Genomic DNA, 210385 nt, shown 5'->3' with positions numbered 1-210385 from the left:
GTATATATAGCTCCTTTGACGAGGGTTGAGGGTTCCAACCATCCCATGTCGTATACGTCAGCTACATCAGATGGTAATTGCCCGTAGGCTCATACAACAAGTTTTTTTGAAAGTATTTACACAATTATGGCATGATTTTACAATTTGAAAAACACAATTTGCTTAAAAAGCCCTTTGTTTAAAACACATGTTTTAAACAACCATTTGTTTTAAATCCAACCCTAGCTATTTCCAATCCTTGTCACATCCAGTAATGAGTAAATCCATATTGCTCATGGCTTCGTTACTGCACAGGACGGCCTTACGAATATAGCTGGTTCGTTTTCTACCATTTCACTAACACATTCAGCGCCTTTTACTCCGTTACACATATGCCTAGACATGCCGACCATTGGAAATAGCATTATGGAATCCTGACCCAGGTTTAAAAAAAACACAAGCTCAACCCATCACATGGCGAATCGTGTCACTATTATGCCTTAGCTTTACATGAAGCTACACACAGTTGAGCAAGCTTCACGACAGTCACCACTGATGCTCTAGAACTGAAATCGACGCAGTCAAATACCCATGGTTATTTCTGTCAGGCTTCCTTCGGGGTGCTAATTCGTGTTTTATTGTTTTCCGCATGTACAGCGATTTGAAGGCGTCTTCCTTCAATTTTCACAAAAGCAACCGATGATTTCATGTCTTGTAATTGACTCTAATTAATGTCGTCTTTATTCGTATCACGATTCTTGTATAAGACTAGGGAATGATTCAGTTCAAATGTTGCATATATAAACTACAAAATGCGACAGTTGACAATACTATCACATCGCATGGTAGGCGAATTTAAAGTGCAAATTTACACTCATGAAATTATTACTTTCGATTGACAAATCTAAGCGAAATTTTCCATAACATAATAATGTTTTTTTTTGCCTTGGCCCGTTGGCGTTGTTTTTGTAAATTCAATAAATGATAAGAAAAAGCCAAAAAAAGCAGAGAGTGTAGTCGCGAAATGGAGGGTTTTCATTGGTAACGGATTAACGGTTGAAACGTATGCCAGGTTCGTGTATAAAAGGGTTTATATTGCGCAGGAAAGTTAGCAAGTCGCAAGGTTCCCAGTCACAAGTCAATCTCACTTTCATAGTTTTGACTGGAGTCAAGTTAGCGGGGGAGATAGTGTAGTGGTTACGATAAGCGCCCACCAATCAGACGGACCGGGTTCGATACCCGTCGTAGGTTTACCTGGGCTCGCCGTTGCCGTACTTACGGCGACAGAAAAGCCCAGTAAAAAGACCCGGCGAAAGAAAGCAGTCACAAGGAATGGTAAGAACTAGTAGAAAGGGCCACTGCTTCAAAAAAGATCAACATCGAAAAGAACTGCGACAACGGGCACTCCTGGCCGAGGTGGATTTTAGAGTAAAGGATCGAGTCAGGGTTCAAAGCGTCGAGTCCGAATCAAATTATTGCGACTTGGGTCCGAGTCAATCTAGTCATGGTGTTCACTGCTCAATCGATAGTCCAAATCTTGTTCAGCTCGCTTTTGTAAAATTCATGCGAGATATCGAATATCTCGCATTCCTATACGTATATTTTTACTTTGAAAATGTATATTCAAACAGGTAAAAGTCAGCAAAATGCATCACATGAATAAATTCGTATCGCATGTCTCGAGACAAGTCGAGTCAATGCAGAAAGTGACTCAAGTCGAGTCGAGTCCTTTTCCATGTTTAATAGCAATGACTTATTTCAAACCGAAGCACTGAAAAATGCGACTCGAATGAAACGTATACGAACTTTATACTTACTACCTCTGTTAATAGATGGACATTGAACATATGTCTATACGTTTCACACGCACACGTGAGCCGCGCGCGCTAGTTTGTACTAGCACGGATTTTACTGTCAAATCAATTGGCGTAGCCTACTCATTTTAACGACGCTGTGCAAGGTGGGTATAATGAGCTCATCACTCTATGCAGGATATCATGCGCACGCGCTTCCCTGGCTATGGGAATTCAACACTGTTTTAACAAGTTTTGAAGGGGTGTTATCCGGTTCGGTACATATCGTCGAAGTCGCACTACGTTCTTACAAGCACATCCTGTTTTGATGATGGATAAATGAAGGATTGCTGGGATCAAGTAATGGTTATCACACCACAAGCTAATGCTAGTAGACCCATTCAAGACTATCAAGTATACTTGTCGTACTCGATCATTTCAGTGCAAGCTTGTGACACACATTGATATAGCCTACTCGGCGACTATAGTGGACTAGAGCAAGTTTCTTGAGTTGCTATTAGTATTTGGTTTGTAACGCGAAAAGACTGAAAACACAGGGTTGATGACCGTGGACCTCATAGTGTATTGAAGTATATATTTAGTATCATATATTCGTATTGAAATGAACCCTAATGTTATCGGCTGACACTCGTCAGGATTAATCGTCAGCAGCTAGCGGAAAATCGGAAAGAACCTTATAAACAATCGTATCTCAAAATATGAGTTCACCGGCACGAAATTTCGAATGATCGGGACGAAGAGAGCACTTCCGCTCAATGTACTATTTTATATGGTGCGTGAGCTCCTTCTGTTGACGCACACTTTGGTTGCGATGTAGTACAGAGCAAGTGCAATCCCTTACTGTTGTGGCTGTTATGTATTTTCTATCCATGCCTAAATGCATATCTTCAATTGTGAATATGTAGTAGGTTAATAATGGCACTAGCACGTCGACTGCGCTATCTTGCGGTCGGCTACCCCTATTGCCATAAAAGTTTCTCAGCTGCCAGGTGCGCTATGCTCTATACAAAAAATCGAAAATTGTAGTTCTTCTTTGCAAAATTTGAATTTAGATAGGAGAAAAGTGCGCCGGTAGGCTGAACATCAAATATCAGAATTGTGGTGTCCTTTTCCGATCAAATGCCTTCGTTGTGACGTACTAGGACAGTTTCATGCTGTACTGAAATCTGAAGGAGTATGTGTAACTCATATTGGAGAAATTTCAAATTCAAATTTCAAATTTCAAATGTTTCTTCAAAAGTTTGCGCTGAAGTTCTGTAATTCACAGCAGGGTAGACCTAGGCTAAACGACCATTAGCACAGCATAAGTCTGGATGTTGCTTTAAAAAAAACGGGAATAGTTAACGGCATATATGTCGTACAAATTTCCGATTTATGATGAAGCTATGTAACAAAATATTACAATGGAGAAAAAACATGAGAATTTTACCACTGATAAAAGATACTAAAGAGGTGTAATTATGCGATTTGCAGTTATTAATTTGGTGAGATAAAACCACGAGGTAAGAGTATAGGTACCATGTTATTATTTCCAGACAAGAAAACTAATTGATTATTCTAATGTTTTCAAACTTTTGACTTGCTAGTCTCCTTATAGCCTAAGTTTGAAGAGTGTTAATTAGATGATTAACAAGTCGCCAACAGACTAAGCTACCCTTTCCGGTTCGTATCGTTTTACATGGGAAAGTAATGAGGTCAGTGCCTCACCAACCATGAACCTGAACGCACGTCACTGGCGAAAATAGACCCTCCGCAAAATCAAGAATGGTCGACAATCCGTAATCAAGAAATGCGAAATCCGATGGATCGTTACATTTGTAACAATTTGCTTTATCCGATTTATATTGTATTTGTGAGAGCGAATACAAATTGTTGTAAATTCTCGTTGATCTCTATGTCGGAACGCTCGGAATCTGCAAAGATGAATTGTATTACTTTTTAAATTAGCCTCACCGAGTTATATAAACCCATCCTGTAATAAAGGTTGCACAATGAATATTGAATATACTGAATAAAATGCTGGGAAATTCTGAAGAAAAAAGAAATTTTACGAGAATTGCATCCATTCCGTTTTAGTACATGCACTGGTAACCAGCCGACGAGGCAAGGAAGTTCTCGGTCGCAGTACATCCCTTGTGGGAAGTCGTTATAGCCAAAGAGGCTGCAGCCTGAAATATAATGTTGTCAGTAAAATAACATTTTTTAAAGCTGGTCAAATTTATCAGCTCTATATGGTAGGGGAAGAAGGAAATGAAACGATTTCTATTTCATTGCAAGGAGAGTTAACGACAAAGATATTCCAAAACTACTTGAAGCGAATGTAGAACCTGACAGTTTTATAAGTCGGACTCGAGTCAACTTTTTCGTATGACTTGACTTGACTCGAGTCACTTTGCAAAAATGATATGACTTGACTTGACTCGGCGCTTCAGAAACGTGGATTGACTCGTGACTCGGAGCAAAATCTACGAGTCAATTTCAAGTCATCAATAAGTAATGGTGTCGATTAAATTACTGTACATATGTTCGAATTATTCGCGATACGTCAGTGACACTTGTGAGAGCAACCAGTCATTCACTGATTGTACGTGTCACTGGTCCCCATTGTTAAATCACAAATAAATCGGCCGCAAACAAAATGATCACAGCTTTTACGTTGCCGTAGTAGTAGCTGATTAATAACAACGTATCTCTTTTTCGTAGACGGTTCAGTGCTAACATTGCGCAGTGCTCACCTTTATCAACCCTCTTGTATGATTTAAATCGAATGAATATAGTTCACACGTTTATATTCTCACGGATGTGTATTGTACCATATCAATTTGTTTAAACTTCTCGAGACTTCGTATTCGATCCTCTATTTTGGCTGATAATGACAGACTATAGCATGTAACTATACTGTTACCAACATATTTTATTAGCAGTTCTACGTGTGCGTGTGCGATACAGCGCCTTTCTGCATGAATATTTACCTTTATTTTCGTTATTTGATCCAAGATAAATGGCTAATTAATCTGTCTTTCACACAACTGGCAAAATGTTATGACTTTGAATCATCACTCGTACCTCGAAAATTCAATTTGACTTGAATTGTGACTTGACTTGACTCGACTTGACTCGAGTCACGTCCAAAAATCGAGTGACTTGACTCGAGTCACCTTCGAAAATCGATTGACTCGACTTGACTCGAGTCAAAATCTGCAATGACTCGAGATGACTCGTGACTCGAAGGTGGTGACTTGATCCCAACACTGGCTCTTAACAGATGTCAATAGGATCTGGGTTTATTAGGAATTGCAAGATTGATTTTTCCGTACTTCGGTCGTTTACTTCTGCTTTTGGCACTTTTCCAAGTAAATTGAATTCTCATCTACTTCTACTTCTACTTCATCATGTTTTGTGACTTAGTTACGTTTCGCTATTTACAGTTTTCAAATTAGAAGTATTATGTTTTATCCAAGAGAGAGAGAGAGAGAGAGAGACGGAAAGTTAAGCAGCATATATTCTTCTTCAAAAATTGTATTTATGTCTGCATATCATTTCTTTTAGCACGCGGTATATAGTTAATTTGAATTCTTATAATAAATTTTAGTTCTTTTGTTTGGAGCATATGTATGTTTATTGTTTATAGCTACTGACATCCCAGCATGAGAGTGTGTCTATGACTAATTTTCACGACTACTGACTTACGTGAATAGTTTTCAAAGCGAGCTGCTTCCACAAGCAGTACTTCTAGCAGTATTTGAGTATATTTTTTCGTTGCAACTTGTATTTCCGCTTGAGTAGCTTACTGGGCTTCTTTGACCACCTCTACTGGGGTGCAGAATCTGTGACCTTACGGTCGTATCGCATCCCCGTCGTCAAAGCATCTCGATGGTGCAGGCGTAAACGAATACCCCCTTCTCTCTCTCTCTCTCTCTCTCTCTCTCTCTGTGGCATAATGACCAATGGCACTACCGCATTTGTCTAATCATACTCCGGTAGAGTGATGTATAAGCAATTTCTACGAGATGCTATGACTTACAAACATCCCCCAGAACTATTTCCCCCCTTACAAAAGCACACAACTCGAGTGAACAGTGCAAGTATCCACAGCATACTTGAGCACCCCGAAAAAGCATAAATACTTTCATAAGCTATGACGCGATTCGGTATCTTTTTAATCATATTCGTTAGTTTATTTAACTTAATATTAGCTGGGAGTTAAACCCGATTCAATCATTGAACGACATAAAACTCCTACATATAGATAGCGACATGAATTATAATCCATTTCTGATAATGTCACAGACTTTAAACACGAAATTCTTACAGTGGATGGCATTGGCAGCGGCCACCATAGCGAGGAAAGCTCCTATTTTCAGTATAGTATTCATATTCGATGAGTTGCTGAGAAAGTTGAATCAGCATATTAGGGTTGTTCATGAATAACTTTTTTTCCAAATTTCCGCGATTCACTTGCTAAATGATAAGGTTGGCTGATAAAACATTGCACGCCAAATTTGGCTCAATGCCAATCAGTAGACGCCGCGACCAGACCAATTTAACATTTCGGCTGTTGTTGGAAATAATAGTATTTACGGTGGGAAATTTCGCGTACTACAACATCACAAAAAATCGTGTTCCATGTATGCCTATTGGAGAGTGATGCTTTTCCCAATTGGTCCATCTTGACAAGGACCTGTGATAGAGTTTGGATAAAAATATCGCCATTTAGTGAAAAATATATTAGTCAACTTCATCGAAATATTCCACATTAAAATGGTGGTACTATAATTAGCAAATAAACTACTTTCCTCATTGAAATTCACGACCACGAAAATCATACAAACTGACAAGCAGGTAAAATATAGATTAAGATGTTTCTCAAGTGATAAATAATAATCGATATATGAAAGCATCTTTCGCCGCGTCAATGGAGATTTCATAAAATCTAAACGAAACTTGCGGATGTAGGGGAGACCGGGGACAAATGTAACTAGGGGCAAATGTAACAATCGACCTCACCGCTAGTAGGATGGAGGAATCAGCTTGATATTTTAAGTGCGCATGCAGTAGTTATCTCTCCTATTATACCTGGAGTTACGTTGAGCTACGATGCGAAACCCCGGAATAATTTGCAAAAAACGAAATTTTTGACCCTTGAGTAAAGTTTTTCTGGTCTGGAATAATTTGTCTAGACGAATAGTACCTCAAGTAGTTACTACGTAATATGTGTAGCTGGAACAATGTTACTATAGTCTACCGTGGTGATGGAAAGAATAGGACTTGCATCGCCGGCAAGGTACCATACTGAGACACTAATCATGGTCGAGCGTGTCAGGGGCAATCGTAACACTCTGTTACTTTTGCCCCGTCACAATATCTTATCAATTCTGAATGTCTTTGTTCATATGTTGGTATTACCATTCATCTACTGCAGAATAATCTTGCAACAGCCAGAAGTTCACCAGAACAGATACTGCTTTGCGATACCAATTCTAACATGATCATCTGTCGAAACGGCCATACCATAGTGGTGATGTGAATCTGACGGTTCGGTTATTTTCGTGATTCAACCACCCTTTCTCATGTTGATCGACTTTTGGTGTGTCGAACTTCAATAGTCATGGCCTAATTCTCGTCCTCTGACTTTGATCATGGCCCATTTACATTTTGATATTTGATGTGAACAATTTATGTTAATTTTCCACAGCACAGATAAATGTCATTATAGCTTTGACGCCACACAATGTTGCGTCCTCGTTTTACTATACTATCATCGGCCCATTCAACCAAGATATGTTAGCCAGGTCGGTTTTGCACCTTCGCAGGTGACCGAATGACCAACCCATTATGCCCGCTGAACAACAGAACCTTGGTAGAAGAGGCCGGATATGTGTAGGGAGATGATGGAATGAATGTGTCTCTTGTACACTTTAAGCTTGAACAAGACACGAAGGGTGAAATTGCATTCAGATGCCATAAATGCGATGGGGCGTAGCCTGGAAGCGTTCAAACGTCTCTTCCTTTAGTTCCTTGCAATATTACAATTTGTGCTTCCGTTTTCGTTGTTCATTAAGTTTGTGTTTAGTTGTAAATAACACTGTTACAATTGCCCCGCAAGGGTGGTACAATTGCCCCTGGGTACGGGGCGATTGTAACATTTGAGCAGCGATTTTTGCGACCCAAAATTTCCATGATTGATTGTTGATTGAGTTCCAATTTAGTTTTCATATCAACTATCGAGTTGTTGGCTTCTTTATATAAAACTTTGGAAGTGAAATTTCCACGAGAAAAACACGTAATGTTGGAAAATACGAAAAGTGTTACAATTGTCCCCGGTCTCCCCTATTCTTCACATTGCATTGCAATAATATATGATATCATTTGATTTGGTCTCCAGCACTCTGGTCTGGAGCAGAGGCCAGCAGATTCTGTAATTTTTATTTGTTTTCGAACGAACAGCATCATATGTATCGGATGTCGCTTAACGTGTAGGTTTTCTCTGTCGTTTCAAATTACTGCCTTAGCCGTTCAAGTTCTATATTTTTACTTATTACAGACGTTATTTCGGGGCTATTTCCATATTTAAATCACTTCAATATCTACCCGGGCATTACATGATTCAGTTCCTACTGATACATACGGTAATTCCGACCACAGGAAATAGTATCAATGCCCCAGTTGAGGGCTCTGGATCGAACCATCACACTCGGAATCGTGTCTCTATTCTGCCTACGTTACACGGAGCCGCGGAATCATTTTACCAAGTTATATTCAGCGAAAGTCACCAATAATGCTTAAAGACTCAAGTCGATGCTGTAAAATACAGAGTTCTTTTTACCTTACTTCCTTCGCGGTGTTATAGTTAGTGTTTTAATGTTTTCCGCGGCATGCACGATTTAGTTACTGCGTAAGTAATATTGGGTAGGCTAATTGGTATTGCGAGAAACTAGCACTGGACAGAAAATATAACGTGACCATTGTTTCTGTTGAAATGTTCCATATATAAACTGTTTGAATGTGGTATATTTATATATAGGCTGTAAATAGTTCGCTTTTAGTGTAAAAAGTGTGTATTCACGCCCATACCACTCACGGTAAACGACACCAGAACCCACCTCAGATTTCTATCGCGGAATAAATCAAATACAGTATTTTCTTGTGTCCAAGAGGCCCTATGCTGCTGAGGATTGCACAAATACGAAAAGAAATGCCTTTACTCACGAAGAAGTAGACGGTGGCTATCAGACTGATGACAATAGCGGATTCATTTCCGATGACATCGCCGTAGTGTTGCGTTCCTGACCAGACCCCTCTATATTATACTGAGGTTAAAATCGGGACATTGTCGGTCGAATTCCCATCTTCATCGTGTACAGTGCCACGAAGATGGTCTGTGCCACATGTGCATGGTAGAAGAGACGGCCGAACACTTCCTGTTAGTGTGCCAAGCACATGCTTCCCAGAGAGGATATTCGGAGGGTGCAGCTAGGCGGAACCATGTCGACATCACAGTACGCGCCCTATTATTTTGAGTACATTCCCAATTCGGCCTATAATCAAATTAGTATTAGTCACCCGGTCAATCTCATTTTGCGGATATATAATTTTTAAAGTGATCTGGGGCACAAGACTATAGTAGTTAAGCATATGTAACCCCACATACAACAACACCGCTGTTGAACCACGGAGCCAGTCTTACACCAGGGGCGGGCAACTTCTTCATCCGGCGGGCCGGATAGAGGAACATGAACTTGAGGCGGGCCAGATTCCTGAATTTTTTTAAGAGTTCATGGGAGCTTCCCCCGGGGGAACGCGCCACAGATCCGTCCATCCTACCCTGCACTACCCTTTGTACATACAATTCAGAGACGCACACATTCCTGCAGTTGCGAACTATGTCTAGATTGGGCGACCGATTCACGGGCTAGCCCAAATCGGTGATATGAATGTGATCGAAAATCAGTATACTTGGCCTCGAGTCGCGCGAAGCGCGAAAATTTTTTGCATAAATGAATGAATTTGATCAATGATATTGGTGACTGAATGAGCAAGGGGTTTCTTCGAAAATATACAGCACGTATAATTATAATTTTGAACATTGATCATGGCGTAAGAATATACATTCATGAGCTTATCGCAGATTATTCACTTCGGGCGGGTTTATTCTTATTAATTACTTTGTTGAAACCCCTGCTACCCCACGGCCTCAGGCTATTCTAGTGTATCTATGATACTGGACGTCACTTTGTCTTGCTAATGTTCATGCTCGAAAATGTTTGCGCCTAAATGCTTGTAGACGGCGACGCGCGCCTCATCATCACGTAAGCCCGAAGACTGTCGGCGGGCCGCACAAAATCCCATCGCGGGCCGGATCCGGCCCGCGGGCCGTATGTTGCCCACCCCTGTCTTACACCAACATATGGACCGCACGTGTAGCATAATATACAATGACAAGATTGCATGGTTAATTGACTCATTTTAACGACGCTGTCCAAAATGGGTGATGAAGTCATTGTTCTGTCAGAAAACACGCTCTTCCCTTCCCCTGGGCTTTCAACGCAATTGTATTAGGGTCTGATGGAAGTTACTTCGGTGAGGTAGGCTGTGTAGACATATAGTGGATATCGCACCGTGTTCTTACAAGCTCATCGTGTTTCGAAGAGGAATGCGTGGTAGAGGATTGCTGGGAAAAATCAAATGTTAACAAACCACGACCGAATGCTCGCGAACTCTTTGTATTGCATAGAATTTATGACCACCAAGCATACAATACAATATGCAATCGATGTAAGATTGCTCTCAATTTATATTTTCAAGGACATGAACTAATGCTTTATATAGGTGGTTCTTCAATTGCAATTCACAGGGCATGTGAAGATTTCAGTTAAAGCCTTTGAAACTGTAGTCTCGTGTATAAGGGTACCTTAGTAACCTCCAATTACTCCTTCATTTAGAATACTGCCGTCACTGACTAAATTCTTCAATTTCTATTGACAGTGTCTGTTCGGATTTGAATTAGTAAATGCCTATGAAACTCGAGTCTCGTGTATATGGGTATACGGCAGTATTAGTCTCCTATTACTCTTTCTTTTACAAATCTAGTGTTACTGACTGAGTTCTTTAATTGCTCTTCACAATGCATGTCGAGATTTCTGGTTGTATAAATGCCCGTGAAACTGGAGTCCTGTGTATACCGGACCGGTACGGGAGTAGTATATAATACTCGTTTAATTATAATTCAACTGCTACTGTCTATTAACAAGACACACTATGTGTTGACTTGTGCTCGATTTATTTGCATTGTTACCACTTCATAATTTAGTAATGTTGTAGCGCACAAGACCTAACGGTGATAAGCGCCACTCTTTTACTCCTTCCAATAAATAATTATGGTAACAAGGCACGTTTTGGCTCACTTGCGATATGTCATATTTTACGTGTAAGGCCGCTGCTTTTGCCAGACGCCGCAACAGAGCATATTTGTGTACTGCAATTTCAAATGCGCAGCCAAAACTAGAGATACTCACTTTTCGAAACTAGAACTGGCACCAGAGCTAAGGACATTTCAATTCGCAACTAACTAAGTAAGTAGGGATGGTGTGATCGTGAAGTTCGCGTGTGCTTGCAGTGTGGGAACCTCGGAAATTTTGATGCTTGCAATCGCAAACGAACCTTGTTAGGCTCGGCACTGTGAACATTTTTCATATACCATATTAAATATTCTCCCGTCATTATATCCTCTTTGGTTGAAATTCTTTGCATTTAAACTTGGGACCTTTCCAAAAGACTAGCGTTCACACGAACCAGAACCTTTCAAGGGTTTGCACCATCCCTATAGAACGCAGATAACTAAATTTAATTTCGAAGCAACTCATTCATTTTTGTTTTTAAGGAATCGGATCGACTGACTACATCAATAATGGACATCGAATCCGCATTTCAAATGGGCAGTTTGTTTTTAGTTCAAAAAGGGAGTGCATGGTTTCGACCCCTCAGCCCTGGCAAGTGGCTACTCAGTAGTTGTTAGTGATGACTCTGGGCTAGCAGTGGCTGCAAGAACAATGAACATAACATCACACAACATAACACCGGTATCTGGGTATCACGATTCACGCCAAACGACGACACGTGCTTTCTAATCTTTTGGCAACTATTTTTATGCGCATCTACAACCACAATTGCTCTCACTTCTCAAAATACAGAACTACAAGTCGAATGACCCCAAAACAGTATAGAATGAACATTTACAGACGTGTATTTCTGGCGTCATTATAGCCATTTCAGTCACGCACTTCTCAATTTGGTAAGTACAGCCACCTCGAAATAATCGCTTAAGGTATGCTGCTAAAACCACCAGCAAATTTCTTTAAAACAAGTTTTTTCTTCATTTCCATTTCCAATGGTGTGTCTTGGGAATAGCGACGTTTACTCGTGCTTGTGTAGATATTGAAGGCGGTCCTTGTATATATTTCTACTCGAGTATAAACGCTGGGTACATTACCACCTCTGTAGTTACGTGATTCATTGATATTTCCGAAGAGCTTCTTGGAGGTACAGAACTTCAATATACAATTGAATAGTATATTCATATTGAACTGAACCCAAATATTTTCGGCTGACACTCGTCAGGGGTAATCGTCAGCAACTAGTAGAGAATTGGAAAGAACATTGTATATCAACAATCATATCACAAAATATGACGTCACCAGCATGAAATCTCGAATGAGAGAGCGTACAATGTACTATTTTTAGTTGGTACACGAATGTAATATGATTTAGGGTTTACGGAGAAAGAAAGTGTATTTGATTAATATCATAAATATATATAATCAATAAATAACTTTGCTATCTTTAAGCCTGTTAATGATCATGTCAGCTCGTATTCTCGCTGTATGAAGAAAACCTAGAGCATATATAACCTTCGCAAAGTCAAGAATGACCCACACTTGTGATCACGAAATGCCAAAACTTCCATCATTGGAGCTTTATGAAACACAATTCGTCCCCCTCACCCCATCAAAGCAATATATTTGTGACAATTTGCATCGCCCGATTTATTTATATCTGTGGCAGTCAATATAAATTGTTGCATTTTCTCGTTGATCTTTATTTCCGGAAGCACTGGATCCTGCAAAGATGAAATGCATAATTTCTGATATTATCCTTTCGCCTATCTATACAGTCCCCTTTTACTCACGGGACTGTCATATCTAGAAGTCTATATAACTTATAAGAGCAAGATGTTTCAGATTAATGCAATTATTGAGCACTTTGCAACCCATGAAGCTTTTTTGGAGATTATTTCACTTCAACACTCAGACCACTAATTGGATTCAGAATTTATTGTGTGCGTGCTTTAAGAGTCAAATTTCCCGGCCGGTTCTGCACGAAATTTTATGGGATCGGGGACCCGTCTTTACCAGGGACGGCTCACATACGGTCCGTGACGTGATTTTGTGCGACCCGCAGACAGTTTCCGGTCGTACATAATAATGTGGACCACGGCCACAGTCTGCCGCAATTATAAACTATACTTGCTTACTACGTCAAATCATAGCGACTGTAGGTTATTCTTCCTAACACAAATAAAAGTGATTGCTAGTTATTCTTTAGTTCTTTGTTTCCTTGTGTCCGACATGCAGCCTGAATTCAAAGAATCTGTTCACAACTTTCATCGATCACAGATGTGTCATTAACTTCAACAGCTATTGAAGTACATTACGTTGATAAATTGATTGAATGCTGTTTCGGTCTCTATGCATCAGACTTATATAGTTAACATTAAATACGAATAATCCTTGTACAGGTGGATAAATACGCTTTTACTGTATCGATTCAGGAGTCCAGCCCGCCAAGTACTTCATTTTCCCTCATCCGGCCCGCCGAATGCAAAAGTTGCCCGCCCCCGGGGCTATACCATAATAGATTGGGCCAATGACTTAATATAACAGAAACGGGTGAAAATGTGACTTTTGTGATAGAGCCGGCTGACAATAAACTGAATCTCGTGACTATCTCCAAATCTATTGTTGTTGTTCTTTTCGTTAGTCATGGTGTTCTCCGATTACCATGGTCATGTTACATCAATCGCCAATATCCATTATTGTGATTCCTGATCTGCCGACTAGTAGCACGTCCCACTTTTGTCCTAGGTTTTTGTAAGACGCAGCATATGTCGATCACAAGACAGGAACGGGCCTAGCTATATAAGTTACATAGATCAGTTCCGTATGTAAGAAAGGTTGCACAATGCATACACTTCGAACAGAAAAATTGCGCCCGTTTAATGAAAACCAAAAATGTTTTACTTGAACCGCTTCCATTACCTCTTTAGTACGCACACTTGTGACCGTTGCCGTAGGAGCACAAACTGTCGTAATCGCAATACATTCCTGGCGAGCAGGTGCCAAAAAAGCCGTAGCCTGTAAAATCACACTATCAGTGTCGACGAAACTGTTGGATTGACAAGATCATGTAATATATTTTGTGTACAAGTCGGTATGATATACCTAAGATTGTAATATTTACATGATAAGAATTCTCTGTAATAGCCCTTATAACAAAATCTGCGACGTGAAAAGGTCGATTTGTTAACATGTTTGAAAGACAACATAAAACTAATTTTAGTGGATATATAACTTGTGAGTCTCGACCAGGGTTGTTATCAAGTCACAAGGTTCCGAGTCACAAGTCAATCTCAATTTTATAGTTTTGAATCCAGCCAAGTCGAGTCATTTTCAATTCACGACCGAGTCAAGTCCAAGTCCAAGTCGGTAAGGAAAGAGTCGAGTCCGAGTCCTAGTGTTTTGACTCGAGTCCGAGTCCAAGTCATTATGTTAACTGTTCAGTTTTCAGTTCAATCCGTATATTTTAAGTACAAGTTCGTGTCACTGCCACTAAACGATATATGTAAATATATGATAATGATTACATATAATAATCCCTATTTTTATATGTAGCGTACAAAACCTATGATGTGATAATTTTCACTAATTCGAGGTAACTAACTACTGCAAATGTTATGATGATAATAAAAATAATTGATATCAGATTTGGCTCCGTTTTATCGACTGAACGACATCAAACTCTCCTACAATACCTATTGTGATATATATTGTTTATTGCTGGAAATGTCACGGACTTCAAACGGACTCTTACACTTGCAATTGGCAACGGCCACCATGGCGACAAGAGTTCCTATTTTCAGTAGTGCATTCATGTCAGATCAGTCGCTGGGAAATTATGATCTAAAAACAAGTTCGGATGTTATGGTCGAAAAATAGTGCAGTACAGGGAATTATGGAAGCGCTTATAGCCCAACTATACACACTCAACATCGTTCTTATTGCACATCGCTAAATAGGTAGATATTGGAAGCCATTGACAATTCTTTGCACATCAAGTAACATGTATGGCCCTGTTACTATACAGGACTTCTGCCCGTTTATAACCGGTTAATGTTCTAACAGAACACTCACTACTGCAACATATATATATATGCCACCTACTGGAAATAGCGTCATGGCACCTTGGTTAGAAACAACTTGTCGAATCGGGTAACTATTCCGTCCACGTTACACTGAACTGCACATATTTCTAGCAATTGTCATTCAGTGACAGTCACCAATGATGCATTAGAACCCTAATCGATGCAGTAAAATACCGAATTCGTCCTACCCAACTTCCTCTGGAGTGTCAGCTAATCTTTTATGGCTTTCCGCATCTTGAACGATTTAAAGGTTCCCCGTCAATTTTCGCGGTAGTGACTGATGACTTTATGCCATTTAATGAATACTTGTCACTCCGGGCTTCTTTATTAACGGTTCTACTACGAGACTGGAGACTTTAATTCCAATATGTGTAGGCTATCTTATATTGACTAATATCGGAAGCTAGCTTGAGCAGGACAATCGGGCGGGGATAATGTTAACTGGAAATGTTGAAGGTATAAAGCAATTGAATGTTGTATACATTATATCTATGCGAAATGCAGCAACGCATAGTCGCGCGGTTTTCATTACAGTTACACTAGCAAAAGTGATGCAAACTTATCTCCAAAACTACTTTTTATACTTTTCGAAAGGCACGCTGAAAACATTAACTGGTTTTAGCTAAACTGTTTAAGTAGAAGCGGGAGTAATCTACGAATGTAACCACCTGAGAAAATAATATTATTAGAAAAAACCTACTTGAGTACTTTGGAAAAGTAAAATTACTTCGTTGCTGGCGCGCTGACTGTTGAACAAGGTTATCTACTCCTGTTTGAATTCATTCGTGACCTCTCTCACATTTTTTCTCTCGATCAGCCACGTTCTCTCGTTGTAGCAGTTGATTGATTGAAAGGCTCAGATGTGTGTATGGTATGGGCAGTTACTAAGGCTGTGTAAAATCGAGCATCTGAGTGCTTCGGTTGCGAATCGAATATAGCTCTTCGAGTCGAGTCGACTATCACTTATAACTAGGGCGATTTTTTGAACTTAAAAAAAGAAGGATTCTGACCTAAAAAAATGAAAATTTAGAAATTTTTTGACGTTAAAAAATTACTTCTGACAAAATTTTGCCCTCATGTATGTGTATTTGGCGTTTTCGCACATAATGTTGGAATTATATTACTTATATTTATTTTTGGTTGACATTGTCTGCTCTTACGAATTAGTTTGGATTAGGACTGACTTTACCAAAATCTGGATCTATGAAGAATTCCAGTAGTAACATGACGCATTATGGTAGAAAAAAATACATTTTGTTGTCGTACAACGAAAGATACATTCTCAGGCAGAAAGTGTCTGTCCTCACTCAGTATCTTGCCAAGAATTAAGAAAGAACGTTCAACAGCAGCAGTTGTTGTCTGACAACACTAAAGTTGTGCGTACACTGCTGGTGAAGCACCGTGTTGCTTCATACTGACAATGTTGTCTACATCGCAATTTTTCATCGTGTGCTTCTCGATGTAGGAACCAATGCCCACGCAGTCTTGCTTCAGTTAAGATATTGCGGTACGTTGAGCATAACATCATGTGAAGCTATTTGTTCGATTTCACCGTTTATCATTCACAATGAGCAGAGAATGGGCCGTCAACGGTACAACGATAGGCCTATAGAGTAGGCTGCGAGATATGAAATTGTAAACAAATTTGACAATTTTTTGACCTAAAGCTACATTTTAAACAAAAGTTTTGATTTTTTTTGCAATGTGAAAAAAAAATCGCCCTACTTATAACCTGATAACATGATGTGATACTTGAAATATTCGAATACATATACCTTTTATGCAATTGTACAGAAAATAAATTTATAGTTACTCCACATCATCAATAGCTTTGGTCTCCAAATTTTTAGGGTTGTTGTACCGCTGATTGAGGCTCCTACGTCGGGAGGAAAGTGTTGAAACACTAATTTTCGTTAATAAAATAACTCAGGGACTATGAGAGTATGATTTCGGTACGGGAAAAGGCCGTCCCTCAATAGTCGACTCCAATGATGGCAATTGGCACTTGATTCGGATTAGTGTACTCAGCCCTACTAATTATGTCGATGAATACTGTCAGATATTATTCTCGCCACGCTTCCACCAGACGTTCGCAAACATCTGTTTGTCGCTGTAAAATTCACATCATGTATATAAAATTTCCATAGCATATATTTTCCAAGATAACTGCACAGGACGCACTGTCACGCATACAACATAAGCCTATCGTACAAGAACACAGTAGCGTTCGCGAGAACTGGTGACTTGTAATGAATATAACGCGAATAAATGAAATAGTTCAACACCAGCCATCCACTCCACTTCAGTCCATGTCCATTAAAACGGTAAGTTTAATTTAAATACATGCAATCCAACCGCAATTAGGCCGCCCGTTGTAGAGGAGGTTACAACACATCACGTCACGGCATATCATACGTTTTCTCTAGATTTCAATATGAAATCTTATGAGTTGCGCGCCATATTGCTAATGCTATTTGATCAGAAATGCTGTTCGTCACACATGAGAAAGTATTCAACTTCATTTTATGTAGGCTACCACCCACTATTCAGTATTGACATCCATAAAGGACTGCTCTGAAAAATTACATTCCAGACTTTCAAAAGAGTTGAATGTCAGCTGCCGGTAGGTGGTGCCAGCAATACAGTACAATATATGACATCGGCGATATCGTGGTAACCAAGGCAACGCGAAAGCAAAGTCAGAACGAGCTGTGGCGCCGAGCACGCATGACATCTGTTCATGTCCTCAGTTTGTAAGATCACGAAGTTGCTTTTGATTTGCTTTGCTCATCTTTAGTAGGTTCTTCCTCAAAATTATCTTCAAAATTCGGCGAGAACTTTGTGCCTTTCACTGCAACGAATTCGGCCGTAAATTCACTAGTTTATAAAGACACAACTTATGCGTTTTGTACATGTATTTGAGCCTTCCTATAGTTACCATTAAGTACAACGCACTTCCGTCCTAGTGGTTCAATGTCCACGGTGTCCGGTCAATACCGAGAAAACCATTACCGAGAATGCTATCGCCGAGAATGGACACCACTCAGCACGAATTACAAGAGAAAGCATAGTTCTATCATTCCGCATCCGCAGTACAACTCTTAATAGTATTTAGCCCAGTCGTTCTCAAACTGGGGGAGCGCACACCTTTGGGGCGTAAAGGCATCTGAAGGGGGCTGAACTGCCTAGGAGAAATGTAGCCTATGTTTCTTGAACTCGGAATGAGTTTAATTTGTGCCCAACTTCCAAGTTTCAACAAGAGCAACAATCCTAATTATTGGGGGGGGGGGGGGGGTGGAGTGACGAGCGTGAGGTTGAGGTTCACCTCGGAAATTTGGAGGTTCGCCGCTCACAAACGAACTGTCGTAGTTCGGCACTGTGAACCTTCATTCAACTGAAACATTTTTCTCGCTTATGGCGATTTACCTCCAGCTCGTAAGATTTGATCTGTGCATAGTCAGATTGTCACGTTTGCGGAGTCTCTATGCCCGCAATTCCTAAATAGGGATCGACGGATGCCTTGGGGGTAAAAAAGAAGCACCGAATTCGGGTTTACGAGATGCAGTGTGCAACTACAATCTATTTATTCACTTATATTATTTTGCAACTAAATATCAAGTGGAACATTATTGGCAGGATTTCTTCAGCTTGAAAAGTTTTTTCGCGCTTTAAGGGATTCCCTTTCAAGAGCATTCTTGCTTTAAAAGCGGGTATAACATTCCTTTCGACAAAATACCAGCAGGCTTATGATAAAAATGAAACATAGTTACAGAAATGAGAATTTTTCGCAATTATGAGAGAAGGTGCGGTAAGGCCGTTAATTTCTTTAGTCCGGACATGTCAAACGTGCTGAGGAGGGACTCGTCACACCCGGAGATTTCGACGCTGGTCGTAACTTCCGTCCCAGAGCACCCCAAGACCGGTGACATTTCGTTGTACCGCCGGTGGCGATCAACATTTGGACGCTAAAATCACAGCACATCGTCGAAACCTTAGATATTAATATCTTCAGTATCTGAAATATCGCCTGTCCAGGAAATTTACAGAAGTCATGTTGAAAACATTATTTCGATCAAGACCAGATTCAGTTAATTCTGCACTCTGGAAGACGACTTTTGGATTGCCAGAAATCCTACAGTATCTGCCGTAAAATAAGTCTGAGTAAAGCTTCAGCGAAGCGGAACGAAGCTGCAAAATCGGTCGTTACCATTCCATGTTCACATTCTATAATGCCATCAACCTACGCTTTATTAGGACTTGAAAGATTATGGTTGCTCTTTTTAGTATTATTTTGATATGCCGATAAGGTAGCGTGCTTAAAAAACTCTAGCGGGAAATCGGACTGCCGTCAAGCATGCCTGCAATCAGATTCGACTGATTGAATACTTGTTAGCATTTGAGATTACCGGGCCACAATCTGACAAATACGTATTTCGCATATCGACACATGCCACCTCATTTTCATCGCTTGCCATTTTTATGTCATCTTCTCTTACTTTAATACAGTGTACTGTACAAGCCTCTTGTTTACAGGTTCTAAGGATTTAAATCTAAGTCAAGGTGGGTGTTTGATTGAAAATCGACTTTAACTTGTTTTCACTAGACTTCCTATGTCTTCATCATATCGCAATTTTAAGATGCTTCAAAATGATGACATTATAAATAAACTGGACTGAGGTGTTAGCACAAAATTTGCTTTGAATGAATAAAACTATGTGTGTCTGTCAGTCGTAAGAACGGGGGTATAGCACGTGGCAAAATCGCAGCGAACGAATGTCTTACGTCCGCTGACGTCGAGGGTCATAGGAGTGTCTCTTCTCTTGAACAAGTGCCTCTTTCCGTTTGGCACCAACTTCGGGGAGGTTCGCACTGGCTTCGTCGCGCTCGGCACTTCTAAAAAGAAGTGGTATACAGTATGAAGTATGGGCATGTATTGTACATAGTCTGCATAGACTAGAGCAGTGGTTCTCAACCGGGGGTCCGCGGACCCCTGGGGGTCCGCGAAGCATTCTCAGGGGGTCCGCGAGACCTCTGAATTTACAAAATGATTGAAACCATTTTTACTTTTTTATAAATCACGAAACAGTTTCGCTTCAAGCTTCCAATGCTTCAGTAAGTACATCCACAGAATGGCCGTATGGGATTAAATATCCTACTGTGTAAACCAGGGGTGTCGAACTCAAATTACGACGCCGGCCGGATTCAAACCTTCCAAATGCTCGCCGGCCGCACGCTTTGCTTTTCACTTGAGCATTTTATTGCCAAGCATAAATGCAGATAATAGTATATTGCAATTGCATCACGGATCATAGGGGTTTTATTCTAGCTAGTAGTGACACTTTTATTTGCGAACAATGGAATTGACGATGATGATTGGCTGGCTGCATACACTTACAAACCGCTGCTAAAACGGTGACGATAGCGACGATACAAGTTCACTTATTTCTATGCTCCCTTTAAAGTCGTAATCTGGCGTTAGCCGTGTGTATGCGTTGTGAGAGATTAATTAGATTAAACTGACTTTTGAATTTGTTGATTTTCGTATTAAATCACGATTCAGGTTTCTCTAGACTGCGGGGACCTTTTGAGTCAGAAATGGATACAGCACCGCGACCACTGCACTGATATTTGAATTATCCATGTAAACTTCATATAAAGGTCCGGCATTGTCGTTTTCGCTTGTGTGAATAACTACTTTTTGGCACATTATTCCATAAAACTCAACTCTGCAGTAACCATTTTTTGCCTTTTCGAAATTGAGTGTCAATGTGACTGATTTGTTCCTATAGTGGTAACAAGTGGGAAACCAAAACATTGTAGTCTGGTGATTATAATGTGGCCTACGAACAGACTCGACATTTGCTGTCTTGGGGGAATATTTAACAGAAGTATTTTCATCCAAACAAATCAACATTTGTGACAAAGGTGCCGGATAATAATACAAGCATTTTTCAATCTACACAGAATGGATTCGCGGGCCGGAAAAAATCGTCTATGTTTGACACGCCTGGCGTAAACTCATTTTAATTTCCAAGTTGCCAATAGCCTACAGATACAAACATATTGCTGCTTAAAGATGTGTTGTTGAGTTTTGTTCAAAATAGTTTATTTTTAGTCTGTCTCAAAAAAGGGATTAAAACCTTATCACGGAATCCATTTTCTCCTGTGGTATACATAACCACTATTTCAGAATATCTTGAAGATGAGCTGCTATATAGAAATGACTCGTCTGGAAGTGATAACTTCATTGTCAAATATGTTTCTCAATTTGGGTGCCGTATATGTTGCGATCGTGCTCAAAGGTATCGTCGTTAGCGTCAGGCGTTATTATTACATTCGCCGCCAGCTACCTTTGTGGCAATAGATTATGGGCACTCGTTCATATCAAATCAAGCGCGTGAATTTTCAAGACACGATCACATATTTCAAGAAATTAGAAATACAACTGCAAAAGTTCCTTCGAAATAATAAATGTCTATCCATATTCCTACATATAGTATGATATTTTTTTTCATGAACGGTCATTTTGTTGCTGTTTATCACTAGCCTATAGTCAATATTCGCTCAAGACATATGACGGTTGCACGATAATTGAGCTACATTTGAACTAAAACTTGAGGGGTCCGCGGGGTTCGTCACGGTACAAAAGGGGTCCGCGAAGACAAAAAGGTTGAGAACCACTGGACTAGAGTTACCACATTTTGGAAACCGGAAAAAAGGACACTTTTTGAAAACCTACAAGTTCGTGTACCGAAATTGAAAACAGCGGATTTTGAAATATTTACCGGAAATTTTGTTGCGTTGACTAAAAAAATGTCATCATTCTGATTCGACTCCCAAATGACTCATTCGAACGTCCGCATGACCTATTTCACGTCAATAAAGCCAATTTTCAGTTGACCCTGTCCCTTAGCCCAGCTGTAAAAGCTGTAAAGGAGATCGAATTGTCAAAAAATAGGACGTCTAGCCGTCCTCGGAGGATATTTTAAATTTCCTGAAAAAGGAGGACAAATCCTCTTAAAGGAAGACGTATGGTAACCCTAGCATAGACGTAAGAGCTAATTAGTTTTCAAGCCTGCAAGTATCATAAATTCGCAAAGATTTCGACTCATGTATAACAAACACTTGATTTTAAATTGGCCTGAAACAGCCAATACGCAGAAGTGGGGCGTTGGACTGTCCGTGTTTTACGTTGGCAATTTTCAGTAAGCTAGTAGACCTACCTCTATTTTTGGAGTAGACCTAGGGCCTACTCGTGTAGGTGTTGCGTTCTTGCACTGTATGCTTATCCCAATGGTTATGTTGTTGACTACTTCCATTTCAACTAACATTTAAGAGAAACTCCGTAACTTCGACACTTTGGACTTTGTAAAAGCGAAAGTTTTTTTTTGTCGGGTTGCATCGTTTTCATGAGTGAAATCGTCATAATAACAGGGCCAAATAACTGAATATATATATTCGATTATAGCATCTATCTGTAGTCACACTAGTGATTTAGCGTTGTCGGAAATATGCATCTACCAATTTAGAAAGTACCTGAGTACCAACGCTGACTATGTTAACCACTTTGTGGTCAGTTTACGATAGTAATGATTTGATGACGCTTGTTTTTCTGGGTTGCGTGCTGCCGAGAAATCCTAAATATCACAAGCATATAAATCGTCGAAATCAGTGACCATATATCCACAATTGTTTATGAGATTACGATACGACTGTGACTGAACTCCGCGTACTTCCCCGAAATCTTTATGTAACTTCGTAACGTAGCTATGATGTGACGTGAATGTATCTTCTCGCCAAACACAGTTTGTCAGTCTTTAATCACGGGCTACAAACCGCAATTATACTTCGTACCCTGCTTCGTCACCTTCGACCTTATATCGGCCAAGTTGTTTTCGAGCGACCTAAACGCCTGTTTTCGTGGTGTTATCAAATATTTAAAATGTTATGTACTCTCGGATCTCAATTTCGCTTCGTCCAAAGAAACGTCACTCATATTATTCTGTGTTACATGAAAATTATTGCGTTGTGCAACTGACAATATCACAAGACATCAGTCTTTGTTAGTACAACATTATATATACCAAATCCACTCATAAAGAGTAAATCGTTTTGTGAATAATGATTTTAGAATGAGTGCATATATTTATAAGAAAATACCGCAGTTAACGGAGCGCCGACTACGATGGTAAGGAGTATGGACGCGTTTGCCATGCATAGCTACTCAAGCACACAGGGTACTCGGAGCACTCATGCACGCTAAGACTCGAGTAAGCCTACTTTCGCAACTTAGTCAGGCTGCGATAATTTTGGACTATTTCCATCTCCTATGGATATTCAACTGAGCGAAATACTCCTAACATGACGCGTGGTAAAGCATAGGAAATAAACTTTACGTTGATACACAAGCACAAAAGCAGTACCGTGTCGCTAGAAACTCAGCGACTTCAATAAATTTAGTCTCACTATGTTCACTTGATGACAATAATAGCGTTCAGAGCTATGGACCACAAAATCGGCAATGATCGACTAATACCGTGGATTGGATCAACGCCTGGTACCGAAAAGAATTCTGTAGTCAACAAGCAAATTGATAAAGTCAATATAGCATCAATGAACCCGGGATAAATACGTAACTAAACTTACCGAGAGTCGTCTGGTTTGCAAGCTCCGCCATAATGCTTAATCCAATCGTTATATCCCGACGAAAATCGTAGACTGCTATGATAGCTTCCGAAAAGGATTAATCTTTCGGTAGATATTTGTTAGTTGTTATGTTTATCACTCTGAAAATAGATACGACAATGCGATCAGACAATGCGATCAGACAATGCCTTGCGTAAGATCGCGGGAATTGCCGGGATTTAAGTAATTCCCATGTAAGGAATCATGCTGGCTATAATCAGCACGTTGTAATTATAGTTTTCGTATTTTCCCATTGAAAAGCCTGTTCTAACTTGATTCTGCATAATCAAAAGTGAAAATCGAAATTTTCTCACACACTTGTTCGGGCGGTGCAATTACTAGTAGATACACGAATAGTAGATATAGGGTTAAACAATGTGTACGTTACTTCATAATATATTAGGTACTGAGTGGTATTAATTCACCCAATGAAGTCAAACATACACCGAAGTCAAATCTCTCACTAAATCTGTCATTACAAGTGTTTCTACGCTTGTTATACTGAATCTAATCAAGGGTATAAATAGGGTTGATGTGCACCTCCCTGAAGGTTCAGGTTCGTGTGAATGCGAACCTTTTTCAAAGGTTCTGCGTGAACGCGAACGCGATCCTATAACGTCATGTGACGTCATATTGCCAATTCCAATGCTACACTTCAGTGAAGTGAATTACATGCCGACTTTTTAAACGTCACCAAATGTATCAACTGGAGCAATCAAACGATATAATAATTCCATAAAATCAATATCGCTTTGCCAACAATTTCGACGAGGACTTGCAAGGGAATATAAGCCTACGCCTCAACGGTCTAGGCCAGACAGGACGATTGTATTCGGCGTCTGACTATTGATACGTTGATATTGAGCAGAGTGTAACACGGGTTTCTATACCAGCTACCGATATTACCCCATAAACAAGTTATACGGTAGCTAACACCCAAATCGCACCGATTTGGTTTTTATGATACAATAAACATATCAAACCAAGATGGATTCCGTACGCTTGCTAGATTTGTTACATTAGACAACGATGTATTCTTTATATCAATTTGATTAATTGATTTAATAAGCCTCTTTCGCTGACTACCTACATGGAGCGTATTTCACTATTGATGTCGTGTGATGCCGGGTCAAGCTGGCAAGCTCACAGCAGAGTGTCACTATAAATATTCACAGAAGGAAAACTGGCTACTTCGAGCAAACTTTTGTAACAAAGCAAGAAAAAGTCTTCATATTCCCAAGGCTCACGCTCGCTTAGTGTTGACTTTTTAAAATTCTGCCAGCGCCATGCATAGAGTGGCCCGAAATTAAAATGCAAATAATTTAAAACGAGGAGGTTATAATGACGTGAAAAATTGTAATATGTGAAAAAGGTTCACAGTGCAGAACCTACGAAGGTTCGTTTGTGAACGTGAACCGCTTATTCTCGCAGGTTCACACACAGAAAGCGAACGTGAACCTCACGTTCACACCATCCCTAGTGTAAAATAGAACGGAAATACATAGTACATATTATACTTAAACGCACAATTGTGACTTCACCTCATAGCACATAACGCTACTCCTTTTTTATCGCTTGTCCTTACGTGTTATCTTCATTTAGTGGACTATATAGGACTACACTACACTCGGACGTGTAAACTTTTTGCTATCTCCTCATTTTATCGCGGTCTTGCGATACTTAGAAATGATGAACTTATTAATAAATTGAACTCAATAGTAAATTATTACCCTGCATGATTTTCCCTCACACTTTTTAGTACGATGTTGCATCCAACACGTTTGCAAGATACAATGTCATCATGCACTCAATTACTTCGTACCGCGTTACCAATAACGACGAAGACATCTCAAGGTGAGATACAGAATTAGACTGCCTCACGCTATATATTTCATCGTAAGCAGATTAGGCGATCATTACTGCATTTCATTCTAAACCGTGTTTTAAGGTAGACCGATGACTAACTAGTGTATGACGGTATTTCATAACGTTGAATTTATTCTACTAATATGTTCACGTATGAGAGAAGCTTTATATAGGAACGTATTGCTGTGTTTAAGAGTAGTCAGAAATCGTAACGTGACAAGTCACAGTCAATATCAGTTCAAATTGGTTTATGATGTTGTAAACATTGACTCAGTTGTGTCGAATGCGCAATAGACTGAACTGACGAACGGCCTGACGGTAACAAAGACTGGCTTTTTTCAACCCATATTTATTATTTATAGCGCATATCTTCGAATGGTCTGATACGTTGCATATTGGATAGGCGTTCTGGGAAACCGAAGGAATCGCTACAGTGTTTTACCGTATCGCCTGATTGCTAAGATGTAATTAATGTCGCGGTACTACAGCATCGCTGTAAACAAGGACGTCAGCCACAAATTTATCCTACTATAAACAGTACAATTACCTATCACAGAAATCGGTAGGGCTAGGTGTCCCGATATGGTCATTTCGTAAGATTTGAATACGACATCTCAATTTTAGGTACTGAGGATATTCGGTGCGCGTTTTCCGAATACCTTCGACCTCAATTAGCATATGGAGTCGAATGTAACTCCGAAACGACAGAATGTGTGACGCATTACGGGTATTTAGACTAATTATTGAAAAAGTCGCATATAATTCAGATGGTGAAGGCGCTGTACTCGATACCGTAATACCATGTTATGCCACTGTTGAAAATCAAGCCATTGGCAATTTGACTTTCAGTGGTCTGATCGAGGTAAACGTTGTTGTTTGTATAAATCTATTTCCAGTGCCGCACTTTATCATGCTTACGTGAGCCAAAAGCCCAAACGCGACAGTCAATCGCCAAAATATATATGTGATAGTTCGCTTAAACTGAATTTCAGTATTGGGTCGTTACTTTGAACACAACTATTTGCACTGATGTGATTTTAATACACTGTAAAATTTGCATCGGTGATAAAATGGGTGATAAAATGGAATCCATAGTCGGTACAATAGTTGCTATCCTCACCTGGTATGCGTCACCGAGAATAAGGTATATAAAAGGTATATTCATAACATACATATGAGTAAATATACTTTAATGAATCGCCGTACTTCTGTTCGCCTGAATCAACATAGCACGTTGTTAAGCTGGCATCAAATGTACTACATACAGTGCGTGATTTTTTTCGTGTCGCATGAGCAGCCAACTGATGTGTCTAGATAAGCTGGAGAAGAAATTGGCTCACAGCACTTTGCTATGCAGTCGTTATTCAACAGTTCATGACATGTCGCTTTGCTGTTTGTGTCGTGTGTCCCGAATCATGTGAGCTTATCTCAAGGACTAATCCAGTGTTTCTGGACACGTGCTCTCTGACGCTCTACGTAACCACTCATGCTTAACCTCCACCATCCAAACAAAAATACATTAACAAATTGCAACGCTCGCTAACAGAAAACATTGATAACATACACAACTTTGAGTAGGTAGCCTGTTTTCCTTGCTACCAAGACCCCCATTTCGGGCTCAATTAAAGCGAATTAACAACGTATTTCTTAAGGTAGTCAATAACAAAGCACTACTACTTCTATATCAAGTAGATAGATCAAGGTATGGCTTCAAATCAGTGGTTCTCAACCCTCTCATAGGAAGAAATAGTTCGCGGCACCCCATAGCACCTCCAGTACCCGACATGGCGAGTAGCGTCGTGCTACGTTGCAACACAAATGGGTCGCGGGTTCGAGTCCAGAATCCCTTTATGATTGTTGGAGGTTTACCAAGGCCCCTCATCACCCTTGGATCTGTACAAGCAGTGTCTTACAAGTCGTCTGGGGCGAAAGTGGACCGTGCTTCAAGTTGGCATCTCATAAATCACAGTAAGCAATATCGGTATGGTGCAACATGACCAGACCATAGATCTCGACGATTTGGCAAGATGAGGAAAAAATAAATAAACAGAAAAAAGTCATGAACCTGTTCCCTGTCAATGTTTTGCCTCCGGCTATGATGGGGGTGACTAAAACAAAGTTCAACAGCTTTGGTGACACCTCAACATCACTAGCCGATTGTCCGAGTGATGACCTTATGTTTAGTTTTCGCCGTCCCAAAAATGCTACAAAATGTTGGGGACCAGCTTATCACTATCATTGACGACGGATGCCCCAGTTGGATTCATGTTGGTAGCAAGTTACGAAGCGTGGGAGATTCTCCTCCCGTACGTCGCTGTTCTCGCAGCGCCTTCACAATAAAAATACAAGAGAAAGACCCGACCAAGGACCAATCCAGGGAACAGATTGAAAATAGCGAGGAAGCATAGAAAGATAAAGATCGAACACTGACATAAGGCTGATGGGTATGCCAGATTGAAAGACCGTAACTGGTCGTTTCGGCATCATGGTATCTGTCCATCGCATCGCATTGCACATTGCACTCTTGAGCGGGTTAAAATAATAGAACCCTCGAATATGCCACACTCAGAATATGGTTTCCGCATTTATTGTTATAGGTCGACCTTGTTTAATACATTTGCTCGCGTCACCCCTGAGCAGTCCAATTGGCACACTAGTGTGCCGCGGCACGCTGGATCAGAAACACTGCTGAACTACTTCACCATCTAATAATGTTTCCAATTTTCCAGGCAAAACTAGGCCCATAATAAATACGTTTTGGCTTGCTTGTAGATATATACGGCGTTACTTCTACTTCTACGTGAGTATCGAAAATGACTGCTTTTGCCACCTCTGACTTATTTTCCTTCAACTTACTCTCATTTCCAGCGGGCGCAATTTCGTCAAAAGTGGTCTAATTTCGGCCACATTACGGTGAAATGTGATCAACACCCCAATCTCCGCATGTTTAATATACACCGGGTGAATGTTCAGTAAATACGGCGCTCTGCTAGAATCGAAACGATAAACATTCCCTGGAGGATATGAACTGGCAATGGGCATATTGCCTTGGCGTGCAATGGCCCAGACACTGCCAAGACCGAGACGCTTGAAAAACGACTCGAGGCTTCCTCATATGATCAAGCTTTACGAGTTTTCCAGCAAATACCGTGGCTAGCTAACCTCGATGCCGATTCTTTAGTCGCTGCGAAGTATTGTCAGATATCGCGCGCAGTTCATAGTTTAAAATTGAATGAAAGTGATGATCGAGATATTTTATAATTTGTGGTAACTATGCCCGTCGCCCATGTCAGAAAGCAGAGCGTTGTACCGACGAATAGTTCCAAAAACGTGGTGTTAAACTGTGTGGCCTATTTTATCTCGATATTGAATTCATGCGGCCCGTGGCTTCTACGAAATTTGAAATGTGGCTTGCGAACAGTTTTGAGTTATCGACCCCTGGTTTAGAAAGTGAGAAGACCACGTGAGATTACGTCTCTGCTTAAACGGTGCGTAAGGATAACTAGAAAATTCTGACCCACCACCTAACAGTCTCACGTCAACCGCTGAGACATATTGACCCCAGTAGTATATAATATCCTACGAATATGCAGCCTTGTTAGAATTAGGACATGAATTCTGCATGATAACCAGAGGGTTCCGTCTGATTATGCAGACATCACTCAGCTCTAAGAAGTACTGTTGCAATGCGTGACACAGATATAGCATATCATATTATACATATGACATACGCCACTAAAAGAATAGTATGGATATACAGCCTGTATTCTAATATGATGTCAAGCAAGCCTAAAGGTATAAAGGCTATATAGAACCACGAAAAGAGGCACGCCTAACTACATAAGGCATCTGAAACTAACGCTTACACGCCGAGGCGTAGTCAACGAATCGCGTCCACAATAGTTGGTGTTTCATGTAACCACAAAATGCAATTGAATAATATATTTATATTGAAATAAACCCGAATATTCACTGCTGACGCTCGTCCAAGGGTAATCACCAGCAACTAGTAGAGAATTGAATACAACGTTTACCATAAATATTACACCATATTACATACGGCAACACGATGAATGAATATTGACAATTCTATCGTCAGTCATCCCTGTCTCTCCGATCTGATGGATTTCCCAAAATGTATGACTTACACTACCCCATCTACGTCTCTTCCGGCGTAGCGGACAGACTTATCAAAAGAATCAGTTCTGCCACTCGAAGTCACTAGCAATTCTTAGGAAATATCCAGATGACAAGTGATTATAACACTAGATCCTGAGTGCTGTAAACATCCGGTATCCTTATTCGTATATTACCGCGAATAATCCGTTTTAAAAGTCGGCGCATCGCACGATATATATGTCGCGTATAATCTAATTATACATTTGGCATCTCCCTGTCAAAACTTCACGCGAATATCGCGAGAACATCTCATGCTGGCGTACGCCGCAACCTTGTCTCAATAACAAAATATCGACGATAAATGACAGCTACACCTTCACGCGGTGAAACGATACGAATTCTCTGAGGACTCGAGGCGTTTGATATCAGGTCTGTCTGACAGGCAATTCCGTTAAAATTTGAGCCGCCGCACGTCTACAAAGGCGACTAAACTAACACTCACATATTCAACCCCGGCTTATATCGAGAGGGTATTTATAAGGCGCAGAGATTAAAACCCCGAGAGGTTTGATAGGATTTCATTGATTATATCAATCTTATTAACCGTACTTTGAATCGATTCGGAAATGCCCATAACATTCTTACATGATGATTTATGTTCACCATATATTTCGCACCACGATGCTGACATAGTACAAGCCTGATTAGTTTCGGAGTACTCTTACTGGAACTATATTTCGGACACGTACTGTACTAATGAGAGTCTTGTGGTCTAAATGGATAAACTGCGTCTTCCTAACGCCACTAAATCAACGATTTCCTGATATTAAAGACCTCACATATGTTACATGCCTATTTGTCGATATCTCAATTTGATGAATACAATATTAACAATTTAACACAGCAAACATAATTGCTACTAACTCACCTGAACTCGTTATGATACGGATGATACGCCAATAATATGAGCATATTTCTTACGGCAGCTCCAATTAAGATATAATTCGAATTCTTACGGTTCAAGACGATTTATCGTTTGTCACCAACTGCTAAATAAACTCACAATGGCAATACTCATGCTCTCATACTCTCTTCTTAAATGCATATTTGGTTGGGAATGTTGATCGCATTTGTACAATTAGAAGCAATAAGTCCAGTAAAGAATATCCAGCGTAATTTACCAATTCCCTGTAATATTACTCTTGTAATCAATTGTCGATTTAATCCATTTCGGTCAGCTGTTCCAATAGCAACCATTCGTTGAGTGTATTGCGTCTGATCGAAGGCAGTTCCGACGAAATCCTGGCGCATCAGTTAATTCAATTTAGTCACCGCGATATTTCAATTTCAGCAATCCGATTAGCAGACGCTGAACTCGATTCAACGCAGGCTTGTAGCATCTATAAACATTGAGAGATAGTTATCTCATTCCAAGCTCCAACGTATAACAGACAATTTTAGTGCGAGACTCTCATACAATCCTGATCAGTGTTCCAATGATCATGTCCATTGTCCATGTTCACTGTTCAGTCTTCAGTGATCATCTCTCGGTACGGAATCTTATAATAGGATCAATTTCTGATATAAGACTGTTCATGAAAGGTTAAAGTAAAATCTCTAAATCAAAAGGCTTACTGCATCTGAAAATCTTTCATTAGAATTAAACATTCAGTATCTGCGAAGGAAATTCAGTCGCGAACTATATACTTGATTACTTTCCATATCACTTGTTTAACGCATATGCGTGGGGAGATTTGATCTTCCTTGTTAGCAGATGTGGTCATGATCAGTGACTAGGATCTTTTACTTATTCGGAGAACTAAGGTACCTTTGCTTACCTCAACTACTTACTCAGGTATTTGACGGGACTGTTAGCCATTCAGAACTTCAGTATACAGTTGAATGATTGAGACGAACAGATGGCCTAATCTCAACTCAACTCAGGCGAAATTACTTGGGTTTACTTCAATACGAATACATTATTCAATTGTACACTTACTTAAATCCACTTCTATACTTGAACAGATTTTGAGGAAAGATCGCCGTTCACACTTTGATTTGGGTGCCTTGGAATCGACTCTTATCAAGATACACCAACCACGCCTATGCGTACAGAAGAAGCACGTGAGCCATCTAAAAATTGTACTTTCAGCTTAGAAGCTCTCTTCACCAAGATTTCCTAACGATGACGTCATATTTTGTGATTCGATTGCTGATATACAATGTTCCTTCCAATTCTCTACTCGTTATTGACAATTACGTCAGAAGAATCAGAAGAGTGTCACCCGAAAATATTTGGGTTCATTTCAATATGAAAATACTATGTTACTATCCAATTGTATATTCAAGTTTTGTGCCTTCACGAAGCTCTGCAAATATATTTCTTTATTCCTCAACACTCTTCCGCGTGAGTAACAACTCTGACCACTTTGAATAGGCCTACATCTGCTTGCAAATCACTGCCACAATAAGCGGAGACTCGACTATATCTTCAATACCGTCAACGATGCGTCTGCTCCTCTTGATATGATATAAGATTTCGCATGGCTCCGTACGCGCTACACAATTACTATGCATTTACAGTCACATATTCGTCACGGACACAAGCTTTTTTCTCGCGAAATCCTGAATTATTCAAATGCAAACCGGTGTTTCGTAAACATCCCATTTTAAAAATTCAAGCCGGCATCTCACAAAACACAATTACAATACCGCCATGGGACGCTCTGAAAGCTTGCCCGTGGTGTATAATCTGCGACGATACAAGGTAATGTTCACGGCCGTGATTCCAATACATGTAATGACCTGACTTATTTTACTACAGCTTAGTATAGCAATACACTGGTGCCGCTTTCTGCCTCGTAATTCTGTTTAAAGACTAATAAAATGAGCGGGCAACGCATAACGACGTTTCGTCTAGGTTGAGTTATTTACTCTGCGATTATAATAAATAAAGTCTCGTGGGAACATGTGCTATCGGCAATGGATCAAAATCAGTTTTGTGTCACGACGGTAACTAAATTCTGGGTATTAGTTACGTTCAAATTTTGACCTCACTCAAACATTGCTTCGACATTTGCGAATCTAGTCTTTTAGACGTGATGAATTAGTTGGTCCTATTATATTGATCTTGCCTTAATTCGTAAACTCGACTAAACTCAATATCCTGTGTCTTGATAGAGAATAATAATGCAGTGTTCTCAAAGGTAATTAGCAACGATGATTAGGTTGTTAGGAGACTCAGCGATGTACTCAATCAATGACTAACTATTGAGTCAAATTAGTCCAAAATATGACAAATTGGTGCACAAATGCTGCAAATACATTCCTTGGACCTAAGAACGAGTCAAGTACGTATACGCTCAACTGCTCTGTTCTAATCTATAATGCAACGTCCTAATCCACATTGTAGAGCAGAGGTGATCGAATTACACACTGCCAAAGTCTCCAGCAATAATATATAAATGTCGAAAAATCTCGTTAAAATCGAATTAGCAGCTTAATCAACGACTCAACTTTTCCTTCATGTATTTGAAATTTTTACAGTTGAAATAAGTCTTAGCAGGGCAGGGATAATAAGGAAATTCTTTGCTCTTGATCGATGGTGTAATAGCTCGCCTGCAGTTGAATTTAATTCTACTACCCGTTTATTAATTGCCTTCTAAAACGCTCATAACGTTAATATACAATGTGTATTGGGCACCATTATGTCAGTATATTGGTGACTTGATTAGGTACTGCACCGGAACTATATTTTGAATACTGCCTTAAGTAATCAGACTCTCTTGGCTTACATAAAAACAGTAAAATCCTACCGCTACTAAATCACAGATTTCCTCACATTACTCGGTCTAGCTTGCTAGCAAACCAACTAAGTCAGTTGCCTTACATAACGCTTTACGCTAGATACAGATGCTATCTCCCCGTTGGTATGAAAATATCGCACATGGACAGATCGAAACATACCTCAATACTACTTTATACTACTTTTCAATTGGAAGTGTGTAAATTACGTTGTTTTGCGTAAAAATATGTAAAGTTGAAGTCCAAGTATACTGTATATGTTCATAGTCTAAAATGAAAACCGCTCGAGTAAGCAATGCAAGTATTGACAAAATCTACTTGATTATTCCGAAAATATAACAGTACCTCGTTACTAGCTATACTTTGGAGTAGGCCTGATTACCAATTTATAACGAAATCCCTGCTCTATACTAGTTATTTGTTACTGTCTGCAATTTGGAATTGCTAAGAATGCCAAATTCATTCAAGACTTATTGATAAACTCCGGGTGGTCTTAAATCAGCGCCAATAGGAAATTTGAAGTTTTGATAACAGTCAATGATGTCGGTCGAGAGCATTGTTTACATTCCCACAGAAACCGATGGATATCTGGAAGAAATGTTCAATCGTGTGACCAATCGATCATATTGTAGCGGCAAAATCGTGACAGAAATCTCGCGCGATTTCATCGCTGATGCCAGTGGGATGCGGCGAGGAATACTACAGCAATGATGATAACGATAAGGACAAGGTTTCATTGTGTCGTTAATCCAATACAGCTCTATACGCCCAAAACCTCATTAGCTTAGACTAATCTAATGAAGGTAACGGGTTCGAGTCTGAGCGAGGTCGACTCCAGAATTCCTGCCCAAGTATTGGAAGTTTATCTAGGCTCCTCCTCGCCACGTGATCCACGTAAGCGGTGTCTTATAAATAGCCTAGACGTGGCTCGTGCTACAAGTCGGTAAATACGGAATCAAAATAAAGAATATCGACCTGGTATAAAACGAGCAATCAAGTCGAAAATCCATGAATATCAAACAAACAAAGAAATAGAGTACTGGAAAAAGGTTTTGTTAATAAGCGTAAGAAGTCGAACATTCAGGAAGCGGTTCCTAACCTGGTGAACGATTACGGTACGCTAATCTGCAGGCATTTGTCAAAAATCTACGACATTACACAACTAATACATTGATGAAAAATATAGATGGTATTGAACACTGATGCACAAAACGAACTGGGCACCACCAGCAGTGCTAAATTACCAAATCCTTTAAAACATAATTTCCACTCAAAACCAAAATATTATGAAGAATATTTACTGCCAACCTGTGTAAATTCTGCCCTATGAGTAACGTGTATGTCTTGACCAACCACTGAACCAGGAAGAATGGCTTGGCGAGCCCATGGGTTTCAAGTGAACCCTTGGTGTTCATGCGAACCGCAAATAAGGGTTCAGACATCATCGACCAATTAGCAATAACTACAAGAGATAGAAGTGGAGATGTGGTAATCTTTACGTTAATGATGTAATTCTTGGTGGAAAAGCGGGTGTGATTTCAATACGATATCAATATTACCATTTCAATATCAATGAAAGAAATAATGTATATAAACAATACAACAACAGTGATGTGAATGATATTAGTATATTGTCTATACAACCACTTTGGGAGATATTCAAGTTCATCTTCGCTTACCGCATGCCATATAGGCCTACAGACGCAAACCATCTATACTGGCCTATAACACTAACAACATTTATATCACTAACTCTGTTGATTGGTTACTTGATGCTATCACCGTGGTCAACACTGCGACGTTACCTATTGCAATTTAGCAATCCCCGCATTCGGCTGGATCTATCTGTTAGAACAAGTGAGATTATGGAGCACACGCGAATATATTATTCACGATCAGTCGATCATCCTTCCAAGCGAACGGCTGCGATCGTCTCATCATTGAATATCTGATGCCCGACGTTACTGCGTTCTGACTGGCAGATAGACGCGGCAGATATTCAAAGCACTGACCTTGTGTTAGTTTCGGAATCAATTCACGTCCATGCCCGCATGCTACAGTTTCAAGTGGTCTGTATGCGAGCAATTTTCTATGCTAGTAGATGCGGTGTAATTCCTCCCATACCGCAGTTGCACGCTGTCGGTCTTATACTTGAGAGTTTTGCCTATGTGGTCAATTGAAGAATGCTACCTATGGCATTGAAGAGGGATTGATGACGTAACGCAATTCGTATCTCGAGTGCAGAATGGCTTTAAAAGGTATCAGACGTCTTTACGACTTTGAGCCTTTTGTCGATACGATCGTGATGTTTGATTTTAAATACCGGTTATACGTATACGATGACGTAATCAGGCAGTGAAATCATGTACTGCTTGCTACCAGCAACTGGGAATGTTATTATGCCTGTTGATATTTGAATCGATTAAAATAATAATTTGTCGATGACGAGATTGTATGAGTAAACAGGGGTGGTTAAAGTTGTCGACGTTGGTACGTACAGGGTTAAGTAACAACGTATGTCTACACAATTATAAGTATAGAAGTCAGGATTTCCAAGACCTGCTAAAAACTAATTGGCTGTAAAAATTGAAGAATCGTAAAGTACTCGATTATGTATGTTTAATATAAAATTGAATATTATAATCATATTGAAATGAACCCGAACATTTTCGGCTGACGCTCGTCAGGGGTAATCGTCAGCAACTAGTCGAGATTTGGAAAGAGCATTGTATATCAACAATTGCATCACAAAATATGACGTCACCGGCATGAAATTCCGAATAATCGGGGCGAAGAAAGCGTTTAAGCTCAATATACAAACTCCCATGTAGGCACAGACTTGGCTGCCGTTTTTTGATAAAAGTCGACTCCCAGGCACACAAATGAAAGTGTGAACGGCCTCTCCTGACCACACTGAATCTGTCATACCGATCATATTTCGCGTACGCAGGATCATCCAACAAATGTCTGGCAATGGCCTTTGCCTGTTTTGAATCAAGCTTCAGGGGATGAGTCAAGGGTGAACCTTTCACCGAGCGTGAAGAGCGTGTTCTAATCAGTGGCACTAGGGGCGCCAAAATGTGAGGTGATGACCTTTCTTTTTTTTTTACCCAACACCACAAGATTTCCAGTAAATATAATTGAAAAGATTTAAAATATTTCAAAATTTGGGCAGCATTCTCAACGAAAGCCATTGTCTGCAGCATTTGCTCACACGCCATTGGTTCTAATATTCTATCTAGGACATGCTGCTTTATGCGGTCCAGCCTACGTTGTTTCGTTTTTCTCACGTAGCCACAATCATGGTGGCACTTATATTCATGAACTACATTACTTTGTTCCAGTGCAGGAAGAACGTCTTTGCGTGTCGTGGGGATATATATATATCGGCTTTCAATTAAATAAAAGGGCAAAAGAAAACAGGAAACAAAGGAACATCAAGATAATCAGTTTTGGGCCCTTATTAAGCGCCTCCAGCGTGGGCGGTCGTGGGCGTCTTCGATCGATAGCCCGCGTTGCGCTAGCTCGGTCTCTATTGTTGAGCGCCATGTGGTTCTATTCCAGCCACCTCTGGAATAGAGCGTGGGTCGTGGGGAGCAGTTGGGTTGTCGTAATGATCACGTTGGTCGTCACTGTGTCGTAACTGGGGATGGTGTGAACCTCTGAAAGGTTCAGGTTCGTATGAACGCGAACCTTTTTGAAAGGTTCAGTGTGATCGCGATCGTGAATTTCATGACGTCACGTGACGACATATTGCTAATTCAAGCCCTACATTTCAGTGAAGTGATAGCCTATAATAATGTACACGATACCTTGTGACGAATTGGCCGACTCGGGTCACACAATGCCACAATGTTGAAGTACCTACTGACGTTTTAAACGTTGTCAAATGTACCAACTATGGGGCAATAAAATAAAATATACTATAATATTCCCATAAATATCTTCCCATATTTTCCGTCGCTTTGCCACCAATTTCGACTAGGACTTGCATTGCGAGGGAGTATAAGCTTACGCGGTAACGGTCTAGGCCAGACCGGACAATGTATTCGGCGTGACAGTATTGCTACCTTGATATTGAGCAGAGGGTTCACGGGTTTCTATACTTGCTACCAATATTACCCAATACCAAGTTATACAGCAGTAGCCAACACTCCGCAATTGCACGGATTTGGTCTTTATGATACAATAAACATATGATGAAATCAAGATTGACCCCGTATACGCCTGCTAGATTTTTTACATCAGACAACGACATCGATTTCATTGATAGGTTGAATAAGTATCTTTCGCTGACCACCTACATGTAGCACATTTCGTTCTTGATGTTGTGTGATTACGGGTCAAGCTCACAGCAGAGAGTCACTAAATCTTCACAAACGGAAAGCTGGATATTTCGAGCAAGTAAAATTTTTGAGATTTCATAGTGCATGCTCGTTTAGTGTTGATTTTATATTCTTCCATACAGTTGCCCGCAATTGATAAGCGATAAATCCCACTCAAAGATGTTGAAATCACGTGAAAATTGTAATGTATGAAAAAGGTTCACATTGCAGAACGTACCAAGATTCGTTTGTGGACGTTAAAATTAACTGAGTTTCACAACAGAACGCGAACGTGATCCTCACGTTCACACCATCCCTATAGTCGTAACATGTTCTGACGGTAGAAACCAAAAGCGCATGTAAAGGACCAATCCATGGCATATATAGTTCACCGTAAACAACTGAAGATTTACGTGTGGAAGTAGTAAAGATTTGTATGCCGTTGAGTAGGTTGTACAAGTAAGAAAAATCACTTGAGCTGTCTGAAAATAAATGGGAAGTAGCCTACTTCGTTAATGACCATATCTGGTGGTAAAACGAAATGTATCCAGTCTGCTTTAGCTAGAGCTTAAAGCAATCGCCAGAAATAGTTGCACATAAAGGTCGAAGAATAAGGTTTGTTCGAAACTATACTGTTCCAAAATTGATTGGACCATTATCCAAACGACCGGAAATATGAAGCATACGATAATGCACCCGTAGTTAAAGAAGTGTGTATTTACACTCGTGTACCACCCGCGATATAATTGGTATCAATATGTACCCCTGGTACACCAAACCAGAACCTAACTCGGACTTACACAACGATATAAACCAAACACAACATTTTATTCCGAACGATGCCTGAATCTAGGGCCTCAGGAAATTATGAACGTAAGCACGTAGTATTTATAAACAAGATATATTTCCGAGTTAGGTCATGTGGTCGTTTACTAACGTTTGGGTGCAAATGCACACTTTTTTCGCTGAAATAGTATACGGTCAGTATTGCTGAGCAATGTACAGTACAATTTAATAACCGCCTTTCTCTTCTCCGGAATCAATGATGTCCTATATTTCAACGAATGTCAATTACAAATTTTCAAGATTTAAAAGTCAAAACGTAATTGGGGACTATACTGGGTGTGGGGTTCGAACCCACGCGGACATTTGTCCATTGGAACTTAAGTCCAACGCCTTAACCACTCGGCCAACCCAGTTCTGCGATCGTGTAGAGCATTAATCAGTATGTTGAGTGATCATGCCTATATGTTGGCCCAACATTGTTGGGCTATATCTGGAACAAGACAGGGATTTCTATATATCTGCACCCGACATGTCGCACTCAAATTCAAGGTAATTATGGAACTTGTACGGATACATTCACTGATCATTCAATGGCTTCCCACGAGTAAGTCATCATCCTTCACCTTTCACCAATCTACAGTCAGAAGAGACATCGATTACGTTAGGAGGTATCCGTGTAACTATGTTCCTAATGCGAGATCTCACGCGTTATAGTCCCGCTGGGAGTTATGAGATGACATCCGCTCGATTGATATGCATGAACAATGGGATTCACTGTCAAGAACCATGATTGAATTCAATTTGCTTACCGATTGCGAATTTCGGATCCTATTACTAGAGGGAATATCTCAATAACGATGATTTTGATGCGTGCAGTTGAGTATCGACCATAGAGGAAATGTCACACGAATTGAATGATAGCATTTAGATTGCGATTGATTTGACAGTCGTAATAATTAGGGCTGGGCACAATGATTCGAGTACTCGAATCTGAATCGAGTACTAATTTTAATGATTCGAGTCGAGTAGTAAAATACGATTATTTCGAGTACTGAAATTATACGCTACTCGCAACTGAAAGTGAATTTATCAACGAGAATTATAATTTTTATACCATTTTCCACTGAGGAACCTTGAAACCTTGATTGGCCGTGTCCCAGCATGCGAGACATAGTATAAAGCTACAAACTCTACTGAAAATAACACATTTCCAAAGTCATAATCATTCCACAACATTGTCTACAAGTGCAATGAGACTGGTAGGGTCCAAAAATAGCAAATTATCTTTGATGTGACGGATAACATGCATTTTATTCTTTGTGGCGGCGTAAAAAGTACACATTTTAACTTTCACGTAGAAGAATCTGGTGTGATGTCATAATGAGTGATACTCGAATACTCGACTCGACTCGAACCATAATACGTGATTCAGAATCGAATCACTCAGGTACTCGATTTTGCCCAGCCCTAGTAATAATATCCCTCGTTTGTGCTCACCCCTGCCAAATCAATGACATGCTTAAATCAAGTAATAATACTTATACGCGAGTTAGGCGGACCATAATCTGACATATTCACTTCAAGTAAGACACATGCCAACCCATCTTCGTCACTTGTCTTTTATACATTCTGTCTCATTACTTTTAACTCAGTGCAGATCATCTCATTGACGTGTGATAGGCAATGGCGGGTGCTTGATTTAAAATATCTTCAGTTCCTTTCGATACATAGCGATATTGGGATGTTTTTGAATGGATAAGAATATCACTAAAAGACTGACTGACTGAGCTTCACGTTCTTTTGACTCCTTTGTTGGGTCAGGAGAATGTATACTTTGGCTAACACATTTCGTTCGAAAGAATACAATACGGCATGGATTTTCGAACCCGTTATAATTACATCTAGCCTGCTTATACCTCCAACTTTGTAATCATCTGCTCTTATGACTTCGAACGAGTACTCTGACTCTCCTCTGTGCAATATACCAGTATAAGCAGCCTTCAAAGTATTGTTTGGTCTCGAAACAAGCAATGCAACATATTCGATATATCAATCACTAAACCGGATTAGTTTCAACGGGGATATGTTTAGAATATGTCATTCAAGTCTACATTCATTGCAGTATCACTTATTAACTCGAATAATGTAGTATTAGAAGCAATGTTAAATTTTAGTACAGTCTGTCACCTTTATGTATGAATTAATTGCAAGACAGTGCAATAGACGATTGTTTGAAATTACCGATATGCGATGTAATACGTCCTGTATTTAGTACGTGTGTGCTGACCTCATCACTGGCTAAACACGTGTGTAACTACAGAATAGACACTTACGTGATCTTGGACACGAACCAATCAGGTTGCAGCAGGATGTAAACAAAGCACAAGGCCGGGCAAGCTTACTATGAGCGCTTATGGAAAAGGGTTGAAAAATGAAGGTATTTAGCAAAATAACATTGAATTGGGAATAGCTGACTTTGCTGAATGATAATAACGTAGAGCTAGTATGTATTTGCAGTGTTCTAACCTACAATAAACATGAATGGTGACAAGCACTCATCTGCATGGTACGTCCAAATGAATGGATTTCTGACAACTTTTCGGATGGAGCAACTATTGCTGTATTATCCTTATAGTACTTAGTCGTATTCTATAGGATTGTCGTACCGAATAGCATATATTAGATTCATCTTGAGTCAGGATATGTGGGGTATTCATTATGTGGGCTTGGCGTTATATGCGTTCTATTTATGGAATCGTATAGTACAGTCACAGTCCACAGTCTGCATCATTAACTAGCAAATTACTGTTACACTGGACACTTGTCTGCATATTCAATGGTCATAAAATTATGATATATGTTAGGCAATATGATCCGTTCCCAGCTGAAATCGTCATTTTTTGTTCTAGCTCATGTATTGAATCAATCAGGACAAATGCCGGATAGACACTGTGCTAATAGCCTGCGTAACTTGGAGATGGCTACCCAGACCGTTCCTGGTGTGCGCTTGTACCTTACCCAGAGCCAATAACATACGGAAGGTTGTAAAATCTGGATAAAGGCATGTGGACTTCATTGTAGTAATCTGAATTCTCATTTTATTAATAAAATGACATATCTATTATTGTACCAAAAATATTGAATCGCGACATAATTTCGATGAAACAATTCTGTGTTTCAAAATGAGTTCAATCTGAAATACAGTCACACTTGATGCCACAATCGACTTGGTGTGTGTCTCGGTTTATTCCACTCCAGTTTTACTGCTTGATGGCATGTAATGGATTGAAATTGTTGAGAGCAATATATTCAAATTGGTAGCGGTGATACGTTGCATGAGTCGGACGAGTACGCCTTGATAGGTGCCTGCATAGCAGTGTTGCTCTGTAAAATAAACATATTATATATTTTGTGCAGGCTTGATGGAAATCTTTAATGAAGCTGCAGAAAGAGGAAGTCGATGGATAAAACGCAAGAAAATCAAATTTCTGGGAGAAGCAGAAGCTCAAAACAGGAAACTGGTCCAGGAAAATTACAAATTGCTAGTCAAGTTCAGTTCTCAGAGGAGCATCATAATGTCAAAAGATGCGGAGAAGCTGAAATTTTATGCTAGACTACAATATATAGGCTACTTTCTGAATTGCCCGACTTGTCCTACTGACATCAAATTTATAGTATTGCTGTAAGGATATTATTAAACCATTGGGTCAACCGTATGTAACTGCTTCATTAAATTTCGATTTAGCCATGTAGATATGTGGTTCTCAAAAATGCACCATTTGCATTCATTCATGATTTCTCAATGATTATTGAATGTCAATAAATCACATACAGCTTTGAAAGGATTGATGGATTGTGGTGCACTTACTTTTGTGCAGTAACTGTTCACAGGAACCATTTCAGATCGAAATATTAGTGAAATATGTGGATTCGACAAGAAATGTGAGAAAATGATGGAGTTCAGCTATAGTGAACCAGGAAATGCTATCATGGCAGAAAAGGGATTCGATTCACTATTGAGTCTGAAATCAAGAAATAGAATCTAGATTTAAATATTTCTGGACATGATTTGGCACACCGTCGAATGCCTGAGCCAGACTGTTCCACAAGAAGAAAGATGGCGAGACAACGTATTCATATTGAACAGCTGATCGGAAGAATCAAGGAGTATAAAATTTTGTCTGGTGTCATACTATGCAGCATTGTGTCAACTAATCAAATATGGACTAATCGCTTACTCTAATTCGAGATGGAAAATTAAAAAAGAATGATGCAACATATTCAGCAATTGTGAAAATTCAGTTCCATTGTGAATATCGTAATGCCTAATAGCATGCTACGGATCGTAATTGCGCGGTGACATGGTCAATGTATCAACAGTGCATGTCTATTCATACTATATTCCAGTGGTGTGCATTGAAGCGCATTTAGATGCCCAATTTGTGGAATGAACGATTCTCCAGGTGAAAATGTTCTAGGACAGTGGTTCTCAACCTTTTAGGCTTCGCGGACCCCCTTTGACCGTCACGGACCCCCTCAAGTTTTAGTTCAATTTTAGCTCTATCATGGTGCAAATTCATCCATCTTGTGCAAATACGAACTTTAGGCTTATGATAAACAGCAAAATAATGATTTTTCTTGAAAATCACATCATCTTATTTATGTAGAAGTTGGTAGACTTTTATTATTTCAAAGCTAATTTTGCTGCTGTATTTCTTGAAGTACGTGGTCGTGTCTTGAAAATCCGCGTCTTCGTTTTGACATGAGCGAGGAGTGCCTAAAATCATTTCCGCAAAGATAGATGAAGGCTAATGCAATATTTAATGCACAACGCTTCCAACGATACTTTTGGTGTGGTCGCAACATTTATGACACCAAAATGAAGAAACATATATTTTATGAACATATCACGTCCAGTATCTGGCGTAGGGACGGGCAGCATACGGACCGCTGGCCGGATTTACCCCGTAGAGAGTTTCTACCGTTAAGGTGAAATCCTAATCTAAAAGTAAAGACAAATTTTATGCACCAAAGAATGGATCCACGTTTTCCAACCTGAGAAAGACTGTCATGAATCGACTTGTTCTGTTCAGTTTACATATATATTTAGGAGCAAACATTTTCGACCATGAACAATTGAACATTAACAAGACAAGGCTGCATACCAATATAACTGGTGATATGAATTTCAGGGTTGTAGCGTAATGCATTGATAGCAACGAAACACTCCTTGTTCAACAAAAAAAACCAGCCATGTCGATAGGGCATCCGCAATAACAATGCGCCAAATCTGATAGCTGAGCTTTAAGAGCATTGTCCGATTTATGATGCGTCTCTAAACAGCAATATGTTTGTATCAGCAGGTTATTGGAAAATTGGTAAGGAAAATGAATTTCCACACTACGATAATAGTTCATGTCAGACGATTATGATGATGATATGATTCATGAGGTTTTAGCAGTTGTGGTGTGAAACTGCCTCATGCTTTCTCAAATTGAAAAATAAAATAAAAATTAGGTTATCAACCAATTTGAAAGTTAGAGGTCTCGCAGACCCCCTGAAATTGCTTCGCGGACCCCCGGTTGAGAAACGCTGTTCTAGGATTATTTGTATTTGGTGGAATGTTATAAAACTGAAGACTGCAGAGTGCAGATACACCAAAATCTACCTTGAGGTAGGAGTTGATCGGTTGCGAATACGGTTGAGAGATTGCTTGTCAATCACGATCGAGCTCACTGATGCTGATGCAAATCACAATGTAGTCCTTGTATCTTCAGGTGCTGGATTGTCTTAATCAATGCATATGTATAAGAGCATATATCAGAACCTAAGGTGAAAATAAATCAGGGTTACAATATATCTATTGCAAGAGTCTCTGACAAAATGTCATTTTCCTTACTCACCCTGTCTTACAAGTGCAAGACGAATCAATAATGGATTTTCTGAGAATGTGTATTTTCATTGAGTGCGATATCTTACTTTTCCGCAAGTTGCGATAACATTGGCTGTTCACCAGAATATTGCTTCCACAAAGAGTGGATTGCCTCCTCAATCTTTGTCTCTAAGTCGTGTACGTAGCGCTCCATGAAATACTTCGTAGTTTTCTCCGCGGTGTTAGAAACAGATGCAGTTCTATTCAAATCCAGAAATTTGCTAGAATCTCCATAGCTTTCAAGTTTCATAATCAATACACCAAAATTGTGATGTGTGGCAGCAGCTGTATTTCATAGAATATATTTCTGAACATGAGATATGCCTGAAAATTTCGCTCGAGACCTGGAGCCTTTGAAATCGTCAAAGTATGCATTACCACAATCCTATATTATAGTATACAACAATCGTCGCTTAATCCGAAAAGTTGTCAAAAATCCATGCATTTGGACACGGCACGCTGATGCGTACTTGCCACCATTCATGTTCATCCTAGACTAAAAGCTGCAACTACATACTAGCTCCACGCTATTACTATTCATTAAGGCCAGTTATCCCCAATTCAACGTAATTTTACTTAAAACCTTCATTTTTCAACCTTTTTCCATAAGAGCTCATAGTAAGCTTGCCCGGCCTTGTTCTTTGTTTACATCCTGCTGCAACCTGATTGGTTCGTGTCAAAGGTCACGTAAGTGTCTATTGTATTTCAAATCTTGTTTACATGACATGCGCCAACTGGCAATTAGTAGCGACACCTATAATTGCTGATGAACGAGAGAGACATGAAACACATTCCAACACGAACTTTGAATCTTAAGTGTGTCCTTACATGGAGGCGAGGGATGTTCATGTTGCGATTATGATCCAATGCCACTGACGGTTTAATTGCTCAATCTCATATCAGCGAATTTAATATTGGGTTTATATAACTTTCGCCAGTAAAACAACGTACTTTTGACTTCACCGGTGTTAGATGAAGTCATGCAGGTTGCGGCTACACAGAGGCGGCCAGTAGCGAGGTAAATCTTCGTTTTACGGAGCACTCAAGTATCTTTTGCGTACTTATAGAACTTATTCAATTGTATGGTCATGATTGTAAAGTACTCACACTTTTGTTTAACTGGTTATTCTAGGCAACACTTCACACTTTTTCAATTTTGATTTTGCATGATATAATATTATGGGATAAGTTTTGCTCGATTTTATGAATGAAATTGTCATAAGAATCCCCGGTATCAGTATTACTGAGAATATTTTCAAACATCTGGCTATTACGATACTACTATAAAAAAGAAGCGGATTACATCTTTCCCAAGCCCGAAATCAAAAGAAGAACTAATGACTGAGTGTGGAGTTCGTACCCACGCGGACATGTATCAATTGGAACTCAAGTCCAACGCTTTAGCCACTCGGCCAACTTGGTTCACAGTAACAGCAATCAATCATTTGACCATTCGATCAATCTGCCGGTAAAACTATTGCAGGATAGTACAATGAGGTCATGGGTTTCCCACATAATTGATTTGGTCTGAACGTAAAATATTTGAAATTTGGAGTATATTATAATTTTACATCTCAATTGCAGAAATCAAGAAATTGGACGCATCAAATTTTGAATTGATTTAGAAGTTTTGAACGCATTTTCTTCATGGTGTTGCATTAGAAGGCTGGAACGTCACAATGGTGTAAGTGTTTTACGAAATTGTTCAAAAGTAGCCAGTACCGTTTAGGACAAGTTATATGTAAAAGCTACGGACACTACTACTTCGGTAAATTCTGACAGTGCAACTTCTGACACTTGACAAAATAATAAAGTCTGTAACATGGGAGGGAAAACTGCGGATCGCTATCATCCGATAGCTCGCGTTTAAGTGTGACGGAATAAATTCGTATTCATGAATGTTTGTTCTGTAACTAAGATTTCAGATATGCACCTCTCGCATGAAGCAGGTTTGACCACCCTTGGGATGTTGCAAAGCGCACAAAGTCGCATTTTAGTCAAAGGATAACGAACAATCACAATCAAGATAGTGGATTTCATCACGACTTCTCGATGATCGCCTTGCGGAAACTTCAACAAAAACACATATAGATATATAGTATCAAAAATGCAGCAATAAATGAATTTTCTGATGTTACATTTGAGTTGCATACATGTAGTGTAATTCACTTCATTAGTAATTTTGAGTTTTCTAGGTTCACCGGTCTGCAACAGATGTTTGACCGGTCAACGAGCACTGCTCCATCTAAGCTGCGCGCGTGCGCGGAAGCCCATCGCTTTACAAGTTGCCGCGCAGAGAAAAAACGTGTAATGCGCACTAGAAAACCGAAGTGATGACCTCTTTTTGGTCGTTACGAACTGTTGTACAAGGGACCGCGCCGTGTTTAGGTGAATGCGTGCAGACTCGTGAAAAATGACAGGGAGCATTGTCCGCGAGATCAAAAAGGTTGAGAACCACTTGGCCAATTTATCTCTACCCGGTACTCTACTCGTGACACCCGCTAGATGTCGGTGACACGATACATATCAACATTCATAACATGCCTTTTATAAAGAAGCAGACATCCAGTACTTAATATCATGGATTTAGCGAAATATGCCAAAATTATGCCATACATTTTACGCAGAAGGGGTGCCTGGTACGATTCCGATGTCACCAATGTACCTTACAGAATCCATCTACTACCAAGTCCGTGACAAAGACAGCGATTTTGTAGAGTTCATTATTTTCGTGAAGCAGGCACTTGAAGTTACTTTTCCCATCGTGCACTGTTCAACCACAGTGTCCTATATGGTGTCGACACAAGCAAATCTCACGGCTCAGTGAAATTGTATCACGTCACAATTTCCATTTGGCTACAGGCAATTTGAAGGTAATTTTTGACTGGCTTGCCGAGCATTAAATTTGGTAAAACGGGTATTAATCGAAAGCGGACCCTGCACTGATTTATTCCGCTCGCGGCCCTGGAACCCCCGCAATCATCCTTGAATTTTTCACTGTTATGGAGATTGGCATTGGGACGCAACAATGCTGTCTGGCGAAACGAGAGAGTTGCTCAGGAGAAAAAGAGCGGGCAGCATTGTTGCATCACGATGCCAATCTCCATAACAATGAATAATTCGAGGCTGATTGTGGGGGTTCCAGGGCCGCGAGCGGAATAAAATTTATATTTTCGTGATCAGTGCAAAGTCAGCTTTCGATTGATACCCGTTTTACCAAATTTAATGGTTGGCACGCCGGTCAAAAAGAATCGTCAAATTGCCTGTAGCCAAATGGAAATTTTGACGTGATACAATTTCACTGAGCCGCGAGATTTGCTCTGTCGACACCATATAGGACACTATGGTTCAACTGCTAGGTGCTTCCACAGAATGTCACTCAATCCACTCCAAGAAGACTGTATATAGATTTACCACCATGAGCTTCGGCGTGTTGACTGCTCAATTGAAGAAACTCAATGCTCAATTATACATCAATTCATTTATTTTCTCAACTCAGATTAAATTAATCAAATAAATGGATACACCAACACACTCCTTGAGCATGTTTCAGCATTTATGTCCAGACTCCGGAAGGAACATCCATATCAAAGCATCTCGCCAACTCTCGAGTTAACACTTTGAAAATGTGCCTGTTTGCGTTTCCGACGTTGATGGAGTGATCTTGGTCAGCGTAAAACTGGAAGAAATGAAATGCTGATGTATCTATAGATATATTTGCTTCGATGAACGTATAGGGGAAACTAGACGTTCCCGGGACGCTATTCAACTATACAACAATATACTGCGATTACAAATTATGGAAAAATATAGAGTGTGGGGTTCGAACCCACTGGACAGAATCGAGCACTTGAGTGATTCCATTCTGATTCGAATCGAATTGAGTACTCGAGTATCATTTATGACGTTATATGAGTATATATTATAAGGAAAGTTTAAATTTGCACCTTTTATACGACCAAAAATAAGTTAATCTCAGTTCTATAAACAATTATAGATAATACGGTATATTTACGACAAAAACAATATAGGCCTACTCCGTGGAAGTGGCGAGATAGCGCAGTGGTATAATCCACAGCTGCAACACCAATGGATAGGTCGGGTTAAATTCTGTCGGTGGTCGACTCCATATTACCTATTTAAGTGTTGAAGGCTTATCCATCCTCCTCCGCGCCATCTCATCCGTGTAAGCGGTGTCTTATGAAAGCCTATAAGTGGGCAGTGCTACAAGTGGGCAGCTGCGGAACAAAAATGAAAAAAAAATCTCCATGGTGTAGATGACAATAGCAGTCGACAAACACCATGAATACAAAAAACAAACATATGTTCCATGGAATTTTGTTTCAAAACTGAAACATTGTGGTGTTGGTTGATCACATATTCCAAAAGTCTTATTTCAGATACTTAGTAGCTATAGCAATTACTGCATGTTTCGGATGATAATAATTGTTTCAGCGGGAATAGACGTACACTTTTAGTGCTCGAAAACATAGTATATCCCCCATGAACTCGAAAAGTAGTGTTAATACTCCATTCACATTCGAGTCCTCGAATAATTCTGCCCAGCCCAAGTCACCAAACAATTATACTGCCATTATAGTTTGAAAAAAGTACTGGGTGTGGGGTTCGAACCCACGCGGACATTCGTCCATTGGAACTTAAGTCCAACGCCTTAACCACTCGGCCAACCCAGTCGACGACTGGAAGAGAATACTTGATAATCCGTATTTAGTGGATGTAGGATGCAGCAGCATCCAACCAGTAGGACGAAGACTTGTAAAAAGAAGCTTGTACTTACAATCGCTTTGAAATCGATGTCTTTTTCTACGAGCGCGCTTTCCATTCTTGCTGCGTTTTGAAAATGGACGTTGTCTGAAAAATTGGGACAGTAACAAACTACTCCATTTCTTTAGTACTTGTGTAAGTATTCTTTATTCACAAGACTTGCTCAAGTGGTTTTGTTTTTAATCGCCTTCCACCTCTACACACCGTTGTTAGGCGAAATTACCTACTATTAAAACTTTCGATTGTCTAAACTTGGGAGTAGTTGCGGGGTATGTGTTGTGCCACTTTTATGAATGAAATGGTCTCACCACCACGACGAAATAACCTCTGTATCACGGTTACCGCATTTGTTCAAGAAGATTGCGTTTATTTGCCGTGTCAATTTGCGGCAATCAGTAATATAGTCCTTCGATTTTGAAATTATACAATATCTGCTTTGATCAATTGCTGAATATATACAACCCTTCGACAAACCTACCTTTTGAAGCTGCTTATTTCATTAGCCTAATTTTCACGCCTTCATTTCCTACTTTACATGAAGTGGTTATAATTTGTATTCGAAATGGTCCTCTACTCTACCTTCAGTAGAAATTTACTACCTTATTACATCTATTTTCACTTCAGTACAAGGAATATAGTTTACCACCGCTGGTGTAGCGACAATGTCTTACCATCAGCAGTTCCGTGTATCAACACGTATCGGGATTGCGGAAAGTTGTCTAATTTTTGCAGAACAGAGGCACCGTTGTAGCCGTCTTCGTTGCCGTCGACAAGAGTCATGTACCGTTCCGAGTAGATGGTGTCTGTATGAAACAAGAAACATTGGTGTCCGCTCAATACCGAAAATGCTTTAACCGAGAATGCTATTACCAAGAAGGACTATACCGAGAATGGACATTACCGGGAATGCAATATATGCAATGCAGGCATGTTATGCATATGAACAGGTCGTGTGTGAGCATCACGGCGTTGCCACATTCGGTATCGATTCTCAGATATAAATTTCTCGACAACGTCCGTTACATTAAGCTAGAATCTTGGCATTGGCCATTCTCGGTAATGTCCATTCTCGGTAATGCCCATCTCGGTAATAGCATTCTCGGTAATAGTATGGAACCAGAAACATTATTCAATTGAAGAATCACAGACCAACAGGAGCCTACCATAGAATCGCCAGTCGACTAAGGGCGCTACGGCCAGTCCGCATTTGATCTTTCTCTCCGCTTCAGCTGGTCCATCATTGGCAAGTATCATAGATGTTGTATATCCTCCGTACGACTATAAATGAAGAAGTATGATTCAATTCCCTATCAACTATTATTATAGAGCATCACTCATGATCGCGTCATAAGACTATCGATGATTAGGTAATTTAAAAGAAGTATCTTATACGTGACCGCTTGAATAAAAATCATTTGTAAACTATATAGATTAAATGTTTTAACAGTGAACTATTCATTGCATTGCAAAAAATATAGAATTTATAACAGGGGTGTCAAACATACGGCCCGGGTGCCGCACCCGGCCCGACAGACGATTTAATCCGGCCCGCGAAGCAATTCTGAGTAGATTGAAAAATTCTGATATTTTCCAGCATATTTCTAACAAATTTTGAGATCTCTTCTTGAAATACTTCCACGTTCATAGGACCCATTATAATCACCCGACTACGGCGCTGTGGTTTCACTATATTTACCACCAGTAACAATTAAGTCGGTGAAATTGACATACAATTTCAAGAAGGCAAAAAGTACACCCTAAGTTCAGAGTTTTATACAAATAAGAACAAAAAAGTAGTTATGCACCGAAGCGAAAACGTCAATGCGTTATATGCAGTTTACGTGGAAAATATGTCAGTTAGACAAATATATAATTGAAATATCTATGGTCGCACTGCTTTGTCACTTTCGACCCAATATATCCAGAAACATGAGGGAAACCGGACTCGCGGTATAATAATTATAACCCAAATTCCAACGCCTGCGTTTTCAATCTCTTTCCAATATCTTGTATTCCTAACAACGCATATGCATGTCTAATGCCAGATTACGACTGAATCAAAGTGAGCATAGAAAATGCCAAATTATATCGTCGTTAACCACGCCACTGTTTTAGCGGTTCAACAGGACAATCATCGTATTTTTGCCAATTCCAACGTTCGCAAATAAAGGGGTTGCTACTTGCTACTTTAAAAACCCTATGATCCGTGTAATAACTATGTATGCTTCTAAGGTATTCCAGCGAAAAGCAAGAGCACGAGGTAGCATTTTGGTATCAGTTGACTGGTGTCCGGCCCGCGAGCGATTTGAAGGCTTCAATCCTGCCCGCGACGCAATTTGAGTTTGACACCCCTGATCTATAATATAAGCTATTTAAAAAATGTATTTCATTATACGACTGTAATCATTGCAATTTAATAATTAGTTCCAATTCCAATCAATCGAATCAATCGAATCAAGGAGAGTTACAGTTTTTTTACGGTTAGGCTATATAATTTACCTATACCAGAGTTGGTGTGAAACGAAATGTTACAAATATCCTAATTGGATGAATTAGATTTTGTGTATTTGCAGTAATTCTTCATGTTTTTATGATTTTAGGCTACTTTGGCGATCTCAACTTTGAAGTTTTCAGTTTTTTTGAGCAAAATTGGGTCTAGATCAGTGGTTCTCAACCGCCGGTCCGCGACGACATTCCTGCCGGTCCGCGAGGTATATTACAATTTTATACTTCAATTTCAAGATGTAATGTTGAAGGATTGTCCATTGATAGAATAAATAAAACATCAAATTTTATAATAATTCAGAAGTTCGTGAGGTATCATTGTGGCTTGGAACATGTTCGATTTGACTTATAGATCAAGACGTGTATTTGACGAGCGACAAGTGCAGAACGGGTACGAACTGACTCATCGCTAAACAGCGCAGTTGGCGCGATCATTCGTTTTCGATTCATTCATTTTGTGTAGGACCGTAACTGGGGCACCCAAAACCGCCCAATTGGATAGGGGTCGAGCTTGAAAAGTGCCCAAATTATTTTGCAAACAACCTAAATCATAGCGCATTTTTCTGAAACTTTTCCCAACATTTTTCAATTTCTTTTCGCGCTTTGCGCGATTTAGTGTCACTAAATGTCTTGCATATTAGATGCCCTTCTCCGAGATATACGCATGATTTATAGAAATAGGCATTTCGGCGTCAGCCATTACCACGCCACGACGTACCAACCCGTAATGAAGTATAGCCTAACATGGAACTCCGAAGGGTGTGCCAAAAATTCGGCAGCGAGAAAACCGATTCAGTCATGAATGATCGATAATATTCGGTATTGCCGCGATTAAGCTACATAAACTCTCTGCTTACACCGAGTAGAATGAATGTGCTCACAAGTACAGGTGAAAACATCCACCGAACTGTACGGTCTGGGGGTGAATCCCCCGGAAGTTTGGCTTATCTCCCTGTGGGGGACCAAGACCAACGTTTTTTGGGGTGGGCTAACGAAGTGCTTTTGCGGCCCGGATTTCCGGATGGCCGGTATAGTTGCTGCGAGGTGTTTTCCTGCGGCACACGTTGTATTCGTAGTTGCCAGAGTAGCGTATGCGTCTGATGGAAGTGGGCAATGAGCAAGGTAGCACGCCAAGGTTCTTCGTTCAACTTGGTTCGAGTTGGCGCGGTCGGTTAAACCAACGACCTTCGGCGCAAAAGACTGTAAACGACTCTCGGCGGCAGCACGTTTATCTGGATAAGGCAATTTTACCTCGGGTCAGCAGACTGACTACCATAAAATCACATGGATGCTATCATGAAGATAATTAATTACGATCAAAACCCTTTAAATGTCCCTCTCTAGCACCATATAATTGCAAAAAACGTTTGCATACTTTACATTTTGGCTTCATTTCAATTTTTGAAGTGCACCGGTCCGCCAGACATTTTTTTTTTAATTTTACCGTTCCGCGAGGTGAAAAAGGTTGAGAACCACTGGTCTAGATGAACCACTTTTTTGCTCACATGAAAATCGCTATTTCTACGCATACTTGATTGGGCTACCTACGGTGACTACTTTGACCATCTTTCGTACTTACCCATCCCCAGGCTGCTATTTTCGTTTCGTCGATCCAATCCATGTTGCCCATGTACCTGAAATTTTAATGTCAGCTTGTGATTCGTAACGCACGTATTTAATGAGCTACCAGTGCATATTGCCGTTTATGATTTTAGAATGCTGCATGAATATAGTGTACAACAGCATCTTTCCGCAATTTCATTGGCGAATCTAATATATTTACTTGCTTATATTTATTTCCATTTTCCTTAACTATATAAGACTTTCAAATCACACTTCGAGTTCAAGTATCATAAATAATTTCGTGTCGGTTTAAAATAACATACAAGATAGGCCTACACCTAAACAACAAGTAATTCGCCGAAAAGCGTGATGCTAGTGAGCAATCATAATCAATTTGATACTCGGTTCTGCAAATATTTATGGCTTCATCTATATATCAGTGGTCCTCAAACTGAGGCGCTCGCCCCCATGGGGAGCGTGAAAGCATCTGAAGGGTGGCGCGAATCTGCGGCAAACTTAAAACACAATTCGCGCTCCGCGCGATTTATCTCAATATATAGCTGTTGCTCTGTGCAGAGCCGGAATTTAATATTCGAGAATTCTCAACAGTTATAACCTTCCATGTCATCAAACTGTCCGTTGGGATTGCGGGCATTGCGGTTGCATTTTGTGATATGACAATAAGGGGTGGGAGCGAAATTTTTCACTCTCATAAAGATTGGCGTGTAGATAAACGTTTGAGAACCACTACTCTCTTTGATACCTCCATCTTCCTTATTTGCATTGTCGTCATCAATCATTGAAAATTCTGATTAGAAAATACTTACTCAGCAAATTCCAGCTGATCGAGAGCTTCTTTAACTCCCAAATTCTTGTAAACCTCATGCATGAAGTCTTCGCCTACAAATAATATTTAGATTGCAAGGCCAGTAATTCCCATGTAACTCAATTATCTTCAAGTTGAGTAGATTTCGCTAGAAGCAAATATTTGTAGTATAACCAGAGTCGTTATTTCTTACTTTTTTTTTTTATCACGGCGGTTATGTTTGTCAAATTCGTGTCTTATTACTTGTTAGATAAGAGTGATTAAATGTCGTTGACATTCAGTCCACATGGGGTCCCCTGACACATTTTTATACGCACCGTAAAAATTTGAACCCCTTCCGTCGACACTGGCCACGACTACGTCCATAGCACTAGGTAGGAACCGGGATGACCATCCTCGAGACCAACCATTGTAGACTCTCTGGTATCCGGGACCTGCATACCTGTACGCAATTGTAGGTTAATGCTACAGAATTGACATAAATTTTAACTTGTAAACGTTGTCGGTTTGAAGTGAACTGAAACTGAATATTTTGCCGATATTTAAGTTTCCCAAGTGATAAACTGCGAATAGCATGACATGTTGTTGAAGATGGAGGTTATTTTACAGACGATGACTTCTGGTTTTCAGATGGATTCGTCCACTTCAACATTCTGACAACGAACACAGTGAGAAACACATTCATGGCGAGTATATCGTTATGAATAGCCTATATAATTATAGAGAAACAAAGCAATCATTTACGACTTACACGTCGATCAATAAAGGATATTTCCTGGTTGCATCAAAGTTTGGCGGCTTCCAAACTTGGTAGGAGAAGGCTAAAAGGAAAATTCAAAAGAATTGGAAGTGATATTACTTTATTTTTTGTCGCATTCACAAAGCATTGTCAAACTTTTTTTATTCATATTAAACAGGGAAATATAGCGATAGACTATGTTGAAGGTCATCTTACATATTAGAGAGCTATCAAAAGTCTGAGAGATATGTGGAGCATGCGTGTACCTGTAGGGTAAAGACTTTTGTAGCGGACCTGTAGCGGTCATGGTGCAAATCTGGTTATTTATGATATCTGCGGTCATGAATTTTGCACGTGGTTTCTTGTAATCATGAGATTGTCTCTTTTTGGTTTAGACGTCGAGTCGACCGGTCGCGTGACAGCCTGCCCATAACCATTGTATGATGTGGTGTCAATACATCGCAGTATGTGTGTGAAGCTTTGTATAGTGCATTTCCAGTACGAAAATGGGGCCGTTACACTTTAACTTAAAGTGGCACGAAAATTAAACACCCGGATAATTCGGATAACCTCACATCGGAACAATTCACCCGACAAACGCATCAATTCCAGCACTCACTGTATCCAGACGTGCTCTCGAAGGTGCCATATTCTTTGGTCGAAACATCTGTGTTTTCAACTGTGGTCACCAGATCTTCGTTCATTTCGAGCTCTTCTTCAGCATTAAAGACCATGTCTGGATCCGTTTGTGTGTGGTCGATTTTCGCCATTAGGTAGAGCGGGGGTAGTGAGTCACCTGGGCAATTAAAGCTATTTATATATACTTGCATCGTACATTGCTTCATTGCTACATTGTCTGTGGTCCAATTCGAAACCAATTTGATTCGATTTAACGCTGTTTCGATTAGTAACTGATGAAATTGAGCAACGTATAGCAGAACTATGCATCACCAATAAATGAATCCTTCTACATTTTCCAGACACTCAAGCACAGTAGGTTTGCCTACCTTAACTACATGCTGGGGTAATGTTTTTTTCTGTTACATGCATGCCCATTGTCCAGTCTATACCTAAGAGTTTTCAGGGAAAACCACCCCATTTTAGAATTTTCGACTTTGTAAAGTATGGGCAGTGTTGGAATAGGCCTATGTAACTTTAGAAGATGTTTTATGCGCCATTGACAATTCGACCCAAAGGGTTACCACAGTTTGGTAAGCCATTGTCAGGTGCGGCAAGGACTGCGTGCGTATAGTATCGTCAGCAGCATATTAAGAAGTGTCGCTTTCATAGTTACACCCAGTATCCCGGTCGAAACTTTACTATATTCTTATGTAAAGAGTTGCATATCTTGTATGCTCTGAGCGAATGAAAATACCTGCCGATATATCAGAGGTTCTTAACCGGGGTTGATTCCCACATATCCCCTGGAGTCCGATGGAGGTCAGGACGCTCTCGCAACTCACAAAGTAGAAGTTACAATCACTAGCAGAAATTATTCATTATAATCTCTTGTTCTGTGTGAATATCATGATATAATGGTTTCGCTATATCATCAACTATTCTATATTAATCTATTCAATTCAATATATTGTTATCATTTACATCAGTGGTTCTTAACCTTGCCACCAGCGCCCCCCAGGGGGCGCTGGCGATCTTGAAGGGGGGCGGAAACGCTCAGGGGGCGATATGGGGGGCGCTGGGCTCAGGGGGGCGGTATGGGGGGCGCTGGAGAAAAATGGCTTCGCAGTAGATGATGTGGTGATAGGACATATCCTTAATGAGTATTCAGAGCAAATTAACACCGAAAACGTCGTTACATATAGCCTTCAAAATACATATAGGTTTAATTGTCCATGGGCGCCTAAATGACCGACACCGAATGTTCCTGTATTGGCAATCAGAACCCCAGAAGACGAATTCCATCTGGCAGGGAAAAATTATATGTCAGTAAAGAAATATCAACCTGAAATCGTGTGCGTCTTTTAGTTTAGTACGATTAGGCGACAGGGATATTCCTGCTGGGCGATATCCCCGTTGAGCGATTCTATATTTTTTGATATTGCAGACAGGAAATAACATTATGCAACGAAGTCATACCAACGGGTTCGCCCGCCCGAATATGTTTAATTATTAGTAACGGGCCCTACAGTTTCCAAGAAACCTCACAATGTTCGCTTGAAGTTTTGATTAGTCTGCGCACACTCAACGACTCACTGCGCTGACCCTTGGACAACAGTGCGTAACGACTTAAAAAAGGTAATAACTCCGGATTTGTTGTGCGCAACGTAGATTTTCTGTGTGCAGAGACCGTGTCAGTACTGTGCACGTGCGCAGCTTAGAGGGAACATTGCACCTCACTCAGCTCTACCGGTAAATGTGTTTACGTGAGCAGAGAGAGGATAAAAATTGATCTCAATTAACATGCAATTCCCGGTGATATTGACCAATTCAATCATTAATTAGTGAATTTTTTCGCACTTCGCGCGAATAGGCGAGATTAGATGCCTCAGTAAATGGACACCCAATGTAGATACCTAATAGGCTATCAGCAAATAGCGGACAGCCTAATGGGGGTCTGGAAGTGAAGTCCCCCGGAATTTTGGTTTATCACCCGATGGGGCCCAGGACCAACGTTTTTAGTTTGGGGGGGGGGGCTGACGAAGTGCTGTTACGGCCCTGGTAACGAATAATTGTACTTGCGGGCACGCCCGAATATGTTTAATTAATAATTACGTGCCCTTTATTTTCCTATACAACAGCTCACTCAGTGCTACTGGTAAATCTGATTACGTGGGCTGAGAGGATAAAAAGTTTATATAGCGACTTATATATGTAATTACCACCTATTCATTCATGCATTATGGAAAATTTTGGTACTTAGGGCGACCAGGCCACACAAACTTTGCTGACCATCAAAATCACGATATGGGGTTCGTGGGGGCGAAGCCCTCAGAAGTTCGGTTTATCACGCTATGGGTGCGCAAGGCAATCGTTTTTAGGGGGGTTAACGAAGTGCTGTTACGGCCCTCCCTCTTACTCATTGTCTTTATTACATTCCTTACAATATGAAGTTGGGGGGGCGCTGGAGCACGATAATTTTTGAAAGGGGGCGCTGGAAGAAAAAAGGTTAAGAACCACTGATTTACATCATTTCAATACAGCACAGGAATACGACACAATGAAAGATAGAAAAGTGTCGATATCACTTAGAATAGTCTATGAAATCAGACACCCAACTGGCCTACGCGATGTAAATAGGAGGCATGCACACTGAATGAAAAGTAAAAATTGACAAATATAAAAGGACATGCAACAAAAAGAGGTGTCATCTGTCGGAAGGCGAGATCGATATGCCAGGTCGTGGTCCGGTAAACTTGCGGGCTGACCAGTATTGATTCAGTAAAAATAGTTTGTATTCCGATTTGAATGTGGACACTGGACATGCTTGACGACTATCGGTAGCCGGCGAGATACTTTTCCACACTGAATTTCCGGTATATTTGATATAGCGATGACATTTTATGTCAAGCATATGGCAGTTGGGCGAAGTGAACGCACGTATGTGTTGTACTTATGCACTTTTGATACCGAGGTAAAGAAGTCATTGAAGTTTTTGGGTAGACAGGCTAACTGCAGTGGAACTGATTCATAAACTTAGCAATTACTAGCTTCTTCATATCTGTTAGGGTTAGGACACCGAATATTTTGAGAAGTGATATGTTGGAGACCTATATTTGTTTTTGTGACTACTCGGAAATTTCGGCTTCATATATTTGTTTTAGTGACTACTCGAAAATTTGGGCTTCACCAAAGGCATGCATATTAGCGTAGCTGTAAGGGTTTACCAGGTTAGTATATGCCAAGAACCACTGCCCTATACATTTTTTATCAACGCGGTACAAATGACTTAATACAGCGGCGGGCAACTTCTCCAGTCGGCGGGCCGGATACAGGAAAATTGGGTACTTGGCGGGCCGAATTATAGAATCGTACATTATTCGCCCATTTATCCACATATACACGGAATAAATCGTATTTAATGAATGTATTTAAGCGACAGCAATGTCACTCCAAAGCCATTTCTCGCCGATAATCACGAAGACAATGCAGATTTGAGAACAGCGCCAGCCGCAAGCTTATTGGTCATTCTTGCGCAACCGATTGAGCATTCGCACTCTCACTCTCGTGCGCACTTGCTCCTGAGCTGCTCAGACTGCATGGTTGCCTTTTTTACCATAAATTGGCTTTAGCCATATGGAAAGTGTGACGTAGACCAATTTCACTGAGCCGTGAGATTTGCTTGTGTCCACACCATATAGCACACTATGGTGCAATCCTTAATTCAGATTACAAGGCGTTCGATAAGTTCGGTACCCCAAGTTTAACAAGATTTATCATTTCATTTGGGTTGAGCACATGGTAAATGCCGATAATGAAAGTCTTCTCGCTTCGACGAACTTACGCGTAAGCTCTACTCTCGCACGCTGGGTAGTGCGCAGACTGCGCACCCACGTATATAATAATATACAGTCAGTAAAATTTGACGTTTAAGCAAGTAGTGGGGAATCTCAGCAGACTGGGGCCGCGGGCCACATTATCATGTAAGACGGGAAATAGTCCGTGGGGCGGACAAAATCCAGTCGCGGGCCGGATCCGGCCCGCGGGCCGTATGTTGCCCGCCCCTGATTTAAGATTATCATATCATGATCACTTAGCCAGCACGCGCTAGAAAATTGAGTACGATTGCGGGGATCCGTTCAACCGCGACACGACATATGTCGACGTTACAATGCTGTAATCACCTGCGCATCGTACAATCACGCGACTGCCGTCGGTGCTGAACGAGGTCGAGATGTAATCGCATCTGCCTTCGTACATAGTTGCGTACTTGCAAGTGATACATTCCGGCTCGGACGGAGTGACGGAGTTTCTGTAGATGTGTCTGTGCTGCGGTGATGCTTTCGTAGCGGAGAAGTATCTGAAAAATAAATTAAACGCTGCTGTCAATCGTCTTAGTTTATTACACCTTTACCTCCCAATTTCCAAATGCATGAAGTTGAGATCCTTCTCCTTGATGAGAGGCACGAAACATCGAATATTACTCTAATTTACCTTAGGGAACATGCGTTTCACGGATAGTGTGTGTATTTACCAGTTTTCTTGTTAATATACAGATGATAATAATGGGTCAAGGGGGCAGTTTAATTGATTGACGTCACCAAGTCGTTGGGACGACTCAATAATTTTATTAAATGAATTGCAATTGTGGCAGAATTTGACATCGAAAAATATATAATAAAAATTAGTGCGATAAAAGTCACTGGAATGACAACGCAACCGAATGGGGACATTCATGATACAAAATTTAGTTTTGTTATGATCAAGTCACTACCTTCGAGTCACGAGTCATTTCGAGTCATTGCACATTTTGACTCGAGTCAAGTCAAGTCAATCGATTTTCGATGGTGACTCGAGTCAAGTCAAGTCACTCGATTTTTCGAGGTGACTCGAGTCAAGTCGAGTCAAGTCAAGTCACGAGTCAAGTCACAATTCAAGTCACGAGTCAAGTCACAATTCAAGTCAAGTTACCTTTTCGAAGTATGAGGCATGATTACGTCATTGCATTTTGTTAGCTTTCTGACATACAGATTGAGTGGTCATTGATTTTGAACCGATTAACGAATATAGAGTTAGATATACACGCAAGAAGGCGTAGTGTCGGTCACATATACATATAACTGCTTAGCCTCAGTTTATAGTAACCAGCCAAAATAGAGAATTGAGAAACGAATTGATAAGATGCAATACATTACCCATTTAGGAAATGATATGATACAATTCCAGCCTGCGCCAATGGCTCAGGACTATATAAACTACATTCGAATTCAATTTCAATAGAACAAGAGGTTTGGTTGAGGCATGGACAGAGAACAGAAAGAGACATGTTGCTATTGAATTACTCTACTATACTAGTTTACGACAACGTAAGCTACAAGCTTCGATCACTTCGTTTGTGGTCAATTTAATTGTGAGAGAATAATGGAGGCTCAGTTGAACGCACGATTATTGAATGATTGGTCGCTCTAGCGGGTTACACCAGCGTTTTGCGAACAATCCGAACATATGCAAGATACAGTGATTTTTATCGAAACCGATTACTTGATGACTTGAAATTGACTCGTAAATTTTACTCCGAGTCACGAGTCAATCCACATTTCTGACGAGTCAAGTCAAGTAATTTTATCACAGTGACTCGAGTCAAGTCAAGTCATACGAAAAAGGTGACTCGAGTCATCCCAACACTAGTTTTAATCCGAAGAAGAGCAATCGACAACAGGCAGCATCAAGGAGGGTGGATGCACATTAGCATCGTTCTTACCCGAATATAACAGACGGACAGATTCTTTATTCGTACGATGAGAGTTCACACAGATATGTAAAAAAGACAAACACAGCGATACGACCACATCAATATGTGTAGTCTTCAAGTCAGCTGTAGTCAAGGCGTAACGTTAGTACATTTATATTTACATTTATATAAGTCCTATTTCATCTCAAAGAAACGATAAATCTGTCGACTTACATTTTCTTGGTATCCTGATCGTACACCTCAACGGAAGGATACGACGCGCTTTCCGACGTCACCGTGAACTCGCCTTCTGTGATTGGTATTCTACCATTCTGCAATAAAGAAGATTGTTGATTAGCCACTTATACCTAAATAGGTTTTGAAGTCGGCCTCAACTTTTAGATTTTGGATATCGCGACGTGGACTGCACGATGAAGGCTGGTTTGCGTCTATTTTATTAGTGAAATCTAAGTAATGAACGGGATTAGGTGTATCGGTGTATCTGCAACTGTATGCTACTGTATTTTGTAAATTTCATGATGCTATTATACCCTATGGGGAAATGGTCAAAATAGTCAGATCAGCAGATCATGTCAAAACTGCTCAAAGTGGAAGTAGAAATGAAAGATTTTGAAGGTAGTCCTGCAAGTAGTTTCAAAGAGTAGATTTGGTCACGGGCAGGAATGTATTAGCTGTTAATCAGAGGCGACTGCTTTCGACGATGTAAGACTATCGAAAAATGACTGATAACAATGAAACTACATAGAATCTTCGAAAATTTACTATAGCAAGGGGCTATATTTTGTAAGTCAATTTTACTCGTAAGAGTGTTGCAAGCGCATTCCAAAACTACATTCTAATTTTCAAAATCTAAACTGTAAAAATTAAATAGTTTAGCCTGAAAATTTTCCAGTAGAAGTGATTTAGTCTAAGTCATAACTATTTGAGTACTTAATGCAAACTGGTGAAACCTTCTAGAGTACTGGAGTCATTCGTTACTGACCATCTATTATATTATCTATTTCAATTTCCGTTTCTATTTATGGCTGCAGTACGCACCTTGCTGACCAAATGCAAGTGCTGCCAGTTATCTTTCGGAAGCACGGTGTAGTATTCAGCCTCGTCGACCACAGTGATATTGGCGAACACCGGTATCCAATGAGGCCGGCGTTGGTAAACCCAACCAGTTGAACTCGAATGATAGAATTGATCATCCTGTGTAAAGATGTTCAGACTGAATTGCAAAAAAAAAAAACAGCAGCACCTTCGGCGAGATCGCGTGATGGTAAGAAACGTGGTTGTAATTACTCGAGTCATATTCCAAATTTGTCACGAGTCGATTTGTGATCGACCAGGCTGTTAGACAAGTCATGGCGCATGAATCGAGTCTATATGACTGCGAAGACAGTCATTTCATTGAAACTCCTTAGACAAGACAAGCTAACACCATGAATGATAATTCGGCTATCTGTGCTGGTGTTTGGAATATAGGGCCAACAACTGATAGGAGCAAAGAAAATTAATGTAATAGGGGTGGTGTTATATCTCACTCGAACAGAGTTTTGAAAGTTGTTCCAGCATGACTTCAAATTAAAACTGAAAAGTGAACGCAATGACTTGCAATTGGACTCGAGTCTCAACACTATAACTTTGACTCGTCCCTCTGCTAGCCAACATGGCGTTGGACTTGTCTCGTTAGTGAATCCGAAATGAATCGACTTGGCTCGAGTCAAAACTACAAATTTGAGATTGACTTGTGATTCGGAACCGTTAGATTTGGTTACAACCCTGGTGTGAGGCACAGGTATAACGCCAATGGATTTCGAATTTGAGTTCGACTGAAGTGGCCTCTGGAATCTCTCACCAAATGTTGACGGTTTATCTAGGTTCCGTCAAGTCACCACACCGGCCTAAGGGGTGTCTCTAAAAGCTTAGAAATTGGCCATTCTACAACCCGTCAGCGATGGATTCATCATAACGATTATGGGACCTCAGTAACTGACCATTATAGTCGAAAATCCGCATGCATAGATCACACAACAACGACAACAACAACGGAATCCCAAATTGATGCGATATCATGATAACTTACAGTTATGGAAGTAGTATCTTGCGTGCCGCTGTTTACTGTCACCAAGTGCATGACGCTTTCGTTTTGGACTCGATTGCTCCACGTGAGCGCGAACGTATCGTCTTTCGCCCACGTCACGCGGTTGAAAAGATAGTCCCTGGTCAGATGAATTTCAAAACGATACCAATTAACTTGAAGAATTCGTAAGCCGCTATGCTATGGCAAACACATGGTTGCAATCGCGGCTTGGTATTTGTCGAGTACATAAAATGAGCCCTTATATATTCGGGTTTCATATTCTGGGTTCGGAAAAGGACAATTTCACAAATTACAAAAGTTAAATTTCCGGACTAGAGAATATTTTACGAAAGTCATTTTGTGTTAACTTAAAAAAGTATTTTTTTTCGACTTGACTCCCGAATGACCCACTTTATACTAACACTACGCTGACGTGTCGACTTAAAAAAGGTAAGATTTCCCGTCCGACTCTCCAAAGACCCGCTCGAGCATTTGCATTGCAGAATTCTCGTAATTTATGCCGTATTTAGGTGTGTCTGTCTATTAGCCTGGCTCTCGGAGCTCTGAGTGATGACCAATTACCAAAAATAAGGCAATTTAAGCGTCGTCGTCGGACATTTTCGATTTCTTGAAAAAAGAGGACAAATCGTCCTCCTTAAGGTGGACAATGGACATATATGATACCTGTATTATTGACGCAATGCATTCATTCACGGTAAAGATATCCTTATATGACTTATACCTTTAATGGCACAAAATATATATTGTCCTGCGATTTTCCTCCGATCTTTAATTGCGTGTGACGCCATGCATTGCACGAACCTCCAGTCCATATATTGCGCTATAGTGGATATGGAAAGTATCGCCATGGTGATATGGACGGCACCAACAATGATTTAGATATCGATTGATTGATATAGCGAAAATCCAATATTTAGCAGCTCTGCATAAAATCGAGTACGAGTGATCCGGTCCTGAATCGAGTATTAGGCGTCGATTCGAACATTCGAGTATAACTAATTATGATGTCATAGGTGTATGAAAGACGTGGAATGTTAACATATGGACCTTTTATTAGGTAACAATGAATATTTCGGCAGCTGTACATCACATTAAATTATTTCGGTATATTTTGACATGACTATTCCACTACTACATGAACCGAATGCTGCACTGCGACAAATCGAAGGCTTCCAAATTTGAAAATGCTATCGAAACTAAAATTTTGCGAATAAATTAACTCTCATTAAGAAGGTCCGTATAATTTAAGTACTCGCAAAAACATGCCTCACTGCTTGAGTCGAATCGTTAAAAGTAATGTTCGATTCAGATTCGGGTTCGCGAATCATTGCGTCCATCTCTAATCTTGAGTGTGTGATTTGAATTTTCATACATAATACAAGGAAAAGATATGGCGGCTGGCTTTAACGAAACACCGGTTCATCAATGCATCAAAACTTCATTATAGCGCGACGCGACCAGTGCTCAAAGAGCAGTTTGTGATTTCGGGACAAGTGTTGTTAGTACTTACACAGATGAAAAGACTGCGGGTGGGTCCACATCATACGTGGCGTTGTTAGTGACGTCGTAAACGAAAACCGCACTGGTTGGTTGGGTTGTTGAAGACTGAAAAAAAAAAATTTGTTCTCACAATGTGAAGAATATATCCGTACCTTATTCGGTATTTTGCCAATTGGCGAACCCTCGGACTACAACGACATATATTTTTACTTTTCGGAGAACTCAAGCAGCTTCAACTGAGTGTACTCAATCATAAATGTTTTCAAACAACTTTCACTTCTGCCTATCAGTTTGTAAAGCAAGACTACTTCATTTTTTCAATTTGAATTTTGGAAAGTAGAAAAGGTATTAGGCATGACAGCAAATATGCAAAATAGCCCTTGTAACGCAGTACCTGAATATATATTTGAAAATGATACCTATTTGTAGCGTTATTATGACTTTTGTGTTGCTCGCCAATGTGAAAGTTTGGATTTTCAAAGTATAACTCCTCCCGACTACTTGCTTAAATCATGCGACCCCTCGACCAAATCTACTTTTGAAACTACATACTTTATTGCGCTTCATTCTCACATTTACCACTTCCATTTGAAGCAGTTTTGGCGTGTTTTGAAACCAGATACTCTATTTGTAATTGAGTAGGAATCAGCGGCTGTATTTTTACTTCTACTTGAGTATAAACACTGACTACTTTTACCATCACCGGGTATCGGATTTCTGCATGTTCCCTATAACAGTATCAAACGTCAACCACTTTATGTGAAGAAAAAAATATATAGGATCATATGTTACTACCTTCGGATAGGAGACGACTTGCATGTCGGGATATATTCCTCCGTCGTATCGTTCGAAGTTGATCCGTTGACATAGCGAGTCGTCGAACTTTGCAAAAGCGAGATATGATCCGTCAGGAGAGAAGTACATGACGTTGTTGCTTGAGATCATCTCCTCTGAGAGTAAAACGAGATATTCATCGGAACAGAATGTTCAGGACTTCCAACGGATTTTCGAACCAAATAATATATTCCACAACACCCACTAGCTTACTGGGGTTTATGACTCTATAGGGATTGGGTAATGTGACTCGAATCCTCCCATTGGAATTGAAAGCAATGCTTCCCTTATGCAAGAGCATTATACCTGATTGACACGTATTCTACGCTGCGAATATGACAAATATACCTTTCTTTCACTCATCTTTATTCAGTTATCCAACAACAACAATTAAATGCTGATTTTCTCCGCGCTATCTTCAGTTATATTTCACTGACGCGGGGTCAATAATAAATCATCTCCTGATGAGGGGAACTGTTTGGTAAGGGGATAGTTCATATATTTGTTATTGATCTCAAATTCTGGTCCGGAAGAAAGCCATAAAGTTGTTTGAGTTATAATAATTACTTTCATTATAATATCTTGTCTTGTTGTAAATCGAACCATGGTAAACAATGGGATGATAGCGTTTACGAGCTTTTGTTGCTGACATGCTTGGCGAAGTCAAGAGCGCCTAGTCATTCGTCAGCAGTAATACACAGCAAATATTTGATGTGTCTCTCTTATCGATAATGTGACGACATGATCAAACATGCTCGTAGAGTTATTACTAACAGCACGTGCATGCCTACCATATTTTCAAAATTCAAAAATAGAATATTTTTTGCCGAAAAACGAAACAAATTAATACGTTTGAGTTTGATGATGTTTTACAATTCCTCGACAGTTGCTGGCAAATACTGCAAACACAGATGGAATTAAAAGTTACAAAAATAAACGCAAAACAAGAAATCAAATTTATTTTACCGATTCAGCCCATGAATACTTTGCGGTTCCCTTAACTTTTGCCGATGAGCAATGATCATTTATACCGAGATCGCGACTAAATATCATTGAAATTATACACCGTCAATATTCTTGAAACGTATACAACTTACCGTTGCTACCGAAATCTTTTTGAAATAAGTATATCTCGCCTAAAGGTCTTGTTGAAACTATGGGCAAGTAACCAGAAATCCAAAAAAAGAGGACATTCAGGAGTCTTCGTAAAATAATTCTATTTTTATTTTTGAGAAATCAGGACATATGGTAAGGGTAAGGACAACTAAGGGAAGCCCTCACCTTCGTAGACCCAGTCAGGTATTCCGTTGTAGATGTAATTGGACCGACCATCGAATGTCACTCTAACAGAATCTTCGTTAACGGCCGGGCGGTAATAGATATCAAATCCGTGGACGTAAGCCTGTAAAGGGGCGAATGATGCCGTTAAAAGTGATTCACTACAAGGCAGGGGTGGAACCATTTTGGTATTACTATGCGGGACTTATTGCAAGATCTGGATACAATGATTCAAGCACTCGAATTTCAATCTAGTATTGATAAAGTTGATTCTAGGCCAGTGGTGAAAGCTGATTTTTCGAGCACTGAAATTATATGCTTCCTGCCACTAATATATAAGTTATCAACGACATTTTCAATTTAAACAGTTTTGTCTTTCGCGAGAGCCTTGAAACATTTATTGGTGGTGTCACCGCATACGAAACTAGAAGTAGGCCTACATAGCTCGTTTGTGAAAATACATATCTGTGAGCCTTGATCAACCCACTGCATTGTCACAAAGTGCAATGAAATAGGGAAAGGCAAAAAATTACGCATTGAACTGTAATGTATTAATATTAAATATAATAAAATCAGATACAACACTGTTCACGGGAACGCAAATGACGCAGTTGGTTTTGCGCCTCTGTCACGACACCAATGGTGGTGGTTCGAATCCCGGTTCGGACCTACTCCTATGTGTCGGAGGTTAATCTGGGCTCCTCATCGCTGACCTCACTGAGAATGCAGTGTCGTAAGAAAAGCCCGGTCAAGCAAGTAAAGTCGAGCTTACGAAAATCGGCCTCTGACGAGGACACGTGCGACAGAGAGTGAAAGATGAGTGTGTGACTGAAAGTCGTCTGCAGAAATTGTACAACAAACAAAACAAAACACAAGAAAAGGACAGTATTCATGATCGGGCGCAAATGATCTTATTGGCGATAAGTGCCATATATTGTTCAAATGAACAAACAAACAAACAACAGTGTTGCTTATGGCCGTATTATGATTCGTGCTTCACGACATGATATATTGTGAGGTCGGTTTTGTGATTTAGAGTTAGAATTATATTCTTTGTGGTAGCATAAGAGGTATATATTTCCACTTTCCAGATCTTTCATGCTGTTATGACGCGATAACAAGTAATTCGACTCGAATCGAAGCTTACTGCTCGGATCAGAATCGAATCACTTATTAACACTAGAGTTAATACACAACTTAACATGTCATTGGACTCGTATTGGACTCCCGGCTAATTCAACACTAGCGGATAAACAAAATTCGATGAGGTCTGGGGTATAAGACCATAGTTGTCCGGCACCATCAACCAGACATACAGCAACCTACCAGGGCATTGCCAGAAGGAGCCCAGACGAAGTACTGCGTGTCATCCGGAGTGACCAGAGTTGCGTCTATAGTCCTGAAAATATATTAGTGATCAGTAATATGTGTCTATAGCGAATGAACTCTTGCCATGCAATACAGTGAATTTCCTTACTACATCAGACTGAATTTCTACCATGAAAGCAGGTATCATTTCTAATTAGCAGCAATTAGACCAGAGATGGGCAATTATTCTTCTCCTCGGGTCAAATAAAAAGTAGAAAATACGTTGGCGGGCAGAGATAATTTTTTTAGCTATATTCTTCAGCGTATTTTAATTTTATTTCTAAATGACATTGTTAATAAATGCTGCTCAGTGAATGTGTTGATGTTGGGTAATGAGAAACTGGCGGTTAATTGAAACTTTTGCCACCAAGATTCGAAACAATATTAAACATATACATTTTAAAGTCTCTTTAAACCCGTATCGCCGTTCTACAATTAAGACATTAACACAGTGGTTCCCAACCTTTTTCATCTCGTGCCTCCCTTGGCCGAAATTTAAGCCAAAATTCCCCCCTTAGGATAAATCTGCCGGATGATTAAAAAAGGTCATTTGTACCGCGCAAACACCTGTTGACTGAGAGAATAAGACGGGCGGTACCGAGTGTTTGTTTCTAGCAGTGCTGTAATAACACTTTGTAGACCTCCAAAAACAATGGTCTTGGTCCCAATCAAACAAATTCTGGAAGGCTTGACTCAACAGACCCCCATACTTCCATTTGTGTTTTCGGCTTACCATGCACCAATAGCTAATATAACTGCTGTGGAAAATCACTATGCATACATTTACTGGTCTCGCGACTTTTTTCTCAAGTTTGCGTATGCATTTGGCCAATAATATTGGTGCTTTCATATATAGGAGGGTTGACCAGACTAGAGTCTGACTCGAGTCACCATTTTCTGATGACTCGACTTGACTCGAGTCATTTTCTCAAAATACGGAAGCGACTCGACTCGAGACAATCTGGGTATTGACTCGACTTGGACTCGAGTCATTGTGCATGACTCGAACCGAGTCATATGATTCGAGACTAAAAGACGGCCAAGATCGACATTTCATTGTAATTTCGAAGAACAGTAAAGTGACCACCAAACAGTGTTGACTGGAGTGTGACTTGGGCTAGGACTCGAGTCATAATACCATCACTCGGACTCGACCCTCTGCTCGGTGACTTGGACTCGGATTTGACTGAATGGTGAATTGAAAATGACTCGACTTGACTCGAGTCAAAACTATGAAAGCCTCGTGATTTGGTTACAGCCTTGATATATAACATACAAGTAATCAGATTCCCTGCTGGAGCTCATTGAAAATTAGGACACCCATCACGTTTCGGCAACATTGCACCAAGTTTACCATGTCTTTTTTCGATCGAGTAACTGTTCACTGAAAATAAAGCAAGGCTGAGCGATCTCTTTGACTTGAATAGATGGCGTTGGAATATTTTGTCACTGTCTGAAAATGTTGACTCGAAAATATAAGTTAAATACTTACACTAGAGGCCTTGTTACGATAGATTCAGCACGACATTTGCTCGCTTAGGATATATTTGATTAAGAGGCCGTCGCTGGCCTACAAAATTGTCTTGCGAACTGCAGCACATCTGAACTAGTTTAAAAAAAGAGGGGGAATTCGTATGTGAAAAGAGATTTCAAATAGCATTTGAACATAATTTCAGCAAACAAAAAGCAGCCATAAAAAGCATACGTTTGGATATATCTGATTGACTACATGACAGTTCGGACATGAACAATTCGGGAAATATGTTACAATTCTAAAGTGGAATTCCTCCCTAAAAACTGCAAAATTCCCCCCAAGGGGGGAATTCCTCCCCGGTTGGGAACCACTGCATTAACACAATGGTTCTCAAACGTTTTTAGGCACGCCCCAATTTATAATAGGGAAAAATCCCCCCCTCCGTTCGAGAACCACCGCAATGAAATGTATTCGGAGTGGCAGGCCTACAAAGATTATTGTCTTGGCCGCTGCCTTTCGAGCAGTGCGCAGCTTAAATAGCCACGATGCAGTGTTGGGATCAAGTCACTACCTTCGAGTCACGAGTCATCTCGAGTCATTACAGATTTTGACTCGAGTCAAGTCAAGTCAATCGATTTTCAAAGGTGACTCGAGTCAAGTCAAGTCACTCGTTTTTTGGAGGTGACTCGAGTCAAGTCGAGTCAAGTCAAGTCAAGTCACGAGTCAAGTCACAATTCAAGTCAAATTGAATTTTCGATGTATGAGTGATGATTCAAAGTCATTACACTTTGCTAGCTGTGTGAAAGACAGATTAATTGATCAATGATGATCATTTATCTTGAATCAAATAGCGAATATCTAGTTAAATATACATGCGAAAAGACGTTGTATCACTCACGCACACGTAGAACTGTTAATAAAATACGTGAGTAACTGTACAGTCACATGCTACAGTCAGTTATTATCAGCCAAAATATGGGACCTAATCTACATGTACATATCCGTGAGTATATAAACGCACAAACTATATTTGTTTGATTTAAATCATACATAAATGTTGGCAAAGGTGAGCACTGTGCAGTGCGCAACGTAAGCATTGATCCATCTAAGAAACAGAGACACATTGCTATTTAGAGTAATCTTCTACTATTACTATAGAGATTGTAGGTACAATCTCTGTACTACTACTACTACTACACCACAAGCTGTGATTGTTTAGTTTGCAGTCTATTTATTTGTGATCTAACAATCGACGATCAGTGTATCGTACGATCAGTGAATGACTGGTTGCTCTCACAGGTGACACCGGCGTATCTCGAACAATCCGAACATACACAAGATAGGGTGATTTAATCGACACCGTTTACTTGATGACTTGAATTTGACTCGTAAATTTTGCTCCGAGTCACGAGTCAATGCGCATTTTTGAAGCTTCGAGTCAAGTCAAGTCAAGTTATTTTTCCAAAGTGACTCGAGTCAAGTCAAGTCATACGAAAAAGTTGACTTGAGTCTGACTCGAGTCAAGTCATGACTCGAGTCATCCCAACACTGCCACGATGTCGAGCGAAGCTTGCAGTTTTTCTGAAAGTCGCCTTAGCTTGACCAACTGTCTGTCTTCGTGTTTTGTCATAAGACCTACTTTAATTACAATCCTAATTCACGGCGACATACTTGGCACAAACTGAAAGGTTTACCTCTGACTCTAGTATACAAATATTTATTGCTCTAAGCCTTCTTTGAATTTCAGCTTTTTCGGCTTCCTTTTTAGACATGGCCGTTCATCCTATGGGTGATAGATTTGATGAGTTATTAGTATTCGAGAGCACAGATTTACTTGTTTTACGAATTATAGATTTGGACAGTATCACATAACAATTTGAAACACAGACCGTATAATATAATGTATAATGCGTCATGTGACAATGGCAACAAAGAAGGCTTGAAGTATATGGAATGAGTGACTTCTTGCGCTACCCGTAAGTTGCTACACTGACTTTATTTTGAATCTGGATTAGGCATGCGAGGTACGTTTTATGTTTTGAATTCCAAGAATCCTTTCACGGGCCGCACAGAATAGCTCGGCGGGCTGCGTTTGGCCCGCTGGCCGCACATTGTCCAGGTTTCAATTAGTCCATTTCTGCATTTCTTCAGCAACATCTGCGACGTCACATCGCCAGAGGTGGTCACTTTTTGAATACTTCGACTTATAGCTTGAATAGTTGATCTGTGTTTTGACTCGACTTGTACTCGAGTCATTAAACATGACTCGAACAAGTTATATGACTCGAGATTCGGACGGCTAAGCCAGGCATTTCATTCTTAATTCCAAGAATAGTAAGTTACCATATTATTCGTATTTCGCTGATCAGAACTGATACTTGAAAAATAGGGCCGAATACTATTGAGTGTGAGGAAAATTAGTAGGCTATATTATGAGTTTGAAGCATTCGATATCACCCAAGCAGAGTTGTAAAAAAGGGCGTCAAACATAGCCTGAACGCGAAACTTGTAGTAGTATTCGATCGTCAGCACTATGACTAGGACTCGACCCTCTGTTCGCCGACTTAGAATTTGACTTCGTGTTGGTTTGCAAATGACTCGACTTGACTTTAGTCAAAACCCTAACAGTGGAATTGACTGATGGCTCGGAACCTAGTTACTCGTTACAACCCTGCACATTCCCGTTACCACAACTTCACCCTTTCTTTAAAATGCAAATCTGACACAGGTACGCATGTGTCGGCCGTGAACTCGAGCCATATATTCGTACCACCCCTATTCTATACCGTGTTCAAATACTCATCGTAGAGTCACGAGGCCTAAAGCAATGTATTTACTTACTGCGTGGTAACATCGTAGATCAGGTATGTTCCATTGTACGAATGCCTCCATCCCTAAAAATAACAATTAGGAGATTAAAATATCTGGGCTCTACAAGAGGTTGAAGTTCACGACGCGAATTGTCATTAGTATTTTCAATTACTGACGCATTCGTTTACACATAATTAAATAAAACTGTAGCATCATTACTGGTATGTTCTCGTCGTATGGCAGTTCGTTCGACCTTACGATATGGCTGCGTTGGCCAAGTGGTTAAAGCGTTAGACCTAAGTTAGTTGCGGCTAGGAAGGAAATGACGTACTAATTGGCAAGGGGGTTTCAAGCCCACACCCAGTGCTTTGGAAATGATGAAGGCTATGAACTTTTCTGCTCATCACCGCACAGAATGAAGCTCAGTGATACGGCGGTTCAATATTTCCAAGGCTGATGGGCTGGACTTGTGGTGAGGGCGCTAGAATAATCGATAAATGAATGTCCGCGCGGGTACGAACGCGAAACCCAGTATTTGGTATATACTCGCGGCTGTCGATTTTGCCATACAACACTTATTACTGGCTCAAGAAGGAACGTATTGGTATGTCAGACCAGTAATCAGAGCATTGGATTGGCCGAGTGTCGCTGGACTTAGTTCAAACGAGGGATTGCCCGCGTGGGTTCGAACCCCATTAATAGTATTTTATCAAAATTGAAGGCTATTAACGTATGTTCGGAGCTAATGCATCCATTTTAACTATAAAGTAAATATCAGTTAATTTGCGTGCTTATATAGTCCATTTCTCTTGATATACATATTAATATTGTTTCATACCCCTTACAATGACTCGGTGTCCCGAAAAGATATTACGAAATATCGGAGAAATACTTACCTTTTTGTATTGGGTTAGCAACGCGATGTACTTCAAATCGGCTGATACTCTGTATGTAATTGCACCACTCGATTCCTGTGAAGTCCAGAGAATTTCAGTAAGGGAGCACTGCTAACTTTGGGAGTAGTCGAGTTGACTGTCCAACCTTGCAGTACTTCTACACAAGTGGTTGCGAATTCAGGACTACTTCCAATTATACCTGCTTGTGTAACTTTCTATTTTGAAAAGTAGATAGTAAATGTGGGGTATATCAGTATCATTTATGCGAGTCTTGCGAACCTATTGAAATAGTCTCTGCCCACAGTAACTAAACATATGCTCAAGAATTGCACTTATCGGAGAAATATCTCACGTAGATATATTGGCTAGTGTCTTAATTTATTCATGTTGCTTCAATCTCGGGACAGACCGTCAGGTCGGGTTTGGTGACACTGACAATTGAAAAGAGTGACCCAGTCATGTTGTTTTCGGTTGTCCCATGGTTTTACGAGAGCGATGCATGGTGGGTATACATCAAATTAGTCCGAATGTTGTATGTTGTTTGCCGTGAAAATGTTTTAGTTTATAAATGCCAAATTTTATGCTGGTCAGTACAAACAAGATCGTGCGAGCAGTTTTTCAGCGCGTCAAAAATATGATGGTCTTTGGTCCGTACTTGGGTTTTCAACACAACTGCTGGGCGGCTTATCCTCATTCGTAGGCATCTCAACGGCATGAATCCATAGTTGGTACATACTGTTATCTCATAATTGAGAAAACGGTTACACTAATTTCTGTAAATTATATATATATTTCTGTGATATTCCTTTCGGAAAGGTGGTGCCTGAAGTAGAATCAAGAGTTTTGTTGAGGCTTATTCACAAGAAGTGCGAAAAGTTTAAAGGTAAATATATCGGCCACAAATCTGTACCTTATGCAAATTACAAAATAATGATAGGCCCGCTGACCTTGACCTCCCATGCCGAGAGGTCAGATACGGCTTGCAATACATTCCATGAAAAGAAGGGACATCTTATTTCAGACAATGCTAAGAGCATTGGATTTGTGCATTGTTGAATATGGGGTAGTCTTACGTAATCTTCTTGTGGCATCAGTACCGCATCTTTGGAGCTGTCATCCAAATTTTTCGTCATGATACTGCCATTTCTGTAGATATATTCATTTCCTGTGAAATAACTTATATTTCAATTAAGACGACTATCAACGCAGCTGCAACACAAATCGGTTGCGCGTTCGAGTCCGACCGAGGTCGACTTCAGAATTCCAACCTAAGTGTTGGAGGCTTATCTAGGGTCCTCCTCGCCACCTCATTCGCGTAAGTGGTGTTTTACAAAAAGCCTAGCAGTGGACCGTGCTACAAGTCGGCAGATACGGAATCAAAAATACAGAAAATCAGCCTGGGTAAATGACCGATGTAGTCGACAAACACCATGACTACCCCAGACAAACAAAATTGTCAACGCGATCATAAGTGGACACTTTTTGTAATCAAGCTCAAAGTATAGGCAGGTAAACCTGTGAGAATTAAATAGGACTATCCAAATTCTAATAGCTCACTCTGAAGCACTGTTGGGATGAATTGAGTCAGCATTTTTACATGACTCGACTCGACTCACGTCACTCTGTAAAATTGACTTGACTTGACTTGACTTGACTTGACTCGTCGTTTCAGAAATATGAATCGACTCGTCACTCGAAGCGAAATTTTCGAGTCAAATTTCACGTCATTACCAGTGGCGGCTCGTGACAATATCGGGTGGTGGGGCAAGGGCTGCGAGCGACTTTTATCAACATGACGTCACAATGGCGTTTTCCAACGTAAAAAAGTAACTTTAATATGATGGTCACATGAATTTCCCGACAACAGTGATTTTAACGTAGGTGCCGCGAGAGGTTTGCCGGTGAGCCGTGACTTGAAGTGTGGTAACAAATGTTTTATTCATTTTTTTTAATCAAAGGATTATTTTACATAATGTACGTGAACTAAGAATCGTCCCTATGCCACGAATCAATTATCAGGTCATCCTTAGTAGCATGCGTTATGATTTCATGGTAGAGTTAGAGATTACGCAAATCGATAGGCCGTCCGAAAGTGTTTCGTACACGATCCTGGTGTGTTTCGACCACTGAGCTGGTGGTTACGAGTTACGACCAGGTGATAGGCAACCAAAGCGGAGGTACCCGGCGTACGATTGGATCAATGGACTGGACAATTTCTAGACCTTTAATTTTCGCTCTAAAGGCAACTACGTAAACTAGCCTACTTACGGAGCAAAGATTCAATACGATTCATGTTCGCACTTGACTTGACCAGACTAATTCCAATGACTAGAACTCGAGAGATTGCGTAAGCCTAACTGCAAAGGTCAACGACTTCGGACACATACGCAATTGTTATCTCATAGATTGGGCCTGTCATATTGAATCCAGAACATCAATTTGAATGGTCTTTGAAGAACTAAGGACAGCAGCCTCGGAACTTCGGTCTCGGAACAACATAGTACATTTTGGCCTTGAAACTGGAGATTGTGACGCAACACATACGGCTTACTGTCTATAAGTCTGCTGCGAAATCGCCGTTGGAAAATATATTAATCAATAAATACATGAATGAAAGCCGTAAACTTAGCATACTGTTACATGAAATCATCGAGAAGTAGCATTCGCAATCTCATAACCCATTCCGGCATGGTACACTGTCAAAATCAATACAAACAGACGAACACCGAACTTTGAGTAAAATAGATCGAGGAATAGGCTGATCGAATGATCAGCTGTTAGCCGACATCGAAAATGAAATAGCTATCGCATTTGACAGGGGATTGTAAGCAAATGGTTTGAAGGCCACAATTTCACAGTGAAATGCACATTGGCGAACATAAAATTATGTGAATATTTGAATGCAAACCGAGAATCTTAGTTAGCTGTTTCATGCGATCATCGAGATATACCATTGGAAATATCATCACCGATCTCGTTATGGAACGCAGCCTAGATTAGCACAGACAGACACCGGCATTTGCGTGAGATCCGCAATGATGTAGGTAGGCTAAGTATCAGATCAGCGCGCATCTCTACCATACTCGACCTCGAAAACGAAATAACTGCCTCAATCATTGAGCGTCAACTTTAAGACTTGGCACCGCGTTCGATACTAAAATCAAGACATACCGTGCAAAAGCTCATGACAGATCTAGGTATGGAACATCGTTAAAATCGATAGAGACCAATAACGGCTTTTGCGTAAATCTGTAAGCGATAAATGAAGAGTCAGCTCTCACTCGACTTTGGAAACGAAATTACCACCCACATAGTTCAGTGACAAACTTAAAACTTGTTACAGCGGTCGATACTAACATTAGGACTTACTGTGCCAAATGTCATGACCGATCTCGGTATGGAACATCGTCAAAATCAATGGAGACCAATACCGGCTTTTGAGTAAAATCTGTTTGCTGTACAATGTGCATGATAGATCAGCACACACTGAACTTCGGAAACGAAATTACTACCCTTATCTTTAAGTAGCAAGCCTGAAATTTGGAGCAGTGCTAAATACTACCTTCACGACATATCATACCAAGTTTCAAGAATTATCATGGTGCGAAACACCGTCAAAATCGACATATACCAGCAAAGGTCGACTCAACGCATATCACGGTAACCGAGTTCAGATATAGATACGATTGTTACATCACACCTTAGGGGCGACAGGCATAGTTGCCCCACTTGCTCGGCCATTTTACGAATAGGAGAGAGTAAATCACCGTTTCTTTATTGTGCGCGGCTTTGAGAGAATAGATAGTGAAAGCTTGTTATGAGCGCTACCGGGGCAAGCCCCGGCTAGGCATTCACAAAGCGAAAACACAGAAGAGAATTCGATTTTCGCAGAGACTTCGCTATGTATGGGCATTTGTTAGCGAAAGCACAAGAATAATGCGGGTTTCGCTGTGATCTCGGTATATACTGATTGCTGTGCGTCTATAAATGGTTAAATTGTTATTGAACAGAATTTTAGGTGGGGCAATGCCCCAGTTGCCCTATAGGACGAGCCGCCACTGGTCATTACCTAATCGGTGTAGACTGGATCGCTGCACCTGTACAATGTAAATGTACATATTGTACAACTCAATCCGTACTTCTATCATCTTGCAAAATGTAATGACTTTTATTATTTCTATCATGCCTCGTATCTCAAATATTTCATTTGAATTGACTTGACTTGACTTCATTCGAGTCACTATATTGTCACTATTGACTCGAGTCAATATTGTGACTCGACTTGACATAAGTCTAAATGTGCAATGACTTGTAACACGAAGCTTATGACTTGTTTCCAATACGCCTGTGAAGTCATATGTAGAATGTACAGATATCACAACAGTAACTGTTTTTGAACCCACATCGAAGTGCATTACCGCATAATTGCCATTCGAAGTCAGATGGAGTCTCCAGAAAAACGCAGCAGGCGCCGTAAGTTTGAGTTTTAGGGAATTAGGAGGATTGGCTTAAAATTCTGTGACCATCAACCAAATGAAATGTAAATGGCAAAGGATAAAATTTGTGAAGCCGTAGCACAGAATACTTCAAAATCCATAAGTCATGTTACCAAATATATAAATACCTTCAGCTATGCATAGGAGTAGACCGTGTTTAGTATCGGTTAATGGGATTACGATACACCTGAGTATGAAACCATAGTGTCCTATATGGTGTCGACACAGGCAAATCTCACGCCTTAGTGAAATTGTATCACGTCACAATTTCCATTTGGCTACAGGCAATTTGACATTCATTTTTGACCGGCTTGCCGAGCATTAAATTTGGTAAAACGGGTATCAATCGAAAGCTGACTCTCCACTGATTACGAAAATATAAATTTTATTCCGCTCGTGTCCCTGGAACTCCCACAATCAGCCTCGAATTTTTCATTGTTATGGAGATTGGCATTGAGACGCGACGATGGTGTCTTGCTCTTTTCTCTTGAGCTACTCTCTCGTTTCGCTAGACAGCATTGTTACGTCCTGAGCTACTCTCTCGTTTCGCCAGACAGCATTGTTGCGTCCCAATGCCAATCTCCATAACAATGAAAAATTCGAGGCTGATTGTGGGAGTTCCAGGGCCACGAGCGGAATAAAATTTATATTTTCGCAATCAGAGGAGAGTCAGCTTTCGATTGATACCCGTTTTCCAAATTTAATGCTCGGCAAGCCGGTCAAAAATGACCGTCAAATTGCTTGTAGCCAAATGGAAATTGTGACGTGATACAATTTCAATGAGGCGTGAGATTTGCCTGTGTCGACACCAGATAGGACACAATGATGAAACTATCTCTGATACCTGATATCCACGTGACGCTGAAGCCTCTGTAGGAGAATTTGGCGTTGAAACTGTCATCGAAGGTGAATGGGTCCTTGTCGGTGGCCAGGACAGTCTGGCTTTGCGATTTTGACTTTCTGTGAAGTTGAGGGAAGAGTCATAATATCACGATATGGATAAATCAACTTCGGAGTCTGAGCATTTCGGATGTATTAAAGTCAAAGCGTAATTGTTAATATTCAGGATGTCATGATAAGAGCGAGAGAGCTTTACTAAGTCTTACACGATAAACATTGTTGAAATTTGTGGGCCAGGGCAATGAGTGTACATTGTACTGTACTGCATATTGTACAATATGAAATGTGCATACACAATTACACATACGCAGCTAAATGATCACGTTTCGCAAATACGTTACGTTGATTATTGCGACTAACTCGACGCAGAGTCATTAGGACGTGTCGATCGAAAAATAAACTAGGACGTCTATGCGTTATATGTAGCAGCGGATGGTCTGAATACGACGGCAAAATGATTTATTCAATACTTACTTTGAACAGATGCGTAACCGATTAGAATTGCGCAAATACACAGCGCTATAATTCCAAGGATCTTCATATTACTCAAGTTGGCCATTCTGATTAGGTGCCAGCTTAAAAACACGAGGAGCAGTAAATTTCGATTATTAATCGAGACGGGAATGCGTGTGCCACAGTGTGAATAGAAATGCGAGTGCGTGAAAATGAGAAGCAGAAAATCGCTGAGGTGATACAAAACACCGAAAACAGGCTATACCGCCTTCATGTGCGAACCGCATATCAAAAATCTTAGCTTTATAAGATCCACGACATAAATATACTAATTTGTGACGTCACAATGAAATGTAGGCTAACGAATGAAGTCTGTTATTGTGTGGCCTCCACCTGGGCTGCAAGGAGTCCAAAATCAGGCTGATATGACGCCTAAGCAGTGCGGAGCAGTACCTTCAAGTGCTGAAGAGAATATAAGAAAGATTCTAGCTAGGTAATCTCGACGTCATTATCTTGGCCAAACTCTGCATTTATTGCTTGCCTTTACAATACAAATGTAAGAGCCTTATGCACCATTGCTAGCCCGGAAATGATCGTGACCTGCGCTGGCGTAATTAATTCTCAAGTTCATTGTTGAACTCAATGATTTAGCATAGATTGATGACCGCGCATCGATTGTTGCCGGTGAAAGATTCATGTGAACTCGATTCGTGAGTTCATTAGTTAATTTCTAACGTTGTAGTGCCACCGTCCACTAAATGTTACAAGTCTTGCGTAAACCATCAGGAGTGAAACAACACGAAAACAATACACATATTGGTAATACGTGACAAAGCGCATCAATTCAATTTATTGCTGCAATTTTCATCATTTCAATACACCACAATACTGAGATACAATGAGAGATAGAAAGGCGTCAAAACGTCTAGGAGTAGTCTTCGAAATCACACAGCTACCTGGCCTAGACGATGTAAACAAGGAAATACGCACATTGAATGAAAAGTAAAAAAAGAAAATATAGAAGGACAGGTGACAAAAAAGTGGCATGAGTTGGAACGATATGTCAGGTCGTGGTCCGGTGGACTAGAGGATTAGCTAGTATTTATTCAGTAGAAATTGTTTGTATTTCGATTTGAATGTGTACATGCTCGATGACTCTCAATAGCCGGTGGGATACTGTTCCACAACTCAGGTCCGGCATATTTGAAACAGCGATGATCAATTTATCAACATTTCATTTGGTTAAACCTCTCTAGCAAAATGGTGAAACGCATGTATGCAATCATGCATTGTCTCTGGTGCTGTGAGCTATAATTTGTATGCTCTTTTAGGAAAGGGATCGACTAGATGACCGGCCGCTTCTATCGCCCCTTCCCTGTCCGCACCGAGTACTTGAATGTTTCAAGTTATACTGGTGAGACGAATCTAACAAATGATCTATCTTTCATGAAAAAGCCGCCATCAAAGGCTGAAAGAACCACGGTTTGGCCACCCCTGGGCTCTACGAAACACTGCTACTGCTGAGTAATGTTAATAACTAATCTCGACACGTGATCCAACGGATTTTCTGTTCGAATACTAGGAAAGGACACGGCTACAGAAAATAGTATGTAACTCGAAATGCGTGAAAAGTTCAGTAACATTGTATCGCTTTCGTTACGATGGATCAGTAGATTATAATGATGTTTAAATTTCGAATGATGATCAGATCTAACCAGTCTATTGGTTGGTTTGAAGCCTGCTGCTTTTTCAAATTCACATTGCTATAGCCAGCCGTGAATGAATGAAATATATTTTTCAATATTCCAACACTGTAGTTAAATTCGAGCAGCATTGAAGACTTTTTTTATGATGAATTTCGGTTAGGGTGTATCTGTAAATGACAGTCGCCGTGGTTTACTTAGAGCAGTGGTTTTCAACCTTTTTGTCTCCGCGGACCCCTTTCGGGCCGTCACGAAACCCCGCGGACCCACACAAAGTTTTAGTTCAAATTTAGCCCAATTATCGTGCAATCGTCATCTGTTTTGTGCAGATGATAACTATAGCGTTAGTGATAAACATCAACGAAATATCTTTTCTTCAAAATAAGATCACAGTATTCATATAGAAATTGAGTTGATTTCTACTATTTCAGAGCGAATTCTGCAACTGTATTTCTTGAAATAATTGGTTGTGTCTTGAAAATCCGCGCTTTTGATTTGACATGAATGAATGCCGAAAATTTCCACAAATATAGATGGTTGCAAATGTAATAATAACGCGGATCGCGTTCAACGACACATTTGGGTATGATCGTAACAAATATGGCACCATAATTGTTTGTCAAACTATTTTCTAACGAACATAAATCGTCACCCTTGTCATTTTTATCTAGCAGCTTATCTTGAAGTTATTATCGAAAAATGGTTACGTAATACAGAGGAAAATGGATTTTTGTAAACCTTTCTAAGTCACCGCGATCAACCTTATTCATTCAACTTTTCTTTCCCACAATCCCCAACAAAAAATCTCTAAACAGCAAAATGTCTGTATCAGTAGGCAATTTAGCAAGTGAAATGAGTCTGCACAGAGAGGATATTTCATCTCAGACGGCCACTCTGTTGGTGTCAGCTCTGGAGTTTTACTAATAATGAAGCGAAAATGCCTCGCGAATTTCCTATTAAAAAAATACAAATTAGGCTATCAAATATTTTGAGGCTTCGCGGACCCCTGCAAATGCCTTTCGGCCCCCAGGGGTCCGCGACCCCCGGTTGAGAACTGCTGACTTGAAGCATCGATGTCACAATGCGAAATCCTGAAACTCTAAAACCCAGCCACTATAATAAGTAAACTTCATTCCATTGCCAGTGCTAAGCATGTTAATAAGGTAAGCGCTGAGATAGGATGGACATGCGGTTTAAAACGTCACTTAGCTATAACATGACTCATTTATCCGTCCTACACGGAAAAAGATGAATTACAAAGAAGTTTCTGTAAATGACGGATTTTGTCCATCAATATAATGCCAAAGCGATTCATGCCTCTAAAACGACTTATGCTAATTGCTCAACGGCTGACTTATGCAGTTTCTGCATAGGTAATCGAGCGTTCAAGTCTTTCGATACCGCTATTTCGGTCGAAGAAGGAGTGGTGTCATCCTTCACAATGTCATAAACTATTCATTTTCTGAAACACAATATATTAGCATATAATTTTATATTACCCCTCAAGTATTTTACGTGCTCCCCGTAAATATTACCTCGGCTATGTAAGCCTCTTCGATGTACCGCAAGGAATAGTACGACAAGCTTCCAAAGGAATATTCACTGACATGTAACGATCAAGCTCCTATTTGAAGGCAAATATTTGACCAACCCGGAAGAGCATGCAGTCCGTGCGTACAACGTCACCACGGAGATACGATGCGGAGAGTGCACAATGCGTTGCATTCCTAATCAAATAGGAATTTCGATAATGGCATTCAATATGTGAGTGTATGGACAAATGGACATTCAGCTGCCAAATCAGAATGATATAAATTCCGACGTGTCACATCTCATTCTAGATGTTGACAATATATGTTTTACAGATCAATTCCTTAATTAGCAGAGAAGTAGCGGGAAATTTCCATTCCTGTATAAATCATTTCTGATATGCGACTTGAATACATATATGCTCGCCATTAATTTTAATCATAAGGTATACAGCAGAGGTGTCAAACATACGGCCGCCAGACGATTTCATCCAGCCGGCGATTCAATTATGAGTAGTTTCAAAAGTGAGGAATTATTCAGTGGTTGTATTTTTTACTAAAAATCTAGGCCTTTGTTAGACATATGCTGAATAATATAAGCAGTTTTTATTGTACTCAGAATAGTTCTAACATATGCTTAGATTTTTGATAAAAAATACTATCGGTAAATAATCCCTTAAGAATGTAAATGTCGAGTATATGTTCATTGTTGATAGGCCACATTATAACTATCCGACAGCGGTCGTTTGGTTTCGCTATAGTCGCTATAAGAAACAAGTCGGTGACTTTGACGCCCAATTCTGAGAAGGCAAAAAAGTGCACACACTGAGTTTACCGTGTTATGGACAAATGGACGGACAACTAGATATTCACAGAAACGTGAACGCCAATGCGAAGCCGTTATATGCAGGATACTTAGAGAATATAACAGGTACACAGAAGTATAAATCAAATATATGGGTCGCACTGCTGTATCACTTCTGACTCAAGAGGTACCGGGCCTCCACAGACACGTGATCACGGCATTCTTCTTCAACTAAATTGCAGTCTACCATAAAATAAGATAACTCGATATTTTACAGATGATTTGAAGTTGAGAAAAGTATTACTGACATTACATACCTTTGAATAATATCTTAGGGATGAAAACTAGCTGGGAATATGAATATTTGTTCACGAATTGCAACCCACCGGCGCTTCTTCAATGTACGATCCAAAACAAGCCGATGTCAATGGTGCAACCAATAGATGACTCCCATGAGCATGATAGACAGGTTGTGTAGAGAGAAATCGTTACGCATGTGGCCTTTATGGGACTGCAGTTAAGTACAATTTTGAAATCATGGCTATTTTATTGCAATATATCATCTCTACACGGCCGTTTTCAACTGATAACGTCACAAAAGCTATAAACCGGTGACGTGGTCAGCATTGCATATCCAGTAGTAAGGAGAATTGCCCCATGGATCTTTGGGGGGTTTTCGGGGACAGAAGATCACGACGAAGATGACCAAAATTGCCCATAAAAGTGTTTTTATGTACTAAACCTTCATTTGGGTCACAAGCATCGAAGTTTCCTGACAATTTTTCAAATCTGAACAACCCTAGTGTGTACCAGTGCGAAACGAAGCCGGAACGATTGAGCAGAGAGGCAGACTTATAAATAAAAGGCATTTCCGAACATCTGGAAAAGTTTTCATTGAAATGATGGCCAAGGATACCAACGTTAGGTCATCAAGCCATATGGTCACATTACATAACCATGATGATATATAAGTAGAAATGCTATAACTAGTCGATGCTTGCTTTAGCCAACTCTTAGTTATAAATATAAATATAAGCTGCAAAAAGTCCAATGCAACATTGGTATTAATAATATATTCACTTGTAATGTGCGTGATTGTATAATGTATGTATATATGTGTGGAGGAATTTCTTGTTGTCAATTAAACTGGATGACCAGTTAACGATATAAAAACAAACAAAAAAATACAGCAAAAGAAAAGGGTGGCAACATTTAAAGCGGGCGAGAAAGTAAATGACAGAGTTGAATTTAGTTTGAAGTCATTAAATGTTATAATAATGTATTCGGTCGGAATCCTCTCCCCTATTACAGTTCTGAAAATACGATATATCTTCATGCTAGTGCAGTTCCTCGGGTATGAAGGAGTTAGCTGCAGCTGCACAGGAAAAGGAAATAGAGCATTTCAAAACGTTCTGCAACAGTAATAATTTCAAATCCTGAATGCCTGCGATCTATTAGGTCTACATTCGTGACATTAAATCACGAGCAGAAAATTATGCGATATATTCCCGGCAGTGTCGCGGGAAATACTATAGAATCCTAATAATCTTGATATTGTGACGATAGAAAACAGCAGAAATTGCTCAGTTTCCAGTTGCTTGTGAACTATCTTCGTTTTCAGGAAGCAACGTACTGTAAAAAGCTGTTCGCTCATATGTTTAGCCATATCTCTTACTCCCCGGAGCCGAAGTAATAAACGGACGAGTTAAGACAATCCATCGCGCGAGGAACACCGTGCGACACCATCGGGACTAAGAAAGTTACCCGATTATTTCAGCTGTCGCGCATCCCCTGTAAAAAGTAAATGATCGTCCCGCAATCAGAAATTGCCGCACGGTTTGTTTTAGTTGAATTTAAATTCGAACTGAATTGGGCTTCGAGGCACGCGCCTCTTTACCACCTATGACAGGAACGTAAAAATGGCGATGCTGTTTGTTGTGTATGATTACCAGCAGTAGAGAAAAAAAATAGCCACGGCAACAGTGAGGGCGTTTATCACGTTAAATGCGAGTCTGTCATCGTCATCAATTGTGCCGCATATCTTTAATCCAGCATCTGTTGCCACGATATCGGCTAATACGGCATCGTAACGGACCACGGGAAAGACAGCAATTAGACCGCAACTAGCCTGCCAGTCGAACGCATTCGGTAGTTGGTATATTGACTCACGAAGAAGCGGCGTGGACTAACTTGAGATAACTGATCATTAGGACAAGTTTTTGCTGCAGTCAAATCCGTGAAAAGTTGCACTTACTTTTCACAAAAGTCGCGATAAAAACTTGCATTTCATTTTCACAAAAGTTGCACTAAAAAGTTGCATTTATGGGCAAGTTCCTTGCAATTATTATGTATGAGATGCTCTAATCGTTCCGTATCCAAGGCATTGTAGCAGATCTCAATGTTGGCGATTTCAACGAAATCAATAGCCTGAACAATTTGCCCCAGAGAATATATAATTTTCGGCGGTCTAACCTGAATGTACGTCAAATCGGAAATGACCTCAAATTTAAACGACAGTGAAATAATCAAGCGATCTATTTGCATATACTGCCAAATATTTCCAGTAAAATGTTGATTGCATGAAAAATCGGAAAAGTTGCATAAAGATGCACGAAAAAATAAAGAAATGTTGCAAAAAAGTTGCAATATAAGATTCCTCCAAAAACCTTAAAACATCCTACTACATAAATTCTGATTTTATAGGAAGCTGCCGGTAGTTGTACAAAAGTTGCAAAGGCTTGCCCTATACTGATCATAGATAGCAGAAGAACTTCATAGATCGTGGCGAATGATGTACCAACAATAATGGTCGCGATTCACTTGGAAAGCCCCCTCGGTGAAGTAATATTCTGATCAGACGAATTGGTGATCGCCAGTAAAACGTATAACAGACTGCTGCAGGATGAAACGGTTTCGGGAATACAGAAACCGATAAGGATGATATGACACACTGTTTGCTTCATCCGCAGCAGAGTTGCGATCATGAATGAGTTTCCTGCGACTCCGATTGCTGTAAGAGTCCCGAAAAATGTCTTCGACAATGCCTGTTCTGATCCAAAACGAATGGAAGCGGGAACGGCAGCCTTCTCAGTTCTCAGTACTATCACTTGATGGATTATGACATCACGTCGATTAAGCGGTTACCAAATTTTAGATTTTGCAAACAGAACAATCGCACCGAAACGCTAATTCAGAATACGCATTCAATTTTGCAATATGAATTGCACCGAAAAAATATCTGTATTGTAGTACTTGTAATCGAATGAGCCTCAGAGTTATTTTCCTCATAGTGTCGATTACGTATAGTCCTACATCAATTCCGATTCGACGACTATATTGTTGAAAGTCAGCTGAAGCTGACCGTGAGTGAAGTTGTACGGCTGAACCTATAGCTGCTGTCTTGATGTCGGTCCATACTACGGGATGCCAACGCTGCTAAATCCGAAAATAGCATCAAACGGTACTGGGTGTGGGGTTCGAACCCACGCGGGCATTCGCCCATTGGAACTTAAGTCCAACGCCTTAACCACTCGGCCAACCCAGTTGACGGATGCACTATCCGCCGTACCATACAACACCTTTTTGCAGATTTGATAGCTGAAGAGACGCTTGGAGTTGGTGAACTGCAATATAGCCTACAATTGATTAACATATTTGACTCGAACAATTTCGGCTGACACTCGTCCTTGGTATTCGCGAGCAATATAGAATTGAAAAATTACATTGTATCTTAACAATCGTATTACCATATATGACGTCAGCGGTATGAAAATTTGAACATTCGATGCAAACAGATGGCTTCAGCGAAAAGTATTCCTGATGGTAAAAACTAGATGGCAGATTTTGATTGTAGAATTAATGGCAAAATAGGTATTAGAAGTGAAATTCATAATTACGGTCATACATCAGCTCAACAACGAAGATGCATTTAATTTCCACAAAACACCATATTATCGCGAGCAGTTATTTCTACGAATTCTGCAAAATCATGTCTTGCTACAAATCACAGCATGTAAACTAGGCATAAACCGGCGTTTGATTTCGATCGTTTGAATGTTCTCGAATCCAGACGCGGCCAAACTGCTCATGTATCCTTCAGGGAAAAGGTTCGGGGCGTATTTCAAAGCTCCCATTCGTCTCGAGATTTTTTCAATTCTTACAAGATTCATCACGGTCACCATTTTAGCACCTGGTTTCATGACTCTATTTAATTCCTTACAGGCAGAGGGGAGATCCGGCCAATAGAGATGGCTGTTGGTGTGAAACACTTTATCGAATTCGCTGTCCGGTAGGCTCATCGACGTCACGTTATCAGCCATGATTTTGACTTTCCCAGTCGAGATTTCGGCGGCAAATTGTTTCCTCGCGCGGTCGCACACAAAAGACGAAAAATCGACTCCCACGATTTGTCCGGGTCCGTTTCGAAGACTTTGATTGAGCGCGTATCCAAGACCGTGTCCCGGACCAAAGCCAACTTCCAACACTTTGTGGTGTGGTTCGATCTATATCGAAAATATATTGAGGTGGCCATATTTATCATCAGATGTAGTTAAAGCCTTAACTTTTTGTCATTAATTGCTACCCAGTTACAGGTCGAAATTTTAATTTCAACACAAATCGAAACTACTGCTAATGAAAGTAGAAAAGACATTTTAAAATGGTTGGAAATGAACTTGTGGAATCAGTTTGAAAAGTAGATTTTTTGATAGTTGACTAAGTTTTATTAAATAAACGGTGGCAAATTCCAAATTTTAAGTATCCATATTCGTGATTAACCATAATTGACTGACAACAATACAAATATCGACAGTCTTCGAAAATATAATTAAAAAATATTAGATAGAAAGTAATATTCAACTAACGTGATAGAAGGTCTATTTCACGCAGTTGTTACGAGGATTTCACTCTTGACAGCGATTAAAACTGCCGGGGGCACTATTGACGTTGACCCCAGCGCAATGAACCATGGCTGTTGCTTGTTGTTTTTTAAGTAGGCTATTCAAAATGCTTCGATATCAATGGTGATTTTAGACCAGACCGATATCCTTTATTCTGATTAATGAGCTGCCAAATTTTATGAAACCGCATGCTATTGTTAGTTTCTTTTTCCGGCATCGCTGGTGGCGAGGAGGAATCAGTCGCTTTTTTCAGTGCACCGGCATTACTGTGATAATCTTTTGTTTCTATGCAACCGGTCAGCATAATTTTCGATATGGCACCAAAGAATCACTGGTACAGACAAAGGTTAGCAACATTCTCTCTTTATGATCAAGTGGAACTATGGCAATGTTTGGTTTGTCTTTCCGAACGTCAAATTCTATAAAACCGGCATCCATCGAACGCTCTTGTACGACTGAATACAAAAATTAAACACTGCTGACTGATTGTACCCTCCTAAAAGAAGCATCAAATTTTCATTGTGACGTTGTGGTGTTTTGATGTAGGCGCAATGATGCGTGCGATTTGCTTGTGTTTACTGCTCCAATGATGGACTCTATGGCAGTATCGTAAACCAAGGCAATAACCGATGTATGTCATGCTGAGAATTTGGATCGAGGTCAACAATTTTCAACATATTGGTATCTACGCTACAGTAACGCTCTTACCTGCAAAAGTCTCACAGCATTTCTCCCCAAAGGCTTATTTGCAGCTAAGGCGAATCGTGTGAGGTTTGCGTAGCAGTTTGACGAAGGTTTGCGTAAGTTCAGAGCAAGTTTATCCATGAATAATGACTCTTATTTATCTATTCTGAATGAAACACAAAATTACAAGGATGGTTATCCCAAGACATCCAATACCTCCCAATCCTCTTGCAATAAAGTCATATTACGGTGAATTCAAACAGTAGTCAAATACAGGCCCACTATACCTATGTCATGCTGTACTGATCTCGTACCAATCATATATGTCAACCTAACTAACGATACTTCATGAAAGTTTATCAGACTAAATACCAAAGTCTTCCTAGCACAGAGTCCTCACATATTAATACGTTGCGAAATATTGTTTACCAAACCCGGTAGACCTATTTATAGATTCACGCTTCGATGCGGTTTCGCCAAACATCGACATACGCCACAGTCGACGCGTGCGGTAGTGATAATGGACTTCGTCACAACAAAAACTACGTGACACAGTTTACATTCAATGATGCAATAGTGCTCACGACACCAAAATGAAGTGTGCCAAACGTAATAGCTTATGTACCGTCAACCGTCATGTTATCACGTTTATGGACTATAAAACATTGTAGAATCCGTCCAAATGAAGCTAAATATCGAAAATGCGACAGCTGTTTGCAGGGAAGCTATACCGGCGAGATATTTTACGCGTTCGGGTATGAAGTGACTTGCTTTTTACGCTAACTGTTTATTCGCATAATTCAGTACTATGGTCAATTGGAGGCAATAGCATCTCCTTTAGGTCATTGTTACGGCACTCCATTGTTCGAAGCAATGGCAATTTTGGTGTTGCGGAGAATTTTGGGGTAGTAGCAATGCCCTGACCAGATTATAACGTCAAGTTTCGAATTCAATTTGACAGTAGCTTTTTAGGACCACTTTCCCTAAATTACCCGCTCTGGTCTCGTCATATAGCATTACAATATGTATTTACGAAGCAAGCTACCTAAAATTGCTAAAGTTGTCCGATTGCGCTTGCAGCCTCGTGATTCCCATCCATCTGTAGGTTCATTACCCGATGTTTGTTTGGTATGGGGTATTCATGGTGTTTGTCGACTATTATGGTCATTTACAGGTCGATAAATCTTCTTATTTTCCATAACTGCCGACATATAGCACGGCCCACCTCTAGGCGTTTTGCAAGGCACCGCTGGCAAGGAGGAGCCTAGATAAACCTCCAACACTTAGGTATCGGAATTCTGAAGTCGGACTCGAACCCGCACCCATTCGTGTTGCAGCCGCAGATTATACCACTGCGCTATCTCGCCACCATTATCTGATGTAATTGTATCATTGTGTCGAAGGGAGGAATAAACGTGGGCTTCTCCAGTGTTCTGACCATGGATATGAGTGTCTCCCATTGCTGTACTTTCCAATAAGCAATATTTTATCGCTGTGTTGCTCATTGCTTATTATTACTCATCCCATACGGATATGAGGGATGTAGTAGCTGCATGCTGAGCCTTAGTTTCGCTTTTAAGTAAAAGCGCAGTGCTGCTGATGTGACTTGTGTTTTAAATAACACATATTCAGTAGCAGCAACAAAACGTATGTTAGACAGCATAAGGTCGAAAATAATAAAGAACTACGATGTGTGCCACGTGCATATGTCATACTGTTTGAAATTCCACTATATCTGATTTTACGCCACGGTATTAGATATGACAGCGATTGAACATTTTAGGAAACACGGATTACACAGTACGATACACATCGCCACGGCTGCTGCTATTGAATATCAAGTTTTTTTCAGAAAATGTTGCTCAACATTTGGATACTTTTGATTTTTGTACTCGTAATCTACGCGCGTTCGTCAGGTATAGCATGAATTCGTGTAGGAATTTGAATCAGTTTGAAATTTGTAACTTTCAGCACAAGTTTGCATGAGAAGATATGTCAACGGTAAATGGATTTCAGAGAGTGATTGTCAGGTTAGTATATAAGTTGCTTAACGTCACCACGGAACGTTCTTCTATCCTGTGTACGTTTCGCTAAGGGTCCAGAAATGATGTCGGATATAATGCAGGAACTTCAACTCATAGCGGAGGAGGAGGAAAAGAAATGGACTGTGGGTATAACTTGAACTATCTCAAAGATGCGGCGTCATGAGCAAGCTCAGTTTACGACTGGGCTCACCAACACGTGACCCGTGATCGCAGTTCACATTTTCGAAGAAAGCAACGTAAAGCATTCGGAAATGCTGAAATTGATTTCAGTTCCAAAATGTTGTTGTTGCTGTTTGAAAATAAGCTATTCTCCCGTGCCTACAACATTCAATCGAGGGGAATCCGCTGATATGAAATGCAAATGGTGCACAATGCCACCACGTGCAATTGCTGAGACACTACAAAGACCGAGACGCTTAGAAAAGGACTCAGTGCTCCCCACAAGATTGATATTAACAGGGAGATAGTATTTCAGCTAGTATAGTGTCTCACTATACCTAACATCGATTTCTTAGTTGTTGAAAAGCGTCGTCGGGTATCGTGTACAGCCCATATGTCAAAGTAATCTTAAATTGATGATCATGATATTTTTTGTGGAATTTATGTTCCTTCAGTAAAATATCACTTCTTTTATTGGAACAATGACCGTTGCCCTTGCTAGAGAGCACAGCTTTGCACTGACGTAAATAAGTACAAAAATAGGTTGCTAAAAGTGTGGTCTATTTTGTCTCGATATTGAGTTCTTGCAGCCCGCGACCTCTATGAAATTTGAAAAGTGGCGCGCGACCCGTTTTGAGTGGGCCACCACTGGTTTAAGATAGATAGGGTCTTGTCTCCAAGTTTGAACCATGACCAGGTACGGACTCAAGAAGAGGATTCATCAGATTTCCGAAACTTCGTTGTTCTTGTTCTATTGAATAACTTTGGCAGCTTATCGCTTTTCCAAGTTATTTGCGTCACTGCAATGAATGTTTTAATGTCCGAATGCATTTGGTACGCTTTAGGGACTACTTTCAGTCACGCATTCATTCATTCATTCATCCTTATCTCTCTCTCTCTCTCTCTCTCTTTTCCATGCGCCCTCGTCAATGTCTGTTGCTGCCGATTTTTGAAGCTCGACTTTACTTGATTCATCTGGGCTTTTCGTACGACACCTCATACGCAGTGAGGTCAACTGCGAGGAGCCCAGATTAACTTCCGACACAAAGAGGCATGACATTGGTGCCGTGACCGTGTCGCTTAACACACCGCGGCAGTCGCTTCGCCAATCTGAAACTTTGATTATTCGCTATGCATTCCGTTGTAGGTTTTCCAGCGACGAATGAATGCAGATGTAGATTTCAACAGAGGTTGGGATGATTACGTAAAAGGATTCGGGAAAAGGGAAGGAAATTTTTGGCTCGGTGGGAAGATCCTGAATTTAGATTGATTATTTCAAGTGACAGGATTTGTTCGATCTTCAACACTTGCTATTATTATCTGAGCAGTCAACCTCAGTCGGTATTGAACAAAATTACGTACGTCATGTAGATGGTTATGGTAATAGCATTGTCGCCTAGCAAAGTAGTTGGATTCAAAACCAAAGCCATTAATAATTTCACAATGTTTGTGTCCAGGACTCGACAAATTGCACGAAATGACAAAGGAAGGAAATATGGAATTGGAAATCAACATGGTGACGAAAGATACAGGAACTCATTGGGTGGCTAAATACAGGCAAGCTTTTCTTTGACGCCTCAAATAATTTACAAATTTTGACCATGGATGTTAATTGGGGAAACAAAATAACGAAGGAAAGCATACAAGGTGCCTACAGGTGTAATATCCATTGGCTAAGACTGCATAAATTCGTATGTCTTCCATTTTGAATCTGAATTACCAACACTGGCGAATAGCCACATTCATGGCAGAGTGTGATGTAGCGATGTGATAATTATTCCTGCAATCATAACACTCACAGCATTTCTCAACCTTTCAGCAATTTCCGAATCGGACCGAGCTCCGACAAGTACAAACTGGCCGTATCCGGATACTCCGGTAACGCAAGCCGCGATTCTTTCTCGCATCAGAACAATCGTCAGTTCTCAACGAAAGACGCCGATCACGATTCTTGGTCAGAGGGGAATTGCGCTATTCATTATCAGGGAGGCTGGTGGTTTGTTGCGTGCGCTGAGAGCAATCTGAATGGAAACTTTCGCACAACAGGCGGGGCGGGGCTCTGGTGGGGTGATGGTTCCTACAGACTATTGCGCTACGTGGAGATGAAGTTTCGCAGAAGGTTAGGAAACGATGGATGGACTTGAAAGTAATTGACGCCCGACAAACTCAATGATATGGACTTTCGTGGATAACTGAGACATTTGTCACATTGTTAGATGATCATTCTCCTTAATATTTACAATATGGGTCGATTTCCATGGTGAGCCTCGGAGCCATCTATGCAGGCAACCCGGGTTTCAGTCCCATCATCAGAGGTTATTCTAGCCTCCTCTCCCGCATGTCGTTTTCCTTACGGCGACAAAAAATCTCAGTAATGAATACTAGCCAACTAGCTGAGTTGGATGCCAGATTGAGAGACCGCAATTGCGGGTCGTTTCGGCATCTTCCGATCTGTTCATCACATCACATTGTATGTCTTTGTATGTCGCATTGTACAGCGTGTGTATATAATCTGACGAATATTGATATTAAATATTGTTTGCAACACTCCATCTGTTTAGCACTCTTGTCATGCTAATGGACTTCGTCACAATAAAAACATGATACGCGTTACACGCAGTAATGCAAAAACGCACGCGACTCAAAATTGATCTGTGAATGAATGCAATAGCTCATATACCATATGTTGTCACGTTTGTGGCCTTCACAACTTGCCCATCGCCAAGCTTAACACTTGTTGCGGACTTCGTGACTGCATGACATGAATTATGGCCTGACTGTACGCCATTGTTCTACGTCGGTCAATTCCAACACATTATTTCCTGGAGATGAATTTTAACCTGAGCGTACGTATAGGGACGAATTGTAAAGTTACTAAGATTCCTAGTATCTTGATATAATTTTGGACACCTTGTCCGCTATCGATGGGGTAACCATATTTTGGATTCGGGAAAGGAGGACACTTTGTCAAAACGGAGGAAAATCTTGAAAAAATGGTAAATTTTTCCCACTTCGTGGTCGGTTGACTATAACAATAAAAGGTCAACTTTCCGGGTCTTCTCCCGAAATAGCCGCCGGAGCGTTACTTCAGTGCAGATTTACTGTATCTCAGTCGGATTTTGCCCTATATTTAACCAAAATTCTCAAAAAGAGGACAAAATCTCAAAAAGTAGAACATTTAGGCGTCCTCGGAGGACATTTTCAAAAACCTGAAAAAGGATTACAAATCCTCCTAAAGGAAGACGTATGGTAACCCTAGCTACCGATGCTATCTTCCAACACATAGCTATATTTTCTGTCGAGGCTCGATACGAATATAAATGTTGTTGGGTTGCCTCGAGAATCTAATATTATACCTGAAACAATACAAATATATTTGAAATTATTAAATTCCGGGATGCTACTATAATTGGAATTGTTTTAGCCATCATAGTCATAGCTCATATCAAAACATCTCTTATGAGCTCGGCACGCATTTTAACAGTGAGCGGTAAGCGGAGGCGAAAGTAAGCTTATCTCGTTAATGACTTCCCAGCGGAACTTGCCAGGGTTGTAACCAAGTCAGAAGGCTCCGAGTCATAAGTCAATCTCACTTTTATAGTTTTGACTCGAGTCAAGTCGAGTCATTTTCAATTCACCACCGAGTCAAGTCCGAGTCCAAGTCATCGAGCAGAGGTTCAAGTCCAAGTCATTGTATTATGACACGACTCCGAGTCCAAGTCATTCTGTTGACTGCTCAGTTTCCAGTTGAAGTTATGTTAAACCCACTTTTGTAACTCTGTTTGGTGATATCGAATGGCTCGCATTTATAATATACTAATTTTCCTCACTCTTGAACGTTTGTGGTCGCATTTTAAAGTACAAGTACCAATAGACTAAATCACAATAGGGTGGCTACTTTACTATTCTTCGAAATTACAATGAAATGTCGGTCTTGGCCGTCTGAGTCTCGAGTCAATGACTTGGTTCGAGTCATGCGTAATGACTCGAGTCCAAGTCGAGTCAATACACAGATTGACTCGAGTCGAGTCATTTCCGTACTTTGTGAAAATGACTCGAGTCAAGTCGAGTCATAAGAAAATCGTGACTCGAGTCTGACTCGACTCGAGTCATTACAACCCTGGAACTTGCACTAATCACCTTTAAATGCGTATCGTTTTATGAGTGTCCGCGTACTGCATTGGCTCTAACGGACGAGATTCGAGAGTGCTACTCTTGACCAATAGGAGATTTACCTGCTGAAATAGTTCACTAGCGAACATGCTTGAAAATGTCACTGCTAATTGACATTCTGCTTTATGGCTAGAACGGTGGATTGGAATAGTTGACTTAAATACTGACGAATACATCGAACTAGTGTCAGCCTAAACTATTCGGGTTTATATAGGTATAAATATATTCATCAATTGTATATTGAAGTCCTGCACTAGCAAGTGTCACTTCGGAGACATCGGTACTATGACGCACTACTACTATACTCATCATTAGGACAAGTTTTTGCAACTTTTGCAACTTTTTTTACAGCTTCCGGCAGCCTCCTAAATACTCGTAAGATATGTAGGATGCTGTTTTAAGCTGTTTGAAGGAATCTTATTTTGCAACTTTTTGCAACTTATGTCCATTTCTTTCATGCAACTTTTTGCAACATTTTGCAACTTTCTCGATTTTTCATGAAAGTATTTTCGATTTTGGTGAAATACACAGCCAAATTCGACTGAAACACTGTAAATCAGCACCGAAGTAGCGCTTTTACGGGTTTTTCGGGAGCTGATCCGGAAAATTGACCTTTTTTTTAGTCAATCTGGGAAGTTGACCTTATTTGTTTTACTCAACCGAGCAAAAAAATGTGGTCAAAATGCAATTTCCGTAACCTTTTTCAAAAAATAAATGCAACTTTCCACGGATTTAACTGCAACAAAAACTTGCCCTGCTCATCATTCTTCATTAGCCAAAAGTAAGAATTTCGTTAAGACAGTAGTGCGTTCGCGAAAAATGCCGACTGCACCCTATATCAGATAAAGGCTTTAATTAAGACAAACGTATATGTGCACTAGTGCACAACACCAGCGGAAATTAAAAATACCGTCATATGACATCGAATTATACCGTAAATGCACGACTTAGATGCAAGAAAGTTTTTTTCTTCGGTATTTTTGAAGCGATTACAATGGAAATGTAGGATTGAAGAAATATAGTCAACACTTTAGTGTTGCATCGTACTACATGAAACGACGAGATCTGCAACAAAGCTTCATATGATACTGGTCATAGCCCGGAAACAAGCTTCCGTGCAAAAAGTATGCATACCGTCCCAGAAATGAAAATTGGAATGATGACAACAGGCAATAACAGAAAATATGGAAGTAATCTCGACATGTAAAGCCACGGGTAAACAACACCCTGGGTGAACTACTAAATTCGCATCTCAATTATTCACACGCATTGAATTTTTGTCCTAGCATCCGCCGGGGTATGGTGTACCGCATCGTTCAAGACAATGGCTCATTCGTGAGGTCAGTTGTCGGTAAATGTGCTTGTTGGCATTGCCGGCGTTGATAGAATGGGCCTGATCGGCGTAGAACTGCAAAAACAAGGTTTATGGTCAAGGCTCGTGGACGTAACTATACTCAACCGAGCACAAAGACTACATAGAGATGAGATTTATAAAGCAGTGATGATGTCACATTTCCATAAAAATAGCTTAATGTGGCGCTAGTGCTCTCGCTAACACAAACTTTACAGAAGGGTTATTGTTAACATGGAAGCGAGTGCATGTTCAAAGCGGACAACCTATATTTCGCAAACGCACGCCTCCGAACATTCAGAGGCCGAGAGCGTGATGCATACAATACACTACCATCAGTGGTGGCCCTACGAAGGGGGGGGGGGGGGGGCTGGGCGGGACTTATAAGTATTAGGGATGGTGTGAACGCGAGGTTCACGTTCGTGTTCTGTGTGTGAACCTCGGAAATTTAGAGGTTCGCGTTCACAACAGAACCTTGGTCGGTTCTGCACTGTGAACCTTTTTCATACATTACAATTTTCACTTCATTGTAACATCTTTGGTTCAAATTTGTTATATTTCAACTGCGGGCCACTCTATGTATGGCGCTGACATCATTAAAAATCAACACTAAACGAACATGCACCTTGACAATCTCAATAGTTTTACTTGCTTTGTTACAATAGTTTGCTCGAAATATCCAGCTTTCCGTTTGTGGATATTTAATGACACTCTGCTGTGAGCTTGAGCCGCAATCACACAACATCACGAGCCGAATGCGTGGTCAGCGAATGATGCTTATTCAACCAATCAATGAGATTGATATCGTTTTCTGATGCAAAAAATCTAGCAGGCGTACGGGGTCAATCTTAAACTCATATCTTTACTGTATCATTAAAACCAAATCCGTGCGATTGAGGTGTTGGCTACTGCTGTAGAACTTGTTAATGGGGTAATATCTGTAGCAAGTATCAAAACCGCCACGATATTACAATTTGAAACGGCGCCCTATACCGGATAAAGACACATATTCATTGCGACAGTTGAATATCTGGTTGTAGACTGTAGACTCAGCAAAATAACGTCTATGCTATCTGTATACTTCAGAGAATCGGACATGGACAATAGGACATTCTGTAAAATTACGATGACTCGGGAATTGTACTGAGTTCCAACGCGGTACGGGTTTGTGGATAGAAATCAACTTTTCACTTGATGCCTGGATGCATGAGTCTGCATGCAGACATTTAACGGCAGTGGCTGTGTTGTACAATGGCTTCACTTCCTGTACCATTGTTACCCTCCAGACAAAGGTCAGGACTTCATAATTTTAGCTTCTTTCTCTATTGATGCTAGCAGCGGATATTAAAATCAAAACGTACGAATGTGTCGAAATCAACATCGGCTTCTACGAGGGCCTTCTCCATTTCGGCTGCGCTTTGGAAATGAACGTTGTCGTCGGCTGTGCCATGGATGAGGGTGTATTCCACGTTCTTGAAATTATTCAAATCGTGTGCGGTAATCATGGAAGCTTTCTGAAAATAAAGCAAACAATAAAGATTTCTGTCGACAATACAGTTTTGTGCGGTGTAATATCCGAATCGTGAACATTCCTGGCTTCTCCCGAGTCTAAATCAAAGTTCTGGCATATAGTCGACCAGCTTTGATGCCCTGACTGGAACAATGCATGCAGCATGCGAAGTCACCTACTCAACGTCCATTTCACATGCGATCTACCAAATATATCGCTAGGGGCTGCCCGACATTTAAGCACGCGAAGCAATGTAAAGCGATAGTTGTGCCGTGCATATGACATTGCAGCCTTAAAAGTAATCGTAACCCCATAACTACCCGTACAACAACCCTATCAGCACCACTAGCCCTAGGCGAATCGTTTTCCAAACCCTTTGACACAAAATTTGACCAACTTGCACGGAAGCATGCAAATACATTTCCATCGCAATTTTTTCACATATGACTCTGAGTCTAATGACATACCGTGTATGCATCATCATTGTCCTGCGGTCGTCCCATGTATCTTTCAGCGTACATGGAGTCTGTTTTACAAGAAAAATCGACAATAAGCGCCAGGTTTATTTAAGGCTGAACGATTCTGATTGAAAAATGTATTTTGAAAAATGAAATGGATACTTGACTTATTCCATTCCGTAATGAGTATGTTTATTGGCGGTGAGCATGGGTGTTTTGGTCTACGCATCTGTGCTTGCGTAATGAGGTGGTGAACAATATGATTGGAATCCATTAGGAGTTAAATCATCAACGAGAATTATAGCCTGGAGAATAGTTTCCTACTGTGGAAGCCTTGAAGCTCGTACGCACGTAGAGTGAAATGACATTACTGTGATTTCGTGATCGTGATCAGGCTACAGCATTGACTGCAAATGCCGCTGGAAACTACAAACTATTTTGATGTGGCGGATACCTAGCATTATTATAGTTGTGGAACTCATTCGAGCTTTCTACAACATCTACACATTACACGATCCCGCAACTCGACTCGAAGCCTACTAATCGTTTCAGAATCAAACTACTAAGGTGCGGAAATTTTTCCAGCCATAGTCATAATCTGGAAGTATGGTACTTGTTACTAGGGATGGTGTGAACCAGAGTTGGATCAATTACATTATTTCAGTTCAATTACAATTACAATTACAATTACTTTCGTGCATGTTTCAATTACATTACAATTACAATTACTCCATGCTAAAAATATCAAATTACAATTACAATTACAATTACTCCTTGCACGCTTCAATTACATTACAATTACAATTGCTGCTGTTGAACATGTAATTGAATAATCATAAATTCAACCGTGCTCCTTGACAACCGTAGTGTCGTAATTAACAACAATTCAAGTATTCATGTTTCATTCATGATACGCAAATACCCGGTAATTAATAAAAGAAAAACGTTCTCGAACTACTCCAGTATGCAGTATGTCGTTGAAAAAAGTATTATAATCATGCACGGGTTGGATTTGCGTATATAGTATATAATTAAAGAAATAAAATTATTTTTATCGAGGAACGTAGGAATTAGGATGAGGGGTGAAAACAAAACCGTGCTTTGTCAGATAAGACGTTATATAATATCCAGTGGTCTGGTTAGTTAGCCAGACGAAGTAACGACGATATAGCATCGTGATCTCAAATCGTAGGCTATTGTAGATTGCCAACCCACGGATAGATGCGCAAGACGTGAGCAGGGCTTTGGAGCAGCCGTAAATTTAAACTGCTCCAGCTCCGGCTCCGGAGCTCTCTTCTATCATACATTAGCTCCGGCTCCAGCTCCGGAGCCGCATTATTACCACTGCTCCGGCTCCAGCTCCGGCTCCGGCTCTGAAATTATCGAATGGGCCTGTCTGTATCAGGGGTGGCCAACCCGTGGGCCAAATGTGGCCAGAGAGAGGGTTTTGTGTGACCCGCGAGCTAATCTCCTATTATATTATCGAAAATGAATTGCTCAGATGGTGAACTTGCAATGCCAACCAAAAATTACAATTCTGGCTGCGACACTTGGGATGTTGATGACTAAAATATCAGTTCCGACGCATTGGCAGATTCAGGGTCCAATCATATTTTCAGTAAATCGTCGTACATTACAATAAACTAAAATAGTAGCGAAAGTTTTCTTCACGCTTCGCGTGTTTAATTGTCACACGATTTCTTGCTTGATAGCCTACCCCCTACTGAAAATGAAAAAAAAAAAACGCCTAATTTACCCGATTGAGTCGAACTGTATTCGCAATTACGGGAGAAAGTCTTTTCGCGTTTGCGCTCGCATAAAGATCGTCGACGGTGAAATTTAGACACAAAATGATTGTCGCATATTATCGGAGACCTTCGGTATCGATGTGGCAAGACGCCGAATAGTCGTGTCCTTGCAAACTGAGCCTAGCGGGCGGTATACAATAGACCCGCAATACTCAAGTAATAATATTATTGACCTTGTTTATTTATAAACTTCGAAAATTTTACCCGCTTGGCGTGGCTAGTCGACCACGCACTCGTTCGTCAATTGCATGTGCCCCTTTTTCCGAATGGTTGGCCATTTCTTGGTTTATATAGATTACTAATCTACCCATAAGTTAGTTATCGATAGTAATCTGGAGTATGTCAGCCGTCAGTAACATCCGATGTAGCAACGAAGACATATAGGTGCCGCCGTGCCGGCTTGTGACGTCATACTGAATACTTGTCAATTGTCGACAACATCATAGTTGCACTAAAACGAACTTTACTCTATGCCATTGCTGTGCACAGCAATAAAATTCAGGCCTGCTGTTCAATTATGATAAATCAGCAGATGTGGTTGTTGCATATATAATAGCATCTTATGAAATAGGTCGGAGCCGGAGCTACTCGTCAAATAACGGGCTCCAGCTCCGGCTCCGGCTGAATTTTATGTAGAGCTCCGGCTCCGGCTCCAGCTCCGGTGAAAATGCACGGCTCCGGGGCTCCGGCTCCGGGCTCCGGCACCGGCTCCAAAGCCCTGGATGTGAGTCACGGATGAATGCACCGACAAACGTACTGCAGAGCCGGCTAAAAGCAGCAAACTTTGTAGTCCTAAAGCTGGCGATCCAAGCGTTCAAATTTGATGCATCTGGTCTTTATCGTAAGCTATTGATGCACTAATTCCGAAAATTAAAATTAAAATCTCGTCAGGGCAATGTAACTGCTCCAAAATAGCCGTTTAAGGCCGACTGTTCTGAAAAGTGAGAGCGCCGCAGCAGCATGACCACAACAATGACCAATTACTCCCAGCGATTGTTCAGAACATTGCCTGGAAATATACTTTTATTGCGGAATCAGTGCGACACTAGCTTTCGATTAAGACCATACATATCAAATTTCGACGCTTGGATCGTTAGCTATGGGACTATCAATTCTGCTGCTTTTAGTCGGTTCAGCAGTTCGCTTCTCGGCGTATGCAATCGTGAGTCACGTGTTGCGAATCCATTCGTTGGTTAGTAATCTAAAAATTGTATACAATGGCAGCCGAGGCCAGGATAGCGGTAAAAATAAAAAACTTCGCCCGCAAGGGCGCAGTCAAGGGCTTCCGCGAATGGATCCACCAAATTCCTTGTCGACATTTAAAGAGAATGCATTATAAGTCAATTATGCTATGTTGTGCTTGTCAGGTCTCAATAGCAATTTAATGTAATTGAAATTGTAATTGAGCAAAATTTATGTCAAATTACAATTACAATTACAATTACACAAAATAAAAATGCTTCAATTACAATTACATTACAATTACATTGAAATATGTAATTAATTACATTCAATTACATTACAAATTACAATTGATCCAACTCTGGTGTGAACGCGAGGTTCACGTTCGTGTTCTGTGTGTGAACCTCGGAAATTTAGAGGTTCGCGTTCACAACAGAACCTCGGTAGGTTCTGCACTGTGAACCTTTTTCATAGATTACAATTTTCACTTCATTGTAACATCTTTGGTTCAAATTTATTATATTTCAACTAGGGCCACTCTATGTATGGCGCTGACATCATTAAAAATCAACACTAAACGAACATGCACCTTGACAATCTCAACAGTTTTACTTGCATTGTTACAATAGTTTGCTCGAAATATCCAGCTTTCCGTTTGTGGATATTTAATGACACTCTGCTGTGAGCTTGAGCCGCAATCACACAACATCACGAGCCGAATACGTGGTCAGCGAATGATGCTTATTCAACCAATCAATGAGATTGATATCGTTTTCTGATGCAAAAAATCTAGCAGGCGTACCGGGTCAATCTTAAATTCATATCTTTACTGTATCATTAAAACCAAATCCGTGCGATTGAGGTGTTGGCTACTGCTGTAGAACTTATTAATGGGGTAATATCTGTAGCAAGTATAAAAACCCGTTTTACACTCTGCTCAATATCAATGTAGTAATACCTAGACGCCGAATACATTGTCCGGTCTGGCCTAGACCTTCAAGGCGTAAGCTTATGTTTCTTCGTAAGTCCTCGTCGAAATTGTTGGCAAAGCGACGGAAGATATTGATTTTATGGGAGTATTATATCCTTTGATTGCCTCAGTTGATACATTTAGCGGCGTTTAAAACACCAATATGTACTTCAGCATTGTGGCCTCATGTGGCCCGAGTCGTCGCTAGGTATCGTGTACATTGATATAGGTTATCGCTTCATAGAAAGATAGAGATGAAATTAGCAAAATGACGTCCCGTGACGTCACGAGGTTCACGTTCGTGTTCACACAGAACCTTTCAAAAAGGTTCGCGTTCACACGAACCTGAACCTTTCAGAGGTTCACACCATCCCTACTTGTTACTCACCGTAGAATCTCCAATCCGCAAGTGGCGCAACAGCTATACCGCATTTGAAAGTGTTTCCCGCATCGTAGCCCAGTGTGTGAGTTGTCGTGTACCCACCATAGGACTATCAAAGGAATATCAATACCATAGTTAATACGGAGCACAGAAATAAACGCCAGTAAGTTTTGTCCGCTAATCTCAGGGGTGGCTAACCCATGGCCCGTTAGATAAATTGGTTATATTATCAAGAATGAATATCCAAGGTAGTTAACTGTGAACTTTCAATGGCAGCAAAAAATTGATAAACCTGATCGCAAAGTTTGTGATGTTGCTGACTATAATATCAGTTCTGACACATTGATATGGTTACGGATCAACCACATCTTTCGTAGATTTTCGTACATGCCATAAATTATAATATTGGCAGATTTATTAGACTTTAAATTCTGTTCTCGCTTCACGCGATTTAACGTCACTCGTTACTTTCAACATAGGAAACCCTCGTGAAAATTAAAAACTGGAAATACGCCTAATTTACAGATTTCAGTCTAGCTATATTCGTAATTGTGAGATAACGTGCAGTAAAACATGCGTTTGGGGTAAATCAAATATGTTTTGCCTTATTGCACCGCTTATTCAAACGGTTTTTAGACTGGATTTATAGACGAAACGTGACTTTTTGAAATTTTGATTTGGAATACGTTTTGAGATAAGATTTCATCATGAGATCAGTTTTCATCACTTTTGTCTGTAAAATTGTCATAACTATAGACGGTACGATATGCATTCAGAAATATAAAAACATATGATGGATTATGACACGTATTTGTGGTCACATTTGTCGCATTTTGTTTGATACGAAGATACATATTGACCACGTAGCACGAAAATGGGTAGATAAGTAAACATTTTACGCGCAATCTGGTGTTATCCGCCTGCTACCAAAACGCACCATGCACCCCAAAACTTTCCAAATTTCGACTAATTAAAAAATGGTTACAATCTATTTAAGAAGCTAATTACTCGGGTACTTTTCAGGACTTCGATATATATGCATGCGTCTCATTGATCAAATCAACTCTTTGAATCTACTCAACATGGGAAAATTTTGACCGGTCCTGAAAATCGCCGGCTGGTTTTCGACAGGCGAAAGCAAGTTGATCGACAATTTCCTATTAGTTTTTCCAAGTGCAGTAACAAGCGATATGGGGACACATTGATATGTCCGTGACATTATACTGGCCCGACATGACTTACCCATCCCCAGAGTCCGACTAAAGTTTCGTCGATGTACGGTTGACTTGCGAGCCAGGCAGCGAAGTCAGTTTGATCTTCCGGCTCGTGCTGTCCAAGCTGTTTGTACGCCTGCCTCATGAATTTGTATCCTGTAAAGGAATACCGGTCACAGAATAAGATATTATTTCGTATGCATTCGCGGCGGGGCATGATGGATCATATTGAAGATATCCGCGAAGGTGGTCCGTAACGGAGTAGCCTACTTCTGCTTTTTCGAACTCATTCATGTTTTGTCTCCATGCACTATTTACTCAAGTTGATTTTTTAGGTGTCTTCCATTTTACTTTAAAGATTTTTCACGAAAATCTACTTTCTACACTTTCGATTTTGAAAAGCAGATAACAGATTCCATTCTCAAGATTACTGGGTAACGACCTGGCCTATCGATCTCGCGTTCCATGACATGTCATCCCATTTCTTGTGACTTGCTTTTTTCTATACTACATTCCTTTACTTTTAATTCAGTGTGCATGCCTCGTCTTCTCATCGCCACGCCCTAGGCCAAGGTGGGTGTCTGATTCCATAGACTACTCCACGTCGCTTCGATACCTTCCCATCTTTTCAGTGTATCGCATTTTTGTGGTTTCTTGAACTGATAGAAATTGCTATTAAACGAATGATGATTAAGATGATGATGATGTGGCCGCCACCGATTCACTGAGAACTGTATCCGAAATTCCGACCAATTCTACTTTCCAAACTATCGTTACTCGGGTGCTGTACAGATCGGTCATTTTCTAGTCAATCAAATCGCCACTTCCTACAATTGAGTTGAACGTATTCACAGCGTTACTTCTGCTTTGGCGTAAGTACATGAGCTGACTGCGTTGACAAGCTCTGGGTATTTGGTCCAATTCCAGCAAGTTCGATATGATTATAAGATGTTGAGTAGTGATATTGGGTTTTACGACGAAGTCTATAACAACACTCGCAAGGTTGTTAGAGATTGTCTGACGACCTTACTCAGTGGTTCGCGACCTTTGTCGACTCGTCGCCCTCTTATCAAGCTCGAAACAAAGTTACGCCCGCCATATTTACTGATCCGAAAAAGAGAACACAGAAAGGAGAAATTTGTTCGTCTAACTCTGCATGATCGCAGGTGCATTGACTAAAAAGGGTGATTTATCTGAGTAGGTGCTCGTAAAACCGTGTAATTGCCGTTAAGGTGACCTCTGTTTTAGTCAAAATTTGCGTCACATGCAGAATAAGCCGTCTTCACGGAGATTTTTTGGGCGTGTTGAAATAATATATACCACTGGACGTTCTAACATTTTCGCCCCCATATCTGCCTTGCTTCTTTAAATCGCCACGTTTTTTACCACTGATTTAACTGATTTCATTTACCTTCAAATGCAGAGTTTCTGCCATCGACACTGGCAACAACGACATTTTTGTCGCTGACCATGTGCGTAGATGACCAGCCCCGTGTCCAGACGTCTGTAACAGTCTGGAACTCTGGCCCAGCGTATCTAAAAATTGCGAGTAACGGATTGAAGTGTGTCTTTGGAAGGGTTATCTACATGTAATCACTGTTGGGATTAAGTCATTACCTCAAGACACAAGTCAATTCGAGTCATTGTACATGTACATTCTGACCTGAGTCAAGTCAAGTCACTCGATTTTTTTAGGTGAATCGAGTCAAGTAAAGTGCAGTCAAGTCACGAGTCAGGCCACAAAATCATGTCGAAATTTCGAAGTTCGAGGCATGATTCAATCCATTGCATTTTGCAAGATGATTGAAGTACAGATTGATTTACTATGAATTATGAATCGAGTAGCAAATATCGTGGTAATTATAATTGCAACAGGTCATTGTGTGGCTCACAGAGCTACCAGGCCACTTCGGTAACTGACCGCCAAATAGATAACAGAATACGAAATCTCAGAAAGTTGATGTAAATTCATATTATCCAATACAAAATTCACCTATATATCCATATCCAATACAATTGAAACCTGTACCAATTGATGGCGAGTAATAAAAATGTATATAAACTAATATATCCATCCGATTTATGTTATGCAAGAGGTTCGGAAAGATTATAACTGAGCAGAAAGGCACTGCTACAGATAGAATACTACTAGTCTACGACAACGTAAGCGCTGATTGCTAGGTTTGCGGTCAATTTATTTGCGACTTATCGACGGAAGCTATAGAAGTAAAACCAGGTTGCGCAATCGCTGAATGACTGCGGGATGGTTGCTCATACAGATCGTATCAGCGTGTCGAGAGAATATACGTACAGGTACAGCGAGTAAGTAGACACCGAGTATTTGATGACTTGAAATTGACTCAACATTTTTGAGACGCCGAGTCAAGTCAAGTCATCTGAAAACGTTGACTCGGGTCATCCCAACACTGCTTGTAATACATAGATAGTTTACCTCACCGGTTATGTCACTCAAATACTTATTCCTCAACTGTATTTGTATTGGCGGCTACTGACTTATAGGAACATCTAGACAAAAATTGTTGTGATGTGGTACTCACACTTCGATGAGCAAAGGATATTTCGTGTTTCCGCTGTTATCAAAGTCTGCCGGCACATACATCTCGTAGTTCAACGCTGAAATGTTTCGAATATCACAATTGGGAAATCAAACTGGAAGTCTTCCAGACAATGCAATTACGTTTTTCAGAATACTTGGTCGAGTTGAATGTTCCGTATATCTTCCGCGGCCATTTTATTGCCGCCGCCTTGTCCACAAGCTCTTGGTTATCGTAGAGCACGGTCGCTTTGTCTGACCAAACTCCTCCAGAAATCGTATAATACGCGGTCATCGGCTCACGATATCCTGAAGTACGCAAGCAATTAGCTGTGGGGATTTGAGAATACTTCACTACGTGAGAACAGATGTTCTTGTCAAAGATATAAATAAAATTGAATTAAAACGTCCACTTTCAATATAACAAGAACGACAATAAGGACATGTATTTGAAAAATGTGCTGCAAATCAAACACGACTACGACGGTCAATTAAACTAACACCCAATAGGCCAATTTAATATCTGAACAAGTATTAAGAAATGAGCTATTATCATGCGAGGACGGGCCTGCTGAACGAAACCAATGTTTTAAAATCGTCAAAATAATATTCAATATCAGTATACGAACATCACGACTATTTTGGATGATGCTGCAACGACATCGAGACGGGAGACTGGAAGATTGCGGCTCGCGAGCCGCATGAGGCTCTTTTAGCCTGTAATTGCGGCTCTTCAGCTATTGCACGTGAGTTGCGATATTTTGCTAGAGATGTTTATGTTTAACCTGATTAGAGACTGGTGCATTCTATTACGTATTTTCAATACCAGTATTTTTTCGGATTGTTTCTTTCCTTACTATGTACAATTTAGGGGAAGGCACTTCGGGCTAGAGCTTTGCAATAGGACAAGCGAGTTCAATTTTGCATTAGTCATCAATTAATGACAAATCATTGTGTTCAACAATGAACTTGATCATTGTCCACGGTAGTGCATGTAACGATCACTTACGGGCTCCTTTTCACGGCTCTCGGTGGACGATTTACCAAGAAAATGTCGTTGAGAGCTAATTGCACCACACCGTATCACCACAAAATAATAAACGTCAATCGATAGCCTACATTTCATTATAACGGAATAAATTCGTACAATTGAATTTTTGTTTTCTGGCTTTTTCAAATCTGATACTTTTGAGATGCGGATCCCGCATAAAGTAAGTGCGCCTACTTGTGTCATAGACTATACCACGCCACCGAATTAAAATAAATTAGGATCAAGATATGCCTCTCTTGAAAGAGTAGACGAATTCTGTAGAAGATGCCCATTACGAAATACTTCCACTGCCTATGCAAATCTACTTACTTCATACAATGCCGATTTTGAGAATAATAAAGCAGATTTTGACTTGCTTCACTTTTACACCTGAAATAGTCTTAAGAACCGCGCGAAATATCCATCACGGCCACTGCTGATTAAATTTCCGAAGATTGCCCCTATTTTAGAGTCATTAGTTTTAAAAATGCATCTTGCAATTTCCAAAGAAACGACCAACGGTTTGCCGTCAAACATGAGCGAACACCGACCGTATATCTGATTTTTAGAAATTATTTCATCCTGTGATTTTGAGAGTATGGAGACGTCTCTTTTTCGACTTCAACTCGAAGTAATTTTGATTTGTCTTGGATATTACTAATTCTATTTCTAATTAAGGTAAAAGTCACTACATTACTTCTACTTTTATTAGTGTCTAAACTATGAACACTTCAGGATAGTTGCCTACTTCACCCACACTTGCTATTCAAACCATAGACCAATTCTATTTATTACTTACTAGAGTACCATCCCAGCGTTACCTTATTTTATTATCCGAAAAGGATGACAATTTCTACAAATCGAAAAAGTTAGATTACCAGACCAGAAAACTGCTGATTCTAAAATTCTCACGAGTAATGCTGTTCGTGTCGACAAGCAAAAGTCTCATATTTGCGTCTCGACTCCCAGAGTACTCACTTGTTATGGCACTGCTGTGGTATTGACTAGAAAAGGGCATTTCATCAGTCCTACTCCCGAAGGACCCGCTCGACCATCGACATTACATAAATTGTGTCATTCATGGCCCTTTTAGTTCTGCATGTCCTTGCTATAAAATAATTCGAATTCCCCAAACTGGGGACATGGGCGTTATCGGAGTACATTTTCGGTTTGCCGAAAAAAAGAGGACAAATCCTCCTAAAGAAGGACATATGCTAACCCTAACTATTGTGACTAAATGTTCTCTACTTCCATGTGACCTAGTTTTGACACGTCTTTAAAATCGTCACTCTACTTGAGTAGCAACACTGACAACTTTGATCTCCGATAGCTGCTGTGCACTCCCGTAATTGCACTCCTACAAAACCGTGAAATGTTGCATTCGAAATCTATGCCTCTGTCCGTACCTCGGCAATTCATGATTGCTACACTGCCATCAAGGTTGAACCTCGTTGTGATCCATCCACACCTATCCACGTAGTCCTTGTTTAGTGGACAAGACATACATTCTGGCGCTTCATCGTTGACCGCGGAACTTTTAACGCGGTACACGTTTCGATGTCTTGGTAGTGGCGCAGCAGCTTCGAAGTATCTAAAATACGACTTGATTTCAATGAAATTGAAAAAAATATCAGGGTTTTGGCAATATTGAGCAGCTGAATAATTCGATTCTGAATCGAGTTTTAGGCTTCCTGCCGAGTCACGTATTCGGTTATTATTCATGATGACGTCATAACTGAGTTTCAACGTCACCTGGCTATTCTGGGAATATACTCTGGCTCAATACTATACGCTATTCGTCTTGTGTTAGCTGTATTATATAGATCTTTATCGAGAGTCCTTGCAAATCAAATACTAAATCGAGTCGAGTCATTTCCATTTCGTTCTAGTTAAATGCCGTAAGTTATTAAAGTCACTCGAGTTAAGTCAAGCCATCTACCGTACGCCCTACTTCGGTTTCGGGTTAAGTTTCAAGTCATTAAACATTTTCAATTTAAGTCATTTGAGGTGTGTGTGTATGTGGATTCACATAGATAAAGACTCAGATATCGATCTATTTATCATTGTAGTGATATTAAATTGATGGTAAACTTTATTATAACGAAGCTGATTCGTCTGTATAATGTTCCTGCTAATGAATTAACCACTTTCAAAACGTAAAAGGCAGCATTCAGTAAAAACATATTAGCACTAATGACGTTGTCATCAGAGGTTCAGAATGCTTTGTAAAATAATATATATATTCAAAGTCTTGAAAATTGATGCTTTTAGTACGATTCACGAGTCTGTTGTTAAATCAGATACGTGGAGTCCATGGCATGACTCGTGTCATTTTAACCTAGTTATCCGGGTCAAGTCAAGACTCCAGTCACCCCAGCACTGTTTTCCACCGCATTGAGTCCTATAAATTATTAGCTTTGCTCGTACTGGAATAGTTCTTATCGTACTCAGTTTTTCTGTCAACAATGAGTTGCCTATTCATATATTTACTCAGGGATTTATAAAAACAACTCGGGGTGTGGCGAGCAAAATCGAATCAATAATACACCATGTCTTGACATGTAGCCAGCAAGTAGCTAGCATGTAACATATATGTAACGACTAACGACTCAGCAAAGATGAAAGTTCAAAACAATCGCTAAATAGTCGCCCTGAAATAATATTTGAGAGCGATCCAAAATCGTTCTATTGGTGGTTTACTGTCAGATATTTTACAACTGGTCTCATATGAACACGGTTGTTGATTTATCTTAAGAATCAAGATGCGGATGATTGATGATGTCGGGTCAACTCGCTAGTGTGAGTTCAATAATGTTTTTTTTTCTTCCGAATTTGACAGTCATTTGATTCTATCTAATTAATATGTCGCAGTTGCCGACAGAGATGGCAAGATTTCCACGTTTTCTGATAGTGGTGATTAAATTCTTCATTTTGATTCCGTTCTTTGGCTAATGCAATTCGGAATCGGTAAAACTTGGGATATTGCGTGTTTCATATCAGTATCATTACTTATGCATGACTTTTACATTTATGTCCAATTTAATTCCGTTACTCTATCAGCTATGAATCCTCAATGTTTGTCTTAAACTTCAACGTAAACTTCAACGTAAACTTTAATTTAACTTGAACTCAAACTTTTACTTAGGGGCGTTTAGGCATTTCAAATTATTTCATACCGGATCCATGCGATTGCAAAATCATCCCCCGCCGACTAAAGGGACTACAGACCACCTATCGCAGGGGTCACCAACACGTGGCTCGCGACTTGATTTGAGATTTCCGAAGAAAGTTAAGAAAACATTTTGAAATGCTGAAATTAACGTGCAATGCTTCCAAGACCGAGTCGTTCAGAAAACGACTTGGGCAGTGGTTCTGAAACCGGGGACGTGCCTTTCTTGTGGGGGCGTGAAAGCATCTTAACGGGACGCACGGAGCTGCGGTCAACGGAAATTTTTTTACCTCGGATTCATAGTTACTTTTACTGCTCTGTGTATAGTCCGGAATTCATATTATACAATAGTTCTCTCATTAACATTCATGTCCTTCCCTGCTATCAAACTATTGGTTGCGATTGCTGCCATTACGGATTCATTTTATGATATGACGGTAACGGGGGCGCGAAATGTTTCAGTATCATTAGGTAGGCATGACTAAAAAGGTTGGAAAACCACTGGCTTGGGTTTCCCCCAATATCAAACTTTACGTGGAGATGGTCTTTCTGCTAGTAACGTATGTAGCCCCCAAAAGCGTTTCCAGGTATCGTGCACAGCTCAGAGTTCAAAATAAAATGAAATTAATGACAATGATCTTTTGTTGTATTTTATTCCTTTAATCAAATATTACTTCTTTTGTGGTCACTATGTCAATCGCCTATGTTAGGTAGCATAGCGTTGTACTGACGTAAAGTTTCAAAACGAGGTTGCATTCATTATATTGATATGGAATTCATGCGGCCCGGGGCCGCAACGAAATTAGAAAAGTGACCCGCTAGCCGCGACCCGTTTCGAGTTGGCGACCCCTGGTCCATCACAACCACTGCTCTACACACTGATGCGCGTGCTAGCGATATTGGGACTCTTTGGAGTATATATAACATCAACACTCGTTCAGGGGAGATGGCGTAGTGGTATTTCCTCAGCAGCAACATCACGATCCGCGGTCGACTCCAGAAATCCCAACAAATAGCTGCAGGTTCACTTAGGACAGGAACGGGCATCATACGGCCCGCGAAGGTATTTTTAGCGGCCAGCGCACTCTTTCCGTTCGTACATGATAATGTGACCCGCTGGTCTACATACATTTGCGAGCAAACATTTCCTACCATCAACATTAGCAAGACAAAGCTGCGTTCAAATCTAACCGACGTTAACTTGCATTCTTTGCTAAGGGTTTCTACGTTCGCCAAGCAGCTGGAGAGTTCTGAGAACTTGCTGACAATTTTGATGGACCACATATGCTGCCTCATTGACTCCAACAGCTATTGTAGTAGGACTACAGTACTGTAATAATTTCATTAAATACTGCTTTTGGTCCCTTCTTTAACCTTGAAGTTCACATTGAATATAGGATAGATTCCTTAATTGGATAAATATGTTAATAATGTTTCGATTCCGGTATCCGGCCAACCAAGTACTTCATTGTCCCATATCAGGCATACAGACTGGAGAACTTGCCTGCCACTGATTTAGGACCTTACTCGCCAACTCATCCGCGTATAAAGCCTAGAAGTGGCCCGTGATACAAGTCTGCAGACACGGAATGACTATTTTAGTCAACAAACACGGTGAATACCATAAACAACAAACGGCAACTCAAGCAGGGATCCGACGTCGATCGGAATCGAATCTGAAACCCGCATCTTTAAAATTTCGCACCGTGGAATGTTGCTCATTGATGTTTCGATTGTTCGATTTAATCTCTGCCCGCTCGTAGAACGGTGCACGTTTATAAATATCGGTGTTTTAGGACCCCGCAGATGCGAATCACACGTCGATGAGGAGCCTAATAGATAAATCTCCGACACCAATGCAGGAATTCCAAATGTGAGCAATGATCGAATCGAATGGATACTTACAGGTAATCATTAACGGCGTCGTACCAGTAGAGCCCGACAATGTCAAAGTTAGTTTTTGTAAGCCATGTCTTGCTGCTGCTTGACCAGCTCACTTTGGCGATCTGCCATCTACCGTCTGTGGGATCTACATCGTTGGCTCTGGCGTAAATGGTGAAGTGGGTGTTCGCATCCATCCATACGATATCAAACGGTCCAAACTGTGCGTAGACGTTCATTATTATCTATCTTCATATAGATTTTCCAAGTCACAGTGGTAAAAATCCTGGCACGCCGTGTCCTGCATGCGACCAGCAGGGCAAAATCGAATAGGCATACATCCGAATACAGTGTTAGAATTCAAGCCGAGTTGAGGATTGGAGTCTCAATAACTTCGGCGTTAAACCAGTACGAACTACTTGGAGCTAATGGATATAATTATTTAGGTTCCTTATACCATGGTAATGGAAAGCATCCCAAACACAAAATCGTTTTTGATCTCAAAGCGGACCACATACATCTCATATTAAATTCACTTACGCTTCCAACCCATCCATTGGTGACAGACTCGGTCGATGGCTCGATCTGTAGGAATGAAAAATATATTCAGACCACATGATGGTTATCATATATTGGTACTCGAGTGGCTATAATCCCTACTGGGCTGTTAAATTGGCGATAATTTTATGTAATTGCTCATCATATGCAGACGCCTCTTCAAAAATCTGGCATCCTAGGTTTCATGAATATTTTATCTATTTATTGTATTATTTTTATTATGCTAATAAATTATGTTGCAGTCAATATGTCAATGGATATGCCTGTATAAAGTTGCTTTCTGAGTCACAGCGCGAAAATGTGTTAGTAAAGAAAAGTAACCTACAGATTGAGGCGAAACATATCACTGCACCACCATGAGGCATTCAGATAAGGTCGGCGATTTTTGGTATAGCTTCACATGTTGGCGAGGTAGCGTTGAAGCTCGTGATCCGAGTAAACTTTATTAACATTGGTGTTGATCGAAAGCTCCATCGCAACATTCCCATTAAAAGACGAAGAGAGCCATGTTTTCGAGGAAATGGAAAGCTGTTATACAATGATCTATTGAGTCCTTTCGATTGTTCTCAACAATGCCTATATATAGGCAGGTTTGATAGTCCGAACGTGCAGTCACATGTTTCTCAGCTATCTTTGTGTTAGTTGTCTATAATGCGAGCCTGGTGGCTGTATGTGATTATTAAATGCATCTGTGTTTGGGATGGAAAGAAGTTGTGTCAAGTAGTGAGGCTATAGAGATTTATCCTTGCATTTGCAGCCACGCGTGTTGGTGTATCAGTGCTGAGCATCGGACGGACTCGGAGAGGGTTCGGACTGGATTTCGCACAATATTGAGCCAGTCGGATCGGATTCGGGTTTTCCTAGAGATTTCTTTTCGGATAGTTGTATATTCTGTTTCGTGTAATATTTGATGGTTCTGACCAGAAGCGAATTTTGATTTCAAGTTAGAAAAAATTGTCCGCTCGAGAAACACACGGACAACAAGCAGGTTGTGATAGGACTAGAATCACTCTAAAGTTCTTTTGTCAAAGGTGCAAGTAAATATATATCAGCTCAACCTAACCTATATAGCCTTTGTAAAGACTGTACTCCGCTGAAATGTAGAATTCGAATTCTTCGGAAAAGTTATTAAATTCGGATTTTTTCGATTCTGGACGGCTTTATTTGAATTCACGTGGATTTTTGGTTGACATTGTTATGATATACGGACAGATAGTTCCTCAGATACTCGAGCTGTCGGGCGGATTCAGATTCTCAAAAATCAATATGCGCTCACCACTGTGGTGTATCTGTTTGAATCTTTCATGGAAAGGTCGGTTGAAGCGCGGAAAATCTTGCTTATTATAGCATACATGCAATTGAAGTGATCGTGTCCGCTAAGGCGTATGATAAAGCTGCTGAAGCGTGTACTTGACACCATAAGCATGGATTTTTCCGAATCTTGGTTGCTGGGCTACATTGCATTCGTTTGGTTTACTCTGATCGTTTAATTTATTGATCTCTTTGCGTAAATCACAAACTTGGTTGACGCTGTGTGAACGAATATATTAATCTGAAAAGATTTGCTGGTGGCAACCTTAACGTAATATAGATCTTGCACGAATAATGCGACTACACTTCTGTTATCTTATCTTTCTCGCTATAACAGGGACGCTACACAACGTTACTCGATGTAATAAAACAAGGTAAACATACGTAGGTGCACGTCCATTCAAGAGACGTAGTGTCACGCACGCATGCGGTACCGACGCTGTAGGTTTGGGGTCGATCGGTCCATGTTGGCATGCAGGTGTTCTCGTCCAACCAGGTGAAGCGGGAGAAATAGTATTCTCTGAGAATTGGTTAGATGCTTAGTTAGTACTATTTCCTTCTGCAGGAACCATAGGGGTAAATATCTAGACACCCTTTGGATTTTTCAGAAACTATGGTGTAGCATCACATCGCAGTAATAATAGTCTCTAGCTTGTTTTTCTATTTCGAATGTTACCATTTGTACTTGTCAGCACAAGATTACCCAAGTTTGACTTCAGTATTTGTCTGATTCATGTTTATGAAATGGTCAAAACTCCTGTGTGCGGATACATACACTAACACTATACACCCACCTGCCTCAGACTTACGCCAAAGTGTACTTAAAGCACGCATTTTTATCCAAATGCTGCTTGCACGTAGGAACGTAGGAGTTATATTATGATAAAATTCTGATATAATTCGTCAGCCACATTTTGGATGTGAATAGACATTATTTTTGCTGAGAGTGTACCGGTAAAGTTAGTCTCAAAATTCCATTTCGAAATCGCTATTGCCAGTCAGCAATAGCATACTAAATTTAAAGACGATATCAAAAATCTTGCTTTCAATACCTCGAACTATCATACCTAGAGCATTTATATAGCTAGTTAAGTATACCTAACTTAGCTCTTATGCTAGTGGTTCTCAGCCGGGGGTCCGCAAAAAAAATATTTCAGAATGATGGATAACCTAATTTGTAGTTTTTTTAATTGGAGAAATCACGAGGCAGTTTCGCTTCATAACTGCTAAAACATATTGCAGTTCACTGATGTTTTGATCTGGTTTTGCTAGCAAAATCCATATTCTCCTGGGATATACAGAACTTCTTTTCCGTAATACCTTCAAGATGGTGTGTTTGATCGAAATGACTGGGCCGGACGTTATATATTTATCACAACAGTGTTACTCAATTTTGGTGCCATATATGTTGCGATAATACGTCAAGGTGTCTTCGGAAGCGTTAGTTAGAGACGACAGAGCATTTCCAGAAATACAGTTACAGACTTCGCATTACAATTCTTCCTAATTTTTACATATATAGTATGATGTTACAGGAGCCACTTTCAGAATTAATTTTGCTGCTGTTAATCACTATAGTCTACATTTATTATTAGAAGAAGACAGGTAGATGGTTGTTACTAGGGATGGTGTGAACCTCTGAAAGGTTCAGGTTCGTGTGAACGCGAACCTTTTTGAAAGGTTCTGTGTGAACACGAACGTGAACCTCGTGACGTCACGTGACGTCATATTGCTAATTCCAACCCTATCTTCCAATGAAGTGATAGCCTATATTAATGTACACGATACCTAGCGAAGACTCGGTCTACATAACGTCACAATGCTGAAGTACATATCGGCGTTCTAATCGTCGCTAAATGTATCAACAGCGGTAATCAAAGGATATAATAATTGCGTAAAATCAATACATTCCGTCGCTTTGCCATCAATTTCGACGAGGACTTACCAAGGAATATATGCTTACGCCTTAACGGTCTTAGCCAGACCGGACAATGTGTTCGAAGTCTGAGTATTGCTACTTTGATATTGAGCAGAGTGTACAACGGGTATCAATACTCGCTACCGATACTACAAACAACAACAAGTTATGCAGCAGTAGCAAGCACTTTAATCGCACGGATTTGGTTTTAATGATACAGTAAAGATATGAAGTAAAGATTGACCCCGTACGCCCGTTCGATTTTTTACATCAGAAGACAATATCAATGTCATTGATTGGTTGAATAAGCATCATTCGCTGACTACGTATATCGCTTGTGATGTTATGTGATTGCGGGTCAAGCTCACAGCAGATAGTCACTAAATATTCACAAAGGGAAAGCTGGTTATTCCGAAAATATTTTTGCAATAAAGCAACTAAAACTTTTAAGGTTGTCGAGGTGCATGGTGCATGCTCGTTAAGCGTTGATTTCTTATGCTGCCAGCACCATGCATGGAGTGGCCCGCTGTTGAAATGCAATAAACTTGAGCCAAAGATCTTATAATGGAGTGAAAATTACAATTTATCAAAAGGTTCACAGTGCAGAACCTACCAAGGTTCTGTTGTGAACACGAACCTCTAAATTTCCGAGGTTCACACACAGAACGCGAACGTGAACCTCACGTTCACACCATCCCTAGTTGTTACACCGTAATTGAGCTATATGTTAACTAGAATGGGGGTGGAGTGGGGTACCGTGGGGGTCCTTGACGGTCCAAAGGGGGTCTGCAAAGACAAAAAAGGTTGAGAACCACTGTCGTATGCTTTATTGGGACTGTCGGAGTAGGTAGTCCCTTGAAGGACCAAAGGTTCTGTTTTTCTTATTTGTGCAGGCTTAGGATATAGCCGGTGAATTATCGTGTCATATGGAAAGATCTTGATGATTTGCTACAATACTTTCGATGCAGTATCTCACGTGAAATCAGCATTAGGATTTGCGGATGTATCTGGCCATGTCGGTATGGTGATTTCTTTGATGCTGTCATCGCCAAGGTTGTATGCGTGAAGAGTCACAGTCGGATTCGAGGTGCCCGCTTTTGGGTATGCGATTCTCACAGTTTCCGGGTATTGTGCTTCGTTGTACCTATGATAAACACGAACGATTATCACGATTAAAATAAGTAGCCTATGCAAATATCAACTATATGTTTACATTGAGAATTCTACGATCGGAGTGTTGGTGTCATCTGTCCTGAGGAATGCAATCTGCTCTGAATCAGGAGACCAATGCAGAACGTTGTTCGATCCTATCATCTCCTCTGTAAAATAGAATTCAACGTAACGTAATGAATGGATGAGAATTTCTACTAAACAGCATGTCCTCACGACTTTTAATGATATTCCGCCTATTAATTTCTAAAAGATGGTACTGAGAAGATTAATTTCCTACACCCGTATAATTTTGTTATCAATAGAAATTACTTATTTTTCAGCAACGTTGTTCATTTTCCAGGCTGTTTTTATGGACCTGCACCTTATTCTGAAGTACGTTTGATTTCATGTATAGGTTGCCTTTGCTTATTGTCTCACTATAGCTAGAACGGCGCCGGTTTAGTTGGGAGATAGTGTCGGTGCCGTCTACGCAGGCGGCCCGGGTCGAAGTCCCAAAATTGGAGGTTGGTCATTTTGGCATCGCCTATCTGTTCATTACATCGCATTGTGTCTTGAAGATTTCATATTATGTGCATGTGTGTTAGACCGATGAAAATGTAATCGTTTGATTATATCGATTATATTATTGTTGGTTATAGTTTTAGACTTGGAAGTTGGTTCTCCTGCTTGACTAGAAATTTACAATGGTAATTCTACTGCCACATGAATATACATTATGCAACCGCCGCTGGTGTTATCACATTAAAATTATGTAGTTATGGTGACCCTTGAGAAGAATCGGGTAAATAATTGGGAAGTTGTTCTTGGACAGCATTACTGAAATAACATTGACGCTGGACATTCCATGGGGCGGTGCAGGGGCGGTGATAAAGAAGAACCATCTCGAATATGATGACATTAAAAACCTACTAATTACACTCCTGAATCCATTAAAAATAATTATCCATTTACGTACAGTAACTATGCATCGATCTTTGTTCACGTGGATCAGATACCAACCTTCGTACACCCAATCCGGGATGGCGTTGTAAATTTTGTTTTGCTCTCCATCGTCGGTCACCTGATAAAGGGACGGCGTGGCTGCTTCTAAATCTTTAACGACCCATAGGTTCCAGCCGTAAACAATGGCCTGAAACCGATCAAAATCATTTGTTAACACTTCACTCTAGGGTTGTAATCGCTCGAGTCGAGCTTTTTTTGTGACTCGTCTTGACCTGGCTGAGCTTATATCAATTTGTGAACTGACGCGACTAGTAAAGGAGTTATTGCGCATGACTCAACCAAGTCCTATGATTGGAGCATCGGGCGGTTGTTGTTGTATTGTGTAGTATTCATGGTACACCTAGGCCTTTATAAGACATCGATAACATGGGTGAGACAGGCATTTCATTTTGACTTCGATGAACAGTAAAGTAGCCACGTTATAGGAATTTTTTCTATGAATACTGGTACTTAAGACAGGGCCGCGGACTGTTACGAGTGATTGAATAGTAGCCTATATTCATATTGAAATGAACCCCCGAAATCGAGTGATTTAACTTCACTCGAGCCACATTAAATATCGATTTACTTATCCCAACACTCTTGTACCCAAATCTGAACAGTGAACGAAATGAATCGGGTCTCAACACCATGGCTCTGACTCGACCCACTGAACTCCGAGTTGGACTCGGTATTTGCCCAGGACATGAATTGAGAATAACTCGACATGACTCTCGACAAAACTACGGAAGTAAGATCGACTTGTGGCTCGGAACCTTTTGACTTGTTTACAACCCTGGTTCAGTATCCTATTCGTGCAAATTTTATCCGACCCTGTGTAACGTCATAGAAGAAATATTTATTTCGAAATAGCTATAAAATCACAGTACGAATGAAGCGTTACCAATGCATGGCCGGTGGGTGACCATTCCAAATGATGAATCATGCCATCCATGGGGAATCCAACTATTTTATCGTCGACACGCTCGCCGGCACCTCCACTCATTCGGTAAATTGCAAAATCGGCCGTGTAGGAATGTCTCCACACCTGAAACAAGCAAAAGAATGCTAATAGATGGGAAATTGCTCCAAAAATCATCATGCGTCTAATACAGCCCTTGAATAAATTGAATCTCGTTACATTATTAACGCCAAACATCGAGCATGTCGACATTCAAGTCGAAATACAGGCATATTCTGCGGAGTGAATATTGGTCCCAATCAAAATTGCCTGACCACGATTGGCCATATGAATCCATAGCAGTTCATTTTTATCGCCTGTCCTTTTACGTTATGATCTGTTACTTTTGAACCTGTGAGGATTTGTCCTTATTACATGTACACAAGGTAGTGTTTAATTGAACGAATATACCAAGTTGCTTCGACTCCTTCTTATCTTTTCAGTTTGTCTTAATCGTAGGTGGTGTTTTGAAAAAAAAAATATTCAGTCGGAGAGACGGGTGTAGATGGATCGCAGACGTAAGGGATAATAAAGGTATGTTGAAATGATTTTTTTTTAATTAACCCAGTTACCTCAGATACAAGGACTATTCCCGGTAGTTACGACGATTTCCCTGATAAAAGTGTTGCAAACACTCCTCAGAACTATTTTAAAAACTTTACAAAATTAAATGCATAGGAAGTTAGTAGATTTGTCGGAAGACTGAAGACTGAGACTGAAGAAGTAAAAGTCCAAAGTCATAACAACTTAGGTAAAACTTTCTGGAGTACTGTAATAAAGTGGATATAGCCTACTTCGTTATTGACCCCCTCTTTTGAAAACAGTAGGCTATTGCTACCATTTCACACGATCTCCTACTAGAGTTATAAGCGTGAATATACCTGTTTCGCGTTACGTCGATAGTAGATGAACTGATTATCAGCGGAAACAGCGTAGGAGCTTGTCTTCAGGTCATCTGTTCCGGTGATGAGTGTATCAACATCTGTATCTGGTTTGGTGTAAGCCCGCTTCACGATATCACCGGCACTGTTTCGAGTTATGAAATGTGTGTTCGTAGTATCTGAAACAGGCAAAGGATTCAGCTGATTCTAATTTCAGTTACATGATTTTTTCCAGGATACAGCAGCCTCGATCATATCTTCAAGATCATCCAAGCGCTTCAATACCACATTGTCAAGATGACGCAGTATTCATCGACAATTTCAGATTCTCAGATACACACTCGAAAATTTGAGGCAGCTGGACCTGTCCTACCTGTTTTATCCCATGTCGGATATAAACTACTGTAACCGTAGTCGTTTCCCATCAAGTCATCAAATGTATAAGTGGGTCGGTCGTCTCCACTGGGCGGTTCCGTCGGTTCGGTGGTCGGTTCCACGGCCGGTTCATCTTCTGCAAATAGACGATCATTAGGGCTGTTCAAAAATAACTTTTTCTTCCCGATTCAAGCCGTTCACCTCTTAAATCGTCAGGTTGCAGTAGAAAACCTTGCTCACCAAATTTCATTCGATTCCAATCAGTAAAGGCATCCGCAGATCCAATTAAAATTTTTAATTTATTATGGAAAATTAAAAAAAAAAAAATTCCAAATTTTTCTGCCAACCCCATGAAATTGTTGAGCCGTCTTCAAAGACGTTCCAAAACAAATTTGAGTCAATTCCGACCAGTAGAAGCGGAGTTATGTGAGTTTTTCGTTGATAAATCGCGGATTATCCACCAAGGCCTCTGTTTGGGAACAGGGATATCAAAATATGACAGCACCTTATGAAGAAACAGAAATAAATCAGCAACTTCGCCAGCCCTGATAAAAGTCAAGCGAACGTCATAGTTGAAAACCAAAGACACCTTTAGACTCGAGACCGGGGTTTCTCAAACTGTGGTACGCGTATCCCTCAGGGATACACAAAAGGTGTTACCGGGTTTGGAAAGCAACTTCGTGTTTCGGGTGCTGTGATAATATTCTGCCAGAACGACTCTAACGTTTAAGTTCCACATGAGAAACAAATCCCCGGTTTACGAAATGCACCGTTTTATTAGGAATATTAGTGCTTTATTTGACCTAGTTATGACTTCAAAGCCAAAATATACTATACTGACAATGGTACATTGACTTTGGATTGGGTAAGCCATACATGTATGTTAATCGAAAGGCAATAACTGGTTTACAACTCTACGTATGGGTGACAAGCGATGGGGTGTCCATATTCTGAACCCCATCATCAACAGAAAGTCAGTCAAATGGCTGCATATAGCGTTTTATCAAATCAATACACCACAAAATTGCGATATAATGAAAAGATAGCAGGGTGCCGAAACGATTTGGAGTCTCAGTCTTTTAATCAGACACCCACCTTGTCCTATAACATGTATACTTGATTTAAGAAAGTATGATGTAAAAGGAAGTGACAAAAATGAATGTTGCATGTGTTGGTAGGCGAGGTCGATATGTCAGATTGTGATCCGGTAATCTGGATGGCTGCATGGCCAGTGTTGACGTAGTCAAATAGGCAACCTAGTATGTTGTAGCAACAAGTCTGCCTATAGCGGAATGCTATTCGTAATATCTTCAACCTCGCAACGTGCAACCAACAAACAGGAATGAGCTCGATCGTGTATAGCAATAGCGGCAACATCTTCGATTAATGTTTAATGAGATAAGTTGTGTCCTGAAACATTAAATAAGACGATAGTCGATGATAAATTATCGCGAAATCAGCAAACACAGAATCTCTTGGGCAAAAACATGGATGGATGTGGCACTCCCATAGTCAGCAGATTGGATAATTTAAGATATAATAGTATTACTGGTCGGCCCGTTTCATCTTTACATGTACATGTACATTGTACATTGCACAATATTAGAGCATAGCTATAGAAATGTATTTGAAGGCATGTAACTCGATAAATTCTAATAAATAAAGCCGCCTACGGTTGCGGGAATCACGGAATGATTCCGGTTGTAAAATAAATGGAAATATATATCTTAGGATTTTGGTTTAAAAAAAAGAAAACCTGGGAAACAACACGTAATGTTATACATGCCTGGGATAAGAAGAACGCACGGTACTACGATAGCGACGACAACAAGGGCTCCTACTGTGACTCCTCCAATTATCTGGAGCAATTTTCTTTCCACCATCTGAAATGGAAGTATACGCTGGTTATTGCAACAGAAATAATATTTTATTTGTTATACATGCAGAACCGTAACAGCATTTCGTCAGTCCCCACGAAACGCTGTTCTCGGACCCCCATAGGGTGATAAAACAAACTTTTGGACGTTCATCGCCCGAGATCCCCCTCTGCGACGTATGTTAGCACGACGATAGATCCTTGTTATCGCTGGTTAGGGAAGTATTTTTGATTACTCTCACGAAGCGCGAAAAATTTAATTTCTGGTGTAATTCAGCCAATGAAATTGGAATAGCATAAATTACAGTATTGTCAAATTTTGAACTGGTGTCTTTGAAAATTTAGGGCCTATAATTATTACTTATACGTCTCCGGGCGGGCCCATTGTTATGTTGTGTATTGTTATTTCGTGACCTCGCGTCTGATAGTCAAAAGATTTCGGAATCGCTCGAACGTACCGGACCTAAAGAACTCCTTTATTGCGACGCACATGACTCTCAAAGTCGTATTTCTTCACGGGGCGTCTAATCTTTCTCTGCGTGAGGCATTTGTAATTTGGGGCTCTGATTGCCAGAACTAGAAAATCAAACGTCATCCATCCAGGTGCCTATGGACAAGGAAAAATTCAACAATGGTTTCGGTCAACATGAGGAAGTCCTTTTGGATCAAAGTTTAATCGCCGCCGAGCTTTTTGGCAGCACACTTCGTCGAGTCGCATGTCAGTCTAAACTTCATTATCAACGTCTTGTTGTGTCGTAACGCAGTAATGGCAGACGCCGAGATGACTATCTCTATAAACTATGCGTTTTTTTTATCTTGGCGAAGGTACACCCATGTTAATATAAAGACTACCAGCGACAATAAATCGTGCAAAGCGTGAATAAAATTTGAAAAAAGTTTTATAAATATCCCAAAAATGATCTATAATTTATATTAATTCACGAAATAATTTTGGTCCCCGTTCGAGCTTGGATAATAACGGGATGCGGCAGTTACGGCCATGGCCCCATGTACTTTAAATCAGTGGGGAGGTAATTGTTGGATTTACCAGATATCCTCCAAGCTGTTGTATGAGTTTATTATTCGTGCTCGACTTCTAATAGTATTTTGCATCAGATCTATGAGAGTGCTATTCAATATTTGATAAATATTCTGGTTCGTTAGAACGGGAACCTATATGGAAGGTTCTATGTGAACGCAAAAGTCAGCGAAAACGTATGACGTCACGTGACGTCATATTGCTCATTTAAAGCTCACATTTCCGCAAAGTAATATTTACACGATACCAATAGCAACGACTCAAGCCACAGTATTAGGCTTACAGCATATTTTGGAAATCTAAAAAAAGGACACTTTTTCAGAAATTTGAGACTTGCAAAACCGGAGAAGAATTCTCAAAAGCCGGTGAATTTTTCTCACTTTGTGATCGGTTGACTAAAAAAAAAGGTCATCTTTCTCCGCTCAGAACTCAAAATAACGTTTTTCTCCGCATTTCTAGGTGGATGACTAAAAAAAGGTCAACTTTCCGCTCACAACTAAAATCACCGTTTTTCACTCCGAAATAGCCTACCCGCTGGGGCGTCACTTCTGTGCTAATTTACGGCATATCACTCGCAATTTGCTCTAAATCTGACTTAACTTTTCAAAAAAAAAGGGCGTCCTCCGAGGACACTTTCAAAAAAGTCAAAAAAGAGGACAAGAGGACGTATGGTAACCCTACACAGTATTCCATAGTGCTGAAGTGCAGGTTGACTTTTTAAGCATCGCAACAATTATCAACTGGAACAATCAAATGCTATGTTGATTCCATAAAATCAGTGGCCTCAGTCGCTTAGACAACAATTTCAACGAGGACTTGAATGATAATATAAGATTACGCCTAGACGGTATAGGCCAGACCAGAATGTATTCTTAAAGCGTCAGATTATTGCTACATTGATAGTGATCAGAATGACAAACCGATTTCTGTACTTGCTACAGATACTAGGCCTACTTTAAAAACGAGTTATACATTACAGGCAACACCCCAATCGGGCAGATTTATTTATACAATAAACATATCTAATCAAATCAAGATAGATCCAGCACGCCTGCTACATTTTAACATTCGACAATGATTCATTCTTTATATCAATTTCGTTAATTTCAGTGATTGATGGGCCTAATGAGCACAATTAGCTGACTAGCTAGATGTAGGGCATTTCGTTCTTGATGTTGAGCGATTGCGAGTCGAGCTCACAGCAGAGAGTCACTAAATATTCACAAACGGAGAGCTGGATATTTCGAGCAAGATTTACCAACAAAACAAATGAATTTTTAAAATTGAGTAGTTGCATTCTCGATTACTGCTAAGTGTTTTTTTTTGCATACTGTCCGAGCCTTGCAGAGAGTGGTTCCGAGTTGAAATGGAGAGAATTTCAGTCGAAGTTGTATCAAATTCCAAGGGTATAGATTCCAACTGTCACAGGTATGCTGATGAGCAAACACGAGGGAAGGACATGACGTAATGTAGTCAATGGTCACGTACCCGTTAAACTGCTGATTTGTGGCCATTCGAATAATTTGATTGCTCAGGTGACGGGCTTCTTACCCTTGTTTAATCACCACAAACCACGCTGCCATTACGCAAGGGTGATTCCTTGCCCATCCGTGTTATCAAGATACGATTGACGAATATTTGCGAAACTGACCAGGGAGATAGTTTGGGAGCCTTGAAACCGCAATTCGCCGCACCGTAGTATTCGAACTCAAAACCATCAGGTTGTCCCACTTAATTTTTCCAAGCCCTACTCTGAAGAGCATCAGTATTCTAGTGTCCAATTTTGTGACTTGAGATTTAGGCTACTGACATTTAACATGACGACACTCCCGATCTGGTCTACACTAAACAACAGACTTCGAATTTCGACAATGAACAATCAGTGCAGAGTTGCGAAATTAGAAAAATTTTAGCACTTCCAATATTGACCGAATTCGCAAAAACTTGGAAATAGATATAAATTCCAGATTAGCAGAATCAAATTCAATTCAGTTCTCAACGGTTATCCCTGACGATTCGCAGTCAAAAAAATTCGTGTTCATCTCAAAATGAATTTGCTTTTCAATCTTATCAAATCATACATCACTTTTAAAAACACGAGAATTGCAAATTGACGTTTTTCAAGCTTCGCTTGTGTCGCGCTTTACAGTTCTATTGTAGCATTTTCAAGAAAGCCGTAAATTAGATTTTAATTACAATTAGAGCACAGAGACATTTCATCCCTAGATTAGAAATATATTACCGGCATTTCGCTCTAATTAGTCTAATTAGTCACTACAATCAAATGCATTAGTGCTCGAAAGTTATAATTTCGATACGAAAACCGAAACCGCATTGAAGAAGGATTAAATAAGTGCTGAAAACCAAAGTTTTCGTCTTCGCCCAATAATTTGGTCTCGAACAATATCGGACTACTTCATAATTTCGCCGCTGCGCATGGGGTCGTAAAACTATTAGTAGTAAACCTCGTGTGTCACCAGAGGTATGCCACTATTAATTTAATTATAGCTTTAAGGTTTCAGTTCTACGACCAGCCCGCCAATGAACATTTGAATCTTTGAATTATCTTAGAATTTTAGAATTATATATGAATGCAGCAAATACTCACGTTTGCGCGATTTCCGAATAAATTCCAATCCCAAAATAAATTCTCTTCCTGTCCGGTTTCAACACGAACTGATATCAATTCATGGTTAGCGCACCACTTGGTACAAAACGCTCGGGAACAAACAACCCTCTGCAAACACCTCGTTAGGGTGCTGGTATGTTTGCGTTTCTTAATGCTAACGTTTGCATTACATACTTATACTTGCACCGATATATTGTGCGTTTGCTGCTACATCACATGACAAAGAAGTGCTTGCCCCATGCTGGAGTCGATGACATTAGTTCAGAAATTCTTCATACTGCATGGTCTTGTTACGTAAATTCGGGTATGGCGCAAGAATGCGACTTCGACTGTGCCACGTAATCATAACTATAAAAATTTATGGGAGGATCGATTACCTAACACAGGGGCCACACTGTTGTCCTCAACCTCTTCACGATAAAGTTCTTTAAATGTTGGATGTATTTTGAAGTATACACATGTTGCTCTGAGTGCCATATTTATGATCGATTGCTATAAGTAGCGTTCTTAAAACAGTTCAATTTATATGTGGAATGTGGAGAATCAGTCCTTACAGCAAGAACTAGTTATGTATTCCTGTTTTTTTTCTGCTGTAACTTGTGTAGTGAGTACATTCAAGTCAAAATAAAAGTATATTCTACCTGAGTGGGCATATTCTAGTGTGCACTCGAGATGACTGGACATCTGGCATAACTTTTTCGCTTACCGTACCCATATCCTTCATTTCCATTTTCTCTAACTTCTACGTTTTCTGTTCTTGCTATTAAATCAGTGTACTGTACCTGCCTCTTATGTGTATATTTCTGACCAAGGTGGTAGTTTGATTAAAATATCACTATAAGGGTTACGACTCCTTCCTATGCTTCATCGTGTCGCAATCTGACTGTGTCAAAATATCAAATTAAACTGAATTGAGCCGAACAGTACATGTATTGCTCAGGGTGATAAAGTTTGGGGTCGTGCGCTCCAAATGCTATTCATAAAAGAGCTCAGTTTCAATTTAATGATTGAAAATAGGTCTTTACAGCGAAATTTATCCTCTTTGGGTTTTGATACGATAATTCCGACTTGGAGGAATCCCAGCTGTAAGATCGCACAGTGTCCCGTGTTGGTACTCTTATAAAGCTTCTAACTGATGTGATGTTTCCTCAACAGAGAGAAATCATGTGGGGCACTGGGGCTATACCGCTCTAAGCCTATATTACGATTCCAAAACCATCACTAACCCCATGAATCATTATCGCTAGGATGCGTAACTTGATATGTATTCATGGGAGAGATTGTACAAGGTCCCCTACTTGCAAATCGTTATTTGAATCAATTTATTCACTGCTCATTTTCATCACGAAACGTTGTTAATCTCTGCACCTTATCGCGGCAATTCGTTCGACAATATTCGAAAGTTTCCGAGGCTGTGAGACACCCGCACGACATGTAACGACTAACGATGTTAATGGCATCTATTCACACGATTAGCTTAAAGGAATGAGTAATACTTCTTTTACATGAAGACGTTGAGTAGTTGAAAATGTTCGCGGGAGTATGCGAATGAAGGCTGTATTGCAATTCCAGGCCACCAATTTTAATATATTTAGCACGAAAGTGTTGGTTACACAACTTAACGTAGTGATTACGTTAAATGCGTAGTGAAAGCGTGTCTATCTGTGTTTATTTGTTGGTAATGAGTGCGTCCTGGTTCTCTGTTCGGACGAAAACAGATGAGCGGGCGCGAATAGATTGACATAGGCCTATATGTGATTTCATTTCAGAAGACAAGCCCTGTCTCTTCACCGATAACACGTCATTAGTTCTCTATGATAACCATTCTACCCTTTCAATTTGTTAATGATTACATGTGATCAGAGGATTCTGTGATAGTGATTTTCAGTTGTATTTTATGAAATGAAAATTTGGTTTCATCGCCAACATAAATTCAGTGGCAATCTGTGTCTGTTTATTTGAAAGGACATGTTCTTTATTAGAATTACATATTTTGAAGACTTAGGTACCGAACACCCACTATCAAGGGCAGATCTCACACGTCATCGTTATGACATACCATTCGGAAGGTATATTATGTACTCTGGCTGGATGTTCCGGTGCCCAAATTTTGTGGGACACGTGTCTTCGCAAATGAATGTGGATTGTACTACCAACGATGGTTTCTCTAGGCTGTTCCTAAGTCAATACTGGCCAATGAGTAGGCTATTGAAGCTGCGCGCATTTCCTAAAAATATTTCTTCTGCTATCACTTTAGGTAAACGAACTCAATCGCTATTTCCTTTCCGTCCCAGGTCAAAATGATATCGTGAGTTTATTGTACTTTATGTTTCATTTTATTCGGAAGTCGACATATGTGAGATTTGCCTCATTGCAATGCCATTGGGGCTTTCGAACTATGAGAAAGATTTGAAGTATGTCATTTTTATGATTTTACTCCGTCACGCGTCTATGTACGAGCAGTATATATGTATTTGCAAATGGCTGAACTTTTGAGCTTTAAACAAAATGTCGTTTACTAGCTAATTTTTACTATTCAATTCATGCATGGAAGGAAGCTACACCAAACAATATATTTCAGCTTGATATTCCTCATAATTAGGGCTGGGCATAATGATTCGAGTACTCGAATCTGAATCGAGTATTAATTTGGATGATTCGAGTCGAGTAGTAAAACAAGATTTTTTCGAGTACTGAAATTATACGCTCCTCGCAACTGAAAGTTAATTTACTAACGAGAATTATAGTTTTGACAATATTTTCCACTGAGGTAGCCTGAAACCTTGATTGGCCGTGTCGCAGCATACGAGACATCGCAAAGCTACGAACGTTACTGGAAATAACACATTTCCGAAGTCATGATCAACCCGCAACATTGTCAAGAAGTGCAATGAAATCTTTATGGTTGAAAAAATACCAAAGTATCTTTAATGTGATGGATAACATGCGTTATGTTCCTTGTAGTGGCATAAAACGTACACATTTGAACTTTAATACAGTACATGTTGTTGTGACGTCATAATGAGTGATACTCGAATACTCGATTCGACTCGAAGCATAATACGTGATTCAGAATCGAATCACTCAGGTACTCGATTTTGCCCAGCCCTACTCATAATACAATATTACAGTGTGAATTTTAGAGCGTATGAGCAATAGGGTTGTTCAAAAAAACCTTTTTTTTCCAAATCTCACTCGCCTACTGACTATATCGTCAGGTTGTTCAAGAAAACGATGCACACCAAATTTGACTCAATTCCAACCAGTTAAGGCCGTGCAATCTTGAATTGAAATTTTTAATTTATTATTAAAAATTAAAAAACAAAATTGTCAAATTTTTCAGTCAACCCCATGAAATTGTTGAGCTGTCTTCAAAGACGATGCAAATCAAATTTGAGTCAATTCCGACTTGTAGAAGCGGAGTTATTCGAGTTTTTCGTTGATAATTCTTGGATTATCCTTGATCCGTGGATTATCAACGAAAAACTCAAATAGTTCTGCTTCTACTCGTCTACAATTCAAATCTATTTGAGAACGTATGCGCCTCTATCTCTGTTCTGGCTATGCTCATTGCGCAATGACGCATGTGTGTAGCATAGACTACCTGTATTTAGACTGCGAAGATATTGGATTCGCAATGTCCATGCTATGTAGATATGCTTTTTTCAGGTCGTGTCCCTCACTGATTAAATATTGGAGAAATTTGGATTTTTTCGTAACTTCATATTTACGTGATTTGTAACATTTTATTACCAAATCGCCATTCTTGATGTGGTGCGTCAGAAAATTACAATTATATAAATGCGATCAGGACGTTAAAGACTGATGGCTCCGGAAAATCAGTACGATGGGCAGATGTCCTGTTTCAGTAGTTAATTTGGTGTATTCCACTTCACCTTATACCCATCAATGCACGATTTAAGACTTGCTTTTCTATAACAATGTCTATGATGCTACGCTCGGTGTAGGCCTATACAACATTGCCAATTACATTATTTCAAATATACAGCACGATGTTTATCATACTCCCTGAGTAACCAACGTTATATTTTAGAGTTACGCAACCTTTATGCGTAAAGAGCGCGATAACAAGCCTCGTGACGATGCTGTTATCCAACTCAAGGACTCCTAATAACATCAACGATTACGAAAACCGTTACATCGAAATTTCAAACATATACTGTTTGAATAACGGGGATCTTATCGAAATCAACAAATAACATGCTAGCGATCGAATTGAGTAGCCTACGCTATGATTCAAAGTTTGTCATATGTTTGTGAATTGATGACGCATTGCTTGCTGGCCACAATTCTTGTTGTAAATACTAGGTCAATCGAATATCAATTGTTGCTGATGACATGTCATTCGAAGTCCGCAAATCTCAGAAACGAAATGAACTGCAAAAACACGAAGGCCTCGATACAATAAACTACACGTATTTCGCAATACACAAACCATAAGCTATAGACACCAGTATTTCAATCTGTATAAGACACAGACTGTAATTTGCGTGCTAACGTCCAATACTGTGAAACATTATACTAGAACTAGAACATGTAACTTATTGCACAATTTGCGTTGGCATGTAGAATAAATAAGCCAACGTCAATGCAACAAACTATAGACATCACACCAGAAAAGAAGAATTCGGAGATTCATTTATCATAACACACCAGAATATGATATGGAAGGTGTCTGAGATTGGGCAAGTGATTTCGGTAATCTTCAATTGAAGAGCTTCTTGGAGGTACAGAACTTCAATATACGATTAAATAGTATATTTGTGATACGATTGTTGATATACAATGTTCTTTCCAATTCTCTACTAGTTGCTGACGATTACCCCTGACGAGTGTCAGCCGAAAATATTCGGGTTCATTTCAATATGAATATACTATTTAATTGTAATCTTCAATTGCGTTCGTATTTTAGCATCCTTTTTTAATCAAGCCTTCTCGGATCGGCTGCTCCATTTTCCAACTGTTAAATAAAGCGTAAGCGAATCTTCGAGTGCTGGTACTTCAAGTTGTCGCATACTTTACTGTAAATCTCATGGCCTCCCTTATACTTAGCTTATTATTATAGTTTTATGTTAATATGTTCATTCGGATTTATGTTGCTGTTGCTGTACTATGTGTCTGTTATCTTCATGCAGTTGTATTTTGCTGTAGCTGTTCTACGTGCGAGCTATCACCACTTGAATTGAACTCGGACTTGATATTAAACTCGCGGGAAATATATGTGCATTACAACGATTATCGTTCGCACATAACCAATTAGACATGCTTCTTCGTCTATGATCGGCATCGAAGGATTCTGACTGCCGCGCAAAAACCATTTACATCAATTCGACTGCAATTCATAATTAGAATGCAATATACGATTCATTTGACTGCAATCTACAATTAATTCGACTGCATCATCCAATTCATTTGTATCACCAATTACATGATACCAAGCAACAACCAATTCGCCGATGAAAAATTTCCTTCGAATTTCAATTACATGCCAATAGTCTGCAGCATTTTCCGTTTGGCTGAAAGTCGCATCGAATGATTGCCACATTCAGGATCATTGCAAAGATCGCAGTGCAACTGCATGGATAATATATTGTTCTCCCTCCAGATGATATCCCCCGGGCCCATACTGACTCAGGTGCTTGGGTCACCGGTGCCGACGAAGATGCGCGAACGTTGTATGCGGTATTATGCTTGCTTTATAGTAATACCTGACGTTAACCTTAATATAGGCCGGGGGAGATGAGCTGCAACATCGTTAAGTAACGAATGACTGGTACAACAGATCGCCGAATAAAGAAATGATTCCCAGTTAATTTATATGTGTGAATAAATGGTTTTGTTCTCCAGTTTTTCGATATTATGCTACTTGGATTATCCACCCCTTGACATGTAGTTCAAGTGCTTATTTGTATATATGTATTGTGTCCACTCTGTCTTCTATATCACCTCATTTGTTAATATTCAGACTGATTCCAACTTCCAAGTCATCATGATTTTTAGGGAACGGACACCGCACCGACACATTATATTCCACACCCAATCGCCAATCCATTGTTCATTACTATGTTGGGAGTCAAAGAAATAATAAGTATTCTGTGTAAGACCAAATTAGTGGCACGTTTCTTCTAAGGTAAAGTCGGCATCTCTTAATATATGAAACGATACACTGACTAAAGCAATCTAGATTCACTATATTGCTCATTATGGTTTCCATCAAGCGGCAAGTATCAAGCCCGAATACTAGCCACATGGTGGTAACGGAAGAACGTTCGGGGCGGACGCAAGAAACTAGAACAAAAATATATGTGTATATTGAAGTTCTGTACCTCCAAGCACTGGCGTAGCCCTGGAAGGGCGAACGGGGCGATCGCCCCCCCCCCCAAAAAAAAAAAATTCGTAAAGTAATATAAAGTAGATTTTCGGGGGCAGATTTGTAATTACTAATGTAACTATACCATTGCGAGGTGCGATATTAAAGGCCTCTCAACCAGACATGGGGTGATTACTTCAAGAATGTAATCGATTGCGATTACGATTACTTATGAATCACGCGATTACGATTACGATTACGATTACAGCAAAATCCGCGTGTAGTCGATTACGATTACGATTACTTTGGAAAAGTAATCGCGATTACTCACGATTACATTAATTTTTCTTCTGAAAGTTTATCTTTGGAAGACAACAATGCGATGAAAAGGTCTCATGAGAGAAGGTATTTATTTTTAAATGAGACATTATGACGTCATTTCCTGTGTATGACATAATATGCCATTGCATGATTCACACAGAAATAGGTATTTCGGTGCCAGCCAATACCGCGCCGCAACACCCCAAGACATGCTACATTGGCTGAAACATTGTGTATTTGTCCATTGTCCATAGCCGCGCTGGATGGTCGCGAAAAATAGTCTTCTCACTCTCAGCCCCACAATACAAATGCCACCGGGGGCACTCACTGAGGAAAATGATGAGTCACGTGCACAAATGACAATTTTGGGTGCGTCTCACGAAAGTTTTTCGTTTAGTTTTCTTTTCGTCTGCTACTTTTGGGCGACTCCAATATCTGTTGACTATATAGCAGACAGGAGGTCACGAGTTAACAACATACAACAAAGTTATAGTCGTAAATTATGAGCCTAAATATTCGCGCTTGGCGCGACTTGACAGAAAATGCACAGCGGATCCATCGCATCAAATCGCGTTTTCCAGTTCTTGTGAAAAGTCCGGTCCTTAAGGGGGGTCTGGGGACTTCGCCCGCCACAAGCTTCATTGATCGCCTTATGGGGAGCTCAAGATCACCATTTGTGAGAATGGCGGTGGCGGAGTGCTGTTTCAGTACTGATTCTAGCTGAAATCCACGCTAGCATGGTGTGTAAGCGGATGGCTAGTGGCATATCCGAATGATGAGTATAAAATTGCGAAAGAACAATTATTGCCCGTTTTAAGTAGGGCCGTATGAGAATATGATAAGGTAAACATCAACTTCTGACTGCAATCCACTTAATACAGATATTTCGATCTGCCGTTATACGAGTAACGGAAAATAACGGCTCGGTTATGATTTTTTTATCAGCAGCCTGGTTTTTAATGCTTCGATGTAGAAATTGTCATGTTTAATTTGACGAGTAAATAATTTCAAATCGCTGTCCATTGTATACAGGCCTACAGCTAGCCAATCAGCTACGGTCAGATTGCGTTTACCTAAGCATAACAAAACATCAATACATTGTACAATGTACAATTTGTACATATACGTTACTATTCGAAACTAGGCCGAGTGGTGATTATTATCCTGCTGCGAGGTAGTGGCGTGTGCAGTGTAATAATCAGTGCAGTGACATAATCCACAGCGGGTGTTCTTACAATCACAGTACTACATTATTTACATCGAATATCTATTCACTACGTGCGGATAATTCGTTACGCAATCAAGAACCATGCTAATACTTGTGACGCAATAATGAGTACAGAGGCGTTTGAAAACCCGACATTTCTGCTATCCAAAACCTGTTTTAAATCACACTCTTCGTTGCTCATGAATGTTCATTGTTCACTTTATGTCATGGGCATTGCACAAATGAAAAGTAATCGTTCTTTCACTAAGAAATCGATTAGATATGTGAAGTAGTCGATTACGATTACGATTACTTCGGATTTTTTTCGAATGTAATCGATTGCGATTACGATTACTTGGAAATGCTGTAATCGTCGTAATCGATTACGATTACTAATCACGGTTACCCCATGTCTGCTCTCAACAGGCCACTTGCCACCTTACAGCGATGCCATTAGCTTGTTTTATTATGTATGCATATGGTTCGCTGAGCGCGACCGCAGACTATCAGGATCTTTGTTGGGTATAATCGGTATAATTGGTGGTTCTATTATTTTAACCCACCTAAGACACACATTGTTCAATGAGCTACACAAAACAATGCTACGTAATGTCTATAGGTTATATTGAAGTGGATGGGTATCACATAGTATAGTATATTTATCTGATGGGTAGTTTAAATTGTGGGTTTGTTGTGGTGAAATATTTTGTTTACTAAAGACCACGAAGCAAATTGCTTGCGGTGTAGACAGGAGGTGTGAAGCATTCGGTGCCGTGTAGAGAGGCCTTAAGGATTGTAATTGATTTGGATTCCGCATTACGTTTCAATGTCAAAATCGAAACAAACAAGACTGGACAGCTTTTTCCCTGCGAGGAGTCGAGATGCGCAGCCAACAGAAGGAATAGTGAGTTGTGTTCCTTCGCTAGTAGAAGCGTCAGATGTAATTGCCGATATACCAGAGCCCCAAAAATCATATGAGGTGGGAAAAACAAACGATATTGGATATATTCTTGACCACCATTCGCAGCTTGGCGATGCTGAGAGATATAGACTTCTGACTTCGGATGCTTTGAGAAACGTGCCACTTCTTGATACTACGAGGCAAGATCGCCGCATGTTTCTTGAAGTGTGGCTCGATGATGATAGATATTCCAGATGGTTGGTCTATACCCAGCTCTCAGATGGAGGAGGTTTGTGCAAGATTTGCCTTGTAATGCAAGCACGTCTTAAGCATGGTAACCTCAAAAATGCTGCTCTTGTCAAAAAGCCATGCATCGATTTCAAGAAATTTATTGAAAAGGCTACGGCTCATCGAGAGACTTCTCACCATAAAGAAGCAACTGCGGCTGCAAAAACTTTTCTCGAAAGTATGGAAAATGATCAAAATGTGTGCACACTGCACAAGCTTGAACACTGCACATGGCGTGCAAGTGAGAGAAAATAGAAATATAATGAGTTCGATAGTTAAGACGGTGATGTTCTGTGTCTCAAATAACATCGCTTTCCGCGGGTATTCCCAACACGAAGGAAATTTTATGAAGCTCCTTCAGTTTCGCATGGACGCTGGGGACGAATATTTGATAAAACATTTTGATCGAATGTCCGGGAATGCCAAGTACACTAGCCCTACCATACAAAATAAGATGCTCAGGATTGCCGGCAATATGGTTGTTGAAGAGATCGTCGCTGAGGCTTACGAATCGTTCGTGTCTGTAATAGCCGACGAGTCTTGCGATATTGCCGGAAAAGAACAGCTCCGCATTGCTTTGAGGTAGGCCTATGTGAAAGGTGATAAAGTACACGAAAGTTTCACGGGATTTGTTGAAATGGATTCCGTTTCCGCAGAAGCAATTTCTGAAAGTATTTTATCTCATCTCTCTACAATTGGGCTGGATTTTCAAAAATTGGTCGGGCAGGGATACGATGGGGCATCGACGATGGCAGGTCACGTGAGTGGTGTACAAAAACGCATTCATGATAAGTACTCTCGAGCAATCTTTGTACACTGTGCCTCTCATTGTTTGAACTTGGTCATTAACGACCAAAGTAAAGTTCCTGTAATCAGGAAACACCTGTGACATCATCAGGGAAACTATCCGTTTTTTCAGAGATAGTCCCAAAAGACGCAGCATTTTGGGGATTACCATACCGTTATTCTGCACTCTAAAAACTGGGCCCACCTTTTAAGGTGTTTCAAAAAAAACCTTCAAAAGAGGAGGGAAATTTTACACCTTATTCTCACCTGGTGGTTATTTTCCCACCTCATCACAAGGTGGGCAACTTTCCACCTTGCCCTATCCGGATTCTGCTTCATCCTACCCGGATATCCTCGAGGTACAGCATACAACCACACTTTAAGCCTTCACAAAACACTAAATCACCTTCATTCCAATGCCTTTATTTGCAAATTAGTCACGAATGTGATCCAGTTTGGCATACTCTGCAGTACTGATGTCTTTTACACCTGGCAAACGCGCCAGAAAAACTGACATGACAGTCACAAACTGCATTTCGAAGATCCAATGAATTTCTAGCATCACTGCAAATGCCTCATGGAAGCTCTCGATATTCTTCACCTTTTCAACATCAAACCAGACGGTCCACTCTTTCTTCGTTGTATCGTAGCAAATTGTAGGGCACGCGGATGTGGGTGTCTTGAAGAAATATATTATTATGTGAAAGAAGCATCAGGTCAAACATACACTTAACACACACACACATTGATGTTATTTCAGTATTCAGCTTATGAAATATACCGGCAGCAGGGCACTGCGGATCCTATTTTCAGTCAACATATGATATCAAATAGCAAATAGGCCAATGTATACGCGGACTTGGCCAGGTGGAAGTGATGACCATTTTGAGTCATCAGCTAATGTGAACAGTAACCTTTAGTAGAGTGGCTCTCAATTTTTTGTCGGTGCGGACCCCTTTTCTTATACATCAGGGCAAGGCATCCGTGCAGACACCCCTAAAGTTTTAGTTCAAATCATGCTCAATAATAGGGCAACCGCCAACCACCTCTTGTCAATAGTCCTTTTTTTGCAAGTTACAAATATACATCTTGGCGAGTTTAAAGTAGCAACCTCGGATAACTGCTGATATCTACTTTTCGAACTACTTGAGTACTTTGCAGCCCTTCATTTCCTACTTCCACTTGAAGTAGCTTTGACGTGGATTTGAAATCACTACTTCTACACTGTAATAACCTAGAAATATCCGAAGTGATGCTTTACCCGAGCTAAGAAAATCACAAATTATATTACCATTCAGATAAAAAATTTTAGAGGTCTGCAAACACCATAAAGATGTGCTTCACGGACCCAGAGTTAGAGCTGCGGGTTGTGGGACCGAGCTGAAAAGGGAGCATGGGCTTGTAACACCGGTTTTAGGTTTGCTCCTCACTAAAAAAGGTTGAATACACCACATTAACAGAAATGTATTGATACTATAATTCAATAATTGATAATATAAAACGTAATTTTCAGTATTTAAAATCGTCTCCGAATCTCCACGACTCGACTACAGTTGAAGCTCGATTTTGTGCCAGTAGTGGAATAGTTTTTCCCATCCCAAATTTTAAGCAAACAGGTACTTATAATATTCATAAAAATCCGTACCTGTTGAACCTGGAAGAAATTGCCACATCCTTCATGAAAAATTGTAGGTATAGAAACAATCCGGTCTAGATTTTGAGATGCTGTAAAACAAAATATATTATAAGTCCAAGTTGATCACTGAATACATACAGGTCAACATCAACTCATTACAATACAGCAGAGTGGAGTGCGTCAACGCGTCGCGTCGTAATGACAGATTAGTATAGATTAAAAACAGTGCGAAAATTGATGCCGTGCAATTGCAACATGACTGAAGAACGCTTTATAGGCCTATATCCGGAGAGGCAATTTATAGATGGAAATTACCTACCCAATGCAAATATTTGAAGAGATCAATGCTTATGTCAAAATCAACAGCTTTATTACAACAAAAGTAATAGATATAATAGCAGAAAGAGAAAAACATACCAATCACAATCCATCATTTTGTCTTCGGGACATCGATGTCAGCTTCTGCGCTTCATCCTATCAATCATATTTTCAACCAATTCCGCGTGGAGGGGAAATCATGCTCATCTCGTCTTCAGGGACGGGTCTTCTGCAAAGCAGTCGAAATTTGAAATATGCAGTAAAACAGAATAAATATTTCATTTGGAGAAAAATTCGTCAAACCGAACCTCAAATCATTTTTTTAACAGGTGAAGCAGCAAAAATGAGCAGATTTAAATTTATAGGCTTTACTTTGCCTTGATGAGCCAGTCGAACTTTTCATGCTACTAGTAGGGCTGGGCAAAATCGAGTACCTGAGTGATTCAATTCTGAATCACGTAATATGCTTCGAGTCGGGTCAAGTAATCAAGTATCACTCATTATGGCGTCATAACAGAATGTAAGATGTCAAAGTTGGAATATGTACCGTTTATGCCACCACCAAGAATTTAATGCCTTTTATCCATCACATATAAAATGCTTTGGTATTTTTCGACTTCATCAATTTCATTCGACTTGGTGACGATGCTGTTGGATGATCATGACTTCGGAAATATGCTACGTCCAGTAACCTTGGTAGCTTTGGTACTATAGGTTTCGTATGCTACGATACCGCCAATCAAGGTTTAAGGCTTCAACTGTGAAAATTAGTATCGAAACTATAATTCTAGGGTATAAAGTAACTTTCAGTGGAGAGAAGCGTAATATCAGTACCGGTACTCGAAAATATCGTATTTTACTACTCGACTCGAATCATAAGAATTAATACTAAATTCAAGATTCAGGTTTGGGTACTCGAATCATTGTGCCCAGCCCCAGCTACAAGTGATAGTCAGCCTGCCAGTCGCCCAATTGTGCTGCGTACACCAATTCCCTACTGGATCTACTATATAGCATGGTTTCATATCATAGGCTTACCATACGTCCTCTTTTAAGGGGATTTGTCCTCTTTTTTGACTTTTTTGAAAGTGTCCTCGGAGGACGCCCTTTTGTCCTCTTTTTTGAGATGTTGTCCTTTTTTGAACATTTAGGCAGATTTAGAGCAAATTGCGAGTGATATGCCGCATATTAGCACAGAAGTGAAGCTCCGGCGGGTATTTCAGAGTGAAAAACGGTGAATTTACCTCTGAGCGAAAAGATGACCTTTTTTTTATTTTATTTTTTAGTCATCCACCTAGCAATATGGAGTAAAAACGTTATTTGGAGTTCTGAGCAGACGTGATGACCTTTTTTTTTTTTTTAGTCAACCGATCACAAAGTGGGAAAAATTAACCGGTTTTTCAGAATTTTACTCCGGTTTTGCAAGTTGCAAATTTCTGAAAAAGTGTCCTCTTTTTTGATTTCCAAAATATGGAAAGCCTAACATATCAGAAAATGACCATAAATTGCAGTTACTAAAAAATTTTTGAACAATTATTTCAACTGAACTGAAACAAAGCTCACTCTGACTTAAGGATGTAGATTTGAAAAGGCAAGTTTGAAGCATGAAAATTCATTCATTAGTCCATTATCGTCTCACCTTCCATTTCTTCACGTGGCGTAATGTAATCTCCATTCTCCAATATGGCGGCCGATCGTCAGACAGCCGACAACGACAGGAACAGTTGAGCAACTATATACGGGTTTATGCTAGCGAGAAAAGAATGCGTTCATACCGCATTCCTTAACAGGAAGAAGCGGTTCATATTTCAAAACGTACAGCTAGTGTCTGTGTAGTAAGAAAAAGCACAAGTCATAAGAATAATCTTCATAATGAAATTCAAGAGAAGACATGCGTCGCCAACGCGGTCTCTTCGATCTGTCTGCTTCGAGGTTCGAACGCTGATTAATTAAAGCGTAACCGACATGGCTGATCAGTCAGCATGAGATATTAGAATCTTCGCTTTTTGTGTTCGAATTACTACTTAGTACACTAAATAAATATTATAACTATCATTATTGAGTACAGACTAGAAATTGACTGAAAAGGATAGTAAGATGCAAGTCGAACCATAAGTAAATCGGTGTTTATGAAACTCGATGGTTGAACGGTTGAGAATGTGGTTCCCGCGGAAACTAAGCTGACTTCACGGAATCGCCGCGCAAGTAACTGATGCGTTGCATTACTTTAGTATATATTATTCGATATTATTTTCGTAGTTAAATGCATTCATTGCTATGGATCAAGCCCAGGCTGGTTTCGGGAATATATGACAACGTTGAAACCGCTGATACCAGTCACGTCTTTGAAATGCGTAAGCAACATAATTAAGTTTCTGTGCAGTGATGTGATGATGAATGCTGAACGAGGACGACGGCAGGTTCCTGCAAGCGAGCTGCAGAAGTGTTTGTTTTCGAATTCAGTTGTTCATCAGACATTGATTCTTATACTGCATGTTCATCTGCCATTAGGTTACTTGATATCAGTTGTCAGGATGACAGAAGAGCGAGGTGTCCGTGTTGTTGCAGAGGTAGCGTGGTGGTTCTGATTTCTGCTGTCATTTGGAATGATTGTGTGGTGAGGTAATGTATGAATATATGCTGGCATGGTCAATTATGCATGTTTATGATTTCGGAAACACACTGGAACTGAAGAACTACCGGTACTCTTTGATTGATTGCGCACATCATCATGCTGGTTATATAATAATATTTATATTTCCTATTCATTGCTGTGCTGCTTTATCAAGTGATAATTTTGATTGATTCATCCATTTTGTTTGATACATGGCTGTTCTGTGACTGCTTACTTCTTGTGAAAATTTAGTATCATTCTACAGGAGTATTATGGTAGGGGGCCTAGTGGTCTTGGCCAAGTCACAGTAACACAATATTTAATTTTGTTGTTGGCATCAGCAATGCATCATGGCATGCCTGGTTTACTTATGTTAACTCTCTCCATTAAGCAACTAATATTGCTTTCTCTGTTCTCGCAGTCTTTTTATCTTAGTTTCTCTGCCTAGTTCCTACCACTTGCATTTATATTCAAAATATATACCGTACCTAAGATTATTGATTTGAAATGTAATATATATAAACCCTTGTAAGGCATTTGTTGATACTAATTTTTTGATTGTAATGTTCATATCTGTTTTGCAGGCTATATTTATGTGAAATAGCACTAAATCAATAGCAGGATTTTTTTCGGATCCTAATTTTGTTACTCAGCTGTCGGACTCCGAAATCCTATTTGACTGTTGGATCAGGACGGATACAGATTCCCCAAATCCGCCCATCTCTGAAATCATCTCATCAAATCATCTCATTTGGCTGCAATTCTCAAGATTCCTGGACAGTAACGGTATGCTGAAAGATTGGTGGAAATTCGATTACGGCATTGGCTATCTGAACCGATTGAAGAAGCAGTTTTGCATCAATATGAGAAGTTTGAAGACTTGACTGTCACTTCATAATAACTGTTTCACTGGCGGATCTGATGTAAGCGCGCGTGGAAGGGATGGAGCTTGTGTCTCTCCCGGTGCGGTAATTCTCCCCATGATGTGGCACGGCGTTGTTATGGTTTTAGTTTGGGGAATTTGTTCATTGATGTTAGTTTAGGGCAGGGCTGGCCAACCTTTTCAGCCAAAGGGCCACATTCGATCGACGAAATATTGCGCGGGCCACTAGCCGCGCGAAGCGCGACAATTTTTCGAAGTTAATAGCTCAATAATATTGTCACTTGACTATATTGCGGGCCTGCAGTATATCGCTGGGCTCAGTTTGCCAGGACTGGACTATTCAGCACCTGGATTTATCAATTTCGAAAGCTTCGACCAACATGCGTCAATCGTTTTGTGTCTAGGTTTCATAGTCGACGGTCTTTCTGCGAGCGCAAAAGCTAGGTCGCATATGATGAACGAGACTTTGTCTCGTAATCGAGAATATAGTTAGACTCCATCTGATACATTGGGCGTTCTTTCATTTTCACAAAGGGGTAACAATATTAAATGCAAGAAATCGAGTGACAACATGTTGCGCGAAGCGTGTAGAAAATATTTACTTTTGATAGATTTATCGCAAATTATTCTGCTTTATTGTAGTGTACGAAGATCTACCAAAGTGTGACTGGCTCACGGAAATGCCAATGTGTCGTAACTTATATTTTAATCATAACATGTCAAGTCTTGCTTCCAGACTAATCAAATTTTTGGTCGGCCTTGCAAGTTCACGATCTGTGCAATTCATTTCTTATAACATTACCAATTTCGGAAATTACCTCGCGGGCCACGGGTTGGCCGGCCCTGGTTTAGGGCTAGTGTTCTGCTAATGTAGTGAGGTCATGCCCGTGTTTGCGGTTTTGTTGATGATTTTTAACTTTTTTATGGTATTTTGTGAGACTGCTGCTATAGGCACTTCTCAAGTTCGATCGGAATAGTGTAGCAGCTGTGTTTTATACTGCTCCTTACGTCAGTTGTAGTATCATCGCATCGTGCTTTCACTTCCGCTTTTGCTACTGACCGCTTCGGCGGACGGACGTGTAATAAAGTCTCTTCAGCATTGTTGAATCGTGCGTGATCATGATAAACTACAGATGGAGGTCTTTTACAATTATGCATTCGCATTCAGATTCATTATCAGGTGATGCATTATATGATCTCGCGCGAAAATACATCTTCCACCTCCTAAAACCCTCCTTATAAAGTGGTGTATCGTATATCACTTTATAGGAGAGTTTTTGGAGGTGGATGATCTATTGTCGGAGGTGGGAAGACGTACTTCACCTTCTTCAGAGGTGTATACCATGTTCCTACCTCTTGTGAAAGGAGGAATTATCGTTTCCACCTCAATTTTAGCCAAAAACCCACCTTTATTTTTTACAGTGTGCCCAACCAGGTGGTCCGAGAAATATAAGAGCATCCGCACCTTCAAGTCTAATTTTCTGCGTGTACTAGATGCTCTTGGTTCTTTGTCGAGGGAAACAAGCAGTGAGACTAGGGGAAAGGCATTCTCTTTGAAAACTGCTTTAGAAAAATCTGAGGTCGCTTATGCTGTTTGCTTGATTGGAAGATTTTCGGCTTTTATAGAACCACTAGCACGCGAGCTCCAGACCGCTGGTATCAGCATGCCATGCGTGAAGAGCTTGTTTAATTCTCTACAGAGCATTCTTGACCGTGACCGCAACGACCCGGAAGTTTCGATGCAGATATACAAATAAACCTGTGCAGTACTCGGAGTAGAAGAGCTGAGATGCCTGGAATAGTTGAGGTACAAGTTTACCGTGCTAACGTCTGTGCTGAATCGGCTTTGGAATATTTCCGGCGTTCGGTATATGTCCCGTACATCGACGGATTGAGTAACTCTCTCCGGAAACGTTTCAGGGACAACCCCTCATTACTTGTGTTGCTATCCATCCTTCCACCAAACAAGCCAGCCAAGTAAGATGAGATTGAGCGTTTGTATTCTTTGGATAACCTTGGTAACGAAGTAATTCTCTGGAGATCGTCTTTGAACTCCCAAGTTAACCAGGAAAGTTTACGTGACCTTCTTCTGAGTGCTAAGGATTATCCAAGCGTGCACAGTGCGATCCAGGTCATCCTGGCCTTGCCAGCAACAACGGTGGAGGTTGAAAGGTCATTCTCCTCCATGAAGCGGGTCAAGACCTGGCTACGCCCAACAATGACTTCCGATCGCCTCTCAGATTTATGTGTGATTCATTGCCATCGCGAAAGGATGAACGAGGACAAGATCGATCGAGTTGATACGAATATGGCAGGCGTGAGGCGACGAATAGAGTTGAAATAAAATTGATTCATAGTTTTTGGCAATACATTCAAATTTTGCTCCCATCTGTTTTATGATTTGTTTTCAATGACCATGTTGTTGCAAGAAAGCTAGCCAATGGTTACGGATATTGGGTATAGACACTGTGTTATCACTAGCCTATTGAAAGTCGTGTCCACTCAGCCGTGATTGGCCGGCATCAGGTAAGAAGTTACCAGATTATTATGAGACGAATAACACTAAAGCAATCACTGATGTTTTGCTGAGAAGAAAGATCACTATCTTTTCAAGTAGCAACATTTTTGAGACCGCAACTAGAGTTCACCGGGAGTCATAAAAACAAACTTACCAAAGAAAACTAAATATTGCGAAAATGACCATAGCCCGATGATAGGCTACCTCTTGCGGATAGCTGTTTCGATGGCGTAATACTCTATAGAGCGATATCTTTAATCTTTGTTACAACGATACACCAGACACGCCGCGATAAAGTATGCAGATGTGACCTTCATCTTAATTTTAGTGAACCGACACAGATTCGTGGGAAAGTAGGAGGCTTCTACATCAGGTGGCGGCTGGCGGTATCTTGAAACAAACGCTCTGTATCTCCCTTTGACTCATCAAATATTTCGCCCCCCCCCCCTCAATTTTTTTTCTGGCTACGCCCCTGCCAAGAAGCTCTTTAGAACCAAAAATGGGTAATGGTCAAATGGTAATCAACGTGGATATTATCGAAGATATACTTATCTCTGAGAAGATGATTGTTAGTGGAAACTGGCTTATAATGTCATTACTTGAAATAATCGTGTCTCACTACACTACGCCTTTGAGTACTCTAAGCATTGCGCCCAGCTCTTGTTTCTATACAGAATTGCATCGACTAAATCATATGCTTCAATTGAGGCATCCCGATGCCAAGCTTCTATACGCTACAGTCTCTACAGTCTACACCAGTAGTTATCAAACCTTTTCGACATGCCACCCTTGATGATAGTAAAAAAACATCTACCCGATTACACCTAAAATAGCAACCAGGCATTGTTTGGTGGCATGGAATATGTTATGGCTGTTGAGACATAACAAATATAGAATTCGGACTACACAGAGAAAAATAATTACGAGCTGACGGTAAATACGACATTGCACAAAAATGTTCAGTTGGATATTTTGTTAAACATAATGATGTACAATCGCCTCACGTATAGCACATAGATATTTTACTGATTTTGGTACCTATTTCTTTCGGTTGCTACACTTGAGCTTAGCTCAAACGTACCTAACAATACGCAATATAAAAAATGGCACTGCAATACTCGCATTCACCAGTTACACGTCACCAATGAACATCTTCTGATTAGTGCAATGTTCTATATCAGTCAAAATCTAGCATCTGTGTGTGGGTGGTACGATGCAATTATGACATTACCATCAAAATATAATTAGGATTATTGCTATTGTTTAATCATGAAAGTCTCAGCACAACTTCGACTCATTCCGCGTCTAAGAAGCATCATTTCTCTCAAGCGGCTTCGCGCCACTCCTCGGATGTTTTTACGACCCTAGTTTGAAAACCTCAGATCCACACGTTTTTGATATTGGTAGAATAATGTCCTTGAAATACTACTGCTATGTTTCAATGCGTCGATCCTTAACTACTATGGGAGCTTCCATGCAAATGTACAACATTTACAAAGTAAAACAGGACAGCAGATTGCTTAGTTTTTCACATGGAACTCGGTCGTGACACCAAATGCCGTGCGCTACCACCCGATTACGATGTATATAACTCGCATTTACGACCCCATTGTAGGAATTGTCAGTAACCTATGACACTCCTGAGTTTCAGATGTCACGAAATAAAATCATTCATAAATTTCCGTAGCACTCAAGACGTTAGTTTATAGCCTATTACTAACTGAAATTCCACCACACAATACAAATTGGAATTGAAGCACTCAGTCAGATTTAGCAGCATTTTAATAAAATAGTAATTGAAAACTAATGATTAGAATGACTCTGGTAGGCTACCTGATCCGGACTAGGCTATAATAACATACACCACACGAACCGACTGGAGAACTGCTTAATCTCTAATACGTCACCATAAATCAAAAGTTCATGCAGAGTAACAAATATGCAAAAAGACGCCCTGTGATACCTTGTTCAAACGACGACGCCTGTCGCATTCGCCAATATCATAACATGCCTGGCTGTATAGTTGAAGGTTACTGACTGATTGACCGTCAAGCTCATCAAAACGCAAATATTTGCGGTCCCATTGCATGCGTATTAGCCTGTATTACGAAATTCGATGTGAAAGCTGTACGTTACCGAGCAATGCCAATACAAAAATCCTGTCTCTACCCCAAAATTTGGAGCAGGATTCGTGCAAATCCACCCAAAATACAAGTCAACAACGACATTTGACATTCAACAGTCCCGTCAAATTTTCAGGCAAAATATTGCGAATTCTGTTGAGATGCTAAAATCATCGCTGGCGCTCTGGTTCAGTCGCTCATCTACAATCTTCAATTGTCAGAGTTTATTGTTTAATTTCCCATAGCATCAATAATATTTCACTTCCTATATCGACAATTTGTATTTATTTAGCTTCGTAATGTTCTTCCCATCTTCACCACGACTAGAAATTATGAATACTACAAAGGCGTGCCTTCGCAAATCCCGTATCCGCACTGTTTTGTCCTCTGCAAACTTGTAATGTTATCAAATGGATTAAATGGAAGGTACTCGCCATATTGAATAAAAAGACTATTGCATAAGGAAGAGATGTAGAAACTCAATACCAGTAAAAACAACCATTTCCTTTTCATGATTGCTGGTAATTTACACAGTTCCAATGTTCAGGGTTTGGTCGCACGAAAAATAACATAGACGCCTACAAATATGATTTTGTTATGCAGATTAGGTTCGATGGCATTTATCATTTTTTGTAACAGAGTTCTTCGAGAGAGCGGCAAGATCGTGAGCCCGGTTAGCTCAGTCGGTAGAGCGTTGGACTTTTAATCCAACGGTCAAGGGTTCAAGTCCCTTATCGGGCGTGATTTTCTTTATCGCTGTTTAATAAAAATATTTTACAATCTTAAAGAATGGTTCGTAGTGGGAGATTTCTTTTTCAGAACTAGCCGAATACACCAAGCAATATCGGTAATACAAAATTATGATATGTCACCCATGATTTTGTGATTAGGTGTTAATATGAACTTCGCACATGCGACATGAGACCATGTGAGTGTGCGCGCGTGCATTTGTCGTTTCAAGGCTGAAATCTCGTATGCTGTTCCGAACAGTGACGCGCGGTCCAATGAGGCAGGTGAGGTCGTCTGGATGAGTAAGTGAAAATTGTGAAACCCCTCCATGAGCCGATGATTATATTGATGTTACACATCGATGTTCATAAATAACTAAATTGGAACATTTTTTCACCAAACATCATCAATTTGCATAATTATTATTCAAAAATACAGCGCGAAAGGAGAGGTGAGGCACAGGTGAGGCACGGGCGGATCGTGCCTCACCTGCAACAATGCAATTCATCATAAATAGCTCGGAATTCTTAATAACTGGAATCAATGAAATGCTATAGTCACACTGATTCCCAATATCTAAATATTAACAGTGTCAGAGCACCAGAACCCCCAAAAATCGCCAAGGAAGGTGACCTTCGCCTTTATTACAGACAATGCCATCGTAGAGAAACGATGGCTAGGTGAGGCACAAACGAATCTGCTTCATGCACTATTCGCTAACAATTGGACAATCGTAACCGAGTGAAACGCGCTACTGATTTCGGAATCGAACAGTCTTTTAGGAATTATATAAGAATATAGCGACGGCCAATGCGTAATGCGAAGCCAATACATTCCCTTACTTAATATGTAGCGGCTATGTATTTTGCACCCATAGCTACGTTAAATTGTGGTATGTGATAGCTATATGCATAGGCTGCATTGTCGTTGTTTGTGTCCTTTATGCTGTGTTCGACTGCAATCCCTTCAACCGTTAATTGTGGTATGTGATTGTGATAGCCATACTTACAAAAGCCTGCGTTGTTGTTTGTGGTAGTGGTGCCATTCCCAAACACTAGATATATATAGTGTATTTTGACTTGACCTAGTGCATTTTCTTTCGAAATTCAGCAAATCTAGTGTTTTTTTACTGAATAAAATTTGTAACTGATGTTTTTTTCATGTTCGTCGAATAATTTATACCAGAAGGTCTACTTGAAAAGATAGTAATTATTATTTGTCTAAACATGCCCATTTGGCACAATAGCGGCCAGTCCTACATGTATTATAGAATGTGAAATTGCAACGGCTACCAGTGTGCAAAGAAAATGCACTCTATACCCGCTGCTGTTGTTATTCACATTTCAAGTCTCTTTACGTGCGTGTTTTTCTTTTGTATGTGGGTGGGGGGGGGGGGCGTGCCTCACCAGCCGTGAACCTCACCGCACGTCACTGTTTCCGAAGCCGAATCACCGACGCTGCTATCGTCTTTCGTCTTCAAAGACTATTCGAAATGATTTGCAGCATCTGATACTGCTCATCAATTGACAGCATTTGATTTCCAAGATATATACCAGTAAATTTTTTTAATATTTGGCAAAGAGTAAGAAAGCACATCGAATTCCCCAATTGCAAGTGGATAGTTCAACAAATTGTTTGATAGAGTGAATGTTATGTCCCAGATAAATTAAGCCTGAAGAACATTCCATAAATTTGTCTGTCGGTACAATGAGCTTGTAGGATCTGCATGTTCTCCAGGGTGGTTGATGTAAATTAATCGTGGCTTATTCGTAGAGACAATGAGATATAAGGGACTTTCTCTCAACAGAGGTTCTTTTTGATTTGAATTGATTATTTTATACGGCTTCGATGGATGAGCATTTTGCCCGAGTATCTCGACACTGCGACAGTAGAAACGTGAACTCTCACGGCACAGCTAGACTCTTAGCTGCAAGTCTCGCTTGAATACGATGACGTCACATTGTGATGCTAGAGTATGCCGGTATGACGTCATCATGATGAAGATTGCAACTAGTCACGAGCCGCCACTGGTGAATAGGATGTACAGTACAGTTGTATACATTCTTAGCGCCTTTCTCAAATCTATGCATTTCTTGTCCTTGATTACGGGTTCCTTACATTTTATCGTAGGCTACGTTATTAAACAACACAGCCGTAATTTCAAAGCATACACTTCGGCGTCATTGTAACGTCTGTGCTATTTGGCGGTTAGAAACGCCTCATTCGAGAGCCCATTGTGTCGCAATTTGTTCTCTTTGTGACGTGACCGATCCGGAAGCGAGCGGGCCGCCGCCTTGTAATTAATTGACAGCTCAGCGCAACATACATTCATTGAATTGAACCTTTGAAAGTCCACGTCCACATTTTGAGTTGCAGTTCGGATTCGGGGTGGACCTTGGGAAAATAGTCTCGTCATTCAGTGTACACAGTTTAATATACTTGTGTGAAATTACATCCCTAGAGTGAGCTATATAATCGCCCTGCGTATACCTCAGGTGTGACCAACATTTTTGCGAAAGGGCCACACGAAATTCTGGAATAATTGCGCTGGAATGTTGTTGACTATTTATGTTCTAGCCGCGCTAACATCGTTTAAGGCAGTGGTTCCCAACGTGGGCGATATCGCCCCCCAGGGGGCGATTTGGCGGTCTAGGGGGGCGAAAATAACGAAGGGGGCGATAGGGGGGCGAAAACGGACGAAGGGGGCGATAGGGGGCGAAAACAACGAAGGGGGCGATGGTATGTTAAAACGGCTATATTGGAGTCGGGACCGCAACTACCGCACCCCAAACCCCCCAATTGGGGGTGGGGACCCGAAATCGAAGGAAGCCCAAAATTAATTCGTGAATTGACATGAATTATAGCGTAATTTTTTAGAAATTAATGCGACTTTTTTAAACAATTTTCGCGTTGTGCGCGATTTAATATTTCCATGGGGTCCCCGTCACCCAACAAAAATACGCATGATTTATGGAAATAGGACACTTCGGCGTCGGCCATTACTGCGCCACGACGCACCAAGACATATGAAGTTAGATACCATGTAAAATGCGACTCCGAGAAGTGTGCCAGAACGATCAGCAGCGAGAAGACCTTGGCCGAAAAGGAATGCCCTTGTGCTGACCGAAAACTTCGATATATATACATATATGTTTATTTGTCCATAGGCGCCTCAATGGCTGGTGTCGAATGTTCCTGTCCTGGCGACCTTAACCCTACAGGACAAATGCCATCCCGCAAGGAAAAAATTATTTGCCAGTAAAGAAATACGAATATGAAATCATGTGCGTCTTTTAGTTTGGTACGTTTTGACGATTTCCATATCTTCTGACATAGCAGATATAGGAGGTCACGAAATAGCATCATGTACAGAAGTCAATATAACAACGATTCTGCCCGAAGATGTTTAATTATTATTTAGGGGTCCTACCTTTTCCAACATACCACATCGACCATATATTTACCGATTCAAACATGAATTATATAAATTTGTCGCGCTTCGCGCGTTTAGACGAAATACGGTGACTCACCAAACAGTACAGGGAATAGGGTATAGCTGATATGTAGCGACAAAAAGCCCACGGGCTGAGGGGGGTCTAGGGTTTGGTTTATCACCCCATGGGGCCAAAGACCAACGTTTTTTGGGGGGAAGGGGCTGACGAAGTGCTGTTTTTCGGTTTCCAATATTTGGGGGGCGATGATCGGTGTGGATCTTCAAAAGGGGGCGATGAGTCGAAAAAGGTTGGGAACCACTGGTTTAAGGTTAATAAATGAATTCGGTCGATGTCATTGGTACTTGCATATCTTTCAGGTCGCCTCTGTATACTGCTGGGCTCACTTTGCACGGATAAAACTAGTAGTCGCCTGGTCGCATCAATGTAAAAGGTTTCGGCCAACATGCGTCCATAGTTTCGTGCCCTAAGATTTCATCGCTCACGACCTTTCTGTGAGCGCACCAGCGTAGTCGGGCGTTAGACGATATGTAGGCCTACTCCCTTAATTACGAAATGCGAATACATTTACACTCCATTATATAAATTGACCGTAGTTTTAATTTTTGATTTTCTGGAGGTGATACCGCTGTTAAAAGCGAAAAATCCAGCGTCATTGCATCACGCGAGGCGCGAAGAATTCTACTTTATGGTAACATACGAAGATCTAGAAAAATCAGACTGACCCTGGCAACGCCACGCGTCGGAGATGATAATTCAGTCACGAACATCTCAATTTTCGCGGTCAGGCTAACTAAATTTTGGATGGCCACCCCTGATATATATGTGATTTCCTTCGGATGGTCATTGGTCAGTAACAACGTACTTGTATTGTTTCCGAGTACTCAAGTAGTATCTGGCTAATGATACCAAGTCGCTATTGTTTTTAAACTATTTGCATTACTACTCAACAGGTTGTTAAGGAAAAGTACTTGATTATTTTCTCTATGGATTGCTTTTTTTGTTGTATTTATGGTGTTTTCCGACCACAATGGTCATTTAAACCAGACCGCCGTTCTTCATTACGATTACGCATTTAAACCACTTGTAGCACGGTTCACTACACGGCTTTTTTAATACATCATTCACGCGGCTGACAGGACGAGGAGGCGTTATAGAAAATCTTAGGAATTTGTACAGTGAAAGTATTTTGAGGATATGCCTGTGTTACTGTTGCCGCAGTGAATTGCCATGACAACTGTGTCGTGATAACGGTTGTAGTTCTAATTATGGATTTGAGTTTTTGACAATCCAGTAATTTTTACAATACTGAAGCGATGCCATCTGCCAACCAAGCATCAATCCATCGGACGCACAGTGAATACAATGATCTTTTGTTGTATTGGCGGGAGAACGGTGGCGACAGAGTCGATCGACAGAGGGCGGCAATTAAAACTTCACGTCACAAAGGCAAGTCGGTAATTAAGCGAACTTCGTCTGGCACCGGTAACACCGACTCTGGATGAATTTTCTCGGAAGCTGTATCCAGCAAAAATGAAACAGTCACTGTGATAGGCAGGATTATTTACAGAATGCAGGATGTTGAGCTGACTTTGTTATTGTGGTGACGTAAGCAACATTACGCGGCCACCTTTTGATCTCGAGTGCTGCTATTAGCGGCAGACACCGAGTTGTTACAAGGGAGCGTGGCAATTGGATGTTGCATGATCACGTAGCAAATGACTATTAGACTCGATATGTGCTTCTAATCACGATCTTCTGTGATGTAAGTAAGGCTGAGCAAAATCGAATGCCGGAGTACCTTCGAGTCACGTATATTCGTGTATCACTCAATATGGCTTCGCAACAGCGTGAAAGATGTTGTAAGTTGAAATATCTAACTTTTATGCAACCACAAATATCAATATGCCAGTTCTCCGTCCCATTAAACATAATTGGGTATTTTTAACGACCAGACCTATTTCATTGCGCATTGTGGCAATGTAGTAGGTTGGTCGCGACTTGACAGATATGCCATTTACATTTGTACTACATGTCGCGAATACTGAGAAAAGTAAAATCAAAATTTGAAGGATTTCGTCGTGGTAAATAACCCTACCTTCGAAACTACAGTTCATTCTGATAAATTAACTGATACCGGTAAGAAGCGCATATTTTCAGTGCACCGGAAATAGTCATATGTAACTACCCGACGCAAATTATCAGAATTGTGGTATTAATGGTTTTTGTCGACTACAATGGTCATTTACACCAAGCCGGTATCCTCTATTTGCGATTCCGTAGCTGCCGACTTTTAGAACGGCCCACTTCTAGGCTTTTTAAGACACCACTTCAACGGATGATATGACGAAGAGGAGATAAGCCTAGATAAAACTAAAACAATTAGGCAGGATCACTGGAGTTGATCTCGATCGGACTCGAACCCGCAATCCATGGATGTTGTAACTGTGGATTATACCACAACGCTATCCCGTCACAACCATTAGAATTATTACCTTAGACACCACATTATCGAGTACTGAAATCATGCACCCTTTTAAAGAATAGTTAACGAGAATTATAGTTTTGATGTTTTCGTCCTATATGTAAATCCTTGAAACACTGAGCGATGGTTCCATCACAGCCTGCAAAACAGTAAGCATAAGACTACATATCTTCATAGAAACCGCACATCTTTGAAACAGTGATCATGAATGAGCGTTGTCACAAAGTATGATGAATAGGTATGATTAGAAAAAAAATCTTTTATGTAGTGTAATTGCCATTGTTTTTTCTGTGATCGCATAGGCCTATATAAAGTACATATTTGAGCTTCCAAAACATCCATGCTGTTATGCCGTCATAATGACTAGTACTCGAACACTCGAATCGATCCGAATCATATTATGCTCCATCGGAATCTAATCACCAAGGTATACTCGATAGCGACGCGGTCTAAGCTATCATGAAGTCTGATGATGGAATGTCGATTTCGTCAAGCTGTGAACACAACTCATTTGCCATTTCCTATTACTAGCCGGCTTTTGATGCTTGTATTAATAATTCCTGTTCTGTGCTTCAACTGGTCACAATAAGGCCGGGTTGTAGTAATGACTCGATTCTAGCCACGATTTTTTTTTTGTGACTCAACTTAATTCGAGTTTTTCGGGTGCCTTTATTTTGTACATGCAAGCTAATGAAAAGCTAATGCAGCTAATTAAGCTAATGAAAAGCTAATTAAGCTAATGAAAAGCTAATTAAGCTAATGAAAAGCTAATGAAACGCTAATTAAGCTAATGAAAAGCTAATTAAGCTAATGAAAAAGTAAGCTATTGAAAAGTAAGCTAATGAAAAGCTAACTAAGCTAATGAAAAGCTAATTAAGCTAATGAAAAGCTAATGAAAAGCTGATTAAGCTAATGAAAAGCTAATTAAGCTAATGAAAAAGTAAGCTAATGAAAAGTAAGCTAATGAAGCTAATGGAAAGCTAATGAAAAAGTAAGCTAATGAAAAGTACGCTAATGAAAAGCTAATGCAGCTAAAAGCTAATGACTCTAATAACTATGCTGTAGCACGGGGGCCTTTCGACCCGCCTGGCGGGAGCAGACCTTTTAACGTGGCCCATGCATGCATTTCAAAGGGGAGTTTGGACTTTGAAAATTTTCGAGCTCGCCTATACTTTAACGTGGGCGACATAACTGTCCCAACTTTGCCGCGTGTCGCCTAACCCAAAACACGCGGCCCTATGGCAAACCGGCTATTCTTGCTTGGGTCGGTCCCAGATTTCGTGTGAGCCAAGTCGTGGGGGGTGTTTGGCCGAGAATTTTTTTTTTAAGTTTCCGAAAATTTTTTGGGACTTCAATTTTTTTTCAATTTCGTTACCATGTTAAAGGATAGGGAAGTTGGAGTTGATTTTAAATTTTTCTCTCGATTCTCACTTTTCTGGTATCGTTCGACGCAGCGGACGCAGTACAGTAATCTACCGCTTAAGTACGCACCCGTTTAAGTTCGCATCCCAGATAAGTACGCAAAAATTCTTCACAATTTCTGGGTTCAACAATTTCAACAGCAAGCACCATAACTGAATGTTAGGAAAACACTGCTTCAACATATCGTGCAAAGTCATTTAATGCATATTTTGCATTCTTTGTTGCTTGACCTCCAATGTCACCTGTCTCAGTTTTCGCTGAATGCATTTAAATGTGCTTTTGAGGTTGTCATAAGCACCTCCTGCTTGATCTTGTAAGGCAGGACACAACAACTGATCGGCGAGATCGCGCAGTGGTATAATCCGCGGCTGCAACACCAATGGGTGCGGGTTCGAGTCCGACCGAGGTCGACTTCCGAATTCCGATACCTAAGTGTTGGAGATTTACCTATAGGCTCCTCCCCGCCACGTCATCCGCGTCAGCGGTGTCTTACAAAAGCCTAGAGGTGGGCCGTGCTATGAGTCGGCAGTTACGGAAAATAAGAAGAATATCGGCCTGGTGTAAATGACCATAGTAGTCGACAAACACCATGAATGCCCCAAAAACAAACAACAACTGATCCTCAACTTCAAACACTTTATTATGAAGTTGTGCAAAGCCATGAAAAACGATGCTGTTTTTGACAGGTGCAGAATCGTTGCTTACGCTAGCCTCGTCGTCGGTGTCATCATTTTCAGTCTGCATCGGCCAAGAATTTTTTTTTAATTTTCCGAAACTTTCGGCTTCGTCTCTTTGCGGCGCTTCCAACGAGGGGTCGAGCTTGGGGCTGGGCATCACAGGAGCCGAGCTATAACACGAAACGTCGTATTTCGGCTCCGGTGCGTCGTAAAGCTAAGCGACTAGTCGATCCGAGCAAGTATAGCCGGTTTGCCATAGGGCCGCGTGTTTTCAGGTAGGCGACGCGCGGCAAAGTTGCGGCAGTTATGTCGCCCACGTTAAAGTATAGGCGAGCTCGAAAATTTTCAAAGTCCAAACTCCCCTTTGAAATGCATGAGCCACGTTAAAAGGTCTGCTCCCGCCAGGCGGGTCGAAAGGCCCCCGTGCTACAGCATAGTTATTAGCGTCATTAGCTTTTAGCTTCATTAGCTTTTCATTAGCTTACTTTCCATTAGATTACTTTTTCATTAGCTAAATTAGCTTTTCATTAGCTTCATTAGCTTTTCATTAGCTTACTTTTCATAAGCTTACTTTTTCATTAGCTTAATTAGCTTTTCATTAGCTTAATTAGCTTTTCATTAGCTTTTCATTAGCTCAATTAGCTTTTCATTAGCTTAATTAGCTTTTCATTAGCTTAATTAGCTGCATTAGCTTTTCATTAGCTTGCATGTACAAAATAAAGGCACCCGAGTTTTTCCATATGTGTTAAATGACTCCACTCGAGTCAATTTTTTATTGACTTGACTTGTACTCGAGTTGATTGGTTGTTTTGAGGTATTCATGGTGTCTTTCGACTACTAAGGTTATTTATAGGGCTGGGCACAATGATTCGAGTACTCGAATCTGAATCGAGTATTAATTTTAATGATTCGAGTCGAGTACTGAAATTACAAGCTCCTCGCTACTGAAAGTTAATTTATCAACGAGAATTATAGTTTTGATGCTAGTTTCCAATGTGGAAGGCTTAAAACGCTGATTGGCTGCATTGAAGCATACGAAGCACAGTACAAAGCTACAGAGCTTACGTGAAATAACACATTTTCGAAGTCATAATCATCCCATAACCTTTTCACGAAGTGCAATGAAATCGGTATGGTCGAAAAAATATGAAAGCATCTTCAATGTGATGGATAACAGGCATTATATTCTTTGCTGTGGCATAAAAATTACATATTTGAGCTTTGACATATTACATTCTGTTATGACGTCATAATGTGTGATACTCGAATACTCGACTCGACTCGAAGCATAATACGTGATTCAGAATCGAATCACTCAGGTACTCGATTTTGCCCAGCCCTAGTTATTTACACCATACCAATTTTCGACGTTTTTATTCCCTAGCTGCCGACTTTAGCACCGATCACTTCTAGGTTTCTATAAGACACCGCTTACAAGAATAAGATGCCGAGGAGGAGCCTGGATAAACCTCCAATACTTCTGTAGGAATTGTGGATTGTACCCGAGTCATTGTGCATGACTAGAACCGAGTCATATGACTCAAGAATAGGACGGCCAAGGTAGGCATTTCCTTGTAATTTCGAAGAACTTGTAACGTTACCACATTATTGGTATTTCGTCTATCAGTCATGATACTCGCAAAATAGGGCTAGAAACTGCTAGGACTGAGGAAATGACGATAGCATGAATGCAAGCCATTCTCAAGCAGAGTTGAAAAGTGGGCTGAACCGGATTAAACTCGAAACCGAACAGTGAACACATTGACTCAGACTCGGAATTGAGTCACAACACTACGACTCGTGTGGGTAGGGACAATCCCACCAATGACGACCAACGGGGAAGAGATGTAGTCGTAAAGCACTGTGGTTCTTAACTTACCGAATTCCGTTTAAATATATTCAACCACAAGAATTCTAAATGGATCTCTTGCAGAAATCCTATTCTGCGCCGTAAAATGGACAGTTTAGTTTCTGTTTTGCTGCCTTCGGTAGCTCAACACGGTGAAAATATTTGTTGACCGCCTTCGCAGCACGTAATTTGTACGTGGTACGCGAGCACTGCATAAAACCTTGAAATGGTACATGGTTGGGAAAAGTTTGGGAACTACTGCTCAGCTCAATGGCTTGGAATCGGACTTGACTCGGTGGTGAATTGAAAATGACTCGACGTGACTCGAGTCAAAGCTATATAAAAGTGAGATTGACTTGTGACTCGGAACCTTGTTACTTGGTTTCAACCCTGGTGGGCGAATTATTTCGAGCACAAGAATAGAGTGCTAATTCTACTGATTGCAGTAGATGGCTGAAAATAGCATATTAGACTAAACTCGAAGCCGAATAATTGATTCAGAATCGAATCACCCAGGTACTCGGGGAAGCGATTCGCGCAGTTCGTTAAACACTGCAGTCACGACACCAATGGTTGCTGATTCGATTCTCGGCTCTGCCATGTTTCTATGTGTCGGAGGTTTATCTGGGCTTCTCATCGCCGATCCCACTGTGAATACAGTGCCTTGAAAAGCCCAGAAGAAGAGAGAGCCGAGCTCTGGAAAGATGGCAGCTAAAGACCAGAAAACGAAGCAAGGACGCAAAAGACCTTGTATTAATGCAATTAATGTGCTGGGCGCAAATAACCAAATAGGCGATAAGCGCCAATGTTGTGAATAAAACAAACAAACAAACCCAGGTACTCGATTGCAGCCTACCATATACTGGAACGCGAAGTTCAAAGAAAGTTATACTGCCGTCGCTTGACCGTGGCTAAAACAAAGTTTATTTTGATAAGTGATCAGTTACATACTCCATATGACGACATAAATATTGTGAGCAGTGCGTTACAAATTGTAAGATACGCATCAAAGATCTTCTCATCGAACTGACACGGCATTTTGAATATGCCATTCAAAAGTTGAGAGTAATAGTCTTTATTCTTGATTTGAATTTACCCGTAGGCGATCTGCCGAGATACCGAAAGTCGTGTTTTCGAAGATGCGAATTTATGTCTTAATTGACGGGAAACGTGTTTCTCTTTTAAATCGACGTTTCATCAAATTTCACATCGTGGTATTTTTACTGTAATGACGGCGACGGATGATCCGAAATTTACGAAGTACTGAAGTTAGTGCCGCGCCAGGTTAAGAGGAAGGGAGATTATAACAGTCGATGTATCTTTGTAAAGCACCAGAATCAAGGTCAATTTCAGATGGCTATATCTTTTCATGCTTAATAGGGATTTTGCATGGTATATCAGTGAGCTCAACCTCCTGGGTTTTGTAACGTGTGTAGCGATTCCAACTACCTTTGGTTGAGGTAGTCTAGATGTTCGTTATCGTTTCTGAATTCAGTGTAGTGCAGCGCCACCAAAGGCAGTGTCCTAAAAACTATATCGCGTTTGACCGAATATAGAAATCGAAAGATTTGAACATATTGAGGTATCAATCGTTTAAAAATACAATTGTCGTAGCTTCGGTAGACAGTGATGACTATCGGAGTCGAATATGAATGTCTGCGACTTACTCAGGATGTGCATTGGAGGTTGAAATTTTGATCGTATTGTACCAGAGTTTTTATTCTGGATAGGCAAGGGGTTTGACATATCTACCAAGTATTAAAAATACCTCTTTAGTTATATATATCTATGCCGTTGTGATCGAGTATTACGATGTAAAATTTATTATAGTCCTAATTCGAATAATCTCACCTTTTTATTTTTGTAGCAATTGTGCGCATTTCTTAGTCTGTATCCGGTCCAAACAGCATTGGTCACAACCGTTGTGCCTTCAAAATTACACGGATATCTTGAATGTCGCGATGCTACGACACTGTTTGCCTAGACACTCGATATTTCGAACGCGTTCGTTCTATTGCGTGGGTCTATTAATACCCCTAATTTTCACACAGGCAGCAATATCTTCATAATGATTCCAATGCTAAGGCATTTACTGTTACCCTTAACGTATCATAACGATAGGACCTTCACATCACGTTGACGTACGTCATTCTAAAGGCATAATTTAAATCATCTAACGACGCAGGCTACGTTGATATAAACAACTAGGAATCTCATTAAACTTGAATGAACCATACTTATGCGGAGGCCTTACTAGAATTCGCAGTTACTATCTCGCTATATTGGAGGACAAGGAACAGACAGGCTTCTATAACAGCATGCTTCATCATTCAACATTCAGGAAGTTGTTTGAGGTACAGGTCAAGTCGGTATTCGAGGTCTAGTGTGTATTTGGTGTAAACTGTGAATGGGCACAGTGATGTTCACAGCTGTCGAGCTTTACATGAAACCTAGAGATTCTATGAAGCGGCAGCTATAGGAAAATAATAATTTCTCGATACGATTCATGACTGAATATCATATATCGACTTAGCCTACTAAATTAGTTTCGAATATATCACGTGCGGTGAACCTAGTATCCTGACTTAGCATATTTTACTTCCCATTAGACGCACAGCCTTGAAATCTGCAAAACGGTCCCGATACTTTTCAGCAGTCCTATATATATTTATATATTGTAGATATACATTCATCAGCGATATTTGGCTAGCTTAAACTGAAGACCAAATAATGCGGGACATAACAGCGCATTCGAAACATCTGTTATCTGATCTAAAATTCACCTTGGTAAAAAATACCAAATTCGGAGTTTCCAGGGATTAGCGGCGACAAAGCTTTGCGTACGATATCGAAATAATGAGTTCAAATCTCGACACAGTAGTCTGGAAACTTGCAATGCATCGAAAACGTAATTTTTGTCGCAAATGTGTGAATAGAGTGAATACAATTGAATAGCCAATAGAATATTTATATTGTAGTAAACTTGAGCATTTCGGACTGACATTCGTCAAGGCTAATCGTCAGCATCTAGTAGAGAGGGAATGGATGTATAAATATACTATTCAATAGTATATTGAAGTTCTGTACCTCCAAGCATCTCTTCAGAATGAATACAGTTGATACGATTTATGTAGATTTATGCTCAAATGTATGTAGGTATAACCCTGGCAAGATTCGTATATATATTGTTACAAATACAGATGCGAAGTTGATTGGTTCAACAATTTCAACGTAATTGAAGACGTATCTCCTTCATCCTCTTGTTACGATTTATTTTTGACAAATAGGCAAGGTCGTGACGTATATACAAATACAGCCAGATTTTCGGATTAGGCCTGTGGCAAATATGTTTCATTCGCTCTGTATAATAACGGTTTATCTTCGAAAGCACTTACGCTTGCTGTATCTAGATTTCAGGCGCCTTGAGGCGAGCAATGTAACAATGACGGGAAGGTTAGTCATAATTTGTCGGAATTAATAAAGAATTAATGGCACAGAAGAAAGAAGCGTGTTGCTGACGGTTATACCATCCTTAGTGCCTTCATTAAAGACAGTATATTAGGCTGTTAGCAAGATTGCTTAGCTGTAATTCTAATTATTCTAATCTAATTTCAAAAAACTGAAAATTTTGTGGTTGTCCAAGTCTGGATTGATAGTCAGTCAGTTTGTGATCAGCATCATAACATGTACGGACATGCTGACAGTGAAAATATGCCAATAATTCTGTTATCAGTCGGTATCATTGCGCGTGAGACGCAGAACGTATTTCGTAGAATATGCTCTCAGATTATCGAGTACGGTTCATGGATATCAATATCTCATTTCGATTTTAACGCTTATAATTTAAAGATAACAATCTACCGCTAATGATCAGATCAGTTTGATAGGACTTCATAATGCGGACGGCCATCAGAATATTAACGCTATACGTGATGGTCGTTGGAAATGTCTTGGATTTATAGAAGTCCGCTGAAATTCCGACACCGCCTTTATAAACTATGTGACACTTCAGGCCATGTTAATTGCATTTGAACATATGCGGTAATCGGCTTTGACTCGCACAAGGTGACGGCTCTCGATTATAAGCCGCCGACAGTGTTCCTGTAATTTGTAATGAATGAGTCGCGTTGTACATGTTTAGATGCGCCAATGATTAACATTTTCGGGTTGAAAGTATTGTTCTTCTGAGTGCAACAGTTGTATTTGAAAAGTGTGAATGTTATTTCTGAAATGCACGGAGAAATGTAAATTGTGGTTATACTTTATACGATGCATATCACTGGTGGTTGGTTTTCTGTAGCGTAATTATGAGAGTTGAGCAAAATCGAATATCTGAGTATCACTAATTTTGACGTTTAAATATGTATCTTTTATGGTACACAAAAATGTAATGTCACTCACCAACCAAATTAAATATAGTTGATATTTTCTCAACCATAACAAATTAATGGTGCGCTCAGGCAATGCGGTAGGCCAGGGGTTGTCAAACTTTTAATGGTCGCCACCCCAAATTGCGATTCAAGAATGTTCCGCGACCCCTCCTCTCAATTTGGCGTGCTGATGACTAAAAATTTGTCAAATTTTCACTCAAACCTACTCACGGCCTATGTTGGAAAGCTGGTGACTATGTGCGCAGTAATAACAGTTATAGAACCTCCGTCTTTGGATTAAGAAACTCAATCAAAAGTGGAGCAACGTATTTAGGTCCTTTGGAATGATTTCCTATCCATATCCGACGAAGTAGTCAAGTGTTGCTACGTGAATTTCTGCGTAATATACGTTTAATGCATAGCACTACCGGTCACTTGTAATTTTCCCGAAAGAAAAATTTACCATCTTATCGGTTTCAATACTCCCGATACTTTAATCTTCATACTAATGACCAGACACCAACCTTACGATATAGTAGTAAACGGTTTAAAATGACGCTTCGAATGATCTGATACTTTGTTTGCCGGGTTCGCATTTCCTTGAGGTCGTATTATCTTTTGTTTTTAAAATGAGCTAAAATATTCAGAAATGAGCTGCCGATAGCATCTGCTTAATTGACATTCTTGATTATAATTATCGTCTTCGCGACCCAAGAGAAAATGAAAACGACCACAGTGGGGTTGAGACCCCTAGTTCGGGAACCCCTGCTGTAGGCCGAACACTATACTGCACAGGATTGTAGTTTTACTAACTTGCCGTGTGTGCTTGGGGCAACATCTTTTGGAGGGTTTGATATGACCAGTCGACATTTTATGGCTCCCATGGCAGCAAACAAGCATCGAAAGTGTAATTTCATTACTCAAAATATAATCTCTCCATCTCTACTCTACTCGAATCAAAACTCGATTCGGGTTGGAATACTCGAATTAATATGCCCGGTCCTAATACAGACATCGATATGGAGACTCCGCTCAGCAATTGTAATAGTTTCACAAACAGTAATAGGCGCGCGCGTCAAGGCAAACGTGACAAAACAGAAAGGTATGTTACCGTTCTATGACAGAGAAGATTTTAATTGTTTCAGGTTTGAATTAGACGTTACGGGCCGTAATTTAAACGAATTGAGATCTTAATTTCAGGTTCTTCCGTGAACAAAATTATAGACGACACCTGTGCTGAGTAAATTTGCAGGGTGCAAAGTATTCGTAACTTCAACGGAGAAAGGTAGAGGATGTTTTGCGAGGAAGATTTTTAGGCACTAGGCATTCAGGTATTCGACATATTAGGTTTACATGCCATTTAATATGTCGTGTCAGTCAATCAGGCTGTAATTTTATTGAAATTAATATCAGATCAATACAACATAAGATTGCAATGTAATGAAAAGATAGGAGGGTGTCGAAATGACTTGGAGTAGTCAGACACCCACCTTATCCTAGACTAGAGCTCGAGCATGAATATATGAAGCATATACACTTGTTGAAAAGTAATTAAGGATGACCAAAAGGACAAGTGATGAAAATGAATATGACATATGTGTGTAGGTGACTTCGACATGTCATATCGTGGCTCGGTAATCTTCATGGCCGTTTTGTATTCATTGAGTAGAAACTGCTCGTATTTCAATGTGTGAATGCGTAACAGTATTGAAACTAAATCGAATACGAAAAGCTGAAACGTGCAATCACAGAGAATGACGGAATTACTTCAGAACCGAGTTACTCTCTTTGATCGTAACACAAGTGTAATTAGTGACTATATTATCGGATTATTGAGTTGCTGATAGAGCGAAGACACTTAAAATATTGTAGGGATTTGTGGGCGTTGACAGTTCACATTGACCTGTAACTATTTCCCGCCGATATTACATGAAATAGAGTGTTTAGCATAGTAGTTCTCAACCGGGGGTCCGCGATGCATTTTCTAGGGGTCCGAGAACATTATTAATTTGCAACATGATTGTTAACAACCTAATTTCTGATTTTCGAAGTCAATGAAGACAATTTGAGGAGGATTTTCTACATAACCGCTATAACTTCAGGGCTCGCGTCAGCAGAATGGTCGTTCAGGATTTAACATCTTACTTTGCAGACTCATTTTAGTTGCCTTGCAATAATTATTTCATCAAATCGAAGGCGTGGATTTCCATGTCGCGACTACATATTTCAAGGATTGCGTCCGACTTGCAGCTGCGGGAATCCGATTACACGAATTCGCTATAAAGCTATAAAATTCACATCAAATTCCACTTTAGTACGATATAGGCTATGCTTGAGAAATAGCAAAATTCTTGCAGTTTTCCGCAGTATACAGTTGTAGATTTGCACAAGACATAAGCAGACTGCAGGATAATTGAATTAAATTTTAACTAAAACTGAGGGGTCTGTGGCGAATCTTGCCGGACCAAAAAGGGCTCACGAGCACAGAAGGTTGAGAACCATTGGTCTAGTAGGATTCTGCTGTTTAATTTGTAACTATACTGGTGGCAATTTCAATTTGCACTCGGAAATGCCCCGTGGCATGCCCTGTGATCTCGTTGTATTACGCAGCGTATACACAGGCTTCATCTCTTGGCGTAATACTTTTCATTATCGACCGATAGCGCTTTGATTCTGGTGATTAGGAACCAGCTGAGCCAAAATTAGGGCCGGATTGAAGAAACGTTTATTGTCGGCTGATCTCTTTAGTCTGCATTTAAAGCACGCGAAATGCTGCTACATACCTCTGATCGACATGGGAATATGGGACATGACTTATCGCATGTACAATGTACATCGCAAAGAATCGTATTTCAGATATGTAACTTCAAACCGATGTACAGAGCAAAATGTCAGGTGGTGTGATTGTATGTCAGTTTAGGTGAGCGTACCGCATTGTTATGACATCGTCGATCGCTTTAGATAAGCCGGATTTTAATAATTGCAGTATTTCGTTACCTATAAATCCTTTTCTAAACATATTCAATTACCCTATGCATTCTAATGATCATACTGTAAGCATATACGCCGCGTGAATGAATGAGTGAGGGGTTTTTGCATTTTGCAGTGGTGGAGTGCAATTTTATTAACGCTTTATACGGTGTAAATTAAACAGATAGTGGACCCTGGCCACCTACTTTATGGGTCATTTCGTTGCTTATTTCCAATCAGAGTGTCTTTGAAGGGTGTAATCAATTTTGTGAATCTTGCAGTTTTGTGATAAAAATATTAGCGCAATTCAATTATTCATCATTTCGAAGCACCACAAGACTGCAATACAATGAAAATCATTTCTTGATGCAGTGGTTCCCAACCGATGGGGAATTCCCCACCAGTGGGGAATTCAATGGTTTCTGGTGGGGAATAGACGCATTTGGAGAACATTATATACATGACAGTCTACAAATTTACGGAGACACCGGCTCAATTACCGCTACCAGTTGATTGCTCTAGAATGTATGTTTCCAAAATATTATATTGCGTGTTGTTCACAAAAACTCATTTTAACCAATGATGGCGTCACAAACCCACCGAGCACGACCAGCATGACGTGAAATAACGCTTTCGCCAAGTTTTGAGGGATACAGGTATCGCTTCAGAATACGTTTAATGTTGCAGTTATAGGCAATTGTCTTGCGTACTGTTATGGCTGTGTGTCTTGTGTACTCAAACAAGCAAATAGCTGCTCCGTAACGAAAAACGTTTTGGGTAGTGGGGAATGTAGACTCGGAATAATTCTTAAGTGGGAAATTAAGACAAAAAGGTTGGGAGCGACGGACTTAATGGATTATAGAGTACACAATGCATTATATAGGAGTATTACAAAAGTGATACGGACAAATGGACTAATTCGGACTATTTTAAAATCGAGAAATGGATAAGTACTAGTTGCGTATTTTCGTGTGCATCATCTTTTCTCTCCGGATTCTGTCATAGATGACATGAAGCCGATACATTCGCCTATGTCCGTATTAAGGCAGATTGTGTTCCATTGCATGCAGGGAGCAATATAAGAGATTGCCCTCATGACTCTGACGATGCGTTCAGGTTCAATTATCAGCCATCTTTGACTTTGACGTGCGATGTTATCTTTACATTCTTTCTCTAAGATTCTTACTTGTGACTTGTTAAATTGACATCTTCATACAAAGCAGCTTATGCTCATTACCTGTCGATCGCATTTGCCAATAATGTCAGTTTCAATGTTCATAACTGACATGCTTCTCAATATACTGCTTTCAAATTAAATGCAAACCAACAAAATACGGTCATATAACTTCAAAGACTGCTAGCCGGCAATACGAGCCGTAATGCATTCGCCGACTATCGCAATTTCGTTTCACACGTCGTCGAATTAATATCCACAGTGCCGCTGTAAGTAATTATTAAAGGCGCATGAGAGGCCTATAATTTTGCGCATTACATGCTGTATTTATAGGTTACTTGTAGAACTGCTCCTGACTTTTTCGGGAGCGGATAGCCTACAGTCTTTAAATTGGTTCAGGTCGTTCACGAAATAGACCGTAGCGATAAGTTAGTAGTATGGAGGTGGGGAAGAGACTACAGAAATATTCAGAACCGATTGTGAGATATTAACAGCACGATTTGTGGTATATATGGCTTGATGTTCGAAAACCTAGGTAGCTGTAGATTGTCAGGGGATAGTAATATATGACATGCAGATTTTCGACAACACGTCAATTATATAGCCTAGTGCAAATAATTGCGAAAATAATATTGTCTTCATAATCCCGTAACCCATGATTTCTATTCAATTCCGCTATAACGATTATATTAGTGCAAGTTACATAATAGCACATTCCATTGCATCAGATACTTTTCAGAGTTATATTTGTTGTAAATAACGGCCAGCTCATGTGATTTTGATCGGTGTTGCTCTAAAATAGAACTACGTACTTTCTGTCATATGCATAAATATATATCATTCAATGCCATGGACTGGAAATACCAGCAAAAATTACTAGTGAACAGAATGTTCATAAAATGGTTAGAGGTTGATTGCGAGAGTTGGTTGTTCCGTCTCGATTGTACAAAACTGCGTTCAATCGGGGAAGCTCACATTCCGAGGCACAAGAAGGCTATTATTCTCAGAGTTAATGAGATAACTGTAGCTGGACACTGCAATTGTTGGTATGGTAATGACGTTTCGATTAGTCATCGAAGCAGGCAGTGCGAGTATCGATTTCTGTATGACGTCGTAATGCTTTCTTGTGCTGCTGGTAGGGTAAGGCTGGGCAAATGGGATGGTGGAGATTTTCAAGGTGTTGAAATAGGGTTGCCATATTTTTGAATCCGACGATAAGGAAACTTTTTACAAATCAAAAAAGTTAAAGAATTGTAAAATTTTTACTGGAAATATAGTCGTGTCGATTAAAAAAAAGGTCATTCTCCGACTTGACTCCCAAATTACCCAATTTTTAACGACACTGCTGTGCCGTGGAGACTCAAAAAATATCATTTTACCAGTTTCACCCGCTCGAACGTCCGCAATACAGATTTGAAGTCATTTATGTAGTTAGCCTTGCTGTCAAAGCCATAAATAAGGAAGAATTTCCAGAAAGAAGGACATTTAGGCGTCCTCAAAGGACATTTTCCCTATTCTGAATAAAGATGACATATGGTAACCCTAGCTCATTCTAGTAAGTGAATACCCTGAACGTACTCAAGTGCCTAGTCTCGAAAAGTCGATTTGGTCGAATATTGGCATACTTTTAATAGTTGATCGGAAAGAAGTCGCAGAGTGCATATTCGCGACTAACGCTAAATGACCAAGGACGATTTTAATATATATTTTAATATATATATTAATTTAACATCATACTGGCCAACTTTCGCCCAGCTGACACGACAATATCAACCCCCGCAGAGATGCAAGAATATCTCAAAACTACTATCTTTCGACTTAACAAAATTCAAAGCATAAATTGTAAGAAGTTATGGCGGAAGGCTGTCTCTGATCGGGTCAAAGTAGCCTCAGTTGGTAATAAAGTATAAATATCGTCTTAAATGTTTACTCCAGTACAAGGAGGAATATCGATTTCCAAGTTACTAGGAAAGTAAGTGTTCAGGACCTAGCTTGCCTTTTGTAACTGTAATATCTGAAGTAGAAGTAAACGAAGCAACACAAGTACCATACTATAACCTACTTGAGTGAACAGAAATAGTAAGAGCACCTCGTTACTGACCGTGGACATCTTTGATTTTTGTGGAACACTATGCATCCGATGAAATAGTTTGAACCTGCATCATGAATTGCGCAAGCATCATATATGACATGCAAAGCCAACACCTTGACTGCTTCCTATGCCGACAGTGATAACTTCATCGAATATCGATGCGTACATTCCAGCGAAGAAGATCGTAAACAAATAAGCACGGGGTCAAGAATTGTGAATGAACGTCGAGCAGACGACCTCGCAATCTCCTAAATAATGTAACGAGTATTATGAGTGGATAATTATCGGGTAATTCTCTCGTAAATGCACAACACGCCGTCACAATATTTACCGTCAGATGGTAGGCGGGCGATTTTTGGAAATCTTTTCCGTTCCTACATGTTGACGTGTGGGATAGTCAGATGTTTCGTGGTTTGCTGTACTAAAAGTAACTGAAAATGCTGATATTGTGAGTTCAGCGAGATAATATCAGTAAGCGAGAAGTGATGAGTGTGACTGAATCGAAACAATTCGAGCTACATCGACAAATCGAAACGAGTATTCGGCAGATGTGGTCAAAGTTGCCATCGTTGGTACCAGAGCTGCGGAGTCGAAGTCGAAGTTTCGTAAAATTTTGTCTTTTAGGAGTCGGGGCCGGAGTCACAGAAATATTGTAGCACTCCTTGGAGTTGGAGTCGTAGTAAAGGAAGCACATACTGGCTGGAGTCAGAGACGGATTTCGTTAAAATGCTATGACTCCAAGTACGTACTTTAAAATCGAATCAAATGTTATTAAACGGGCCGTTACAGTTACAGAAGTTATCAAGTATTTCACGTTGTTGGAACCATTACAAACTCAATTTCTTTCTGTAAGTATAGTTTTCATAATTCCAGCGAACCATACATGTCTGAAAAGTGTAATAGTGGTATAATGTTCCGAGTAGATTTACAGGAATGTCGGAGTTGGAGTCGGAGTGAGAGTTCTGTGGAGAAAATATTCGGAGACTGAAATAGAGTGGGAGTCGGTGTATTTAAAATTCCCGGAGTTGGAGTATGATACGGAGTCGGTGTATTCAAAACCTCTGGAGGCGGAGTTGGAAGATGTAGTAAAAAGAACCGACTCCGCAGCCCTTATAGTACTCAGGTACAAATAAAAATAACATCTTAAATTTTCACTCAAGTGTAATACGGCAAGAGTCAGGACTTTCAAGTCAGTTGAACGTATGTATGTCAACCTTGGTTTTGCCAGCTTGGTTTTGCTAAAATAAACTGATAACTGTTAAGTAGAAGTGGAATTAGTATTAAATGCTGATCACTAGAGTAAGTAGTGCAAGTATACGCGTAACCTACTTGAGTTCTCCTACAAAATAAAAGTAAGTAATTAATTGACTGACCATTTCTGACCATTTCGAGACGGTGCCGAGTTCAAGAAGTCATTGCCCGAAACTTACCAGAGCACTTATTCAGAATATGATTTTCAGTATAGATATGTGACCCGCGATTTCCATTAAGTCTTTGTGGTCACAACTGAAATTCAGGTCGTCTGTTTTCGTCGAAACGTATTTAATTTTGTTTAAAATACAGCGGTTACGGAATACGTGACTCAACGTTGTGACTCGCATTCGATAAGGGCAAGGCGCGCCTAACAACAAAAGCATGATGACCGAAATATTTGTTTTGATAACTCCGGCAGGTCATAAAGTGTCCCAGTCAAAGATAAATATTTGGTAACATTTGAACCGGTACGAATCGGCCGTTTCAGTGTCCATTTTTACACGTTGGTTATATCAAGAATTGTATTTCGCTGAGAAATCATGGAAGAATGAGGATTCAATATAGCAGACTGTATGGACTAATAGTATATGAATTTGGGTCGCGACGGCAACAGTGAGGTCTTTTTATGTGTATGTAATATCTGTCGGAGAGCTGCGTTGCGTACAACTTCTGTCTGCGCGTTCTAGCATACTAATATTAGAAATGTAGTCTTGTTGATGTGTGAGGCTTGGATTGCGAGATATTATGACGCAGTCTTGGGTCACGGTTAAACAAGTTGAGAACTACTGTTGTAGGTGATCACACTGTACGCAAAACATATGCGAATTTTGGTAATAAAAGGTGGTATAATAGAGGATATATACGGTGTGGGTCTGACAGTAGACCAGACCCATAGACAGTTTTAATGATTGATATTCGGAAATGATCGACTATATAATGATAGAAGAATGTAACATTTTAGAAATAAACATTTCATGCATTTCGAAACATAAAATCACAGATCTTAACTGATTGGAAATGTGTTCGTAATGCCTTCTTCACGTCACTCAAATTAGCCAATCGGCTTTTGCCATAGAAATTATGGTTTAATTTATATCCCTGACACGACTCTACTGAATAATTCACGGACCAAGTGTCAGGAGATCCAGACAATAGATCTGACTTCGTGGTAAACAGCGGTGATTTTGCTTTTATTGACGCTAGGCTTCGTTTATAAACACTGCCTAATTGCCAGTTTTTCGTGTCGTAGGCTTTGCTTAATACGTCAATTATCTCGCAAATGATACTAATTTCGAATCGGATTGGATAATTGGATACATTGCTCCGATGACAGCTACTTCGAACGACTAACGTATTCGGATCTAGTCAACGACAATGAAGTGTCAAGTTCTTCTTTGCCTACTGTTCCAGTTTTTTCCCTCCATTTACTGTGGTGAGTGATAGTTCCTCAATTTATGACATCGAATCTATCATAGTAGTGATATTATTCGATTTAATCTCTAGGCAATGTCATTTTAGGCACATATTATGTGGGATGACGGATGACGGACTAATAATTATCCAAGCAGACTATATTTGTAGCATGTAGGTCAGCGGGTATAACTTTCAACCTATCGTGTACCGATGTAATGTATTTGCAGATATATTCCTTTGCCTAAAATCAGGGTTGTAATGACTCGAGTCATGACTCGACTCGAGTCAGACTCGAGTCACGAATTTTTGGTGACTCGACTTGACTCGAGTCATTTTCTTGAAAAGGGAAAATGACTCGACTCGACTCGAGTCAATATTTGGATTGACTCGACTTGTACTCGAGTCATTACGCATGACTCGACCCAAGTCATTGACTCGGCATATTTTATACGACTTGAAGATGAAGAAATTTGCGAATCGTACTGGCTAGATCAACGCATATGACGAATTCTGCCAATATCGCTATTTGTCGCCACTGCCTTCGTTGGACTCGTCTGATATCAGATATACCGCCGTAAAAAACAGATGATGGCACATATAGTAGCAAAGCATTGAACAAAATCATCCTGTGATGAAGAGGTAGGCCTAATAGATCCTCCGCAATCAAAGTACTCGAGACTTTTCAATTATACAAGCAAACAATCGAAGCAAAGTTCAATTAGAGGCAATGAAATGATCAGATGGTCAAGTACTTGGAAGAGACTGATAAGCTCATGTGTAGGTTTGAAGGCGATGAATCTTTGCATTATTGGGCGACCAGAAATAATGAGTATCCAATGCTCTTCAATGTGGTTCAAAACTGCTTGTCAATTCCTGTATCTATTGAACCTGTGGAACTTGTTTCAGTAGATGTGGATTTATTCTAAGGCCATGCCGTTATGACATATATGACATATATGAGGATCTCCTTTTCACTTTAGTATTTTTGAATTGTAACTCATCATTGATTTGATCTGCTGGCAGTGAAAACACACAATACACTCCATCCATTTGACGTTTTGTTAGGTATGTGCATTGTGCACGTGAGTAATAATGAATGGCTAATGTTGTGTTATGTTTGTACAATAGGGCTGTTCAAAAATAACTTCTTATTTATTTTACTGGGTGGCTACTTGGTAAAATTGTTATACTGCATAAAAAGAACACTGAATCTGGCTTAATTTTAAAAAGTAGAATCAATGATATGAGAAGAGAAAATTTTATATTTCAAAATAAAGGGAGTGTTTTGGTGAGAAATTATTTCATATAATATAATTAGATGCTAGTAGTAAGCCGACTATTTTTTCATATCCAAAACATTCCACTCTTATAATAACTTCGCTTTTTCTAGCTGGAATTGAGCCGAATTTGCTATGAATCATATTTTTACACAATATAACAATATCATGAGGTGGCCGGTAAAATTCGAAAATCTCTATTTGTAGTTAATCCAAAATTTCCGCTCATAGTAACGCTCCGGCGGCTATTTCGGGAGCTGAGCAGGAAAGCTGACCTTTTTTTAGTCAACCACCTGATAATATGAAAGAAAAACTGTACGTCTACATAAACATGCATCTGCTGATTCTCTATCAGCTGGTATCTAGACGTGAATTCGTTGGTTCTATATCAGATAGCATGTAGAATGATCGAATTCGTTGATTCTCTATAAGCTATAAGCTAATTCAGGATTGAAAACATGAGTTGAACATGACTTCAATACTGTGACTTGGACTCGACTCGAGTCATAACGCTATGACTCGGACTTGAGCCTTTAAACGGTGACTTGGACTCGGACTCGACTCGGTGATGAATTGAAAATGACTCGACTTGACTCGAGTCAAAACCACAAAAGTAAGATTGACTCGTGACTCGGAACAATGTGACTTGGTTACAACCCTGCCTAAAATGCATATTCTGTTCACAGTGATGCCACTTGAAAGTAATACAATGTGTCGCCTCTATTCCCCTTAATTCCGTAGTAACAACTGAAGGATATAGGGACCGGGTTGGCCGAGTGGTTAAGGCGTTGGACTTAAGTTCCAATGGGCAAATGCCCGCGTGGGTTCGAACCCCACACCCGGTACTTTTTATGATCTCATCATTGAATTGTTATTAGCAGAAAAGTTATTAGCAGCTCGTATGGTATCCGCATTTCAACTTTGAATCGAAGGGTACGGCTTACCAATGGAGTTTTTGTCCTTCACAGTATCGAAACGACAGAGCATATCACTTTCAATCTTATTTACTTCTAAAATCTAACACATGCATTTTAATCCCAAATCTGTATTTTGTGATACAATATGTGAAAGTAGTAGTAGTGTGAAGTTATGTCTATACTCTAATATTATATGAAATGACTAATTTCCGCGTATAAGATAATCATTTCTGCAACAACATACCGAATGTGCGAAAAATTGGATCTTGTTTTCAAAGAATGTACGCTATTTGATTCTTTTCATCGCTTGAAATTGCCAACCGTGTAGATACAATTTTTATAATTGCATATAAGAGCACACCGCTAATTGGTAGTCGCCAAGCACACTGTGTTTTATACGTCTGAAATTACACTTTCCTTGAAATTCATCAGTAAGTGCGATGATATGATGGATTACAAAAAGAAGATTTTAACTCTTCAAGCACAGAATTTTGGCACCACACGAAGTGATGATTACTAGGTCCATAGGCCTACTCGGATTAATATATGATTGGCTCTCTGCATTGCGGAGGATTTCCGGGACGCAAACTACTACCAGGCCAAATATAGGGCCTATACTTATCGGCAAGGTTTGAGCGATGTTGGTGTTCGTCATTTTTCACACGGCTTGAATTTATTTTAAACTTTTAGGGTAATAGAATATGTGCAATCGTACGTGATTCAACGAATCAACATTAACATATAGCGGCTTTCAAGTGTCCAAAGTTCTTCAGGCGGAGGTGGCAAATAAATTATCTGGCAAATACTAAATAGAGCAGTTTAAAAGTAGATTCAGCCGAGACAACGCATTAAAGTAGTTAGTACGGGGATACTGCTGTCAAAATGGCAATGTGAATCTTGGTGACTAAAGAGTAATAACAAATGACTCTCTGTGTTTGAGGAAACATATTCAATAGTTACTACAACGATTTCACTGATGAAAGTGAATTTACCACCTCTAGACACTAATGTTTACGTCACGAAATCCAAGGCATAAAAGTAAGTCGTTTTTCACAACAGACTGCCAAGTGGCAGTCGAAGTTGTCTAAAACATAACTATTTGAGTAAGTAATGCAATTACAGGCAAATCTACTTGAGTACTGCGGGAAATAGAAGTGCGGGGTAATCGTCAGTAAATAGTAGTGTTTTGAAAAGAACATGGTATATCAACAATCTTATAAGTTATCCCTAAATATGGCGATTGGAGATAGCATTGTTGATATACAATATTATTGCCAATGCTGTGCTAGTTGCTGACAATCACCCATGGCGAGTGTCAGCCGAAAATATTCGGGTTTAATTCAATATGAATATAGTATTCAGTTTTATGTGAAGTTTTGTACTGCCCAATAATCTCGTCACACGCGTCAGTGACATGATAATCCTTTTTGTTGCAGCTGAATTAATAAAAGATGTCATATATCTCCCGACCACCAAAGAAACCATAACGGAGACTAGTAGTATCAAGAAATCGGCGTCAGCTGCAAACGCAAAGGTGCCTCGGGCCTGGATCACCGGCGATATCAATAAAAGCGGACTGCGAGCCATCACCGTGTGCGCATGGGTTAAATCACTAGACCAAGACGGAACTGGCACTGTTTTCGCCTACGTCAATCAGAAGGAGCGTGTGGAGTTTGGATTAATCGGGCTGAACACAAAAGGAACTTCGAAACAAGGCAGTGGCAGCCCAGGAGATGTTTATGTTGTGGTCAAAGGTAAACAATCAGCCCCTATCAGTCTTGGACTGGATGACGTTAGATGGCATCACGTGTGTGCGACTTGGTCGTCGAGGTACGGGTTATGGAAAGTATTCAAAGACGGGGTACAGATCGATCGGGGTCAGCAAATGAAAGTAAGTGTTAGATTCATGGGTTCACCGTAGACATATCGTATTGAATTCAAAGCGACGCTATCAACTATCTATACGCCGCGTAGGTTCAAACTCTACAATTCGCATAACGGATTCTGAATTTATTCTGATCTTGGACACCTTTCGCTGACTGAATAAATAATATTAGTATTCATTCCGCTACTCTGGTCATTTTTTCGCTCATTCAGTGAGGCAGAAGCGAGCCGGCGCGAAGCCGGCCTACGATTTTGGTCTTAAGCCCGCGGCCTCCGAGCCGCGGGCGATCCGCATATCAAGCGGGGAGTTTGACTGAGGAGGTACATCTGTCAAAGAGTAACGCAGGTGTCCTAATGCGAGCTCGGCGAGGACGGAAACCTCGCGTGGAGCAAAAGGGCAAAAGCTCGCTTGATCCGGATTTTCAGTATGAATACGGACCGCGAAAGCGCGGCCTATCGATCCTTCAGTGCTTGCGAGTTTCAAGCTGGAGGTGACAGAAAAGTTACCACAGGGATAATTGGCTTGTGGCAGCCAAGCGTTCATAGCGACGTTGCTTTTTAATCACCTGTTGCCTCCAAATCGCATAAGCTCATCTTATTACGGGCTGAAAAATTGAATTGTTTCCTAACCCTACCGTTGCTGACGATTACCCCTGAAGACTATCAGCCTAAAATATTCGACTTCGTATCAATCTGAATATCTTATCTATTGTCCACCCTATTTAAATATCGTATATATACATTAATGTCTCTAAGATAAAGCCAACTTGACTAAAGAAACCTTCTACACTGATTCATATGGTGCAACAGCATTCGAAATATCAGGAGTCTGCCGTGGAACTGGGTTGGCCGAGTGGTTAAGGCGTTGGACTTAAGTTCCAATGGACAAATGTCCGCGTGGGTTCGAACCCCACACCCAGTACGTTTTAGCGGTTTCGCGAAAAGCCATTAGCCAGTCTTGCGATACCTGTGGTTCTCGACTACATCAATAAATGGCATGAACGCAATGCCTAAATCTTTATCGTGCTTACCTTTCACGTGAATTGCCAGGACCACTAAGTAGCATTAAAACACATAGTTCTACATTTAGTGTTAATTCTCTTGGATGTTAGCGTTTACGAATTATAACTCGCCACCGCACTGTCAATCGGAGGTGGTCTGTAACGAATTGTTGCTACGTTACTTACACATAGCTAGCTAGAATATTCTACGAAAATATTCAGTTATCTTGATATAGGGGCTGGTTCAAGAGGTTGTTACGTGAATTCGACTCATAACCGTTTTGCAACCTTATAGTGAAACTACTTTCAACTTATAAACTTCTAACTTGTAACAAGAAAGTACTTATCCCTAATAGTTCAGTTTAGTAGACGACGAGAAAGTCCAAAACAACCGCTCCCCCTGAGTAAGAGTAGTCATGGTCGGTAGTCAGGTGTAAGTAGAAGTAGCGATTTGAAAAGTACGTAATTCAAGTGTTTTTATACTAAAAAAGTGAAAATTGTAAGGAAGTAGTAGTCTATAATGAAAACCAATTGAGGAAGCTTTGCAAGTTGCGAAGTAGAAATAGCCTACTTCGTCACTGTCCAATATCGGTTAGAAATACAACTAGATTATACCTAATTCTGTACAAAAACAAGTATTTTGGTACTGATCATCTCTGGTATATTTATTGAACTGCATAAAGAAAAACGAACAACAACACTCTCATTCTCTCATTTGTATCTTCCCATACATCAGAAACGGCACGTTCTCGCGAGCGGCGGTCGATACTACATCGGCGGTGGCGAGTTCAACCTCATCGACGAAGACCAGGCGATCAACGCCAGCTCCATTTCGGAGCACACGATCCGAGTTAGCACCGGATTTCGAAGTAAACGAAAAAAGCGGAACGTTTTCTCAACGGAAACAAAACGAATGGTCGGAAAGTTCACGGACTTTTACGTTTGGTCGAAAGTGCTCTCGAAAGCTCAAGTACAGTCGATGGCCAATTGCACGTTGAAAATCAGGAACCTCTTCAACGACGAGGTCAAGCTGCAAACTAGCGCGTCTCGTATTTTCAACGCCGGACGTAAGAATCGTCGGTCAGGATTCTTGTGGGCGGGGAGAAATGTAGTTTACGGCTGGAGCATCGATACTATATCACTGCAGCGACCGGCTACATTGGAGGTGTCCGGTGATCTATGCGGTTAGTAGAATTGAGCCCTTCATGTATATGGGGTTTGTTTGGTCCTTAGCAACTAGGGCTGTGTTGGGAGGGGTGTACCATATTAGCACTGCTCGACTGTACATGACGGTTAATCGCAATATGTTGTGCATTACAAACCTTCTTAGTCTGTCCGGTTTGACAAAGTTTCGGCGGAGAGGGTCAACGTATCCTTCGCTTTTACTGAAGTAGAATTGACGTCGTAAATGTGTCATCAAGTACAGTCGAAGTATCTCTTTCCTAGTAAGAAACAAAGTACGTAGTTTCAGGCCTGGTTTTGCTTAATCAATCGAAACATTTAATTAGCAATGGAAGCGCGAAGTCGCATGCTAATTACCGTATGCTAGAGTGTCGCAATTCAGAATGCCATATTACGACAAACAACAGTAGAGATGGGGCACTCTGGCAGGCGGTGCAGAGCATGTGAATTTATCATCTCAAAACTAACTTTAACCCAACCTTAACCCCTGAATTGACCCTCATTCTAAACACAGCCATAATCATGACCCAACCCTTAATCGAACCATAGGGTTCAAAGTACTTCTAATTAGTAGTAGAAGGGAATATAAGGCGAAGTCTTCTTATTAGTAAAACTACTCAAGTAGGTTTTGCCTACTATCACTACTAACTCTAGTGGTTATGTTTTAGTCTAGATGCCTTTATATTTGATAATATTCATTTTCTAGGCATATCTAGGCTACTTCTAAATGTACCTGAATGGAAATTCACGAAGTTACTTCTACTTGAGCGTGAGCTATAAAATACCTCGATCACCTTTGAATCTAACCCTAACGACGCTCTAACTCCAGCTTTAACCCAAATACTCATACAGGTTTTACCTAGAGGTGCGAGAGTGTATGCTGCCGCCCCTGACTTTCTTCAGTAAATTTTGAAATATATGGTTTCATGTTAAAGCAATACTTTCAAAGCAAAACAAAAAGTCACAATAATGTGCCGAGTCGCAGAAGTTCTATATTGCTTGGGAAACTAATGTATTAGGCAAATAAAAGAGCTATATAGCCACCTCAAAATTGAACTTGTCGAGCGTATAATTAAAAGTTGAAAGGCCCAGGACTACTTCACCTTCTGCAGTTTTCTGGTCTGCGATACCAAATCGTAATCGTAACAAATTAGCTCGAGATGACCCATCTCTCCGTACTGTGTGCACTGTGCAGTCTCATTTTGCCGCCCCTTGCCGCCTGCCGCCCGTGGCGCGGAGTCGAAACCGCCAATTGACTGCTACGTCACTGGTTTAACCCCTTGACGAATGAGTGTGCCGAAGTGTCATATGATATTCTGTCATATGATTGCTTGTCAAAGGACTAGTCTTCCTAAGTCGCTGGATAAACGATCGAGTGAAAGCTTGGTGACATTTCAGGCCACACCATTTCCATCGAATGCGAGACGGATCGAATGCTGCTATCCATGGACACGAACGTAGCGGATTGGTACAACGTACAGCAATACGGCATCCATCTCGCTGACCATAGATGTGCCGCACAACGAAAGGGGAATTATTTGGTATTTCACATTCCTGCTATGGAAGCATGTGGCACTACAAGACAGGTATGCAGAAATGCTCCCCCATCTTGTTTCGTCATCTACGTGACTGCATATCGAGGAATATATGGATATTGATTTGATATTTCGTAATAGGTTCGATAGTAATAGTGCGTATAACTCTTCCAAAATGTGATACAAGAAAACAGAACTGCAGTCAGAATTATATCGGGTTTATAAATCCTACGTGCCAACGTGCATATATTCCTAGGACCCTATAGGTGCAAGCATAGGCGCCGACTTTTATTTTTTTACGAGGTGGCGAAGTCTTGTGACGTCATAATTGTTCCATATCGATGACGTCATCGTCGCACGAAAACGCACTTTACTGCATGCCGTGTACGTGCAGAGTTAAACCATTCGCATGACGTTTTAATATCGGCCCTGCACTCATGAATATCAAGCCATGCAGTCGAGTTATTAAATGGAATCTTAAAACGGTACGATCATTTGAAGTGTAACTGCGGCCTGCGGTACCAGTCCGTCCGACGGAATCTGCCGTTGCATCAATGTTATTCACGCGCAATGCCCAGTGTGACCAACGAAATACACTACTCACTGGCCTTGCAAGTAACACACGACAACTCTCGAATACTTCAAGCAGACAATAATGATGATTACAAACGCGAAATCGCGCAACCAATCAGTAATTGTCTCTTGCTTCGCGTTGATCAATTCGCATCGCCCAATTGTTTAATGATGAAAACATTGGTGCATTTCTCGATTTGAGTTCGCGAAGCATTTCATGAGTACATCGGTCAATTCGTAAATTCAATCTGCATGTTGACGGCCGCCAACGCATACCAATTGAATTACGTGTTGACGGCCGCACAATTTCGTTCTACGGCCGCGGGTTGGCCACCCCTGGGCTAGAATTAATTCCACTTCCGGACGCATGCCGCGATCTTACCAATAGAAATCCACTGTCTATCTAATGCCTTATAGTTTAATATTCGATAATGTTGTTCTCGATACGAGTACATCCAGTAATCAAGTTAATCGGAATGTAGAAGGTTCCTTGTTCAAACGAATCGAATAAAATCAGAATTTGTGATGCATCACGTTAATAATGAAAGGAACACAAAAATATGACTTTGTGCGACAATTTCGGAGTACGAATGTATCAAGTAGGTAACAAGAAATATGGATGAGGGCAAATGAGAAAGCGTGTAATCTAATCAGTATCGCCACGAATCGGTTTTGAGTGTGACACCATATTGAGTAGATTTCGTCGCGACAATCGTTTTCTCATTATATCGGTGTTTAAGCTGTATTGCTACATTTCCCGATTAATGCCACTGGCAAAGCCTTGTTAGAGAAACGAATCTGCGCAGAAATGAATTCCAATTTGCAGGCACACACCAACACGCCCTCCAATTTCGCGCTCCTATTACCTATCACGAAGCTAGCTATAGCTCATGAATGGTTTTGTAAACGAATATGGGTGCACATAATTTAGATTTCAGAAAAGCAGAACGTATATTTGGGCGCCTGGTCGGCAGAGGAGATCTAGGATGGTGCTTCTCAGCACACGCAAGGCACGTAGCCAGTCGAAAAATTAGGGGGAGTTGGATTTTATTCAAATTTACCAATATAGCATCAATTCAATTCGGGTCAAGTACATGTATAAATGGCGATCATATAATCTCTTCGTATCGACGATTTTAGGCGTATGATAAGCTTGCCAAAGAGTCCGGGAGTGCTGTCAATTAGCGAGTCACTGATCTCTGGTGAACAATTAAATACGCGCGCGTATTACGCAGTCTCGGCTACAGTTTTCGCAATTCAAAATGTCCGAACTTGATGGCACCGATTTCAAACCTTTGTCGTATTTCAGAACTCGAGAAATGATACACATCTTCTGATCGTTACGTTCAAGTATTAGCAGGAATCAATTTCGCACGTTAAAGTCTGTTTGCAGCGATTCGATGTTATTCAGTTTCGCGATGTCGCTTTTTAATCAATATGACATAAAACAAAGGCTAAATAGCGTAAACTCGACCCCATTGTCTCGAAACCAGCGAGAGATAGGAGCCAAAGCATGCTAGGCCCAAGACGCGATAGTTAGGCCATAGGCCAGCAATGATATCTTTCACTCCAGGCCTAATGCATACGCCATTGTGTAGGCCAGCGATGATATCGTGCACACCAGGCCGAAGCCGCCAATGCAGATTCGATTGCGCAGTTAAGCGATGAAACAGTGTAAACTGGGCCTATTGCAGATGCGCTTGTTGAAGCCTGCGAAACCAGGCTTGATCGAGACGCGATAAATCAGGCAAGCGACGATTGCCACGCGCGCGTGAATGAATGACCTAATTTCGCGACCATCTCAGCGGGAGATCATCACAGATTCTTCTCGCTAATTGACAACACGTTTCTCGCAAATCCGCCGCACGGAGCACTGATTACACAATTATTGAATTGCAACTGAATATTAGAGTTAGAATGATCATTTCAAAATGACGGGGTTTCGCGTTTCAAATAGGGAAGTTCGACCCCCGAAACCCCCGTGGCTACGCGCCTGGCACACGCGCGTATCGAAATCGAAGACGTCTCTAACGAGGTGGCATCGATTCGCCTTATTACTAATTACTGGTCACAAATCACTTGGGCGTTTGAGCATTTTGTACGAGGTGGCTGCCACCTCGTAACCTCGTCAGTCGGCGCCTATGGGTGCAAGCATCATTTTGATTAAAATTTTGTGTTTGATTTATGACGTGTTGTAAGTCTTAATAATATTATGGTTTCGTGTATTCACACCCGTACGTCACGGGTTGCACATGGACGTAATTACACACTGTTGTCGCGGAGAGAGGACGGTTATGATATTTCATAATGTAAAATGCTACACAAATCAATCATACTACTTATGTAGCTGGAATGACTAGGGTGTTCTACTACTTAAAGTAGAAGTAGAGCATGAACGCTCTGATGAGTGGTCAGATAAATAACATGAAAAGTAAGCTACAAAAGCTAATAAACTATACTTCAATTTTCTTTGAACAATACCCAATCCAAGTGGATTTATTTTCTTATTCAAAAACCAGGTCGTCGACAAGGAAGTTCTTTACACCAATTACATCACGAACTCGCCGAAAGTGGGAGACATCTTCGTCGGCCAACCGTTTAGAGCCAAAGTGGTTTGCAAGTTTCCTTTGGATACATCGACCACGGTCACGTCTGTTGTTCCCGGCAACCCACCCGAAGTAGCGTAAGTATCTGATGTACGTGTATAGGCCATAAATACCTAAGGGTTTCCTATGGTAACTTTAATAGCAGTAACATAAAATTAATTTTTAATTTCAACCAAAATATTCCATAAGGACGATGATAATCGATATATCGTTGATTCGTTGGCGCGTTTCTCTTAGTAGGAACACAGTAGACAAACTTATTTCAAACTTTATGCTTCATATAACCGTGTAACTTACAAGAAGTGCTATCTTGCGAATTTATTGAGTGAAACCGTATCACACCATAAGGCTAATCAGCAATTGGATTGACTTCGTGCAGTAGATCTTATCTCTGGAATATGCAGTTTGACATGTGATGATGTGATAAAACTGATATTCACTACTGTAAACGTGGCACTGTTTTTTCGTGTGTTACAGATACTTCTGCTCTCGGCAATACTGTTAGTTTTTAGGTCATAACACTAATGTTCGTTCGGAACTACTAGGATTTAGTAGTCACGTTATTTAATATTATTATGATTGCTCTATCAGCTGGGTAATGAATTATGCACACAGCTTACATGGATATACATTTATCATACCTTTTCAATTTGCAGCGGCAAAACGCCCGTGAAAAATCCGGTTACCGGAAGACAGGATTTGGAAGGCGTATTTGTACTTTCTATGGACGACAAATTCACAGATCCTGTCAGGGAAGGAAATGCTATCGACACGGGGAAAAGCTTTTGGGGAGGAATTGTCGTCCAGGTGCGATGCCATAAGCGATCAGCGGAGAGCTGCTAAGTATCGAATTACCTCCATTTCTCGTGGTGCTTAAGCAGATATAGCCTTTGTACTTATAGTCCATACTTTTTTTTAGGTCAAAACTATTCGATGCTGTAAAGTTGAAAGTAGTATTGCCAAATGTCTTAATGACTTTTAAAAATTAGCGATCATTGTCCAAGAAATATACTTTTTGAAACTAGTCGATCGAGTACTCTCTAAACATTGTTTTTCTACATCATCTTAGTTTACCCAAGTACAGAAAATCTCTACTTCTACTATTGATCGAGATGAAGTATACCGCGATACCCGTAAACTTTAATTGAGAGTAACAAAATCGAATGCTTCTAATAACTCTGTTTGAATACAAATTTCAGGGCGTATATTTCAACAGTCCGGATGAAGATGTGAATGTGGTCGTAGACGAATGCTGGGTCGAAAATCAACAGGAGAGATCTCCTTTGGTCAGCCAGCAAGGGTGAGTTGAGCAGCGTTACGACGCTGACCCCCCTTAATCCTGCAGATTACAATTGTAAATCCCACCACGTTGATCGGTTGCAGATGCAACGGGACCGCGCGCATCATAGACAACGGACGCAGGCCCGATGTGAGAATGGAGTTTTCTTCAAGAGACATTCGAGAGAACACACCCACCTTCATCGGATGTTCGTTCCATCCGTGCGTGGGTGAAAACTGCGCCCCCAACTGCGGGTTTGATACCCCTAATAGGTGATCTTTATATCATTTCCATTCGTTTTGTCAGACCATAATAGTAATTTTTCCACCTCTCATGGGTTATCATTTCATGTGGAAATATAGGCCCATCTCCTTCCGGATCTAACATAAATTATCTCGTTCTCTTGCTCTAGTGTTCTCATTTAAAATACTATTGCTCTAGAGCTCTCTCTTATCATCAAATACGTCCTACTCTTGCTGCGGAGCTCTCTTTACCAATAACTGTTTCCTGCTCTTGTTCAGGAGCTCCCTATTTTCGTGAAATATTATCTCCTTCTCTCGTTTCGGACCATAAGTCGTTCCCTTTTCGGATTTACAAGATACTATGAAAATGTGATACCCACATAACTCCCGAAGGACTGTATAACATTACGGATATGCTGGCAGCTATTAACAATGACTATGTGTTTTAGAATTGGCAACGATTCACCGCGAAGAAGACAAAGAGACATTACCGAGGAAGAAGGTAATCATAGCTTTTTTCTATTAGATTTGTCATGCCATTGCCACGAAAATCTGGTTCATCATCGAAACATTGTAGCTCTCCATTAGCCTTACAATGATAATGGAATCTACCAAAACATCCACATTTCGTGGATACAGGGGACAGAATCAAGACTTTTGGGCTGAATCCAGAAATTCACAGAGTGCTGCCCATGTATAAGTAGAAGTAACGCTATACCGTTGTCAGCTACGCAAGTGCAAGTAGATGCAGCGATTTCTATTATATCTAAAATCTACTTCAAGGCAGTGTTGGGATCAAGTCACTACCTTCGAGTCACGAGTCATTTCGAGTCATTGCACATTTTGACTCGAGTCAAGTCAAGTCAATCGATTTTCAAAGGTGACTCGAGTCAAGTCAAGTCAATCGATTTTTGGAGGTGACTCGAGTCAAGTCGAGTCAAGTCAAGTCAAGTCACGAGTCAAGTCACATTTCAAGTCAAGTTGCCCTTTCGAAGTATTAGGCATGCTTACGACATGGCATTTTGCTAGCTGTCTGAAATAGCCTACAGATGAGTATGGTCATTGACTTGAAACGATGAACGAATATAAGTATATAATTGCATAGCCCCAGTTTATATAGTTGCCAGCCAAAATAGAGAAATAGAAAGAGAATTGATGAGATGCAATGCATTACCCAGTTACAAATTGATATGACACAATTCGAGCCTGCGCCAACAGTTGAGGACGATATAAACTATATTCAAATTCAATTTCAATAAAACAAGAGGTTTGGTTAAGGTAAGAACAGAGAACAGAAATATACATTTTGCGATTAGATTACTTTACTATGCTAGTTTACTATACAACGTAAGGTAAGCTGTGTGCTTCGATCACTTCGTTTGCGGTCAATATATTTGTGAGATAACAATGGAGGCCCAGTAAAATGCACGATCATTAAATGATTGGTCGCTCTCACGGGTTACACCAGCGTTTGGCGAACAATCCGAAGATATGCAAGATACAGTGATTTTTATCGACACCGATTATACTTGATGACTTGAAATTGACTCGTGCATTTTCCTCCGAGTCACGAGTCAATCCACATTTATGATGCGCCGAGTCAAGTCAAGTCAAGTCATTTTAGCAAAGTGACTCGAGTCAAGTCAAGTCATACGAAAAAGGTGACTCGAGTCTGACTCGAGTCAAGTCATGACTCGAGTCATCCCAACACTGCTTCAAGGGGAAGTCAAAAAATTAGGGCCTGGTAATTCCTCTGGTAAGTCACTTTAAAAAGTCTATTTGGTCCAGAAGTTCCATACTTCTAGCATTTAATCGTAACGGGTGATAATAAAAAATTGGGAATGCATCTTCGCAACAAAAATAAAATGATTGATGAAAATTCGAACATCGAAAACACAGTCAATATCGCAGATACTGAGTTTATTGAGGGACGCATTAAAATTGATGAAAGTGTATATAATAACTACTTTCTGCTATTCGAAGCCAGGGCATTAAAATAAGAAGTTTCGCAAAAAACCCGTTGCGTTGAAATGGAATCAGTTCGAAAATATGAGCACTTCAGTAAGTGGCGAAAGTAACCCTTGCTTACTTGAGTAGTCGGATAAATAGGAAGTACTTCATTGCTAACCAATGATGCTTGAAGTAAAGGCACGAGACTGGCGGTATAAGAGGTTTATTTTGTCGGGTGACGTTCTGATTCCATGGTTTATATGTAAATTCACTGCATGGAATTCCGAATAATATCAACATATTGTTCCACGTTACAACTGCCTACATTATTGATATCTTTCTTGTCTAGTGTACAAAATTCGAGTCGGACCGGTGACGATGCGAGAAGAAATCATCACGGACGAAAAGGACGATAATGGTACTAGCATTTTATAATCACCATAATAAATGACATGATCCTGTGGCTGATCTCATATTTCATACAGTTCGACTATACAAATAACTAAAAGTCAATATCGATTGATGACGTTTGCAGATCATCCGAGATAAATAACCTCTGGCTTGCGGTCTCAAGCGCGCGCGATAAGATGCTTATATGTCGTATATAGGGAGAAAGTTACAAGTGTGTGTGTGCGATTCATTTGATCCATGCCATGTTTTAAACAGTGTTTGAAATAGCCTTCAAAATATGAATTCATTGTTAAAAGTAAACTATTATTGTGTAAATGCTTTTGACAGAGGATATAGTATGAAATTGAAAATTTCTACATTATATACTCGACATATACGAAATGCGGAATGGTTGGAACCCTCGAAATCGTCGCAACATCTATAGTACGTAGTTATGGATCATTGGAACAGAATGGAGGATCTTAAGATACTCGACGACCGCAAAAATGCTGCACAACGATGTATTTCTACTCAAAGATATTTTTGGTCCAGTTAAGGCAGGGGTCGGACTCTTTTTTCGTCAGAGAAGACGTATTTTTAGTTGCCAGTGCAATTCAACTGTGATGCCACACTTAACTATCCATGACTTCGTGGCCTAAAAAAGGACAGGTTTTAAACAAGGGCCATGTTTTAAATATGTCCGTTTTATATTGATTTTTTTGTACCAAATGCAACCCTAGCTATAGTGGTCCCACTTGTCATAAAGTCTACGCAAGGCCTACTTGAAATCAAGTTGTCTGCCGGAGCCGGCTGTTAAACCAGTGTTCACTTTTCTCCAGACTTGCCAAGCGAGACCTTCCTGCTAGCGGTCATCTTACCGGCGGCGATCATCTTCATCATCCTACTGCTGACGGCCATTGGCCTCGTGTTCTGCTGCACCAAACGCTCCCAGAATGTACACCAGGTCTCGAAGCGCAGATGGAGCGACCGAAAGAGCAGTAGCAAAAAAAGTAGACCCGCCGTGCGGACTCAGTCGTTCACCTTCTGCCGTCCGAGCTACAGTTCCTACAACGTTTACCCCCCATCCTTTCACGCTATTGTTCGGGCTAAACTCAAGTCAGTCGGCATGAACTCCGTGGAAGAAGAGAGCGAACAAAATACGAACACTATGGTATCGACGGTTTATTAGTACGCGATTTTGGTCATTATGATTATTATATTTCTAAATGCTTACCTTTTGCACTAGTTGGATTAGCAGCCTATATCACGGCTTTCGCGGATTTTGCTGGACGTGTCAAACTTTTATAACTTACTACGAATAATTTTACTCACCGGAACCAATTATGAAATAGTTTGGCTTCGATCTGTGTGGGTAATATCTGTGAGCGGATTGGATGGCATGATTGTCCCTGATTTGAATTGTAGGTAATCAGCTCAACCACGATAATGTAAATGATGATATTGCATCTCTGGCGATTCACTCATTTGCAATTTGAGAAAAGGCACATGGGCATAGCAAATTCGCTTACGACGTAATGCACTTATTTGAAACATCAGTTCTACGTATTTCTCAGGCCCCCCTATGAACGAAGGTCGGTTGGCGGATACTGTTGACTGGACATTATTATATGCTAACACATATTGGATTGGGTAGAATCAGATATATACAACATAAATAGGCTGGCTGTTCAGTGTTCATGTTATCTTAGTAGCGATGGTAATTTGTTATCTATGGTCCTTTTACGGTTACATTACACCATGCCCGTATTACTACTGGCTGCTCCTATTCTGCATAATTGTAGCATGGTCCATTTACGTTTTAGACTTTTGTAAGATACCGCATGAGTGGATTGTAGCCTAAATAAACCTCTTAGGGTCGGAATGGAATTCTGTAGTTGATCTCGCTACGCGCCATCTAGTGACATGTTTTAATTGCATACATTATGATACAATTGCTGTAATTTCGGTAGTACGATGTGTATACATTCTTATTCTGTGCCAATAGTTTTCTTCGAATAAAAGCAAGTTAATAGTTAACATTGTCTTCTGGTGTAGTCCACAGGTAGAATTAAAAGCCTTCAACCGCAGAATCCTGAAGCCTATTCTGGTTAAACAACCACACGCTGTTAGTTGTATATGGTTAGTTATAAATCAAGGATGCGTAGTCTTGAATGAAGTACGTTTTTGATGATATTAATTCCCAGCCATAAAACAATAACAAATTCCTCGTGCAAAACTCTTAATAAAGTCACGATACGATATATTAAATACACATACCAGCGAAATACAATCTAAACCAAAACAATATTACTCTGATTAATGCAATAGAAAGTCAAGGTAATCGGTCGTGCCAATCAGATGTAGAAGTAATCCCTGAAATCCCTACTAAATTACAGTCTGAAACTGAAATTACCAAGATATGTTTAAACTACTTTCAGTGTAATTACAAAATGAGAGTTAGGGAGGTACTCAAATAGGTAATTTCAAAAGTAGGCACGGTCGGGGGTTCCCGTACTCTTCGCAGTTAATGAGAGGTTCGAAATAGCAAGATTCATATTTGCGACTAACGCTAAATGGCCAATGACAACATACAAACAAAACCCACAATAATCTGCATATATATATTTTGCAGCTACCGTGATGGCCGTTCCATGCCGTTCTCATGGCCAATTCATTCGTAAAAATGATGCTATTTTTCCCCATAAATACTTATGCATTGCAAACTATAAATTAAAAAGAAAACTATAGTTGTTTCTAAAAATTATTCAGGTCAAAGTGCGAGTATGTTACAATCATACTAACTTCTATACAACAATCAGAAAAAATCGAGTCGAGTAATCAGAATTAGTGGGAGTATTTCGTCATTGACCAGCTCTGTTTATACACGGCCAATGATAGCTTTCTCCTTTCCACGCAAACGATCAGACGCATGTAGCGATAGATGGGAAGAGCCTATTCAAATCAAAAGACTCTGACGCACGGCGAACTCGGTGAAACGTGAAATATTTCGCTTAATCTTCGCTTCAGCAATACTTGGACAACTAGATTTCTAATTATCTAATAAGATTATTCATAGCGAAATGCTGGTAGTATAATAATAATTTAAATTATGAAATATCTCTATGCACTGAATTGGAAACTAATTCAAGTTATTGTGCTCGTTAAAATGATGCAGGAGAGCTTTATAGTGCTAAAACAGCCAAGCTTGGTGCACAGTAATCTGCCATTCTCGTTCTTATGAGAATGAAATCAGGTTTGACAGAACTTGGGACTGAATTATTATAGTTGTTGTTGTTGTTGTAGTTATTGTTCTGATCCTGGATGAGATTAAATTCTAAATTAATTGCAAATTCATGAATTCTAATTTGAATCCAATGCTGACAATAAATGAGGAGCACCAATCCAAATCCTTAGCTAATTTTTGAAAAAAGCTGAACATTTGCGAGTTGTTCAACTGTGTGCCTACAGCTACCGTGATGCGCAAATTGTTGTTCCACTACATCCACGCACTTTGGTTTCATTTATCGTGTTCGAAGAACATCATATCGATAAGAAACGTAGCCGCAAACAGAAGTACTTTCGAGCTCTTGTCTACTCCCTGCAAGAAAACGACTCTGAAGTTATTCGCTTTGGTCAGACATTCTTGAACGAACCCGGCGTGAGTTCTAGATATCGTGGCCACCGGATTCAAACCGCCCGAACTATAAACGTTAAATGGCACGTCCGCGTAACAGCACGGCCCATGACAGACGCAAGTGGGTCCTTCCATGTGAAACAGCTCCTGCCCTGTCGAAGATTCCACGGTGAGTTTAGGAGGGAACGGACAGCATTGTTGGGCTTGGCGAATAGTTCCGATCTTGATGCCTTGTGCGGTGACTTGTAACGCGTATCGTCCGGTAGGATCGGCGCAGCACGGAAATATACAACACTTGAACTCGCGGGTCAAAGTCAAAACTTCTAACCCTGTCACGTCAGCGACGTGAACTATAAAACCTCTGTGTTCTTTGCAACACATTCTCTGACAAATTCCTGATTCCTCGGAGCAAAACAGGACTTGCTGTCCGGCCGCGTTTTCCACAGAGTATCGGTTACGCATGTCGATACCGGTGACTACCTCGGCTACATCGATCTTCTGGTTAATCCTTATTTCGTCTAAAGTGCTGAGGTAATCAAGAGCGGTGGTGGGCGGCGGCCCTTGGACTTGGCCGAAACCCGGCTGCATCTGAAATCCTTCCATGATGGCGAAATATAAGACGGGATAATAAAATGGATGAAGTAAATTTCTGGGACGATTTTTGTGGCTGTTACGTCACAATGGCAACCATTCCATGTTTTCGATCAATATTTCCTTTCTCGCATTCAGACTGATGAGCTGTGTATATATAGTATACTCAAGAAATAAATATAATCACGAGTAGCATGCTACAACGTACAAAAAGCATAGGCGACGAGAAATCTGCCCGGAAACATGATATTTCTATAATTTAACAACCATCGGCTCTATCAATTAATTCGCTCATGACACCCAATGTGCAATGCGATACATTGGACTCAACGCAATGAAATGAAGAAATATTTGATGTAGTTTTTGATCGTCAGCAGTTATTATTAATTAACTGCGTCTCACGAACCACGGTGGTTTTGTGACGGTATGTAGACGGTTTAAGGTCGTCGTCCCGCTTAGTATATTTGTTCGTGAGTACGTAACTGTAGTGGTCAAATTCACTCCAAATGCTTGTTCAATGGTCAATCACCCCTAAAGAGTAACTTTATTCCAATGCTTCCCAAACTTTTTGTATGCTTGTACCATTTCGAAAATTATACTGAGCCCACCCTACGTACTACCTCGTTATATCGACCGCAACTCAAAAGTGCTGAAAGCTACTATTTTTGCTTGATCACAAGTTGTTACCGAGATCAGTTTGGTACAAATTATTGTCTGGCGTGAGGGCAAGATTAGGTATGCAAACTTGGTATGGGATCGTTTGAAATCGTGACAAGACTTGATAATTATCGACGCCCGATACAGCAAATGGCGCGAAGCGCAGAAATCGTTTCGGGATTTTTTTCGCGCATTTTCGCTGAATAAAGTGCTTTTCAGAGTTAACTTGAATGCGAGTAGAGCGTAGTCGACTGTATTGTATTAATGTGGGACGTGATCGCAAAGTAAGAGGTGAAAAACTTATTCCGATCGACCAGAATCGCGGGTTCGAATGTTCATTCTACAAACCGGAATTTGCGTCCCCGTTGTCGTCGTCAGATCCTTTGTCGTCGTCGTTGGCCAAATCAATTCTGCGCAAATATAGCTTGTCGTTAGATGGCGGAAATGATTTGATGAGCATATCATATTTATGCCCTTCGTTAATTCATGAGTTCCTCAACGCGTATAAACGTGACGATATAGTGTAGCGCAGTGCTTTTCAACCTGTGTGACGGTTCGCACTAGTGCGAATGAAAAAAATTTCAGTGCGAATGGCGAGCGTGGTGCGAATGGTGCGAATGAAAAATCCGTATGAGTGCGAACGGCAAGCGAGGTGCGAATGGTGCGAATGAAAAATCCGGATGAGTGCGAATGAAAATTGTCCATGTTCCTCACTTTTTCCGACGTGGAATAATTCAAATAAACACGATATTAAGCACAGTGAGCCCGTAATTTTTGTCGTTTGGAAGCAATTGTAAAAACTTGTTGGTAACTAGGCTTTTCTAGTTCACAAGTGAGGAACGCTCCCGATGCGTGTATAATGCAAAGCTTGAGATAATATTTCCGCGCGAGAGGATTACGTCACTGCATGGAAAAAAGAAGGAGTTCAATCGGTATCAGTTGCTCTCTTGCTCGGAAGCATCCACCGTGTATGGACATTGGATATTGTATACCGACCTTATTGCAGGAATGTAGGTAATAGTAGCTGATGCCAGTGTTGACATTTTGCATATTTGAATGCAAAATATTGGAATTTTGGCACACATTCATGTTGGTTAACAGCAGAATTTGACGTTTCTTCAACTATAACAATTAGCACATTAGATCTATAACAAATGTTGTTTACTCGTGTACCTAACCAAGGATTAGAGGCTGTTATAAATAACATTGGTGTAAGCACATTAGTGTCTTACGTCCAATGAATATTTATCTTGCATCACATCGAATTATTAAGTCACTGGGCAGTTTAACTACTGACCAGTGCAATGGCCTGTTTGTAATGCGAACTCCACAATTTATAGGCTTAGACACGCTTTCCTGTTCTTGGACTGATGATCTCAGGCCAAGTCTAGGTCGTAAAGGCATATGCCTATATATAACATATTGGTGATTCCACTAAGCTTGCTGATCCATAGGAAAAGTTTGCCTAGTTCGTGTTCGTACCGCCTTTGTACTACAAACTTTGTAATACTCCGAACTCTACCGGTTTAGCTTGAGCAGATGAGCAGTGAGCACCCTCTGCAGAGCAAAATCAAATCCACCAAGCCGTATGTCTTACAATATTCCTTTTTTAGCCGGCTTAATTAGACTGTTGAACCTTATTACTCTTTCTGTATAAGGATATGTGGGATAGTAAAGATAATTTGGCATTATTTCAGTCAGTTTTCCAATATTGTACGATTGACCTAAGAGCCATCCCGCAGTTTTCTACCCGGGCCGATATAACTGTGTGTTAATCATGAATCTTATGTGAGTAATAATTATTCAAGAAGGTGAAAGTGTGGGCTTTGACAAATGACAACACAAGGATGCCGAACGTTGGTATTGAAAGATATGTTGATTTGTGTACTGCATAGATAAGAAGTGAATGAAGCCTAAGCTTATCCATAAACAACAGTCATCAATTACTCGGATTGTGTGGGTTTGTATAGCAATGCATTCCTGATTTTAACGCCCACCGTACCATCCAATCGTCTAACATAAGGGTTACCATACTTTGGAATCGGGAAAAGAGGACACTATTTCAAAATTTTCAAACACAGAATGCGGGTGGAAAATCCTGAAAAGGTGGTAAATATTTACCACTTCGTAGTCGGTTGACTAAAATGAAAAAAGGTCAACTTTAGCTCAGCTCCCGAAATACCCTCCGGAGCGTCACTTCGATGCTGATTTACGGCATCTCAGTCGAATTTTGCAATAAATTTGACCAAAATACCTAAAAAAGAGGACAAAATCTCATGAAGGAGGACATTTAGGCGTCCTCGGAGGACATTTTCAAAAACACGAAAAAGGAGGACAAATCCTCCTAAAGGAGGAGGTATGGTAACCCTATCTAATATACCTTAGTACGCGAAGCATCTTTTCGATTGTTGTCAGAAAATGAACCAAAGGTGCTAGTCGCAACATTGATGCTACGATTCAAGTGCAGTTTCACTATTTTGTGCGTTCTAAATGCAAACACATTCACATCGCTATGACGTAACATGTGGATTTAGTGGCAAAGTGATATTGTTGCGAGTGAATATTGTTCTTGGGTTCGCCCTTTAAGCTTCCAAGCAAATCACTGCACGATACCCCCGGAAAATGCAACGAACTTCTTTAGAATAACGGGAGTGCGATATCTCTGATATTTCTACTGCAGAGATTTTAGTGCTTGATTAGTCAATAATACGATACGCTGAATGCAAAATAATGAAGCTCTGTACCTCCAAGAAGCTCTTCGAATACAAAAGTGATAAGTTTCTTCATTTTCTTTTCGTGTACTAAATTTCGGCTGACTGGTGCGAATGAAATTATTTTTCAAAAAGAAGTGCGAATGGAGCTCAAAAAGGTTGAAAAGCACTGGTGTAGCGGTATAATCCACAGCTGCAACACCAATGGGTTACGGGTTAGAGTCCAACCGAGGTCGACCCCAGAATTCCTGCCTAGGCTCCTCCTCTCCATGTGATCCGTATAGAGTATAGACGGTGTCATATAAAAAGCCCAGAAGTGGGCCGTGCTACAAGCAATGTTTCGTCTAATATTTGACGAGTTTGTGCCTTGGACGTCAGTGCGTAGTGACTGAAAAAAAAGGTCATCACTTAGGTTTTTTTGTGCGCAACTTAGATTTTCTGTGCGCAGAGACCGTGTCAGCACTGCGCATTTGCGCACGTGCGCAGCTTAGAGAGAACATTGGCTACAAGTCGGTAAATACGGAATAAAAAATGAAGAATGTCGGCTTAGTGTAAAATGACCAATGTTGTTGAAACCCTAATAATATCAAAACAAGCAAACGCGAATAACACTCAGATCCATCTTTTACGAGCCTTCTACGAGTTATCGAGTGCAGACTCGCCAGGACTGCTGTCGCCCCATGGGTACGTTTGTACGATACAATTGGTATTACTCTATTGAGAACGATCCGGTGTTCGGTAGCATATCGGAACTGCCATGTACCGGAATAACAGTAGTGCCATGGTAAATTGAAAGGACGGGTAGTTGTTTTTCACACGCGTGCCCAAACATACGCACCACACCACGTCGTTGTATTGGTCTATTCGATGGGGGGGGGGTGAAATGAACCGGTTTTCAAGTTTGAAACGTAATTGATAGATTCATAAGCGTCACACTCACCTAAAAAGCAGGACACCGTCAGTAAAGACGTGTTAAGATATCGTAGTGGTATGATCCACGGCTGCAACATCAATGGGTTGCGGTTCGATTCCGACCGAGGTCGACACCAGAATTCCTACCTAAGTGTTGGAGGTTTACCTAGGCTCCTCCTCGCCATATAATCCGTGTAGGCGGTGTCTTGGTTGGCCGTGCTACAAGTCGGCAGCTACGGAATAAAAATGAAAAAAATTGGGCATCTGTAAATGACCAGAGTAGTCGACACACACACCATGAATAATTAAATAGTATATTCATATCGAAATGAACCCGGATATTATCGGCTGACACTCGTCAGGGGTATAGTTGTCAGCAACTATGAATACCACAAACTACTAATAAATAAACAAACAAATAACCGTCAGTAACGAAATAAAACTCGCCAATCGCATCTAGGCTGAAAGTTGAATTGCAGGGGCCGAATTCAATCTACAGTGAAGTTGGATTAACTTTGAAGCAAACCTGTAGAGTCAATAGGGGTGGTACATGAATTGGCAAATTTATGGGTATTATATTTTCAAGCTTAAGCTGCAGTCATACTTTGAGAAATAGAGAAAGTTCAGCTTTTTCAAATTCGATTAAACTTGGAATTATCGCGCTGTTCATTTCAAAATTAGGCTATTACATTAAAATTAGAATTAGGGAATTCGAGAAAATATCTATATTTAATAAAATTCAGTTCATAACAAATCATGCAGGGCTCATCCTCTTAAGCATGAGGATAGAAAAGTGTCTGCACAGCATGCTTGGCTCGTTTCCCACTACACCAGGAGTGTTAACCATACGGCCCGCCACACGATTTCATCCGGCCGCCTATCACTCTAGTCGCTATTAACAACAAGTCGGTTACATTGACACGAAACTCTGGGAAGGCAAGAAATTGCGCGCGCTGAGTTCAGAGTGTTATGGACATATGAACCAAATTCTATTTGTTCCCAAAAGTTAGAGCGTCAATGCGAGACCGTCATATACAGGAAATTTAACGAATGTAACAGTTGCACAGAAGTATATTTGGTCGCACTGCTGTATGACATCTGACTTAAAATGTCCCGGCCTTCAGAGAACGCCAAATCGTGTTCGATATTTCAGATGATATTCGTGTTCGATATTTCAGACGAAATGACTGAGTGGGAGGCGTGGAGCGACTGTGGTCGGAGTTGCGGTAACGGTATACGGACCAGGTTCCGGACATGTGTGGACAGAACAGTGCCGCCACTATACCTGTCATCGTTTTGTAGGGGAAAATCGACATTCGAATATGAGAGCTGCAACCTGCAGCCATGTTGTACGTATCAGTGTCAAGTATCGCGCGCCGCTCACGGTTAAATATTGAAGTGAAGTGGTGAAAATAATATTTTTTGAGGATTTGCATTTCTTCATTAAGAGATTATTTCTATTGTGGTAACTATGCCCGTCGCCCATGTTAGAGAGCCCAGCGTTGCACTGGCGTAAAGTTTTGAAAACGTGGTTGTTAATCTATGTTGCCTATTTTATCTCCAAATTGAATTCATGCGGTCAGCGGCCTGTCCGAGATTTGAGTTGGCGCCCCCTACACTACAGTAAGTAATGCAAGTAGCCAAAACCAATACTATGAATTCCGTGCGTGGATTTATTATATGTAGGCTATACATCGGACTACTACAATAGACTAAGTGTAAATCACGTAAAAAGAAATTTCATGTACCAAATTGTGCTTCCACCTCCAATCCAATGTGTGGAAATGAATCATTCATACCAATACTTAGAAGATACAACCCAGGAATATATTTTAGCGCACTCTTGTGATTTATTTGGGTGGCACACTGAACAGGATCCTCTACACCTCTACGATACATCTCGATAAGAATTGGTGTACCTGACTCATTTTTACATTTTGCAACGGGATGAAAGCACAAGGGTGTCTGAAAGTGACGTTAACAAGGTTTTGGTCCTACATTCGAGTGACAATCGAAGAAATACGCTATTTCGTTCACAGTGTAATAGAATTTTGTCAATGCACACCTCTATCCTCGGTTGCATAGAATGTTTGAGACACAGATTGACTTTACTCGCTAACTTTACATACAGTTATCTGGACGCAGTGGTCTTCCTTTTCGAAATGCTCTGTTACTCTCGGAACTGGCGAGATCGTCCGCACCAGAAAATGTGTGAACGTCGGCACCAAGGTCATGACTCCATATCCGCAATTTTGTCCCGATCCGTGGAATATAGGCGCCAGAGAAGTCCAGATGTGTAACGTTCAACGAACATCAGTGAGTTGATGTATTTCAATCTCACAAGTGCAGGAAATAATATTCATTGAGAGTATACTACCATAGATCCAGCGGTGATCTATAACGGCCTAGCTCTACTTTTTAGAAGTACTGAAGTTTTGTTTATAGACTATTTCCAATTCTGCTTGAACTTGCTTTCGACGAGACTATTTGCTTCTAACATTTTCTATTTTGTAAAGATTTAATTTAATGCGGGAAATCCTCATGAGGAACCGAGTGAATAGTCATTACAACAACTGATGCATATATTTCCGATGATTGTACCCATATTTGTGGCGTCAAAAGTCGTTTTGCCCCTCTTTCGAGCTAAAAAGTAGCCAACACCGACTGCCAGAAGTATTTGAACCCGCGACCAGAATTAATTTGCAGACCTTTCGTGCTGTACTTTTACCATTAGTAGGTTTCTAACGTCTTGGAAATCACTACGCCTACATGTAATTACTGTCGGCACTTTTATTTCTACTTGAGAAGCAACTTCGACTACTTTTACCACCTCTGGATGCAACTGTGTGTATTGGACGTTTATTCTAATTCATTCAGTTGTTGGCCAAACATTAGAATACTAGATACAAAGCCCTGCGGGAATGACAGGCTCCGCAATGGAAATCAAATTCTATTTACTATAGCTGACCATCACACATAAAACTTTACAAATCGTATCATCTCTGAATCGATGTTAATTTCAGAATCACACCCAGTAATCATTTAACGATGCTGTCATATTTTCCTTTAGATGTCTTCGCACGTGGAAACTGGCATACTGGCACCACCCCCTGTCTTTGTACAAGAGCCTCACCCTGGGATAGGTGATGCGTGAATTACATAGGCCGGCGTTGAATCAATTTCAGAAAGTTGAAATGATTCTTTCCCAGTATTTATTGGATGAATAATATTCGTTAGAGCCATATATTGGACGATAGTATACAGTGATTGTTGTACAAAACATATTCACCTGAAATAAAATCTATTTCTGTCAGCACTTCTATCAACAGTGTGTCAACTACCGTTGAGAGAGAGAGAGAGAGAGAGAGAGAGAGGGAGAGAGAGAGAGGGAGAGGGAGAGGGAGAGAGAGAGAGAGAGTGAGAAAGAAAGAGAATAGAGTCTATATTTTCACAGTATTATGTGTCTGACAGCACAGACATCTTCATGAATGAATTTCGTCGACAACATAGGTAGTTTCGTTTTCCTCATATGACCATCAAATTGTTATGATGCATCAGCTCATGTGGTCAGATTTACCAGTATAGAGCTGATGAAGGGGTTATATTTGGAAATTTTAGTCACATCATTAATGATGACGCATCTTCGCGTTGTTATTAATCTCTTTGTTGCATGCCGTTATTTCTTTGCACCAGGGTTGTCGGTATATTCAAAATATTATTGGAATCGCCAAAACGTCCCTGAAAAGCCTCCATTCGTGAGACGCACGCGATTCCAACTTGGTATTTCTATATGAAGATCATCACTTTTCGCTGCGGTTTGCATTTACACGACGGGTCTGTGACTGCAAGGACACTATAATATATAAAAATCGAAAGATGAACTCACCCCTATCGAATCACTAAGAAATTGAAGAAATCTCTTCCAAATTTGGGAGTCATTTCGTAAATTCAAATATTTCCGGCCGTCAACACAGGATGATTTAGTTATGTGTATACGGCCGCATAAATATTTGTACACAACCACAGGTAGACCACCTCTGACGTTTACAGACCTAACATTATTAACTATCCGGCAGCTAGTGGGATAATTCTGCGCGAAACGACTTTTTCGTAGTGTTTATCACTGTGGATTGCATATTATGGTACAAAACGTTTACTACAATCGACGTGAATTCAAGGAATAAGATCCTATCTTGCAGATTAATCACTTCCTGAAATATACCATAGCATATGTTGCCGGTTTTGTTGGAGATAGCAAAGATAATACCTTCATCAGTGATTGACAAATGATGCCGACCAATTTACCGCAAAATGGCGTCAACGCATTCACGCAGAATCTCGTTGGCCTACCTAAAACACGGATGAACGTTAACAGCGCATACAGTCGTACGAAAAGAGCTGAGTATTGAAGACCACTGGTGGGCGGATTTGCGGTCGTCATCAGCAGATGTTGCGCCACAGCTAAATAGTATCATATAGAGCAGTAGAACCCAAAGTGGGCGCGAGCCATGATTCTCTATCGGTTATTTTAGCATTGATAGATGCAGATCGGCGAGTGCTATCCGTTAAAATAAAATAAAAATACATCTCATTGCTACAACATAGCTTACTATTATGTCGTTATTTCATAGCTCTTTGCGGGTGAATATACGCTGAGTCAGTGCTTTTCAACCTGTGTGACGGTTCGCACGCGTGCGAATGAAAAAAATTGCAGTGCGAATGACGAACGTGGTGCGAATAGTGCGAATGAAAATCCGGATCAAGTGCGAATGAAAATTGTGACTAATTGTTAATTTTTCTGACGTTGAATAATTCAAATAAACCTAATAGGAAATTTAAAGTCAGTGTAACTTTTGTAGTGGCGACGAAATTGTAAAAACTTGTTCAACTTACGACGCACCACTATTCGTTGCTCTCAAAAGCCGTTCTGAATTAATATTTTCGTCAAATTGACTGTCTGCTTTCTTTCACTAACAATCATCATATTTTCATAATAACTGCTCGATTAGCGCGAGGCATGAGGTCTGAGGATAGCAGTAAATGCCATCATTACGCACACTTGCAAGTAACTGTAACTCAAATTTTCACTCCTTCAAGGGTTATTAAGGTATGGACCGCAAAGGGTTTAATTTTGGGTCGACACGGTGCCAGAGCTATCTGTTACTATGTATATAATATTTCATGAATTTATTGCAAAAAATCCTGCGATAGTTTTTACATATCCAAGGTCACTGTGTTGGGTACTGTAGCCAATAAGCGAGATACGCAGAAAATATGGCTTTATCATGAGAATTCATGATACGATTTGTCCGACTGGTTTTTCTGGAAAACATGGTCGAAGACCGTTGGGATGAACTATTGTAACGGTGTGCAACGAGCGAGTTCAGGCCTATGAGACTCATTCATTCCGAGGCCAACCCCTTCTTCGTCGGTCACATGCAGACGTAAAGTCTTGGCCAACAAACCACTGATAAAATGCGGTATCAAAAACATAAGCGGCGACAAAATCTTGGTATAAAAATGATCGATGTTGGATGGCCAAACCTTTCGATATGCTCCGTTGTCAGCACGGAATAGTCTCGTTCTTGCAATCCGAGTAGACAGTAGTACAACTGCGACACGCAGAGGAATTTAATTTGCCCTAATATGCAATCGCGTTCATTATGTTTTGTAGAGCTGTGTTGAGTAGAATTGTGTTGTGCGCGTTCTGTATGTCATACATGTCCGTAAAATCGTAGCATATACCTGTAATATTAAACATCAATTCCTTTTCATGCGTGAGGCTCGGGTACCGAAATGCCACAAAAACTCTCAGATCGCACAGCTCTTCTCATATACTAGCGAGACAGAAGTTAAAACAAGTATCATAAGGTAGCGAACTCTAATGTGCCTACTCTTGATCGGTTTGCACTAGGGATGGTGTGAACCTCTAAAAGGTTCAGGTTCGTGTGAACGCGAACCTTTTTGAAAGGTTCTGTGTGAACACGAACGTGAACCTCATGACGTCACGGGACGTCATATTGCTAATTCCAACCTATCCTTCAATGAAATGATAGCCTGTATTAATGTACACGATACCTATACGACGATTCAGGCAGCACTACGTCACAACGCTGAAATACATATTGACGTTTTAAACGTCGCCAAATGTATCAACTGGGGCAATCAAATGATATAATAATCTCATAAAATCAATTTCTTCCGTCGCTTTGCCAACAATTTTGACGAGGACTTAGCAGGGAATATAAGGGAAGGAAGGGACGTAGTTTATTTTTGTCTTTGATGTTCTTGTGGCATATACACCGACTCATGATATACATACACACGATCTGCGTATATGCATACCATGATGTGCATATGCCGTCGGGCAAGGAAGATGAATATTTTAGCCTTGTAGCAGTGTTGGGACTACTCGAGTCATGACTTGACTCAAGTCAGACTCAAGTCACCTTTTTCGTATGACAGATCGGAAAATGTATTCGGCGTCTGAGTATTGCTACATTGATATTGAGCAGAGTGTAAAACGGGTTTCTAAACTTGCTCTCGATATTACCCCGTTAACAAGTTATCCAGCAGTAGCCAACGCCTCAATCGCACCGATTTGGTTTTAATGATCCAGTAAACATAGGAAGTAAAGATTGACCCCATACGCCTGCTAGATTGATTAGTGGAATCATGGCCATGGTGGAATAAGCATCATTCGCTGACTAGGCCCACGTAGCTTATTTCGATCGTGATATTTTGTGATTGAAGGTCAAGCTCGCAGCAGAGAGTCAATAAAGTTGGATATTTCGAGCAAACTTTTGCAACAAAGCAAGTAAAACTTTTGAGATTGTCAAGGTACATGCTCGTTTAGTGTTGATTTTTTATGCCTATAGCGCCATGCATATAGAGCGGCCTGCAGTTGAAATGCAATAAATTTGAACCAACGATGTTGTAATGAAGTGAAAATTGTAGTGTATGAAAAAGGTTCACAGTGCAGAACCTACCAAGGTTCTGTTGTGAACGCGAACCTCTAAATTTCCGAGGTTCACACACAGAACGCGAACGTGAACCTCACGTTCACACCATCCCTAGTTTGCACCTTATGTTCGAAGTCATAAGGCAAGAGCCTCAACAAAAACATGTGGGGTTTTCACCTGTCGACAAACAGGAGCCTCCGGGACCTTTGTGTTAGCTCTCCAAAACTATTTCTGCCTGCAAGCATTTTTCACTCGCGAAAAATACGCTGCATTTTGGATAGGAGTGCAGAACAGATTTTAAGACCTGACTATCACAGCACTAGTAGACGTTCTTGTACAAAACCGAACAACTGGTTTGGCTGAGAAGGGTGAAATAGTGGAAATCAAAACGAGCGAAAAAAGTTGCCTTTTCAATGAGACACATGATAGCTTAAGCTACATATATGTATATAGTATAGTTGCAAATTTGTTGCACATCTGAACAAAGTGTTGTTAAGTATCTTCATCTTCTTTTTGTATGACAATTTTCGATTAGTTCGTGCGAATGAAATTTATTTTACAAAAAAAATGCGAATGGAGCTCAAAGAGGTTGAAAAGCACTGCGCTGAGTAGTATTGGACTTATTGCAATTTTTACGTGAATGTAAGCCATTATTTTGATGTTAGGAAAATTGTGTCGAAATTTACTCTTCACAGAGACAATATATAAAGGTCAATAACCAGCGGAGCTCAAGATTTATCCTTGTCTGACGGGTATTCATCCATGCGTTTGACGCTAGTCTGCAAGAATTATCTTTCTTGGTTTTCAGAAGCAGCCTTGGACGGCTTTAGACATAACCAATATCCATCATTTTAGTATTTATATACAGAAATTGACTATAACAATTCATAGGAACAAACAACAACTGTCGTCTATTATATTTTTGTGGCATTTTGAGGTGAATCAGAGCCGCAAGAAGGCTACCTTGCAGCCACATGATAGCCGCGGTTGGGAATCACTGTTCTAGACGGCTGGTCCGCGGACCGGTACCGGAACGTAGCAAGTTTCTTGGCAGTCCGCGAAATATATTAGAATTTTATATCTCAAATCCAAAATTCTAATTAATACGCATGTTCATTCATTAGACAAATAAAACATCAAATGATAAATTTATTGATTGAAAAGATCGAAATGTATTCTTCAGCATTTTGTCGTAAGAGAGATGTCATTGTCTACTTTGATGGTATCTCCACAATGGTGCAAGTGTTGTTGTCCGGAACTGTTTAAATGTAGCCAGGAACTCGTTTCGGACAAGTTTTATGTGAAAGCTGCGGTTATTTTCAAACAAACGTTGTTAAATTACGACGGTGTAATTAAGCGACACTTGCACCATAATAGAGTCTAAACAGCAAACACCATCGCATTCCTTTCGAAGGATACCGACCAATCACGATCAAATTAGTGGTCATTAAGAGGACTTCGTAAACTTCAATGGAATCACGCAATAGCTACTACAGAAAGGAGCATAAATGAAGTTTACAATGTACATTTGGGTTGCATTCATTCATGGTCTACCTGTCCGCGAGGTTAAAAAGGTCGTGAACCACCGTCATAGATACTCTTAGTGCGTTTGTATATACATGATGTTGGATACTACACACACTACACTACACCCAATAAGTGAAACGTTAAGAAAATGTGTTTGACAATAGTTTGTGATCACTAAGAATGTTTCCACCCGCACCCCAGCATAAAACTAATAGGATAGATGTTATGGTGTTATTAGTCCTTGAAAAGCATAAACTTGCGAAGACAATAGGCAGAATAGAGATTGAGAGGAATAGAAAGAGTTCGGGTCCGACTGATCGAGATGAAACCTCATATTAGGGACTTTGAAAACATAACCGTCTGATTCAGCCGATCCCTAGAGCATTCAAAACTTCAGCTATGTACTACAACCTGAGCCCGATAAGATCACACAAATTATAGTGGCATTGTTAAGCTTTATATTTGTATTCAATAATGATATATCCTTTCTGAAACTAGGAATCCGTCGTCACTTGCATAAGCGTCTATGCTTTCCCTTGTTGAAAACAAGGCATATAGGCTACGGCGGTTTCCTTAACAATAAAGCGGTCAAGCTTAAGACGTTTTTGTGATGCAGCTGTTGTTTGTTCATCATGTATTTCGTACCTCAACATACCCACAATCAATCCTAAATCATTATCTATCAACCTACGTACAAGGCGCTTTCAGAATCGCCGCCTTTAGCAGACTCTTTGATTAGCTAATCAACAAGCTGCTGCTGTCGTGGTCATTAAAGCATAGCCGATTAGCCAATCAAGAGCCGTGGTTTCGTGGTTACCAGTCTTCTCGTCGTTCTATGGTCGGCGACACGCCCATTCTTCGGCAGCTACTTTCAAACGCTTTGCACGAAATCTTGACGGCCTTCCAGTGAGCTTCTTTTAGGCCCAGTGCCGTTTTTATCAATTAACTAAAGAATAAGACATTACAACGTCGGATTTGTAAGATTTTCCAAATTTTGGACAACCCTATAATGGTTATACCGATTTACCCTATTGAAAATTGATATTTACTGTCTTTGATCGCTGGTACATGGTAGGCCTACATGGGAATTTGCACATAGCTGCCTAATCCGGGTTTTTCGTATAGTCCTGATAAGTGGGCTATTGATCATGTCTTTGCCAAAGTCAAATTAAATCAGCGTTAGATTTGCCTTCTATTGGAACAGATCGATAACAACTTCGTTCAAATATCCTATGATCGACCGAAAAGATCATCGCTTCATCAAATATGACGGACCTGATGTGTGGAGCAATATTTCGCCGGACATCCGACAGTAGACGAGCATGTCCACATTCAAGTCTAATTACAGGCAATTACAACTAAATAAATACTAGTCCGTCCTCAAGATTACTGGACCACGACTGACCTATCGATCTCGCCTTCCATGACATGGCACCCCATTTCTTGTTGCTTATTGCTTTTTTGTATACTATATCTTCTTTACCTTTCATTCAGTGCGCATGCCTCCACTTTACATCGCCTAGGCCAAGGTGGGTGTATGATTCCATAGACTACTGCAAGTCGCTTCGACTCCTTCCTATCTTTTCATTTTATTGCATTTGGGGTGTATTGAACCGATAAAAATTGCTACTAAACCAATGATGATAATGATAAAATTTAATGAATATTGTGTCATAGTAATAGCAGCGTTTTTTTCGATCGTATACCCTTGTGCTTTCAATAAGATCTTTCGTTATCCCTGTTCATTTTCAACACGATTTTGGTGGTACCTATCTTAAAATCAAAAAACCTATTCACAACACACGCGCGTTGCACGAAGAATCTTTTTCATCTGAATAAATTAGCCCAGAAAACATTCCACTTTTTTATGGTTTGCAAAATAACAGCTTGATAGTTTGTAGCGTCCATGGTTGTACCAGGTCGCGACGTTCCGAGTCACAAGTTATTTCCTGATTTAACGTTTGACTCGAGTCATTTTTATTTTCTCACCCAGTCATTCCGCATGCGAGTAATTCTACGAACGGTCGTGCCCAAGTCCAAATCACAATTTCAGTCACGAATCATCAACGGGTCGTGTTTTATCATCATGAACTAGCAATATGATATAACGCTGATCTTCCACCGCATGGTATTTTTTCAAAATGATGTGAGAGTGAAGTTTTAAGAGCTTTCAGGTGTTTAGAGTAGTTTTAGAGTGAAGTTTAAGTTCTCAAATCTAAAAAAATAAAAGTGACAGTAGAATATATTGTCGAATACTTGAAAATCGAAAATTCCGCCGCGGTGCGCGACTATCCACACGGAAACCCAAATATACCATATAACAGTGAAATGTGTTACTCTGGTAATGGTAAAAAGGATTGGTTTATTATCCTATGGAGGGGGGCGAGTCCGACGTTTTTTTGGGGGGGAGTGAGGGGTGATGAAGTACTGTTTCTGTCCTGGATGCACGCAGAACTTCTGGTGTCACGTACTGTTGTCAAAGGGACCGCGCAGTATTGTATCGTGTTTGCGGAAACTAGCAAAAATTAGAAGGAACATTGAAAAATGTAGTAGCAAATTTTTCCGCGCATCGCTGTGCATCTCCATTTGAATGTAGTGTGACTTTCGCGTGGCAGTGTCATGCGTGTTGATCGTCAAATGGGGGGCCCCACACCCACGTTATTTTGGAAGAGGGCTGGCGAATTGCTGTTCCGGTAATCTAATCCGCTAATCTTTGTCCCTATCTCTCGCAATACTTACCATATATATTATACTCCTATACGTCGTCTAAATAATTTTTGTTTATATAAATCTCCAGAACCGCAATAATGTGTGCTTCCACGGATGGAATAAAAATATGCAATCGTAAGGCGAAAACATATTTGCAGATTATTCGGCTCAATGGGGACAATGGTTCCCTTGTTCGAACGCCTGTTGTGGTCACACTATACACGCCTCATAATAAGATGGTGCATAGCAAGTGATAATACCGTGTCAAATAATACAATTCGAACTTGAAATATTCCGTATATATATTGTCTTTCATTCCGGTCTATCAATTATTTCTTCAAAATTATGAACGGCAAGGTGAAAGTTCTCAGTGTATGGCCATTACGGGGCAGCAAGACATTTTACGAATTGGCACAAAACAAATTTTATTGCTAGTGCAATAAAATGAAGGAAACAGCAACAGTATATTCACTGCGATGCAGATCCGAGAGATTATGGGCTGTTTATCCGAACTGTCGTGCTTAATATAGTCGAAACCCGTAATAGGAACTTGATCAGTGAAAATTGCCAAATCTACATTTGGTTCGAATATAATTTCTCCCACCTATTTTGACACTATGTGAATTGATAGCGAGTTAAAATGTTTCCCTACTTTAAAATGAAACAATGTTTCCGTAATTTTGTCACGGTCGCGCATCGGGCATATGACTTTCGACTGGGACAGAACAACCGTTGGGATTTTCTCTATAAATAGATAGCGAAGACATATATTTAAGTGCTGGAGTATCTGGAGTATCGACATAATCTGATAGTTTAAAAGCGAATGTGACCTCTTTGGGAGAAAGGGCGCCTCTCCCATTCCAGCTCGCACTAGTCATACTAACTTTTCGTTTTGAACAATCAATCGTGTAGGCTACCTGCTGCTCTGTTTTAAATAAATCAACACTACCAATATTTCTATTTTCGAATATCAGAAATATACTGGATGATGTTTACAAACTTCTGTATTGCAATGTTGTAATCTCGCTATAGATTTAGACAGGTTAGCATTTATAAAGTCAACACTAATACGTTCCATTTCATATCAGAAAAGCTACAATCAGTAGTGTACTCAGCGATGTGGAGAATGCCGTAAATGTAAAAGTAAATAACGAAATGTAGACGCGTTGACCATCGCTAGTCTATCAACGGATTGGAATTTTGACATTCAGATCAATTCCAAAAACAAATTAATCGCCCGTTACCCGTGACACGTATTCGGTGATTCAAATTCAGACTATTTATTAGCACTGGGAAATGTCGAGTATATGATCATAGATATTAAGATTAGATAAGGATGGTAGGACCTACTAAGGTTCGTTTGTGAACGCGTGACTCTGAATAATAAAGCTACCATATCAAACTATACCGACATCGTCCTGTAATGGCACAATTATACGCCAAATGAGTCGTTGAAAATGCACCCAGATTGGTACAAAATACTGCATGCTCAAAATGCGCATAGAACTATAATTTCACAATTCACAATTCCATTTGTGTGCCTTGGAATCAACTTTTATCAAAATACACCAACCAAAACTCTCTCAACAAAAGGAGTTCGTGTACCACCTAAAAATAGTACATTGAACGCTCTCTCATTCACGAAATTTCATGCTGGTGACGTCATATTTTGTGATACGATTGTTGATATACAATGTTCTTTCCAATTCTCTACTAGTTGCTGACGATTACCCCTGACGAGGGTCAGCCGAAAATATTCGGGCTCATTTCAATGTGAATATACTATTTAATTATATATTGAAGTTCTGTACCTCCAAGAAGCTCTTCGAATCGTTTTCAATTCTTCTAATTTTTCCCTGCGGGGTGGCATTTGTCCTGTTGGGTTCAGATCGCCAGGACAGGAACATTCGGCGCCTGCCATTCAGCCGGCTATAGACAATTAAACATGTATGTATATTGTATATATATCGAAGTTTTCGGTCACGACAAGGGCATTCCTTCCAGGCCAAGGTCTTCTCGCTGCTGATCGTTCTGGCGCACTTCTCGGAGTCGCATGTTACATGGCCCATAACTTCATATGTCTTGGTGCGTCTTGGCGCAGTAATGGCCGACGCCGAAGTCTCCATTTCGATAAATTCTACATATTTTCGTGGGGGAAGGGTTACCCAATAATTCAGATATTCGGCAATATTAAATAGCGCCACTAGCGCAAAAACATCTGGAAAAAGTGGCATAAATTCTGTACAATATATGTTGATTCACGAAATAATTTTGGCCGCCTTCGAGCTCGACCCCCCCTCTTCCCCTCATTGGGGGTTTGAGGTGCGGCAGTTACGGTCCTGTTCCCCACTACCCAACACTTTTGTCATCACAGAGCAGCTATTTGCCGGTTTGACTACACAGGACGACAGCCACACCAGCACGCAAGACAATTGCCTATAACTGCAACATGAAACGTATTGCGAACCGATACCAACCCCGCAGTAAGGCTCAATATTTCGCGAAAGCGTTATTTTACATCAAACTAGTCGTGCTGGATGCGTTTGTGACGCTATGATTGGCCATCCAGAGTTGAAATGAGGTTTTGTGAACAACACGCAATTTAATTTTCGATACATACACTCTAGAGCAGTTAACTGGTAACGATAATTATTGCGCATGTGTCTCCGTAAATTTCAAGACTGTCCTGTATATAATTTTGAACAAATGCTACTATTCCCCACCAGAAACCATTGAATTCCCCACCAGTGGAGAATTCCCCACCGTTTGGGAACCTCTGTACTATATTGAGATACCGTAACTACGGTCGCCTCGACATCCTTATATCTGTTCACTGTATCGGATTGTGCATCGCGTGTCTTGACCGGGTAAATTCAATAAAAAACCAACAATGACACACTCAAAATTTGGATTTTTGTTATACTTCGACATAGTTCACCACATTTGCTCGCGGCACACTGGGGTAGTCCAATTGGCACACTAGTGTGCCGCGGCACACCGGTTGAGAACCACAGAGTTAGGATATTGCGGTACGTTGACCATAACACCATGTCAACCTATTTTTTTCATTCGACCGTTTATGATTCACAATTAGCACACAATGGGCCGTCTACAACGGTAGGCCTATAAAGTAGGCTATAAGCTGTAAAATATCAAATGATAAGTTCACCGACAGTGCAAAATCTACGATACAAACGAAATGCAGGGGTAAAATTATTTTTTGACTTCGTGAACAGTTTTGACAAATTGTTGACCTAACGCTCCAATTTTGACAAAATTATTTACTTTGACATGTCAAAATAAGTCGCCCTGATGATGACATTACAAATAGGTACAATCTTAGTATATATCATTTGATGCAGCAGTGGTTGTCAACCTTATTCAGTATGAAACTTTCGCGTTCTCGGGTTGGCAATTGGGTATCAGTGTCGCCGACTGTATGGTGGGTAGACCACTGTATGCTGGATGGTTACAATGTGGTCAATGAACATGCTCGACATTTTCTGTCTTGAGGGATTGTTTGTTGGAAGTACTTCCTACTACAAATTTCAATATTTGTTAGAAATGTGCTGAATAATACAGGCATTTTTCAATTTACTCGTATTGACTTCGTGGGTCGGATGGGTGGGTCACATGAAATCGTGTTTGACACCCCTGTTCCAGTTTTTCGGCAGCTAATTATTTTTAAATGCGAAACTATCTATAGAAATAGAATTGATCACTTTTAGAAATGCGCATCTAAAACTCTTTTTTGTTTTATCGGTTTATTAGCAATTTTTATCAGTTCAATACACCACAAAAATTGCGATACAATAAAAAGATAGGAAGGTGCCGAAACGAATTGGAGTAGTATTTGAAATCAGACACCCATCTTGGCCTAGGCCAGTGGTTCTCAAACTTCTTTAGACACGCCCCCCCCCCCTTTATTATAGTGAAAAGTTTCGCGCGCCCCTTATCGTCATATCGGAGACCGCAACCATCAGAATGCTAGCAATACCATCGGATATAGCAGGGGCGGGCAACATAGGGCCCGCGGGCCGGATCCGGTCCTCGACGGGATTTTGTCCGGCCCGCGGACAGTTTCCCGTCTTACATGATAAGGTGGCCCGCGGCTTCAGTCTGCCGATATTCCCCACTTCTTGCCTAAACGTCAAATTCTAGTGACTGTATCTTATTATATAGCCTAAGTGTGTGCGCAGCGTGCGAGAGTAGAGCTTACGCATAAGATCGTCGAAGCGAGAAGACATGCATTATCGGCATTTACCATGTACTCAACCCAAATGAATTGATATCTTGGTAAATTTGGGGTACCGGGCTTATCGAACGCCTTGAAATCTTAATTAAGGGTTGCACCATAGTGTCCTATATGGTGTGGACACAAGCAAATCTCACGGCTAACTGAAATAGGTCTACGTCACACTTTCCATTTGGCTAAAGGCAATTTGACGGTAATTTTTGACCGGCTTGCCGAGCATTCAATTTGGTAAAACTGGTATCAATCGAAAGTTACCGCGGTACTGATTGCGAAAATATAAATTTTTTATCTGCTCGTGGTCCTGGAACCCCCCAAAATTAGCCTCGAATGTTTCATTGTAACGGGATTTGATATTGTGACGCAGCCACGTCGTCTGCGCAGCTCAGGAGCAAGTGCGCACGAAAGTGAAAGTGTGAATGCTCAATCGGTTGCACAGCAATTTCGGTTTGGGCTGCTCTTACTTGCTCCCAGATGGCATGCTTGCGTCACAGTACCACACTCAGTTGTAATGCAACATTCGAGGCTGATTTTGGGGGTTCCAAGGTCACGGACACAATAAAATATATATTTTCGCAATCAGTAGCGCGGTAGCTTTCGATTGATACCCGTTTTATCAAATTTCGAGCTCGGCAAACCGGTCACTATAGGACATTTTTTGCACCTCATGTGTTAATTGATCAGAGAGAAGCAGACATGGTGGCGCCAGTTTGACAATGCTGTTCTCAAATCTGCATTGTCTTCGTCGTTATCGGCGAGAAATGGCTTTGAAGTGACATTGCTGTCGTTAAAATATAATCATTAAATACGCTTTATTCCGTGTATATGTAGATAAATGGGCGAATAATGTATCGATTCAGCAATCTGGCCCGCCAAGTACATAATTTTCCTGTATCCGGC

The 210385-nt window shown here is 40.3% G+C and overlaps 6 protein-coding genes, 3 long non-coding RNA genes and 6 other non-coding genes across 18 annotated transcripts; 5 read left to right on the top strand and 10 right to left on the bottom strand.

Annotated features, from left to right (window-relative positions):
• Window positions 1–12810: 12810 nt before the first annotated feature.
• LOC145439343 (uncharacterized) lies at window positions 12811–15275 on the bottom strand. Its single transcript, XR_013915153.1, has 3 exons — window positions 14940–15275; window positions 14108–14203; window positions 12811–12909 (listed from the first exon to the last, which is right to left on the bottom strand). It is a non-coding gene; the product is annotated as an uncharacterized LOC145439343 (long non-coding RNA).
• Window positions 15276–17401: 2126 nt separating this feature from the next.
• Window positions 17402–24242, bottom strand: LOC145449384 (uncharacterized). The gene is made up of 3 exons (XR_013918241.1): window positions 23917–24242; window positions 20053–20163; window positions 17402–18121 (listed from the first exon to the last, which is right to left on the bottom strand). It is a non-coding gene; the product is annotated as an uncharacterized LOC145449384 (long non-coding RNA).
• Window positions 24243–39185: 14943 nt separating this feature from the next.
• Window positions 39186–39268, bottom strand: Trnal-uaa (transfer RNA leucine (anticodon UAA)). Its single transcript has one exon. It is a non-coding gene; the product is annotated as a tRNA-Leu (tRNA).
• Window positions 39269–48249: 8981 nt separating this feature from the next.
• Window positions 48250–83043, bottom strand: LOC145449374 (dipeptidyl peptidase 4-like). The gene is made up of 23 exons (XM_080327725.1): window positions 82913–83043; window positions 79696–79796; window positions 79166–79281; window positions 74899–74990; window positions 73826–73900; window positions 72960–73012; window positions 68603–68675; window positions 67280–67400; window positions 65960–66114; window positions 65175–65269; window positions 63647–63782; window positions 62614–62769; window positions 61789–61886; window positions 60008–60183; window positions 55825–56001; window positions 55218–55287; window positions 54784–54908; window positions 54468–54540; window positions 53657–53711; window positions 50736–50850; window positions 50244–50375; window positions 49586–49659; window positions 48250–48466 (listed from the first exon to the last, which is right to left on the bottom strand). Exons 4-23 carry the CDS (start codon window positions 74956–74958, stop codon window positions 48344–48346), a joined length of 2142 nt encoding a protein of 713 aa, XP_080183851.1. The 5' UTR covers window positions 74959–74990; window positions 79166–79281; window positions 79696–79796; window positions 82913–83043; the 3' UTR covers window positions 48250–48343.
• Window positions 49399–49481, bottom strand: Trnal-uaa (transfer RNA leucine (anticodon UAA)). The gene has a single exon. It is a non-coding gene; the product is annotated as a tRNA-Leu (tRNA).
• Window positions 83044–86146: 3103 nt separating the features above from the next.
• On the bottom strand, window positions 86147–89603 carry LOC145449348 (putative methyltransferase YdaC). 2 transcript variants are annotated; one of them, XM_080327720.1, is made up of 3 exons: window positions 89581–89603; window positions 89318–89459; window positions 86147–88213 (listed from the first exon to the last, which is right to left on the bottom strand). In XM_080327720.1, exons 2-3 carry the CDS (start codon window positions 89432–89434, stop codon window positions 87698–87700), a joined length of 633 nt encoding a protein of 210 aa, XP_080183846.1. In that variant the 5' UTR covers window positions 89435–89459; window positions 89581–89603; the 3' UTR covers window positions 86147–87697. The 2 variants fall into 2 exon arrangements, with proteins under 2 accessions (XP_080183846.1, XP_080183845.1); XM_080327719.1 differs by lacking the exon at window positions 89581–89603 and having other exon boundaries at window positions 89318–89530.
• Trnal-uaa (transfer RNA leucine (anticodon UAA)) lies at window positions 87173–87255 on the bottom strand. Its single transcript has one exon. It is a non-coding gene; the product is annotated as a tRNA-Leu (tRNA).
• A 367-nt stretch (window positions 89604–89970) lies between the features above and the next one.
• Window positions 89971–94128, top strand: LOC145449332 (ryncolin-1-like). The gene is made up of 6 exons (XM_080327718.1): window positions 89971–91209; window positions 91265–91323; window positions 91389–91460; window positions 92645–92741; window positions 92955–93054; window positions 93317–94128. The coding sequence occupies exons 1-6, from the start codon at window positions 91149–91151 to the stop codon at window positions 93639–93641; spliced, it is 714 nt and encodes a 237-aa protein (XP_080183844.1). The 5' UTR covers window positions 89971–91148; the 3' UTR covers window positions 93642–94128.
• A 2489-nt stretch (window positions 94129–96617) lies between these two features.
• Window positions 96618–155323, bottom strand: LOC145436473 (dipeptidyl peptidase 4-like). Of its 3 annotated transcripts, XM_080313839.1 has the most exons (21): window positions 155226–155323; window positions 126861–126999; window positions 123124–123220; window positions 121336–121473; window positions 120963–121141; window positions 120025–120168; window positions 119139–119268; window positions 118180–118285; window positions 117943–118110; window positions 115433–115568; window positions 113720–113764; window positions 113204–113400; window positions 109536–109720; window positions 107244–107408; window positions 107104–107179; window positions 105957–106081; window positions 104574–104701; window positions 103338–103440; window positions 98999–99057; window positions 98383–98535; window positions 96618–97078 (listed from the first exon to the last, which is right to left on the bottom strand). In XM_080313839.1, exons 3-21 carry the CDS (start codon window positions 123218–123220, stop codon window positions 96953–96955), a joined length of 2460 nt encoding a protein of 819 aa, XP_080169965.1. In that variant the 5' UTR covers window positions 126861–126999; window positions 155226–155323; the 3' UTR covers window positions 96618–96952. The 3 variants fall into 3 exon arrangements, with proteins under 3 accessions (XP_080169965.1, XP_080169957.1, XP_080169973.1); XM_080313831.1 differs by lacking the exon at window positions 155226–155323 and having other exon boundaries at window positions 126861–127018; XM_080313847.1 differs by lacking the exon at window positions 155226–155323 and having other exon boundaries at window positions 115433–115578; window positions 117953–118110; window positions 126861–127018.
• Window positions 137118–138891, bottom strand: LOC145449321 (uncharacterized). The gene is made up of 3 exons (XR_013918237.1): window positions 138769–138891; window positions 138361–138440; window positions 137118–137394 (listed from the first exon to the last, which is right to left on the bottom strand). It is a non-coding gene; the product is annotated as an uncharacterized LOC145449321 (long non-coding RNA).
• On the top strand, window positions 147476–147548 carry Trnak-uuu (transfer RNA lysine (anticodon UUU)). Its single transcript has one exon. It is a non-coding gene; the product is annotated as a tRNA-Lys (tRNA).
• A 15184-nt stretch (window positions 155324–170507) lies between the features above and the next one.
• LOC145436516 (uncharacterized) lies at window positions 170508–187567 on the top strand. Its single transcript, XM_080313883.1, has 11 exons — window positions 170508–170713; window positions 174325–174779; window positions 176510–176957; window positions 178354–178541; window positions 181583–181746; window positions 182326–182476; window positions 182869–182969; window positions 183053–183220; window positions 183640–183692; window positions 185490–185558; window positions 186370–187567. The coding sequence occupies exons 1-11, from the start codon at window positions 170656–170658 to the stop codon at window positions 186717–186719; spliced, it is 2205 nt and encodes a 734-aa protein (XP_080170009.1). The 5' UTR covers window positions 170508–170655; the 3' UTR covers window positions 186720–187567.
• Window positions 172734–172816, top strand: Trnal-uaa (transfer RNA leucine (anticodon UAA)). The gene has a single exon. It is a non-coding gene; the product is annotated as a tRNA-Leu (tRNA).
• On the top strand, window positions 175612–175694 carry Trnal-uaa (transfer RNA leucine (anticodon UAA)). Its single transcript has one exon. It is a non-coding gene; the product is annotated as a tRNA-Leu (tRNA).
• Window positions 187568–189040: 1473 nt separating the features above from the next.
• On the bottom strand, window positions 189041–189801 carry LOC145436659 (phospholipid scramblase family member 5-like). Its single transcript, XM_080314004.1, has one exon. The coding sequence runs from the start codon at window positions 189765–189767 to the stop codon at window positions 189048–189050; it is 720 nt and encodes a 239-aa protein (XP_080170130.1). The 5' UTR covers window positions 189768–189801; the 3' UTR covers window positions 189041–189047.
• Window positions 189802–210385: the final 20584 nt, after the last annotated feature.

The sequence above is a fragment of the Botryllus schlosseri genome, chromosome 1 (genome assembly GCF_051294905.1).
Source record: "Botryllus schlosseri isolate E-star chromosome 1, Bs_hap1, whole genome shotgun sequence".
Classification (NCBI taxonomy): Eukaryota; Metazoa; Chordata; class Ascidiacea; order Stolidobranchia; family Styelidae; genus Botryllus; species Botryllus schlosseri.
This window is presented reverse-complemented; position numbering and strand designations above follow the sequence as displayed.

What these genes read in the sequence shown, in the direction of transcription:
- LOC145449374 (XM_080327725.1), bottom strand. Translation starts at nt 74,958, where the DNA reads ATGACGAAAAATTTGGATGACAGCTCCAAAGATGCGGTACTGATGCCA. An exon ending in ACTTGCATTTGGTCAGCAAG is followed by an intron (nt 61,887 to 62,613) that starts GTGCGTACTGCA and finishes TCTTTATTGCAG; the next exon opens with AATGGTAGAATACCAATCAC. An exon ending in CGAGAGCACGTCTGGATACA is followed by an intron (nt 55,288 to 55,824) that starts GTGAGTGCTGGA and finishes TTTTCCTTTTAG; the next exon opens with CCTTCTCCTACCAAGTTTGG.
- LOC145449348 (XM_080327720.1), bottom strand. Translation starts at nt 89,434, where the DNA reads ATGGATAAACTTGCTCTGAACTTACGCAAACCTTCGTCAAACTGCTAC. An exon ending in ATGCTGTGAGACTTTTGCAG is followed by an intron (nt 88,214 to 89,317) that starts GTAAGAGCGTTA and finishes TTTTCGATATAG; the next exon opens with ATCGAACCACACCACAAAGT.
- LOC145449332 (XM_080327718.1), top strand. Translation starts at nt 91,149, where the DNA reads ATGTTGCTCAACATTTGGATACTTTTGATTTTTGTACTCGTAATCTAC. An exon ending in AATCTACGCGCGTTCGTCAG is followed by an intron (nt 91,210 to 91,264) that starts GTATAGCATGAA and finishes TGTAACTTTCAG; the next exon opens with CACAAGTTTGCATGAGAAGA. An exon ending in AGGAGGAAAAGAAATGGACT is followed by an intron (nt 91,461 to 92,644) that starts GTGGGTATAACT and finishes ATTCCGTTGTAG; the next exon opens with GTTTTCCAGCGACGAATGAA.
- LOC145436473 (XM_080313839.1), bottom strand. Translation starts at nt 123,220, where the DNA reads ATGGTGGAAAGAAAATTGCTCCAGATAATTGGAGGAGTCACAGTAGGA. An exon ending in GACCAAGTATTCTGAAAAAC is followed by an intron (nt 107,180 to 107,243) that starts GTAATTGCATTG and finishes GAAACATTTCAG; the next exon opens with CGTTGAACTACGAGATGTAT. An exon ending in TATCCTTTGCTCATCGAAGT is followed by an intron (nt 106,082 to 107,103) that starts GTGAGTACCACA and finishes CGCAATTTTTAG; the next exon opens with ATACGCTGGGCCAGAGTTCC.
- LOC145436516 (XM_080313883.1), top strand. Translation starts at nt 170,656, where the DNA reads ATGAAGTGTCAAGTTCTTCTTTGCCTACTGTTCCAGTTTTTTCCCTCC. An exon ending in TTTTCCCTCCATTTACTGTG is followed by an intron (nt 170,714 to 174,324) that starts GTGAGTGATAGT and finishes TTTTTGTTGCAG; the next exon opens with CTGAATTAATAAAAGATGTC. An exon ending in CCTTTGGTCAGCCAGCAAGG is followed by an intron (nt 182,970 to 183,052) that starts GTGAGTTGAGCA and finishes GATCGGTTGCAG; the next exon opens with ATGCAACGGGACCGCGCGCA.
- LOC145436659 (XM_080314004.1), bottom strand. Translation starts at nt 189,767, where the DNA reads ATGGAAGGATTTCAGATGCAGCCGGGTTTCGGCCAAGTCCAAGGGCCG.